The sequence below is a fragment of the Chamaea fasciata genome, unplaced genomic scaffold, assembly GCF_029207755.1.
Source record: "Chamaea fasciata isolate MVZ Bird 193981 ecotype frontalis unplaced genomic scaffold, bChaFas1.0.hap1 SCAF_11, whole genome shotgun sequence".
In the NCBI taxonomy this organism is placed as follows: Eukaryota; Metazoa; Chordata; class Aves; order Passeriformes; family Sylviidae; genus Chamaea; species Chamaea fasciata.
The window spans coordinates 2862968-3106603 of record NW_027094096.1 but is presented as its reverse complement, the minus strand read 5'-3'; the positions used below and the strand labels follow the sequence as shown (position 1 = coordinate 3106603).

The 243636-nt window shown below is 46.8% G+C and overlaps 4 protein-coding genes and 1 long non-coding RNA gene across 10 annotated transcripts; 1 reads left to right on the top strand and 4 right to left on the bottom strand.

The window, feature by feature from the left end:
• Positions 1–4578: 4578 nt before the first annotated feature.
• PARL (presenilin associated rhomboid like) lies at positions 4579–17182 on the bottom strand. Its single transcript, XM_066193964.1, has 10 exons — positions 17135–17182; positions 16829–17027; positions 15996–16136; positions 13480–13528; positions 12014–12109; positions 10501–10650; positions 10067–10137; positions 8642–8743; positions 6742–6839; positions 4579–4964 (listed from the first exon to the last, which is right to left on the bottom strand). The coding sequence occupies exons 1-10, from the start codon at positions 17179–17181 to the stop codon at positions 4847–4849; spliced, it is 1071 nt and encodes a 356-aa protein (XP_066050061.1). The 5' UTR covers position 17182; the 3' UTR covers positions 4579–4846.
• A 2407-nt stretch (positions 17183–19589) lies between these two features.
• Positions 19590–34296, top strand: LOC136295440 (claudin-15-like). Of its 4 annotated transcripts, none has more exons than XM_066193959.1 (6): positions 19590–19704; positions 21918–22190; positions 29772–29936; positions 30086–30167; positions 32720–32830; positions 34134–34296. In XM_066193959.1, exons 2-6 carry the CDS (start codon positions 21971–21973, stop codon positions 34231–34233), a joined length of 678 nt encoding a protein of 225 aa, XP_066050056.1. In that variant the 5' UTR covers positions 19590–19704; positions 21918–21970; the 3' UTR covers positions 34234–34296. The 4 variants fall into 4 exon arrangements, with proteins under 4 accessions (XP_066050056.1, XP_066050055.1, XP_066050057.1 ...); XM_066193958.1 differs by lacking the exon at positions 19590–19704 and adding an exon at positions 21443–21493; XM_066193960.1 differs by lacking the exon at positions 19590–19704 and having other exon boundaries at positions 21882–22190.
• Positions 26901–37823, bottom strand: DUSP28 (dual specificity phosphatase 28). 3 transcript variants are annotated; one of them, XR_010722671.1, is made up of 3 exons: positions 37230–37823; positions 35649–36343; positions 26901–27107 (listed from the first exon to the last, which is right to left on the bottom strand). XR_010722671.1 is itself a non-coding variant. In XM_066193962.1 (2 exons), exons 1-2 carry the CDS (start codon positions 37575–37577, stop codon positions 36209–36211), a joined length of 483 nt encoding a protein of 160 aa, XP_066050059.1. In that variant the 5' UTR covers positions 37578–37823; the 3' UTR covers positions 34014–36208. The 3 variants fall into 3 exon arrangements, 1 of the variants encoding a protein (XP_066050059.1); XR_010722670.1 differs by lacking the exon at positions 26901–27107 and adding an exon at positions 29910–30273; XM_066193962.1 differs by lacking the exon at positions 26901–27107 and having other exon boundaries at positions 34014–36343.
• Positions 37824–40790: 2967 nt separating this feature from the next.
• Positions 40791–240566, bottom strand: GPC1 (glypican 1). Its single transcript, XM_066193957.1, has 9 exons — positions 240110–240566; positions 140284–140442; positions 68743–69134; positions 53535–53700; positions 50925–51055; positions 47427–47546; positions 46828–46961; positions 45522–45697; positions 40791–45088 (listed from the first exon to the last, which is right to left on the bottom strand). Exons 1-9 carry the CDS (start codon positions 240264–240266, stop codon positions 44865–44867), a joined length of 1659 nt encoding a protein of 552 aa, XP_066050054.1. The 5' UTR covers positions 240267–240566; the 3' UTR covers positions 40791–44864.
• LOC136295292 (uncharacterized) lies at positions 181662–183710 on the bottom strand. The gene is made up of 3 exons (XR_010722626.1): positions 183626–183710; positions 183443–183496; positions 181662–183205 (listed from the first exon to the last, which is right to left on the bottom strand). It is a non-coding gene; the product is annotated as an uncharacterized lncRNA (long non-coding RNA).
• Positions 240567–243636: the final 3070 nt, after the last annotated feature.

Genomic DNA, 243636 nt, shown 5'->3' with positions numbered 1-243636 from the left:
GCTCAATTGTACCTTCGAGGCAGCCGTAAACGCTTCTGATTAGAGAAAACGTTTGTATGCGAAACCTGGCGCTTATGAAATAAGTGATCTGGGTGAGAAACAGCAGCCTTGCGATGTCGGTTTCCAAGAGCTGCGTACAAATCCCCACCTCTCATGATCCCTCTCCATTTACATTAACAGTTTAATTAATTCACTTTTAAAATACTACCTATTGACAAAAATCCAAACATTTATTATATATATCTTAATATAGGACCTACATCCTTTGCTCTTCGCTAGAGACTGCAAATTACAGCTTTCCTTTTGTAGGCTCAAAACCAAACAGCCAGATTCAGGTTCAAAACCAACAGCCCTGGCACAAACCACTGAAACTGCAGAATTACATCGGGAATAAAGTCAGGCTTTTGAAATCTAACATTTTATGGCCTGTAGCCACTTATTACATAATGCTCCTCCACAATTCCCCATTCAGTGGGTTATTACCAAAGCTGAATCTCCCAAAGGGTCACCAAACTGTGAAATGCAAGGCTGTAAAAGTGGAGAATGCAAATAAACTGATATGCCACCTATTGGAAAATCTATTGAAAGGCTAACAGAACAGGCATTTCATTTCAGAATGTAACAATCCAATTACAGGTGGTTATCTGATAAGCGAGGGGTAATGGCTTTACATTGAAAGAGGGCAGGTTTAGATTAGATAGTGGGAATAAATTCTTCCTAATGAAGGCGGTAAGGCCCTGGCACAGGGTGCCCAGAGCAGCTGTGGATGTCCCATCCCTGGAAGTGTTCAAGGCCAGGCTGGATGGGGCTTGGGGCAAACTGAGATAGTGGCAGGTGTCCCTGCCCATGGCAGTGGGGTAGAACATGATCTTTAAGGTCCCTTCCAACCCAACCCACACCATTCTGTGAAGCTTTATTAAGAAATTAATTATGCAATGGAACTTGAGAAGGTAAGATTTATTGCTTTGTTTCAGCTAAGCAGTTTCTATCCTGGTATATTAACACCTCACTTCAGTCCAGATTTTCTCCTGCTCCCGGGGTGAAGAAGGACTAGAAATGTGCATATGGACTGGGGCAGAACCTCTCCTTGAGTGTCTGGCCTCTCTCTGAAACAATCATGGGACAAAAAGAAATTCCTTTGCAGATGATCCTGTTGTCCTAACTATCTGACTTAGCACTTGCCCCTGCTGCTAACAGTTTTGATTTCACCATCCCCCCTCCTCACATGGCAGCTGGGGCAAGGAGACTCAGAAATGCCAGGTAAAAACATTTAGATCCCAACACAGAAATCTCGTCACATTACTATGTAGGCTAGTGGATGCTGTATTTCATTTGTTGTCTGAAAACCCCAAAAATGTAATTCTACTTTCAGGAATATGCAGGGAGACATTTATTAATTTTCTGCTGCTCTTGGTTTTCTGGAACTCCTCTATTCTATGTTGGAATTTTTAAAAATAAATCATATCTGGTACAGAGAAACAGACTTTACAGGCACGGGAGAAAACAGAACATCTGTTTTATCATGTTATCACTGGCACAGTACAAATGACACTCTGATTCTTGTTCCTAGGCCTGACTTAGCAAAATACACTGGTGAATAAATCGGATGTCTCTGCTCATCCTGTGCCTGACGCTTCCTAGTACTGAGTTCAGCTCTGGCACTGCATGTCTCAGAGCCCACCTACAGCATCAGGGAGTGCTTTGAGCAGCTGCTCATCACAGCTTGTAGGATGAAATTGGCACAAAGGCTAACTCAGACAGGAAAACCAGAAGATGCTGGATGAGATTAAAAAGTTGTCTGCATTTAGAAGATTTGTCATGATTAAAAGCTTGGGAGGAGGAGGGGTGTAATACTGCAACACTAAGACAAGAGCCATCAAATCAGAAAGCAAAACAGCTCTGGCTGCCAGGAATGGGGGCTGAAAGCTCAAACAGTTTTAACACTAAAATGAAATTCCAATAGAGCAGATCACTGAAACAAATTATTCCTTAAACATGGCAAGGCCAAAGCAGACTTTAAAGCCACTGAAAAAGGATGAAGAATTGTGTCTCTACATGATTAACCACGACTTTACACTTGCTATTTTCCTACACAAACACTAGCTGTTGTCTCTGCCAAGTGTCCACATAATCACCACATTGTATTTTTATTCACAATAATCTCTTTGAAAAGAGAGGGGAGAGTCTTTCCACGTGGTTGGTTTTGTTTTAGGTGATTGGTTCTTTTTGTTGTTTTTTCTTTTTCTAGGGTTGGATTTTAGGCTTGTCATTCTTCTAATCTGTCAGTCAAAGGTGTCTAAATGTTGAGATACTGACACGTGCTGATGCCACATTTTGCAAGAAGGGTATCTGCTTGTCAGAAAAGTATCTGATGTAGTGAGCTGTTGTAACTTCAGGGCATTCCTTGTCCGAGTGACTTGAGAATTGACTTTCCTATTGCAGTTTTAAAGTAAATCTGGACAGAAAAGATAGTCTGTGTTTCCCACACAATGCTGCAGAAACGCTCAGGCGCAAAATGACACGAAATCCACTGCTTGGCCACATGAAGATTTTTGTACAACCTTACATATGGTACATGCCTCCAGGGTCTCTCTAAAGGAGAACTGAGATACTGAGCCTTTAGAAGGGTGAATGCTCTTATGCCTGAAGTTAAGGTGAAGCTTAGGCACGAGCTTCTCAAACCAGAACCACTGGCTGAAAAGCTGGTGACTTCCAAACCTCTGTGCCAGTTCCAGGATATTTTTTTCAGGTGCTTTGAGTCCCTTCCTGCAAGCTGAAAGGGTGCAGCAACACACTGCAGGGAGGTCTAACACAGCATGAGTGGGACTTCACTCTGCAGCTGATAAAGGGGCAGGAGGTGCTGGCTGCTATGTTGAAGAACTTAACTGCAACTTTGGCTTATCCTACGAGACCTGTAAAATATAATGTTCTTCGGGTTTATGCACTGTATTTCCTGCAGCATTACTCCCTGCTGCTTTCAGCCAGGATCTCTGAAAAACTCTCAGCAAATACATAATTCTTGAAGAGACTAGGTAAGTTGTTGAGTGGACAAGAGGGAACACAAGGAAGAGAAACGGGGAGAAGAAAGGAGTGGACAAACACAATAGTTGCAAACCCAGCATGTGAAGTAGCCTGAGGTATTGAGCTTCTCTGGCGTGAAATGCTCCCTCAGGACGAGCCTGCTCAGTGGCCACTATGTGCTGCTGCTGCCTTCTCCCTGGCTGTGCTGTGCTCTCGCTGCGTGCTCGGCTGCCCTCTCTCTGCTGCAGGCAGGCCTGCACCGTGCCTGGAGCTCTGAGAACTGGCGAGCTTGGCCAGAACACCGCAGCACACGGCAGGAAAGGGGAGTGAGAGACTGGAAACTGAAAGCCAAGAACTTCAGGAGCAGAGCGAAGGAATATTAGGTATTCCAGCTCCTTCCTTCTTGAACGTTTATGTCGACAGGCATGTGAAGTTACAAATCCTCAAGATACAAATGCCTCATTTTTCTAATGAAGAAAAAAAATTAAACAAGCCTGGGACAGGGAGTTTGCACCAATTTTGTACTCCATCATTTATTAAAGCTGGTGCCACTTAGCATTATGTATTCCTTTTCCCCACAGAAAATTTATTTTATGTGAAGCACTGCTGTAAAGTAAAAACACCCACAAGCTGCTTCTTAAAAATTCAACATGCTCTTTGACAGGTCAGTCCATGTGGAAGGACTAACTCAGCTGACAGGAAAGAGTTAAGGCATGAACCCACCAGGTCGTGTCTGGGCATATTCCTCAGCCTTTTGCAATGGGTTCAGTACCATCCCTGCAGGACAGGCACAGAGTAGCAGCACACCCCAAATCCAGTTTCCACTCGTAAAACAGGAACACTAGTCATGGTAATACCCTCAGGTTTACTTTAGTAGTTACTTCTGGTTACAGCGTTGCTGATCTCAGGTACCTCATCTATTTTTGCTAGAGCTCCTTATTTTCTTAAACAGGCAGATTCTGAACCAGATGTTACAGGTTTAAAATTCTTAGAAAAACCTTAAAAAAACCAGCACAGCTTAAAGAATACCCCTCCACCCCACCCCCAAATCAATGCGGTGAAAGAATTCAGAAAGCAGTGTTACTCATGGTAGAATATAAAAAACCACAGTATGTCATTCTTCCCCTGCACATAATTATGAAAAGGATATATCATTGTAGTAAAATCTAATAAGATCTGAAAGCTTGTTGGAATTCAACAGAAATGAAAAACACAAGCTGAATAAGCCACAGGTGACAAAGCTGGACCATTAAACCAGTACATAAGCCTTGGCAAACAATTCAGTATTGCTTCATACATTTCAAGTTTCAAATCAAACAAGACCGTTGCTTCACTTCATCCAGTCTTTTCAACAACAAAAACCACTGAACTTCACCGTATTAGCCTTATTTGAGTCCCACTTTCCCTTCTAGGAAAGCACCTTGTATTGTCTGGCAGACATTAGAGATGTGTGTGATCTATTAACTTCCTCACTTCTGAAAATGTTTATCTTCCTAAGTATTAACCAGTTGTACCCCATTTTAGTATTTTTTTTTCTTGGACAGAGATTTAGGTCACTTAATTGAAAAACATCTTTTATTCCACCTTTGAAAAGGTAATGCAGACTGTTACCTCCGAAAGCAATAGAATAAAAACCTTTATTGTTCCACCTTTGTCAGAGTTCATTTTCTATGAATATGCATTTTTGTAACATAATTTTGTTACATTAGAAACTTCAGCTCCTGGGAGGCTTAATGTGGAGTAGCAAAAAAACCTTCAAAACCAATTCAATCCCATGTCTTCAAGTAAGATACCACTTGGGCACAAGGAATCTCTAGGATTAGAATCAGTTAGATCTTCCACCTCCTCCCTTTCCCGTGTTCTTTGTCCTCATTTCATGCCAAGCCTTCACCAGTGGTTCTCTGTTCTTCCATATGAGCTCGTGGCCATAAGTCACGTACCACCTGGGAAAGAATGTCAAAGTTAACTGTGACTGCTCTCTGCATCTGAGGGGAAACAGGCTGAGCCCTGAAACCAAGTAAACACTCAGTGTAAGAGACAAGATAAACTAAGGCATGAAGAACAACATGCTTGGAAAACGGCAGGTAAGCCACTCATTCTCTTGACTCCAGTTAACTTCATTGTTCTTGTTTGTCTCAGTCCTGAGAATGAACAGTTTTCATGCCTTTAATTTCAAGCTGTTGTGATTTCTACTTAGAAAGGCATAAAAAAATTATCTCCCTTTTAAAAGACTGCTAAAACAATTCAGTTGCTTGTGCTGATCCTTACTGACAACACCAAGGAAAAGTGTTCTTTCTTCTCCTATATAAATCCAACTGCCCTGTAAAGAACAACCATGTTCCATTCAAAATGACTTTACTTTTATATGCACATAAAGATCAATCTATCAAAGTGTTCTAACTTTGTTTATACTCACAGACAATTATATATGCTAATACATGAATATCAACATAAGTGATTAAGCAATGGAGGTTATGGTGGAGAGGCAACAGGATAAACAATCACATGGAAATAGGGTGAAGGTTCCCTCCCAAGCCCAGCTCCACACCTAAGTCCTGAGGAACAAAAGCACTTTTCTGTGAGCCAGCAGCCAGTGAACTGGCCATTCCTTTAAATCATACAGCTGCTTTCTAAAGTGGGAGGCAATGTATAGAAAACACTCTGGCCATTCAACATAGGTCCTAAATAAAGCTCTCTTTCAGGATGAAGGGACCAAAATCATCACTGAGTAGAACACACAGGTAAAACATTCGTAGGTGAGGAAAGCGAGAAACTTACCAACTCCAGATCATTTTTACTGCACCTGTTATCCTCTTTTAATATGTGAATCTACATTACCAATGCAGATGGTTCCTTCATTACACTGAGCAAGCTGATACAGATCCATCAGGACAGAAAGCAGTTATGAATCAGCAAGACTGCATCAGATGCATTTGTCATACCAGAGAACAGGAGAAAGGGAGACTGCACAGCACAGAGCTTACTGACACCAAAGCCAAGAAACAGCAAACTATTTGGTCTACAAGTGGGTTTGGCTTTAAGTCTGCCTAGTGAAATCTCAGCAAGCTTTTTAAATGCCTCCATAAAATATTAAAAAATGCACTTAGCAATAGGTGTGCAATTGGGTAGAAGGGCAAAAATTCAGTGTAGCTCAAACATGGAACAATACAGAACCGTTTCCTACCAACTTGTTTCTAGTAGTTCTTACTAATTAGGAAGGCTCCCCACAAAGGCAATACAGCAACACTGAGAAAACTGCACTAGAAGCTGCTCAAAGGAATTTGGCCTGAGCTTTTATTAACTCTGTAGCTCTCTATAAACTGGCAATTAGAGGAAAACCACTGACACACATTTTTCTAGCTCCTTAAAGTTATTTTAATTTGTTCATTCTGTGTTTTGTGAGAATCTTTTCTGCCTTGTGACTCTCTTCAGTGTGCTGGCAAGAGCAGGACAGAGACAGCCAGCCCAGGTTACGGTTATAGGACCACCTGACCTCTAATCCATGAAACTAAGGCTGTTCAGCTCAATTCTTTCAGTTCTAAGCTTCTGTTAATAGTGTTTTCCATAAAATTTTACAGCACTAGAAGGGTAACAGTAAGTTGTATTTATTGCTAGTTAAGACAACTTCACAAAAAACTCTCCACACTTCGACAATACAGGAAGAGAGAAAAATATAGGAATAATTTAAATACAAAACAGAGTTAGTAAATACAGACTTACATTCCAAAGAGAGCTCCCCCGAGGTGTGCAGCATGGTCAAAAAGTCTCCAGCCTAAAGCAAGCCCTGCAGTGTCAAATGCAATTATGGCTTTTAAAGCCTAGAAAAGAGAGAACATGGAATGGAAAGGATCAGTCACAGCATAAAATGGCAATCGATAACAGTTTTCTATTCTAGCAGAGAGCAAAAATTTGGAATCAAAAAATATCCCATACATTTTATATCGAAGAACCTACGGTAAAAAATTGTTTCAAAACAAGAGATTCAGTCTCCAGCTGTATTGTGCTATCAAAATGCAGATGTGAGCAGCTACAGAATAGTGCTGGGTGGGAATGTGTCCCTTTCAAACACTCAGTCTCTTCCAATCTTCATTTCTAAAGCTACAAATGCATTCCAAACTTGGGTCAGGAGGAAACAGGAATTACTTGAAAGAGTACATGCTATAAAAGACACCAAAAAAAAAAAGCAATTGCAACATTCTCATTCTCTAATTCTGATGTAGCTTAGATTTGTGTGGATCGGTGCTCCTGAACCCAGCCCTCTAGTGGATGGAACATCTGGGGGAACATCCCTGTTATCTCATCTGATATAAATATTTGTTGAAAGGCAGAAAATCAGGATGACAGTGAATAACTCCACAGCCAGAGCAGAATGAGCTGCTGGGATACCATCTACAGGAGACACAAGGCACCATAACTGTCAATACACAAGATTTTAGTAAATGCTTCACTTCATAAAGACTGACAGATTTAATGCTCGGATGAAATGGTACTTTAGGCAGAATTCCTCTCCTTAAGTGCAGGTATGGTAGATTAAAGGAGTCTGTAAAGTTTAGATATACAATTACATGGAAGGGCTAAAATCATTCCAATGTTTCTACTGCAACAGCTGACACTGCTCTTGTTTTGTTGTTGCAATGAGCACTTGTTCATGGCAATGCTCTCTGTGGCTCTGCCTGTACTTCTACCCTGATCACCTTTTTTAAGAAAGATGCAGTTAAAGGGTAGCATGCAAAAAAAACACCCCAACCCACCCCCCCCCCACACACACACAAAAACCCAACAAAAACCCCAGGTGAACTCAAGCAGAAGTGCAAGAAAAACATGAAGGCTACATCTAAGAATGTTTGTTCAAATCTATAAGCTTCACTTACAAAAAGTATTAAATCTCATGATCTTGGAATGACCTGGCTTAACTGCTTTAAGCAGTAAAACACCTTTAAGTAGTGGACCAAAGATGATTAACTTATTAAAGCAAGTTAAGATATACATGAGAAGCTTTTCTTAAATGTGGCAGAGGATGTGCATAGAAGAACTGAATGAAACAAAAAAAAATGGAGTCCTAGTACTACACACACAGACAAGTCTCAGTAACCTATTTCTAATTCCAACAGTGTTCCTAAAAGCATCAAAAGATGATATGCAAAGGAGGAGGCAAATATTCCTCCAGGGCTGGAATATAATCTCGAGAAGTGAAATTCTGTGTTTCTCATCTTGATAAATTTCTCTTTAAAAACCTCACACCAGTTTTATATCAGCCTGTTTCAAGAGCTGCTATAAAAAATATCACCCATCAGAAAGAAGAGGACGTGTATGTAGGTTTCCTCAGACAGGTGAACCTGACTCCCTCCCAACTTCTTTCACCTCTTGGGATTAGATCTGAAACAGACCCATGGAGGATGGAATTCAGGATAATTCTGAATTCACTACACTCTGCTGTAATGACTGTGCCAGGCTGCAACAATTCAGAATTGATCCCTGGGACTCCCATCACCTCTCTTCTCTTTCAAAATAAATTTAACAGTTTAGAAACACAGACGAAGAGGACACACGCTCAGATACTGAAGAGGTAGGGGGAAAATGTTTTGAGAGTAGCATTTCTTTGAAGTTCAAAGGCACTTACACTTCCTGCTGTAAATGTGAACATTGGAAGAAGTATGATGGCCAGTTTTGCTTCTGGCATCTTCGTACACACAGCTGCAAGGACAGTCATTATAGCTCCTGACTGGAAATACAGGAAAATACATCAAAGCAATTTAAGATGTTACATAAGGGATAATACATTTTTCTGCATGTGAATCTGTTTTTCTTTTGGCTTTTATTTTCAAATGCAGGCCTGTGGTAAACATCAAAGTACAAAGCACCACAGAAAAGTTCAGAATAAAAATAAAACAAGACACCACTATTTAATTTCAATATCTGGAATTATAAATACTAGGGAAAAACATCCTTCAAATCCTCTTAAGTAATTAAGAAATACCCACTCCCAAATTTAAGATAATGATTTCTGTAAATATGCTTTTCCCCAAGTAAACCCTAGAAATCTAACATGTATTAATCAAGCACAGACACATCTAATGAAGGGACTCACTCTGAAGCGTATACAAAACCAAGGAAATTAACAGACGGACAGGGACAAAAATCTTTTGTCAATGAAACAAGTAATTCCTTGGACCGTAGTAAATTGACCATGGGCTTCTGTATCCCTGAAATAATCTCAACAGAAAGGCTCTGAATGCAGTAAACTCATGCAATGTGTGGTAATTTCAGTAAGTTCAGATCAGTGAGACTAAGGGAAAATAACTTGCTCCAGATATAGCTCATTCATAAGACAAAAGGACAATACACAGACAGCATTTCCAAAAGTTCTAGCACAGCTAAACAGTTTTTTTTTCATTTTAACAGAACAATGAGAATCTGACTTTGGGCTTTTATCAAAATTATTCAGTATAGTAAGTTAAGCCTTTAAAACCTGGCAAACGTCTAGGTTAACCTCAAATTTAATGCAAGTTAATTGTTTTAAAATGTTGTACTACTAAAAACATTTGTGAAGAACTGGCAGCTACATGAGCTCCTCAGCCTGCCTCATATTGTTCATCGGGTGAGACTTCTGGCAGGAGTGCTGCCCTTCCTGCACAGCATGCCCTACAACTTCCACTGCCATCGCATGCTGAGTTTGATTGTCTGATTACATTAGCCCTTCCCAAAGTATTCTATTTCTAATTAGAGAAGACTGCTACACAATTACGAAATACCATTTCTGCAAAAAAGTTACATAACTGATCTGCTCAGGGACAAGAGCTCCTGCTGTTCTGGACTCATTTACAACCCTCAGCATTAAGCATTAAGCAGAGGTAACATATCTGAAGAACAGGCAAGTTGTGGGACCAAAGAACCAGTTCGTACCTGGTTATTTGATTTTGGTAAAGCTTCCTAGTTTCCATTACCCCAGATATACTCTTGGCTTTTAAAGAGGTTAAAGAATACAGCAGGCTTTCAAATTGGCTTCAAAGCTCATTATCAGCCTCTCATACTCCAAGATACTTACAGCTCCAAGGGATGGTTCAAACCTTCCCGTGGCCATTTTAGCAGCATAACTGACAAAAGTGGAGATAACCCCTGAAAAAGAGAAATTACTACTGGAAATGATGGCAGCAATGCATACAAGCATCAGAAAGTACAAATTAACTGTCATCTTTTGTCACAAAAATTCCAAGAGACTGTATTAAGAGCTATTTTATTTGGGTAGTAAAGCAGGAGTTAAAACCAGATACGGTTTTACCATATTTCAAACCCCCATATCTTAAACCCACCAAAAATCTGTACAACAGCAAAGTGGTACTGCCTTTAGTATAAAGCAACGTGTGGACTGAACAATGGCCATCTGTCATCATACATCCATTAACCAAGCACACAGGTTACTTGTATAAACACATATTTATATTCTTTAAGTGTTGTAAATATATACATATTAAACATTACCAGCAGAAAGATACACTGCAATGAACTGCTCACAGCCCAGAAGAGAGACGATGCTGCTGGAAAAGCTCCATAGAACATACATGTTTGCTGCCATGTGGAAGAGAGAGAAGTGACTAAACGTAGAGAGCAGCATGGGAGAACACAAGGCTCCTAAAAAAGAGAAAAGCAATGCACATAAAGAAGTCAGTATTTCAATTGGCTTCAACCTATATGTCACATAGTCTAGAAATTTATCAAGAGACACTATAGGCTAATTATGCCTAGATTCTCAAATACAAGCTGCCTACTAAACCCAGCTATGGAACAAATTTCAAATTCCAAGCAATGCTTTTTGGAAAGGTAGAACATGAATCCCTAAGGTATGCAAGCTGTAGTAACAGTCTTAGTTACCTACTGAGGACTGTTTCATAGAAAACATTATCTTATGACATGTGTCCTATGCTTCGAAAAAGAAAAATGTCATTTTATTTATATACGTACATGGTGAAGGATTTTTAATACATGAGCAGCCATATAAAATTTGCAACAAAGATGAACTCAGAGAAAAAATAGTTTTCTTCTTTGAAAAAGCTACTAGCTCTCCTGACTGAAATGGCAGCCTTGAAAATGCAAATATGCCAATTAGCAGGTTTGAAGGTCAACATTATTTAAAATAGGAGTGTTTGGGGTGACATGCTCAGATTTGGGCAGCAGTTATCTTCAGCTTTGGAGTGCGTGGGGGGACTGGTTGGGTTTCCACGTTTTCAGCAGAAATTAAGAGGATAGCAGGAAGTACCTTACAAACACATTTGTCTCCTTGTCCTTTTAATTCTTTTCTCTGCTGTAGAAATTAAACCCCATTTTTCTGCCGTTAAATAGGACTAAATCTTTTTCCCTAGGTTAAAATCTTCAACACACTTCACACACAGTGAATGCCAAGTTGGTGCTTGGGTTTGTTTGGGTTTTCTTACTGTGGAAGGATTAAGGAAGGATTCTGACACAACCTACAGATCCAGGCTTGTCTACTGATGAAAGCACACGTGCATGTGACTGATGATGGTTCTGTCTGCATCCCACAGAACATTAAAGGGAGGAAATATTCACATTTGGGTCCAGTTTATGAATGGCATTATGTAGTACAGCTTATTTTCCTCCTTCGCTGAGTGGCTTGATGTGCACTCTGTCCAAGAAAGCAGTTCAGCTGATGTAACTGGGAAGAGCACCTCTCACCTTTATTCAGGCAGGAGCTGCATCCCACTGCATGCAGGAGAAGGCCAGATAGCAGTTTTGATGTTACAGTATTTAGAAAAGCACCAGATGTGTCTGTTTAAAAAACTGAGATCCATTACTCCTAACATTCTTCCTCTCAAACCATTTCCTGCCTAGACGGAATGAAGTGTTTGGGCATGACTGAGATTGCTTGTGGGTGATGGAGCTCTAAGTGAGCCACATGCCACCTGAGCCTTCTGCAATATCATCAGAGGTTCTATTACATCTCTGTGTAGGAAAGCCACCCAAATTATTGTTCACTTACTGGAGGATGGATTTGAGGTGAAATATGTAAACATAATCCGTCGCATGCCAGGCAGTCTCCACAAACAGAATACAAAGACATTTGCAGCTATAATACCTATCAAGAGGGGAAAAGACAGTATAAAAGCAAATTACAAATGTAACACGCCATAATGCTTACTGAAAGCAGGTATTTAAAAAGGCAGCTTGTAGAATTGTACTTTTTCTTCACAATTCCATTAAAAGCAATATCCACTTCTTACTTTGTATACAGTTCAGAAAAAGTAATGAAAAATATTGAAAGCTACATTTATATAGTGAAGTCTTTCACAAGTATGACATTTAATTGCAACTGTTCTAACATACAGTAAATAATCCAACACTCCAGAAAGATCTGTGCTGAGAAGGCTCAAGCTATGGTTTCAAAGTGCTATATTCTATTGCAGAATCAATGAAACAGGAGCCAGCCAAGAGGCCCCATTTCCTGCCCCTCTTGCTGTTTATTTCCAAATGCCAACAATCCACTGCACAGTTGCATTTAACTGCACAAGGGGAGAAGACTGGGGGAACCATACAATTACACAGAACACATCCTGTCCATTTCTGGGGGGAGCTTTGGTTTTAAGAAAATTGTAAAGATGAATTGGCATTGCTAGGGCATAGTGACCTTTGGGAGACAGAAAACACGCAGCTTTTTACATCACAGATGTTACTGCAATCTTAACTCTACTTTGAGTAAGAGTGTAAATTATTTGAAACACAATGAAAATGTATTATTTCTTGTTTAAAGTGCCTTCTCTATTTCTATCCAAGCATTTAGGTATTTAAAATGCTTTATAATAGCTGGAAACATTAAAGGTGAAAGTAACTGTTAAATGGCAGAGAAATAGCATTTAAGTAACCTTACACTAACAACCTGCTAATAAAGATTCAGTAAATACTAAATGTAGAATATGTAGCAGGAGATAGGGCTCAGCTATTGGATTCGAATCAAGTTCTCACCAATTCTGTTTCACACATTGCACTTATCTCAGGGATTTCAGCTGGCATTAGGCTAACCAATCAAAACTACATTATAACCAAAGGAAAGCTCAAAGACTAATTTTTTGCTGCTTTTCATACGTCATACTGAAAACATATAACCATTAGGGAATTTAATTCCCACATTTCAGTCGAATATATCCACCTATTTCTTCTAAAAGCATTTGCTATTTTTCATAATTCATGAGAAAAATATGGCTGGGGGAGGATTCTACTTAATCCTTCACACTCTCTCACACAGATGTACAGGAACTTTTTTAAGGCATACAAAAAATAGTTTGTGAGAAGGAAGTGTAGCAGAAACAGTGTATGTGCAGGTGTAAATTTACACATGCTTTGTGCCCAACAACCTAAACATGGTATGAAAGCCATCTGTTTTAATATACTGTACCTGTTTGCCATATTTCTCTTCCTGTGAATGTCTAATACTTGTAAGCTAACACAAACCTGTCACAGTCCGCTGACCCTCAGTCAGGTTATTCCACCAGCTGTTAACCTGAAACAGAATTGTTGTCCATCAATGCCACCACGAAGCACTTGCAATTTCAAAAACAGCCGTGTAAGCTTATACATCTTTAAGAATGGAAATCTGTGAAGTAAATCAGTTTCAATTTTTTTTTTTACTTCTGATTGCTTTAGCTTTTCAAGTTGACATTTCCTCACTGAAGAACAGCTATCTACCCTCCTTTTCAAAACATATCCCAATATGGGTGAAGAGTTTCTTCAAAAAGAATAGGGTTATATCCTTTTACACAACTCCAATGGGTTTACCCTGCTTGCATTAAACAAAGATCTAGCCCATAATGCTGACTTTAGCAGATTAGCCAAAGTTAGCATAAATCCTGCCTCCACTAAGCCTCACCCTAATGCTGTCTAACATCACACCACCCACCTTTGAGTGATTCCACTTTTGTGCCAGGATCACTTTTGCAGAGGTGGCTCACAAGATGTGGAATCCATTCCCCCTTGCGTCCAGTTCACCCAGCCCTCCTCCAAGTTTAAAACCCCTGAAAAAGTTTATTTTGAGCGCAGTCAGCCCACAGACAAATTGCACCCCCCTCTCCCTTCCTCAGCTTTTGTAATCATTTTGGACACGTATTTTGTTGCTACTTCAATGACCTTCCAACCACATTGATGGGGACAATGTCATAAAAATTATCTGCCGATTGGAGGCAGGGGATGTAATGCTGTATGAAACAAAGCATTCACTATTTGATATCTAAGTAACAACTTCATTGCAGATCTTGTTTAATTCTCTAGCAGAGGACAGTCTTCAGTATAAGAACTCTGAACAGACACGATTTTTCTAAAACACAAAGTTTATATGCCCTGAGAAACAACGGGGGGAATCCTGAACTCTTAGAAAACGAACTTACCCGTTGAAGATGGGGATTGGGAGTTTAAGCCTATTAACAACAGGGCAGTTTAGTTTTCGTTTTTGGACAGTTAATCACCAGATCTTCCCCTTCAGGTTTTGAAGGAAAACAAAAGTATAAAGGCATAATTATTTAAAAATATTAAGTGCTGATCATAATCTCCCCTGCAGTTCATATACACCAAGCAAGAAAGCATGCTGGGATAAAGGTAATTTTCTTTCTAGCAGCTTATACACGGTTCTGTGTTTTAGATTTTTGACCAAGACAGTACTGATAACACTGATGTTCTACATTTGGTGAATGTTGTTTGCAATAACATCAAGATCTTCTGCATTTCTCACTCTGCCGCTGCAGGTTGCAACAGGCTGGAAGGGGACACAACCAAGCAGATGACCTGAACTAACCAGAGGTATTCCTTACCAGACAATGCCATCCCCCCAAAAGAGGGGATTTCAGGTTTAACATATTTTTCTCATGAACTGGTTGGGCACTGGTCCTTCCACAGGAGACTGTGAGTGGCTGCCTATGCATCCCTTGTTTTCTTCTCTCTTCCCACACTTACTAAACAATTTTTTGGTGATTGTTTTATCTTTACCCCCAAGTTTTCTTGCTTTTCTTCTTCCCCCAGCCCACTGGGGTTTTGTGGGGGCCGTGAGCGAGGAGCCACATGGAGCTCTGCTGCCCACCAGGGTTATCCCACATGCCCATTTCTGTAGCAGTGCTGGTGTGCACCATACACATTCGAAAAAAACAGCTCCTGTGTGTCCTACCCAGGATCCTGAGCCTCTCCAGCTCCACGCTCAGCCCTACTTCCCTTGGACAAGCAGACCTGAAACAATATCAAGCCTGGTCTATCACAAGCCAGTAGTGACCTTGAAACAAACGCAAACATACATGAATGTTTAGGTTAGTTTTAAGTATAGTTAATTAAAAACTAAATAACTGATACTTTTGGGATGCCAACTAAATTTACAACAAATCTTGCAGCACTTATTTTGTTCTTGCTGCCCAAACGCAAAAGTACTTGTGTGGAAATGTCAGCTCTCTAAGTAAAAAAGCCTTCTAAAACCTCGTATTTTTAAGGGTTTAGAGGCTGAAAATATAAATGCATTTCAGAAGACAGGGCATTGAAAACTCATAAGCATAAGATTGAGAATTTAATCTAGTTCTGTCCTCTGGGAATTCACGTTCACTTTTGAGAGCACTTAAGATACAGCAAGAACATTTTTGGGTTTTTTTTTAATGGTTAAAAAGCAAACAGTATCTAGTTTAGACAAATAAATTTCTACTACTGACCTCTCTTTCCTGCAGTTCTGGGTGAAGACGGTATTTTTCTCTATTTTTCCACTATAACTTTTGCAGTGACATCGAGTTACAGTTTTCTAGAACTAATTCCATCAGTTTTCCTTGCAAGTCAACTTATCTACTGCAATTTTTTGAGAAGCCAATATTTCTCCAAGTCCCAAACCAGAAAACCCAGGACAAGCACGCGCTGTACAAACGATGCTGAGGGCAGAGGAGAGATGCGGCCGCGCCTGGCAGTCCCGCAGGGACCCGCCCCTGTGCGAGCAGCCCGGCTCTGCGTACCTGCTTTCTCAAGTCGCCTCTCTTCTGCGGCCGCATTTTATCCATCCAGTCCGCCCGAGCTTCCTCAAAGTAGGTCTGGACGCGCGACTTGAGCGACTCATACTGCCAGATGGCGGCAGAGCCGAAGGCCGAGCCTGTGAACTGGGCGACAGCGGACAGAGGCTCAGTGACCGCCCCAGCCCGCGGCCCGGCCGAGGCAGCCGGCCTAATGCCCCAGCCCGAGCGGGGCGAGCACGGCACCGCTGGCCGAGACACACGGATGGCAGAGCCCCGAAGCCGGAAAACACCTCTGAGAGCCTAAGGGCAAACGGCAAGGCAGCACCACCGCCGAGTTCACCGTGTCCTCGAGTGCCACATCCACGTGCATTCTGAACACTGTCAGGGATGGCGACGCCACCACTGCTCTGGGCAGCCTGTTTAAACGCTTTGCAACCCCTTCTGGTTTGTTTGTTGTTTTCTGGTTTTGGTTTTTTTTTTCCCCCCTAACATTTAATCTAAATCTCTCGTTGTGCATCTTGAGGCCATTTCCTCAGGTTTACTAAATGTTCTGTGTCACGGGATGATGCTTTATCAAAAAGGTTTACAAACAAAACTAGTCAATTAAATTACCGAGTTCACCAAAATGGAATGAAACCGGGTTACCTTTACAATATTTCCAGTGATTTAGCTTAAGTTCCTTTGTATTAGCTCAGTACAACGCCACAGCATTTGGCCCACGACCTCGCGTTAACTGTGAGGTAGCGAGAAGCGAAGCCCAGGAAGGAAGCGTTCCCCAGGGACAGATGGAACATGCTCCTCAGCGGCACAGCTCCCGGCCCGCAGCAGCCACTTACCCCCACGGTGAACAGGAGCGGCTTCACCAGGCGGCGCGGCGAGGGGCGGCCGGCGGCCGCGGTGGGCGACGGCGGGCAGAGGCTGCGGCGCGGGGACGGCGGCACGGGCCGCGCCTCGGCGGCGGCCGCCGGGGGCTCCTCGGGCCGCGGCCGCGCCCGGCGGAAACCCCGCCGCGGCTGCAGCAGCAGCACCGCCAGCCTGTGGGGGAAACACGCGAACCGTCAGCACCGCCCGCCCCAGCCGCCCCTTCCCTCCCTCACCCTCCCCGTGCCGCGCCGTGCCGCGCCGTGCCGTGCGGGCGGTACCTGTGCGGCCGCGGACCCGCGGCGCGGGCCCAGCACCGCCACGCCATGTTGGCGCCTCCCCGAGCGCTTCCGGGGCAGCCGGGCGACATCTTCCCGCCGATGGCGGGGGAGCCGCTCGGTCGCCGCGCGGCAAAGGGCGGCCCGGCTCCCCGCGGCTCCCGGGCCGCTTCGCACGGCGGGCGGATGGGCGCCCGCGCGGTTCCCGGCGCCGCCGCCGCCGGGGCTCAGCGGGCAGCGCCGCCGGGTCGGAGCCCCCCCCCCCCGGGCCGCCATGTCGGGTGGGTGGTGCCTGCTGTGCCGCCATGATGAGCGTGGCAGCGCCTTCGCCGCCGCGGCGCCCTCGGTGAGCAGCGCTGCGCCGGGGAACCAGGGGTTGCCGTGTTTGCACAGAACATGCTGAGCTGGACAGGACCCACAAGGATCATCGAGTCCAACCACTGGCTCCGCACAGGAGCGTCCCTAAGAATCCCACCATATACCCCTCAGTGTTGTCCAAATCCTCCTTGAACTCTGTCAGGCGTGATAATGTGGCCACTTCCTTGGAGAACCTATTCCAGTGCCCAGCCACCCTCTGAATGAAGAGCCTTTTTCTAATATCCATCCTAAACCTGCCCTGACACAACCTCAGGCCATTCCCTCACCTCCTGTCACTGTCCCTCCTCACGAGGAGGTTGCAGACCGCCACGAGGTCTCCCCTCGGTTTCCTCCAGGCTGAACAGACCAAGGGTCCTCAGTCTCTTCTCATATGGCTTCTCGAGGCTCTTCTCCATCCCTGTGGCCCTCCTTTGGACAGTTACAAGTAGCTTAATGTGTTTTTTATATAGCGTTGCCCCAAATTCCCTGCAGGATCCGGGGTGAGGCCGTCTCCGAGCAGGGCAGACCGGAACGATCCCCGGTCTGGCCTGGCTGGCGATGCTGTGCCTGCTGCCCCTCAGGACACAGCTGGCCCTCCTGGTTGCCAGGGCACTGCTGATTCATATTCAACTGGCCATTGACCAGGATCCCCAGGTCCCCTTCTGTGGCACTGCTTTCCAGGGTCTTGTTCCCCAGTTTGCAGGTACGTTGGAGTTGTCCCATCCCAGGCGCAAAATCCGGCACTTCCCCTTTTTAAACTTCAAACAGCTGGTGACTGCCCAGCCCTCTGATTTATCAAGGTGTCTCTGCATGGCTGATTTATTGTATTGCTCTCTAGAAGCCTTATGGAGTAGGCAGAGCCTGTTTCCTCCTAGCCTGCAGCATCCCAGGAGGCAAGGTGAAGGCTGGAGCTGCTGCCTCAGCATTGCCTTGCTCCGTGTGTGGCCCCACATCACATTGCCACACCTCAGCACCTTCCCTCCCTGAGCTCCTTCACCCTGCCCTGCCTCACCCCACCCCACCCCACCCCACCTCAGCTCAGCTCACCACTGGGCTGCTCCAGCAAAGGGCTGCTGGACGACCAGATTCCCACCCCACCACCTCCTCCCAGGCTCTTCCCTGTATCTGTAGCAAGAACAGTTTAGCCAGCAGGACCAGGGAAGTGACCATCCCCTGTGCTCGGCATGAGTGAAGCCACATCTCGAGTTCTGCCTGCAGTTTTGGGCCCTTCACTTTAAAAAGGACATTGGAGTGTGTCCAGCAAGGGGCACCAAGGCACGTGAGGGGTTTAGAAAACTTGTCTTATGAGTAGTGGCTGAGGGAGCTGGGGTTGTTCAGTCTCCAGGAGCTCGGGAGGGACCTCCTTGCTCTGTGCAGCTCCCTGGCAGGAGGCTGTAGTGAGATGGGGCCTGTCTCTTCTGCACGTCTGCAGTGAGAGGACCAGAGGAAATGGCTTTAAGCTGAGGCGGGAGAATCAGATTAAATATTAGAAACATATTTTTCCCTGTTCGGGAGGTCAGGCATCATCAGAACATGTTGCCATGGAGGTGGTGGAGGTGCTCCAAAGGTGTCTGGACCTGGTGCTGGATGATGTGGACAAGTGGCTTAGGGGTACAACAGCAGTACTGGGTGGACAGTTGGACTGGAGGATCTGAAAGATCTCTTCCAACCTTGGTGATTCTATGATTCTGTAGTTAGCCCCACACACCTGAGCAGGTGCCACAGTTGCCCTGTGGTCCCCTTGCTGCCGGCTTGGGCTCCTGCTCTCTGGCACTGTGCTGCTCTTCCCAGCACCACCTCCACGCCAGCAAAGCTCTGCAGGGCTGGAGAGCTGTTAGCAAAAAACAGTCCGCTGTACACACTGCCAGCCTCCTGAAATTAAATGGGAAAAGAAAACAGGGGTTTGCTTTGAAAGTAGCTTGCAAGTCTGAAGAACTTGGGTGCACCTTCCTGGTTGCCTGTTTTGCTGTGGAGATAATCGTGGAGACAGCAAAGCCGCCTACACGATGCCAGTCATGCCTGGGCTGCCAGGCAGAGTGCAGAGCTGCCAAAATCCAGCAGCAGAATAAACAGTGCTTTATCTCAAGGCTGCACGTGGAGGGCGAGAGGCAGCAGTCACGTATGGCAGCAGGAAAAGTTCTGCACAGGTGCGAGGAACATGCTCCACAGCAGTGTCGTGCAAATTCCAGCTCTGCATATTGCTTTGTTGTGACTGGGTAAGGCTTGGGTTACCTGACCCAACACTGAAACTCTGCATTAGCGGGAGGTTGGTGGCCCCTTCCAACCCAAGTTATTCTGCAGTTTGTTGTGTGAAGGCAAAGTTAATAGCAAGATGAGAGTGATCTGCGTATTGTAATTGCAAGTGGCTATAAGACTGATTAGGTTATTAAGATGTTATGACAACTTCAGGAACAAAGTTAGAAAGTCATATTCTTTTATTCTTTGGAAGTGGTGGGAAATTCGTTAACATAGTTCCTCTTTGGTTTTTTGTTTTGGTTTTTTTTGTTTGTTTTTGTTTTGGTTTTTTATTTGTTTTGTTTTTGTTTGTTGTGTTCCTTTTTTTTTTTTTTTTTTTTTTTGGCTAACTAGTAGTGGAAAGAGTTTGCCTTCTCACCCCAAGGTCAGACTCTGACCAGAGAAAACCTCTGTGAATTGTAGTGAGAAACTGCTTTAAGTGGTTTAGTACCATATTTAAATTTGCATTTTATCTCTTTCTGATTGCGCTGGTGGCCATGGGTCAGCCTCAGAATTTGCCTGAAGTCAGTGATTAGTAGGTTCAAAGACATATATTGCTGATGTTAGAAATGTATATATACAAACGAAACCAGTGTAATCAATGCTCTTTCTCTGTTTTTCTATGTAACAACATGAAAACAAAGTAAAAGAGGTTTTTAACTTTCTATTTTAGACACTTTTACCACTAATTTTTGTTCCAAAGACCTTATCAACAGTAATTTGTTTATTTAAGTGACTTCAATATTTTTCTTTGCTAACCCTTCCTGCGCTGTGTTCAAACCAGGTACATTTTGGCTGTTCTGTTTTTAATGTTTTGCTCCCCCAGAGTTTATTTTTATCACATTAGAGCTCTTACCTGCTTATGGCCTGTGTGTGTACTTTGTGAGGGATGATGCTCTGGACTTTGTGTTTTTATTTGTGTTTGGTTTATTGTCATTCTCCTTTGGACAGCTGCAATGCATGCTTGCTATCAACTGTGCCATCACTTCAAACTTATAAACATGACATTGTGTGACAGCTGGTACAATCAGGTCCTGTAGGTAGGATGTCCATGGAACGGGTTGAAAAGGGATGGATGTGCTGTTGGAATAAAATATTATCTGGCCAATCCCATGGGGTTTGTGTGGTAGCAACAGGGTCAGGAAGGGGTGAGTGAGGGTGGCTCCTTGAGACAGAGGAAGGTAAAGAGAGGAGCAACTGCAGCACCAAAGTGGCTGCAGAGCTGTCCCAGGCTGCCAGACCCCCTTTGGCCGTGAGCCCAGGGGGTCTGTCCTGCCTCGGGCTGTGGCTGCACTCACAAACAGTTTAGTTTGGTAATGGCATCCAGCTGTGTATTTCTTCTTTAGGATGCATCTTAAAACAAATGCATAAAAAATTTCTGATAAAACAGCCATTGTGGAAGTTGTAGCAATGTTTCTGCAGTACTTTGCACTCTGATGGTGCTTGGGCAGCTCAGTGGCCCTGACAAAGCAAATTGTATGCCAGGTTAATCTGAGTATATTTGGTACCTACATCAATTTCTGGTAATTTTTCCTTTCACTGACTCTTTGCTATAGCGAAAAGCCGTGCCAAATCTTTGGCATGGCAAACAGTTGGACATATGCAATAGTTGGACAGAGCTTTGGCCCTGGGTCCTTGATTTTTAGAATGGGGCAAAGGTCCTAAAGAGTACAAAACTTTCACTTGGGTGATCGAATCGGTCCTCACAAAGTGCTGACACTAGTATCTAGCAGGAAGGCAGAGGAAAGGGGTTAGAAGCATACCATAAACGTGAGTATCACAATTTATCTTGCTTTAAATTTGTATTGGTAGATATTGTAATTGGGAGATGAGTAATTTACTAAAGCATGTGATAGTTTTCGTTTTTAAATGAATTTTGAGTTAGCAAACAAGTGACAAATGGATGAAACATTGCAAATTAAAATTAGAGAATTCTTTGGTTGTGTCCTCTGGTTTTGCTGTGTTTGTATTTTTTGTGGTAAACGTGTACAATAATAAAAGCTTTCCTAAGAAGATAATGTACAGAATATTCAATTATCCCAGTTACTTAATGGGATTTAGATTCCAGCTCTACAGTTCCCTTGTGTGATATATTATTTTGTAGGTAGGCTTTTTTTTTTGTTACGTTTTTGCAAAGGTCAGGCTTGTGTAAAGGTAACTCCATACACTGTGTGTGTATGAACTGTTTCAACAGGTTTCTGACACTCGAGATTTTGGGAAACCTCTTTGAAGAAACCTTGTGTCACAATGGCATCATCCTGTCTGCAGATCTGTGCATTGCTGCTGGCTTTAGCAGGATTCACCACACTAGTTGTTACTACCATGTCCAGCAGATGGAAAGTGCTGGACACCACGGCAGAGCTGGTTGCTGCAGACTGGGTTTCTGAAGGGCTTTGGATGGACTGTGCAGCAACTGCTGTTGGATCAGTAGAGTGCAAGAAATTTCTCTACATGCTGAGTTCAGACCGTAAGTGGTCAAGGCATATGTTTATAAAATCCAAGGATGGGGTTCTATTCCTTCTTTCTGGACAGTGTGTTTGGAGCCTGGGGGGCACAGAGTGCAGTTGTCCCAGAGGGTCTAGTATGGCCAAGTTGCAGACAAGTTAAAGGGCCACCATGAAACCAGTGTTCACCCTGCAGTTCAGCTCAGTCACTGCTGTGGCTTTGCTGCCCTCTCTGGTGTGTTGACATAGAGGTATGGGTGACATACAGTAAATCTGAGAATTTTTTTCAAATAGTTTTGGAAGAAATAGCATCTTTTCACTCAGCCTAGTTCTTCAACACAAGCAGATCATAGATCCATGAGCACTGGTGTTTGTTTGTGCTCTGGTGTGAGACAGGAGTTATTAGATATTCCAGAACTGGTTTGAAACCTTGTGCTAAACCTGTGTACTTAGGTATTTTTTCTGGAATTTCTCAGAGGCGGTGAGCTTAGACTGAAATACATCTGTGCAATGGATGCTTCTGTGTTTTCTAGGGTCGACCATGCTAGCAGGGTAGTTTATCTGCAGTTAGAAAGAGAAGAAATGTCTCAGTAGGGGCTGGAAAGTATTTGTTTGAATAGTTCTGGATTTAAAAAATATTTTTCTGTAAACACTATCTTTATGGTAAAGGACTGGGAAGGACTGACATTGAAGTTTTTTCCTCAGCAAACTAAGTGTAGGAACAGTAACACTGTAATATCTGGAAATGGTATTTTGTTTAGCTTTCTGTCTTAAATAGAACCTTGCATTTATTTTACAACTTTCAGTTTTGTGCAGTCACGTTATGAGCGATGTTAATATCATTTCTTCAAGTCTTCCGTGCTTTATAGGTTCCTGATTGCTGTCGTTGCTCTTTGTCTGGACGTGTCACAGACTATGAACCTTGTTTTTCTTGACACAGATGTGGACTTCCCTGGAGTCAGGGCTGCCTAACTGTCAGGCAGGTGTCTAAAGGGTGAGAGTTTAACTCTCAGGATTCGGCATGTTCATGGTTCGTCCACAGGGCCCTCGCTTTGGCAGCATCTGCCTCCATAATGAGGATGCCAGTTTAACAACAAGTATCAGCATCCCATAATGAGGCCACAGTTTGTAGCCTCAAAAGGAGGCCAGTCATGTGCTTCCAAGGATATAAAAAACGTTGCTCATTGCATCAGATGCAATGTCAGCTTTTCACATCATCTGGTACCCGTTCAGCTCCTCACCAGGGCCTTCTCTGTGTAGATACCAGGATGCCTTAGGTTTCTGGAAATCAGAGTGATGAGATGGGGCCAACAATGACGGCGTTTGATTCACCTGACTGGGTTAGAGCAAGCCCACAGGAAAGCTCCCAAGCTGTGGAAGGTGCTGATGTGAAGCTCTCAACACCAACTCTTAAGCCCTGCTGATGCAGAGCAATACTGGCTGTTATGCCGATTGCTTGACAAGCTACAGTTTACAAAATTTAGTGAAGAATAGCCTTATGTTCTTTAACACATTGGGGAGTGATTTTCTGAAGGGAATTATTAAAATGCCTGGTGCTGCACAGGAAAACTCTGCAGTTTAGTCTTTTCTGTTAATGTGTGTGCTTTCTGACTGCCTGTTGAAATACATTTCTTAACTAGGAAGGGATTTTTAAAAAATTATACTCCTAGTTTTTTTATTTCTATCCTTGGCAGCAGTATAACAGTCGGGGACACTTGATTCAAGGTCCCAACTGTCTCACCTTTGAAAGTGCTGTCAGCAGAAGTGATCGCTGAGATCACCAGCATAGCACCAGCGTATGAGTAAATTAGCTGGAAACTCTTTGAAGGGCTTTTAATGAAATGCAGATACTCCAGGGTACTGGTACAGTGTGTTCATTTTACTATGCCATCATTTGTCAAGTTGCAGTGACTTAGCAGAAGGAGGGAATCCTGTAACAGTCACCTGAGACCAATTCTTACCATACGCTATCTGGTTTCCTTAAAAGATTGCAAGTTTAGAGCTGCACGGGGTCACACAGCCAAATATGGTCTTGTTTAAATCTATGGCAGCGATCCTCTTGGCTGCCATGGAGCCAAAATGTCATCCTGGCACTGCAGTACCTTTGGGCAGCTGAACCTACTACCTACAGCAGCAGCTCGAAGTGACCAGTGAATTTTGATGAAAACCAACAAATACCTGTTAGGGGCAAGTTGTGGCTCTTTCAAAGGCTAATCCTTCTGGTGGTGTTTACATAAATGCTGTGGATCTGTTACCACGTTGCATCATAGCAGAATTATTTTATGAAGAAACTCTGACTCCATTTCCTGGAGATAAGAGCGGGTTATCACTGCAAGAGATGGTTAACCCTGTTTGCATCCACAAGTACTTTAAAGTATTAGCATGAGTGGGTGACGTGAATTGAGTCTATGATTCTGTCTTGCCAAGAGCAGAAGCAACTAAACGGAGTTTAACATATGCTTTGCCTAGAATCGCTTCTTTTTAATCCTAAGGCATTCTAACAAACAGATGCAATTTGCTGAAATGTATTATTTTTCTTATACCTGTTTTTCTTCATAATTTTCTTCCTTTTGAGACAGGTCTGTCACACTAGCTCCTTAATTTCCTTATATTTCAGTTCCATGATACAGACATTATTACAATTGTAATATATTGTACAATTGTACAGCGTAAGTGGGACTGTTTTTAAGACTGAATGTGTTTAGCTATAGATCAATGGACAGTAAAATATTAAAGGAAACCACTCATCCATAAACTTAACCTTCCTGAAAGAAGCTGGCAGTAGAGTTGTTGTGGATTACTTATGACCATAACTCCAAAAACTCTGCTAAATTTTCTAGCAGAAGTATAAAGCTTCTGTTCTCAAGCTGTTTTATGTTTGAATCCTCAAGAAAATACTACACAAAAGCTTTTTGATTTGACAGCAATAATAAAATTACAAGCATTTTTAATCTAGTGTAAAATCTAGTTGACTTCAGAAAAGAGACAGAAATAAAATATTTGCCATTTGCCTATATCATCAGTCTTACACAGTATTTTTGTAGAAATATTGACTGGAGTTTCTAGGCTGAGGAGGAGGATAGGCTCATTTTCCACTTCCTATTAGAAAAAGAATTATTATTGTAACTTTTTTTACACACTAATATCTTTATCATGAACTGCTCCCACTTCTTATTGTCATGCCCAGTAAGCCTTATCTATGGGGAAAGAGCAAAGGGCAAAGGTAGACTCATTTTGGAGTGAAACCCAGAGATAAAACAGCAAGGAGGCTTCTGAAAGGCTTCACTTGATTGTAATCTAATTATAAGGATATTTAACTGTTACTACTCACAAGCATGACTGCTGCGTTGGAAATTGTTGGCTTTATTTTGTGCTTGGGTGGCTTGGCAGTTATTGGAGCTACTTTGCCAAACAATTACTGGAAAGTCTCTAGTATACATGGTTCTGTGATCACAACATCTACATTGTATGAAAACCTGTGGAAGAGCTGTGCAGAAGACAGCACTGGAGTATCCAACTGCAGGAATTTTGACTCCATGCTTGCACTGCCTGGTAGGTGACTTTGTGCAGCCTTGTTTATATTGCTTAAAAGCTTATTGGCAAAAAAAAGTAGTAAGGCTTTTGTTTTGGTAATCTAGTTATTCTGGAAAATAACTGGCCAAGAAGGACTTTGTGGGCTGAAGTAATAAAAATCTCTCAAGCAGCAGAACGTGTCAGGCATGTTAGGAAAGGCTATAAAATAAGGCAAATGAAGTCGGTTCATCAAGCGTTTAACAGGCATTTAAAGGGGGTTGTAATCTCTGGCATCTCGTGGGATGTCTTAGTCGGAGACCTTTTTAAACTATTTATTTATTTGGAATTATTGTGTCCACCTTCTTTTGCAATGCTTCATAGTTAATGTACCGTAGCCGGAGATTTTTCATGTAGTAGGAAATACCAGTTTTAGCTGCGAAGTTTTTGTGAGTTGAGACTGAAAATTGTAGATAATCCAAGAAATACATGATTATATGTTATACATGTTATAACATATTATATTATAACCTATAGAAGGAGTGTATGCTATTAATTAATACATGATTAGGCTCGTTAACTAATGCTAACTACTGTCAGGGCTTGTTAACTAAAGTCTATTTGGATGTGGTTTTAAATATCAAGAAATTTAGATCTGCTGGCCCCCGGCCTCTCTATCAATCTTCAACGTAATTGTGGTTGTCCTCAAATGCCCAACTAGGCAATATTCTGTGGGTAGTAAGCATGTTTATAGTCAGCAAAGCTATTTTTTATTAATCTTGAATAATTCAGTATGTAGATACTTATTCGGAATAAAAACACATTCCTTCTAGCTGAATCGGCCCTAGGAGGTGGCTAAACTAAAGAGGTAGGAGGATACTCCTAATCTGCAGAATGTGTAATATAGGATTAGTGGGAATGAAGTGTTAAATTCACTTTCTCCCTCGATCTGAAGTAAAGGCTTGTTCTTGACCAGCTCTAACACTCGCGTAGCAATTCTCTGGAACTGTGTCCAGTATTTAGGGAATAATCTGTTCTTTTCATCTTTCAGTCTTCTCTAACAATTGCTTTTAGAATGTGTGTGTGTGTGTATGAAGAGGAGCATAACCCTATTTAAACATCTTAGCCTCAGGAACAGCCGAATCATTCCAGGACATTATCCTCTTCAGAGCACTAATGTCAATGTGCACCAGCACTGCTGGACTTGATGATCTGAGAGATCTTTGCCAGCCTCAATGATTCTGTGATTTTATTTGGTTCTTGTAAAAACCACTCCAAGGGCTGGTTTGTAGGTTACTGCCGCTGACTCCAGACAGCATCTTGTCATTGATGTGTTGACATGGGGTGTTTCCTCTGAGAGTATGTGCAGGTTTGGGCCATGGGCCCGCAGGAGATCAGCATCTGGAGTAAAATAGTGGGTTTGAGAGAACCTGGTGGGGGTCAGAAAAGAGCGCCATGAGTGTTAAAGCAAACAGAACAGAAGGCAAGCAACTGCAGGGCTCCTGAGAGCTACAGATGATAACTTGGAGTCAGCAGGAAGGAGAAAAGGGGCCAGAAAGTAAATGACTGGTTCAGACTCTGAAGTGAATTTGTGAAGATTAGGTTTGATCTGTTGAAGAGGAAATCAGTCCTGCAGTTGAGAAGATGGCAGTATAGTTGAGGGGTAAAGGCAGGAGGAAGGGGAAGGGAAAAACAGCTTGCAAAACTGTGAAGATAAAACATTTTTAGGAAGAAAAGCTGAAAAAGAAAAGTCAGAAGACACTGGATGGTATTAACAGTTGAAAGGACAGCTGGGCAAAGCAGGAAAGAGGAAGAAAATGGGTTTGGTAACAACAAGGGCTCAGCAGACAGTGGGACCTTTGAGAAATATCCATAGCTTTTGCAGGTATGAACCAAGGCAGATTAAAAATTACCATGGTCAGTTTAGGTGTGTTTCAAATTCCTGTTCAGAAACTTAGTTGAAACTGCTGCGAGGATGCCAGGGACTGGAGGGACGGCAAAAAGAAAAAACAAAAGTGTCTTTGTTACCTCCCATCAGAAGGACAGTGAAGGTTTTCCACAAAAGTTTCCTTATTGGCATCTGAGCTGTGTGGAATATTCTGAGTTTTGCTTTATGTATGGGAAAAGCCAGACTTGGTTCTTTTAAACCAATTTAATTTTAGTTGACTAAACCATTAGCCTAAATGACAAATATTTGAAGTGAGGAGCTTATTAAATGCAATATTGCACAAGATTAAAACCATGACTGGCTACTGGATATAGCTAGCACTGTCTGTCTAGTCGCTACTAAGTCAAACATTTGATATAAGTACTTGCCAAAGCTTTGTAAACTTCCTCCTCCCCCCCCCCCCCCCCCCCTTCTTTTTAAGGTTCCATAGGTGTTTTTTCTAATGACAGGATTTGGGGATAATTTCTTACAATTGGTGTGCACTAATACAATGAACTGACTTTGTATCTCGTTAAATAAGCTATGTTTAAAATTAAAAATGGAGTTTCTGAATTGTGAACTGATGTCCTCAGTTAAGGTTGTTGAGGTTATGGTATTGTGGTAGAGTTGTATGAAATCCCTTTCCCATTGGATTGCAAGCAAGGGTATGCTTGTGTGTCCTGGAAAGACATGGGGAGTCCCATGTGACACTGCAGGAGTCCCCAAGACCTGAAATGTGAGTTGTTGGGCCTTGCTGGTGATTGCCATGGCATAAGATCCCAAACCTGAAAGCAGCACTGTTGAGCACTTACCTTAACAGTATCTTCTGCAGGCAAAACCCTTGAACTGTTAATGGATTTTTGAAGGGTCTTTCCACTTTTACTACTATCTTCATCTTTTTCCATGAAAATTTTAAATATGGTGCTTAACAAAGCATTAACTTCATCACATGATTTTAGCCTTTAGTTCTGTATGTTTATCTCACGAGTGCTTATTGCTATCTTTGGTAACACTTAAGCTTGTAGGAACAGTACTCTTAAGCCACATTAGGCTGAGTTGGAGGGTGAGTATCACTTTGCCTCCTGTCTCTGTCTGATTTTTGTTGTCTGGAGAGTTACAACTCACTCCGCTACAGAACTAGACAGCAGGTTATAGTGGAGGACGTAGAGGTGGTCTGGGAGAAAGAGCTTGAATGTTGGCATCAATGATGTGAGTGTCCAGGATGATTCAAATTGTAGAGTCATAGAATCATTTAGGTTGGGAGAGAACTTAAAGATAATCAAGTCAACAAAGTTGGCAGTTGTGACCCTGCCAGGTTGTGACGCTTGGCATGTTTACTCACAACAAAGGTGCCGAAATGCCATTTGACCTGGAGCCTGCCAAATGCAGGGTGCCATTTTAAAGGAGCCCAAAGTCCCTGTTTGACCTTCTTTCTTAGGCTGATTAATAATCATCTACTCCTGGTTTTTATGCAATTGATACCTAGATGTGAAGACCAGGAGCTTGAAGGATGCAGAATTACCAGCAGACCCCAATACCTACAGATTCCCCAATGTGCCCACAGCAGCTGGAACCTCTCCACAGGAAAATGTCTTAGGGAGGAGTGCTGCAGCTCTCAGATGCACTCACCTCCTGTTTGTTACACCGAGTGCACTGCTAACTTGAGCAGAGTTCTTCCCTATCTCTCCCTGGAAGCAGCAAAGCCGGCACCTTTCTCCAGTGCCTCAGTAGTGCCAGAGCCTTGCACACCTTGACTATGACCTGGATTTCAGATGTGTCCTGTGCACTCAGCTGTACAGGTGTCAGGAATTCAGACAGACTTGTGAGTAGGAGACTTCCTCCTGCTCCTGCAAATGACCATGTATACCACTAGGCATTTTCACAGGAATGTCAAGGATGTAGTTTTTCAGGATTTACTAAAGACCCAAGAGGATTTAGTGAGCTTATAAAGTGTAGGCATAGTTCAACTCTCAGATCTGTTTGACTTGAAGGCTAAACACACTTGGGTTTGGAGGCTTCCCTGAACCATATGACAAAGTTGGACAAGATTCACTCATTACTGCACCTGTTAATTTTGTCACTTCCTCTAATCACTTTTATTTTTTCAGCACAAGATTAATGTAATTTCTGTGTAGATCCTGATTTGTTTTCTCTTTTTCTGTCTTAGCTCACATTCAGGCATGCCGTGCCCTGATGATTATTTCCATCCTTTTGGGATTCTTGGCTGCAGTGCTCTCACTGCTTGGTATGAAGTGCACAAACATTGGGTTGAGCGATGAAGATGGAAAAATGAAGTTTACTGTCACAGGAGGATTTCTTTTTATTTTAGCAGGTAATGTCAAGGCTGAAATGAGAGCAGTATTGATACTTTGTATTGCTTTCACAGCCAGACTAAATGAAATAAACTTGTTCTTGGTTTAAATCTGTTACAGCCATTAATAGAATCATTCACCGGTGTGCTGTTTAAACTTTTTCTGGTAGGTCTCTGCTCCATGGTGGCTATTTCTTGGTATGCTGCAATGGTTACTGCTCAGTTTTTCAACCAACTATACGCTGGAACCAAGTAAGTTAATGTATCTGTCATACCAACCTCCATCCTGTGTTAGACAGCTGCACTAACCTCAGCCGCTCCAGAGTCTCAGAACCTGGATGGATCCCATTATCCAGTCCTACAGGAGGGAGAAAATGTACTCAGGGAATCTTTTCACCTCAGAGATGTTGGTGGGGAGGGAGGAGAGTTCTTTTCTGGAAGAGTTAGTGAATGTGTGAGGAATACCAGCTCCGCATCTGAGGGGGTTTTGTACTGTGTTTGCATTTTCTTGAGCAACTCAAGTGCGTATCTCAATGTTATGAAGAAGAAAAGGTAAAATTCTTAATCTGCTTTGGCATTTAGACCAAAAGAGGTACAAAACTCAAGTTCTGGCTAGAATAAAGTACCTCAGATGTACATGCAAGGGAAAATCGCATCAGTGTATTAGTGACCTGCAGAGAAATCTGCTGCCTGTCTTCTATATGTCTATATATTAACAGCTCAACATTTTTTTGTCTTACGAGTTAAAATGAGGCAAAATTTGTGGGATTATCAGCTAGTGAAGTTGCATACAAACAAGTTTCGAGGTATAAAAGCCCCTGCTCTTTGTCTGTTATAAAAGTAATAGTTGTCAAAACCAAATAGCAGCTTATGGCACTTTATCTAGGTGCCCTGTTTAGCAATGAGGAACAGGAGTAGGGGTGACTGGGCCTCTCCTTCAGAGAGGGGGAAAAGTAGAGGGAAACATCCTGTCTGTGGAATATGAGACATCTATAATATACTTCTACCAAGTATATAACTCATAGATCAGTAAACTTTAAATTGTTAGTTGCTAGGATTGTATTTGAGGTGTTTTGTAAGTTCCTGCCCAGGAATCAGTTCAGGGAAGTCACAGGTGAAGTGCTTTGTGATAAATCAAAGTACTTTAGGCAATTGCTTTTGTTGTATGTCAGTTTTCCCTGTGTTTTCTATGAAGTGCTTAGAAAGAAATTGTATTTGTGCAGTTACTTTTTGTTGCTTTATATCCCCTTGAGAGAACTATATGAAGGGTAATAAATACATTAGAGAACTGCAACAACTGTTGATAAGGAATTTCGGTTAGTCGGATAGTTGGTGTGTTTTATAGTTACCTGCTATAGCTTTGGGGCTTCTACATCAATGCCTGTTAATCAGTTACCAGGTGGTTTGCATTCAGTAGCTAAAGAATTTTTTTTTTTTTTAATATCTAAACTTCATGTTTAAGCTATTGATTCACTGAGCACTTCTTAGATCAATTAAGTTTGATCATTGGTAAAGCTGGACATGGAGTCTGTGAGGCAGGTTTAAATTCGATTGCATGCCAGTATTGATTTTCACTCTTAAGAGAATGGCAAATCTGTTTTTTCAGATTGCATTTTTTTGGTCTGACATCAGCAAATTAGTGAAGTTGACCTCTGCTAATTCTGAGAGGAGTTTCTCCTACAGCTCTGAAGGCAAACTAAGTTTTGCAGATGTCTCCTATATACTTTGCTTTGGTACATAGGAGACTGGTGAGCAGAAATTATTGCAGGCACTGGGCAATGTGCAATTTGTACTCCTGGGTTTTTTTGATATTGACTCTCTGCTTGTTCCATGTTTGGAAGTACCTAAACCAGTGGCTCCCATGTGCGATGAGAACAGGGAGAGCTGTGAACCTGTGTAAACCTCTGAAACCCTCCTGTTAGCAATGAATTCCACAGTCAGGAGCTTTGACACTTTTAAGTAATTGTGTTTCCAAGTGGAAAAACCCACAAATCTCTGGTTCCATGCTACCTTCAATGCAGTCCATGACACTTATTTTGCCCTTACATTGGGTATCTCAGACCACAGATGTGCAGGTAGATTGTGGATATATATTTTTGTCTGATCATAGAAATTTGTTTTCCTCTTTTTATGAAACTCCTGCCAGACTTTTCCAGACTCAGTTGTCTCTAGTCTTCGGGACAAATTCATTATCAATGAATTTCTTGGACTGGACTAGGGGGTTTCCTGAAAGGTATAGTTTTGTACAGTAAAATAGGGAACTATTCTTTTTCAGCCTGGGACATTCATAAATGCTTTTCAGCCATACAACCACAGAGGGTGCTGGATATCCTTTAGGATATCTGAGTTTGAGAACTAGCCCTATACAACCAGTAAGTGACCTAGTGTTGAGTCCACAGAAAACTGATGTCTGTGGTCAGCATTTTCTCAGCATATAGACAGGAAGATCTGAATCATTCAGTTTCACAAAATCATTCCAACGACACAGACAATAAAAGGGTAAAATAAGTGTTGTGGATTGTACAGGTTTGTCATTATTATTTATTATTAACAATTTGTTAAATATCCACAATTATTTATTGCTACTTATCTTTATGTTGCTTCGTACTCTCTGTACTGCCACTAATTTGGCAGAGCAACTCTATACAAATAAGAGTTTTACTGAGCAGACACAAAGCCAGATCTGTTCTCTGTAAACTGCTGAAGTGCCTTTCAGTTAGCTGATTTCTACGCAGATTAGAATTTGTTTGCATGGCTTTTTGATCCTGTTATAAGTTGTTTCCATAAAATCTTTCATGTTTCAGGTATGAACTAGGAGAAGGTCTGTACTTAGGCTGGGCTGGATCTATCCTTTATATACTTGGTGGGATCTTACTGGCCTGTTCATGCAGAGGGAAGGAAAAACCCAGTTACAGGTAATCTTGGATTCGTCAGTTGAAGCAGTAGCTGTCAATCACATACCACTTTCTCTCTGTGCACTATTCTGTCTCTCTCTCCCCCCCTGGTATCAATATGTTTAAATTACAAACAGTGCCATGCTATGGCCTGTCGCAGACTGGTGATGGCAGGGGATGCTGTACCCCCCAGACAGGGTACTTGAGGCATCACCATCAGCAGTCACCTCTAACTTGTATTTGATAATTCTGGGCACTGCTGATGGTGAAAATGTGCAGTGAAGGAGCACACTGTCACTGAAAGAAAAGTATATAAAACCTCATGATGTATTAAGATCCAGTTTCTCTGCAGCACTCACTGTGAGTAAAATATTCAAACACTGTTCAATTTGCAGAAAGTGTAAAGGCATTTCCCAAAGCACATGGAATTGATCAGTAGAAACATGTTCTTTTTCTTGTCCTTTATGGAAATGACTTGTCGCACATCAAATTGGGAAAGGTGAGATTTCTGGCTTCAATATTTAACCTTTCCTACATTTTTGTTTCAGTCTTAAATTTTGATACGTACAGAAGACCTCTTTGAAGCAGAGGGATGAAATAGGCAGAAATAGCAGAGGTCCATGTCTACCAGAACTCAAATAGCTTGGAGGTTGTACTGGCTAAGCTTGAGAGGATTATAATATGCAAGAAGAAGCATATTGACTGTTAGTGTATTTAATCTTAGGAAAATTTTATCAAAATGTAGTAAGTGAGTGTTCCTCTGATACTCCATTGCCTAATCTGAAACCATTTCAGTTTTATGGTAACATTTCACCAGTCACATTGGACTTTAGATCTTGCTCACCTTACTTTGATACAAAGTACCAAATGTCCTGAAATGTCCTGAAAATCAGGTAAAGCTGATATATCAAATAGAAATTCAATGTGATGAATGACAGTTGAAGGGGTTGGGTGAAGTTACTTCTGTTTTCTTTCTTCGTCATCCTGATTCCTGTATTAAAACCTGCAGCTTGTACAAAGGTGCTGAGGGCTTCTGCTTTAGGGCCCTGACTGAAATGCCTCCAGGAAGAGCACATGTGAGTTAGGGATCCAGAGTGGCTGAGGTTATGAGAGAGATGGGCTGTGCAGCCCATCAGGGACCCCATCCATTCCCCCTTAGCTGCCAGAACAATGAGAACAGGAGGCCTCTAATTTCTGCCCCGTTGTGAAGAACGTGTTATAGGTGGGTTGGATACAAAGCTAACTGAGTAACTTCTAAGCATCTGAAACCATAAGCATGTGTCTGATACCTATTATTTTGTGTCTGTTTTCTCTTGATTTACAGACCAAACAAATACACATACACAGCAGCCCAGGCAGCTTCTCAGCCACACATGTACCCCAGGAGCTCTGAGACGGTCATAAGCAACAAGGAGTATGTCTGAGCCTCCAGCCTGCATCACCTGTAGCGTTAGTGGGTTATGAACTCAAATAAAGAAGTGAACCACTTCTTTGTTCCAGTTCCAAGTTGCAATCCTATGCCTTAATTTGGAGCAGTACCAGGAGGAGGTATGGCTTTCAATGTAACTAGGAATGGTTTTCAGATGTAAATAGCTTTCTACAGAAGACGCCGTGATGTGAAACCCTGTGGCATGAAGGTTTTCTGCATGCTGAGAAGCCTGGTAAAATTTAACCAGAGCGCAGTATATGCTGACACTCAAGAGCAATGTTTTCTATTTCAGCTGACTCAAACATGTGGAACTGATAGCTGTATCTGACTGCAAGTTCATATGCCTCACAGTTAGAAATGTGTTGTGTTTTCATTAATGTTTAGCTTCCTTCTTTTGTTTAGCAGCTTAGGCTTTTGACAAGAAATAAATTTTGTTCCACAGACTGAAACAGATTTTTTGATGAGTGGAATCCTCTATAAAGGATCTTTTGTTATACTGAAAATCTTATTATATATGATAGTCAAGGTTTATAAAAGCTACAAAAATTTTTCTAGCACCTTCAAATCCGCAGATGTATGACAAATTTCTTGTTGGCTGTGATGCAGATACAGAAGATAAATGATGCAAAATGAACAAAACACAGCTGGGAGTGGAGAAAGCATCTGGTGCAAAAATGCCTTGTGGTAACTAAGAAAAGGATAGCCTGAATTTTTTATTTTTTTTTTTCTTTTTTCAGCTTTTAAAATAACACTACTTCAACTCTGAGCAGTCTAACTTTGGGAACTTTTACTGCATCTGAATTGTCTTATTCATGTAATTCCCCAGTGGTTTTATTTTCTGTCATTGTTCCATCATTAGAATTTCTGCCTTAAACTGCTCCACTGCTGGCAGCGTACATTTACCTTGTGTGAGCACTTAGGCAGAGCTAACTACACTTCATATTTATGCTTTCAGCAAGGTGGAATGGAATTTCATCCTGCAGGTTCTCGGGTTCCATAACTTGTCCCTTTTAAATTACAAATGTATTCATACAGATTGACAAAACTCTGTTTTGGATGGCTAATGATAAACACGTAGCAGTCTGATCAGGAAGTTTCATGCAGTTTCCTTAGTGGCCCAATAGATACTCTCAGAGGGCAAGCTGCAAGCAGTCTCAGCAGAAATGATTTAGCCATGTTGCTTGCATGCAGGAACAGCTGACTTGTAAACTGACACACTAAGGCATGAACTGGGCACTGTTGGACTTAGTAAGTAGAGCTAAAAGGAGTGGTGATTACTTCTAGATTGCCAGTGTCATCTTTCCTCCACATTCATCTGCAGTTTTTTAAATCATTCCGTTGCTGTTTTAGAGAATAATTTCAAAAGTTGAAATGGCACTTAGCCTGCATGGTGGGAGCTGAACTCCTTACCATCATCTGTATATTCAGTCCTCTGGATCTTTGGGTAGTTTGTGAAGGTACTTCGGATATAAGGAAAATTGCAGAGACAAAGCATCAACCACTGTCAGTTTCCCACCAAAGGTTGTGTCAGCTCTTTAACATGAATTATGATCTGGTAGGTGAGAAAGAAATTCAGATCTTCCCTTGGTCTGGCATCATGTCTTCTAATGGCATCACTGGGAAGTTTAACTAAACAACAGGAATACAATCCCTGTGTGGTAACTTCTTCCTTCGTTCAGTGCATGGTTACCGTGTTCAGTGTCATTCAGGGGAAAATAACTGCTGAAGATTCCGTGCCTTTCTCTGGTTTGTTTAGAGTCCTTCCAACCATTTTCTGTTTCTGCTGTTGTTCCCTGCTTATCTGCCCTGTGTCCATGCATTACCAACAGAAATGCTCTGAATGAATTTAATGAACCATCAACTCAGTTATGGGGATTAAGTGTTTTATGTACAGGTGATTTAGGAAGTAATTATTTTTTTCCTTTTTTTTAAGGTCTGTAGCAAGTCACTTCACTTTCTTTAAAGTATCTTCACACATCGCTATTCTTAAGTCCCTTGCTCAGCAGAGCAGACTGCTTTGGTATCTGCAATTCTTCTTCATATCTCTGCAGCTGAGACCAAAATCCTGCATTCGGTTCTGCTACAGGTCTGGCAGTTTTCACAGCCTAGAGAACAGGAGAGACACGGTAGAAGCAAGGTATCCTGCATTTGTGGGAGTCATGCAAATGAAGTTTGAACTTAAAATTTTGAGAAGCTTTACTTAAGTTTTGATTTGGCTACAGAGTAACAAATAGCTATTTTGGTGAGCTGACTTCACTCTGTGCTTGCTAGGAGCTGACAGGCGGGCTGGGTTACAGAACAGATTCATAGGCAAGGCACGAGACAGAGCTGTTGGTTTGCTGGAAATGGGGAAGTCTCTCACCAAGTGCAGTGACACTGCTCATGTTTAAGATGAAACTTGGTCACTCACTGCACACCTCAGTCTAAATTAAGCAAATTGGCTATCTATGGTGATACGCCTGACGAATGGGCAAAGACTAAAAACCCACAGAGCACAACTAGTTTGTACTGTTTAGGCTTCCCAGTTGAGCTGACACGTCATTGCTTACAGCAGTATAGCTGTGGCTGATAGCTAGCAGGCCCCTGGGCATTCAGCAGGCCTAACAGGATGTTTCTTTGCTCCCTGGAGCTGGCCCATAGGAGCAAACCCTGCAGAACAGTTCCTGCACCCACTCACTTCGCCTCTATCTTCACTTAATGTGACTGCAAACGAGAGAAAATGTTCACTAGGCAACCAGCTTTGTTTGTTAGCTACCTGTGCTTAAAGCCTCTTTGTATTTATGTTCATTCTAGAAACCCCACACGGAAAACTTATTAGGCCGAGCTGGGCATGAAAAAACTTACAGGGGAACATTTCTTCAAATGTTGAATCTCTGTATAACTGGTGACGAGCAGGTGAAAGCACCAAAATAATTTTGCAAGGAATCATAATTTCTCACAAGAAGCATTGCCTTTCTTGCCCCAAAGAGAATCTGGCTGTAGGCACTTTACCTCAAAGGCGTCCTTGAGCGGGAGCTGCCGGTGTCTCATCAGATAAGCCGTGCAGATGGCAGCGGAGCGGCTGCGGCCGTTCTTGCAGTACACCAGCGCCTTGCCCCCGGCCCGCACGGCCGCCTCGATGGCGGCGCCGCAGGGCTCGAAGTGCCGGTGCAGGTCCTCGGCCGGGTCGTCCAACACGGGCACACGGATGCCGCGGACGCGCCGCAGGCCGGGGAACGGCTGCTGCCGGGTGACATTGACGCACAAGGTGACCCCCTCCCGCTCCAGCAGCTCCTCGTCGCACGCTGCCCTGGCCGTGCCCAGGAACAGCGAGGCCGTGACCGGCCAGAGCTGGAGCATCGGCGGACGCGGGGCGCCCTCCGGCCCCGCCGTGCCCGGTGGCGCTGCCGGGCTCCCGGCGCCGCCACGGCCGCGGCCCGCCGCGCTCGGCTGGGCTCATCCGCTCCTCGCGGGCCGGGGCGTAGAGGCTCCAGGCAGGTCCTAGTGCCGGCTGCATCCCCAGAGCTGCGCTTGGAAAGCTGAAAGCGCTTCCGGAGCCCACTGCTCGCTTGCAAAGCCAGTGGCTTTGTACAGCCGCTACTCCCAGAGCAGCTGCTGATCTGCTGTGTTCTGCACGGCAGTGCTGCTGCTGCGGGCGGTGCTGTTGGTGCAGTGATGCAACGCTGAATTTGTGACAGGGTGGGTTTACACTGGATATTGGAAAAAGGTTCTTCGCCCAGAGGGTTGTTGGGGAGTGGAATAGGCTCCTCAGGGCAGTGGGCACAGCACCGAGCCTGAGAGAGTTCAGGGTGTGCTTGAACATGGTGTGACTCTTGGGGATGTTCTGTTCTGTGCAGGAGTTGGACTCAGTGATCCTTGTGGGCCCTTCCAACTCAGCATGTTCTGCGATTCTGTGATTGATCTGATCTTCTCCAGAGCATCTCAGTGCTCCTCACCTACAACAAAAGTGTCTTTTGAGTGCCCAGAAAATGATTTACCAGGCTGGCCAGATAGCATGGTGCTAATCTTTCTGGACTTCAGTAGAATTGCTGGTGTGCTGCCAGGGCAGAGAGTATCTTACACCAGAGTTGTGCTGACATGGGTTTGAACTGCACAGCACGGGTGGGGATGGGCCAAGCCCAGCCAGGTGAAGGTCACATTGGCCAGTGCTGGTGGGCAGGTGCTGCTGGGCTGGTCGCAGGTGCCAGCTGCTTCCTGCAGGTTGAGCTGCTTCAACCCTTTGCTTTCAGGCAAGACAGGAGCGTTTGACTGACACAAAAATGAACCTGAACTGTCGCAGCAGCAGAGCACAGACCGGTGTGAAATGCAGTGCCACCCATTAAGGAATTAGAAGTGAGGTACAAGGATGAGCTTTTATTTGACCACGGAGGAAGGAGAACTTGACCTGCCACACTCCTGCCATCATTTGTGCCAATAGCACAGGCCTGTCAGTGAGATGTTGGCTCTCTCACATGAGCACAAGAGCATAGTGTCCCCTCCTGTCATCCAGCACATGCCTCAGCTCCCACATGTCGGCTTATTCTCCTGCCCCCTTGCTTCCTGCGCTCAGGGCATGTGGCTGGTGCAAGCCCCAGGAGGTGCAGTTCAGGCTGGGATTCTGCAGCTGGAAAGGAGAAAGCTCAACAGGGGACCCCCAATGCTGCTCTTCCCAGCAGCATGGGAAGGGCTCCTGGATTCTTCCACAGCCACACTTTCCAGGGATTTTGGACCTTCCCTGGCAGTGGCCCTTGCCCAACTTAGCATTTCCATGGCACACCCCTTATTCCTAGGCCATGATGATTCAGGCAAGGAGCCTTTCTGCAATCACTGCCAGGGACTTCCTTGTGGGACAGGCGCACGTCAATTCCCCACACTGTGGAAAAAGCCAGCTGCTGCCCTACCTTCCTCTGACAGAGGCTCATCCTTCTCCTGCCTGTGCTCATCAGTGGGCTTTCTTGGGCCCTTGCAGAGAGTCCTGGGTGGTGCTTAATGGGCCCACTCCGGTTCACACCAAAACCGTGATCTTCATTTGCTGTGCCTTGAACCCTGCGCTGCTCTGTGTGGGGGGCACTAGCCCATCAGATTGCTCTGGGCTTTGCCAGACAAGCCTGGTGTGAGCTACTGGTTAACCAGTTCCTGCAGCTCATCCCAGCACTGGTCCAGTGACACCATCTCAGGGCACCATTCGTGTCACCTCAGCGCCAGCGAACGCCACTGGGGCTGCACCTGAGCTCCCTCTCTCTGAGGCTGTGGGTGTTTATCCGCTGCCTGCCTGCAGCTGACTCCAGGATGGTCATTCACGCCAGAAAGGTGTTCCCTTCCCACCAGCCTGCCCTGCACCGTGTCTCTGTGCCCAGGAGGAGCTGGGAACAGGGCAGTTCTCACTACACACAGACTAATTTAAAAGTTAAACACAAATGCCATCTTCTGGCAATGAAGTAGGTTGCTGCCTCTGTAAGAAGATGGTAAGAGCTTCCCCCCCTCATTAGAAAAGGTCTGATGCCTCGGTCCTGATTTTGCTGGGGTATTCCTGGTCTGGGTGGCACTGCCAGCTGGGGTACGGTCCCAACAGCCCCAGTCACAATGGCTGTCTCCTGTCCTCCTGCCATGCACCTGCAAAGTGCCTGGCCCCACTGCCTTGCTGAGCTCCCAGTATGTGCTGGGCTGCTGTTGGAGCCCTTGAAGCCTTCCATGCCTAGGGAAGCAGGGATGTGTGGCTGCAGGGGAGTGGGAGCTGAGCTTGTACCACACCCTACACCTCCTGCAAGCTCTTAGCAGTGAATTTGCAAACATGCAGTGTTCAGTGACATCATGAACTGCAGAAATGCCTTCAGACGCCTTTAGTAGACACCAAGCTGTAAGAGGCTGTTATTTCAGATCATAATGAGACACTGAGGAGGCAAAGCAGGCGACTGGTGTGCCCAAAACTTCTCCAAGGAGAAGACCTTGTCTTTTTGCACTTGTCTGCATTTATATGAATGCGTGCATATGGTGCAAATAGCTGTAGCTGCAGGAGAGGAACCTAAATAAATACCTACTCACTCAAGGGTATCAGTCAGTTTATTAAATTTAGCTGATATTTGCTTCCAGGCAGAAGGATACACTTTTAGTAGTTTTCAGTTACCAAGTCTCTGCTAGACATTTCATGAGCAGCTTCCAACACATCACCTTGACAGCTGCATTCACCCACTTCTGGAAGTGGACAGAGCTGAAGCACTGTCCTTCAAAGCAAACCTTTCTGCTGCACCAGTTCAGCCTCCAGCCCATGCTGGAGATCAAACATCCCCCTCGCTGCTTTGCTTGCTGTCAGCCCATCCAACAGCTGCACTGGTGCAAAGCCATGGTCCATAATTACCACAACACTTCGTAATGACGAATACCAAGGGCATTTCTGATTTTTTATACTGTTATGCCATGACCTTCTGTGCTTCTAGATGAGAAAGAGACAAAGTAGGATCCTCGCTTTGATGACTCAAGCCAGGCTCACCTTGTTCCCACAAACACACATCCACAGAACCCAGCAGCTCCCAGAAGGCAAATTTCTACTGACACTGACACCAGCCCATTGCACACTTGTGGCTGAAACATGGTTTAATTCCTCAGGGCTCCTGACCTGGCCTTTAATCTGTGCCTTAACAAGGGAAAAAGAAAGAAAATGCCAGACTTGGCTTAAATGGAGAAGAAATAATTGCCCTGTAAATACAGATTTGTCTCCAGCCTTTTTATTTATACAAGGATTCAAAGAACATATTTCAACTTTAGATAAACAGTGCAAGAGAGTTACAAGTACCTCGGTAACAGAAAGAAATAGATAACTGTCCAGCTATGCTGATAAGTGAAATAATTCTTACTCCTGCAGATAGAAATGCATCTGTTTAAAGCAAAGGTGGACTTTAGATATTCTGCTATACCTTAGCCCCTACCAAGCCCACCAGAAAACAACAGGCAGCTTGTCATTTGTAAATGAGAAGTAGCTGTGCTCTCAAAGCCTTTTGAGACCCTCACCATTGTTTAAAACATAGACGATATGGCACAAAGAGCAGGCTGAAAGACAGAGACACTTGGAAATCCACCATTAATGGTTCTCCCCTTCCCAGGGACGGGGCCTTTGTAAATAATTTTTTCCTACACCACTACCCCCTCCACACCCCTGTCAAGTATGAGGCCTTTTCACACCAGAACACGATGGATCACCATCTTGACAACTTTGAAGCAGATGTTTTTCTCCCCAGCCAGCCCAGTTCCTCAGAGATCCCCTCATGCAGCCAGCCCAGAGCAGCCACCAGCCAGGGGGAGAGTGTGTCACAGTGTTTTCCAGCAGGCAGCAGCCCAGGAAATGTCATTCATAAGCACTGAAAGGCCCCAGGTTCTGCACCAGCCCGACCACAGGCTCGGGACTTGTCTGGACCTGGGTTGATTTCAGCTTGTTCAGCCACACCAGTGGTTGTTCAGTCAGCAGAAATTACAGTTTGCTGTAGTTTAGAGTTGATACCCTGGGGGCTCTCGGCCATTTCAGCTCCTGGGGAAGGCGGCACGGCCAAACACAACCCCAGGCCACTTAATGGCAGTAGCTGGGGAAACAACTTCAGGGCAAGAGAGAACAGAAAAACTGAGCAACCAGGGACCAACAAAAAGCAGCAGCGTTGGCTGGCCATGGACAGATATGAGAATCAACCCCAGTGGACACAGGGCTGAGGAGGAAACATCACCACCACCATGGAGCCTCTCTGGGCACGGGGGGCCGAGCCCCTGCACTGCCCTCACCTCGGGCTGCTGTCCTGCTCTCACCCTGGCCTGGCTGCCGGAAGGTGGAAGCTGCCACCCTCGGGGTCAGCAGGGGTGTGGAAGTGGGAGCTCAACCCCAGCCCGGAGGTGAAGGCATCAGGAAGGGTTTCCCCTGCATAGCAGATTTTACTGTTTCTTTGAGATTTTGCCTTATTAATTTGCACTATCAGTTGTTATTTTTTTTTCTGGTAACAGAACCACTAGTTTGGGCTATTAAATTGTTAAAATATTAACTGGATAATCAGTAAATTCCTGGCTTCACATTTAAGATGTGAAGGGGCCCATAAGAAGCTTGTGAGGATAACAGGCAGACAGCAAAAACTAATTGCACAGAAATGGAAGCGGCTTTCAAGCTCCCATTCTGCAAAGCAAAACATTGACCTCAGCATCCATGTGGTTAAAACCCCAGCCCAACTGTGTTTTGAAGAGGGTACAATGTTTAAATTCATCCTCCCTCTCCCCACTTTATTTTTTTGCTTTGGATGTAAAGTTTCTGCAGGATTGGTTGTGGGGATTGTCGTAACTGAAGGTTAAATTTATATTTGCAATTCTGATTAAAAAAATAAAAAGATAGGATCTCTTTAGAGCAGTAAAAATCATGTGAATTTGCTGTATGTCTAGGAGTAAATAAACCTAGACAAACCCACAACTGACATTTATCCTCTCCAGGGTTCTGATGGGTGTAGTGGCACCATCTGTCCTTCAGCCATTGTCCAGCACCCCAGTGTTCATTTCTGACACCCGGCCACATCAGGTATGATTTTGCCTTACAAGAAGGTGAGGCCAAGGCAGAAAGGATGCGCACACAGTCAGTGACATTAATCCATTAATCACTGTGACTTGGAGAGGCCGGTCAAAGCCGGCCTAAAATCCTGCCTAGTTTGAGGCACCCTCAGAGCCACCACTCGGCCCCAGGGAGGGCAGGAAACGAACTGGCTGTCGGCATTACCATGCCCATGTCTTCACCTTTCCTTAAATTGCACACTTTAGAAACTGCTAATGTTAAAAATGGGGTGTTTTTTCCCCTTTCTCAGAAAACAGCCAACCCCCAACCCCATAATGTTTGCTCAGCCCAAAAGCACATCTCCTCTGGCAAGACAGAGAAGAAATGCTCAAATGCTGTGCAAAAGCAAGAGACAGGCCCAGCTCTGCCCTTCCTCTCACTCCGATACAAACCCGTCTGAAGCTCAAACCCGACCTGTGTGCTCCTGGCCCAAGCAGTCACAGTGATTATGCTGTATCCAACATCTGCCCCACCTGCAGCTCCAGCCCACGCTGGCTGCTCGGCAGGCACAGAAGCAGCGGAAGCCCCAGACACACAGCCCTAACAAGCACAGACACTCCTGCAGCTACACGAGGACATTGATAACTTCTGTCGCCACCCCCAGCCTCAAAACCTGGCACAGAGCCCACCCCACCAAGCAATTTGGGGTTAGGGCAGCTGCCCACGTCGCTCAAAGGCTGCTGAGTGCTGGGATGGGGCAGCAGAGGGTGAGCCTGGCCCTCTCCTGAGCCAAAACGGGGCTGCTGGTGGTGACTGACCTGCTGGCTCAGCCCGTGCCTGCAGGGGTCAGGGAAGGTGTACTGGAGGATGGGAAGGAACAGGGAAAGTGGGAATCCATTAAAAACCTACAATGCAACGGGAACAAACACCAAAGGTAAAAATAAATCCCAAAGAGAATGTGTCCCATCCTCACATTCCCCCTGGCAGTGCTGCCTTGAGCCAGTGCTCCGGGTAGGGAACCAGTGCCCATGGAGATCCCCACCAGACCCTCTCTGCCCTAAGGCAGCTGCTTGAAGGGGCACAACCAGTCCCAAAGCTCCAGTTAGCAAAATGTCCCTGCTCTCTCTTATTACCAAGAAAAAAACCCTAATTCCTGTCTATGGCTGGGGCCAGAGAAGAAGGAGGCAGCACAACTGTCTGTCACACAGAGAATCCCACCGTGCATGTTTGCATCTCTCTGTTACCTACAATGGTACTGCACTGCAGGTACAAATTGGACCATTGTTACTTGGGTAAAAAATGGCTTTCCAACTAGCATGCAAAGAAAAAGTACCCCAAACCCCAACCCCTAACACTCATTCCCAGTCACTTAGATGTAGGAAACCTACACTTCAAATTGTCGTCAGCTACAAGCTCTAGTCAAGAAACCCACTTGCGACCTTTCCAAAGAAAAAGGGAGTTCTGCATTTTTGGGTCCAACAGCCACCGCCCAACTCTTTCAGTTCAACCCACCCAACCTGCTCACACTCCTACGTACACCACTGGAAGTGAAGGGCCATCTCTGCCCAGCTAGGAAGCACAGAGGAGGAACCCAGGAGCCCCTGAACGCAGCACGTGGGCCGTGCCCGGATCCCGGTCTGTCCGCGCTGGCGCTGCCCGCGGAGCCGGCGCTGTCGGCGGCGGAGCTCCGGCCCGCGCTGGGGAACGGGGCAGGGCAATTGCATATTCCACTGCAGGCAGCAGCACAGCTGCCCTGGGAGGGCTGGGCCCAGTTCCCCTGGAGCCCTCTGCAAAGGCTTGTGTCAGCCCCAAGCGCCAGTCTGTGGCAGTAACAAAAGTAAAACAATGAGGTATGGAAAGAAGGGCCCAGCACTGGGGAAAGACCAAGAAAGAAGAAAACAGCTCGAGCACTGCCAGAAATAGCAAACAACTGAAACCTTCTGAAAACTTTTTTCTCCTCCCTTTTTTTGTTTGGGTTTTTTTTTCCTTTTTCTTTTCTTTTTTTTTTTTTTTTTTTTTTTTTTTTTTGCCAAGGTGAATTAAATATGTCCTTTGGTTGGTTGGTAGGTTGGTTGGTTGGTTGGTTTTGGCAAAGTGAAGCCCTCAGCCGCAGTCTGTTTCCTGGCTGTGCCAGTGAGTTACCGCCACAAGTGCTGCGGGGCCATGGCAGCCACCGAGAGGAGGAGGAGGAGGAGGGAGGCAGAAGGCAAAGATCTGCTGCTGGCCCCGTGGACGCCGTGTCCAGACTGCTTGGGAATAGCGTGTGTTTCTGGCTGCCTGGTGCTGGGGCTTTTGGAAAGTCTTTTGCCACAGACGTCATCAGGACAGCTGTCCCCGCTCCCGGAGCCGCTCATGTCATCACCTGCGCAGAGACAGACGTGGGGTGAGCACACACTGCTTTCCTTACGGTGGGCAAGGCCTTCCCCTGGCCGCAACCCCGGGGAGCTCTGGCCACCAGCCCTATCCTCTGCATCCCTCATCGTGGGATACAGGCTCATACCTGACCTCCTGCGGGCTTTAATCACCCTGGAGCGGGCAGGAGCAATGGCTCTGTCAGCAGGGCTGGGACTGGAGACAGCCCTGCAGGTTTCAGTAAGGCACTGGGAGCAGCACAGCCTCCAGCCACCCCACAAGCAGCCCCTCAGCAGCCCCAAGCCAAAAGCCACTGCCCCTCCCTGCCCCCAGGGCCCAGATGCAGCTGTATCTGCAGGGACACCTGTGCAGGCTGCAGGGACACCTGTGCAGGCTGCAGGACTGCTCAGCCCCTCTCACCTCTCCAGTTCTGCTACACTCACTTGTGTCCTGGAAATCCACGTCATTGCCGATGTTGGCGTTGCCCAGCCGGTTTGTCATGATCTTCAGCTGCATGATCTGCTGGCGAATGGTCATATCTGGCTTGGTGATGTCCACCTCCACCTCTGGGTTGTTGATCTGGTTGGCCAAGCCATCCCCCATCACTTCGGGCAGGTAACTGGGAAGGAAGGCAAAAGGTTTAGATGTCTGCCCCCAGCTGAGCTCACCTCTCCCTGCAGCCACCAGGGACAATCCAGGCTCTGTGAACCCCTGGGAGCCCGCAGCCAGTGCCGCTGACTCGTGGAACAGCCTCTGCAGGTGTTTGCTGGAGGCAGCCCAGCTCTCTGGATGGCCGAGCCGTGCTGCCGTGGCCAGACCCCAGCAGAGGGGTCTCAGTTTGCAGGAGGTGGCTGGGTGGCCTTGCAGCACCCCTGTCCCAGCACAGGGAGGGATTTCCTGCAGGAAAGGCAGAGGGCTTGCTCTCAGGCTGGTACCAATGGACCCACAGTGACACTCCCCTATGGAAAATCTCCGTCCACATGGGAGGCTGAGGAAGACTTTAATCCCTGCTTGGTTAAATCTTGTGCAGACTGACACCCTGGGACCACTGAATGGCCCCAGCCCAGTTTGACCAGACAGGCTCTCAGGGAAGCTTAATTAGCTGGGAGCTGTCAACCAGAGCTGCACTGCTGCCTTCTGCAGTGCCCTGGTCCTGCTGCTCCTGCAGGTCTGGGACACTACTGGCAACAAAGCGAAATATGAAAGAACTGGAGGTGTTGACTTCAGGCTGGCGAAGCCAAGCCCAAGAGGTCTGTGGAGAGCAGAGGACAAAGGTGCAAATCCAGCAGCTGCCAATCTCCCCCCTTTAACCTTGGCCGGGGTAGGAACTCTTTCTGTACCTGTTTGATGTCACCCAGGTGCCCCTCTCAGAGCAAACGGCATTTCAGAGCAGGTATGGATAGAGGGATATGTATGCAATTCTCTGCAGCAGCTGTGGAGTTTGTGTGGCAAATCCAGCCCTGCTGCCTTTCTGAGTGCATGTGGAATTGCAAAACTTCTTCCTTAGTGGAAAACTACACAGTTATCTCATGGTCAGTGTGTTTCAGTGCTTAACCCTCAACACAGCAAAATGACACCAGGCTTGATATTCCCAGGTACGAGGCTTCCTGGAAACGCAGCATTTCTATGGGCAGGCACAGACTGCTCACTCTGAACCAGTGGGGCTGGCTGTGATGATGTCTAAGTGCCTTTTCAAACCCGTCCTCTCACGCCAGACCGGTGCTCCTGGCACTGTGACCCACTCCATACCTGCCCTTGGTCATCCCGTTCCAGCACTTGTCGTCCGACGCTGAGCTGGCCATTACTTTTTTGCTGCACAGGCTGCTGGGGAGGGTGATCCAGTACGTCTTGAGAGCTGTCAGATTCCCTTTGGCATCTAAAACCTGTAAGCAGAGGAGATGCTCAGGGCCACGAGAGCTCTGGGGTGCCCCAGGGTGGAGGAAAGTACAAGGATTCTGCCTATTTTGTGTTTTACCATCACAAAGTCTGTTTTTATGCAAACAAGGATGTATCATCAACCTTCCCCTCAAGACCAGTCATCAGCCCAGGTGCCCAAGGCTAAAGGTTACACACCAAGGACTGTTCCAGTACCACAAGACCAACCAGGAGAAGACAGGAGACACCAGACTAGGAGCCTCTTCAGCTAAGGCTGGCACCAAATCCCTGGGAAACTGGTTATCAGCAACACAGACCCAGCCCTGTGCAGAGGCAAGAAGACCAGGTCTGCTTGGGTTACACCAGCAGCTGATGATCTGATCTTCTCCAGACGCGCAGCCCAGCAGCCCCAGAGCTGCTGGGAGTGTGACCCAACCCGCAGGACCCAGGAGCAGCTCCAGGGACAAACCCACCAGCATCTCCAGAGCCTGTGCAGAGGATTTGGCTTCCAATGTCACCTTCCCCCGTCTCTTCTTGTCCTCACTACTGGAGCCTCTCGTGCTGATTTTGGGATTTCCACAGCCTTGGAATACCTGAAAAACAAACCAAACTCTCTAGCCCAAGTTTCAATGTTTTTCCTTTAATTATTTAACACTCCACAGTTACGGGGGTTTTTCCCCTCTTAAGTATGTTTATCCTTCCTTATTGCCAAGAATCTCAGAGATTTTGGCTTAGTTTCTAGTGCCAGATGTGTTTTCAGCACATTGTAACTGGTTTTGGTTACCACTACCAAGCAAAATATTCAGCAGTAACACATGTTTTTGGATGAGTCGCCAATATTGTTATTAAATTATTTATAGCAATTTTATCTGCTCTTCTTATGACTGGAAAATAAAATCCTGGGAAGAACAAGATGGGAGCTGCTCACACTCATTACATCAGTGATGCGGACTTCAAAACTACAGAGCATGGGAGCTTCACTGATGGACAACAGACTGATGTGGGACTACCCCCACGACTCCTGCAATCACCGTCCCCACCACTGATTGGGAAATCATCAATGTGCCTCCAAGCAGGGCACTGCAAGGACAGCAGATGTGCCACAATCTGCCAGGTTGGATGTTCCAGGGGCAAACGAGGCAGCAGAACTGATTTATCTGTTATCTTCAGGTACCTCCTGTAATCCTAACGACCTGCCCAGATGGGCTTTGTAGCCAGAGGGCAGCAGAAGCACTTGAAGGTACAAATCCCCAGACCTGGCCTGTAGGATGAGACGCAGCGTGTCCTGGAAACACCTGCTTCTCCCAGTGTGCATCACCAGTCCAGGCAGTGACACCTGTGCTCAGATCATCAGGGCTGGGCAGCTGAGCCTCCCTGGTGGAGGAGCTCAGAGAGCCAGGCTGGACAAAGCATCAGAGGTCAGCAGGGACTTTGCACTGTCAGTTTGAGTCAGATTATGGCAGCCTTTACAAAGGAAGCCCCCTGACCTGAAAAGAGGGCTCCAAGCTTGTTGTGGTTGCCAGGGTGCTGTCAGGAGCTGTTGATGAACGTGGCTTTGCCTGGTGTGCCCTTAATCAGAGGAGTCGGGGCCACAGACAGAGCTCTGCTGACACACTCGTGCCACCTGCTGAACTCATGGACTCTGACAGCCAAGTCCTGACCCAGCCAAGAGTCCCCTGTCCATGTGTCTGAGGAACACTCAGCTTCCCAAGGCCCCTCCGGGGTGCTCTGTCCTGCTGACCAGATGGATCTGACGACTCCAGCAGGTCAGCACCAAGCCAATTTGTTTGTTCATCAGTCTCGTTCACTCTGTGCAAAAACCCCACCCTGAGAACTGCACGGTTGAACATTTTCAACTCGGTTCTACCAAAACAAAACCTTGGTTTCACTGCTGTATCCTGCTGGCCTGTTGGCAGATGGCCTCTTCCCAGGAGATAAAAGTCTGGGGAGGTGTTCAGGACAGTGGCAGCTCCAGCACAGTGTGGTACCAAGGCAAACGTCTTGCCGCTCTAAACGCTTCAGGTGAGAAATGCAAACCACTGCTGGAGAAAACACAACTCCGGCAGACTGAGGGGGTCAGTAGTCTCCTGAATAATGAGAGCAAAGTGGCGTTTGCAGCCTCTGGAACCTCCTGCTACCTGAAATCCATGAGAGCCACAGGGAGAAAAGGAAGTGCAAGGAAGCAGGGAGAGCGCTCCGCGCTGCCCTCAGCACAAGGCTCAGTACCACAAGTGCCTCTTTACAGTTTTACCCAGATCCAGGACAGCCTGTGACTGCGGTCACTGAGGGTGGCACTGGGCCCAAGGGCCACTCCCAGCTCCTCTCACAAAAGGCATTCCGTGTGGAGGAGCACACTGAGCAGACACGGAGAGAGCCCGGTGAGACTTTTGCATGCTTGCACCGTGAGGGGATAAAAGCCCAGGGGTTCCTTTGTTGTGCTGAGAGGCACCAGCTCAAGCTTTTTTTTTTGTGTTACTGTGGTGTGAATAAATTGCTTTCTGGAAGGAGAGATGTGAGACTGCCATGGGAAAGCTGGGATGGAGCCAGCGAGGAGCCCTGGTCTGGCTGTGTCAGTGGGTGTGCAGGAGTCAAGGGGGGCCCGGGGGTTGTGACCTGTCACTCTTAGGGGCTGCAGTGACAGTGACAGCCTCTGATGGTGGCAGTGTGGCTGCCAGAGTGCCTCCTGACTGGGCAGACTGGGAGGTTACCTTAACAGCACTGCCCTTGGCCTGGGGCATGTCCTTGGCTCTGAGACGGCCGGGACTGGGACAGTCCTGAACTCAGCTGACAACTAAACCTTTCATCTGATGGCTTTGCCACGCTCAAAACCAGAGCCGAGAGCTTTGCAGCTTGTGCCCTCTGCTAGCTGTGCCACCAGCAGAGTGCTCCATTCCCCTGGTCACCAGGTCACACTGAGGAGCTTATCAAACGTGTCTGGTTGCTCCAATCAAACATCAGTTAGGCTATGTAACCTTTCATTTCACCAGATTTACTGTATTCCCCTTGGAAACACCTTCCTGTGCAGATGATGCCATGTTTTCCCACACCATGGGTTTGCTTTTATGTGGAAAGGCTCAGTCTCACCTAAGAGGGAAGAAAGAACATTGCCTTTCATGTCAGAAAAGAAACCTAACCCAGGGCTTGGATGCACACCGCCGTTAGTGCTTTGATGTGTGCAGTGCATTCCTGTTTGCCAAGCAATTCTTCTGGCCCTTCCCTTATCCAAAACCCAGTTAGGGCCTGTCCCACTTCTTTCATCTGCATCTCTGCCCTGACTGGGGGATAGCTGCAGGACCTGGGGAGTGTCTGGGCAAAAGGCAGGAGCCCTGCAGGGCTGTTTTTGTTCCCAAAGCTTCTCTTACCTGCAGCTACAGAGGTGACTGTGGTTAAGTGGATAAATGTACTTAAAATAGAAGACCAACAGAAGAGACCTTCATGGTACATACTTGGCAGACAGGTGAGCCTCAGGAGAGCCTGGTTTGTGCCCTCCAGATGGACTGCCAGACCGCAGCTCTGTCCCACGGTACAACCTGATAGCCCGGTGCTTCCGCTGCAGAAGATCCCCTTGGGGCAGGTTAAAGCAGCTGCCTCCTGTCACTGGGGCCTGTGCCCTTTGTGTAAATGCCTCAGCTCGGCCAAAACATCTCAAAACTCTCCAGTACAGAGGCCCCTGACAGCAAATGGCACATGGTCGCCCCGTCACTGTGTACGCAGTCCCACCTCCTGTGCCCGTACCCAAAGGAGGCTGGCTGGATGTGGCAGGAGCAGTACCTGGAAACATGTGCAAAGGTTTTTGCCTGTGTCAGGTGGGTGGTAGGAAACCAAGGTAATTTATCATCAAAAGACTGGGAATTTGCTCCCCTTCACTTTTCATCTCCCCCAGTTCAGCTGAACAGGGAGCACAAAAGAGCATTGGGTCCTGGCAGTTGCACGTGACGTGTCCTCAGGCAGGCCCAGGCACACACTCCTACCTTGCTGGTGATTGAATCTTTGTTTTCCTGCAAGTTAGAGATGGCTTCAGCAATCCTCATGTGGATGGTGCCTATGACAGTGTCCACGTTGTAGGGTCCGTCGATGCGATCGGCCACCCCGATCAGGGAATCTGGGGGAACAAGGCAGGGACAGCTCCCATCAGCACTGCCCAAAGCAAGCCAAGATCAGCTCATGCTGGCTGGGGGAAGCTGCTGGGCCCTTGGCAGGGCTCCTTGCTGGGAGACACCTCTCCATTTTCACACTGCCCAGGTGCATGCGTGTTTTCCTTACTTTATGTAGTAAAGCCACTCTCTGTGACAAAGGGACCTCCTGCAAATGGTAGATCCACTTTGGACAGAGTGTTCACCCCGAGTAACCAGCATTTCCCTTGGTGATACAGAAGGGAAAACGAGAAAACTGGTGCAGAATTATTAAGACACACAGAGCAATTCTTGGCCCTCACCCTCCTAACTCAGTGCATGTCTTCAGCAAAGCACTGCAGCCAGGAGAAGGTGGGAGAATTGGGGTCAATAAGGTGCCAGAGGGAGTGCATGTGGGAAATAATTTCTGTGGCAGTGAAGGAGTGAGAAAAGCAGTAATTCTTCTCACCTTCACCTCTGGGAGGACAACAGCTAGGGAAATACCAGGCTGGAAAGGTACAGAAGCGGACCAGTACGCCCACAACTAACTGGTAAACAGGACAGGGAGTCACTGAGGGCTGCCTCGGCTCTCAGTTCCTCTTGGAGAGCTCTGATGTCCAAGCACTCCTGCCGGCCTGGAAGTTCCTGCTTGCATGGCTGCTTTGGGACTGTGCTTGGATAACAAGGAATTACCAACGTCAGCACTCCAGCTGGGTCTGAAGGAAGGACAGCCTATATGCTCCCAATATAAGGAGGTAAATTTCGGTTAAACACACAAACTTTTTTTGTGTTCTGGGAAATAAAATCTTCAGCAACACCGGAGAGCTTGTAGTTTAATTTTGCTGCTACTCAGGGGTTGTGGTGTCATTTTTGAGACTATATATTTCAGACAAATAGTGCCTTGCAGAGGCACTAATCTTGAGACACAGACATTTAAATCAAAGGTTGCACCCCTAAATAGTGATAAATTATATTTGAACCACTTATAAAAATCCCCCTTAATTTGCCCTGCCCTAATTTGTCAAACTGAAAGAGTAACTCTGTATTTAGTGTAACAAAATCGTTTCTGGCTACACAGAAGGGCCTGGAGAAGGGTGAAGGAAGGATACCACCGGTGAACTGCTGCCTTTGACTCCACGATTTGCTCCTGTCCTTGATCAGTTTGTGACCTCTGACACTGAAATGTACAACTGCAATTGAAAAGAAGCTCCAATTGCCTCCTAGCCATCACCCCTTGACAGTGTCTCTTGGGAAGAGGAAGCCAGAATAAATGCAAAATGCACGTGGAATTGCTTCCCTGTCAATCAAGGAAAGCTGCACAGTGATGTTTCGGGAGAGAGGCTGTCATCCTGCCAGCGGAGAGTGACAGGGACAGTTGGCTGGCTCTGGTCAGAAAGGCCAAAGGGCCACTGAACCCCTGGGGACGGGCCAATTCCTCCCCCTCTGATGAATTTCTGTGTGAGGCCAGCGTGTTATCAGCCCCATGAGGGCTCATCACACTCTCAGGGAACCTCCCAGAAATGGCTTACAGAAAAATTAGCAAGATGGCTGATCGAAGGTGTTTTGAAAAAGCAAAAAAGGTTTTAATTAAAGAGAAAATAACAAACTATACCAAACAAAAGAGTAAAAGCTGTGCAAGGTGCAGGGAGGTTCCTCACACCTGCTAAGACACCCCGAAAATGCTCCGAGAATCTTGGTGCTCTCTCTTAAGTATTCAAGGATCCAGGAGGGATTTTTGGCATGCTGCCCAATAGAAAACAGAAAAAAAATTCCTTGAGGAACAGCTCCAGGGTCTAACAGGTGCCTTTGTCCTGGCTCTGGGCCAATTACGGTGAGAGAAGCGCTGAAGTTTCTGGTTCTTTTCCTTAAAAGTTCAGGGGTGAGGCGAAAACTCTGCTGGGGCGTGGGGGTGCGCTGCAGCACCCCTCCTTTGCAGCAGGCTCCCAGCTGCTCCCACAGGCAGCGTTTCCAGTTGCTGGGGCACAGCTGGCCTGGGCACCTCTCCAGGCAGCAGCCTGGCCTCCCTGTCCATCCTGCCGCGTCCCTCGAGAAGCAGGCGACGCTCCTTGGCTTGGTGGGGTTTTTGTTCCTAGTGCCAACGCGCACCAACCCTGAGGCGGCCTGCAGGGCTGCAGCTGGGGCTGAGCTGGCAGCTCGGCTGGCCAGGCACAGGGGGCCAAGGCAAAGGGAAAAATGGCCAAGCCCAAGGTGATGCCCTCCCTGAGCCCAGACAAACACCGAGGCTCCCTCAGGGCTCCGATCACTCCAGCTGTGCGTGTACACGTGAGAGAGAGAGAGAGAGAGGAGCCTGCAGAATGGTGCCGTGTGGGCACAAGGAGGACTGAGAGCTTTTGGCACCGCAAACAAGCTCTCCTGAACCTCCCACCATCCTCTTCCCTTGCCAAACACACCCTCAGAGACCTTAAGAGCGAGAGGCAGCTGTGCTGCAGCAGAGAAAGGCCACCTTACCCATCAGGTACTTCCACTCGGTGCTGAGGTCCGCCTGGTTGGCCAGGCAGCCCTTCACCACGTTCAGGCAGTAGTTGTTGCAGGGCTTCACGCTGGACATGCCGCGGCAGTGCGGGCAGTACATCAGCTTCATGATGGCACGGGTGCACTCGTGGCTGAGGGACACCTGTGGGGACAGGGCAGAGTCAGGCACAGACTGCTCAGGGGGCTGTGGGTGAACTCCCCTCCGCCCTGGGGTGAAGGAGCTTGCTGTGACCTGAGAGGCAGCACAGCCCCTGGGTACACGGAGCAGGAAAAGCCACTTCCCCTCTCAGTGCCCCTCCTTCCCCACTCCTCCTCCCTGTTGGAGGGACAGGACCTCTGGGGCAGCTGTCAGTTCCTCAGGCTGTGTTCGCACCCAGGCTTCTGGCAAAAACCTGTCTGTGAGCACCATCCCCCTTCCAGGCAGGTCTGCTGGCCACAGGGACATCTCGGGCTGTCCCCCAGCTGTAACCTGGACCCTGACATGGTGCACGTGTGTCCCCGGAGCCTCTGCCACCAGTGCCACCACCGTGCCCCTTCTGCAAGGGTCTGCTGCCACTGTCCTGCAGACACAGCTGTCCCACACAGACCGCACCTCCAGCCTCCTGGGGGGATGCGCGGCGGGGCCCTGGACACAGAACCTTCCTAGCTGGCGTCTTTGGAAAGGAGAAGAGTCTTGGGGGAAGGCTTGCACAATTCCAAAAGGATGGGCAATAAGGGCACTCGACACTGGGAAGTGATTGCTGGCTGTGAGCTCTCCAGGAACCACAGGCAGCCTGGGCCAGCCACGCCGTGCCAGCAGCTCCCAGGCCCTGCACCTGCAGCCGGTTCTTTGCGGAGCTCGCTCTGGAGGGGCTTTGTCACCTTTAATTAAACCACCCTGGGCCTGCAAGCGCAGAGCCAGCGCAGGTGCAGAGCCCAGAGAGCCACAGCCTCAGAGCACATCAGTGTCCCCACAGCCCGTCAGCCATGGGCCAGTGTCCCCTCAGCTGCCCTGGGCAAGGGCTGACAGTGCACTGAGGGGTGAATAACAGCCTGCCAGACCCTGCAGGGATGCTGGCAGAGCTCCACTCGTCTTGCTGTCTTTTCTCTTCCGTGGTCATTTTCCATCTTTGCTCAGATCCATCTGCAATTCCCTTGTAAATCTTCTAAAATAATTTGCAAAAGAGAGAGTGTCAGTATGAAATCTCCCTTGGTTCCAGATATTTGATGCTCACAAGGAGCCCAGAGGGGAGAAAAGTGACAGGAAAAGTGAAAGGAAAAATCCCTGGGCCTCCAGCTGCAGCTGCAATGGTGAGAACTCTCTTTACTACTTGTGAAAAATACTTTGGACGTGGCCTTCTGGGGGCCTCCAGGAAGACTGAGCTCTGAGGTACCCTTGGGAGAGTGCGAACATGCTGAGCCCAGGATCAGAGGTTGTATCAGAGAAACTCCCTAAGCTTGCCCCGTCCTGAGACTGCCGGTGTGGTGGCACCTCCATTCCACTAAACCTTGGAGAACACGTGCTGGATGCTGCTGAGGCTTCTTCACTGGGCAGGAACGCACTAAAATAACCCGATGAGAACCTTCTTCAGGATGAGGACAAAAATGAGTAAGTTTTGGAGAGAGAACCCAAACAGAGCCTGTTGCCCTGGCGTGGCAGCCCAAAGAAGCGCTGAGGTGGCTGTGGATAAACCTGTGGCTAGAGGGGCTGAGCCTGGCAGGAACCCCCCACACCCCAAGGCTTCCCTCAGCTCGCTGGGCCAGCTTTGCGTCCCTGCGCTGGGCCAAGCCCTGCAGGCAGAGCCCGGCTGCCATGTGGCCGTGCCACCGGGAGATGGAGGCTCTGTCCTGCTGCACTGCACGGACACCACACACTTCATCCACCCCGGGGAAACAGGGAAACCACTCCCGCTCAGCAGAGCAACACAGCGCAGGGACGGGCAGACAGAGAGGAGTTGATTCCTCACCTCGGGGTTTAAATAACCCGGGCTCAATAGTGGCCCAAAAGACACCAGGTAAGAGCACGGTGCATGCTGGAACAGGCTGGAGCTCCAGACCGGCTGGAACCAGAGCACTGAAAAAGCAGGGATGGAGATGGGAAAGGAGCTGTGAGCTCCCCTTCGCCAGGCAGAGCAGTCACCAACACGCATCACAACCCAATCCTGCAGGCTGCACAGGCCATCAGCTCCCCGTGCTTTCCCGGCACAGCCCATCACTGCTCATCCAGCTTCTCCAGCACTGTCACCTCCCCCTGCACCCCTGGCACCTGCAGAACAGCCGAGTCCTGACACGGGGCACTTCCCACAGCACTGAGGGGAGCCGCAGGATCGCCTGCCTTTATCCACACCCATCCCTGGTGCAGACTTTTGGAGTGGAAGGGGCTGAAATGCTCTGGAAAACAGGAACACAGCGTTGCCTGCAGGAAGCAGCCCTGAGGAGGTGTGGGCTAGCCCCAGGCAGAGAGGACACAAAGCTCCTGACACCCTGCCACAGCCACGGGAGTCACTGAAAGAGGCAACACAGAGATTTTGGCTCAGAAAAGTATCCCCAAGGCCCTGTGCTGCAGAGAGCTGCCTTCTGTCCCCCTCCCCATGCCACTGTCACCAGCCGCTCTGTCACCAGCCGCTGCCACCAGCCACCCCGCCCGCGTCCGTGCCCGCGCAGCTCCTTTGGGATGCTGCCACCTGCCCTGGGGCAGTGGGTACAGGCAACAACGGCACCCGAGGCTCAGTTTCAGCTCCTGAGAGCATGGGGAGTGGCGGGGGGGGGAATGCTTCAGCAGCTCACTAAGGAAGGTTTCTGGATCCCAGAGGGAGCTGTGTGCAGTCTGTCACTCCCACAAGGTGGCTTTGTCTCCTGGAGGACAGTGTAGTGGCCCATTGCCCCAGGAGGGGGGAGCCTGGCCCCTGCTGCCTGCCCCACAGCCTCTCTGCAGATGGGCAGGTGACCATCCATCACCAGCCATTGCTCTGCTGCATCTGGCAGGTGCCAAGTGTGCAGCCTGATCTCCCGGCAGAAAGGATAAACGTGAACTTTTGCAGGCGCACGACACCAGGCTGCACTCCCTCTCCCCAGAGAATGACTCCAGCCTCTCCTGTTGGCAGCGGCAGCCCTTTGGCACAGGCAGGCTGCACAGGGGAACTCACTAAACTGAGGATAAGAGAGCAGGAAGAGGAATCGCACCAAATATTTTCTTTGTGTTTTTCTTGGCCAGAGCTCAGTTTCTCACTGTTTCACGCAGCCCATGGACTACTGCTCCACACAGGGCAGAAGAGAAAGAGGGCTTGGGGCTACCAGAACCCCTTCCAGCCCTGACCCTGCACCATCCCTTTGGGGGACTTGCAGCATATTAAGCAACAGAGTCCTTCAAACATCTCTGAGTGCTCCTGGATTAGTTTGCTGAAGTTACCTTCCAGGTTTTTTCATCAATGCTGTATCTACACGGGAATCCCAGCCCCAGTTTGGAGGGGCTGAGCTTGCCTCCCCAGATATGGACCCAAGAACACGGTCAGGGGAGCACTGCAGCTCCTCCTCTCTTGGCACAGCCAGCTCCTGCCGTGGCACTGGGGACAGGAGCTCCTGGGGTTGGAGCTGTGGGGACACACGCCCTCCCTCCCTGGCAGCTCCTTCCAGATGAACTCCCCCAGTGGGAGCGAAGCAGTTTCTCCAGGCTGGCAAAGGCAAGCCTGACCTCCACCTGCACACTGAGACATCTTCACCTGCCAGTGCTTCTGCTTTCACCCCTCAGCCCCCAAAGGAACCTGAAACATCGAGTTACCCCTGCCCAACACCTGTGGGTGCCAGCTAAGACCCGCAGGGAGTCCCTCCAGCCTCCCAGCACAGACCTGCAACAGCTGATGGATCCGTGGGCAACTGCATTCACCACAGGTGGCCCGAGGGCAGGAGCATGAAAAGTCCTGCAGATGGAGTGAAACCGGACAAAACGGCTTCATCTTCAACTGATCTGGCACAGCGTGAAGGTGGGACATGACAATAATTGATTTCTCTAAGTGCCATCAACCTGGCCCAGCCTGTGGCTGGTTCTCCTTTAAGGAGGCTTTAGTGGCACCTCTAGTCTTTTCTTAGCTCAGTGACCTAGAAACTGCATTGAGATGTCAAGAGAACATGCACAATACAGTGGAGAAGCCATTTCCCAAGAATCTGAAGGAAAGATCATTATTATTGAGAGATATGGCTTGGAGCCAGGGCACTCATTCAGTTGTCAGAGGTATAAATAAAAATGCAAAATAAAGCTAAGCTCAGCCTAAAAATACATTGATTGTACGTCACCGCTCAGCTAAAATCCACATACTCTATTCTGATCACAGTGACATCCACGGGTACAGCCCTTTGAAGTGTAAGCCCAGTGATGAAGTGATAAGGAAAAAATGTTATCTTCTAAGATACACCCAAAATAGGGGACAAATCTTACTGAGCAATGAATAATTTTAAGGAAAGCTACTTTACAGCTGGGCATACAGTGGTAGCAACGAGGTAATGCAAGGGGAACAGGTGGCTGCCTCATAAAAAGCCCTGTTCCACCACGGCCATTTCAAGAGGCTGTCAGCAGCTCCAGCTCTGGGCTTTCCCATGGCCACTTTCCACACCCTCACGTGCCCAGGTTTTGTTGGTGCAGCCACCCAACCAGATGTGAATTGCTGGAGGCAAGGACCTTTGCAGGTTCTCCTGCCTCCTGCCCTGGTGCTGGAGCTCATCCCAGGTTCTGAGAGCTGGCATTTGCTGTGTGACTCCCTGCCATGGTGTTTGCTCAGCAACCAGCACAGAATGGGCACGTGTGGAGATAATTTGACAGAAAATTGAGAACACATAATTCTCTATTCAGGGTGGCATTGGTTTCCTTAATTTTTCCTCCTCCTGAGCAACGTTTAAATCAATTACGGTGGAATTAATGACTTTCACAAGCCATTTGCTGAGAGGACGGGCTGGGGGATTAGGCACTAACTGGGTTCCTCGCCACCCCCCAGCCAATTTAGAAAACATTCAGTGTGAAAGGCTTCTAACAACAGTAAAAAAAGCTCCTGCCATGTACTTTATTAACATGCTTTCCAAGCAGAGAATCACAGAAACACAGGAGGACATCTCGAGGATAACAAGAAGTCACCAACTGTCACCCTTTGCACTTCAGGAGAGCAAAGTTACCCCTCACGGGACCTAAACATAACTTTAGAACAATTATAAACTTTCTGAAGCACAAATTCAGGGAGGACAAACTCCTTGTAGATGAGGAAAGCACTCAGCTGAAATTCCTGAGACACTCCTGCCCAGGCACTCGAGGCCCAGAGACACCTGAGGGCTGCCAGCTCTGGGGACGGCCAGGGCTTCAGAGCCCCTGGCACACGCAGCAGCACTCTGGCCAAAACGGGCTAGATTTCTCCAGAACAGAGGAAAAACCCTTCTAACCCTTCCTCTGTACCTTTGAAGAACAAATCAAACTTGTGATTTGCAAGTTCAGCCCAAGTTACCCGTCTTGGCACACCTACAGATGCTCAGAGGCAACAAGAGCACGTCTTGCAGAACCATGAAACACTTGTCCCTCAGCCCCACCATGGTCTGTTCTGAAGCTTCTACCCAGGTTACACGCTGATTTTCCAGACAGCACCCACTGATCTGCAGAGCTCTTCTCGCAGGGTAAGATTTGGTGCAGAAGAAGGGTGCAATTCCTTCCGACCCCAGACCTTGCTGAACAGTGAGAGGGTTTTTACTGTTCTGAACTGGGACCTTGTTTGACAGGTCTCAAAGAAGAACAGAGAGGGGCAAAGAGGAGAGGAGAGGAGAGGAGAGGCATTTTCCTTCATTACCCTAATGTCTAGTGCTTTGGAAATATTCAAAGCCTCCAAAAATACCCTCAGCTATACTGGGGCAAGAAAGGACCAAGGAAGTGATGATCTCACACACAGCTAAAAACTGCTACACCCACTCCAAAACTCATTTCTTTACACAAGTCAATTATTTCCTGGAAAGGTGTCTAGAGGAACCAAAGTGTGGGATGCACAGAGGCAGGCCTCAGGGAGCTGCAGCTGAAGAGGCCTTTAGTGCTGGGACCAGCTCTGTCACATCCTGCAGTTACAGGAGTTCCTTCCTTCCCATCCCAGCTGCCTGAGACTTGGAGACAAGTGGAGCTTTAGGAAGCCACAGGTATGTGGACCATCCTTCCACCAGTGGCAGCACCAAGCTGCTACCAGAGCAGCACAGTTTGGGCTGTGCCACTGCTCTCCGGATGCCTCCCAGGCATGGGACTGACCCCATGGCCACTGGCAGGGCTCCTCTGTGCCCAGCAGGAGATGGCCAGCTCCTCTGGCACCCAGAGCCTGCAGCCAAGCTGCAGATGCTGCTTTTGAAGTGCTGGCTTCAAACCAAGGCAAGGAAAGGAAAAAAAAAAAAGAAGAAGAAGAAAATAATCATCCGACCCCAAATCCTTTCTCCTTTTGAAGCCTGGCTTAAAAGCAAATGAGAACCTGCAGCCTAGCTGCAATGTGACCGGACTCCTCGGCCTTCAGGGGCCTTTAAGTCCATCTGAAAGGCATTTAACACCAATAAAATAAGTTGAGCTCTTGCCGGTATTTTTCCTACCCCCCTCCTCCCCTTGAACATTCCCCCAGGCTGCTGGGAGCCATCTGTGCCTTGCTTCCCAGGGGAAGCAGGGTTAGGTAGAGTGGAGAGATTTGGGGATGGAGAGAGAGGCCAGGCTGGGTGAAAGCTCCAGGCTGCTGGAAGTGCTGTCACAGCCTGTCAGAAGGAGGGACAAGGCTGAGCTGGTCCTAAACACTGCTGGTGGAGGTGACGTTCTGTGGGCTCTGCTCCCTCTAGAACCCTGGCCCGAGGCCGTGTGAGGGTGGCCTGCAGGGAGCTCTCTGTGCTGTGGTGTTGGTGTTTCCCACACTGACCACGTCCCTGCCCTGTGGCTGCTCTCCCATTCCCTTCCTGGCTCTCATCTCCAGGAGCAGTGCAGACCCAAGGTGGGCACTGGGACCTCTGGCTTTGGTCTCACGTGGGGTTAGCTGGGGTGAAACAAAATACCTCCAGGTGTGCCAGATACCTGCCAAAATGTGCCTGCACTGACTCTCAGGTCTATTTTCCCAGGTAGAAGGCCTTGCTATCTGAATGGCTGTTCTAACCTGCAGAAACCAAGTTACATCAGGCAATTTAGGTTTCCAAACCAAGGCATGCTCTGGAGCCAGCAGACAGCGGGCAGGTCTCAGAGGCAGGCAGGGGTGCTGGGCAGCTGGAGGAAGAAGCACCCACAGCTGGAGACCTCCCGAGGGCTGGGGCTGAACCTGCCACACTGAACCATTCCTGGCACCCTCTCTCACCTTCTCATGGGAATTTTCAGGGCAGGTGAGGGAAGTTCTGCCAGCTGTGAAAACCCCTTCTGGGGCAGTGTCTAAGGGAAAGCAGGTCAGCTCTTCAAGCCACAGATCAGGCTGGGAAATGCAGGCAGGTATTCAGAGCCACTCCAATCACTCCAAATCCCTCGGCTGGAATTGTACAGTCGGGATAAAGTTGTCAGTGTGAAGAACAGCGGCTACAAAAGCAGGTCAAGCAGAGGAGCTGATCCTGCTGGGTGAGGAGCTCCCGAGCTTCCCGTGGGATGCCCAACAGCCCAGGAACGGGCTCAGCCTTGCTCTGTTTCAGAACAAAGCAGCACTCGGAGGAGAGGTTTGTGGTCCACAGGGGAGCCGGCCGGCTCTGTGATCAGGGCCATCTGCAATGTGGCCATTTCATGCTGGGCAACATTTCACTTCTACAGTCTCCCCATGGAGGGACCCTCAAAAATCATGATCCAAACCCAGAAGGGCTGTGATGTTCTTTGCACCTCCCCGTGTCTCACTGGGAATCTGCTCCATTCACCGGGCACTCAGTGCCCAGTTTCTCTGGTGACAGGAGCGGGAGCTGCAGGTGTGCCCAGCCCTTGGCTGCTGAGGGGAGTTGCTGTGGGGAGCACACCCTGCTCCCTCCACCACATGGTCAGCAGCTGCCTTGTGCATGTTTATGCCAGCCCTGATGTAATTAGCACCTTGACGTGTGTTAAATGAACCAAGCTTTCCAATTTTTCAGAGTGAAACTCTAAAAGAAACAGCTGCAGGGCTGACAGAAATATGATTCTTTCAAAGTCTAATGAATTGTATAATCACTTCAGTCATTATTTTGCATCTTCCTTCCATAAATGCACAGCCACGAGTCCTTGGAGCGCGGTGGGGTTCAAGCCTTGCCAAGCCCATCATTCAAGATCCTTCAAGTTCCCAAACCTGTCAGGGCTGGGAGGAGAGCAGGGCACAGGCACAGTGTGCTGGGGGTGGCTGTGCTGGGGTCTGGCGGCACAGGGAGGACACAGAAAACCCCAGCACAGCTCAGAGCCCCTCCTGCTGTCACCTTACTGTGCTCAGCACTGCGCTGCAGGAGGACGTGGAGGATGGAGGCTGACGCCAAATCCGTGCCCTTCATGCTCCAGCACACCAGAGCTGCTGTTGGGCCTGAGGCCAGACAGACTGCCTGGGTCCAGCCCTGCCAGCCCAGCAGCCACATGGCCATTCTGCAGACTCAAGAAGAAAAAAAAGAAAAAAAAAAAGAAGGCTGGGGTAATTGAGGCAAACTGGGGCAGCAAAACAGGGAGAAGCATTGTCCCCATCTCCCTCCAGGCTGTGGTGAGGGCACGTGGAGAGGGCAGTGACAATGGCTCCAGAGGCAGCACCCACAGATAATTGAGAGGATCTGTGTCTTTAGATTCCTGTCTAGTACCTAACTGCTGTCAGATATTAAAATGAGAGAGATTCATGTAGACAGACAGACTGCTGTCATGTCCTCTCCCTCCAGAGGAAAATACTGCAAGCCAACACCTGCCTATTCCACACACTCCCTGCTCTGTTCACTTAACACAGGTATTTCCAGCTGGTACAATTTTCAACCCCTTGAAAACTAAATTCAATTGACTTTTAACCACCAGGTAAATATGGGAGACACATTTCTCCTCTCCTGCATTATTTCTATCCTATTCAGAACACCTATGGGTTTTTATCCCTGAAGGGTTGTGATTGAAACATAATAAGGGATGGAAATACTGGAAAGTAATATGTGAAATACATAAGGATGTGTTCAAGACCGCACGCTTCTCATCCAGCTTGATTTGAATCTATCCAAACAAATTCCAATGTTATTACAAAATGCCCTCCCCAGCTTTTCACGCAGCAGTGCTGGAAAGGAGCAGGGCTGTGTGTGGGGCTGCAGGAGCTGCTGTACCAAGGTGTTTAAAGCAGGAAGGCAGCTGATGGCAGGGTGATGATCCAGGGAGCACAGCCAGCTCAGGGAAAGGGATATTAAGCTCCTGGGTTTGCAGGGGGAATTGGGCTGGCTGAAACTTAGATCTAAAATGGTTCCAGCCACGCAATCTCACACACAAACTGCCAGGGGCAGCTGGACAAGAAAAGATGAGGCACTTCAGCAGAGGCGGCACTTCCCTTGGGGAAGAAGGGCAGGTCCCAGCACCCTTCAAGGTCACCCAGTCACAGGCAGGTCCGGGCAGCCATGCCAGAGGCTACAAGGCAAAAGGCAGCCAGCACAGGAGCTGCTGCAGGAGCAGCCCCTGGAAGTCAAGAGCTTATTTCAGCCTGGAGCCTCAGATGGTGCTCGCAGGAAGGCGTGTCTGAAGCACTGCAGGGTTCCCAGCCTGGGCCTGCAGGTCCTCCTTGCCCTCCTTGAGCACAGCCAGTCCTGCAGAGGATCCCTGGGGCATTTTGCACCCTGTGAACTGCAGCTGGCTCTGCAGCACCACAAACCTCCAGCACAGGCACTGACCAGCTCATCGTTGGAAAGCCTCCTCAGTGGTTTGGAATGACAGAAAGGAAAACCAAGAGAAAGGCCAGCCTGCTGCAGCAGCTGCTGTTGGTACCTGCGCCCTCCCACTCCACCCCTGCTGCTGACACCGGCACCTTTGGGACCTGCTGCTTCCTGTGGAAACCCTGCAGGACACAAAGCATGAAAAACCTGCACAGCTGCAAAGCCAGAGCTGGGAAAACATCCAGTGACAAGGAAATAAATGTGGGGATATGAGGGTATTGCCACTCACCACTGCCGAGGAACAAGACTCTCGTAACATCTACTTACAAACACTAACACTGTCTTTTCAGGATCAAGAGGAGGCCAATTTAGAGAAATGCTTAATACTTTTACAGAAGCGAAATCCTTTAAATGAAATAACATGTTATTTATGGTTGTGGGTACTTGCTGCTGGCGCTCTCAAAAAAGATCAGCCACCGAAAGGATGGAGATGTCCCACCAAGCACACGGGACCAGAGTTCACTGCTCTTGAGATGCTTTAGCACAGTGCTTTCATAAGTGGGAGAAGAAGATTTTATCTTCATTTAATTCAGTAAGATCAATTTTATGCCTACTTCACCAGAAAAGCAACTGGAAGCTGAAAGACAGAAGTCAAATATGTCCTTTCAAGCTGTGGATAAAAGTGGGCATGTAAAACGGCTGCAGTCTTAAAGGACATGAGGACCAGACTGTCTTTGTTATGTTATTGACTTGTTGGAAATGTAAAGCATGTTTAGATAAACATTATTTTCCATATGTCTTCAGCACATTCACTTAACCATAAAAAACATTTCTAAAAATTTTATTTTTAGGGCTTTTTAATTGGAATTTGGTTCCCAGACTGACCCACCATGTGTTTAAAAATTACTCATATGGTAAATAGGAAAGCTGCCATGTACCTTATACTAACAGAAGAATTTTAAAAAAAATAAGGCTGAAATATATTGTGAAACACAGTATTGGCTAAATAAAAATGTACTGATAGCTGACTTCAACTTCCATTGGTAAAATGAAATACAGGATTTAGTGAAAAAGCTTATAAAGAAAATCATTACATTTTGTTTCAAACTCAAATGAGAATCAGCCTTAAGAACATCTACTGAGAAAAGGAAATGCAAACAACTATTAAAATCGATTATTTGAGTAAGCGTTTCTTGCTTACGTAGCTGGTGTTGCTACACATCAATCTCTACTACCTTGGGAAAACTTAAAATTCAGAAACAAGAACCAGTGAAGACCCAGCAAAGGGAAGATTGTCATAATAACTCATTTTCTGACTGATGAGCAAAACTCATTTCAAATTACTTCCTCTCGCTGCCTTTGGAAATGGAACATTCCGTGTCTGCTCTCTGGGCTCTGCCTGACAGGCACAGGCTGCCGGGGCTGCCAGGGGAGCTGGAGGACTCTGGACACTCTCTGGCATGCACAGGGCACTTTCCTCGGTGCAGGAATGCAGCAGGGAGCTGTGCAGCCTCGCTGCCCTGCCCGGCTGTGCTGCTGCAGCTCTGGCCCGTCCCATGGCACTCTGTGCAGCACAACTGACCCAAGGGGCCTGAGCAGAGTGACCAGCACGTGACAAACCCAGCCAGGGTCACAGCCACCACTGCTCGTCACACTGCAGGGTGTTCTGCTTGTGTTTACAAAGGGTTACCTCTCAGCCCTTGCCATTTCTTCCGTCTCACCTTTGCTCCCCCCAGTCCTGCAGCATCCCAGTTCACTTCCACCACATCTTTCCCAGGCGTGTGCACAGCGACTGCTCACAGCAGGGAGGGAGAGAGGATCTCTGGTGGCAGTGAGGGAGGATCTCTGGGCAGCAGCTGGCAGGCAGCGACTCCACCAGCACAAGGCCCTCTCCTGTTCACACAATGCTGAGAGCTGGAGCACATTCTGGTTTTGGGCACTGCCAATCTCACAACCAACAGGATGCTAAACAGAACTGGGATATTTGTTCTCTCTCACCCTGGCACGCAGCACGAGGTGGAATCCCTGGGGGAGCTCCTTCTTAAGTGCCCTGCACTAGGCATTTAGTGGCTGCTGCCATTTTGGTAGCTGCTACTTCATGCAGGCCATAAAAAACACGCACCTGGCATTGTGCAACTTAGATGAAAACCTGAAATTTGCGCTGAAAGCACAGCTACAGAAACACAGAACGTGCACATGAACACAGAGTGGCCCATGGTAACCCCTCAGTCTGTGTCAGGGCAGGGTGCCATCCATCCTCACCTGCCAGAGAGGCACACCAAGCCCACCCCGGGTGCCAGCCCAGATGGCAGCGCTGCCACCGTTGTCTGTGTCAAGCCAGGTTGGTGGCAGCAACCACCAATCAGAAGTTTTAGGACTTGTGTCACAGCCCGCAGTCTGTCAGGGTGACTTTGCCTTGAAAGCTTGGATGGCAGTAAAGATGAAAAATGGTTCTGCCATTTTCTCCCCGTCTGCCCTCAAACTATTTATGCCCAGCAGGACACAGAGGGGTTGATCCCACACGTGGCTCCTGCTCCTGTCCCTGCCAAGGGCTGCCTCAGGCTGTGGCTTCCTGAGATCGGGGCAGCTGAAGGTTGGGGAAGAAACACCCTTTGGGCACAGTGGAGAGGCAGCAGGGATTAAAGAAATCTCCTGAAATCCACAGCTGTAGCTCACTCAGGGAGGCTCTCCTCCACTTAAAGACAGCCAGGGACTCTGGCAAACAGCATCAGCCCTTCTCTGGAGTGCCCAGTGATGCTGCCTCTGCACAAGGACCTGAAAGAGTGACAGGACACAGGGCATACACTGAACTGGAAGTGTCTGAGAAGCTGAAACCAAGAGGGGTTTAGTAGAAATCTGTAGTTTTACTGGGATTTGCAAATAAATAAAATCTATTTTTTTCCTGAAGTCCAAAGCTAGCTAATTTATTTCTAAGTGTTCATTTCAACTGGCTTTCTCAGTCTTCCTGACCAAAACACTTGCCAGTGCTCCATATGAAATTCCAACTCAAAAAGATAGTTTTAAAGACTGCTGCTACCAGCTGACAGGAAAGTTGAATTCCAGTTTCTGACCCTCTTCTAATGTCATAATTATAGAGCAACATGAAAAATGACTAGAACCAAGGCACCAGTTGTGAGTTGAATCAAACACTTCACATCCATTTGACACAAATGTAAACCCACAACTAAAAAGTCAGTAAAGAAGACAGGGAAAATGAGCCAGTTTTGGTCTTCATAACAAAATCGGCTCTCAAGAAGGCTGTGCTGAGGTTTTCTCACTCAGTTCATGCAACAGCAACACACTGGGTTAACTGCAATGCCAGGAAGGGCTCCTGTGAGAGAGGAATGGTTGGGACCCTCCTAGAAAACCCCTCATCCTGAAGGAATGGACTGGGGGAAGCTGAGGGAAAAAGAGGATCTGTGACTTGTCATGTTCCCATGTTTGATAAGTGATGCCCAAGAGAAGGAAAATTCAGAAAGGGGGGACCAGAATCAAAATCCAGTGGGTCAGAAGCCTGCTGAAGGTGGGGGGAAAATCTGCTGCGTGTTGGTATCTCAGGTCCCTGCCTTTGGCTGATACCACACCTGCAGTTGCCCTGCCAGCCTGTTTTACCCACCAATCTCAGCTACAGGCAGGATCATGCCCATCGAGCTGGAAATCTCTGCCATTGAGAGGATTTATGGAAAGTATTTTGCTATTGTCCCCCTGAAATTACATCATTCTCCTCTTTTATGTGTCTTAAGTGTCAGGAGAGTGTGATGTTAATGAGATGTACAAAGGCTTTTGGGTAGCTGAACAGTTTTATAGTCCCACATTGATAAATGAAAGCATTTGTCACTGTTACCACATTAATGTTTCTTCCTGAGATCAAAGTCTGGATTTGCTGCATTAAGTGGGACCGTCCTCTGCTCCGCATCACCACACGTTACCTTCTGAGGAAATGAATTGTGCTTCTGGATTTTTACATTCACAGTTTAATCACATCCTGATTCTCACACCTGCTGATTCCTATCTCCACATGAGGTATGCAAGCCATTTTTTTATTATGGATTTTCTCCTTGCTACCTGTGTGAAAAGCCCAACTATCTCGTTACAGGACAATCACTTTCTTCTGGCTCTGAAAGGCGGCTTCTGCAGTAAAGGATACAGACAATTTCCTTCCTTCTGGAACCCTGGATTCAATCATGTTAATTTACATTTATATAGCACCTTTCACCCCTGAAGATCCCAATGCACTTTACAAATTCCCCCTCTCTGTACACAGAAGCTGTACAAATAGACAGGCTACATAAACAGAGACAGGATCCCACTGCCAGCCTCTGAGACACATCCCTCTGCCTGTATTCCCAGCCCAGGTGTGGCCATGCAGCTCTGCACACCCCGCAGCACATCTCCATCAAGGAGGAAAACGGGGGCAGTGTGATTTAGAGGCCCGCCAGGGAAGCACAGGGAATTCGAACAAGCAGCAGAATGGTTTTGCAGCCTGGCTAAGTGACATCTCCCTGGCACTCTCTGCACGGGTTAGAACGGGGCAAAAGCTGATTTGTGGTGGGGTACACCTCGCTGCCTCAGTGCTGCTGCCAGTACCTGTAGAAGTCCAGGTTTGCTTCTCTGTGGTGGTACCGGGAGCATCCACAGAGGACAGTTCACTTTCTTGGAGAGTGTGCAGCCTCTAGGCAGCATAGGTTGGCAGTGACTCCCCGTTGGGAAGTACCTTTGAGAGATTTCCTTGCGGGTCAGGGCGAGCAAAAGTGCTTCAACCCATGAGCCTTTGCAGTTCTAAGTTAATATTTCATATTCCATTGGTTATTCCCCTTGTTCCTGGTTTTTACTCCTCCTGATTGGTTCTTTTTTGGATCCTTACCCTGACTGGTCCCTTTCCCAATTCCTCTCCCCACTGGCCAAGTTGTAAAACCCCGTCCCTGGGTACCCTATATAATCCCTCTTCCCTGGGGCCACCCGGCTCTTTTCCCTTTCAGACTTTGTGGAATAAAGAATCTCTCCAGGAGATCGGAATGACCCCATCCTGCTGTTTTTACCCCTGTGTCACCCGGGGTGGCAAACGCGGCTCTGCTGCCCAGGCAGCCTCACAAAGAGTCGATCACTGTGTGCCTGAGAGTGCCCAAGGAGCTGATCACTCTCCACCTGAGAGTGCCTGTGCCCCGTCAAACCAGGTGTCTTTTCAAAGACGCTTCTGACGAGGAAGGTCGCAGCCCCTTCACCACTGCACCAGACTGTGACACTTCTCCCTCCCACTGACGGGCAACCCTCGGGTAGTTTATTTTTTAAAACTGGAAAGCATCTGCTTGCTTTGCAATGAAAACGAGGGGAAATAACCCCCCCCCTCCCGACAGCAGCGGCTGAGTGGGTGCAACCAAGGCGAGGCTGGAGGAGGAGGGAGAAGCCAGCGTACCTGAGACACCTTTCTGACCACGTCGCTGCCCACCAGGAAGCCCTGAGCGTAGGAGCGCGCGGCGATGAAGGCTCGGGTGGCCTTCACCTTCAGGTCCCTGGGCACCTCCCCGAAGGGCCTGTGCTGCTCGGCGTGTTTGACCATGCAGTCCAGGTACTCGTCCGTGATGTGGTACTGGGGGTTCAGCAGCTTGAAGAGCCTCTCCAGCAGCCGTGTCCAGAACTCATTGAGGGCCTCTTCCAAGTTGATGTTGGAGCTGCGGTAGTAGCGGCGCAGCTCGCTGTACAAGTCCTTGAACACCTTCACGTTTTGAGTGTACAATTCTCCGTACATGCTGGGAAAGGCATCGTAGAGGGCCTTTTCTGACTTGTTCAACAAATCCTGGAAATAACCTGAAAGGTGAGAAAAAGGAGAGGTGATGTATCAGTCAGACAAGCTGGAATCCAGCAGGCTGTGTCATTTGGCAGCGCAGCAGAATACCCAGAGAAGAGAGAAGGGCCCTGACAGAGCCTTTCCTCCAACCAACATTGGCCACTCTCAGATCTGAGCCTTAGCCATGAAGACAGGAGAACCCTGGTCTGGGCCTCTCGCCTTCTGGCAGCCTCACTTGGAAGCAAAGCCGGGTCTCTTTTCTGAGTCCACAAGGTGTCACAGCGTCACCCACAAGTTTTCTTCACAACTGGCATTACTTACACAAACCCTAAGCTGCCACAGGTTATTTCCAAAGCCCTGGTGAGATGAAGCAGGGCTGCCAGCAGGGTGCCAACCCTTCCCAGGGACATCCCTGGTGGTGGCAGCCAGGCTGGCTCTGGGCACGGCCAGAGTCCAGGTGCAGTGTCAGGAACAGGCACATCTTCCTGGGGATTCCAAGGCAGGGCTGTACCCAAGTGGTTTTTAACCGAGGCCAACATTATCTGGGGTCCATTTGCTTATTTGGGTGTGCATCCTGCTTTTGTTTCAGCATAAATGACGGAGTGGTTTTACACCTGTGGTTCAATGTGTCTCAGATGTGACAGAAATGTGACTCTTGCTACACACAGCAGCGTAAGAATGACAGATTTGAGTCCTCCTTTACCAACATCTTTAGGTATTTCCATCATCTACACTGCCAGCCACCTTCAGGCTGAGATTGCACAGTAGGGACCTCATAGCAGGATTGGCCTGATCCAATTAATAGATTTACATAAGCAACTTTAATCATCATTGAAGTTAGTGAGAGGAAAAATAATTTAAATAATAATTTTAATTTCAATTGCATTTGTACTTTTAGGGTCTTTTTGAAGCAAACCTGATTAAACTATTCTTTAAATCTAAATTACTTTTTTTTTTGGTGATGCGTGATAAGCTCTAGTTGGAAAGAAACTGTTATTCAATTAAAATCAAACAGCATGTACTTAGGTACATAAATTAACTTCATGGGGCTAGACATATAGGAAAAGAAAGAGAAGCTTCTGAAAGATGCATACTGCATGTACAATGCTTTATTGAACAAAGTATTTTTGAGGGAATGGTGCTGACTACAATTAAAGCCCTCTAAAACTGTAGAACTAGGAAAACTCAGATCCATAAGTCTTACTTATACTCACTGACTGAGAAGGGCCATACAAGCTTTCATGTGTTAATAATCTCTCGTTGGTTTCTCAGAGCTGAATGAAGCTAAAACTTGACAAGTGAACTGACCAAATGAAAAGAACCCTCTGCATCTGCGCCACAGGTGGCTAATACTGAACATTCCTGTGCTGTTTTAACAAAGCAGCACCAAGTATTAATAGTAGTCTGGCCTTCTCCAGCCACTATCATGTGCTGCTTAATAGATTCACATTTGATCAAGGGATTTTTGTTTTTAAAAGATCAGGAGCAAACTAGGTCTTAGCAGAAGTCTGGTTTAATTACTTATGCAGAAAGTAAAAATCTGTTATCTGGAACGCTGACTAAAAACTGGCTTTAAAATGTACTTTGGGAAGAAACTTACTCTTATTCAACATGACTGGGTTGGAAGTTTCTATCTTGTCCAACCATTTTTACTGGGATCCCTCCATCTCTCAAATGACTGACCATGCACCTTCCCCACTAAAACTGGATTTCTGCCTACAGACACCAAGTGCCACGGCATCAAAGTCACCTGAGACCTTGCAAAGGGGGCTTCTCATTTGGAAAAAAAGACAAAAACTGATCCCATCAGACTAGAAAAAAGAGATGCTGCACTCACCTGCAACAGAAACAAACCACAAAGTTTCTCTGATGCTGATGAGGTGTCTAAAAGGTCTTCCCTACCTTCCTGTGTCACTCCAAACAGCGCTGGTTGCCCAGTCACAAGTTAATTAAACTGAGCTCAAACTCTCTCTCCCTTGTATAATCAGTGTTCTTTTCTGTGTGACAAGAGACACGAACTGAACAATTTGCTCAGCAATCGAGGTAGGACGTGCAGCTTTGCACTCACCATCAGGAGGAAGAAAACACCAACAAATATGGCTCAATTTTTCAATTCAAGGCAAAATTACTTTCTTTGTTTTGCTACAAGAGAAACAAGATGTATATCTCCCTGTCAAAAAATTGGAGACTGCTCTCAAGAAAGTCAGAGCTAATTAAGGGCTGATGAACTGTTCCTTCTCACCCAAGTGAGGGAACACCGATTACAGCCAATTCATTTGTGGCCGGTTCTCACAAAGTTCTTCTACATTTCACATACTGAAGGAAAAAAAATCTACACTAGCCAGGCAAAATTAATTAGCAATTAAGCCTACACGTGTTTGTGACGAATGGCTGGCCTGGCAGGGAATTTAAATGCCCGTTTAGCAGCATCAGAAGGTACCACAAAGTGAGGTTTGTCAAGAGGGATGCCAGCTGCCCTGTTCCTCAGTAGTGTCAGCTGAGATCTCCCAGTAGAACTGCACCTTCTCCTTAACCCTCCCTGCCTGCTAATGCCCAACCTTTTAATGAGTTTAGACACGTCTCATAGATTAGGGATGTGCAGGGCCTTGGGATAAGACAACCTGCTGAAGCACAGTTCAGGCTCCTGCCATTCCACCTTGATCTCAGGTAGAAGGAATTACTGATTTGAGGGGGAGCAGCCCATTAGCTGTAGCCATGGTGGGCGGGGGACCCTCCAAGCCTCCAATAACGCAGCTGTCCCACTGCTCCCATCAGAAGTTACCAGAAACGGCGCCAGCAGGTCCCTTTGGATGTATCAGCTCCCACTTGCTCCCCACTGCTGGGTCTGCCCTGGCTCTCAGAGCACCATTGGAGTGCTCAGCTCAGGGTATGAGCACAAGGAGCGGCTTCACCCAGGACGCAGCTGCTGCCACCACGTTCTCTGCGCCAGGAGCAGGCTCATGGTCTGCACTCAGGCACGGTAGCACAGGGCTTTGTCACCTCACGAATGGCAGGGATGGAGGGGAAGGGCTCACAAGGAGCTGGTGCTTCGGCTTTAAAGCCCTTCTGGCTCCGGGAGGCACCACTGCCCTCCCATCCCTGGGGGCAGCAAGGCAGCTGAGGTCACCTTCCCTCTGGAAGGATGCACTTGCTGCCGCTCTGAGTCACAAGAAAGCAGCTACGGATTCTGTGGACCTGTGCAGAAAAACTCATGGCTGTTCTTGGCTTCTGCCAGCCCAGGAATTTGACGGTACCAGGCAGAGACACCTCCCTGTGAGTCACCTGCTAAATCCATGACTGGCCTTCCCCCCTTTCACAAAGTTTTCTTCAGGAGCCATGGACAGGTGAGTCCTTCCTCACCACTGCCAGCTGAGGGACACAACACTGCCAAGCCCAGCAGGTGGCTTTCAACACCAGGACTTCAGACAAATCAAACTCAGTTTTCCCTGGGCCAATGCAAGGCACGGCTCCTCAACCAGGGCTGCTCCTAGATGAAACATCGCCTTTCACACCCTTCTGCTGCAAAGTGTTCAAAAGAAAAATAAAATGAAATGGAAGTCGGCTTTATTACTATTATTATTGCTTTTCACTTCCGGGCTCAGAAACAAGATAACTGGCTTTGCTCAAAGGAAATTTGCCTTTTGGCAGAGGCCAGGTCTGAAGAACTCTGCCACAAATGCAAAAATGCCAGAAAGTTATGAGTAAAGAAATGAAAGCTTTTTACAACCAAAACAATTCTGCCACCTTGGCTGTGCTTCCTCTTGCTGTTGTAGTGACAAAAACTTACTTCTCAGGGAATTAAGTTTTCAACCAGAATCTATAACCTTTGCATTCAAGAGAGACTGCAGATCCCCACCCATTTCCCTGCTTCACAGCTTCCCAGTGTTCGCAGCTCATATTTTCACAGTTTCCACATTTTCACAACTCTGGATTCAAATTGGGAAGCTGTGAACAGCACGGCAGGGACTGACAGTTTCTCTCTGAAGATAGAAAGTTTTGAGTTTCTCCTTCCTCAGCCCCCCCCCAGCACCGAACACTTTATCCAAGCTCCTTGCTACTGTTTGATCACTCAACATCTGGAACGCACTGGGGTTTCTTCAACTAATACAATGATGGAATGGGAATGGAAGCAGGAGGGAATGAGATCACTGAAGGAAGAACACCCAAATGCTCTTCAGGCAGGCGGCAGAGCTGGCTTCCTTCAAGCCCCATCAAATTTGAGAGGCATGCTAGAGGAAACATGAGAAATGGAGAAAGGTGATTGAATTACTTTCGGTCTGAATATTATTCAAATTTTAAGCAGAAAACTGCAGTAAATAATGTCCTACACACAACAGGGAAGAATTGAGACTGGAGGAACACCAATGGTGTTCTTGTGAAACTGCTGCACAAGTTTTGCAGCAATGGGTGACATTTAAACCCTCCTGCTGGTCAGACACCTTTGCCCCTGTGGTCTGAGGGCCTTGCCATGAGCTGCCAGGACAGATGGAGGTGGGGACAACATGAGGAGGAGGAAGTATCAGATCCGGTGTTGTCATTTCTCAGTTTTGAGCGAGCACATGAGCCTGCGGTGGGATTCACGCAGGGCCAGAGCCACGGAGCTCTGGAGGAAGGCTGGGCTGGGCAAATACACCAAGAACAAACTGCTGTGTGTCAGCACTGGACTGAGAACAGGAGAGGGACTGTAGCTGCTCCTGTGACGTCCTGAACCCCAGCCAAAGCAGGGAAAGAAACAGGATGGAGATGTCTGCTACAGCAGACTACTGCAGTTGGTCTGAGGAAGACTCTGTTCCTGGGCTGAGCTCCCACTGAATACCCTGCTGCACTTCCCAACACCAGTTTGGTTCTCCAGTTGGTTCTGATGCTGTTCTTGCAGCCAGTCTACTATTAGGAGGGAATCATTCAGCAACAGGTTTAAGCCATTGAAGTCCAAATCTAATGCATTCACGTCTATTTTATTCACTTCAGCAAGTACAATGACACTTTATTTATAAAATTGTTATTACTAATTTAAGTACTACCTATGGCTGTGCTGAAGGGCTGACATCAATCCAAGAGCAGTGATATGCTCTGGTTCACACCTTGGCTGTGTGCTTCCACAGGAAATAACCACAGTGAGACTGAGTGACTGAGGCTCCATGTGCTGACAGCCCTGGATACAGCAAATGCCATTTTCCTGGGGAGTCACCTCCCTCCTCACAGCTTCACACTCCTGTAAAACTGCTGCTCCGGAGCTGTTTCCTCAGTCCTGAGCCACCCTGGAGAACACAGACCCTCTCTGCTGTCTTCTGGATCACTCCCTCCCTCCCAATGCCTCTGTTTGGTGGCTGTGACCAAAGAGGCATCAGGATAAACCAACACTCAGATTGTCAAAAAAGCCCAAACAAATGGAGATAAAACCAGCTTTTCCCTAGAAGCCAAAGGATGAGCAGTGTGAAAGAATGTGCTAGGATGCAAGAATTATGATTCCTTGAGGTAATGCAACTTCAAAACTTTTAGAATTTGCTCCAAAGAGCCACTTTACTGATATTTCCTCTGCACACTGTGTCCTGGGAGCGTGTGCTGAGAACTGTGTGGGAACGCAGAATTGAAAAAACATTGTGGGTCAATGAGACAAAAAGTGCCAGCTCTGCCATGCAACATCAATTTTGTACTCTCCTACACCTGCTCAGTGCCCAGCACAAAAGCACTTTAAGATTTTGACCTCAATCCTGCTGGAAGGTTGGTCCTGGGCACCTCCTCTGATAGGATTTCTTTTCTCAGTTTCTGGTCGAAGTTCATTCTTTGTCCACTTGGTCTTTGCCAATATGGTCCTGTAGTTTCAATTGTTGTGGTGTTTTTGTTTTGTTTATGTTTGGTTTTTTTTCCCCTGGAGTTCACTCTTTGAGACATTTACACACCAGGTCTCACACTTTCTCAGCATCCATGCTGCCTTCCTACACAAACAAAGGAACTTTCCCCTCTTGACACCTGATAGGCTCTCCAGTCCTCTGGATCACTCCACTTTTCTTCACCTCTTCTGCTTGGCATAACTCTTCTTAGCTGTGGGTGGTCAGAAGCACAAAGAACATCTCCTTTCCTTCACTGGCAGTAACACTGTGAATACTGCAAGGACTGCATTTGCCTTTTTTTAGGAAGGTACCACATTAGCATTTCACAGACTTTCTGCCACCAACTGGCACCTCCCTAATTCTCCCCCTTGCTATTTCCAACCAATTAATCCCCAGTTGTACGCCTAACTCTGAAATATTGAATTTCACTCCTATTTCTATTATTGTGGTTGTCATGGTTATCCACTATCCTCTTCAATAGTGACAGCTTTTCCCACGACTGTGCCACCAATTAATCTCAGGACTGCATTTCCTATCATTTGTGCCAGTTCTTAATGGGGCTGTTAACCAGGATGGGGTCTAGGCCTGTCTTGAGAACCACGACTGGGACCTCCCTCCAGCCCAGGAGCTCATCTTTCAACACAGTGTATTGCTGCCTCCCCCTTAGCTAGTTCACCTGATAATTCCCTTACTAATTTCCATCTTCTTCATCTTAATTAACTACTCAAGGCACAGATGCAAATGTCTTTGAAGTCTCCTGAGATGGATTAGTTGATAGAGCAGACACACCACGAGCAACAGTGAAAGCAGGCTTTGGATATAGGGTTTGACTGAATCTCTGCAATCTCTTACTCAAGCTGCCTTTGGGTAAAAGAAAAAGCTGGCCTTCCTTAAACTGGTTTAGACTGGGACATTCAGCAGACAGCTTGTTTCTTGTGATAGGGAAAAGGAGAGCTTTTTGAGAAAACCAAAACCTTTTCCTGCAAAAGAGAGATGCTGTTGCATGAAAATGCTGTTTGGAACAGGGCTCTGCGAGTGAGGAGAGGAGCTTCTGCCTGGGAGGAAGCACCTCCAGTCACTCCAAAGAAACAGCACCTTTTCTGCCAGGGCTTGGAGAACATTTTCATTTCATTGTGTTGAATGGCAGAGAGATGTAATTATTTGCAGCTATTTCTCCTTCTGCATATTGCCTCTCCCCTGTTTCTACAATTTTCCAAGACAGGCTGCCTTTATCTAAGCCAAGCAGGACTGCATCCAGCTATCAAAACAAGGGAGTGGAGGATTTTCCCTGGCAGGGAAGGTCCCCAGAGGAAAGAGCTGGCCCTAACTCCAGGAACAGTGGGAAGCTGGATATTCTGCTTTCCCCCTTGATAAGCACTAGGGACCAGCAGGGTGTCACCCAAGGTGACAGCAACAAGTCTGGGTGTCACAAGCACAGCCACAGAGCTCTCCAGCCGCAGCAGCAGCTCTCTCCAAAACACAGCTGGTGAAGAAAACACTTTAGGCATTGATGATCCCAATGTGCTCCGTATTCCCATCCTGATGACCCTTGGAAACAGCTCTGTGCAGACCTTAAGACACCCCTGAAGTCAAGTTCAACAAATCTTCAGAGACAGGAGTCACTTGGGGCTGGGGGTAAAGGACACAAAATGATCTGTAGGAGTGGCAGGACATAGAAGCAAAGCCTGTGCACAGGCTGCAGCATTGACAGGAGTCAGCATCCCCTCCTTGGAGCACCTGAGCCTGCTCCAGCACTCCCTCCTGCCCGGCAGTGTAAGAGCAAGGAGGGAGCTGGAGCAAGCAGCCTGCACCTGCCTGGAGAGGAATTACAGGCACAACACGTTCTGCCAGCTGCTTGGTAAGTCCTTGATTGTCTAAGCTTGGAATTTCCATGCTGGGAACTTGGGAGCCAGGGCAGGTGCGGGTGAGAGAGGCTCCGAGCTGCTCCAGGCTGCACACGGGGAGGTGCACTGGTGCTGCAGGGGTGGGATGATGGAGCAGGAGGTGGCACTGAGGTGTGCCTGTTCTGTGTGGCACTGAGCAGGGTAGCAGGGCTGCAGTGCTGCTCCCAGGCACCAGTGCAGTGCGTGAGAGTGTGTGAGAAACAAAGACAAGCTGCACCTTGACAGACTGTTCACAGGGTTTATTCAACCACGTAATTCCCTGCACCTCCCTGCAGGTTCCCTGCACCTCTCCAGCCTGCCTGGCAGAGAATGAGGAGCTGTGCTGCTGTGAGGAAACCTCCTGTAGACTGAAAGCCCTTGTACAGGGGATTTGCTGTGTTTGCATCCAGGGTGGGATAAGCAAATACAAGAGATGTGAATCTTAAGATTATTTTACCCACGTGCTTTCCTGGGATCTCAGCTGGCAAGGGATTTTAATCATGGCACCTTCTAAATGTACCTGTGCTACAACCAGAGACTTGCAGCAAATGATGAACTGCAAATATTGCCCCAGCAGGCTCTAATCAAACAGATTTCAGAGCAACCTCTCTGTTAGATAAGGACTGGGGAGTTGTGTGGGTGGGATTCATAACACGGGAGTCAAGTCTGACCTGGCAGCTCAGTCCTCACTTGGGGAAGTGCAGGCACCTCCCTGTTTAGCATGAGCTGAGCTCTTCTTTACAGCCACTCCTCTCCCTCTGGGCTGTAGTAGGAGTTGGGATAACTGAGCCAGAGCAAGCTGAACTTTTGGATAAATGAAATTTTGTGAGATAAATTTAGCTCTCATTTTTTTTCCTCCAAGAAAGCCTGCATTTAAAGGCAAACCAATAAGCACCACAGCTATCACTGACAGGAACATAAAGGCACTAAAATTAATTGCTAATACTGCCTGTTCCTTTCCAGGTTTACTCAGTGAGACCTGAAGGGCTCCATTTCTCCACGGGTAAAATAAACACAGAGATTTAACAATACTGAGGGTTGCTGGCAGTTTTAAAAGGCGTGATATACGCCCTGGATACAGCACACACCTCTAGAGCAAAGGTATTTTTCACTCCAGGAAGAAGCGTTCCTTTACTGCAGCTGAGCACTGGAGCTGGTGAGGAGCTGCAGGGATGTGGCAGGAATGAGACAAGCAGTGGATCTGCTCGGGATGTGCCCATGAAGGCAGTCACTTTCCCAGGAACACCATCCCAACCAGCCTCACTGAGGCTGGGTTTGACTTTCTGCCCCTTTCAGCAAGCTCCAGAGAGCAGCACCTTAACCTGCACAACACCTCAGGGTGCTTCCCTTGCTCCTTACTGCTCAAGGATGAAACGAATGACGGCTTTATACATTTCAATACACATATTTCCACTTCTTCCTTACTTATAACATATACCATGAACCAATTCGTCACTCACTCAGGCTCTTTGCAGTATTATTTTAATTGAGAAAAGTATCAGTTGTGGGAAGCAGAAAAAGCAGAAAACTTGCATAGCAGTGTGGATGTAAGGCCTAGCAGTGAATTGTTACTTCTTTAGAATTAAATGTATTTGTCTCTGAAAAAAAAAAAAAAAAAAAAAAAGCAGAGGAAACAACCCAACAGTTTGTGTCTATTTTTGACACTTTCTGCATTCACAGAGGGGCTTGAGCATCCCCATGACACGGTTTTACAGATCAAAACTCCTTGTGTGAGTTTTGCAAAAGCTGTGGCAGTGAGACAGAACCGACTTTGGCTTTTTATCTTCTTCATTAGTGTTGCCCTCTGCTCCGAATGGCCTCTGGACAAACTATTTATTGTTGGGTTAATTAGATCGTTTGGATCTATGCTTGCCACTGCATTTTTGCAGTCTCGAGTATCTAAGACACATGGTCCTTGAATCTCTGAGAATCTTGAGTATGTGGCACATGGGCTTTCCCGGAGGAAAAAGGAGGAGAGGAACTACTGGCTATGGGGATAATATTCCAGACAGGCTAAGTTCCCCTGTTATTATTGCAGGAGTTTATCTAAGTCTGTATAAAGCCCTTAATCTCTAGTGTTCTCTCCTTCAGCGCCTTCAGAAAATAACTTGCCTCTTTGTAAAAATATTTTGCTCCCATGGAACCAGTAGGAAAAGGAGGAACAGGTAGAGATGGCTGCAGACAGCTCATGTTGAGATGCAACCTGAGGACTGCAGCAGGTGTGTACCCCTGACAGCTGGGAGTGGACAGAACGGACACACAGACAATAGCACGCACATCTGTTATCGGCATCACAAACAAATCAGCCTCAATTGCTATTTTAAGGTAGATGAAAAGTGGGTATCTTATATACAGCTACTCTGAAATAATATTAAGACATTACAGCACACTTTCAGAAATTAGGAAGAGTCGGAAAGATGTGGATAATAAAGCACTCCCATAGCCCTTCAACGCACAGGGATTTTTCTGGGGATAACCACATGGTACTTCTTCACCAGGTGCTCGCTCCAAAAGAAACAGATTTCAGCAATTGTTGAGGAAAAGAAATTCATGTTCCCTGGCAGATATTACAGTAATAAATTCAGTAGCAAATTTTAGTTTCTGCCCCATCTGATGGCACCTGCTCTGTTAAACAGCTCTAACTTCACCTTGCCCAAAGATAAAAATCTAGATAAAGATGGATTCTCAAAAGACCCTAGCACCATTTAACTACTTCTGTTTTAAAAAGAAAGTCACTTAGGAAGCAGTCCAGAATGGAGATTTAAGCTTAGCTTATCCAACCTTTTCCCTAAAGTGTTTGCTGTTTTTTTTCAAGGTTGCTAGGCATATACTGGCTATAACCAGCCTGGGATAAAACCACTGGTTTCTCTGAGCTTGGGAGCTTTGCTTGGCTGCAGCCCACCTGAAACCCACAGGGAGTGCTGGCTGCAGCCCAGGAGAGGTGGTTGAGCACTCAGTGAGTGTTAGATCACAGAAAAACACCTAAGTAGAAGCACTTCTTTCTAAATAGGTGGGTGCAGATGTGGCACCAGACCAGTCCTGGCTCAAGTGTCCTTGACTTGGTGTTGAAAGCCTCATGAAGAGGATCAGTTCAAAACTAGAATGATTTAAACACTGAGATACCACAACCTACAGACACCTAAGTTGTAGCTGTGCTACTACTGAATTACTACTGGCTGATTTTGCTTAATTTCATTGAGGTAGAAAAGAGACCTTGTCCAGTACGTAGACCTTTTACAATTATGTCTGAATATATTTTCTAACAGACATATTTTTTTTTTTAGTTTGTGGACTATACACATTACATATTGCTGGTTTGATTTATTACTTGTGCATAAGTTGCATCATGACTGTGACCAGCATGGAAAATCTGCCACAAAATCTATTTGCTTTGGGATATTGGCAGTCACCTCCACGCTGCCAATGGGCACTTAAAGCTCATCTGAACCTCATCTGGAGGAAATACAATTTTGAAGGCTTGGAAAAAAGTCTGCAAAAAGTTGAGAAATGTCTCATCTCCCATCCTCCCTAATTCCATTCTGAGATGTACGCACAACACGTGTATTTGAAATTTGTATCAATCAAACATAAATCATTTTCAAATCTGCAGGCACGATAAAACTTTAAAAGACAACCTGCCTGGGTGCCTCTCAGGACATCAGCTGGACACATCAGTGACTGAGGACATCTGCATCTGCCCCTGGCTGACATCCAGCTTATGGAACAGAGATCAAAAATGCACCTTAAAGGAAATATTAGCTGGGAACCAGAATGTTTAACTGCACTCTGGCTGCAGCTACACTTGGGAAAAAACAGAGAGGAAACTACATGTGCTCCTCTTTTTAAAAATTCATTTACAACAACTAAAAAAAGGCTTTGGTTAGCCTGAGATGTTGGCACGCTCCTCCTGCCTGAGTTGGGGTTTCTGCTGCTTTTGAAGCATCTCTGGCTCTGGCCCAAATTTGAATGATGGGAGAAACGGATACTTGTTAAAAGCATGTGCTGGATTCACTTAGCCAACATAAAACTTTCCTTTTTTTTCCCCTATCAGATTTTTGTACAAAGTACATTGCACTGGTGAATTGGACATCAGTAATGCATTCTGATATCTTTAAAATGTCCTCCCATGAATATCGATTAAAATCCTCATTAAACACCTTGATAAATTAATGAATTTACTGGGATGCAGAGAGAGGTTGGCAAGCAGCTGTCATTCACCTTTTCCTCTAACCACAAGTGTTTGAAGCTAATCAAAATAATCTCAGATCTAGCAGAAGATTTAGAACAGACAAAAGGAAATACTATTTTAAACAGCCAAGTTATGGAAAACCTGACTCCTGTTACAAAATGTCCTGGATGCTGAGGACTAAAATAAACTCAGAAGATGAATAAACCAGAAAAAAAAGCAAGTTCATTGGGTGGATATAAAGCCAACAACACACAGGGTAGCAGAGGAACCACAGAACATTCATGGGGCAGAAGGCACACAGGATACCTTTGGAACTTTCTCTGTAAGCCGGGGTACACCTCACTATTTGCCATTACCCGAATTGCTCGGGATACTCTCAAGATCGAGGCAAAGATCAGAGTGAATTCTGTTCTCTGGGAAAAGAAGACTCAGAGCACAGAGCCACCACAGCCAGCCCAGAGCCACTGCTGGGTCCTGCCTGGCTCACCAGGCACTGGGCACCTGCAGCCTCCTACAACCAGGACCTGGGGCTTGGCCAAGCTCCTCTTTCTGGCACTGCCCCCCCAGCCAGAACCCTCTTCCTGATGCAAATACCCTTCTGTGACCTTGCTGTGCCTCAGTGCATCTCTAGAGATCTTCCATAACCCAGAAGCTCAGTGATTAACTTAATTAGGACAGTAATGATGTACCTCCTGTTAATGAAAAGCTGTGTGCTGCACCACTGTTTGCTGTTTTACAGAAGTGCTTTCTGGACAGGAGCTCACAGTGGGTGAAGCAGAGCATGGCATAGCCCAGCTCAGTAACAGCTTGTCCAGGTGAACACAGATCCAGCTTTTTCTTTACAAACACACCAGTGAGTGAGACCTGAACCTCTCATCTGCCTGTAAGTGAATCCATGGAAACCTACAAAATTATATTACCACCGAAACAACAACAATTACAATAAATGCAGCTTAGTGTCAGCCCTGGGCAGAGGCAGCAGATAACAAGACAGTCTGAGCAGTGCCCTCATTAAAGCTCTCTGGAAAGGAGAGCCCATCCTATATATTGACTTTTCTATGCCTGTTGTGGTGCTGGGTAATTCAACAATTTGCCTTTAATTCCCTTAGGATGCTCCATCTGGGCTCAGATCAATGGCCCACCCAGCTGTTTCAGCTGAACTCTGCTTTTAACTTGCTGACTGTAAAACAGTCCTATAAATTCCTGGTGTGCTGAGGAGAAAATACTGGTGGTGAGGTGATGGATACTCCCCAGAGAATGTCCTCTGAGTACGCCAATCTGTGTCTGGCTTGGAGGAACCACTTTAGGGTTGTGCAAGCTTTTCAAAAGGACACAAGTACAATTCTGGGCAGTTTAAACAGCAGAAAACAAACTGAATGACCATTCCCAATGTTTGGGGGAGCAGAAGAGCCCTAAAAACCCACAGATGTGGAAGCAGCTGGCTGGAGGAGGACCAGACCTTGACTGGGCACACTCTGACTGTACCTTTTCCGAAATTCCCATTTACACAATGGAACTGCAGCACGTAACCAGCAATTTGGAGAGCTGATTTCCTTCCCTTTTAATTCTCATTTCAGCTACATGCTTGGCAACTTTGTGTTTACACTGCTCTGATCTCTTTGAAGAGAGAAAAAGTCACTCGGCTCTTCATTAGCAAGTTGAAGGGTAATCTCACTTCATTCCAGCTCCCTGTGTCCCTCAGACACGCTGCAGGGCTCCCAGCATTGCATTCTGCACACAGAAAAGGGCAAGACCTACAAGGAAGGGGTGGCATTTGTATGCCAATATCAGTGAGGCAGCGATCTATGAGGAGACACTCCTCTGCCCCCATTTCACACCAGGGATAATAACCAAACCTTCAGCCTTCAAAGCTTTTGACACTGTTGCCTTGATCCTTTGCTGTTATCATTCTCCTACAGAGCCAACAGGGGAGTCGCTCTGCGTGATCCATCTGCCCAGGCCTTCCTTCAGCACCACACGGGAGTTCTGCCAGTCACCCAGAGGTGTTCTCCTTCACTGACTCATATGCACTTGCTTACATGACACACGTGGAGGCCTCAAGCTTCAGTCTCCACTCAATTAATGAAATTAACATGCTACTCTCATGGGACCACCTCCCTGACCTTCCTAACAAATGCCTGGGGAAGGAAACCCCTGGCATTCGGGAGCTTGCTCCTGCTTCAATTCCTTCCATCAGCGTCCTACAGTGATACAAACCACTGCTGCTTTGTGGGGCTGGAAACAGGGAGCTGAGTTGGGGACAGAGGTGCTGAGTTGGGGACAGAGGTGCTGAGTTGGGGACAGAGGTGCTGATGCCCCTTGGTGAGGTTTTTTGTGTGCAGTCTCACATAGCAGCTGGCTGTGTGTAATATGCCTGTAACATCTCTGAAACGAGCCCATATGTGCAGGTGGGAATCTGTGCAAGTGGACTGAACAAGTTAAAAGAAAGGGGGAAAAAAAAGAGCAGAGTTTCCTATCTGGGCTATTCCGTCCTCTAGGGTGGGGCTGAATGTGCTGGTGGATTCCAAGCAGGACTACCAAAGAGACTGAATGAGATGGGTATTAGCACACTCCGGCCAGTCTTGAGAAACGAGGGAGTGCAGGCCAGGGAGGAGAGACACCCTCAGAGAGCTCTCCTGAGTCCTACAATCACAGAATGGTTTGGGTCAAAGGGACCTGAACGACCATCCAGTTACAACCCACCTGCCATGGATAGGGACACCACCCACCAGGGACCAGGTCACTCAGGACTCCCTCCAACCCGGCCCTGAACAATTCCAGGGATGGGGCACTCACGGCTTCTCTGGGCAACGGTGCCAGGGCCTCTGCACCCTCTGAGCCAAGAACTTCTGCATGGGAAAGGCTCAGAGAGCCTCTGTCTCACTGACCCCTGGGAAGAATATGCAGGGGACAGCCACTACAAACACACTGAGTTCAGGAACAGCTTCAGTGGGATCCTGCACCTTCCCTGACACGGAAGTCAATTGTGCATGAAATACGAAGCCCTAGAAAAACAGATTTCATTAGTTCTACTGCTCACAGAACCACTTGGACAATATGTTAAAAAAATAATAGAAAAGCTGGTCATAAAATATCAGCAGAATGGTGCTGCATGTTCAGAAGCTAAAATGAGTTTGGAACAAGAAGCCAAATAGCTGCAACTTATTTATTAGAGATCTATTGAACAAATGACCCTACTGTACCCATGGAAACTACTGTACCAATTCATCCGCAACAAATGAGAAAGCAAAAGCTGTTTCCTTAAAGAACTGCCTTAGAATGAACTAATCTGTAACCATATTAAAGCAGAACATATTTGTACGGATTTTTTTTTATTTTTTTATTTTTTATTATTGTTACACAGCTCTACTTTCTCAAGTCTAACAGCCACCCTTCTGGGCAGGACCTGTTCCACTCCTCCTGACACTTTTCAGGGGGAAGCACCTGAATGCAAGTGGCTGGGAACAAAAGTCACCTGCATTTGCCTGGGAATAGAATGCACAGGTGTGAAGCTTCTCTGCACCTCGGTATGGGACAACTGGTCTCTGATGGCTCTTTGACCTCAACACCGACAGCACAAACCCCGGTGATTCAGCCTGAAGGTGGGAGAGAAAAATGGGGGTTCAGTTCTAAGCAGAGCAAGCCATGCTCTTCCCTTCTGCTCCTCTGCCCCCAGATACAAGGGCTGTGTGACAGACACTGGGATGAGACCACTTGAGGAACACACACACACTATCAGAGGTGGAGTGTGCACTTTGGAACTAACTTTAGGAGTGTTACTGAAAGCTTGAACTGAGTTTAATTACTGTTTTAGGCCTTGGCATTTCTATCACTTGGTCTGATCTAACGCCAATCCTTTTTCTAATCCTCTTAAAATAGACTGTTTTAAAGGTTTACTCAGGCTGACGCTTGGACCGTGATGCTAAAGTACTGTTATTAAAAAGAAAACTATTTGGTGTTCATTAGCAGGGTGACAATTAGCTGCCAGACGAGTGTAGCTTGAACCACAGGACTCCTGCTTCTGTACTAATTTTATCTGAAGCTCCTGAGGACACCAAGAGGGAGAGTGGCTCCTTGGGCTCCCAGCCAGAATCCCACACAGATCCCAGGCAAGTGCCCTGCCCACCTGGGAGGTCCACTTGCACAACCACAGCCACTGTCATTAGTTTTGTGGAACTTTTCCCCCCAAATGTTCTTCTTCTTCCTTTTCCCCTCATCTTTTTCCTTTTCCTGGGGAGGTTCTGATGTATCTGAAGGGCCTTGGCTGTCTGGTTTTAAACTGAGTTGGCTCAATCAGATTTATTTTTGTCAGTCTGTGCCACGTGAGGCTTGAATGGCTTTCTGAAATATCACTGAGGCAGACTTTGGGGATAACAATACTGATTTTGGTCTTCAACCAGCTGTCTTCTCAAACATAATCCATGTCTTTTTTTCTCTCTCCACAGCAAGCATAGTTAGTTTATATTTGAACTTTTCCATCTTTGAGAACATGTTTACCACTGCCTCCTTGAAAGACACTGGATCTCATTTACTTGGACTTCCTCTGTTGTGCTCTCTCTGTGAAGAAAAGCCCTTTATGTTGACGTGACACTATAAAAATCCATAATCATAAAGTTAAAAATAAATCCCTTGCTAGAATAAGATCAGCTGAATATACTTAATTTCTTTATTTTTGGGCCTGCCTTGTATTTTCATGTTTGACTTCAATTGAATTACTTTTCTTCAGCAATTCAGAGGCCTTTCAGCAACCATGTGCCACTGAATATAAAAATCGCAGATTTATTGCACGGATAAGAGTGCGCACCATCCCAGGATGTCTCACTTCAAAGGTCTTATTCCAACACAAACCTGCTTTTTATTGCTCCAATGTGAGGAAACATCAACCAGCACCATCTGAACATCCCCCTCGCTGCAGGGGTGAGGGATCAGAGCTCTCTGCACGTTTTCTGACTTCAACACCCACTGATCCTGAGGAAGTGTTTGGCAGGTAAGAGGAAGGCATGAAGAACACACAGGAGAATTCTTCATCCAGAGTATTTATCACAGTCTTGAAGTCATCTGCCACGGTGGAGAGTTTGATTCGCCGATAATTTCACACTACATAAAAATCGAATCTGTGATAATTTAGGTAGGCTATCAAGTACTGCTGATCTCCACCATAAACAAAGCAAAAGCAGTAATTGCTTTTACTGAAAAATTATGTGTGTTTTAGGGTTTTAACACTGGGCTATCCCAGGGGAAGGAGAAGAAGATTGGAAAGCGGTGGTTTCAACAAACATGAAATTGCACAAAATGATGACACTGAATTTCCACACATAAAAACAAATAAAAAATGCTGTAATATTGGCTGCTTCAATTTAATCCAGTCAGCTTTGAGATTTCCATTTGTTTTGATATGAAAAGTATCAATTTGTCACAATACTGAGTTTTGCAATTACTTCACTCTGCTGCCATTAGTAAGAAAAAACTATTGATTTAAACAGTGCACACATAAACATGGTTTTCAAACCAAAATTCCTATTTTTCTTAAAGCTTTTGCTATTAATGATTAGAATTCATCAGCACAACAGCAAGAACCCCCAAGCACAAGAGGGTTAAATCTCACAGCCCTTGCAGGCAGTGCCCATGTGTGAACACTGCATTTGTGGCCATATTTTCTGTGAGAGAGGAAAAAAGAATGATTTTATGGCAACAAAAGCTTTCCCCTCCTGTGGCTCACAAGCTGCATGGCGTCTCCTGGTTGCCTGCAGTCAGAAGTGTTGCAAAATTCAATATTAAGGCTCAGGGACTTCTGCAACTTCAGGAGTTAGTCTACAGCTGAGGTCAGGAAGGCACGAAGAAGACCTCAACTAAACTTATTGGGATCAAAGACCTTAAATTTTTTCAGAATTTAAAATATTAAACGTCTCTCCTTATACTGCCAGAGTTTTACTCCCTCCTCTTTGCTGTTTCAGCCTTACAACGGAGTGCCAGTAACTCCTGAAAGAATTTCAGGGTCATCACACAGGATTTCTACTTCTACATTTAAAATATTCCATAAACAGAAAAAGGCAGGCCTAGGGCTTGCTGATGCAAAAAACGCTCCCACTAAAATTACCAGAGCGTTAGATTTGGCCATAGATTGACAGACTGAGCATCCTCGAGGCAAGGAGCAGCAGGGAGGCTGTGACTCCCCCGTGCCTCCCCAGGGCTGCAGAGCCACCACCCTGCTCATGAGGAGCTCACCTTGAGCCCCACAGCAGCTCAGACTATAAAGCACTCATTATCCTCGCCTGGCGCTTCCTTAAATTGACACAGATGCCATTGCCTATTATAAATAATTTGTTCCACAAATAGACATTTTCAGGAACAACATCTGTGCCTGTGCTTAATTTGCAGCATGCTGATTGTCTTCCAGGAGTCAATGGGAAGAGGTCACACAAGTTAAACGAGTTCTGAGAACTGAACTTTGTGGGATTGGGGGGGTCTTTGTTTGCATTTTGCTTTTGTTTTGCCTTTGCCTGTCGTGGGTTTTGTGCTTCTTCAGTGTCATGACTCCCATGGGGTGTGTGGGAGTTGTTTAGGGGTGATATTGGAAACACCAACCTTTGTATTTCAGCCATTGGTTTAACACGAAACATAAAACATCTTCTAAATCATTTCAGACAGATTTGGAAGCGGTTTTTTGAAAGACAGCTTTTAGGAGCACTGACTTTAACTGTCCCATGCTGCTGGTCCTGGTCTCCACACGTTCATTGGGGCTCATCCTGCTGAGCCCCAGGCACCGTTGAACCTCCTCCCAGCAAACATCCACTGCCCTGCTCTTAGAGGGGCTGTGTGTGCTGTGGCTTTCTACATCCAACCTCAGCAATAATCAGAAAAGGTTTTTGGTGGCAAGCATGAAAGGTGAGAGGTCCCCAATGTCCCAAGGGTACATTGCTGCTTGCACACAGCAAATAGTAGATACCAAACTACCCCCAGGAAAATTCAAGTATTTGTAAAAATCAGGAGATTTTACAAATAATTCTTTCCTCCTCTTCCAATTTTCTGCACATCAATGTGTGATAATTTCATGTCCTGTATACACCTGATAGATTGCAGCCCTGTTGGTGTGCTGCAATAACAAATAAATGGTTGTTATTAATGGGACTGTAAAACACATGCTCAACCCCTGTGGAGCTAATTGTGGTGCTTTACATGCTACCTGCAACACTGCCACTGCCAGTGCAGTGGAACATGGCATTCCCTGTTCCACCCAGTCACAAAACCATGGGGGTGTGTCTGCTCCAGCCACCCAGCAGTGGCTGCCCCTCCGGGCATGAACAAAGGGAAACTTCTTGCAGTACCACAGCTGTATGAGACAGGATCCTGGCAGAAAAATGAATGTATTCAGGTCTTTATCTCTGGTTAATTTACTGCTATGGCTATCTGGAAAACTGAATGCTAATTGAGCTGGTATATCTGGGCTTTCATTTTTCTTATCTCCATGGAGGATCGGGCTGTAGGTTTTCCCACCCCACCAAGGGATGACATTGCAGCAGAGCTCCATCATTCAGCCCATCCACAATTTGCAGTTCCTCTGATATAAACCCATCAGCTTGGCACGTAGCTGCAGGCTGACAGAGCCCAGCAACCATCAGTTGAAGTGGTTAATGATTTCTTCTTCCTGTTATGAAACTCTTCTAGGATTCCTTCAGCACTACCTTCCTTGTGCTGAGGCTTAGCTCAGGCAGCTCCCCTGGGACCTCAAAAAGCAGCAATGTTGTTATTTTTGTGTGCGTTTGACAAATGGGTGAGACAGACTCCAAAGGCCTGTTAACTATCTGGATTATTTTAAATTAAAAAACCTCCAAAACACCAGAATCCCTTGCTGCCAGTTCTGGTGATGTGGTTAAATGAATTCCTTGTTCCCCTTGGAGTGGGCAAATGGAATGGGTGGTGCAAACAGAGGCACCGGCTCAGTGACACTCCTCAGTGCTGGAAGGACGGAAGTGCTGAACTGAGCAAGTGCTTTGTCCCAGGTTTGTCCTGTTCCTGCTAAGAGGAAAGTGGATCAAACTTCCCCAGGGTATCTCCCCATTTCTTCTGCCTGTGCTAATCAGAAGACAGGTGAAAAGAGAATCATTAAGGTTGGAAAAGACCTTTAAGATCACCGAGTCCAAAATGAACGAGATGAAGGAGTCCAGGGTATCCTGGTGTCCTCTGCAACACTGCAGGATACAGAAATTCCCTTTTTCTGCATGAGTTGGTGCAAAAGGTCAGTGTGCTGGTGCTGGTCCTTCTGCAGGGCCACAGCAGTGTGGTGACACACGTGCTGCCTCATCAGCACCCAACGGCATCGTTTGCAGGAGATGAAATACCAGGATTACTTGGGAGGAGGGTGCTGGCTGTGTGTAGCTGGGGAAAGGTCTGGGCTGATAATGAGAAACAAAAAACACTCCCAAACTTTCTCTCACCAAAAATCAGGCCATAATAAGCACTTGTCAGCAGAAGAGGAAAAAGTGTTTCAACACCAGCTTTCAGGAGAGTGAGAAGAGAGCAGAGCAGCAGCAGGAGATGTATCATCTCATTGTTTCTCGCAGGCTCTCTGCCCCACAGTTAGGAATTTTTCCAAATCTCCCTTCCAGGATGAAACTTTTCCCACCAGGGGCTGTTCTCCTGAGCTTTAATGTGTTTTCACTGCTGAAAGAAAAGAATGTATCTACTACCAAATTTGCTGCTGACTTCTGGCAGGGCTCAGCTAGGTTCTCTTGGCCTGAAAACATGCTGAATTAATTTGGGCTGAGCAAATATAGATGGTAAAACATACTTATAACACAAGAGCTTATTCTCTATTATTTTACATAACAGAAAACTCTCTGCCCCTTGAAGACACCTCCCTTCCCCCAGGGAGGTTTTTCAAACAGTCCAAAGCATGGGAACTGTTCAGGTCAAAGACAGGCTCTTTAATCCCATCAGAAATGCATAAACACAGACTTGCCCATCACATAATCCAGCCTCCTCCACCCAGTGGCATGAGGTGAGCAGCTTTTATCAGTGCCAGACTCATTATCTTTTCTCCAGAGAATACTGGAGAAGCACCAGTCCAGCCAGTGTCTCCTGAAATGAAAAGACTGAAAATGCAGAGTGGACCCGCTTGGGCTGAGAGCAGGAGTAAGAGCAGAAAAATATGAGAGACAGAAACGTATAAATCAAAGGAAGAAGTCACCAAGACTACGAGGAGTCTTTTCTGCTGCACCAGGCAGCTCTGATGAGCTCACCTGACTGGAACACCACACTGGGCACAGGGTTGTATTGCCACAGAAAGAAACAGCAAACTGCAATTAAAATGATTTACAGAAAGGGTTAACCAGCATCACTCTGCCTGAGCAGCACACTCCTCTGGCAGTAATCTCTTCTATTTTTAAGAGATTAAAAACTAAGAGCAGCAGCATCTGGCCTCTAATTTGCAGGAATAACAAATCAAATGGCCCAAAATTAGTAATTTGGTAGATTAAATTATCAAAGCCTACTCTTTTGGTGTCCACATCTGATAGCGCTTTGATCTCGTTTATATCTTAGAAATTGTTTCATGGACTAACTTTGTTGATTATCTTCAAACCGGGACAGGTTTTATTCCATCAGCAACTCAGTTGCCTTCCGAGCAGCAGCCCGGTCTTTAAAGTGTAAATTAAGAACCAGGGAAGAGAAGAAAGGACGGAGCTGTTTGAAGGAGTTGCTGGATGTCAGGCGAGGTCAGTGCTTTGGTTCCATTTCTTAACTACATATGTACAAATGACCTGACGCAATCCAAAACTGAAAGCTGTGACCAAGAGAGGAGGAACAGCCAACTCCAGAGTCTCAGCATCCTGAGCAGTGGATGGCCACACCAGCCCCAGCCACTTGGGACAGCTCTGTGGAAGAGATGATGGAGACCACAGGAGATTCCCTCCTGGAAAACCTACACCAGAGGGATCTCCCAGTGAGCTAGAGGAGAAGCCAGCCTACTCTTTTGCTAAAAAAAACAAAAGCACATGTAACTGGGGAAGCACCAAGCAGAACACAGCTTATGAAAGTGCATTCAGTGAGCTGGCCACAACCCAAACACAGGGAAACGCAGATGATTCCACTTCCAACTCTTCTGGGTGCAGAAGAGGCTGAGAGAGGCAGCTCTGAGCTGGTGCCTGCTGCAGCTGGCTCTGTGTCCTTGGGAGCTGCCGCTGCACAGACTCGCTGTGGCTCACCCTGCAGGAATTGCCGACCCAGGGCTCTCTCAGGGCTCTCTCCAGCTGCACAAGGCTGCAGGTGGTCTGCCCTGGAGCCCAGCCCTGCTGCACCACAGTGACCGCGGGGCTGCTGTGGGTGCTCAGCTCTGCAGGGCAGGGCCGGGCGGTGCCGGAGCTCAGCCACCTCCCAGAAGGAGAAATGATCTAAATTAATGTGCTCTGTGCTGAGCTGCCAGTGTTAGTGTGGCTTTTGAACTAGCCCCAATGCCACACAGAGATTAAATCTTTATTTCAACAAGATTTTTATGGTTTCCTAGGCAATCCAATGCATACAAACAATGGAGCTAACAAAACATTGGATAAAGGCACATCACTTCAATTCCCATATACTGCAAAAAATTACTTGCCCCGGGGGAAACTCACTGGGGAGGATGAGAACACTTCAAGAAACTTAACCCTGAAGAAATGAGCTGGAAACTTCAAATCTGACCAGTGTGAACATGTTAGAAACTGTACAGCTGACATACAATCTCCAGCAATAACGAGTAAGGTGCTTTACCCCTGAGCCAAGGTTTTGCCTGAATCATGTGAGAACTTTTTATAGATATAAAAAGAGAAAATTTACATAAGCACACCTCTACCTTAAGAAACAAGATTCTGCATCTGAGGGCCTTCTATGTGATCTTTAAAGAAGATCAACACTAATTTTATTGTTAGTCTTTGTGTTACGTTGCTTCCATGCAGCAATAGCTAGAGTCAACTTCAAATTATTAATCAAATAAACACGCACAGAGATCCCAGGGGCATGATGCTGAAAGCCAGCAGGCAGTTAGTAAAGGAGTGTGAATTCATCCGGAGTTAAAATTCAAATGCCGGCTACTCTTTCACAAAACCTAAGCAGTTCCTCCATCCCAGACTTTGCATGAACTGATTGAGTTAAAAATACATGACTTTTATGCCTCTATGCTTGACACTCCCTGTCCTCTACTCAGTCTGCAGCCAGTGTTTCTGGGGAGGACTCACAACAACACCACGGCCCAATAAAGCAACCCTTTCTCTGCTCAGAGGGGTTTCCTCCTCTGCAACAGAACCAGCAAAACACGGTTTTGTTTGCAGCTGTGCGTCTGCCATTTTTTATCACATGGGAGAGAGGGTCTCGAGGTGTGACTCAGCTGATTCTGTGTTTGTGTTTCTGAAGTTTTTGGTGGGACCGAAGTTCTCTACAGATGAGGGATGATTAATAACAAAACTGAGAGTATTCTTGAGTATTTCTGCAGAAGCTGCTTGTTGAGTAATGTAAACCAAGTAGCTCCTCTTCCACAGAAGTGAAATCTGCCAGACCCATAAAGAAAATGGTCCAACTCAGTCTGACTTGTGGGATTCAGCTCTGCCTTAGCAGCTCCACCTGTGCACCTCCTGCTCCTCCTGAAGGCCAGTGACAGCCAGGGCACAGTATCACCCAACTCATGCTGTACTCCAAAGCTTCACACTGTGGTACAACATAACGAGTCAACAAGGCAGGAAAAGGAGCAAATAGCTGCTTGGAGGTTCCATGGGTCCACTCAGTGCACTCATTCTCCTGAGTGCTGCCATCTGCTACAGGAGCTAACCACAAGCTGCTGGTAAAGAATTTACATTGCTTTGGTGCAGCACATTGCTCGTCACTTTAATAGCTCCACTCCCTTTTCTTAATAAACCTCAGGAGACACCTTCTGCATTCCCTAACTCACCTAATCCACGGGGCGCCGCTCAGAACAATGCCTTTGTTTCTTCCAAAGTTGATGGCAGTAATGAATTGCATTTCCACAGGTGAAATCAATGCATCGCAGAAATGTTGCAATGCTGCTTGGAGCAGAAAAACTTCAGAGTGCCAGTTCATGCGAGCCAAACCCCACCGGGCCCAGGAGCTGGTGGAAAGGAGAAGCACCATCTCCCTGATAAACAGACTTGCCTCCATGTGTCTCCTTCATGTAGAAGCTGATAGGGTAAAAGCTGGCGATCCTGTGACATATTTTATAAAGAGCAAGGATCTCTTGGATCAGGCTTGCAACCGGTCCCCCTGCTGTATTGAAAGCATGGGTCTGAATGCTCCAGGCTGTGCAGGAAGTGAAACCGTCAGAGACAGAAACCATACTTGCTTCCAAAGGTGTTCTAAGAAGGTCTCTCAGAGCATTAATTATGCCTACCCTGCCACACAACTCCCTTAGACTCAGCCTGTCTCATGGTCTAATCTGGACACGAGAAAGTGACACGGCATCTCTGAGAAGATGTTAGTAACAACATATGCGTTCCTGCTTCACAGAATCACAGAATATGCCGAGCTGGGACCCACAGGGACCATCGAGTTTAACTCCTGGCCCTGCACAGCACACCCCAAGAGGCACACCATGCGCCCAAGAGTATTGTCCAAACCCTTCTTGAACTCCGTCAGGTTTGGTGCTGTGCCCACTGCCCTGGGGAGCCTGTTCCAGTGCCCAGCACTATCAGGGTGTGGTACTTCAACAGCTGGAGAGACCCTGAGTGCTGAGGTGCCTGTGGGCCATGCAGGCTGAGCAAGGCTTTTTCATGTCAGAGACAAGTAAGTTTCATCAGCTGCATCACAAGAAGCACCATAACTTGCATTTTGGGAATATATATCTTCCAGAAGGGTTTATGAGAAATAGACTCCATTGCTGCTCTCAGAAATACGTTCCAGCAGTTAATTTTCCTGGGTGCTAAAACACATGCCTTAGTTTACATCAAACTGATTTTAGCACCCAGCTTGCCTGCTAGCAAACTGCGAGTGTAACACAAGCAGGAGCCTTGGAGAGCGGAACCTCCCAACCAAGCTCCTTGAAACCAGATAGGAGCAGCTCCAGTGGCTAAATGCTTGTTGAGGAGTTTAGCAGGAAGCATGGAGTTTCTTCCTTCTCTTTTGGTTACAGTGGAATATTTCGGACACCAGAGGTGAGAGTCGCAAGTGTAACTCTGAAGCAATCCCATTGGAGGCACTTGGGCACCCAGGACGAACCGGGGGAAGGCATGTTTTGCACAGGTACCCGTGTCATTCCTCTCATCCATGGATGAGCTCTTTTTCAAACATCAATCCTACAAAAATATCAGTGATTCTGTGATTTACATCTGTGTTTCACATGAACTTTTGGGCCAAGGACTGTCTCCTCATCCCATACTTAGACAGCACCCACTGTCTCTGAACTGAAGCTTCCAAAGGTGCTTATCTGTACCTGTGTCAAGGCATTTCTTCAGTCCTGTTGGTCCAGAGTCTCTCAGCAACAGAGTGCATATTTACTCAACTATATTTATTTTCTTTCAAAGCATATTTATTAATATTTTTTTTAAGACCGTGTGCTTGTCGTGTTTTTTTTGGCAAACGGTGCCAAGAAATAAAAAAACCGCCAAACCCTCGGCAAATGGTGCCAAGAAATGCAGAAATGTATTTCTTCACCCTACACCTCTTCAACATATCTCTGCCCTCCCCAACAAGCCCCTGTTCTCTCTGAGCCCTGGGAGCACTGGTGCCCATGGTCATTACAGAAGTATTCAGGGTGCCTGCCACAGCTGATGACAGCTCTATAATCACGGTGCAATTGGATATGTTGCCATGCTTAAGTCAGCTGGTTTGTGTTGGAGGTTTCAGCGTGGCATGCCTTCGAACTGATGTAATTCTCCATGTTTTGTCTGAAAAGTGTGGCTTTTTGGCAAGTCCCTCTGGAGCCCAATGAAAGAAACCTATATTTTCCAGGCCTCCTTGGCCGCAGAGATGGTTGGTGGTGGGCTGACACATGTAATTCTGAATTTCTGCTCGTCCCTGGGCAGCCTGCAGAGTGCTTGCCCACAGAAAGACAACCGTCAGCTGAAACCAACCCAAATTCCTGCCCGACTCTAAAAAAAGAGATTCAGCCATTCAGAAGCAACAGAGAGATCTGCCAACCCAAACTGAGTCCCTCCAAGAAATTAACTCCCATTTGTTTATTACTGAGTATTTGCCACCTCTAAGTGCCATGAATAGCTGAAACATATTCCAACTGGGGAAGCTGCCAGGGGCTGTTTTCTCGAAAAGGCCGACACACATATTCTGCTCTCGCTGTTGCCACTCCTTCCAATCTGTGCCCTCTTCTATCAAACCAAACCCCTCAACATTATCAGTCTTTTCTGTTTGCAGCTGCTGATGTCACACCAGGCTCGCCCTGCCTGGCTCTGGGCCACCCTCCTTCAGGACTGGGTGTTCAGAGCTGTCAGCAGGCCTGGAGAGAAGTGAACACTTTTTCCCTTCTCCCCAGCAAACAGGTAACAAGACCATTGCATCAGTTTGGATTTTAACTGGCTGTGCCCAGCACTGTGCTCTCTAGGAGCTCCAGAGACAAGATCCTAAGTTTGACTTATCCTCTCCAAAGGTAAAGAAGTGGTGCTGCTTCCAGAAGGTTCCAGAGCCTGGGAGATGGAGCGTACCGTGGCAGTACCTGACTGTAAGAGTATGACACAGCAGTGATTTTCTATTTAGGGGGAAAATGGGCTCCTATACAAGATTTGTACACTCCAGAGACAGTGGCTAACTTGAATAGAAAATGGAAAATAAAGGGCCACTCCCTTTGAAACCTCATAAATGACAGTAAATCAAAATAAGAACATCCTTGACTCCTCTCACTGCAGGCAGGTCTGAACAAAATAGTAGGATTCTCTGAAATTAATTGCTAGTGTATGCAAAACAACAAATCAACCATTTTTATCTGTTAGCTGTGTGTTTTTCTGTCAAGGGAAATGTAAATTTTGAGCTGATGAGAATAACTTCTGATGACTGGGCAACAGTGCTGGAAATTATTTATTCCTTTACTCTCCTTTTTAAAGGTACATTTCTTTATTCCATTTTAACATTCAGCTACAAAACATTGGCAAAGTCATGGGAATTGCCACCTTACTGATACGGTATTAGCAGCAATCAGCTCATATATCACACAGACTTGGCTCTTATTAGGTCACTACTACAGAAAGATATTTCAGAAGGAAAGTAGAGGACTAACCTGTACAAAAAAAGCTTGTCGAGGGCTGACTTTAAGACCCAGCAAACAGAAGCAGAGATGGCAGCAGCTGAAGGCAGACAGCAAACTTCCTGTGGATCTTTTTCCCTTCAGGCGCATCACTGAATATACAATACACAACTCTGTATTGGAGACACGCCAAAATCCTGGCTACCAACACCACAAAGGCTTCCCAAGCACTCCCCTTTCACACTGACTCGCGCCGCCTTTCACAACCCAGCAAATACACGAAGTTAAAAAAGAGCCACTGAAAGTGACCTTTAAAATAGCAAAATGTTAATTTCAGCTATTGTTTTATGTATCCTCAGTAATTTATCCCCGAGCTGACCCGGGTTGCTGGGGTTCTCCAGCCTGCCTGGCTGTGACTGTGCATGTGTAATGCGTGCTCAGCTCCCGTGGCGCGTCCCGCTGCCGCTCCTCCTTGACCCGCTCCCCGAGAACACACCTTGATGCTTTTGACAGGCCCACCTCACCTCTCTAGGCAAAGCAGAAACTGGAGAGCCGGGAACAAACGGTGCTTGGTGAAGGGTAAAAATGAGAATGACTGAGAAGGCACCCAGACATCCCTTCCTGACAAAGCTGCAAGTTGTCCTCGAGTGACTTTTTGATGCTTGTATCCCCAGTCGTCTGTTCTGTTTGTGTTGGATATTGTGTCCTGTACCTTTAAGATTGGTTCTGAGAGCAAAGCAAGGAAAAAGAGAAGTGTGGAGTTTGTTTTGAAAACCAGCATTCACTCCTATGCGTTCCTGCTTCTGGACTGTGCTGTCTGAGGCACGGACAGACAGTGGGACAAAGATCTCCTTACTTTTAGTTGGTTTTTTTAGCTAACTGAGACAGAGAAGTTTCCTAGACTTTTTTTCCCCCCTTTTTTTTCTTAAAACTATTTAGACCTGTCCTAGACTGAAAAACCCAGAGAGACACTGGGATCTCATGCCTGTGGCCCACCAGGGCCTAGACCTCAGCATTTTTCAGTGCCAGAGGAACCAAGGCTGATAAGAGACTAAGCAAACCAAGCTACACCCACGACACAGACTTTCCAAATTTGCCATCTCATTTCAGAGCAGTGAGAAGTTTTATTGTTTCATAATATTCATTCTTTATACTTGTGAACACTTTGTTTGTTAAATAAATAGTTTTTTTCCACTTTTTCTCTAAAGAAATTTTCTCCCAGACCAGTTAAAGGAGGGGCAGTTTAAGTTTGCCTCCCAGAGGGAGCCTATTCAAAAGTTTTCTCCCAGATTTACCCTAAACCAGGACACAAGGGTAGTTTGGCCAAGGTGAGTCCTTTGGCAGGAGCGCAGCAGTGAAATGACAGACCCAGCACTGGTAACATTCAGGGAGGTTTGTGCACACACAGAAAGGTTTGGCCATGTCAACAATGGAGTCTTATCTCCTCATAAGCTTTTCACGTTGTTTCTTCTTTTTCAAACTTGATATATATATATATATATATATATATATATCCTGCTGTTTGGTTTACTATATACATGCACGTAGATACAAAGAGATAAGTAACCAAAGTATTTGGGCTTTAAGAATCAGGAATTGGGGCTGGTTCCATATATAATTCATATGTTACATACAAAGCCATGACTAAAGCATTGTGGTAACCTTCAGAGGAGCCTCCAGGTGATGATGCATAATTAAGGGACTTGCTAAAGGTGCAGAGAAAAACCAATTAGAGTAAAACCAAACCAAAACAAACCCCTATTGTACTTAAATCTAGTTTTAGACACCTGTTGTGTGGTATTTATAAAATACCCCTTAAAGCAAGTGATACATGAGCCACAGGCAAGTGACAGGCCAGAAACAGAACCCAGCAAGCTGGTGTGGAGCCTGGCAGTGCGCTGGGAGCCTCACACGAAGCACCCGTCCTGCCACACCCTCTGTGCGCCTTCAAAATGGCACGACTCAAAAATCAAACCACAAAAACATGTTTCATGAGAAATAATGTGTGATGGCAAGTTGCCTACAGCAACATTTAGTATTTTTTCTTCTGTCAGCAGGAAATCTGGAATTTTTTCCCTTGCCAGATGAACACTGTCCACACTGAACACCAAGGGCACACAGGGCTGCACAGTAGGGAATAACACTTCTTGGTTGCTTTCCTTAAAATCACTTACTTTTCACGGTATTTAATATAATTCAGCTTGTGCATCAGACTTCTCTTTGGGATTCATTCCCTGTACCCGGTTGAGAAAACTAATTCTATCTAAACACTTAAAAGAGCTTCCTGGGAGTCGAACAGATGATCAGTGAGGTCTAAACCTCAGGAACACTTCTGTGCACACGAATCTTCCCTTGCCAAATCAGATCTTTGAATTTCTCAGAAATGTTCTGGGATTTGAGCTTTTACTTACGCCAACATTCTCCACTCTGAACCATTCTAAACAGTTTTTTATAATTAAACCCAAGCGATGCCACAGTGGGAACCACTTGGATGATGAGCTGCTGTACAAGTCAGTCTGTCGAGATGAATCAGTTTGTTATAGATCAACTCTGCATTCATGGAGCCCATTTAACTTAACAGCAGATTACAGATGCTTCCCTCAACACGACATGAACTCTCCAGATAAGGTTATTTCTTACAGCAAAATCTGATTTTAATTGCAGCACAGGAAAAGATGTCGAAGAAAAATGTTCAGCCTGCCCTGAGAAATTAACAAAGCCCACGTGTGCTCTGCTGAACACACTCCAACTATATTTGCACTGTGGACACTGTCTTACATACAGACAGCAGCAGGAAATATTCACCAAATCACAATGAGCGTCCTTTATGCTCGTCAAGAAAGGAAAGAAATGCAACAGATATAGAAGAAAGTGTAACATGTGGAATGAAATGAGTTAGCTACTCAGCATTTTCTGTGGAAAGGCAGACCACACTCACAGCTCATGGTCTGACTGAAAGCCCTTTAAAAGAAATGCTCCTACTGACTTCAGTGGGATTTTGGAGCACATCCAGCAGATCCCAAATGATGTCTATTATCGTATGGTGAGTGTGAATATACACCTTCGTTAATACTCAAAACGTCACTCTTTACAAACCTCATAAACAGACAAATACAGGAGAGCACAAAAAGAGAAGATACGCAAGCGGAGCTGATGAAGGAAAAATTCAAGGTCAAAAAGAGGCAAACAAGGAAGTCATTAATGCTTTTGAGACTGATGATGTAATATGGTGATGGAGAACACACCTCAGAGGCAGATGGAAGTCTGAGCTGTGGCTTCAGGTTCTCACACCCTCAGACACTGAAATTCCACCACCGGCTTCCTGGTTTGCACAAAAAGCTTATTCAAAAGTTTGGGTTTAGAGAAATAGGCAGAAAAATCACTGCTTGTTGCCCATTTATCCAAGCACATCCAGTTTGCTTTCCTTATGTTGTTTATATTTGTGTTCCTACTCGCTCTTTTGAGATCTCTGTTTCTGCTTCCTGATGAAGTGTGGCAAGGCAAACTGACACAACAACCATAAGGGTGTCAGCCCATTCCTAACTCTCAGAACTTGCCTGTGCTTAGCTTGATTAGGAAGTGGGCATGGATTCTTGTATTGCTTAAATTGTTTTTCCATCGTTTTTCTGAGAGTTTTCTCTGACACTGTAAACAGTGTTTTAGGCAGGCAGGTAATTGAACGCTCATTAAAACAACTAATTAGTGCAGTACCAAAAGTAAGAGATTTTTATCCAGTGCCTTAAGGGCTGGGGTCTTCAGAGGGAAAAGAGTTGATTTGAACCAGAGAACTGACAGAGACGCAGGGCCTCTAACAGAGCCTCAGATGAAGCCTAAGCTGCAATTGATGTACCAGAATTATAACATCTACTGTGGTCACCAGCAGATGTTATTGAACAACTTCAAAGCTAAACACTAAGTACAGAAGAAAATAAATATTCTGTACTAAGAACGGGATTAGCACATCACAGCAAAGCCTGCAAAATAAATACCTAACTTCTAATTGTAGATCTCAGCATTCTAATTACTTATTTGCCCCCCTAGACAGATGTCCCCTGTGCTGGGAGCGCCAGTTGGGTCTGTGCTCCTGGAGCTGCTGCTCATGAAGCTGCACAGTCTGGTGACAAGTGCCCTGATTGCTGTCACAGCACGAGAGCAGCGCTGCCACCACGCTGCCGACAGAGCCCCCTCGGCTCACGTCACAGGCAGGCAGGGAGCTCTCCAGCTCTTGATATTTCCAAATTGAAAAAGAATGCAGAGCCCTGCCCTCCAAAGTAAGACGAGACTTACTTTGTCAAACAGTTTTCAACATCATTTGCAAATAAATGCTTTTATAAAACTGTAGGGACCGCATTTATGATCTGATATAAAAATCAACAGATGCCTGTTAAGTTATTACAATGAAGAACTTGTTCAACGGGATTACATTCATTATTGTAAGTGATTTACATCCTATAAATCACTTCTTTGGGGATTTACTTATTTTTCCTTTGGCTGGCAGTGCTACTCATTCTGTTCCTGCTATTTTGGAGATGAAAGTTTGGAACATCTCACATATGTAGAATGAATAAATATTACGAGACATGCTGAGAAAAGCTGTCCTGTTTGTCAAGTGCCTTTGGCTAAAGGAAATTCTGAGCTTCTTGTACCATCTGTGTCCGTACCCACATTCACTCACCACACTGAACCATCTCCATGCAATTCCAGCCTCAGAGACAGGTCTCCTGGCTGGGTGCAGCTCGGCAGATCTCCGTGGATCTTGGCTGATCCCAGGCAAGTGAGAATCTTGCCTTACCCCAGGAATGATTTCTATAACTTTATTCAGATGGTGCAACACTGGAAGATGAATCACAGTGACCTGCAAAGAATCTGCTACTACGTCAGTGGAGGAGACGAGACGCACTAAAAATGTGGCAGCCTGAGACAGAGAGAGGACGGGTTTCATGTGTCCTGAACCTCCTGCTTGCAGTGCCAGAGAGGGGAAATCCAGGCTAGGCTGGGCTTGAACTCACAGGAAAGCACTGCAGGCAGAAACCACAGACATGTTTGATTTGCAATCAAGCGAAATCAAAGGGGAAAGGTACCCATAAAGTCTGGATAAGCAAAATTTGATGTGGTGCAGAACATGAAATCAAAATCAAAGGGAAAATAATGGCAGGGAAAGAGACCTGGAAATGGAGAGTAATTCCATCACAGTCCTAAAGGCTTCAGGTGCCTCTCTGTAATTAAAGCAGGTCTCCAGCTGAAGCCATCTTCAATCTACAGAATGTAATGGGGAGACACAAATGAATAAAAACTATTTCATGTGTGAAAGGTTGCAAGACTGGTCCTAACAACGGAGCTCTTCCCCCAGCAGCTCCCAGCTAAAGCTGCTGCTCAGCAGCTCCGTGTGCTCCAGCCTCCCCATCAGGAATGCAGGAGGAAAGCCTGCTGAATTTGAAGATTGGCTGAACACTGCAAGCTTTGTCTTGCCCTCATCCCTTTCCCTGTGCCTTAGATTTCAGTACAAACTTCACGTACCCAGATGCAAGGGCAGAATTTTGAGTGGAATTTCTTGTGTGTCTGAGAGCCTCTGAGGAATGGAGGTCCTGTTCCCAGAAGGTGCTGAGAATGATAACAGAGTGTTAGCCAGCTTGGATACACAGAGCATGATAGAACTGTATCAGAGTTCTCTGGTAGAAAGGTTATTATCAACCTTTGAAATGCAAGCCTTTAACAGGGAAGATTAGACGGGTAAAAACTGATAGCAAACCGAGGAAGTTTCACCTTGAAATTGGCCCTTTGGGGACCATAAGGATGAAACAGGATCAAGTTGAAGGAGAATGGCACTACCTTAGCAAACTGACCATGACCACATGGCTGTGGATGAGCAAGGGAGGCCTGCTGGATTCTGTGTGCCATGCTGGGCCCCTGATGGAAAGCTAAAACAACAGAAAACTAGATCAAATGAAGTTCTAGATAAAATACCCATCTACTGCCCAGACAGACTGAATCTTACTGACTTCCCCACATCAGAAATCATATTATGGAAAACATGAGCAGCGTCTGGGGAAGTTCTCTAGAACTTTAGTTTCCTTTTTTTTTTCTTTTCTATTTTTTTTTCTTTTTCTGAAAGCAGCTGGAATACAGAATACCCCAGGGGAGCCAGCAAAAATACTGTGCCTCCAAAAATACCATCCTGCCAGCTGGGGTTGGGCAAACAGGCATGCTGTCTGAGGGGCCGGGTGTCCAGCTGCTGAGTGACCAGCCTGGCCATCCAGAGACGTCCAAGTGTCCAGTGGCAGCAAGGGCAGCCCAGGAGTACAGGGGAGCCCAACCTCGCGTGTCTGCAGCCCAACAGCTGTGCTCTGATGCCTCCTGCATAATCACTCCCAGCCCTCTCCTCCTCCCACAGGGGCTTGGCAACTGCTCCTTTGCCTCCATCTGGAGAAGCAGCTGGACACGACATGCCAAAGGAAAAAATTCCAATGGGGCAAAAATAAAAATCTCTGAACAAGATAATTTTTATGCTAGGAAATGCTACCAACCCGAGTCCCATCGGATCTCACTAGCGAGTAATTGAATCATTCAAATCCAAAGGTGCAGCATTTCCCCCTGAAGAAAGAAAGAGCTGGTCACTGGCAGCCCTGTAGGGAAAGGAATGTCCGTGTGGCTTTTCCTCCCTTCCCCTCCCAGCTGAAACAGGGTTCCTTTGCTCCATGAGCACTTCTTTGGCCCCTCAGACCACCTTTCCTACCAGCTCTTCTCTCCATTTCAACCACACACACCCCATGTGTGGTGGGGGCAGTGCGGACCCACGTGGCTGTGCCTGGCTTTGTGCCCACCACCCATCTGCACCCCCAGGGAATGGTGTAGGGGTCCCCAAGCCCAGGGGATCCCAGGCCTGGCTGGCTGTGAGCTCGGACAGTGCACCCCAACCTGTTTTTTAAGGCCTGCCCCATCCATGCTGTGCCACCTCCGGCAGACTTCAATAATTTGTCCTGAGTGGTAAAAAACCCACCTAAAAACACCCCCCAAAATGGAAAGGAACAGTCAGTCAGCAAAAACAACCAGGCCCTCAGCCATAAGGTTGACAAGACCCTTTCTTGTTTCAGAAGGCTGCACTGCCCTCTGCTTCAAAACCTGGAGTCACCTCACTAAAGTCAGGGCTCCTCTGGGGAGGCTATTCAGGCTTTTAAATACATGGCTTTACTCTCTAAGAAAATGAACAAACACACCAGCCCTATATTTCTCCTGGAAACGTGCACTGTTGTCTTTAGTAAAAGGATATTATTTTTATTTTCAGAAAGAAGCTCCAGGGAACAGTGCTTCAAACCAAAAACTATGTTATTCTCAAACAGCCAAGAATAGTCGCCTTCTTTGGGGCTGGTCTTAAAACCATGATTTTCCCCCAAAAGACCCAGTATCTTTAGAGAGGGATGGACAGAAGTGCCAAGAAAAGCCCTCTTAGGCATGGAAGTGAAGAAGGAAGACTTGGCCAAATCACAGAGCCCAGGAGGCGTGCAGGCTGCCCCCATGGGACTGCCCATGTGCCCCCTGTGCCCTGCTGCCAGGCACTGAGTGGAGAGCCAGCCCCTGTCCCCAGCCCTGCCCTGGGGAGCTGTGAGAGACCCCTGTGTCACTGACACAGCTCAGAGGTATGCCAGCTCTCAGAGCAGCACGGGCTTTAGTCACTGCAGAGATAGAAAACATGGCCAGGGCAAACCAACCAACCACATGTTCTGTGCAAGGAAGAGCTGTTCTCTGCTCTTTTCAATTCACAGGATCCTCGGGCAAGAAAGCTGGTTTTAAGCTGGAAGTTATTGTAGAAATGTGATGTTTAAAAATCAAACATTTAAAAATATAACTTTAAGCAGAGGCTTAAGCTGTTAAACCATTGCACCCCTCTGCAGAGGGAGAACAACTAAGTAAAACTCCTGTGAGCTCTTCCCATGGTGGACTGGCCCTTCCAGATGCAGGCTGCATGCTAGGCAGACATTTCCCTGTCTCACTGACACATCTGTGCTCTTATCCCAACAGAACCAGCTGAAAGCTGAAAACAGGGTTAAAAATGAAAACAAGGTTAGGGAAGCACTTGGACTTGTCAGAACTCTCTCAGTATTTTGCCTGTGTAGAAGCTGCTCAGTGAGCAGATTCAGGGCTCTCTGTGCACAACATTTGGGACTACACTTCTCATCTCTGACGCTCAGCTTTCTGTCTTCCTACAGTGGGCCTGGTTGTTGACAGACCCTTCTCTTCCCCAACACTTCCTCCCTCAACAATCAAGTGCAGAGCAATCCCACACGGTCATCAGGGGGTGCCACCTCAAACAGGGTGCAGTATGAATGGGGTACCCACTTGGTGACTGTGCCTGGGCTACTGCAGGAAAACCCTTCCCCTTTCCAACTTGAAAATTGCCTCTGCAGTATAACTGTCCTTCCATCGAAGTGAGACTCACCAGAACACACTGCAAGCTCTTGCAAATTGCTGTTTTCTGGACATGCTGCTTTTATTTGTGCAAACATCCCAGCTCCATCTGCTCAGCTTCGGGCACATTATTAATGCTGTGGTAACCTGAAAAGCCCCTGCTCGCTGCACAGAGAGCAATGTGACTTCAATGACAAGGGTTTGGAAAGGATGTGGTGCCAGAAGGAGAATGAGGAGTTTGCCATCGGCTAAGCTGTGAGGTGATGAATAGCCCCGGGGGTGAGGAGATGCCAAGGACTCACCAAAAGCTGAGAGGAAATGGGAGGCTTCCCAGAGCACAGAGGGCTTGGCAAAAGCAGATGTTAGTACTGGGGATGGTTTGCAAACTCAGGTCCTGAAAGTGCAAATGACAGTAGAGCTACAGACAAAAAAGGGTACAGGGAGACATGTCTTGATGAACTTGGGATCCTGGAACTATAGTAAAGGGTGAAGCATGTTTCCCAAACCAGAAGCTTATAATCCAACTGTTCATAACATGCCCATAAAAATTTAGGAGAACAGAGGGAGTGAGGATCTCAGCTAGCAGAGACAAACATGCACAAGCCCGTTTTGGGCTCATCAAACTGCCTGGCAGCTGCCATGGCTGGCAAGGCCCAGCTTGCTAAAGACCATGCCAACATCAGTGGCCATGTTGGGAATGGCCCCAGTCTTCCCCAGATCCTCTGTGAGACCAGCCAGTGAGGATGGGCCCGTGGGAGTGTGCCCAGAGAAACACTGACCCTCTCTCCTCACTGAGAAAATGGTATCTCTGTGCAAGGAGACCTCAGAGGGCTTCTTCCAGCCATGTCCCCAGCTCTGTGTGCTTTCCCAGCAGCACAAGTAACTTGACTGCTCAGGGCAGCAGCATGAAGGCAGAAGGCACAGGCACAGCTTTTGCCAAGGGCAGCACAGGTTAATTCCCCTTTCTGAACATCCTTGCAACGGCACGGACTCTTCAGAGGCCGTGGCAGGGACAAACGGAATGCCTGAGGTGCTTCTGGTTGACCAGGCCTTCCTGACTGGCTTTATTTCTGCTTCATCATTCAACCCTCTCTGCTTTTGGGAAGTTGGAGCAAAATCAAAGCAGCTGGTATTCAGCTGGACAAGACTAAAAAAATGCCTTCTCCCCATATGTGTGGAGCAGGAATTTTTGTGGCTGTAAGGAACTGCTTAGATCAGAGGGCCAATCTTCAGCTTAGCTTTGCTGACGTTCAGTATCTCTGCCAACCTAAGCCAGCTAAAGAGTTGGTAGAAAACATGTCAGACTGTTGAAAAATAGCAAAGGTTCAATAACGTCATATGAAATCAGAAGCAAACACACAAAACTCAAATAAATCTAATAAAAATATTATCAGTTGCTTGGCTTTCCCTTTCATGTGCATTAAAAGTAAACCAGATTCCTCCAGATGACTCTTGCGTGAGTTTTGAAGAGGCTACAATCAAGGACAATTGATTAAAAAGCCTGCATGCTGAATGTGCCCAAACACTTCTACAATCTAGCAAGATGTGGGCTGGATAGGAACTAATCTCCCTTACTACACCAGCCCGATGATAAGATCAAAACCTCCCTTTCTGTCGAAGTTCAAGCCTCTATACGGTCATGCTATTAAAAACCCCATCAAATTTCAGTATCAGAACAGGCACATCTGAACAAAATTACAGTCTCTTATAACTAAAAGAGATAAGCACAGGAATAAAGCATTTAGCAAACAGTCGATTTTAAAGTTTTATGTAGTTTTTTTCTACTCTTAGTTTTATAGTTAAATACTCACATTTGACCTTTTTTTTCTATTTATTACTTTTCCTCCTGGACTCCAGATTGTGACACTGCAAGTAAGCCCATAATAATGGGGAATATGTTTTTTTCAGAAGCAGTAGATAAGGAAAGAGCTCAAAGCCCAAGTGACTGGACAGAATATAAACTCAGGAATACAAAACTCTAGCCCGGTTGCTGCTTCCAAGAGTTTGAACACTGATAGAAGGGGATTACTGACAGCTGCCTCAGCCACACATCACCACAGAGAAATCAGGTAAAGCAGAATTTTATCATGGGTCTGTGTTGGAAAGACTGGGGGGGAAAAAAAAGTGACAAGCACTTAGAAAGCTTAGGAGAGGAGAAGAGATAAAGATGAGTAGGCCAGAAAGAAAACAAAATGGAGGGCAAGGAAAGCAGAAGTGCTGACAGCACTAATATAGAAGCAGATGACAGGGAAGACAAGGAAGACAGTTTGTGGTGAAAAGTAGGATTTATGTATCACAATTCTGGCACCATTCCTGAACATTTCTGAGGGCAAAACCTCCAAAAGGAACTAAATTTAATGTAATGTATATTCAAAAAAGCTTGTTCCCCTCTAGCTGCCTCAGCTGCTTGACTCCAAGGTTTCCTCTTCCCCAGCTCAGCTCCCCTGCTCAGTTTAGTTTGTGTGACCCCAGCTGGGCTCTGATCACACATTAACAGGCCTGCTCATTACCACACGAGGTGATGAACACACTGAATGCCTTCAGCCAGTGCAGGAGCTCTCATCTACTTGGAGAGAACAGTTCATTTTTTATGGGAGTCATTTAGAGCTAAATGCCAGCCTTTCTGTTCCCACAGCTCCTCTGACACTGAAATGCATGGCAAATCTCTTCAGAGCTTTCAGAAGGGTTTGTGCAATAAATCTTAAGAGCCTGCTAAAACATGGCCAGTTGCTGAGGTCCCAGTGGATTCATGTGAAATTTGCCCCCCCCCCCCACCCCTCATAGCCTTCACTAAAGGAAAAAAAATAACACTCCCCCTCGAGCCATGGAGAGTACAGAGAGAGAAACCCTGTACAACAGCAGCCTGCACATCAGAGCAGCATTATTATGGTCTTCTGGGCTATTCTGATACAACAGTGCTTCTTTGTTAAGGCAAATGTCAGCAGCAGACACTGAGCACTTCCTCCAGACCTGAGCTTTTCACTGTGCAACAGTCTCCAGTGATCAGCTTTGCCCAATTTATGTCGTTGAAACATGAGCTCCAGGGCGCTTCAAATGCTAGAAGCAGCTGCCAGCCCAGCTTCAAGCACTAAACAAATGTTAGTTCAAAAAAACCCAAAGAAATAATCATTTTGTTATCTACAGGTACCATTGAATCATCGCTTCTGAAACCCTTCCCAGAAGCTCTGAGGATCCAATGTGCAAAACAGACTGCAGGGAAGAGCTTTGCAAGCTGGGGCACTGACACTCGTTCAGCAGCCTTGGCTTTCACCATTCCAACTATTTTTTCCTGCAAATATTGAATCAGTTGCTAAGGGATTTCACTGGACAATATGATATCACTCTGTTATTGCACCAGTGGCTATATGTCATCCCTTGAAAACAGAACAGCGCCGTTAAACCCAAATGTAGTTTCTTGTCAATACAGCTGTGGTGGGAAAGGCTCAAGAATCCATCTGGTGAGGCAGCTCCCCTCATCTGCTGAGGCTGCCAGGAGTGCTTTCCCCAGCATGAAATGCCACACTGCCCATTGCAGTGGGAAATCCTGGAGCAGGTAGGACAGAGATGTGGATAAACCATGCCTTGAACAGCAAATACAATCTCTCCACTCTAAGCAAATGTACAGAAGTTGATTGCAAAAGGCACATTGTAAGAATGAAAGTGTATTAATTAGAAAAGCTAAACAAGGGCTTTTACCATAGAAAAGCTGGTTTAAATTAATAATTTGTGATAAGGGATGGTTATGCATGTTACAGGCAAAGAATGAGTAGTCAATTTTTTAACTAATCATTCTCCTTAAGTACCAACCTTTTATTTGAAGGACCCTAATGATTTCCACAGGCTCTTTTCATTTTATGAGCTTTATCACCAACTGTTTGCAAGTTAACAACTGTTGCTCTGTATCAGAAGCTCCAAGGAATGCCAGTCTCTGCAGGAGCAAGTTTCAGTTTCCTGAGTTGGATGAGAAGGTCTGAGAATGTTTTGGGGCTTTCCCACAGCTCAGTGAAAGGTGGAGAAGCAGCACCACCAGGTAACTGCACTTCTGTCAGGGCAAGCCAGATTGGCACAGGCACCTTTCCAAGGGACAGGGGATGAGAGGTAAGAGCCCTTGTTTGGATTTACTCTGTTTTTCAGGATTCGGTGCGATACCGCAGCCTCGGCTGCCCGAGGGTGGGGAGCACTGGTCTGGTGCTGCTGGGAGGCAGAGTCCCAACCCTTGCAAACATGCACCACTGCCTTGTTCCCTTGTCACAGGGAACCAGGGGTGCTCCTGCCTACACACGGACCTGTTGGGTGCTTCTCTCAGCCCCTGGACTGCCTGATGCCAGGGCTCCTCAGCATGCCTTGTCAAGCAGAGCATCTCTTGATGCACAGGGAAATGCTAATACCACTGCAAATGCTCAAATGGGCACATTTAAAACTCTCTTCTGCATCAACCTGTTACAAGTCGACCCCTCTTTCTCAAAGGTGCAAAAGGACCCACAGAGAGAAAACAGCTGAAGTGTCATGATTTCAAAACTCAGCCACTCTGGGAGTCACCTGGTGGTGTTCATGGTGGGCTGAGGCACATCTGTGCACGTTTCCCAGGGGTTTACAGTGCCAAAGTACATGAAAATTTACAACACAGTTTCTGGTTCAAATTGGAGCTTCCCCCAGTTCTCCCAGCAGAGCTGGATTCCTCTGGCAAACACTTCCACTCCCACCCAGGGGCCGGGCTGCCCCAGCCACAGCCCTCTTCCTCCTCCTCATCCTCCTTCTCAGCAGGGCCTGGCGGCCTTGCAGGACAGGCAGCCCACACACCTACAGGTAGGACTGGCCTTTTTAGAGCATCAGCTTGGACCAGAGTATTTATAACAAATCACAGATGAAGGGTACATAATTAGTGATAAATAACTTCCTACCAGGACCAGCACACTTGTTCTTAATTAGCCTCTATTCACATTCAGTGAATTTACGTTACTGCTGTTATTAAAAATCTTTGCAGAGGACAATCAATATAAAGTTACTACAGCAAAATGCTAACAGGCAGCACGTTATCCATGGATGCATTTGAAAATCTCCATGCAGTGTGAAAATGACCTTCAAACCATAGGAAAACAATATCTGCATTTCTAATGTTCCTTCTTCCCAGACAAATGGATTTCGCTGGACTTTTGGACACAGTCCCCCTCCCTCTGAATCATTTAATGTGATGAAGATGATTAGGATCCCTGATCTGCTCAAGTGACTGAGTTTTTCTGACATCACCCTCCAGTGGGACCCCCCCCCCCCCCCAACAAACCACTACCCCTAAAAACCACCAGCCAACCCCAAAAGTGCCTCATGCTCAGAGGGTGTGGGCTCACACTGTGTGACACAGGCAGCAAGGGCAGAAGTGCAGCTGTTTGACTTTTGGAAAATGCAAGGTGTGACCCTGTTATTAAAGCCTCTTTGCCTGGCTCTGTGCTGGAGCAAAGCAGGGAGTTTTTCTGGGTGGGGATGAAAAAAAGCGATCAGAAAGTTCTTGCTACTGAATCATGACCCATTGGATAAAAATAATTTAGCTATTTCACATGCTTGGGAAGAAAATCATTTCAGCCTGTGGAGACAAATAGGGATTATCTAAATCAAACACAGAGAAAAATCTGACTCCGTCTGGTATTTCTTGTGTTTAAGTATGGAATACTGAGATGGGTCACTCCTGCAAAATCTCCTAAACTTGATCCAGCTTCTGCGGGTCTGTATTTCAGCACCTCGTCAACAAAATACGTCTGTAACAGTAACAGTAATCTTTTTCCCCTTCCAAAAGATTGACCATTGCTTACTTTATTATAGTTACCTACAAAAATGGGAATTCTTCCTACTGAGCTGAAGGCTGGCCAGTGCTTCAAATCCCCTCCTGGCATGGCCCAAACCTGACTGGAGGATACAGAGCTTGCTCTGCCCCACGATCACAGACAGCCTCGTGTGCTGTCCTGCTGCAGCACCACAAAGAAACAAAAACCCAAAACACCTGCTCTGGGCTTCACTTTTTACAGTGGACAAAGAAAGAACAGGCAACAAAGTCTGTCCTGCAGATTAGCAGCCTTGAATCCTGCTGTACAAAGCACCATCTATTTTAGAGCCCAAATTAGCATGCCTTCAAGGGTATTAAACAGCCATTATTAACTTCTGGAGAAACCAAGTAAATTAAATACATATCATCCTTTTTGACACGTCAAGGGCTGTACAGTAGAATATTGGTGGGCAATGAGGAGTAACATACATAAACTGACTGACTTTTAAAAAAATCAATAAAAACTTAATCATAGAAGAATATAACCAACATATATCTAATCCACAGAGACATTCACAGGGGAATTTCAGTTTCAGCAATAAACCAAATTCATTTCAGGTTAAACTAATATGGACATCTTGAATTTATTAGTGAAAAAGGAAAGTAGCATGAACTTTAAGTTTTCAAAAGCAAAAAGACATTTAATAAAATCTCTCTCTTTTTGCCATGGGACTAAGGGAAAAATCCAATAACGTATTAGCCATGCCATTCTGGTAAATTATGGATTCTTATTTACAACACATTTTAGCTTGATTTTATCTCAATATACTGTAATGATTTGCTGTCATAATTGAAATTTGTTGTATCGCTAATCATTATAATAACAAAGAAAAATTATTTTGTTTATAACTAAGAGAACACAACTAAGTGTTGCCATTAAAGACAATCTGTGGGTATGCTGCCTAAGGCTGGTGTGACCATTACCTTCTATTAAATAGCAAGCATGGATTACTTTAATTGGCAGATTACTTTGAAATAGGAAAAGATGACAAACATTTTCTGTGGAAACTTGTACGGCCAGGAAAATGTTTTTGAGAAGAGCATTTTGCCAAAAGTGTCATTTTCCAAGGAGGGTCCGAACCTGAGATATTTCAGTCTGGACAGCCTGTGAGAAGGACCCAGAGTTCAAGTTCAGTCCCTCATGGCAACCATTCTGTTGTTGGGTTTGGGTCAGAGCAAATTCCTGAGGATGCTCCCAGCTCCTGAGACACAGCAGTGGAGCCTTGCAGCCCCAGCAGGCAGCCCAGCCAGCAAGGATGGAAACATCCCACAGCTCCTGGCACGGCTTCCAAATAACAGCTCTGGGTCTTGGCCCAAACGTTTAACTTGCAATTAAATTTGTGATGTTTAATTTGTAGCTGAAAAGATAAATATGTTTACAGAAAACTGATGCAGGTTTTTCCCTGTGTTCACAGTAATATTCCATAAATTCGTGCCTGTTGTCAAGTGACCACCAAGAGCAGTGTTTACAGGCTTCAAGGTGTTTACTTGAAGCACCTTGTGGGTGCCAAGTGGGCAGCTAAAGGGAACAAACACTTCTGACAAAGCAGGCCTGTGCTGTACCTGCTGGGCACCCTTGGAACACCGAGGGGCTGCCTGCACCAGGCTTGTCACATCCAGCCTCGTGGCAGCAGAGTTTCCTCAGATTCATCTGAGGTCTCACAGGACTAGAAATTGAAATCAGCATCAATTTCCAGCTACTAGTATTTTTTTTTCGACTCTGAAAAGACATGTAATATTGGGATTTCTTCTTCAGGAGACAGTGTGATGAAGGGCATGAACAAGAAACATGATCAGAGTAGCGAATAAAGATTGAAAATCCATCTGACAAGGAAAGGCCACTATGGAACACTAATATCAGTGATAGCAAATGCTTCCCAGCCCATGGAACACTGAAACAATGCTGACACAGTTGAAGGGAACACTGCCTACATCTAAATTTTCCTCTTTCTCAGTTGTTTTTGATAAGCAGCTCTAAATTTTAGGGTGTATTTACAGTACATGTCTCTACCCACCTTGCACAGGACACCTGTGCCTGGCACACGGCAAGCTCCTCCAAACACACCACCACTCAGGGATTGAGTCTACGCTCTGAAATGCTGCAGTAAGAAACTATTTCAACTTCCAAAGCTCACCTGCTGCATGATAACCCCATCTCTGTTTGCTCTAAGACACAGCTCAGCCCCAGGATGGGGCCAGGATGGTGCACACAAGTACCCAGTGATCCTGGAAATACCCTGCTGTAGAGCCCAGAGCTGCACCCCACAATAGCCCATAGCATGGAAGGGTGCCCCTGGCTGTCCCAGCCTTTCCACACAGGCAAAGGGCTGCCTGCAGCACCCACAGCTCCTTCCTGCTTCAGGGCTGGTCTGCCCTGCTCTCAGAAACCCCATGCTGCTGTAAGCGCCACCTGCCATCCCAGACACCCAGCCCTCCCAGGCCTATGCCCTCAAATCATTCATTCAGCCCTACTCAGATTGCACATTTCTCCTTCCTGTGAAAATAACAAGAAACCTCAAAAAGAAGCCATGAAAAAAGCCTTTTCCGTGGCTGCAAGAAGAGCCCTGTGTGAACAGATCCACCAGACGTGTAAACAGCAGGTTGTGCACCCAATGTTTGTTTTTCATCTCCAGCAAGGAGAGTGTGCTTAGTGATGAAGGAGGCTGAGCAGACTTTTATCCAACCACTTCTGATCTCCCGATTTCTCTTGCACATCCTGAACTGCCTGAAGGCAATGTAGAAAACCCCACAGAAGGCATAAAGCACAAATCCTCAAAGCAATGTTTGTTCCTCTCGCAGTTGTCTCGTGCTTTCTTCCCCCTCTGCTCCCTTCCTCCGCCCTCTTCTCCTCCCTCTCCCATTGCTCTGCAATTCATTTTATTTCTTCAAAAATATACTCCCTACTATGTACAGCCTGTGTGGAGCTCCAGTGAGCTACCAGGTTATCTGACAGACGCTCATTGTCTCTTTTGCATCCAGCCTGTTTTCCTGTACTGCTGCAGCACGTTCTTCCAGGTGAGGAGGTACAGCATCACCTGCATGTTGTGAATCGCCTGGTGTGTGACTGGGTACTGTAAGAAATAAGGAGTTTTAAATGCTCCATAGCTGCAAGACAAGTCCATGCTTCACATCTTTTCAGACACTTCTCCTATTTTCATTCCAAAGGTCCCAATCCTTCAAGACAAAGACTTGCCAAGGACCACAGGTCTGTCTGCACTTGCAGCATCTCCCCACCCAGCTCCTCCCATGAAGCAGTGCTGAGCTCCACCACAGAGCTGGTATTTATAGCCATACTTCTCCCAAGTTCTGTGGTCATGCAGTCCTGGAGGCTTTGGTTAGGGCTTGTCTTAACTTCTTACTCCACCAGAACAGTAAAACCTTGTTTAATATTTCATGCATGCCTTGAAAGCGAAGGGGCACCTCCCTTCTTCCTGCTCAAGCACCAGGGGATTTGGGCAGGGCACAGCAGCCTCTCCCTGCCGTCAGGGGAGGGCTCGCTCAGGGACCGTGTCTTTTGGAGGTTTCCAAGGAGTGTCACACACAGCCAGCATCACATCTCTGCACTCCAGAACATACCTCAAAGGGTCAAAATGCAGCTCTACCTCGGGGCAGGAGAGACCTTAGAAAACCGTCTTCTCTGCTCCTCCTTGAAGCTGATAGTGAGACATTCCTATTCTTGTCTCTTGTGTGGTTGCTTAATAAAAATACTAATTACCATGGACTTCCTTTAGAAGGAGAATATAACCTGACCAGAACAGCTGTGCCGAAGTGTCCTTCTGCAGAGCCTCTGAAGAATGCTCCATAGGCCAGACAGACCCATGCTCCAGTGCAGAATAAAGCAAGGAGGCTCTGGAGCCAGAGGCAAAATGGACAAGGGAAAGGATTTTAAGAAAAAAAATTAAGGATACTGCAAAGGACTTTTACGATTACATGGAGCTATTTCTCTGCAGAACCAGCAGACTTGCCAAAGATAACACAAGGGGGAGAATAATTATATTTCCTCACTATTTAGGAAAAAATTCAGATGAATGCAGTGTTATCACAGGGTGATGACCAAATTTCTCATTCCAGCAGTAAAGCAGTAACAACTGAAATAGCACATTTAAAAAATCCAAAACCTTCAGCTACTCAGTATCTGCAAGTGCTAAAACTGCTGTAACTTTTATAGTTACTTTTAGTAACCCATAAAACACTGGACAAATTTCAGATGAAGAAAACTGTGAATGTTATACAAATACTGAAGAAGGTAAATGAGCAGCTGCAGCTCTGTCAGCCTGATGCCCGTGCCCTGCCTGACCTGAGGTTTGACTTGTAAAGAAGTACAGGAAGATGGTACCTTAGTGCAGCCTGTCAAACCAACACAAGGAATTGTCTCCAAACAGCTCTTGTGACAGAAGAGAAAGGGGTGCCAATAATCAGTAACTAGAAGGTAAAGAGGATTAAGCCACACTTATTAATTGTGAGGGTAAAAGCAGCCTGCTCTACAAGCTACAGCTGAAATCCTCACCACAGGAAGGGTGAGTCCAGTCCAACCATACAAAAAAAAGAAAATCTCTCTCTTGCCTTTTAGTCTGGTCATCAGTCACGCTGGAGCAATGAGGTCTGGATCTCATCTTAAAAACTCCTGATGCCCTGCTGCAGAAAAGAACCAAGAGCACAGAAACACTTGAGGGCAGGGAGGATGCTGGAGGGAGGATCCTTTGGCCTCTTTACACCCTCTTTAGTTTTCTAAGCTTCTTCTGCAATGCCACTTCTTTGTCCTGATGCTCTTACCCATTTACATTCTCTTCCTTATTCTTCACAGTTTAAATTTACCATCCTCTTTTGTTTTTCATGTAGATCTGCTTAGAAATTGGCTGTGATACTCTCAAAATACTGCACACTGCTGAGCTAAATCTCACTCTACACTCCGCAGTCCTTGCTGTACCCAGATTTGATCCTAGAAAATCACTCCTGTCCTGCAGACCACAGTCGGCCAGGCTCTCACTATTGCCAGAGGTGGATGCCATTGGTAATGTGTATGTATTACATACAAGCAGAAATCAATGCTGTGTGCTGTACATCTGGATCAATAGCATGGAAATAAAAATGGATTCTGGACATATGAATAAAAAAAATATACACAATGAAGAAGAAACCAGAAAATCTTTAAAGAAACTCATAAAATGACAGGCAGGATAAAGCAGCAACTGCACCACATAAAGGCCTAAAATCCATTCGCAGTGTGGCTATTTTTAGATACCCCATTTTAGTTACTAACCTGCATTTATTCTAACGTGGGGTTTGGTGGTTTTTCTTTTAACAGTCTGTGCAAGCTTTTTGGTCAGATATAGTAACGAGCACTCACCACAGTAATTTTAATTAACAAGCTCTAATAAATTTGCACATGTTGCAATAAAAGCTCTAAAAATACCCACGTGCATCCCCAAGCTGTGGCCAGATTGCTCTGCAGCGAGGGTCCCCAGGAGTTCCTTGAACATCAAACCCAAGCCCAGCACCACAGCCTGTGACCCAAAGGCTGCCCCAGCTGCTGCCCAGGCCTGGCACTCACACCCTGTTCCATCCACCACTGCCAGAGGCTCCTGCACACCTCCTGCTACTCCCAGGTCTGCAAAGGTGAGAAGTTCTGCTCCATTTTTAGGGTCAGCCTCAGCCATTTTGGCTGGATCCAACCTGTTAGAGGCCACATTTGGCACAATCACAGTTAGGCAGCTGTGCCAAAGAGGGGAACAAATAAACCGCTCTCTTGTCAAAACGTTCCAGTTTTCACTGAAACCTTTAAGTGCACTGATGTCTGCCCCCAGTTTTTAAAAACCTGTAAAAGGCCATTCACTGTCAGTGTAGGACACTGAGCAAGAATGGAGGGAAGTATTTTTTTCACCAACTCATATAGTTCCCAGACCTGACTCTCTTTCCTGTGGGAACACTGCACACTTCAATAAAGGACATCAACCCCAGTAGCCAGAAACCATCCCACCCACTCCTCCCATCCCATGTCCTGTTCCCAGGCTTGGCCTTGATCTCCTGGGGCTGAAGTGGTCCCACTAACATCAGAAACTGCTGCCAGGAACAGGAGCTTCTTCAGTCCAGTGTATTTCCAACCAAACCACGTCACAAAGACACAAAGCAACGCAGGGAGCAGCTTTCCTGGGGACAGCCTTTCCAGCTGGGCTTTCTGCAGCTGCCTGGTGGATGCCCAGGCCCTGCCAGCACAGCCACTTTTACTGTGTCCTCCTGATTCCCACAGCAAGTGTAGGGGTTGGAACCATCTGCACAAAGGCAGTGATGCTGGGAAATGCTGCAGTGTCAGAGCTGGGACAGGGGAGCAAATCCCACAGTGGAGTGTGCGTGCAGCCCAGGGAACAGATGCTCCTGACATACACCAGAAATCCTTAGAAGCACCTGTGCACAGTCAAACGGCCTGGGATTCACAGATGGTCAGTGGGGACTGGGTGAGCACAGTGTGGGTGATCTCTGCTGCATGTGCCGGGCAGTGCATTCCCCACTGGGACCTGTCTTTCTCAAAGGACAGAAAAAATGGTTTCAGATGGGTATTATTGTCCCCGTCTTTCCCATCACCGGCATTTTAGAGGTGGTGTTGGTCACTGTTCTTTCCTCCTAACAGTAAATTCTTTCTCAGTCAAGGGAAACACGGAGAAGAGGGGGTAATTTATTTAACACATTCCAGAAATATCCAGCCATATCATCTTGTTTAAGTGGTTAGAGGAACTAAACTATAAATGAGAGAGGATCAGCATGTGCTGAACAGAAGCAGGAGAGCTGCTGCTAGATTTGGTGAACCTTTCCACAGTGTGGAAAACTTCAGAGAATTATGCCCTGAGCAGAGACAGCAACAAGCTCATGGAAGCTTTTTCTGTGCTGTACGTTGTGCTGGCATATGGGAATGTCATACCAATGCTATTAGCCAGGCCTCTTTTGACATGATGTAAAGCATATAATAATTATACAGCAAATATGACGAGATGGAATTGAACCTGATCTCAATTAGCAACCAGAAGTATCCTTCCAACTGAGATTAATATTGATTAAACCATAACAAGACTAGTACTTGCCAATAAGAGCTCTATAAAATCAAGGAAAGGTGAGGCCAACCTCTAAGTTGGGAGCACTTTGTCATGAGCTGTAAAGACAAGTGATTGTCCTATGGCCCAATTTGTCCTTTTCAAAAATGGAAGTTTGGCTCTGTATAATTCAGGAAATTACAGTCATTTCAGCGGACAGCTAGTCTGGCCAGGAGCCCAGAGCAGAGATCAACAGCCTTCAGGAGACAGCTCTGTCTTCCCTTCAGCTTTCCCCACCCCTGAGACAGTATTAATCACATCAAATCCCCCTCCTCTCAGCCTTCCCCACTCTCAGAAATGCAAGACATGGTTCCCACGACTGTTGTACCATACGTCAAAATATAGGCTTGCGCTTTTTAATTTCCCCCCTTGCACCAAATTAAGGTGGATGTTTTGGAGTTGAACAAATATATTGGATTTATTGGCTCTTCCCCTGAGCGAGGTATAATAGTTCCACCAGTCCAATCCCACGTTTCCTTTACATGGAAATGATTGGATTTATTGCTAGCCATTTTTAGATTATATTAAGTCAAACCATAAGAACTAAGCATCCTTTAGGGTTTAGTGCAGATTATAAAGTGATGCTTGAAAAACAGACACGCAAGGGTATGAGAGGCAACAATAGGAAGCTTACAACAAATCTTATTTTCAAGATTCTTGATCCTATTTAAGTAATGTTTTAAGATGTTCAGGCCAACTTCAGAGAGATGCTGTACAGCTCAAGAAACACTGAGTGTTTCTTGATATGAAGAACATATTCTTCAAATGTAAAAATACATACACACAACATTTATTGGCAAGTACCTGATAAAGCAAACTTCTTTTTATGCTTTTGTTAATACTTTTCTGATAAAGAGCTATTTGCAAAGAACAAAGACCAATGTGACAATTGTTAATTTTCTTAAGATGAGGCTTGGAGGAAAATGAAGCCTGGAAACCTCTACACCCCAACAAATACCGGGTTGGGAAACAATTAATGCCCATGTGCCAAACTCAGAAATGTGCCCCCCAAAAGTGGCTTGTGTGTTTCTGACACACAAAAGTGGCTTGGCTTGTTTCTGACACAGTAACCACATGGCCCTGGCCAGGCAGCACGGCATTTCAGTAACACAGGCTGCTCCAAGGTATGCCCTGAAAGACAGACCTTGCCTGTCCTGGTGATTTGTCAGTAGTTCAGCACTGGAATAGAAAGAGGCACTGAGAGTCCAGGAGAAAGAGGCCACAACCTTTCCAAGTTTAAACTGAAGAGATCAGCTCTAAATGTAATGCAAGAAATATTACCGCAAAGATACAGCAGGCCCACGACCACAGGCACAGCCAAGAAATGTCACCTTGTCAAGGAACTTCTCTAGCCTTTTGAAATTTCACCTATGCACAAAATTACAATCCTTGACATTCAACAGCAGGCAAATATCAGCCTAACCTGGTGAGGAGAATAAAATGGAACACAGAAGCTTATTAGGAAATAAACAAGTCTGGCTCCAGCAGCCCCAAGAAGAGAACATCAGGAAGGCAGGAGCACCAAGGTGATTTTTTTACTGGGTGCAGCCGCTGGGACTCTGCAGGTTACTTGGGACAAGGACATTATACCAGCACACTGACATTTATGTGCAACAGAGTTGTAAGAGAACAGTAGCTGCCCAAGGATGTGCTCATGCTTGCTAAGCCTCTAATCCCAGCTTTGATTCCTTCTCCATCCATAATCAGTTCAAATACAGCTAGAATTAATCACTGTTTGCGAATTTAAAGGCTGCTTTTCTTCCCTCTGCTTAGAATGTGCTTTAGGTCACACACAGAGGCAGCATGGGTGAAGACATGGGCCAGACCCCCTCAGAGTCTGGCATTCCCCTCTTGCCCAGAACACAATACACTGTGTTACTGCACAGCAGTGATCAGAGCAATAAATAATAATAGTAACAACAACAACAATAATTGTGCAATAGTGCTAAGCCCTACAGTACCTACTTGGCAGTGGCTGTGACTCTGGAGTCACTCTTGCTCATCTCTTGGATCCATCTCTGAACAGATCCTTACACCCCTCTCTACAACATCTCTGCCGCCCTGACTCTGGTGTAGCCAGGCTCCAGAGTCTGTTCTCACTGACCTCCTCCCTCCTGGTGAGCTGTTCCTCCTTCCAGTCTGTTCTTCCCTTGACACCCCATAGGTTGAGGAGAGGCAGCTGTGGGTACCTTCTCTTGAATGCTGCCCAGGCTGATCCTCTTTCACACTTTGATCCTTGGACCTTGCTCTGGAGCTCCAGCGAGCATTTTGGCCAGCACAACTGCAACTGATTTCCAGCTCAGGTCACCGTCACATCACAGTGACCAGCAGCCTTCAGTCATTAGGTTCCCCAGCTTTAACAATCCCTTTGTAACTCCCCTAGATGTTTTTATATTGCACAAAGCTTTGTTTAGACTATCTCAAAGCATCCCATTTCTTGCTATTATAGAAAGTCAAGAAACATAACATGAGCAGTGCTCCTAAAAATGAGATTTATGCCCAGCTGCACTGTGCAAGCAGAGTTACGGTGCAGAGAAAATTACAGGCAATAAATAAATGTGTATATAGATAGAGGATGTCTTTTAATACATATCTGAAAAGCATTCTTTGGAATGCTTAATGAGAAACCTATTTCAGATCCTCTAAAACCATTTTCTTACAACTTAGTGAGTTCTGTACTTAAGAAGAGGTTAGTGGACCAGCAACCAAAGTGTTTTTCATTTCCATTTCCAAGGATTCCAGCAGAAGCAGATATTTTCAAACGTTGCCCTTGCAAAATACTGATGTTCTCAAACCTGTAAGACAAACTGATTACATCACCCACCATAGAAAATCTCAGATGTCATTTGGAATGCCACTGGAAATGCAGAGGGACAGTGGGCATCCATCCAAAGTACAGGCTGCATCCACAGATCCTCCTTCATTCACCCCATGAGGTTCTTTGATTCTCTGGGATCATGTTATACTTCTGGAGCTGACTTTTAGAAAACGGACATTGCTGGGAGTCTACAACAGTAAAGTCTCTTCATCCTTGCCTTCCATGGTCTTACAAAGATCCACATCTTATAGACTGGGCTCATTTGATAGATCCACCGATGAAAGCAACAGCTGATACTCAAAGATGATCTGAAGAATACTGTCCAGCAAGGTTCATTCCCCACTGCTGCTTCCTCTTGCCCACAAACTGCCCAGGACCAGTGAGCATCTCTTCCTCTGAGCACTCTCTGCTCAGGCACATCCCCAATCCCACTCCCTCACCTCCTGGTTCCAGAGCAGGCTGCTGTTCCTTTGGCAGCCCTAGCACCCAAGATGGACAAAGACCAGAACAAAACAGCAAGAAATGCACTTCTACCTCTTCAGCAGTGTCTGTCCTGCAGGAACATCACAGCCTGTTTCTCAGGTGTCTAAACACACTCACCCAAGTCAACACCCAGGTCAGAAGAGCACCCTGAGGTCAGGGAACCCGGTCACCATGGACAGAGACCACAGATGGAGCACAAGAAAGAGTGAGGATGAGGATACAACATCACATCAATTCCACGACAAAGAAGAGGTGGGGGGGTTTGAGAGCTAAACCAGGCAACTAATAAAGCCTGACATATTTAAGTTGAAGGTATGATGACAAAAAACCGAAAGACTCCCCATGCACCAAGAAAATGAGCTTGAAAAAGCAATGACCGCCTGCACTAGCAATTTATAATCTCTCAGCTGCTGAGATTGTGAACAGTGGCACTTTGTAATCTTATAGGAAAAGCAGCTCTAATGCCATCTGGTCATATATTTCTGGCCAAGATCATTTAGTGGAGCCGGTAATGAAAAAAGTTGCACATCCTCCTAAAAATCTGAATTATGCCAGCTGTGCCACAGTGTCACTTGTGCTTTCAAGGAGAAGGACAGCTGTCATTCCTTTTCTCTGAAGATAGCAAGCACACTGCCTTGCTTAAGAGAACTAATTTTTCTTGGATCACTCTAAATTATCCTACCTGTCACTAGAAAAAGAAAGCGTGAAGTCCCTATTAACATTTTTTGCTTGATTTTTGCTGACATATATACAGCACTTGGTTCCATACCCACCTTGCCAAGCCACTGAGAAGAAGGTGATATTTGGACCTTGACTCTAATCTGAACTGAAGCCAGCTCTACAGCCTTGGCATAAAACCAGTTTGAGGGAGGGTGCAGTTAAGCTCGTCATCTTCACCTCTCCTAACGAATGAGACATTTCATATTTTAGATATTACCCCAGCAACTTCCTGCCAGCTTTAAATTGCTCTGTCATCTCAGATTAGCACTCATCATTCATGCTAATGTAAACTAAATGGTACCTCTCCTGAAATACGGGAAAGAATAAATGGGATTACAAGGAGGGCTGCAGAGCATAAAATTTCTAATCCGTGAGCGACTAATTGCTACAGGTCCTTCTCGGTACTTCCTTCCATCCACCCAGCCATCCATCTGAACCCCTATATTTGCTATTATGTTATTTTAAGGTCAGATCTTGTTTGCCTCAAGCACACAACTATTCTCACTGGCTCCAAGGGCCTATTTGCAAAAGCCTCATATGTTAACCTCAAATGAGCAGGGAAAGAGATACCAGCACCGAGCTGCCTGTAGCAAACCCATCCGCTCCCAGGACAGCGGGGCTGAGGGCGCGCCTGCAAAACCACGTCCCGTCTAGACTCCTCCACCCGCTCCCAAAGCGAAGCAAGGCAGCAGCAGGGAGAATTATAGCCCAATACTCACTGTGACAGGAAGGAAATAGCATTGGGAAATGCTTATTTTAATGACAGAAAAATATTTGCCAGGCTTGGGCTTCGCAGCAGTAGAAACGTTATTACTTTCGAAGCTGGAAGAGTAAATATTTCAAGGGCTATTTTTTGACACCTTCACTGTGGCTTGATTTCTGCATCTATTAAGAAAAAGTCTATATAGTCTGTGGTGTGGGAGCTTTGCAAATCTTTGCATAAAACTCCATTTTATAAGGCCATAGTGTGATAGAACTGTATAGAATTTACATCAGTCTGAAGAGCCACAAAAAGTAAATGTACATGAAAATACTAAAGTGCCCTTGTTTTGTTTCCAGAATTAATGCTAAATTCCATGTCTTCTTCATTTTTATTCATTAAATATTTATTATTATTTCTCCGAGTACATGGAAACAAGACAGAGAAGTGTCCCATGAAGCACTGCTACGTAAAGAGGCCTGGCTGTGTACAGCTTCCTTCCTAATTTGTGAATTTGTCATCCTTTTAACCCAAAATAACTTAAAATTTTAGGCACATAGAAAGCTGTATTTCCTAGCAATTGGCAGTTTCATCTTCCCAGCATGCTTATGTCGAGTGAAATCCATTTCAAAGCACCATCACTGCAAGCACTTCAAAGCCTAGGAAACATCTTTTAATGGTCATTACTGCGCTTACCTTGGGCCATCCTGAGCCTCCTTCAAATGTCCATTGATTTTGGTGAGAGTGCAGAGCCCTGAGCAGTGACACTGGAGTACATCAGCTCTGTTACACTGACTGAAATTAGGCAGAGTAGAACCAATTTCTAGGCTGCAAAGTTCCAGTAACCCAGAAAATCCTGGGAAGTGCAGAAAGTGAATGGCTTTGACGGATGAACATTTGCAAATGTAGGGCCATCTAGCTCTGGAAATTACCTCTCAGATTTATGATGATGTACTTTGGCATCTCCTTCATTATGTGCAGCAAGTTTTTAGTCTAATTTCTGGGTTCAGGGCTTTCTGAAAAGGAAGTCACTTCATTTTGGAATAAAGAGGAATGAGAATAAAGAAAGACGAGCTAAAGATTTGTCTACAAAAATGCTCCTTAACAGGGATTTCTCCTGGTTATTGCTTAATTCTCAACTGCTCCTTTTTAATAGAGCCAAACTCTGTTTTTAACACATAATCTTATCTTTCCTCTATCCTACTCCTTCTATGCATAATGAAGTGCATTCAAGGTACTTACATGGCTGTTGATACTCAAGGATGTGAGCACCTCCTTAGTCTATCTATCTTTGTAATACCTGGGGGAGCTGGGAAAGTCCTATTATAGTCTCAGGCTCAGAACATCAGAGATATTTAGGGACCTGCCACTGAGATAAATGGGATTAGCTGCCCCATGGCTTTTCTGGCTCAGAGCCTCCAGCGTGTCCCTAAAATCGCAAAGGACATCTCAAATGAAGCAGGGAACCACTCCTAAGAGTCTCCCTACCTAGGCTGTGGGGCTCATTTCTGGACCAGCTTTCCTGTTTTGATTTAGTTTTATGTTGCTCAAGGATAAAGGTATTAGATAAGGTAAAAACCGTGTCCCTGATCTCCTCCGTCTATGAATAACTGAAAAGCTTTCAGCACTGTTGGCATACACAGGCAGCAAAGCACTTGAGTGTGTTCTGCTTTACTCCAGCTCAGTTTTCTCTAACAAAGCTCGATGTAAAACTGCCAAAGTAACTACCAAATCTCCTATTTAGCTCAGCACTCCTGGATTCTTTCCCTACAGAGCAGCAAACAGACTTCTATTGCCCTCTGCACCTGACTTTGTTCTGCAGAAGCACTGGTTCTCCTGCATTTGCTCCTGCAGAGCAGAGCGTGCTGAGGCGAGGGCTGTGCAGTGTGTGCACAACCCCTCCTCACCAGCACGGACACTTACAAAGGAAATTTCCATCATTCCACCAGTTCCCTGCCCAGTTCTGAGCAGCAGACATACAAAAACACATCAGCCACTTACCCACATGGCACAACAGGAGCAGTGTAGCTCCTGTCCTCCACGCCTGGGAGTTTGGCTAAACATAGTTTGCTTCCAAACACGGGTATCTATTTCCAGCACCAAGCTTCCCAAGAGCAAACAGCAAATCAGTCTAAGACAAGGTAACAGTACACAATTTTCATAATGAAACAAAACCTCACTGTGTCAAAGCTGGGCCTTCTATGGGCACCTTTGGGTGGTCACACAAGCGGTGCCTTGAACTTCTTGCCCTGGGGGTGTCCCCATGAGCATCTTGGCCTCCTGATGCAATGGTACCATGACCTTTAGCGGCCAGATATTTATCAGGACAACACAAGTGGGTATTTTTTTCTGTGACCATAGGAAAATGTGATTTTCTCCTCCATGGTCAGGCAGCAGTCCCAAATAAGCCCAAAATAATGTTCCATTCTAATTGCCACAGACATACTCCTTTGAATAAAGAGGAGATGGTGTTTTCCACTTGCTCAAAGGAATTGCCTCTTAAGATATGCATTAGTTCAATCTTTCCAGGATTTAAATTAAGCCAAGTATTAAATCATTCAAAACTAACTACCTGAATATTTTCAATGTCTTTCAGCATCTTAAAAACAGTCTTTGATGCTTGTTACTTTAAAGGCACAGAATTTTGTCTGAAAATTGACCACTTAAATTCTCTAAAGTGGAAGATGAGAAAAACCGTACGATCTATTTCCAGTCTCAAATTAATATTTTAGGTGGATTTTTGTATTAACTCAAAGTGGTCTGGAATGTAAAAAATAGGGGATCTGTATAAGGCTAAGAAACACAACAACTATGTGCATTGAGGGGGGGGAGTGATAAAGCTGAGAACTCCTTCAGGATGTAGAACAGCCTCCATAAGATGAGAACTGCCTCCATAAACAATTATATTGTTTTTTTGGGGCTTGCACTGTTCACTTTGCCTTAGATGTTAACATGCTAGCATGGCCACAACTGCAGTCCCTCAGAGTATGAACACAGGTCTCGTTCAGCAGATCAGCAATTGCTTTAAATAAGAATTTACAAATTGGTCCTTAGATACTGGTTTGGCTAATCTGACCGTGCTGAAAATTAATTCTGTTCCTAATAGGAGTTCAAAGTACAAACTGCCTCCTTGCCCAAATTGCCTGTTTGCAGCAATTTGAAATGGAAGCATTTTATCAGCTTAGCTTAACACAGTGAATTTCTATTATTGGAAGAACTCACAGTACCTGATTTCAGGTTCCAAATTGTTTCAGTTCATTGTGACTCTCTGGAATTATGGAGAGTATGTGTTCTATTTTCAGTTTACCATCACTACAAAATACCATAAATGTGCAACTCTACAGATAAATGTCTGGACTTACATACAAAGAGGACAAAACTCCAGTGAAATAATTACCAAGATTTACTGGAGTGCTATGACTGCAGAAGAGACCTGAGAAGATTTAACTATGCTGTTGGTGGCTGCTTCCTTCCTGGGTTGCTGGGGAAGGTTCTGGTACAGAACACAACAAATATCACAGTCCAGTTCCCAAGGTGGAAGTGCTCAGTCAACGTGCTGTGTCCCATCACTCCGGTATGACTGGGAAGTATTTTATCCCTGCTGTGGTCTGTGGTTTGTGCAGTATCACCTGCTCTCTCAAGTGCCTGCCTTTTTAAAATATATTGCACTACAGAGACCAGTAAGTTTTATGACAGCAGAGATTCCAATCTTTATAGCCCTTTTAATGAAAATTACCCATCATACTTTTTTTTAATGGAAAAAGACTAAACCTAAACTGTGTCTGCTGACAGTGTTCACTCCTAGTTCCTTCAAATCTGTTTTTCATGTTGTAAGAAATATCCCTGTTCCCTCTTTGCCTCTATATCCCAGTCTATCCCCTAGATGCTCAAACATGACTGCTGCTGATCAGGCTGTTTTCTCTCTACTGCTGTCTGCCCAAATCTCCCTCCTCTGTGCTCAGGAATATGCCTGAATGGAGGGTATGCAAGTTACTGCTTACCCATTATTTATATATTCTCTTGGTGATGAGCTACCCCCATCTTCAAAGCTGGGTCACCTTCCACAGAGATTCTTTCTGTTGTGCAAATGTGGATCACGCACAGCGGCAAAATTCTCAGCCCTTACACGCAGGAGGGACAGTTTGTTGAAACTCAGCCTCTCCAGCTTTTTCACACCTATGTCTCAAGGTGGTTTTTCACCACATCCACAAGTGGTCCACTTCAGTGGCCATGGAAGTGCCCCTCCAGCAACATCAACAGTCTCTGTGTCAGATGCTTGCCACGTGTATGTTTATTTAAACAGAAAGGAGGCTTTACACGCCCTAAGAAGGGTCATGGGAATAGGAGCATGCCTATGCATCTTGCACTGAGGAGCAGAGACATCAGGAAAAGAGCTGCTGTGAGCACAGGCCAGTTTGTATCAATGGCCTTTTATGGTGGTGTCAATCTCTGCCTGATGCAGAGAGAAGTCAGAGATTCCCCAAGAGGGATGTATGGCCATTGCCCTTCAGTGCAGGATGAAGGAAGTGCCTCCTCCTCCTCAACCCTGTGCCCCACCAGCTCCCATGTGGAATCCAGAGCACAGGTAACCAGGATCTGTGCCCCCCAGCACCGCAGGCACTTGGAGGCCTTACACAGACCCATTCTTTAGAGAGTCTTGCCACGGGGCTTACCTCTGCCTCTAATAAAGACATCTATTCCCACAGCTGTACTTCTGCTAGTGCTGATCCCTCAGCAGTTGGGCTTGAGAGCCGATTCCTCAGGGTGACTCATTCCACCCTTGCTTCACCTGGGCACACTCCCCGAGGCAGCTGTTATCTGGGTGGTGAGGGCAGGCTTACAGAAGCTTTTCACATGTCATGCTGGCTCCCTCCTCCCTTCCCTTTGAAGATGCCTGAAGCAGGTGCCTAATGACAGTCTACTGTGGACACCTCCAGCAGAAGTGTCCCAAACTGCTGCCACAGACACTGCCAGCTCCTCCAGGAGCGCTACTGATCGCAGCACCGCTGACCAAGGGGCTCTCATCTCTGAGCCTCCACCACCAGCACTCAGGATGAGCCAAGAGAATGATCCCATGGAGCTCAGGAGACTGTGGTGTGCAGCTATGGCATGGCAGGGCTGAGTCCAACAGGCTTGCTCTGAGCTCAGTGACTACAGACTCAAATAACAGATAATCGGATCCTGCAAACTCATTTCCCTCAGCTCGACAGCCACTGGCTTCTTCCTCTGTTTTACACACAGCAGACAAGGGCTTGTTCTATTTCCTTTGGCCCCGAGAGATAAAATTTATATTTGTTACTGTGTATTTAATTTTCTGGGTTTCTTTCAGAATGATAGTCTGTCACAGCTGTATTCCCCAGTGCAAACCTGAAAATCACTGGGCCAGTCCTAACCCAGTTACATCAACTTATTCAGTGTCAAAACTTGGCTTGGTTTTACAAAGAAGTCTCTTTGGTGAGTCAGCTTCCCAGTAAATCTTCAGGGATGTTAATCCACAGGCAGATCCTACTCTGGGATGATACATATATGGAGTTTCCCTTGGCTAGGAATAAAACAGAACTGCTTCAGACACTCTGTGCTTCAGTTGTATAAAATGTCTTGATTAGCATTTCTTGTTTTGTTTTCAGAAATAAAAGGAAATGACAATAGACTCCAAATCTCTTTCTCATTCATAGCCAAAGCTGGTCTGCATAATTAAAGGTAATTGTTAACTTCTAGTAGCTTAGCATTTTTCACTGCATCTTCCAGAGAAGAGAAAAATCCAGACGGAAGAACTACTGAATTGTGAGTGTTCACTCAACGTTTTCAGTAGGCATCTGAATCTTGTATTTAAGCCAAAACAGTAAGTAATGCAGGCAAGAAGCATGGAGAGCAATTGCTTACTGGTGACCAAAGGTAAGAAAGGTCAAACGTTTATTTCCTACGTTGCTCCTATGTGTGCAGTGCCCAGAATCTTTTAATTATATTTCATGGTCCTCTGAACTTGCACAAGGGCATAAAATATATTTATAGCTCACTTAAACTCTTGGTAATGAAACAGCCATCCCACGCAGGACCTCTGCTAATCAACTGAAGACTTTCTGTGCATTAACTTTAAAAATGTAAAAAAGTACTTGTTCCTTCTCCAGCTGAAACGCTTATCACAGTGTAAAGGCACCAACAAAGAAAAGCTATTTTCTTCTTAGGTAACAGTTTGAGTCTGTATCAGTTCACCTGTGATGTCTGAAGTACAATTTCTCTGGTAATGCACATTCATTATAACTGTTATTACAGCACTGGAAGCTCTCAACCGCACTGTGCCAAACACCAAAGAAACATATAATAAAGAGATCACCTCTCTCTAAAGCTTTTCCCGCCTAACTGTGTCATTTTCTCTTTTAGACAACAACAAAAAAGAGGTAATCAAATGAAGAGGTCTCCACTTAACTAATCATCTAACTTGATGCAAATTCCTGATGAGCAGACTGAAAAGCTCCCAGTGTAATTATACACCTCACATCAAACCTGCCTGGCACATCTTACATCAGCCTTCCATGCTGGGAATCTGCTTTGAGACGAATTTTAGGGAAGAGGATCAGCCAAACACGTTACTTGTGTGTGAGGCTGAGATTACGGAAAGGAGTTGACGCTTTACAACAGGACCTGCTGCCCTTGCTTTGCTTTTTCCCCAGAAGCTGCTGTGCTCTGGCATGCTGGAGTGGGCAGTGATGGCAGGGAGGGAGCCAGGCTGGCACCTCCTGGTGCAAATGGGGCCTTACATCAGATTTTAGAGACTCCAGTCAAGGCTGCCTTATAACTGCAAAGCCAAACACCCCCACAGTTAGGGATCTGAGAAAATTCAAGCTGCTGGTGAAACCTTAATTCCGCTCCCTGATGCACGTGCTTTATGATAGGATCTTTAATTAGCCTATAAGGAAATTAATAATTATTTCTGAGTGTAGGATTTGGCTGCAGTACAGTAAATAATGCACCACACTACCCAACGGATGGTGATGATTCAGCAGACATCATCTCTCATGTGTCCTGCAAGAAGCAAGGGGCCTGTGAGGAAAAAAACAGTGTAGGATCACATCAGTGAAGAGTAAATATCAATGGTTTATTTGTGCCAGGGAGGGAGGCACAAATTAAAACTGCAAAAAAAAAAACAAACCTCAGTTCTTGTCTTTTGCCTTCTGGCTTTTTTGATATGGACTGTGGAAACATAAAAATATTTAGTGTTTCTTATCTGTTAATTAGTGTTTCATATGATCAAACAGAAGCTGAAGCAGCTCAGGGGCCTGGTGGTGACAGGTCAGGTGCCACCAGGAAGGCAGATGCACGACTGGGATGGGCTTCACTGTGACCTGAGCTTGGCACGGCGAGGGTACGAGAGGAAAGCTGGGCTGGCTTAGCTCAGCCACGTCATCTCCAACCTGACTGAAAACTGCATGGCAGACACAGAAGGCAGAGGATGCCAAATCCTGCAGAGACAAGAACAGTTATGTTCCTTTCAAAGAGCTCCTCAAGCTGGACAAAACTCGTCTTTGAAACAGCCGCGTCTATTCAGAGCTGCGGCAAATGCACACTGACAGGTAAAATACTGGTTGTATTTGTCATGGGTACAACCAGCTGCACAGCTTTCCTGTTCACCTGCAAGTGTGAAGGAGGGGGATCAGTCCCTGCTCCAGCCAAAGCAGTCAGCACTAGAGGAAGGAGGAACCCTACCTCTCTCATTATTACCTGTGAGCCAGAACTGGAGAGCACACACAGACAAGTCCTTATTTACAGTGAACCAAGACCAACAGGATGCTCCACTTTGCCCTCAGATGTCACAAATAAAGCACAAAGCCAGCAAATTGAGGCTATACATTATTCTTTGCTATTTCCACCTAAGCCCTTGCCTTTCTTAATGACCTGGAGGGCAGGAGCAGAGCCGCAGGCACGGATGGGTGCATCAGAAGAAAGCTGAAATCCTGCTCTCAGAAAAGTCAATTCCAGCCATTTCCTCCACAAGAAGTTTACTACATGCTACCACACAATACTTTTATTGGCATTCATTACTCCTGGAGGACTAATTTATTCATTTTTAGCAGCATTAAAACAAGGCTGCATTTTACAAGGGAATTGCTCTACTGCTGGGGCTGTAGGAAGCAGCTCAATTATCTCCAGAACACTAAAAGCTGAATCCAGACTCAATACTCATCTTGAATTGTAAAAAACATCACTTCCCCGAGCCTTGATTAACCCACAGGCTGATACCCAGCTCACAGCAGTCTCAGGTTTTGGGAGGGAGGTTGGGAGTGCTGGGGTTTGTTTATTTTATCATTGACACACAGCTAGGGAACCTGCAGAGCAGAGTCAGTCACCACTGGCTACATTTCTTGCTAAACACTACTGGAAATAAAAACCAAAAGACTGAATCCCCCCCACGCTCACAGTAAGGCTGCTCCTCTTTTTATATCTGATGTCTCCTTTGTTTGGAGCTTCCTTTCTGTTTAAGAACAGCTGGAGACCCACAATTTAACATTCACATTTAACTAGATATTTGTGGCATTCCAAAGTCAAATTAACAAGCTCGTTACCTCTCCACATGTAAAAATACTGTCATGTTCATTCCCAGCAACACCTACAAAAGAGCACAGCAATTCCTTTCAACTGAAATACACACATCTATCCACATCCACATCCACATACATATACATATATATATATTCCTTTATATGACCCTCTGCCTTTTTCAGCATCTCCAAGTCACTGAGTTTAAATGAATTCACAGTCTTAACTGTACTGCTTTGAAAAATATGTGGCAAGTATAGTGAACAATGTGAAAATGTACAGCTTGGAGATGCAGCTAAGAGAAAGGGAAACAAGAGTTCCAGCAGAACATGCAAAAACAAGGCTGGTAATCAATAAAAAGGTGCTTCAGAGAGAAAAAAATGAATCCTTTTTATTTTCTCTACTAATGAACAGCCTCACTGTTCCTCTCCTGGCCTCGGAGTGAAGAGTGTGCTGATGTTACCCCTTGGTCAGCAGGAATCACTGCTGAGCAACGTCAAACAACTTCCTGCAAAGGGTAGATCCTGCTGGGAAGGCTGTGGATTAGGAGTATTACTAAAGACAAACCTTTAAAACCCCTCAATCTTTTTTTCCACATGGTCTCCTAAAGATCCCAACCAAGCTGAAGTAAAACCCATTGTGTATCCTGCCTGGTTCACCACCTCACAGCACCCGATGCTGCACTCACATTCTGTAGTATCAGGCCTGATAGAAGCTGGGTTTTCTGATTTCTATTTTTCTTTACGTTTTTCTTTCTTTTCTTTTCTTTGAAACAAACTCAGCCCATTGGTGTCTTGACCAAATCTGCAGGTTTATTGAGAATAACTCAACACTACCTGGTTTCTTCAAAAGTAGCTATGAACTGCTGGGTAAAATGAGAGTTTTCCTTCCCTCTATCATGGTCAATTTCAAAAAATACAAGGAATAGAACCAAGATACCCCAACATTGCCTGGACAGGAAACGAAGCACTGGAAAAAGCTCTGCACACATTACACCAATTTAACTGGGCTTTTAAATGCAAGAAGCTGTGTTGGCCTGAAGGGAGAAAATAAAAGAAGAATAGGAAGGCGGGGAGAAGTGAATAGTTTACATGCTTAAGCATCTACAGAAAGGTGAAATGTTCATCAGCGAAGGTATTCAGCCTCTTTTTACCACAAAAAGGGTTTATCTTTGAGCCTTCCTGTAGACAATCAATTCTCAGCATGTTTTTCATAGGCAGACATCACCTTCAAGCTCTTATTGGCACTACTGGTACTCACACTCTAAAAACCAGACCAACTCCTCTAATCACAACAGGTTACCCGACACCAAAAAACTCCTATACACTTGACCCCATTTACACAAGTTGTATGATTTGGATCATTACTTCCACTTCAGAAGGGGCCTTGCACAGAAAAACCACAAATACCAATGACTAGAGAGCATTTAGAGCCAGAGCCTGTTCCCTCTCAGGCTGGGGTGCTGAGAACAGATGTCTGCATAGATCTTGGCTGGTAAACCGTGTAAGATGGGGAATGACATGATGTCTTTTGTGGTCTTACCAGAAGAGGGTTGCTGTTTTATGAACTAGAGAGACTCGTGGTACTCCTGCACCTCACTCAATACCCAGAGATTTGAGCTCTGTTCTCACGTCTAGAACTTCCACTCATCTCTTCCCTCCATAATCCACGTCTCCAAAACAGGTATTTGTTTGTTTATTTTTGTTTTCAAACAAAGTCCTTGGACCATAGGTTGAGGCTCAGACAGGCAGGATGCCCTGCAGTGCATTACAACACTTCTTGGCTCTGTGGATGTGCTGCTTCAATGGCAATAATAATGCAGAATCAACAGTTTGCTGCAAGCATTTCTGGTGACAGAGAACAAAGTACTTTTATCATCTCAAATGAGAACAGATACCTCAAAGTACTCAAAATAACCCAAGCTCCTATGTCAGGACATGCCACATATTTCAGTAGCATATTTTCCAGCTCATGTTTGCTGATCTCCAGGTGGGAACAGCATCTTGTTGCTGGAGCCCCCATGCTCCCAAATATCCACAGCGCCTGGTTTGGAACAGAGATTGGATTCTTGGCAAACATCAGGATGAAGCAAAAATATCCCCTTAAGAGCTGATTCAGAGCACCTACACTTCTTTGCAATAAAAGCAGTCCAGAAAATCCTATTATTTTCCTCCTAGGAGAAACACTGGGCATCAGAAAGATGAAGGGTGACAACTGCTTCATGTGAAGCCAGTTTACCAGCTGGAAAATGGCTGAGCATAAAGCGGTTCAAGACATAGCTCTTCTGCAGAGAAATCTCAGCTGTTCATCTCCCATTCCCTGCCCTGACTTCCATCCAGCCATCTGGGAGTAAGGCCCTGCAGCCACCGAGGGCAACACCAGCACCTGTGATAAAAGTTAGGCTGCGCGGCTGCTTACTCTGCCAAATCAGAGGCTTTCAAAGAGATTCATGCACTGTGTCCTGAATGTTAAAATAAACTCTGCCAACACCTTCTTCTGAGATTACTATCTGGGCATCACTAATTTCTTGCAAAATATGCCTCCGTTATCCCATATCTCGGAAGAGCAGGTGCTTTCTTTTATGTCCCCAAGCAGATGCACATTTCACTGCTCTCTGAGCACTCAGAGGCAGTTTTTTTTGAGTGTGTGACAAAACATGGTGACAGCAGCTGAAACCGAGATGCCTGATGTACCTTTTGCACCTAACCTGACTTTTGCAGGGATGAAGCAGCTCATCCCTTGGGGTGTGCAGGCCCTTGCAGGAGGCACCCCAGTGCAGTGCTCTCATCCCAGCCACTCCAGCATTTCGTTCTCCTTTCTTTCAATAAAAGACAATCCGGTGCCTATGCCATCTGTTAAGCAAAGTGCTGCACGTACATTGCAATATACCCTGCAGCACAGAACGGAGCCTTCCAGATTAAATGTGAAGAGAAGTGGCTGTAAGGGGAGAGAAGACTCCAGGTGCTGGAGCTGTTACAGGTGAGCCAAAGCATGTGCTTCCCCGAGGCAGCGACCTGTCAGGATTAATCTTGTCAGCCCAGGAATGCACCTCGGCAGACACCGCACCCCATTCCAGAAACCCAGAAACACCAAAGGAGATGCTCAGCACCACACATGAAAGCATCTCCTGTCTTCGGACCCTGACTGTGGCGGAGTGACAGCCTGGCTAGCATCAATCCTGCCTTGAGCTGGGCTTTTTTCAAAGTGGCTCCTTAGGGAAACAAAATATGAAGCAAGCATGGGTGTTGGCTGCCTTTCTCCTATGGACACCTCCAAGGGAACCCCATTATTTGTTTCTCTGTCCTGGATCCATCTGAGACTCTGCTTTTTTATTTCAGCCTAAAGGAGATGCTCTCTCTGTGTGTATTGTCCCCAAACCAACCCAATGGGAGGGAAGTCCATGGGAGCCAGAGGAATCATCTCTGATGGCCTCTAAATCCTTTTGATAATGCATCCCAGAGATAAAGCTGTAGGACAAATGGGCTTCTTCTGAATGATGCTGCCCAAGCACTGTGCAGGAAGAGGCACAAAACAGTGGTGTTTTCAGTAGTGAAATTTTACCAAAAAGGTTGCCCCTGGCCTGTCAGAAAAATGCAGCGCAGGTGATGAACACTCAGTGAAAGAGATTCATTCCCAGGTTTCTTTTCCTCCTATTCCTTTGTCATGTCACTAGAAAAAATGATCAAACATCTTCCTGCCCTTAAGTCCCCCCTCTAACTCAGTCTCCCTGACTCTACCAGCCTTTTTGTTCAGGAGCTGAAATGTTCTAGGCCCATTCATTCTTTTCCATTTGGAAAAAAATGCCCATGCACAGCACTGTTTCATAGTAGATGTTCAGCTGGGAGACAGCAGGCAGCCACTGCAAGATTGCCATTAGGAAAGACAAAGTCCAGGTGAGCTGTGGAAGCCATCCCATGTCCCCAGCACATCCAGGGGGACAGCCGAGCCTGCTGTCCCATGGGGTGCTGGGAGTCCTGCTGCCTCCCATCTGCCTGAGGACACCGCAGAGGTCAGGGCTCTCCCACAGTGCTGAGCCCATGGCTGAGGCCACCAACTGAGCCACACACCACAATTTCAGGGCAGAGCCCCGGCCTGGGGAGTCACCACAAGAAAGAGTGCTCCCAAGCAATTAGGGGTTTCTGGATCAAAAGCAATACATTTGAAGTCCTAACCCATATTCCTGGCCCTAGGGAGCAGCCAGTGCTGATGCCAGGGGCAGTGGGAGGCAGGCAGCTCACAGAGCACAGCCCGTGGCTGCTGGAGCAACTCTGCTCACTCCACAAGGGCTCCCTTCCACAACCTCTGAAACAAAGGAATTTATTTCTAAACACAGCAGCATTTCCACATTTTTAGGCATAACCAGTCCCTTCTTCCCTCTTTCCACACAAACAGTATCTTTTAGACAGCACCTCCCCAATCCACGTGATGCCTCCAAGAAACACCCGGAGCCGAGAGCAGTGGCAGCAGACACTGCAAGTGTGGAGCAGCACTTTTGGGACAACACATCTGGGGACACAGGCACTGAGCCCTTGTGGCCCATAACCCTTGCTCGGGTCTTGTGTCAATCATTTGCTGCACAGAGAAATCCTGCATCTCTCAGAATACATCTTTTGGTGCACGGACCCCCAAATTACTTTAAAATTTCACATCATCAGGGCTTGGATCATGTTCTCATCAAAACTGAGAAAATGCCAGCAAAATTCAGATTCAGGTCTGGGTTTTGTAGTCCAGGTTTAAAGCCATCAGGGTAGTATAGAGCTCTGCCTGCTGGGCTTACTCCACAACCTCCTGATCAGCTTCCTTAAGCATTCACACTATATATGAATGTAAATAAAAATATTTCTATATGCCTCTCTCCAACAGTGCTTTTAGGGGCTGCAGCTCTAGGTACTGAGGGTTATATAACTCAGTTCCTCTGACAAAGACACATTTGGTTGAACTTTAAACAAGGGACCTTTAGAAATCTGTAAAATTTTAACCATCAGTGTGTAACAGCTTCTAGGACGTTGCCCACCTTGTAACATTTAAAACAATGATTCATCTTCATAAGAAATATGTAACTGTCTGAACCTAACTCTCAAATAATGTTAATTATCTGCATGGTCTGTGTTTCTGCACATGCAGTTTCCAGCTACCAAGACCGGACATTATGAAAGCTTTTACATGACATCAGCTTTCCAATGACCAGCCAGTTATCAAACACAAAATTTTTAATCTGCATTTGATTGTCACAGCTTAAAAATCACAGATTTTATGAGAGCTGCAAATCATTTTTAGACTGTGCAGTGTGGAGTAAAAGCCAAGGTTTTTTGTTTTGGCTTGTTGATATTTCCTGAAAACATGAAACAATTCTGAAAGGACAGATTTCCTGGCTCACAGCTAAAGGTCAGCAGTCACACAGGGACTGCTTGCTAAGTGCACCAAAAGGAAAGATTGGCGCAACATTGCAGTATTATTAAAAAGTGATTTAAGTGGGGGAAAAGGGAGAAAACAGAGAGACAGACAAGGATTAGACTCTCAACAATTGAGCTTTCACAAAGATTAGAAAAACAGCCTTGTTCCTTGCTGCTTGCAGCCCCTCACTGTCACTCCAAGCACCACTTACTCTTGCTCCCTCTTTCCACCCCTCTGCAGCCATCCCCGACTGCACAGCCTTGGAAAGGGGCTGCTCTGACCAGGCGCCACAAATCACTTCTAGAGTCTTTCCTGCACAGCCCAGAAGTTTTTCCAGGCTCGTTGCTGCAGCAGATTATGGAAGTACCAGTTTAATTTGTACCAGGAAGGACAGGAGTTCAGAATTCCCATGACTGTGAGCAACACTGACATGCAGTTGTGTGATGTGCAAAAAAAAGCTCATTTTTGGCAGGAATCTCCCCCAGACCCGAGCAATGTTTGTAACTCGCTCTCAGCACAACTGAAGAGCAAAAGTCCTGTTCTGCAGCTGCCAGAGGGGGCACAGCCAGCTCACATCTGTATCCTGAGCCACTGCGTGGACAAAGCCCTTCATCAATGTATTTAATTTTGTAATAATAGATACTGAAACTTCGCCATTCACTCACAAGATACCAGGTTGAAAAGAGGCATAATCTGCAGTCAATGCTGGATATTTTGTACCAGTCTCAACAGAGGCTGTACCCCAGCTCCCTTTAAGACCCCCTGCTTGTTTTTATTTTTATTATTCATGTTTTTCTTTCTAAGTGTAAGCTATATATAAATTTTCAGGCAAATAAATGCCAACCAAAACCATCCTAGCAGCCTCTAGTAGGTCTCTGCTACAGGCTATGCTCCCAGTTAACTACATTTCCCTCCCTGTCTGATCAAGAGCCCTGGGCCATCAGAATTAACAAAGAATTTGTGCCTTTAATCCTGCTAAAGAAATACCTTTACTCTGACCACAACATCCTCCCTAGCACTGAGTTATCAAAAGCATATGCTCCCATCACTCCTGGTCTGTGCTTCTGCTCTTTTTTTTTTTTTTTTTTTTATTTTTTTTTTTTTTAATTCAAACCAATCTGTTGTAGAGCAAAATGCTGCCTTTTCAGTTAAAAGGTTAACAGCAAGCCTATGATCACATGTAGAGCTTGCAACTGATGTCCCCAAATTCTGCTAACCACAGTAACATAAAGCAAAACAACAAATGTGCTGGTAAGCAGCTAAGCAATACCGTAGGCTGATTAAATTTAGCCCTGGCAGATCCTGGAGGAAGGGCATCTCAGAAGCCATGTGTCCCCTGCTGTGCAGAGAGCACTCAGACTGTAGGATCCTATTCCACACATCTCACTTTTGAATATATGGCTACACCTATTGCACGGCATCTGTATCTCACACGTGCACTTTCTCTACAAGTACTTTGTATGAGATATAAAGGACACTCAGCTCTAGGACACAAAATGTTTGCCCCAAAAGCAGCCAGGGAGACTGAAACAACAGACTCTGTAATTCCTTGCACCAACGCAAAGCTGCAGCTCAGAGCAGAGGCATGCTGACAACTTAGGGCTTTACAGACCACAACCTGCAAGGATGAATTATTCTCCAAAGCAAGATGTTGACCACAAGCATGGAGAACATTACTTCAGAGGAAGATTGCTGTAGCCTTGCCATTTTCTATCTGGAGCTTGGGGAATTTACAAGAAGAGACTATTGCCTTGATCGGCAATGAGATTACGGGCACAAGATTTGCTGTGATGAATCCAAAAATAAGACAGCTCCAGGCCTCAAGTTCAGTATGCCGCACCTGCTAGCACAGAATATATGAAAATTCTGATCTCCAGGCTACAAATACTTTGAGAAAGGGTTGGATACCCCCATCCAGTGGAGCCTCTCTACGTCCTCCTAAGGCCAAGTGAAATCACTAATGTGAAGACAAGCTGTGCATCGATAGCTCTGCAACCCCAAAAGCTGCACTCCAAGCTGCTGCTGAGGAAATCCAACAAACGCGGGCATCCGGTGCCAGCAAGACTAGAACTCATCAATTTGACATAAAAAAGCTCCTTTATTGAACAGCTCTAAGCAGCACTACCTGCAAAAGGTCTTGTTAACTGTGAGATTAATGACATTTACTGGAAGCTAGGGCAGTTTCTGTGGCATAGTTTCAAGGAGCTGAGGTGATCCCATCGCCCCATCTGCAGAACTCCTTCAATTTCAAACCATTTATAAAGTAACTAAAGAAAAAATAATAGTACTATTTAAAGGTAAAGTCATGCTTGAAACTGAGACACAATATGATGATTTTTTAAAATCATGTCTTGCATAAATTATAAACTCTGTATTGATTGCAAGGGTAGTTAAGCAAACTAAAAGGGTATAATGGGAGCAGAAGACATCTTCCTGGCCTGTGGGCTCAAGTGAGGTTGTTCCCACTACAGAACACCAATGATCTCTGCATTATGGTCTGTTAAAGTAATACTTGGCTTATTGAACACTTACTTTGTTTGATACTTAAAAGAAACTTGGGTATGCACCACAGAAATAAAGCTCCATCTTTGTAAAATACTGGGGAATAAAACAAAAAAACCCCCCAAAACACCGGGGAATAAAAACAAATGGCTCTAACTGACATCTCAACACAAGCATCCCCTTTTTACATGCTTGGTTTTGCTTGCTTACTCTTGCTTTGCTTACTCTTATTGCTGTTATTATTATTATTATTAATGCACCAAAACATCACACAGACTAAACCAGTTCTTCACTAGGAAATTTCTGCTTGTAAGTATAACTCTCAAAGCTTCCATCGAATTTTGCACTCTCTTACATGATAGATGCAGAACTCTGCTCTTTTGAGTGGCTGTGGTGAAAATAAAGAGCAGGTATAGCAGCCAGTGCTGTAACAGGGAGTGGAGGGAGAGAGTGCCAAGCACTAACGCCTGCAAAGGGCTAGATTTCAGAGGCTGGGGACTGTGCTCAGCAGCAGCTATGTCAGCTCCCATTCAGACATCAGTCTGAGCAAACACCATTGTCAGGCTCTTTTAAAAATCGTGATTGTCACCTTTTAAGGCAGGTGAAAATCAATTAATTTTGAGCTTATAAAGGAATGCCTTTGGCGTGGCCAACCTTGGCCACACACACAATGCCTTTTGCAGAGATGCACTGCCTTTTCTTCCTGTTTAGTGTAAAAGCACTTCATCTTGGTTATAAGCCTGAAGGTCAGGGTTATTTCTTTAGATCTATTATTTACTACTTGAATTTCCAGTTCCACCTTTCTGGCTATTACATCTTCTTTCCCCGACTCCTTTTCACGGTAACTCCCTATGATGACTGTTGATAAAGTTAGGGGGGCCATGATTCTAAATGTCTGACCTTCTTCAAAATCTGATAATGGATACAGTTTCTGAATCACAGGTCATCTCAATTTTGCCAGTAAATCATTTATTTCTAGTGGCCTTCAGACCTCCAGGCTTACAGTGCACTGCAAAATGGATTTTTCAGGGAACAATAAGAGAGCCATCCTTAGCCTTTGCTTAGCATGTTAGGAGGGATACTGGACTTTGGAGAGAATGTTTGTTCACAACATCTTATGCACCACAGTCTATAAGAGCTTCTGTTAATGCTCTGTAACATTTCCCAGTGTTTAATACAAACTAACCTCCTTTTCACTTGCAATCTACATGGAAAGGGCAAGAAAAATCCACGTCTTCTTAAACTCTCCCCACCTACCATGGGCTATCCAGTCACCTTTACCCTATTGTTCAACTTACAGTTCAAGGCCCAGTGCCAGGTTTTACATCACTGCCTCATCATCACTGCTGTGGTAGCAGCTGATAACCGCGTGCCTGACAAAGCTGTGTCAGTGCCAAGGCACACCAGTGTCAGCCAGCCTCCTCCAGTGGCTGCTCTGAAATGGAGATCTCAAAACGCCTTGGTCTTACAGAAACACCGCCAGAGGTACAATTCCTACAACTCCAGCAGGTCAATGCTTCGTGCAAACTGTTGAGTGAGATGCAGAGTAAAGTGTGCCAAACACCAACTCCCGGCTCCAACAATGCCAGGAAAACTGAGTAGTGACTGGATCCTGAGCTGAGGGAAGCAGGCAGGTTGTACTCACTGTCAAAGCTTCTGTGCTGTGCTGTCAGGGTCGCCTGCACAGAGCGACCAGCTTCTTTCATCATGGCTTCAAATTCACTTCGGCTTTTGTTTGCAAAGTTCTCCTCCATCTCGCTGGTGCAGCAGGTGTAGCCTTGTGGGCAGATTCGCAGGTGCTCCCCTAAAATGAGAAAAAATGCAGTTTAATGGTCAGGTCTGGAAAAGGGAGGATTTCATGATGGACAATCTCAACTTAAAAATATCCCAGCTCCCTGGCAGCCTGGATGGCATCAGGTCTTTCTGTTAAATTTACCACCTAATTTGAGTTCCTCTGCTTTAATACAGTGGTTGGTGTCAATGCAGGCACAAATTTTCTCACTGTTGACTGTGAGGGACGGAAAAACAAAGGAGAAAAAAATCATATGTGGCGCAAGGAGAAAGGAAATACAAGTGTCTCCTGCTCAAAGTCTGTCCTAGAATCCATCTCTGCCTAGAATGTCTAGAAGACATGGAAGTCAGATTAAATGATAGCTGTACTCATTAGACTTAATATGTATATTAGCACAGTTGTTTGAAACTGCTTTGTCAAGAAAAAAAGAATCAACTCTGAAGTGTTCCCCACCCTACCAAATTTATCCTGAGAAGGCATTTCCTTAACCAGAGAGGTGAGGCTAGTAAGAAGTTTTCAAGAGACGAAACTATGATCAATGTCAGTGGAATTTGGGTTGCTACTTCCCCTCCACACGTATTGAAATTTTCAGTGAAAAATGTATCTCCAGGAAAGTGACAAGACCACCCCAAAAAAGGGTTTTTTGCTATGGGATTGCTATGACAATCAGTTGAATATACCCTTTGCTGTGAGGAAGAACAGGAAAGATAAGAGGACTCAGCAGTCAAATTGAAAAATTCTCCAGTATGGAGCTTCTCCTGCCCTCTGCAATTTCTTTGCTGTGGAGAAGCAAGTGCCCACATAGGCAGAGTCAGCAACATTTTAAAAATAATTGCTCAAGTTCTTCTGAGTTCTTACAAAGACACATCCACCTGCAAACACACCCTATGTTTCTCCTTACTCAAGCAATAAGAATCCATTCGAATGAAATCAAACATTTAGGTAAAAAAAATAAAATTAAATACCCCCTTGTTCCAAGCATGTTCTGAGATAAACCAGTTACCAAGCAGTTACCATGTTTAAGATAATTTGATCATTTGCCAATGATTTCCCTGGTACTTTTACAGGACTGCTGTCTTAATGTCATAGCTGAGCCTAAACATCTTTAAAAACGTGTTTCATCTTGTGTGTCTCAACAGCTTCAAATCCTGAACCTGCACAGTCTCCAGAGCTTCCCATTAAAGTCCTTAGCTATTTCCAGTGTAAAGCTCTTAGCAAATGGTTGGTAAAGGGTCTCTGCAACTGGACATGTGTTCTACCCTTGTAAAAGTTACCTCAGTAGCAGCCTAAGAGCAACTGGAGTGTTCTCTAGTTGATGTATTCTAGGCAGAAGCCGTTCAGGATGAGTTTGCATTTTGCTGGTCCTTGGATTCCTGCTCACAGAGCAACCTCTGCAGGGTGTGGGGTGAGCCTGCCCTTGGAAAACAGGTTACCATGGGCATCTGCACTGCCAGCCTTCCTGTCTGCGTGACGGGAATTGCTGCTCACCAGCTTCAGAGAGTACCAGAGAGTAACTCCCATCCTCAGCCTCGTGGTGTGCTCCCAGCTGAGAGGGGCGTCAGTTCTGGGGGCTGCCCGTCTCCCACGGGGCCCACTCTCTGTCCCCACGAGTGCCCAGGCACCCCTGCCCAAGCAGCAGGAAAGAGCAGCACCTTCAATATAAAAACTCACAGTCAAATATAAATATCACGTGGCTCCATGCCTACCACACCAAATGCAAGCTCAGTTCCAGGGCTTGCCTGAGCTTCTCCTCCCCTCACGAACTGGATTGTTCCGAGTCATTGTTCCCTGGGCTCCTTCCTTGCATTTATCTGTACGGCGTCAGGGCTGCTGACGTGTGACAGACAGGCAGGAAAAGGCAGCTGTAATTTTTTGACAAGACACGGCTTTGATTCCTGTCACGGCAAATTAAAAACTTTTTCCTTGCCCGGCCTTTTCCAACCCATTTCTGCTGCCACAGGATTTCTGGCAAGGACGGAAGTTCCGTGGACAGCAGTTTTACTGTGGGACGCGTCCTTCCATGAGGCCCTTGATGCCCTCAGGACAACGCGAGGCCTTTACAGGGCCTGGCCTCTCTGAAAAGCCAACCAACAAAGAAAAGTATCCCAAGGGATCCCAGAGGTTTCCAAAAGTGCTCTTACCACCTCAGTCGATGGTGAATTTTGCCGGTGAGGTCCTGGTCGTGCTCAGAGGCCTTGTACTCAACAACAGGAGCACTCCCGCCATTTGCTCGGGGTGCCATTAGCCCCCAGGGCTGGCAGGCTCAGGCAAAGCCTCCCACAGCCCTGTACTAATGCCCTGTTTCGGGAAACCCTGTCAAATCAGTGGGAACCCTGGGCATCTCCAATCTCCTGGCCTTGTGAATTATTCTTCTGGGAGAGCTCCAGGGCTTTGGCTCCCAGCCTCTTGACCTTCTGTTATAGTACCCGCCCTAACTGTGTTCCTAATCCTATCACAGGGCTTTTCCGACTCCCTTACTTAATGCTGCAGGTTTGGTGTCCTTGGAGGACTAGCTGAGAAATCCAAATAGCAGATCCAGCAGTGGAGAAATAGAGGAAAATATTAACGTGTGATCTAAAAGTCTTCTCCTGGTCGTAGATCTGGATTTATCACGGCACCCTGCATATTGGTGTGTCCGTTGTTCATGACTGCACTCAGAATGAGCTCTTGACCTGCTCCCACCTCCTCACAAACCTTCATTCCCGTCACTCATCCTGAGGAGGCTGCAAAAGGGCTACATTAAAACACCAGAACCAAGCCATCTTTCAAAAGATTAAACCCAGCAGGGTTCAGGCAGGAGGTCTGCCTGAAACTGGGACAGCAAACGTGGACATGCCTGCAAGGAGACACCAAAGTGTTCACCAAAGCTGCCCTTCAGGCAGGTTCCCTGCACAGGCTTTAGAAACCAAGGGGGTAAGTGTGGGGATTGCCCCGGGAGGAGAGGAGGGGAGGAAGAGCCCCGTGCCTGAGCTCCCAGACAGACACTGAGGAGCAGCAGGCTGAGAGCTGTGCTAATTAAATTGGACATGTCCAGACGAACACTCCACGCTCCCAGCCCGGGCGAGGCACAGCATGTTAGAGCAGGATGGCTCCAGCCCCGCTGTGATAGCGCAGCCTCACACAACCCGGGGGAAGGGGACAGCGGAAAAACTGGCAGAAAGCAGGGTAAAGTCACACCCATAGCTAAAATTGGTTAGTTTTACACAACTCTCTGAACTGAATACAGATTGTTTTTTTCCACTCTTGAACTCAGAGCAGTTTCAATCCCTTTTGAAGTAGCATTTATCTTAGCGTTCTGCAGGTGTTTGTAAGGTACTCAGCAGGTGTTTGTGTGGTGCTCAGCACCACCACACTCCATCTCAGTGGGAAGCAAAGTTTCCATCATTTATCTCTGCACACACAGAACAGTCTTACAGCGCGGTGAACATGCTTTGCTTTCTTTGCTTTTTAACCTGACCCACCCTGGAAACATTCACTATTATTATTTAACCTTTTTCTATTGATTCCAAAATAAATGTGCTCCAGACCATATTTTGGTTCTCCTTATATTTCAAAGTCCCTTTGTTTGCCAGCTTGCCTTTGTCCTATTGCTGAAGCTTGCACTACAAATATCTCCGGGTTCACTTGGCAGGAGACATCTGCAGATACCTACAGAGAGCCAGAGGTGTTTCACAAGGAGTAAATCTCCACGATACAGGGTGTGCCCTCTCCCCACTGCTGTGCCACACAAGTTCTCCCTGTGTGCAGCTGACTTGTTGCTCACCACTTGCTGGACAGCACGTGCTCCAACCCCTGGACGAGCTTTGCAGAAACCAGACAGGCATGGCAGAAGCCAAACTTTGTCTCAGCAAAGGGAGGGCTCCTCAAATCTCCTTGAAGATGATGGGATATGCTTCCAGCGACCAAGGCCAGCTCTGGGTCATGCCCAAAGAAAATTGCACTATCCCAAGTCTGTCGTTGAAACCCAGGCATCTCTCCTCAGCCCCAGACTTCCACCCCACCCCTGAGCAGGCCTGGCAGTGGAGCACAGAGGTGCCCAGGGTGCACCCGGTGGCTCAGCTAACACCAGCTCCGTGCTGCCCTAAGAACCCTGGATTTAAGACACACTTGTAAGTAAGAGAAGATGAACTTTGAGATGCTCTGAAAACAATCAGCTCGCCCAAGCCTTCCAGAGTCACAATGTGAGGTTCAATCTGGATCTCTCTGGAAGAGCCAGCTCTCCTGCAAAAGCTGCTGAAGCTGGGGTGGGATGTAACCCACTGACCGCACGGTCCCTTGGAAATGGAACCAGGGTAGAGCAGGCATGACAATGGCATCAAGCAAGTATCTCATTTATGATTAACTGCCCTGGTATGGAAAGGAATAGGCAGGAGACTGATAACAAGAGAATATCCCACTGCATAGCTACAGGCTTGGATTGTCCTTGAAATACCCTCTCAAGCTGGCTGGGTTAGCAGATCACTTTGGCTATCAAATTCATTACCACACTTCAGAGTGCTGAATATTAAATCACTTGACCACTTTTCACTCACGAATAGAGTTAGGCCCAGGGTCCCTGCAGGGGAACAGCCCACAGCCACCACTACCAGGAGCTGAGACAGGGCTCAGCTTTGACAGGGCTCAGCTCCCTGCTTCTTCTGCTGTGTGCTCCAGCCTCACTGCCCTGCACATGGGCTCCCTGGGCTGCCTGCCACGGGCCGTGTGCTGTAACACACAGGAGCTCAGCTAGCTGTGCCCAGGAAAACTCTCCAGCTGTTCACTGCTGCTGCCTTCCACCCCACCAGGAGGCTCCGGAAACAAGACATAAGGATAGTCCCAGGGGTGTAAAATGCAATGCTGAGAGAAGAGTCCTTGGCTCCTTTAACCATGTAAATAGTGCTATTTCTATCCCTCTCATAGGATGTTGGAGATTGAATTAATTACAATGTTTGCAGAAGGTTTGGGGTTATGTGGCTGTGTCAGAGTATCTAAATGCAAATTATTACAAAATCATTCCTCCCAGAGGTTAATTTATTTCAGGCTGTGATAAATCCATCATAATTCTTCCCTCATATTTGTAACCCTCCTCCCACTCACTCTCCAAACTCTTCCAACAGCTCATTTCATGCTCCTAGCCTCAGCCCAGCCCTCCATGCCAGGAACAGCTCCAGCCCAAGCTCCCTCTTGGGGGGTTTTGGGGTGGACATGTCTCAGGCAATCAGGCTTGTTGAAATGCAAGGCATGCCAGGCATGGCAGGGATGCCAGGACACAGCCCCTGGCCAGGTGCAGCCTGAGAGCACCTGGCAGCTGAGGAGCTCCAGTCCTCTCCCCCTGTCCCTGGTGGGCACTAATGTTCTGTTGGCCTCTCCCTCTTCACACCTAAATCCCATCCAGGCTAATGAGCATCACAGCCAGGAACTGAGGACAAAAGAGTGTCGTTTAGAATATGGGGTTTTTGGGCTTGTTTGTTTGTTTGTTTGTTTTTAAACCATGTCAGAGTGCCTACAGCTGATGGAAAATGAGCTTGGAGGGGGTAGAGATGTTAAAAATACCTTGCAAAGAGGTAGAGCAATGAAAGTAAATCTATTTCCTTTTGCCTCCCAGCTTTTCCTGCTTCAGGTGTTCCTGTCCCCATTGTCTTCAAATATGTATCTTTACAGAGAACACGATGTGGCACGTGCTAATAAGTAGAACAACCAGCAATAGTACCGTGATGCTACCTTGAATTCCAGTCTTGCCACAGACCACTCCTACAGGGAAACAGGAGTACCCAGAAAACATTTGGACTAGGGGATAGTCCTGGCTGACCATGCCATTTTCACTGAGAACCATCGCTGGCAAGCTCGGCCAAACACCTACACCCCGGATCTGTGTAAGGTGTCCAGCTGTACAGCTCATCTCCTGTTGTAGCTGCTACCATCAAACTGAACCAGAGACCAGGACTGCTCTATTAAGCAGAGTAAAAATCAGATATTTTCCCATATTGCCAAGGCAGATGTTAGCTGCGCAGTCTATTTCTTTGATTTGCAGTCAGCTGTTGGCAAAATACGATATCTTCTATTTTCTGATTATGTATTAAGAGTATCATCATTTTGGCTTCAGTTTGCACATAATGTCAGGGGAGTCACAGCAAGGCTGAATATCAAGTATTGTACAGCAAGCACTGTGATCAAAATGCACTGAGCCATGTTCTCCCCGGTCTAAGCAATACTGCAGGCTGAGGACAGGCAAGGTGGGCTGGCCCAGAAAGCTGGGACAGAATATGGTCATGAAGGAAGAGTTGTGCTCAAATGAAGTCCTTATTTTCCTGCATCTCCTAGGAAGATCCACTCTCAGGATGTGAACTGGCAGAGTGCAGCTGGAAACCAGCCCTGCCATGGACTCAGGGACATCTCAGATGAGCTGGCCTGGGAGGTGATGCAGCAAGGTGGAGAGGAGAGCCACAGGGAGGCTGTCTGCTTCACCACAACCCTGCAGGAACCACTCACGGACCTCGGTTCCTGCTATGTGACAAGACCCAGGTTAATCTCAGCCAGGCCAAGGCCAGCACACAGCAGTGTCACAGCTGATACATGAACCGGGCTGCAGAAGAGGCTGCGGCTCTCTCACGGCTGTGTCCATGCCGGCGACCCCACGCACATCCCTGCTGCCTCCTGGCCTCAGTAAGGAGAGAGGGCTTTGTCTCTGGCACAATCAGTCCCATCTCTTTGCTGCTGCTGCTGGGTGAGTAGCTGGTTATCTCAGGGGACTGATAACAAGGGCATGAAGTCTTTTCAAGCTGCACACCACAGGTCTGGATTTGTCTCATGTCAGCAGCTTTTGTAATGCCTTGCCATCTGAAGGCTGATCAAATAGCTTGTGCTATCTGAGATGAACTAATGTTTTTGTTCCAGATAAAGAAAGCAAGCACTGTGTTCCACATCAGTGATAAAAACAGCAAACTGGAAAAATATAGCTAGAGAATATGCTTATTCTGATAAAGCAAGGCACATGTTTAAGATGGGACAATAGCAAAACATTAAACACTTGTTTGCACAGCTCATCATTCAGACCAGGATTATACCAACAGGAGTGAACAACCAAGAGCAGATAATCCATATTTGTTATTTCCACTCTTATCTTTCTACTCCTACTAGGATTTAATAAACTATCAAAATACTGTTAACCAAATAAGACAACTTAATCTGGCTACTGCGTGGAGTTGGCTCCCTACCAGGTTAGTGCTGTTCTGTAATTGCATTACAGTGAAAAACTGACACAATGAATAAATACAGGTACTTTTGAGAAATGTCACAACTGGCACCTCGAGCAGAAACCCACTGATGGGTGGGAGGACTTTGGGACTACCCCATTAGCACTGGCACAGGCTGCTCAAACCGGGATCCTGGCAGGAGCATGTGGAGGAGGCTGAACAGCAATTTCCTCTGTATTTGCTCTGCTCAGTGTGTCAAAATACTTCAGGCTCCGAGGCTGTCAGCTCAGTGTCAAGCTCACACACGCTGGAAGTGTGGTATCAATTTGTTTAATCCTAGACCCTGATGTCAGAGGAATTTATAAGGCAGGCAAACATGGCAAAAAAGTTAATTAAGAGAGGAGAAAGAGCCACCTCCGTGTCCTGGAAAAATACTAAGTACAGATTAGATAAGAGTGCCTTCAGAAACGACAGTCTGCAAATCCTAATGTCATCTGTGTATGTTACAGTGGCAAACTGCCCAGAGGAAGGGAACAGAGAAAATGTCACAAGTGCTGACAACAGACTTGATTCTTAGTGAAAAGCTCTGCATGAAAGCACTTCACCCACGCGTTGCTCCTTTGGGTTTTTGGAGTGTCTTTCTGAATGAAACAGAATACCCCTTCCCATCACTCTGCTCCCCCAGTTTCTCTCAGGACCTGCCTTGAGCTACACGGGCCTGACTCTGCCTCTGAGCTGTGCACACACAGCAGGAATCAGCACAGGGTGAAATGATCCAAGCCTGTATTTAAGGACAGAGTAGGAAACACTTTATAATTTGCAGTAGAAAATATCTTTTTCAGCGGTTGAGAGAGGAATGAAAGAACAAGGGCCAAATCCACATGTACCACAAGCAGTGGAAGACCTCCAGCTAGCAGAACTGACTGAACAGACTGAATCCAACACTCCACAGACCCTCTTCTGGGCACTGGACACACAGTGCGGGTGCTTCTGAGCATGACTGCTACAGGAGATGATCCATTATGAAAGACTTCAACTGGGAGTTAGAACATAGTCTACAATTAACACTCTGCAAGTAAATCAATCCTGAAAGAAGCCTTCAGTTCAAACTAGACCAGTTGCAAGAATTATGGAGAAACACACAGGGAGTGCACTGTTATACTCTTTCCTCTCCCCTTCCCCGAAAAACAGAAAACTTTTAAAATGAATTTTAGACAAGGGAAGAATTATCTTGTCTCTTCACATAACACTTGTGGGGACGTATTGAAGTTGTGTGTCGCAGTCCATCACTATCAACCTCTTTCAGAGCTGTCCTGAGCACATCAGCTTCTCACCAGATGTTTGGTTCTGTTTTTTCTTCTTGGAACAAAGAGTCTTTTTATCCTCAGTTTGCTGCAATCTAAAAATGGAAGCCTATCACTCTTATCAGATGCAGCTTCACTGCAGGCTTCATAACAACACAAATATGTTATTACATAAGAGACAAAGCAATTCATTGAGCAGAATCTTTTTTACTAGATTCTTCTCAGAAACGTATCTACTGGGGAAACTGTCAGCTCTTCCTCACGCCCTGGCAACTCACTGCCAGCAAGATCAGACTGCAAAAGGAATCTGGGTAAAAAACTAAGGATTAAAGATGTAGTTCACACCATGAGGCTTAAGAGCCAAAGGCCTTTGGTATATTCTCCATTAAAAAACCCCCAAACTTTGGGGCAATAATTCATATAATCCACGTCAGGAACTTGAGGAAGGGACAAAACCAGGCAGCTTTTCCAGATCACCTGCTAAAGCTCTGCAAGGAAAACAGTGGTACTGTACCAGGGGCTGGTTTGAGATAGAGACTAAAGAGCTCCAGCAAGCTTGTCAAACTATTGCTCAAGCATTGGGAGTGCTCATGGCTGGTCCCAATCATTTCAGTGCAAAGAACACAACTCTATTAACCTCTCATGGAGAAGTCAGCAATTAGAGAACATTTCCTTTCAATCCCAGCAAAACTCCAGCAGTTGATGCTGGTGTGAAAACCATGAAAATCATCTTTCTGGGTTTCAGCTGCATGCTTAACCCTGGGCTCCTGGAAGGCACCCCCTGTTCCTCATCCCTCTGCCACCCTTGCAGCACGCTGGGATGAGCAGGATGTACCACACCAGAGGAGAAGGCTGGGAAGGATGCACAGGGCACAGGCCACTGCTGCCCACCTTGCTGAGCCCCACTCCTGGCTGCCCAGGTGAGGTGCTCTGTGTGCACAAGGAGAGTCTTGCTCTCTAGCAAAAAAAATCTCCCAAGGGAAAATCAAGAAGCTTAAAAAAACCCTCAAGTCACTCTGTCTGCTGGTAAGAATGAAAATGACTCCTGAATTTGCAAAAAAACTTATTTTAAAATAGTTATTAAACAATGTTTTTGGAGCTGAATCTGATTCTGAGAGTTTGCAAAACCAAAATGTCTATGCCTAAAAATTCAAGAAATTAGGTTTAATGAAGGTCATTAATCTGAAATTCCATGGATGTGTTTACACTCACTGAAGCTAAAAATAAAAAAATGCCTGTCTCAATTGTCTAAACTCCACAAATTCAAGATAATCCTTTTTTAGATTTCTGTAAAAAATTAAGAAACTTCACCTATGAAGAGTTGTTGACTTATGCCATAAATTAGAATTGCTTTTACTTCCTCTAAAACTCCTTGCTGTATGTGTTGGCAGGGATGTGGGAAGGTGCAGGATTGGAGGGGCAAGTTCTGGTTGCTGTGGGCTTTTTCACTTTGCAACTTGAAGCTTTTTTCAGCCCTAGAAATGCTTGGCTCTCCTTCAGCTATTGCTTTGCTTTAATTGTCTCATGGATGTTTTGGCCGGCAGTAAAAGTGCCAAACTGTGGGGCCCTTCCCTACAATTTTGAGGCACCATGAAAGCAAACAGCAAATATGGGGTCATCATGTGGGAACATGAAATTGCAGACTTCCAGCTGGACAGAATGGATGCAGCTGAAGCAGAACTGGGATGGACAAGTAGCAGCATCCAGGCTGGAGTCTGCAGAAGCTGCTGTGTGAGAGATCTGCAGAAGGAATTCAATATGCTGCTTTTCCCTTCTGGTTGCAGACGCACGTAAGTGAAACCTGTGCCACTGCTCTTCTTTTTATGCCTCCATATGATCTCCTAAAAGCAGATTACAGAGGGCTGCCTGTAAAGCTGAAGATGCAAAGGACATCCCTAGGGATCTCCTCTTCTGCCCTTAAAATTAATCCAGGGGTATGAGCAGATAAGGCCATCAGTCTGGTCCTACCAGAGCTGCTTCACAAACAGATCTTTGTTTCCACAAACATCAAACCATCACCTTTCACCACTACACAGAGGAGTGGATCCAGAGGACCAGGTTTAAACTTGGATGAACATTTAAAACTCCAACACCCTGCTAGATCTCATTGTGGCTTACAGTGCATATGCCCAAAATTTTACCAGAGAAATGTATTTTAGGCAACTTCTGTTTGAAAACTTAATGGAAGTGTAGCTGTTCTCCCCTGAGCGTCAGGAACAGATGACTAAGAAATGTTGCCAGTATCTGTCTTTCAGCGAGATTAGTGTTGGGTTTGTGTGGTATCCTATTTATAACTTTGACAAACAGCTTAACCAATCATTTCATACTTAATCATAGCTGTCTGCCCAGCTCCCTTCAGAGAAAAGCTTTTCAAAAACTATGTGCCAACACAATATGAACAAAAAGAAGCAAACCACAGTCAAGGAAAAAAAAAAAGATCTTGCTCCTCAAACCAGCAACAGCTATACAGAAAGCAGGTCTTGGTAAATCGTAAGGCGTAATTAGAGCGTCATTATTCATGGGACTGCACAGCTATAGTTAGTCAGTGTTTCCACTGTAAACCCCTATTTTCATAGAGGTTTGCAGCTCAGCTGCAAGGAATTAGTCTGTGATGAAATTTGGCAGTAGAAATTTTAGAGCACCGAATTTTTTTTTAACAGTTTAAAGATCTTTTTTTTCTCCACCCACTTTCAATCCCCCTCTCACTTCTGAGGCTGAAGCAGCACTTACAAAAGAAACAAAAAACACTTCTGTGTGCTGTTTGATGTTTGGTTTCTGTGCATGTCTCTGAGTGGTTAATGGGACCAAAAATATCAATTTAGCAGGGGGTTTCAAACAGAAGTCTTAAAAGCTTGTAGTTTGATTCCCACAACAGTTACAGCTCAACTTTGCTCTGGATGTATCCATGAACATTCGTATCTACACTGTTAATTTAATGCAATAAGGAGCCTTGAATCCTGAGTAAGCCTGCATACCCATCTAATGCCAAAGATGGGTTTACATTTGATGGGATAGAGCTGTTAGATTTCTTTACATCTTTTTGCTTTGAAAGAACATTTTCCAGGGATTATAAGAGATTACTTTTTGCTGGACTCAACCCTATATTTACCTGCCTGTTTCCTCCTTGCCTGACACTTCCATTAGGGCTCACATTTCAGCATGAACAAAAAGCATGGTGGGGGCCACTAACAGTAATCATGAGGAAGGGAAAGGGACAGGAGAAACACCCCTGTGGGACATTTTATCCCAGACAAAATTAAACAGAGCATTTCACAGCATTTTCAGCTACTCTAGGAAAAGAGACTGCTGTTTGCATTTGTAAGAACATCAGAGGAATGCATCTACTCTTTTCCAACTAGCTTTGGCTGAAGCATCCTAAAGGTTCAGCACGTCTGGGCATGAATGAGATTTGCTTTCACACATATGGACCACACTCCAGAAAGGTACAGCAGCCTCTGGGCATCATGCCTGGTTGTCACTGCATGCCACAAGCAGCGTGAGAGGGAACTGCCTCAAGTGCAGTCCCAGCTCAGAGCGGGGCAGCAGCTACACAGCTTGAAAACAACGAGTGTAAAAGCATGAGCTGGAAGATTTACAAGCCTCAGTCTGCCACTGGATCACTGTGAATGGCCTGAGTGCTCATACCAATATCTTCGGTGCACAATTTCTAAAGAACAGAGTCATTCTCTAAAGAACAGACCAGTTTATCCAGGCAATTTGATTTTCTGGTGAAACAGATGGCACCATTTACCATCACCATGCTTCAAACCCTGTTTTCCTGGACCGTGATCTTGGCATATGGGAAACTGGGCCACCTCTGAGCTTCTCACACCTTGCAAGGTTCATGCCTTCCTCGGAGCTCCCCATCCCAGCACTAATGAGCTTCCCCTCAGACAGCTTGGCAGAGTGACAAGGATAAGAGTGCTTGCAAGGTACCAGGCAGAATTCCTGAGGGCAGCTGCCTCCAAGCTCCCTGAAATCCCAAAGCACTCTTCAGAGGACTGGAACAGCAACACCAGCTGTCTCTGCAGATACCCCACTACCTTGACCACTGTGATTTGTGAAAGCCATAAAAGAGAAGTTCTCCCTTTAGAGTGAAAGTGTTTTTCCTTTCCTAAAAATTGCGGCAAGCACAGTATTTATGTTGCAGGAAGGAGGATCTGAACTCCTGCCATGTCTTAAAAACAGAACAAAGCAGACTTTCTACATATACTGCTTGAATCTGCTTTTCAAGGTGGTAGTTAGAAATTAAGAGGCAAATGAACCCAGTAAGATTACTCATGTACCTTCAGTCATTTACAGGAATGTTAGCAAGGGCTGTGCTTCAGAGGGCTGGATCACACTTTCCTGCTGCAACCATTATTAACCTGACATAACATGTTCATAGAGTAAGAGGTGATAACGATGCTGTAACTGGTCTCCCTAGAATATGGTTATGATTAGGGAATATCTTAGAGAAACTGTCACTCATTAAGCACTCAGCTAAATGCTGAAGGATGGCTGAAGGAAAAGTTCTGCAATTTCAGGAATTTATGACTTGAAAAAGGTTCGCTCTGAACATTTTGGTTATTGGGTTTTTTGCTTGAGTGTTGCTAAGAAGTGGCAGATTCACATTAAATGCAAACGCACGGTTTTTTTCCTTCACCACTTTTCCCCTGAATGTAAGCAGTAGGTCTTCTACACCCACCTTAGAAGACATTATGGGCCAGCCGGTGAAAAACACAACTTTTAAAATCTGAATTTAGTTCTCCTGATACTGTGTATCCAAAATTTGTATGCTATTCCCACCCAGGGAAATCCATACTGTTTCAAAGTGCATCAAGTCCCAGGTACTTAACTCGGTCTAAACTCAGGACCCCAGTCAAAGCAGCAAGTTCTCCTTTTGATCCCTCTGTTCTCTTACTCACTGAGATGCTTTTGCTCTTGAATAATCACATCCTTTGTGCATCATGGCACAATAGTACTGTCACCAAATTTTTCTTTCTTGTTATACGAAAAAAGGGACCATCCCTGGGAGGTTTATCAAGTGTAGAAGTCAACTCCACTTCCAGACTCAGTTACGCCAGTGGGAAATGTTTTAAAGATGTGGACCTCCAGACATTCACCAGTCTGGCCACTATTTGCCTAAATGATGAATGTAATTGAAAAGCATTTTCTCCTTTTGCAAGCAATTGGGGAAAATTTAATACCAGTCTGGCCAGTAAGTGACAGTGACTACCATCACAGTCAGCACGTTTTTCAGCAATGCCTTGCAGAGTGCTTTCCCCTGACCCTGCCTGCCTTTGGGCTTGTTTCTGAGCTACTGACATAAAACCAAGTGCCCACACAGGAGCAGTCTTCCAGAGCAGAAGACTCTGTTCTGCAGAGCAATCACAATTCTACGCAGCTTGCTTGCCTCCCACCAGCTAACTCTGTGGCCTTTGCTGACCAGTTTGGTAGGATTTGATCCTCTGAGCACCCATGGAAGTAAACTGTGCAATTCTCTTGGTTTTGGTATTTATAAGCAAGTCGTGTTCCAGCCTCCAGGCTTACTCAGGCTACTGCTGAGGGACTGCTGCTCTCCTGCCATATGTGCTCCCACAGCTTGAATGCCAGTCACAGTGAGCCTCAGTGCACCTGCACTGGAGAAAATCCAAGTGGAAATCTCATGGGAACAGGTGCTGTCGCTGGGGATGCTTAGAAACAGGCTGGGCAAACAGCTCTAAATAGACTCCACTGATCAACTCTTAGTTGCTGTATTGCTGTATTGCATAGCTGCTGCTGAAACCACTTGGTCTCATGACTTTTTCATTCTTCGTTTCCCAGGATGTGATGACCTGCCCATCTCCCTGGCCAGGGTGTCAGGCAATGGTATAGATCATTGCCTCATCTGGGAATCAGGACAACAGACCCTTCAGTGTGTGAGAGTGACAGGAAACTGCACTTACCCAGCATTAGAAATAAGAAAGTGCAACAAGATCTGCACCTTTAATTGCATCCTCACTCCCTGTGACAGCTGAAACCCCTTTAATTAATACACTTCATACACTGTCTATTTTTGATCTGCTTCAAATTCCAACCATCAGCAGAGGATGTTTGTCCCATTCCTGCTGAGAGCCCCCTGGGATTTGTGATGCCCATCATTCAGCCTCGCTCGAGCAGGAAGACAGCTGTGGATACCTCTCCCCTGCATGAAATAGCCCCCTCCCCTCCTTTCCGAGTGTGATTGGCTCCCTCAGCTTCCTCAGCACTCCAGACTGCCCTCTTTCCCTTGGCATACAGAACTTCACCCTTTAATAAAACAAACTCACTGTCTTCCATGGATCTTTCAGGCCCCATCTCTGAAATTCAGCCACGAGATTTCCCTGTTATGTTTATGAAAGGACTGATCTCCTGTAATCAACAGATGATGAACATGTAATTCCACACGTCCTCACACACACAGGCCTCATCAGCTGTGGCCCACACTGCACTCCTGCACAAAGGAGACCAGGTGGTGGACTGGCTGCTCAATTGTCACCTCTTGTTTTCCCTCGCCAGGCTGTTCCCACTGACACAGATTATCCAGCCACTCCTTTGATCCCTTTCGCTCTGATCTGTGGTTCTCCACATTTGTGCCAAGTAAAAGGGCAGTGCTGGAGTGGCACGGCAGCAGCTATGCTCCAAACTCCACGGATCCTGTCAGACAAAATTTTGGGTTTCCTCAGAGTCCTCATATCCCTTGCAGCCCACTGCAATCACCTGGCTTATGGAGGACACGGAGGAATTATTCCTGATTCCATCCCAGCATGGCCTTCCACTGGCAACCGGCTCCTTCCCCTCTGCCTACAGAGCTCTGCATCTGCCTTAAGGTATTTATTAGGGCACACAAATAACAAACCCTGCACTTTGGTCAGTGGTTGCCTTAAAGCAGCAGAGACACTGAACTACCAATTTCTGAGGCAGCATCTGACGGGGGAACAAATGAGAATGAATCAGATCTCCTTGCAGAGGAGCTGCTGTTAGAAATCCAGATCCTTTTCCATGTGATGCAACGCACTTGCTGTAACTTCAGGCTCTTGGCCACCTGAGGCTGAAACTTCTGCCACTGAAGTTGATGGCAAAACTCCCGCTGCCTTCAAAGGCAGAGGGACCGGACCCCCAGTGATTCCAACTGTTGTAACCCACCTGTGTGCTTAGCAGTAGGTTGGCCCAGCTGGGAAGAGTTTTCACATCCATCTTCTGAGCAGATAAGAAAGGTTAGTCCAAACACTGGGCAAGGCTTTTGCTCCATTCCTTTAATCACAACCACTACACAGCGACCACCTTTGTGTCAGGCCCTTGAATCAAGCGCTGCTTTTAAGAAGTGAAGCGTGCTGCAAGTCAGATGCTTTACAGACACTACTGGCCTGAATCAACAGTTCCTCCAAGGTAGCCTTTGAAAGCTCTGTGCCAGATGGCCACCTAGCTCCTAGCTATGGCCTTCAGACTGTAAAAAAAGATACTGTCAAAAGACAAACTTCCTTCACAAGTCCTGAAAGCACTCTAATTCCATGTTTTTGCCTGCCAGGAGATGCAGACTTCTAGATGAATTATAGGGCTTGTTTTTGCCCAGCCTGACAGGTGATATTTCAATAAGGGACCCAAGGGTCACAAGGACCAGCCAGTGTATACTTCCTGAGGCAGCTCAAAGCTACCAAGATTTTCCATGAAAACAAGAACAGTTAAACAGTACCAGGAGAGGAAAATAATCTCAAAGCCTCATCACACTCTAAACATGGACAGCTTTCAGTGTGTGCCTTATTCATATTATCTACTTCAATTCCTAGCAAATTTCACTTTCATTGCTGATTTGTAAACAGAGAAGCCAAATGGAGCAGCCTGCAATGCAGCAGAAGTGTTTCAGGACACTTTTCAGGACAGTTGTCATTTGGAATATGCTACTCCTTCCCTCTTCCCTGGGTGCTTCGTAAAAAACCCCACACACAAACCCCCAAGAAACCCACAACACTATTCCAATTCTGACGGCTCTCTGTTGTCTTTGAAGAAGTCTCTACTATCCTCATCTATTCATCTGACCAAATGGAGAGCGAGAAAATCCATTTTCTCTAAACCCTCGACGCAGCAGGCCAGGAAGCTCGTGAGCACAAGGGGAATGAAAGAAAGTCCCAAGCCCAAAGTGCACCTGCCTCATCAAGCTCTGTGACCCAGCACAGAACCCAGCCCTGGCTCCCCTTCCCACACCCCTCCCCTCAGGCTGCTCAGTCCTCTCCCTGCTCAGCTGTCCGCGGCTGCTGAAGGGGAGGCTTTGCCTTATAAAGGAATGAATGCAGAGTGATCCTATGGAACAGAATACGCAGAAGGGCACTCCAGAAGGTCACAATCCCTTGTGGCTTCACCACCTACCAGTTAAATTCTGGGGACCTGCTGCTGGGAAAGCCCTGCGCTAAAACGCGCTCGCCTTTCAGCCAGACTCCCCTCTTCTCAGCAGCCTGTTCCCTCTTCCTCTGACTTCACTCATTCACACTTCTTTGCCATCATGTCCTTTTCCCCCATCTCATAGGTAAGCAGTGTGACAATTGGGAATTTTAACTACCTGAATGCACTGTTGAGGCTGGATGTTCCAGTGGGAAGAAATAAACACCATCAGCTGCAGTGCCATGGATTCACTGTCTCTGCAAGGCAGAATGGCGTTTCTTTTTAAAGAAAAACTCCTCATAGTAAAGTTCTCAGGATGTCAGAGAAAAGAAACACTTAATGAAGCAGCCTTTCTGCAAGTGTGTATTGCACTAAAGCTTACAATAATAATTCATGCTTGTCTCCAGTGAACCACTAAAGCAAAGGCACCGTTTCCCTCAGGATGAGCTGCAGACCTAAAGCTCAGCAGTGTTACGTACCCTCAGCCCAGGGAAGGCTCAGGGAAGATCCTTCAGGATCATGCTGCCTGCCGGTACCCGGTCACCATTGTCTCAGACAAATTATTCCAGTGAAGGACTTTGGCACTCTGTCCATCCTGGACAGGCCCAGCAAAACAGCACAGCAAGATGGTCAAGGGCCAGGATGAGAAAGAAACCCATCATGCGCCGTGAAATAGCTCATCCATAGAAACCTGCCACTGCCTTGGGCGGGGTGTCAGCAGCTGCCCATCCCCACACGCCACACTCCCACCCAGACACAGGGCATCGCCACAGCCTCCTTGTGCAGCGACCTGCCCTCCACGGGAGCGTGTCTGGAGAACCCAGCTGGAACAAACCCAGCAATTCAGATGCAAATGTCAAACCTGCCTGTGCTGAGGGAGCACCGGGGGAACGTGGAGCAGGCACAACCCTCAGCACTCCTGCGTAACAGGCAACACGTCTTTCCACAACCGAAATGAAAATATCACTTCCCTGAGGAATGGGATATTAATTATAAGCCTACGCAGTTCTAGCAATGCCTGCTATGTTTATTTTGATCCTCACTACCACACACATTGCAGCGGCAATACCATCTTTCCTTGGAAGTATTAGACATTACAAACCTCATTTAAGAAAACAGATTTTGCCAGCAGGCCATCAGAAAGATAAGAAATAACCTGACTACACTCCAGGCCATAATTGTTTCAGGATTTAGCCACAGAAAATACACCTTTTGTAGTCTGCTGGGGTTGGGAGATAGCATCTTCTTTAATCACCTCTGCTCAAGCCCTTCAGATGCTGCCTAACAGCTCTATTCAGCCAGGGAAAGCACAATTCTGGTCTGTCTGTCATTCCTGGTTGCAATCGCTATTTGTTTCCCCCAGCAGTAAAGAGTCGCTGTCAGCTAGGCTGTATATTTTCTTTATACTAACTGATGAAAGTAAGATTGTGGGAGGCTCTCACAAGAGCTTATAACCCTTGTCTTTCCCAGCAGTACAGCCACGGGTTTGCTTTTGGTTCAGCTCCCAGCCCCTGAACCTCTGTGCCAGTAAATTAAGCAGTATCTGGTGTTTATGTCTCCCACTGGTCACTGACATTTTCTCCCCCAGGGCCCGACTAACACTCAGTCTTTTCAGCTCATGTGCTTATCCCCTTGGGTTTTTCAGTCATTGCAAATTTGGTTCAGCATTAGCTGAAGTGAGATCAATGGCTGAGGGCTGGACCCAGACAAACCTTTGCTCACATTCCCCGCACTGGGGACCAGACCACCAGAGAGCCCCAGGTGGCTGCGGGGAGGCCCATGTGGGCTCCTCTTTGCTTTGCCCAAAGTTTCTTGCCTCTGCTGTGGGAGGGATGCGTCTCCCAGTGAAGCAGTGCTTGCTGTCCCCCTGCTTCCAGAGCATGCTCAAGGCTGTGCCGTTAGATCTGTGAAAAGCGGTGCTGCTTGGACCCAGGACAACATCTACCTACTGCTACCAACCAGCAGCTAAAGAGCCCTGAGGTGTGGCAGCCCTTAAAGCTGGCTCTTGAGGTCAGGGCAGGTGATTCATGAGGGAAGCCCTCAGTGTGAGTATCTTCCTGTCCACTCCAGCCATTATTCCCCAGGGAGCTGAACTACTAAAATACTCAGATTAGTGTTTTCAAGAATGTTATTTTGAGTGCTTAACTCCAGGCATCTTTAGGAGCCTAGCTCTCAAAAAGCACTGAAATTTGCCTTCCAAAATTCAGAGTCACTCCTGTTGTAAAGCAAACACGTTAAGGCAATGGAAGGAACTATGAAAACCTGGTAGCAAATGGAGAGCATGTGCCACCCAGAAGCAGCCATCTTTCTGCAGCCTTTCCCCCCCATTTCCAATGTTTTGAATCCAGATGGGTTTCTTTTTAAATTCTCTTCCTGTTGTGCAAGATGAGGTAGCCACAGAGGAAGAAAACGCCGACTATCTGTCACACCTGACGCCAGCTGCAGGCCCTGCAGCGGAATAAGGCTCGTGTCACTCCCGGGTCCCTGGTGCGGCGCAGCACCAGGGGAAGGCTCTGCCCGAGGAGAGCCCCTGGCCAGGCAAAGGGCAGAGAGCAGCACACACCTGGGCTGGAAGGCGGGGGGGGTCCCCGGGGAGGGGGCTCAGCAGGCCATCCCAGAGCTCCCGACAGGTCTGCTCCTCACACCCCGCCCGGCTGACAGGAGCCTGTGGCACGGGAGCCACGGGCAGCAGGACAAAGCCGCACCACAGCTCTGGCTTTCTTTACCTGAGGCAGCAGGTGACTCCAGCTTTGCTCCCCGGCAAGTGACTCCACTGGGCCTCTCCAAAAGCCCGGCAGCTGCAAAGCTCCCTGCAGGGGAAGTTCCCTGGCTCCCTCACGTCCGAGTGCAGCGGCGAGCAGCTGTGCTGAGAGAGCACAACTTGGGTCCCTCTGCTGAGGGAAAAATGTACCTCACTGAGCGTGAGGGGGGCTACAAAGCACTTCAGACTGTGCCTGCAAGCCAGGACACGCCAGGACACGCCAGGACACGCCAGGACACGCCAGGACACGCCAGGACACACCAGGACACGCCAGGACACGCCAGGACACACCAGGCCAGTCGGTACCAGAGAGAGGACAAGGATGGTGCTCAGAGCTGCACACCTCTGCCTTGCAAGGGTGCTGCAGTGCCTGGGGTGAGAAAAAGCTTTGGGTTTATATTTATTCAAAACGGCAGATGTTCCTCTGAGATGGGAGTGGGATCACCACATGGAGCCTTTTAGAAAACACCAGGGAGCTAAATGGTATCTTTAAGGGCAGCAGTAGGTTTATAAGGATGCTGCTGTGCCCAAATCACGTGGCGGTGAGCTGAGCAGCCGGAGTTGCTCAGGGGGAGAGAACAAGGATCAAAGGAAGCCATCACCCACCCCACAGAGACAAACCCAGCCAGCCTCCCTCCCGCTCCCTATTCCACCCTGGGTGGATGCTGCAAGCCCCCAGTGGCTTTTCTGCATCATTTGGACAAGGCTGAAACTTTCCTCAAACAACTGCCAGGTCTCTGCAGTCCGTCTCCCATGCTCGTATCTGCTGACAGAGTGCGGGAGACAAACGAGCCAGTCACCACTCACATTCGAAGGCGAATGAGGGTGGTGGCAAAGCACCTCCCAGGAGCAGGGCTGGGTTTGATCTCCCCCTGACGAGGGGCAGCTGACGCTCCCGTCTCTGTCTGCCGTGCCATCAGAGGCATGCCAGGAGGAAAGGCAGAGGAGATGGGATGGAAAACAGCCTGTGCAGCAGGGACAGCAGGAACAGCACTGCTGGCTGCCCAGGCACCCAGCTGCTGCCCTCCTTACACCCCCTGGAAGTCTCATGGAACAGGTGTTGTCCTGCCCCGGGGCAAACCCACAGAGCCGCTGTCAGGGTCCTCCGGTGCAACCTGGGCTGCTGCTCCCCCAGCAGAGAGAGCCCTGCTCCCCCGTGTCTCAGTTCTATACCCCTGCTATTCCCCCTGTTCCTTGGGGTATGAAAAGCCCTCAGATGGAGTCCAGATACATCAGGTATTAATTCCGTGCTATTGTTTAGTATTTTAATAGACAATCAGATGCTACAGTAGGTATTACAATGCATTGCAAAGATAGCGCACACGCAGTACAATGGCACACAGCTAGGAACAAGCTTGGTTTAAGTAGTCATAAACTCAGTATTCTTGACATTACAGCAGCTGTTCAGGAGACAGGTGAAAAGACCCAATAACCAAAATGTTTCTAACCAGGCTGTTTCTAAGATATCTACCATTGGCAGTAAAAGACATTCATGGTTCCATCTAAGTTTCCTTTGGAGAAAAGGTGCAATAGGATGCAGAAGGGACAGTTTGCTATTTGTTGTTTACATTTCTCTTGCAGAAGAGCTCTGAGAGCAGATATCCACTGAGCAGGGGTTCTTGTGTGTGAGAGGCCCGCTGCATATCTAAATATTTGTATCAGTTCTTTGCTTTGTCTATATATAAAGTAAGGAATTTACATGTAAAGAGAGCATTTAAGTCAGTAACTGGACTCTTAATACAGCTGCACCTTCAACAACCCAAGAACAAGAGAAAAAGAAGCGCCTGAAACGCCCTGTCTAAACCACCTAAGGCACTTCAGCTTGTAGCATATGCTGCCTTTCCTACCACCTGTCTGCAGAAGCTATAGCACCCAAAATGCAATCTTGAGACTCCCTTCATTTCTGTGGTCTAGTTCTTCCCCCAAGACTCCTCGGTATGTGCCAACAATACCTGGAATTTCTTTTCCACCTCCCTTCCAAGGAGAGTGCTTGTAAAATGAGATGCAACCCTGTGCATTCAGCCCAGGACAGACACTGAAGATCGAACACATCTCTTGTTTCCAGAGAGATTGCCTCTTTCCACTGAGTTAGTGATGAATAAATCCTGCTCAGATGATCTGACTGGCAGTTCCCATCCAGCAGCACATGCAGCCATGCCTGAGAACACCCACAAGGAAAACACCTTTTTGATTCACCACAATGGGAGGAAGTTCAAGAACCAACACACTTCATGTTCCTCCTCCTCCTCCTCCCTGCCTTCAGCCTCTCGTTTTCTTCGGGGCTCACCATGGTGAGAGTGGTTCCACGGCCCCTATGAGCTGAAAAGGCACATTGTGCAGCTAAGCCTGTGTGTCTTCATGTTTCATCCAAACCAATCAGAGGCAGGGAGTGAGACAGCCTGCCTGCTGAATCCCAGTCCCCAAATGCTCCCTAGGTACCGTGAAAGCTGTCATTTGCATTCCCCAATTTCCAAGTGCTGAACAGAGTTGATCCATGCTGAATACACCTCTGCCTTCCTCACCAGCTGTTTGCAGCCGTGTGCTTCCTTTGTCCCACTGATTCGTGCTCCACGTGTGCACCAACTGAAAAGCAATTAGGGGCAGAGCTCCTTGACAGTGATTCCAGGTACTGCTGCCTGATTACTGCAGTGGCTCAGGGGAGGAGATGTGCACGTATATTTATACGCGTGTCTGTGTGCATGCGTGCAGCTGACACGCACGTTCTTTCCCTACCTCGCAAATTCAGTTTGGGAGAGCTTCTGCTCCCTGGTACTGCCAAAAATTACTAATTATTAATTATAGACTCAGCAGGCCTAGTGCAGTTACACCATTCCCTGACTGGAACCAGGTGAACCTTTAGCTGAAGATGCAAGAAAGAGCAAGGAAACCAGCTCATGCTCAGAGCTGCAGAGGGGTCACACACCCCCTGCGTTAACAGCAGCACTGGCTTATGTTGGCTGTAACTTCAGTAAACCAGACTCGTGATACAGGCCACCTGTACCTCCATTGTGCACAGTCATTTTCCAGAGGAGAACTGTTCTTCAGGATCGACTGTTTCAATGAATCACAACTTACACATTGTTTCTGTTTAAAATAAATCACAGAAGAGTTCCTTGCAAGGGCCGCGTCGCCGCAGTTACTCACGGGCTGTTACTCATTCGCTGTTTCAACTCCACCAGGGCCCTGGTACTGGTGTCACTAAATGATCTCCATGAATGTGCAAGGAAGCCTAGTTCTTCTGAGTTTTCCAGAGGGAAAAATCCTTGTCAAACTCCATTACAACACAACAGCAGAGAAGACACAGCAGGCAGCCTAGTAGCACAGGCTTGGACATAGAAGGCGAAATGTTTCCAACCTAAATGCAGCTGTATGAGCCCCACATCCTGCTGCTTTTTGCAACCAGCAAGCCTGACAGCCCAGCTTGAAGTCGGCAACTGTCCTATAGTCCACAAACCGATGGCAAAGCTGAATCCTTGTCACACGGCTTTTCATGGGAATTTGGCATTCCTCTTTCAACACAGACACTGCCATTCTGAGGGACTGCAACACCTTAGTATGTCATCACAGCCTGGACAGGACACTACCCTGCTAAACTGCACTGTCTTGTGCTCTGTATTTACCTCACCCAAAGAGGACAACAGCTGACAGATAACTGTGATTGCTCCAGACCATTAAATACTTCACTGAAACCCCAGTGCGCTTCACCATTTGGAAAACAACATCTGGGAAGTCGCTTCTTTACTCTGCAAAACTACTGGTTAACATCAGCTGAAACATAACACACTGTCAGCCCAGAAGGAAAGATGATGGTGTCTTCCTGCCTTGGGTAGCTTCCATGCCCTCCTCCTCAAGCACACCTTTCTTTGCACCTTCCACCTAGAAGCAGCAGATTGGCAGCTGGCACATCACTCACACCAGGGCAAAACTCCCCAGCTTCCTTCTCAAAAGCCTGAGCTCTGCCACGACTCCCACCCCGTGGCTTTCTTTCTATTCACCCCTGGTGAGCAGACTCCCTGGTTTCCATCATGCCTTTCCTGGCCTACGCCTGTCTGCTCAACTCCATGAGCTGCCAGATCACTGAAGGCTACAAGAGCACAGTTCTTGTACATACCAATATCCTGCCTGTTCCAGAGGATAAGCAGGCTGACCATGTGCGGGTCTCAGCTGAGAAGTGAGGTCAGCAGAGAGTCACTGGGTGTGGAGAGTCCGGCCACGTGTGTTTGTTGTTGCTTTCAAAATCCATTCCTGTACTTGCTTCAAGGAACACCTGGGTTGATAAGACTTCTATTACATTATTTTCAGAACAGTGATAGTCAAGGACAGTCAGGTGAGTTGGGTTGGATTTGAGGCCTGAATCCAGCCTTCAGTTATGATAGCAAAAGCAATGGCCTGTGATTAATGGGTGTAGTTCTGATTCAGTGAATTGGCTCTGTAAGCCAGAGCGGTTGAATTGGGCCCTCTTTGCTAACAGGTGGCATCCATCAATTACCCTCATTGCAGAGGGGTTTGTGTAAGGGCTGCTCAAATGAAGGAACTGCACTGCTTCGTCTTCTGCTGCCACAGACTTCCCCACAAGGGCTCTTCCTGAGCAAGCCTCCCCCATGCTATTGCCAAGGAAGAACTTTTGATCTCCTTGCATGGATTGGAGGAACAAGGGACAGGTGTGAGACGGTTTGGAAAGAGCTAGGCTACTGCCTGGTCCTTGCGGGACTTGCTCCAAGGCACTTGCCACAGGCAGATCCTGGGAGGAGAGGCAGATGGGGAAATGCTCACTCCTCATTAGCAATGACTGCCAGCAGCCATCAGTGTAATATGGGTTCTGGCTGCATGCTTGTATGGATGGTATTTCTTATCTCTGGGAAAGGTCTTTCCACATTCTAAAGAATTTACAGCCTCACTGGACACTATAGGAGAAGGGGAGGTGAAGGAAGCTCCGTGCAGACGCAGCTCTGACGAGCTCAAGTTTGAGCAGCAAGTCTGCAACAGAACCAGACACTGTAATTAGAACTCCTGCATCTCTTGTTTGCCCTTTAACCATCAGGCTGTTCTTTGTCTGTCCCTGGCTATGACTGACAGGCGTGTAGCAGGAAGGGCCATCTGCATAGGCTGGGAAAATGCAGTATATCCAGCTCCAGAATCTCCAAACTCCATCTTTATACAGAAGTTTTGTGATAGAAAAAGGTTCTGTGAATGTCAGCATTTCCATATTATCACCATCTGTACATAGATTGCCATGGCAGGGAGAATTTAAAAGATAAAAAAAAAAAAAAAAAAGAAATTTAAAGATAAAAACTGGTTTAAAGTTGACAGTCTCGAGGAGTTTCAGTGCCTTGCATCCCTCATCAGTTTTCATTCATCCAATGTTGTCTTTTAAATACACTTGACAAACTCAGATGCTAGGAAGTGCTGTACCAAGGACACGCTTCTGCCTGTCCCCACAGCACCACAGCCCGGGGCAGCTGTCTCCTGCAGCTCTGTGCAAAAACCACCCATGCACATCACACCCACCCAGCCAGGGCAGCTCCAGCAGAGCCCACAATTCCCAAATGTCAGAGGGCGTCACTGCACTCTGCTGGCAGGGCGGGGTCACCAGCACAGAGGTGCTCTCTAGCACAGGGGATTCTGGCTTCAGTGGAGAGGGGATAAACATGGGATCATGAAAAATGAGACAGTGCCTCAAAACCTGGCCTATACACCCGGCATTGCCATTTTGTGGATTCAACCACCAGTAGCTTTTTTAGCGTTTCCTTAGTCAGCTCCCCAAAGACAAAAGGGCAGGAATACGACCAAGCAAGTAACATGATCATAGTAGTTATGGCAATAGCCACCTTCTGAAAACCATCCTACACTCCTTCATGATAAGATAAAGGACCAGAAATTTGAAGCAGTGACTGCCTGACTTTGTCCTTTGTCCAAGGAAAACACTGACTCCTGCTATTTGGAAACACGAGTTGAGCAGACCTGCTGGAAGTCAAACTCTTGAGACAGAAACCATCCTGTAAACTCAGTCTGGCTCTGCTGGCACAGGCCAATTTCTTCATTTCCCTTCCACAGATAAGCCCTTCACCAGGGAGCAAAGACGATGTAAGCACAGGGCAGGCAGCATGTGCCCCCCGAAACACCTCTGCTGCTGCTGAACAACTGCAGGGCCCAGCTGGGGTGGGGAGAAGGGTCTGCCAAGCCACTCCTGTGAGCCTGGGCAGGACAGTGGCTGTCCCCAGCTGAAGCTGTTGTAGGCTCTGTGCACACTTCACTGGTGTTTTTAGCCCAGCTGAGGCCAAACAAACATCTGTGCTCACACGTGCAGCTCTGCACACAGGCACCTACCAATGCCCCGGGGAGCTCGGCTGGCTCAGAAACTGCCAGAGCCAAAGGAAGCAAATCCAAACCCCCTTACTGATAGAATCAGTCCCCCAGCTCAGGACTGTCTCCTGTTCCCAGGATTGCTCCAGCAGACCAGAGAACAGGAGAGAACTGTGCTGGACTTGTTGCTGGAAGAGCAAAGCTCCCCTGCCTTTCAAGAGGCCTCATGTTTGCCAGCTGCACCGGCAGGTTTTGTTCTAAGATATTTTGGGACTTGTTCATACCTGAGACAAACTGTTTCTTACACGCTTTCCTCTGTGTTTTTAGGTGACCTAGAACATTTGAGAGGTATTTAATTTCAGAAGATACCTGGATATATTTTGAGATTTTGTCTGTACCTTTGAAAGAGTCCATTTTTTGAATTCCCCCTTGATTTCAGGGAATGAAATGAATGCCTCCTTGCCTGCCCACTGTGCATGTTTGGCCTTTTGATGAGAAACCAAGAGACAAAGGCTCCATTTCTCCAGCCAGCACAAGAGAGGGACTCAAAGTGTGAATAGCAAGTACCATACTCCTAATGATCAGAAATGATGTGATACAGGTAAGGAGAAATTGTAAAACAACAACGTAAGTAGTGGAATAAAAAAGGGAAAAATTGCTCATCATTTGCACTCCATCTGCCTTGAAAGGCAACAGTGTTTTATTTCCTTTGGTAGAGGAAGGTTTGCATAAAACATAAGCAAGGTTGTACAAACCCTTGGGGTTTAATTTGATTCTAGTTTATCTTTTGATCAGCACATCAAACAATTGTGCAGCATTTTCTCCTGCCTCCCCTCCCGGTTTCTAAAAGCTGCCTGAAATATCTGTGCTGTCTCTCACCAGGGCAGCACAGAGCCTTCAAGGTAATGCCATTATATGTAAAGAGAAGTCTTTGCCAAAATAGCCCAACACAGGGGCAGCCCTAATGCCTGCAAAGGGCTTTTAACAGTAGGTTAAACGTGCCTTGCAGTTTTCTGAGCCTCTCTTGAGTGGAGAGGTTATTAGGGGAGGAGAAGGCAAAATTATTACCCACCCCAGCAATTGCAAGAGACCAACTTCTGCCATCTGCAGCACCAGGGACCCATCACAGCCAGACAGCAACCCAGGTGTGAACAGCTGTGACCTGTCCCCAGGTGTAAACTGACAGCTGTGACCTGTCCCCAGTGCCTGCAGACCAAGCTATCAGTGAAGTCTCATTCTGCTCACACCTTGGATTGCAGGCAATGTTATTTCTGGACCCTTCAGTACCAGCTGTGCCATTTGGGACAGGAAGTCCAGAAGGAAACCACTCTGTGCCACAGGAACTAAAGCCCCTGTGGGGTAAGTGCCCAGCTCAATGGTGCGACCACAGCGAGTGGCTCGTGACACACATGCCTGGACACACCTCATGGCTTCCAATAAAATAACCATGCAATTAGAAAAGAGAATTACATCTTCTTACCCAATCTAGGAGCTGCACAGAACGGAAAACAAGCTTTCCAGGAGATTCATGGGGGACAAAAAGCCAGGAAATGTGAGTGAGTGGCCAAGGACAGTGCTGTGTCTGTTCAGGGCAGTGGGAGATGTATCAGGTCAGTCCTTGCTATAGCTGGGAGCTAACAACAATCCAGAGTATGCAGTTTCACATCTTTTTGTTGTTGCTGTTGCTAAATCATATCTGGCTTAAATTGCCTCTTCTGTCATTGATGTTTGCTGCTCAGCCTCAGAGAGCCACAGTCTCCTCATGCACACCCCTATGGACACACTTCACCTTCACCAAGTATTTCTTAAAAAAATGCAACTCATCTTTAAACTTAATGCAACTATGCCCTGTAAAAGGCTTTATGTTCCCAGTCGCATAAGCCAAAGCCCTCTCTTACTTAAGGAGTGTCAGTGGGCCCACCGAGCAGGGAGAACCCCAGGACACCCAACCTCCATGTGGGGCAGCAGCCCCAACTCCTGGGCTGCCTCCCACTCTCTGCACTCACTTGTATGTAACAAAAGCTAAAGGGAATCCTCCTGTTCCGAGCGCTTTTGACAAAAAAGCCCTCAGGGAGCCCTTTGCTGCAGCCCCCAGGAGCAGAACAGGCTCCTGGCAGTTTCTGGGATGGGGTGCCGTGGCACACAGCCCTGGGGACCCTGGGCTGCAGGCAGGTGCTGCTGTCCTGGGCACTGCTGCAGGGACACCAGCCAGAGTCCCACAGCTGAGGTGATGAGCTGTCCCAGCAGTGCAGGAGCATTCCTCATCTCCTGGGTTTGCCAGGGTCTGAGGGCACCTTGCGCAGACTTTTCTGTAGCTGTCACACAGAACATCAGAGCAGTGCAGCAAGCAGAAGGCCCTGCAATGCACAAAACAGTTTGCTATGCTTTGTATTATATTCTGACACCGTAACACTCTGATTTATCTTTCCTGTGCTGGACACTGGCTTATTTTAGACATGCTTTGTTTCCTGTTTTCATTCTCTTCATACTTCTCATAATCTGGTATAAAACTCTGGGTTTGCTTTCAGCAACTTCTGTAGATTGATTTAAAGGCTAACAAAGAGCTCAGTGCATATTTTACATTTGAGGATAATGGGGGAAAAAAATCCTACATTTTTTATGGCCAGAAGGGGGCCACTGGATCATTTAATGTGACCACCTGTAAAGTACCATTTCCCCTGCTGAGCCCAGTAACTGCCTTCGACTCAATTAGAGCTTGAAGCATTGACAGTTCTGGTGTTCCATATAAAGACCAAGCACAACATAAAACAACTTCAGAATAATAAAAAAAGTTCTGAGAGCCTCCTGGGTGTTCCTCACATATCACACAGGACTTAAAAATCCCTCAACAGTCCCTGTAATGTTTTTTTATGCCCCAGTCACACTTTCTCTGAATAAAAGCAGACATTCTTCATTGACCCAAATAAGCTGCAGTAATCATAAAAACCTGATCTTCCTTGTGGGGTTTGCTGCTCCTGATATTTAAGGGATTTTCTTGGGAAAGTAATTTTTAAAACCTTTCTGTGCTTGGCTACATAACCATTCACAGCCTCCCGAGTTCTTAAACACAAGCTCAGCGACTCCACAAGGATGGCAAATTAAACTGAGGAGTTATGAAGACAGAGGCAGGATCTTATCACTGCACTTAAATTCTGATGATAATCCCTCTGCAAAGGCCACCTCTAGCTGCCTTCTATCAGTTCTCTTATCTCTGGTTAAGAAAAAAAAAAAATCACAAATCAGCTCAACAAAATAAGTGTGTTGCTGCACGCTCCAAGCCACGTTACATTTCCTTCCTCGTTTACGGAACTTAAGCCAGCTGAGAATTTATTTTCATTTAGAAACCTGAGCCATGCACTGTTATTCCAGAATCAAAAACTCTGATTGAGTTGTCTCAGTCCTCCTCCTGGCACTGACAAGGGGACAGTCCAGTCCTGGAAGTTCATTTCCAACACTTCTGCTCTGGGGTTGCTGTCGGGGCATGGTTTGAATGGGGACAAGAATTGCCACTATTTGTCCAACTTCAGAGTGCCACCAAAACACCAGAATAAGCCAACAGGTAAGTCAGGGCAAATGAGGAAGGAGAGCAGAAGAAGATGACAAAGACCAAGAAAGCCAAAGTAGAGGGAGAGGCAGCCGTGGCAGAAGGATGGGACTGAAATACTCCCAAACTATTTCCCAGTTAGAGCACTGTGTGGAGAGAACTGCTGGGCTCTGCAGAGGCACTGGAGGGACTCAGCTGAGGGGCAGCGTGGGGCACATCACCCACCCCTTCCACTGCCTGCAAATCCCAGCTCACAACAGCACCGGGACTGCATCCAGCACCCTGGCAGCAGCCGCATGGGTTTTCTAGTATGTATTAGAGTAAATTCACTCCCTGTCCCCTCATTCTGGCAAAGACCTCCTGCTATGTTAGGAAACCTTTTCGGAGGCTTCCAACCTAAAGAACTGCCTGTGAGTGAACAAAGAGCAATCATACACGTGTGAGTTACAAAGTGCAAGTGTTCCCTTTGTGCATGATTGTGATTGGCTTGAGAAGTGTAACAAAGCCCTTCCTCCGTCCACCAAACAACAGAAAAAAGAAAAGTGGGAGAAAAAGAAGGAAAACCCCCAGGAGTTCTCACTCACTCTCCTGGTTTGCACAAACATGTCAGGAGACATACGGATCCCATAACCAGTAACACTTTGTCTCATGCACTTTAGTTCTGTGGAAACAACAACGTTTTTCTGCAGTAGAGGAGGTCCAGTGCAGAGAACCGCTCTCATGACCTCCTGGATCTGTGCACCAGAGGGCTGAGACTGAGCTATATTCCATTTACTTGTGCAGGCTTTCTACCTGCAATAGCATGAGGCTGCCTGGATGAATTAAGAAGAAAGAGGTTACTCTTGCCCTTCCTGCAGTTCCCCTTGGACCTGCTGAGATCACCTCTGAGAAGTCCATCCTGCATGGAGAACGCTCTCCCTGGCATGCATCACTGCTCCAAATGTCAGGTGTTTTAAAGGCCTTATTGAGGTACCAAAGATTTAAGCCAGCCACGTACACACTGTTCCACAAAGCCCTTTTTCTTGTTTAGAGCCACCAGGATGCACAAAATCATTTTCCTTCTAAAAACGGTGTTACCACAGGAAGCTCATACCATAAACTCTCCTACCTGGACTAAAACATCACAACATTCTGTGCTTGAGACCGTGCCATAAAGCAGCAGTCACCTCTGACCCCACAGCCATTTGGAAGAGTTAAACTCCGTTATAAATCCTCATTTATATGCCAAGTGAGTACAGTCATGGAGCAAGGGATCAGATCTAGCACTCACATGTAAAAGCCCATAAAAGAGGGGGAAATATGTCATTAACATTTACTCCACAAACAGGCAGACTGGAAAACCCCCTACATTTCTCCTTGCTACAATATGGCTTGCAAAACTGGAGAATGATATCAAAGCTCACACATCATTCTGGAAATCAAAGTCTCTGTTTAGATGCATGATGCTAATACAGCTCTGCCTTGCTGAGTTAAAGGTCAAATATAGATTTGAAATCTTGTTTAAGCTTCTTATTGCTTTAATAACAAGCACTGAATTACTTGAGGGTTTTCTTAACAGTGAACCTCTTCTGAACATATTTCAGCCAAAGAAATTATTTCCACTATCTTGTTACACCAGTTCCTAACTGGGAGGTAAATTCACATGACATGTAAAATTAAAGCAGATTGGGCAGAGAAGATTCCAAGGTCCCCTTGGTAACCAGTCAGAGTTAATGAAATGCAGGAAATTATTTTATTGGGAAGAAATTTTAAGACCATAAACAACCACCCTTTTTATTTGCTTACAGTTACCAGAAAAGTGACTGCACTGTTCATCCCAGCAGTCAGAAACAGCTCCCCTTGCACTGCAGGTAAACACTGGCACGTATTTTGACTGATATCTTAATTAAATTGTCTAATTAAGTAATAAGAACTGAAAGCATACACCACTCATGCACCCACCCATAGGTGCAATGTTTCTCATGAGGACAAGCATCTCCCCAGCCTAGGACACAAGAGATTCACAGAAAACAGAGGTGGCTTCTGGCACATCTGCTCTCTCACATCTGCTCCACACAGGGAGCAGGAAAGGAGAGCTGGGCTCAGCACAGCCCAGGCACCAGCCCCTCTCACATGCAGGGAGATGTGGAGAAGATGATGATCCCTTGCGCAGTCCCACAGGAACATGGGCCGGCCTTACAGAGAAAGGATCCCACAAGGAAATTGTTCTGCTTGCTGCAGGCAAAGTGGGATGTGACCCACGTGCAGCCCGTGTGATAAACTCTGCTTCCACCAAACTGCAGAAATGGTCTGGGGCAAAGCCAGATGTGGATCTGAGCAGCTGACTGAGACAGAAGGTGTTGCACAGGAGCCCCCAGGATGTCTGTGGAATCCACACAGCACTGTGTGCTGATGGCTCCCCAAAGGTGGGTCAAGAGCACAGAGAACATTTAAAGATCCAGGTTTATTTTGCTCTCGGCTGATTTCCCGGCCATACAGGAGCTACCTTGAGATTCCAGTGATTGGACATTGACATAACTCTACAACTTAAAACCTCAGAGGGTCAAGGGAAACCTAACACTTTGCTCTCCTCGTGTCAATGGACTGTAGTGACTTTTGGCAGGGAAAAGGATCTAACTAACAGTGATATCAACAGGAGTTTTATCTGTTGAATCCCAAGTCCGTGATCACACCCATTCTTCCTTTTGGCTACACTTCTGCCTAGGAGGACATTCTGCAGTATCAGAATAATGAAACATATAAAAACAACAAAGCGGCAAATCCAGAAAGTTATGAGATAGAGAAATGCTTGTCAAGGTGAGCACTGGACGTGAGCCACACACAGGCTGCTGTACAACTACCAACCTACCTCTCCCTTCCAAGACCTGGGCATGACTTGACACCGACCAAAGATTTCTGAGAAGATATGAATGTGTCTTTGTTTGGGTTTTTAACTTTATTTGGTCAGTCAGCTCTACCTTTTAATTACGTCTGTCCTTGATTGCACTGACAAATGGCTGGATGCTCAGGCATATTTATTGTTCCATAATAAAATAAACCCTGCTCGATACCAACAAAATACAAACAGGGTTTATTAGAGGCAGGAGGAATTGTCCATTGTATTAATTAGCTCCATTTCTCATTTAAAGATGGGTTTAATAGTGGATAAAATTAAGTAAATTTTCTCAATTATATGAAGTGCATATGGTGAGCTGAATTGTGTATTGTACAATTACACATAGCTTTGGGATTCAGAGAATAGCTCTGTACCACAAAACTCTCAGCAGTGAGGAGCCTGGGGCTAATATTAGTGAAATTACATAACTTGCTCTTTTATTAATATGAAAACAGACTATGATTAAAAGCTGGAAGCTGGAGAAAGGAACTATCTGGACCAGTTTACCAGACTAATGCTAGTTATTAAACTCCAAAAAATACTCTAGGACATACAGGTTAAAAAAGGAGGTATTTCAGAACACTTAGATGCATCATGTCTCCACAGCAGTTGGCTGGGCCGCACCACCCAGCCTGCACTTGGCACGCTCTGTACATACTGTGTGTCCATCTGAGCTCAAGTAACAGTTGGTTTTATTGCTATATCCTCAGAAAATTAAGGACAGAGAAAACAAGTACAACCATTAAGAGGCTGGACGAGGGCTGCTGATTCACGTGTGCAGCCAAACTACAAGCAAAGGGTCCAGGCCTGCATAAACCAGAGATGCACAGGGCTGAGCTCTGCCCTGAGCAGCCCAAACACCTTTGCAGAGCCTCTGCACCCACACCTGCACACAGCTGGCCACCTCACCTGGAACATGTGTGAGGGCAGCTGTCTGTCCCAGCAAAAGACACACTGCCTGTCTACGCACAGGTTAACTATATTATTTTCTTCTGAAAAGATGCATGTGCTTAATAGACTTGTCTTCTGTCCAATCCTGTCTGTGGCAGCTGGAATTTTCCAGCTAACAGCTCACCGTAGCAAAAATGAGAATACACGTTCCTGGGAACCTCAACTCCCTTCCTCCTTAGTCTGCAACTAATTTCCTTTAGCTCGTTCTGAAAGGTCTGCTTGTTTTCTTCTCAGGCTTTCCCCACGGAACGGAATGAGAATTTAACAGGGCTTTTGCAACAGATGTTTGGGGAATCTGGTATTTAGTCTACGACAACTGCTTTGTAAAACTGTTCCTTACTTTTGCATAAGCCACTTTATAAACCCAAATAAATAAAACTGTTCCAAAGTAGCCCTTGCTGACTCTGTTAGCACTACTGCTGCTGCACCACAGGCTGCAACTTGAGCTTGTAGAAAGACAACTACTGAGCTTTCCACCGTGGTACAAAGCGGCATCATATAATTAGATGAAAATTATATCCACTGTGATAGCTGTGATCTTCCTAGGAGGGCACTGAAGACGGTCTGTTGACAGAGAAAGGTGGTACCAGATCGATGTCCCTTCCTGTTGCAGAAAATCTCATGCTAGAAGCAAGCTACCACCTCCCACCAGGACATCTGCTCACTCAGCACCTCACCAAGCGCCCCACCTGCACAACTCCACAGAACTCATGGGGAAATCTGTCTGTCTGGGGAGCACTCGAGTTCCTTCCAAACTGGTTCCAGCACCGTTCGTCTGGACGAGATGATTTATTTTGACAGCATGAATTAAACATTAAAGCCATTCATGTGGCTGGACAATTCTCAGGAGACTTTACTCAAGGGCCACAGGAAGGGCCATTCCCACAGCAGTTTTGGACTGACAGGAAGCCCTCTGTGTCTCAGGAGATTCTGGAAATCCAGGCACTGAAATGGGGTTCCAGCATGTCATCGCACACATGGACAGAAGATTTCCAGCAGTTAACACAAAGTTAATTCCCCAAGGGCAGTCCTCTGCAGCGTCCTCAGAGCTTCAGAAATGAACAGTGAAGGGTTTTGAGTGCAAAATTCTAAAATCAGAGTCATGCCAAGGGGTGTACAGATTTCTGGAAGCTGTTGAGCTGCCCGTCTGAAACTGAGAAAAATACCTCAGTTTGGGTTGAAGGAGCCCTATTTGGGCTCTTCTGTTAGAAGACTTCTATATACTCATTATGTCAAGGCTGCTGCAAGCTCTTCCAGTGCAGTGTTAAGAAAGGCTTCAAGTCATATAGGACCTGGATTTTGAACTTTTGACTTTGCTCATCCTCTCAGACTCAAACCCTGGCCTCACTGTGTTAATGCCAGCAGCAATGTGACAGTTTTACTCACCCCTCTGGGAAAACAACACTGGAGATATCAGAAAACTCTGCTTTAGAAAACAAGATCCTCAAGACTTCATATACAGCTGAAATGTGCCTTAACTGTGAGAAGGGAATTCTGATAGGATATATCGAATAGGAGAGTGGTCATTGGGCTTGGCATTCCACCAGTCTGCATCACTCCCACCTTCAGTGCTTCCAGCCTCCCACAAACCAGTACTACTTCAGCCTGGAAGATGGCCTAACAAAACCAGGAACAGGAAAGAAAATCAGGTGATGATGCTATATGGCTGTGCCTGCAGTGGAGCTACCTGGCAGGAAGAAGTGGGAAGTATTGCTCATTAAAACCAGGTTCCACATCCAACTTTGGACTTTCTGAAATGTCACTGAAAAAAATGAGTGATTTTGTGAGCCCTAAGAATGAGCAATACTTTAGGCATGAACTTAATATTCATTTATCTCACTGGCAAACAGGCAGCTCCCCATCCACATGAGTTCTGCCACCTCCTGTATGGCAAGGCAGGTAACCCACCCAGCATGGCTAACCTTACAGCACGCTGCAGAGCGAACCTCTGGTGAAGGCTTCACCTCCTGGAGGCAGCCGGGGGGAATCAAAGCAGCCAGGGAGGCATTCAAAGCATCATTAGCCGGCATGTGTGCAGTGCTCTGCCCCTGTCAGCTCCCAGCAGCCAGAAAAGGTGGAGAGACAGCAGCTTTATTGTCTTATCTTCTATTGTGCTTTTCAATTAACACCTTTAAATGCCAGCTCTTCTTACCTTACACAGAGACAAACTCAGGCTGTAGCATCACACCTCTGACCACTGAGAGCATGTTCTTTCTCTCTTTAACAAGAACATTGTGATATTTCAAGAGGTTTTTCCCTGGCATGGCAGATATATCTATTTTTCACTTAAAAGCAACTTAAATCATATTTGGGCGAACAAGGAAATTCATTAAAACGTATTCTGATCTTGCTTAATATTTTAATCAAGTCTCCTATGTCTCACGTTGCCTTTTACTAGCACATAGGCCGGTTTAACAAATTGTTAAGAATCACTGTAGAAAAGAAAGCCACAACCCAAAACTTAACAGGTTCCAGGGAACAGGGACACTGCCCCTGGAGCCACGGTGACAGCAGAAGGCAGAGGAGATGGTTTTCCAACCACTCACAAGCTCTGGCCAAAGCTAACAGCTATTCCCAAACTGACAACTGCTCCACGCCACGTCTCCTGCAGCAGGAGAGCACAGGGAATCTGCACAAAACCCAAGATAAAGGCAGTAACACAAACAGTGGCTGACTGTTTTCACTGCTGGAAAAAGGAGAACAAACAGTTCGCTTAATCTCACACTGCTGTCAGAGACGGAAGGACCTCTAATCTGCTGGGGAGCCAGCCAGAGGCGTGCTGAGCTGCAGAAGCAAGCCTTTGTGGAAAACTGCAAATGCTGCTTCCATATGAAACACAGAGGGATGAAAATACGCAGAGTACAAGGAAGAAAATTGCCCCTTCTCCCAACACCAGCGCAGCCCATCAGCTGAGCCCGCTGCTCTTCAGCTACCGAGCTTTCTCCACGAAATATGCGTTGTGTTTGCCCAAGACTGTGTTTGCCCACATCCACCTGAGCCGCTCATGGTGCTCCCCTGCACACCATGGCACAGCAGTGAACACACAAGACGTCTGTTCCTTTGGCCTTCAACCACTTCAGCAGAATCTGCTGCAAACCTGAGGCCCGCACGCAGGGAGGACAACGAAGGGGTGCACACATGTTGAAACCCAGCAGGTTGAAAATTTCAGGCTTTCTGTGTTAAAAGGTGCTGCCTCTCAGGTGAACACCACATTTGACTTGAGACCTTGGGACAGGCTCCCGAGATTGAGTGATAGCACAGGGATGTGGGTGTGTGGTTTGAACAGAACTGTGTGATCTCACAGGGTGAAAAACTTAGATTTAAGATTCTAGTAAATAGTAATACATGTGAGACACGGTGGAGGATTTGGGGTGTTGTCTAAGTCCTTCTTCACCTTCCTCTTCCTTGTTCTTCATGGGTTTGGGTGGTTTTCTGTAACTGGGTGAAAAAGGTCTGCATTGCAGGACTTGGGTGGTCATTACTGGGTCAAAAACATAAATACTATAGGTGTTACCCTGGTATTGGGTAATTATCACTTAAATAACCTTGGGAAGAGTTAGAAGCACTCCATTTTACCTCGTTTTCCTAGCTTGTTAGTTGGAGCTCATGGCTCGTGAGTCTGTACATAGATAAGATACAATAAACAACCAAGTCCGAAATCGACCCCTTGTTTCCCGTGTCTTTATCCCGACCCTGGCAGAGAAAACAAGGAGCCAAAAAACAGTCACACATACACAGCATCCCCTGCCCACTGGGTAGGCAGTGTTTTGCTTTGGAAGTAAGATGCACCACCAAGGTGTGCTGAGGAGAAATAAGACCGAGGTGAGGAATGTGGTTTCTCCTGCCCCCCATGCTCCTGCAGGACACAGTGTCTGTCAGTGCTGGTGGGGGAGCCCCACTTCAGACGCGGGGCACATCCAGTCCGCTCCTGCAGGCTGGGATATGGCAGCTCCAGGTCAGAGTTACGAGTGCGAGCAGGAAGGACCCAAAGAAGTGGAGAGGCTCCTCGCAGCTTGGCAAGGAGCCCACCGCTTCCTCCAGAAAACCACCACGAGCCTCCCAGCTGGGTTTGTTTCACAGCAAAGGGCTCTGTTACAAAGCTGTGTGGGAGAATGAAGGAATAAATGCCCCCAAGGCTGCTGTGAAGAGCACACTTCAGAGCAGCTGCTCTCTCTGTTATCTAATCTTAATTTTAATCGAATTTTTTTTTTCCTTCTGTTGCCCGGGGTACTGGGATCCCTGTGCACGTGCTGCTCCTGGGACAGGCAGCCACAAGCTGCCCACACACGCTGCTGGCCCTGCAGCCCACGCTGGGGCCGCTCCCGAGGCAGGAGGAGAGCAGGCATCACACTCGCTCTGCGCACGCTGCCCTCAGAGACATCCCCTTTAGTGCCACCCCTTCATCTGCTAAATGTCTCCAAATTGCCAACTCCCTCGGGGATTCTAAATATTAAACGAAAAAAGGTTATTACAACATGCCCAGCAGCAGAAATTGGGGTGAGGCTGGCGGTCACGGATAGCCTGGGCCAGAGTTAATTAATACATGCTCACTCCGATTTCTTTCCTGTTTTGATAAAGGGCAATTTATAGTCGGCATGACTGTCACAATGCCCCATGACCCTCAGTCTAATTATAAAATATAATGTGGAAGTGCAAATGCAAGATCCTAGGAAAGAAATCCCGGTCTTCCTCAGCTTTTACTTCTTCCCATTCCAGCTTTCTTTTTGCCAGAGCGTAACAGTGGCTCGGAGTGCGCGTCAAGCCCAGAACACTAATGTGTGTTTATTTAGAGACCTCTCTAATGTGTTTGTGTTGTGTGTTTCTAGAGCTACAGACCAAAACAGGCAAGGTAACAGCTACCCAACACAGAGCAAATTCCCAGAGGGGAAGACAAGAAGGGTTAGTTGCTGAATGCATCTTAGTCAGGAGAGAAGCTGGAGCTGTTTTAATTGTTCATCAATCAATTAACGGCACTCTCAAATGTCTAATTAAGCAGACAACTGGAATTAAGCAAAGGGCATCTCTGAAATTCCAGCCCTCTTAACGAAAGCACTTCTTATGTTCAAGTGAGTACTTGATTAAGGTGTGCTTGTGTGGAGAGACGTGCAGGAAAATCCCCAACTGGGCGATTAGCACGTCTCCCTGGTGAGGCTCTGAAAAATCAATCCTTTGGTGCTGCAACTTAACCTTCGCATCCAAGTGAGCTCCTGAGCTGGGTGGCAAAGCACAGAACAAACCCGCCTCGTTTAGGCTGCACAAACACTGAGGTGCCCTCTGTGGGCACGCTGGGCTGGATCAGCAGGGAGGGAACGGTGACACAGCCCATGCCCACGGACATGGACACCTGCAGGGTGGCACTGGCAGCACAGCAGGCCAGAGGTTTGACGTGAACACCCCCGCCCCAGGCTCAGAAAGCAGCAGCAGCTCCTGAGGGTTGGCTGCTCTTCCAAGGACAAAGCCAAGGCGGGCAGTGAGCTCTGCAAACAGGGCAGAACCTCCCAAGCCTCCATCCAGGGGAGGATCAACCACCCAGCACAAGTCTGGGGGATGTACATCCCAGGGCAGCTGGAAACCACTGCTGGCACACCTGCAGAGAGGGGCAACGAGAGCACCCTGGCACTGGGACAAGGATGGTGCTGAGGTCCTGTGAGCACTGGGCATGGATGGCGCCCAGGGATGGCGCCCAGGGATGGCACCCAGCTCCCTGGGATTCAATGCAAACACAAGCCAGGCAACACGAAGATGCTGCCACTGTAGAGGGTGGTTTTCCCAGGGAAGAAGAGAACCCTTGGGAAACATGCCTTGGGATGAAGAAAAATGCCTTTTCTTTGGAAGAAAAATGGCTTGGAAACACCATTCAAAGTGCAATAAGCAGGAGGCTTACTCACACGTTCAAGTATGCGAATACTGCTAGGAAGTTCCTGGTTCTTGGTGTTACCATAAGTTGATTTTTGGTGCGAGAATTTTAACATTCCTAATGGTTCTCCCCTATTGCACCCTTCCCTCAGAGCCCACCTTAACTCCTCACCCACACCAGAATGTATGAATACCCGTCTGACCCCAGCACTGTGCTCTTGCCCCTTGTTACTGCCTTGTTCCAGTTCACTCTTATATGGTGTACACCTTATGGTTTGTTGTTTTCATATTATTAAAATTCCTTTTCAGACAACTGGATCAAGGCTGCCTCTCTCCATTAAGTCACCATCGGGGCAGAGTCCCAGGGAAACTCAAATGGATCTGCTGGTCTGGGCTCAGACCCCTGGGGAGTTTCATGCCACCATCGATTCCCTGTGGATCAGGGACACCACAGCCCCTGAGTGAAACCACACCATAAAAGCAAGCAGCAGCAGCAGGAGAGTCAGCGTGCAGCAGAGAAGACTCCAAACTGATCCTGTTCTCCTTTAATGCTCCCAGGAATTGAGAAGCTTCCACAAAAGCTCCACAGCTGGTTGTTCACGCTGCATCACACAGCACATGCCGTGGGTCGGTGCTGCAGCTATTTAATTTCATTTCCACAGCTGTGTCCAAAGACTTACAACAAAAAAAAAGATCAAAATTAAAGAATCATAAGAAAAGAATTTCCAGAACTCCCCTGGAAATCTTCTGCCAAGGGGTGAGGCTGTTCCTGTACAGCAGTTACCCACAAAGCAGCCTGGTCAAGAAAAAAACCCCAAAGAAGACAACAACTTTTTGTTGTCTTCTCCTTCAAGAAGACAACAAAAAACAAGAGTCCAGTTGGCCTCTTCTGGCACATTTACTTACAGAAGGAACTCCTGAGCGTCCCTCCATCAGGATAGAAGGACCCTAAAAATAACCCAGTGAAAGCTGATAGAGCCATCCCAAAAACCTCTCTCGTGGGTTTAGTCCTGAAGTGCGATACTTTGATACCAATTTTGGCCTTAAGCCAAACTTACTAGTACATATGGGTCCAGGGAGATCAGTTTTCTTTCATCTTTTTTTTCCACTCTGGCAGATATTCTGTCTCCTTGTCTGCTTCTCCAGTTGCCCCAACATCACAAATTACCATCAAAACTTTGTGTACTTGCTTTCCAAGCGTGTAAGGTGATAAAATAACAAGTGCTTATTTTGCAGCAAGGGAGCTGAGATATTAGGGTTTATATTTCTGAGCAGAGGCTGTTAAAAGCAAACCCAAACAAACCAGACCAGAAGAAAAAAGTTTTAAAAAATCCCAGAAGCCGCCTCCCTTGATCAGGTGCTCTTGCAATGGGTTTCTAAGTGAACAACAAATATTGCAAGCTTACAACAGTAAAAACTATTTTAATACAACAGCTCTCAAGTATATAATCAAGGTAGAAAAGCCTGAAGTGTGGCACATTTCTTGTTTTTCTTAAATGTTTTTTGCAAATTCCAGTAATTATTTATGCTGCTGCTTCTGTAAATAAATACTCTCACAAACTGAAAAAAGAAACAGAAAAAAACCCCAGTCATGATAGCAGCTCCAGCACTGCCTTAGAGCTCAGCTTCAGCAAACTTATATTGGCATGTTGCTACATTAATAAAGGTTTTTTAACTTTTTTTTTTTTGAAATTCTACATTTTGAACTCTTGATATAAGGAAGCCTAGATGGTACAAAATCCCGTCTGAATAAGAAGAAATCAAGGAAACTCTTCCACAAAGGAAATTACTATCAAAATTGATGCTTCCTGCCATGTTGAAATTCCAATAAGCATTTATCTCAGCAAATCCTCGGCAGCCTCTGACATTTCTATTATTGGGGCTGACTGGGTTCATCCTACCCGTATGAGAATAAATAGTGGAAGTTCCCGGGGGATGGGAACTGCTGCAATAACAGGCACATCACTCACCAATCTGAAGCAGTGAGAAAGTTGGTTTTTCCCAGGTGGGGTGCCAAAGGGCAGTGGGAGGAGAGGACAGAGCCAGCAGCTGGATGTCCCCTGGCACCCAGTGAGGTTTGGCTGGTGGAGCCTCATGTCCTGAGCCAGGCAGTGCAGCGGGGTTGGGGTCCAGGCTCTGGGCACCATGGAAGGTACCTGCTGCTGCCAGGGGCTCCTGCCCACTGCCCAGCCCACCTCCAGGTGATCCGTCAGCAGGGGAGGCATCAGCTTGGCCAGGAATGGCCCCAGTGTCCCTGCAATGGATCATGTCCATGCCAAACCTGGTCCACAGCCACCTCTGCCCGGTACTGCTTGGGACTGCTCCAGGTTACAGGGAAGGCTGGCTCAAAGTGGACAAGAGCACAATGGGGCTACAAGGAAAGGCAAAAACCAAGAGTGCAAAATAAAGCAAGGCAGTGTGGGCGTCCCAAGGGTAAGAACAACCTTAAGTGAAGTTCGTGGTGGACAAACTGCTCTAGAAAATTAATTCAGGGGCGTGCACTTATCTGGGGGCTGTTCTTGCCATGACAAGGAGGCAGTTCTGTGCCATGCTGAGCCCAGTGCCACCACAAGGGAAATTCCCTGTGGCCAAAGGAGCCTGTCCCTGCCCAGAGGGGTGTGAGGGAGCTCTCCCTCACTCCTGTCTGGCAGCTCCAGCTCTGCCACGGGCTGGCGTCCTGCTGCTGCCAACAGGCACCATGCAACACCCTGCCTGTCCCTGCATGAGCAGCACCAGTGCCAAAACCTGCGTGCCCTTCCTCCCTGAGAACCAAGTCCCTTGGTTAGATGTTATTTCTGTGACTCCTTCCTTGCAGACAATCTTAACGCTTTTAAAAAATCAAGAGAAATTGTCCTGCAGCCTTCCATCATACATTTGCTCTTCCAGAAACAAAGACCCTAATTCTCTTAACCTTCCTTTTTTTTTTTTTTTCTTTTTTTGTAGTGGCTTTTTGTTGTTGTTTGCTTGTTTGTTTTAAATTGAAACTCTTCCAGTTCCTAAAATTAGTGGTCAATTTGTCCTCATAGCCCACAGCAGCACTGCCAGCAAACCCAGAGAAAGAGGGCTCGAGGCTTGCACAGGTGTTCACATTTAGAAAGCCAAAAGAAAAGAAACAAGCAGTATTGTAAATTCTATTTGGAAACTATTTTCTGAAATAACTGCAAAGGTGGAACCTCTCCAAGTAAGTAGAGTAGTGCTGCAGTGCTCTATACCCTCATACCTCACCCACTGACAGCTTATCCGTTCTCATCCCATTGATCCAGGCAGTCCCACAAGCCCCCCACGGCAGAGCAGACTGGGAATGCAGAGATCAGATGCTACGGATTATGCACGGAAGAGAGAAGGAAAACTCTCAGGGAGCCTGGTAACCAGCAGAACTAATGATGAAATACCTCTCTGCTGCTTATGCCTGATGTGGCAACAGCATTTCTTTTCCTAAGGTACCTGGGAGGACAGAGCAGCTCTGCTCTGCCAGCAGGCACTGTCTGACGGAGGCAGCAGCTTTTCCCCCTCACTGCTGCTGCTCCATGGGGCAGCCTGGACAAAACCCTTGCTCCTGCCTGGCCACCTTCCTGCTGCCATGTCCAGCATGGCTGTGATGCCTTTTCCCAGCACAGTCGCTTTTGGGGCTACCTAAAAACAGAAGACAGACAAAACCAAGGGAATAAAAAGCAGCTAAATTTATTGAAGGGCTTCCAGGTACATTAAGGGCAGACAAAGCCCACCCAGGGGCTGCACCCAAAATGGACAACGGGTCATGAGTTTTCACACTTTTATAAGTTTGGTCCATTTGCATATTGGGGGTTCATCTTCCAATTACAGCTTCAGGTGATGAAGTCATTTACCCCAAGTTTGCCCTCCCCAACTCACTTCTGTTTCCATCTCTCAGGGTCTGAGGCAGTGAGGTATCCTTGATTCCCAGGCCTGGAAAGGAATTGTTGTGTCTGACCAAAATGGGAAAGCAGCAGCTCACACTGTATATGCAGTTTAGAGTTACACACTAAAGAACTGCAGGATTACAAATACATGAAAAATATAAAAGCTGAAAGGCACCATCTGAGCAGGGAGAGCACAGCCTGTTGCCCCCAGTACAGAGAGCAGCCCCAGAGCACTCGGGGAAACAGAAGCTGGTTCCAACAGCACACGGGTGCTCCCCGTGCTGCCAGATAACAAACCAGGGGCTCTGATAAGGTGCCCTGGAGGGGCAGTGTGTGCCTGTGGTGCTGCTCACCTGGGCCTGTGCCCCATCAGCCACGCACCTGCACCAGCTCTGCGCCCAAACAGCCCCAGGGGACGGGCAGGTGTCACAGGGAAGGCAAGTGACCAGCAGAACAGCGCTTCTGCAAACCTCAACACTTCCCAGCTGAGAGGAAGAGCACTGCCCCAGAGCCCACAGCTGCCTCTGGTGTAGCATCAACAGACTCAAAGCTTCTTTCGGTCCCAAGCTTTCCTGACCGGACTTGAATTCATCTTAAAAACCTAGCAGAATTTTTTCCTCCCTTTCCGTGGCTCTTCTGCCATGTTACAGAATTATGCATCACAGCAGGTTTTTGTCCGTTTATCCAATTTATTAGTAAGAAGATCAAGCACATTCAAGGCCCTGCCACGGCAGGAGGGCGGGTGCAGTCTCACACCACCAGTGCTGGAGGGAAGGAGGATTGGGGTGCAAAGAAAATGGAACCAGGATCTTTTCAGCGCACCCAGGGACAGGACAAGGGGCAATGGGCACAAACCCAAACACAGGAGGTGCTGTCTAAACATGTTCCTGCTTGAGAAGTGTGGTTGGACAAGATACCTCCAACCATTCTAGGATTCTGTGACATTATTAATACTTAGTCACAGGCTGGAGTGCAGCCTGGCAAAGCTGGGCTTCAGGTGAGCACTGATGGCCCAGCTCCAACAGGAAAAGCAAGGAAATCACTGCAGACTGAAGTCAGCCGGGTCTCAGAAGAGCCAGCTACCACTTCGTATATTCTAAACTGTAAAGCCAAACGCTTTTTTTTTTTTCATTGTTCTGACTAACAGAAAGGGAGAAAAGTTAAATGGGTCAATTTTAAGGTATTTGTACACTTTCTAAACTAAGGGTACCATCAGGAAACACCCCCAGTAAGCTCAGAGAGCTGCTCTCTCTGGGAAGCCACAATCAGAACACAAGCTCCAGCTGTACTGGGCAAACTTCCAGCGCTGGGGATCCAGCATCCAGGAGTGATGAGCAGAGCTGTCACCAGGCAGAGCACCTTAATCTGCTGTCTTTCCACTTTGCCTCTTCGCTTCCAGTTTTGTAAGCCAGGTACAAAACTTTTACTCTGCTGGAGTGCTTTTTGACAATGTTTAGTTTTAATTTCTTCTGGCAGTGGGAGTAAACTTCGGATAATCTGGCAGGTGCTGTGCTCTGTTCCTCAAAAAAGCAGTAGTTCTGCCTGTAGCAGGATGTAGATTTCTTCTCTTGCTACTCCTGCTCTGAGAGCAGGGATGATTCATGTTTCCCACCCAGATAGAGCACCAAGGAATTTCTCTGTGAGGACTTACACGGTACACCTTCAACCTGCAGTTTTGAGGACGCGTGTTCAGACATCTGCTCTGCAACGTTTTGTCAAAAATTAGTATTTTTCTCCTATCACAGAAGCTTAACAAAAGTGAAAATATATTCTTGTAACACCCTGGCTTAACTTCCCCGTATGCCCTAACATCCAAAACCTCCAGGCTCCCCATATCTGTTTGAAGATGGTTGCAGAACTCAACAAGTCTGTACCCTTCTATTTTCTCATTCACTTTTTTTCTCCCTCACTGATACCACAAAGCAATCTCTAATTCATAATCACATCTGTGTCAGGTTCCCAATCTTAAGAGAAGCACTTGGCACTTTAATCTTCAAGCAGATTACACATTTCCTGTTAGGACTTGAAATCTAACTCTGTGCATGTGTGTGGGTGCCTGCACATTTCTTAAGATTTGCTTCAAAAAAAAAATAATAAAAGGGAAGGATGAACAAAGGGTTGAGCCTTTTTCTGTCAGGGGTCTGGAATTAGTTTTGCTGCTGATGAAAAGATGAAGTGGAAAGGGCTGGGCTGCTTTTCCTTCACTCTCTGTGTGGCATCATGGACGCTTTCTGTGCTAAGCCCCACTGCACTGACAGACTGTCCCTGTGCCCCCAAGTGCTCACTGCTGGGAGTCTGGGAGCACCAAGCCCTGGCTCCTGAGGAGAAGCCACAGCACTGCAATCACACCGAGCAGGGCCATTTGCTGTATGCATGTTTCCAAAATAAGGCTGGTTACCCAACATGGAGAAGCTGACCGTGGAGCGATTTCCAAAAGGAAAGAAAGGCCAAACAATTCATTTTTGACTGTAAAACACTCCACTGAGAGACTGATAAAACCAGTTTGAGTTCAGCGGCCCCTCTCTTGGAATGAGCTGGCACTCAGGAGCTGCTGCAGAGCGCCTGGGGTCCAGCCCAAGGGGAACACAGAACATGATCTCCCCTCTCCCCTCCCCAGGGTGGGCACAGGAAGGGCCTCCAGATGGGAGCCTGACTCAGGTTACCCAGGACTGGCACAAGCCCTGCCTGAGAAAAGGGCAACAGAGATGAATGATATTAGGCATACAATAAAGTTTTTGAGGAGTGAAATCTGACATGTTAAGTCACTGCTTTTAAAAATATCTTCCCTTTAAATCTGCACTGGCAGCATGTTAGCAGCAATGTTACTGATACCTAGGACACAAAAACTATAGGCAGTGTCAATTCAGAACTCTCTGCACTGCTCTGCTTTAACCTTGATCCAAAGGGTCTGCTTCTGATGCCCAGAAGCTTCTGAGTTTCCAGGTTCTTCCGTTCCCAGACTTCCCGTGTGAGGCTCCCAGTAACACCTCCAGCTGGGCACTTGTGTGATGCGGGAGGCTGTCTGCTAGGAGCTGGAGTGGGGTCAAGAAATCAGAGCTCATACTGGGCACAGCTGAACTGCCCTTCTACTGCAAAGCTTGTGGTCACCAGCAGTCGGGTTCTGATTCAAACCAGAGACTGCAGTGCTTGAACACAAGCAGCACTTCTATCTTCAAGTGATGCAATGCACAACTTCTCCCGTGTCAGACCAGAATGGTGGAGATTTTAGCTAGGGAAGAGAGTTCCTTACGCTGAAATTTTGAGTGTGTATATACATATATATATATTCTCTTTTGAAGCATTTTGCCAGGAACTAAGCCCAGTTCCTGGAGTTTCAGCTGCGTTGTGGGCTTGCTGCTCCTCAGCATGACAGCAGGATTGTGCTGGTGGCTGAAGAACATTCCCTCTCCAAGGGACAGAGCAAAGAGCTGTCATGGCAGGAAGGCTTTGACTGAAGCTGTGCCTGCCAGTGAGTGTGATGACAAAAACATGGTGGTACCTAAAAGCCAGCAGTTACAGGACATAGCACTCTCTCACACACTCATTTTCAGAACCATAATAACCAGAGTGCTCTTAGCAGTTTGCTTTGCTCTGTATAAATAGGGGCAGAGGGCAGCAGAGTGGTTTGCAGTTAATCACATAGCACAATACAAAAGAGCTGTCAGTGAACTGCTCCCGTACTATTCAAGGGAGAAATAGAGCAAGAGTGGTAGCATGTCTCTTCACTAGCTCACCCCTGCTCCCAGTGGCATCTTGTGCCACAATGTCACCTCATCAGAGCAGCCTCTTTTCTGCTCCCATGTCCCAGCTCACCAAGCCAGCGCTGAGAGAGCGATCAATCAAATGCAGGCAAGACCCCACGAGCTGCTTTCTTACAGCACATCCCAGATGGGAACTGGGCTGGCTGACAGGGGGGGCAAGAATAGCTGAGAAGGAATAGCAGGTCTTATGAGGAAGTCAAGTATGACGGAAAGCAGCGGAAGTAAACTTAGACTGAGCATTGGGGCAACGTGGTGCTGAGATGTTACAAACACAACAGTGTCCCCAAAGCAATGGTAACAGACAGCTAATTAGAGTTGGAGTGGAGAGCAGCTAAAAAGACAGCTCTGTCTTGCTCCAAATCAACGTGGCCTGCAGGTCAGGTGCTGTTCCTGCCCCTGAAGCCTGTGGAACATGTATTGCCCTTGTCCATCTGCTCTCTGACCCCTCCACAAAAGTCACTGTGAAGCCCAGTTAGTGCAGGGTGAGGTGGGTCTTCCTCCACTTTGCATCTCCTCACCTGGAGATGACCCCAGTTCTCTGTGTCATCCCACAAACACAGCAGAGAGAAGTGCCAGTCAACAGCGTGGAGCTGCTTCTCCTACAAACACACACACACACACACACAGACGCTCTGTACTTGGCACAAACAGCCAAATCTGATCCAAACCACTGGCTGAGCAAACAGCTCACACCCAGCAGAGCCTCATAAACCTGACACTAGGACACTTCAGCAGGAAATGGGACATAGAGATGAGAGGGCAGTTTTAAATGTGGACTTTTACCATCAACACACTGGGAACCCAGGAAGCAAATAGCCAATATTCGCTGGAGATCTGCTGTCCTGCATGATTACAGAGCCAGTCAGGCAGAGGTGATGAGTGAGCTGGGTGCAGTCATTATACCTCTCAGTCTGGGAGAGATTTATTCTGGCCCATCAGAAAAAAACGAGACAGGACTGTGTGACCTGACTTGCAATAAGCTTCAAAAACAGCAAGTCAAGACCAGGAGGGGAAATGAATTTGGCAGAGTCCTGGACAAACCCAACACATGATATTGGCCCTTAGCTTCTTGCTCACATAATAACCCAGGGAAAAGTAATAGCAGTGACCTTTTAGGACTAGAAACCCAGCTGAACTGGGGAAATTCTCAAAATGAATAATCTTAAATAATAGGGACTATTATTGCCTCTGATCCCCAACTCCACACCCACTGAAATAAAAACAAACCCTCGTTCCAAAGAATTTTTACACAATAGCGTTATTTGTTGGTTTGTTTTCAGCATTTATTTCCTAAAATAAGCCTATGTCAAACTGAAGAGTGGGGGACTGGGCAATGCATCTGGAGATGTTTGAGAGTTTTGTACACGGATCCACTCCTGAGGTATTGGCCCATGAGCTCTAGAATTGTGCAGCCCATTTACCTTCCACTTGGGGGAAAAAGCCAAACCACCTTATAAGGGGTATGTGTCTGAGACCTTTACATGCTGCCACTTTACAAACATTAGGAAAGCAAATTTTTAAAGACCTGGTCACAATTTTATGACCAGCTTCCCTCAGCTGACTAAGCTGATGTTAGTCAAAGCCTGAATTCTTTCTTTACTTTTGGTTTTGCTGGGTTTGAGTGACAGAGACTGACCTTTGGAGAGAAGCGAGCCTGTGCAGCCTGCAACAGGGCATGCACTTGCACACCTGCTGTGTGTCCAGAGCTGACTTTTGGACCTGGTCATTAGGTGTTTCAGATCTAATGTGAGATGCTCTAATCCACACTTGAGCCTTCTGAGCCCCTCCCTACACGCTCAACCATCAGGCTGTGGGCAAGTGCATTTACTCTGCTCATTATTCAGTCGTATCTGGTGCTTGGTGCCCAGCACTGTCCCTAATTGTTCCCCTTCCGAGGGCAGGTCCTTGATCCTGCAGTGGAGAAATCCCACCCATCCGGCATTAAAGCAGTGCTCTGAGTACCGGACAGGTCTCACCCGTGGGCACTACTGTGAGCAACTGCAGGAAACAACCACCTGCCCAGCTGACTTGAGGGATGTGTTATTGTACAGCACCACTCGTAGGGGACAACACACAGAGTAGGGGCTCTGCCCATCCCTCTGCTTTTATTTCTGTAGTTGTACTCCTACACTGCTCACACCTTTTTCTCCTTTCCTGCGTCTGTCTTTTACCCACCTTTTCATTCATTTCAGTCCTGCTCTCATTATCTCCTCTTCTCCTCATACCTTTCCTGTTCTCTCCAGCACTCCCCTAGCACACAGGCTCCCTTTCAGTCCTTGCTCTTGGCCTTTTTTTTGCCTGTGGACTATTATTCCTTCCTGTTTTCATCATGTCTCCTGAACTATTTCAGTTGTTTGTGAGAAAGGCTTTGAAGTGACTAATTGTTGTCAGAAAACCCCAGTCACAGGTCGGGTTCACAGTGCCACGTGCTGTACTGAGATGGAGCACTCAGCTCATTCCTCCACAAGGACTTTAATACTTGAGCTTAGCCCTTCTCTGCCTCTGCACAATTGCTCCTCTTTTAGTGCGCTCTCGAAAGAAGCCACACAATGACACTTGTGTTTAGGCAAGGGACTGAGGTTTCCTACCACAGCTGGGTGGAGAACGGGGCGGGCTGGAGTGGGTCTTTAAGTGAAGCAGATTTTGTGACTGAAGGCCAGGCAGAAACGTGTGGATATTGAGGTCAACCCTCTCTTCCAGCTCTTAATACTGAGCATGTTCCATAGGTGACATAGTCCAGTAATTCCATGGGTACCCAATGGCACTGGACTTGGAGGGAGGAGAAGCGTAATTCCTGCTGCCTCCTGAGAAAACAGGTGTTTGCTCTCCACGTTTATTTTAATTTCTTCAACTTTGCTGCAGTTCATAAGAGACTGAGAATTTATTACCAGAGCAGTGTGAGAGTTTCACTGTTTCTGTTTTATCACAGAGAGGAGGGACATTGCAAACTAGATGGAAAAAATAAATTTAAAAAAAAAGTAAAGAAAAGAAATAAATCAAGCGAACCCTAACAACTAACACTGTGAGAAAGCTTAGCAAGCACAGTGACTAGAAGATTTATAGAAGTGTGTAAGAGCATACTGACCAAAACTATTGCCACAGACTCACCAGAGAGATTCCGAGAACAATTGATGCCTCCTTGAAGCAAACCAGGTATTAAAAAGAACCTTATGCCCTTGTATTTCTTATTATTTTTCAATAACCATCTAACACTTCTGTGGTAAAATAGTAACATGAACTCGTGTTGACCTTTGATATTTGAACTCAGGGCAAAAGAGAATAGGAAATGCCGAGCCCACGAGCGGCAGGAGTGAATGGGGTTATTCATAACTGAGCTCCTGAGCCCTGGCACTCACTCTGCACTCCCTGTCCTGCTCCTCCTCACTGGAAAACCATCACCGTCCCCCAAAAGGCCAGGCTGCAGGTCTGCATCAGGGAGGACAGGCCACGTCCCCCGTGTCCCACAGACCTCAGCCTGGACACAGCGCCAACGCTGCCTTTGGCTGGGGGCTGTGTGTGTCAGCACCATCGCTGGTTAGCTCATTAACAGGGCACTTGTCATGGCAGCCAAGGAAACCCCATTAACTTCAAAGTTAAAGCACATGAGGTAATTTTGATCCTGCATTCCACCCTCATTTTATTAAAAAAAAAAAAAAAAAGCACAGTGACACACGATATGTCTGCTAACCTTAGGCTCCCAGCCACCAAGTAATTCATCCTCCTGCATCCTCCTCTTGCTCATCTGAACATGCAAGAGAAACTCTTCAAAGGACTCCTCGGACGACAACTTGTCTCACTGGAACTGAAGGTAAGCAGATCTCAAGAGAAGTCAGTCAAACTCGGTTTCACATCTGATCACACTCATATGTCCCAACAAGAGCCTTTGCTGCAAATGCATTTGAAGTTTTACGTGTGCTGCCAACTTTCTAGGTGCTTAACTCAAAGAGGTAGCCAGGGGAGATGCCCCAAGAGGAACTTAACTGTAGAGGAAAATTAAAAAATATCTTCTGAACAGAGACCACAGAATGTGAACTGCCAAAACATGCTCAGAAGTTTCCTCCATAACCTTGTAAAACACTGAAGAAAGTCACAAGTGAGACAATTTCTCCTTTTAAGAGGAAAATTTATTCCATTGTAATTCAAAATGCAAGCCCCATTAAATTTATAGACTTCACATTTTATTCAGTTGTAAAATTCTTGCCCTTATTTGCCAGATCTTGTCAGAGAGCTCAGCCCAAGCCCGCAGCCATGCTGGCACTGTACTGCTGCAGGCAGATGGACACTGCAGAGGATCAGCACCCCAGCTTACCCTACCATGCAAGAAAACAATGAAGAAAACCTATTTTTCAGCTTCCCCTTTGACAACTTGCCCCACAAAAAAAAAGGTGTTTTTTTTTTCATTCAATAATTTCTCACTCACTCCCACTATTTGTGCTGCTGGCAGAGGGGATGGGGAACATGCAGTGTGGGCTTAAAAGGTTGGTGGTCCCCTCTGGTTTGCTGTCAGAGAAAAGCCAGGGCAGACTGCAGCTCTGCAGCTGACTCAAGCTCATTTCAAACAGAAATTGGATTACTTGAGGGCAAAGATTCCCTAGGGATCACGGTTCGCGAGATGGACTGCTCTGGACATTTAGTTAAGTTACCTCCAGCTTCACTCCTTTACCCAGAGCCCATGGGAGTTCAGCACTACGGTTCAGTGTCAAGAGACATCTGCAAAGTTTTCAGAACACTCCCATTACAGGTCCATCTTCCCCAGCTGCTGAGCAGTGCCAGAGCTAGGGCTGCTCAGACCCTCCACGTTCGTCCACCAGCATTGTCTCACACCGCACTCAAACTGTGAGAGCATTAAATCAAAAAGAAAGGTAAGATGAAAAAATAGGCTCATTAAAAGGAAACTGAGATAATAACCAAAACTGTTCTTACAAGCTTAGAAAGTAGAGTTTCTGTAGCTTAAGCAAGTTCAAAGAACAACACTCAATGAAATCTATTCATCCTCATAGCAAGTGCACCAATTTAGGTAGGTAAACACTATTCTTTGAGGCATGCTGCCACTCAAGTACCCTTATCAAAACCATTCATTTAAGATTGTCATGCCGAAGAAGTCACGACACTCTGTCCTTCTCTAGACTAATGCTGCTGTGTCGTTATGCCCAGCTTCCTAAGACACCGTCTTTCTTTTATTTTATTAAATGCTGGAATCACTTTGCTGCTTGTTGAAGGTGACACACGTTTAGGGTGGACAAATAAAGTTCATGCGCCTCATTTGTGATCTGAGCAGCTCTTTGCAGATAAATCAGTTTTCCAGTCAATCTAATTATAGTCTGAAGTTACAGCAGCAAAGACTTTCAAGTACAAAGCAAAGCAAAGCCTGTAGGAGCTGAAAGCCGTTCATTAATCCCGGCTGGTATTGGTAGGAGTGGCTCGTGCCCTCGGGCTATTCTCCCCACCTTAGCGTTCAATCTTTATCTTACCTATTCTGTGAATCAGATGGTAAATATTTTACTTTCTCTAAACTACAGTAACCCTTATGGTGATCGCAGAGACAGTTTGTTTTTGTGATACGAATTTCTTTCTTCCAATCTAAAACATTCCTGAGCAAGATCCCCAAACAGCATTAACTGACACCGTGGCAATGATTTATTGAGAGGATAGGAATCAGCAAAGAAAGCCTGCTCATGAGAAGAATTTATTCCTCTGTAATACCTTTAATAAAAACAATAATCTATTCATCTTTCTTTACTTTTCATCATCTCCTATTTGAAGAAACTACATCTGCCACATCAATTGCTGCTAGAATTTAATTTTTAAAACTTCAAGTCATTAAGATCACAGGTAGTTTTAGCCCAAGCCTCACCACTTCAGGGCACGATTTCTTACAAGGGTGGGGGGAAACCCAGCCCCAGCTCCAGCCCCTGCAGGTACGAATTCTGCCTTTCCCTTTGGGTTTTGCAGGGCACACGGTGTGTCTCCTGAGGCGCAGCCAGCCCCTTGGGAGGGAAGGAGAAGCCGCCTGGGCTAGGGAGGTCCCACAGGAGTGTCCCACTGCAGAGCGAGGTCTGGCCGCCACACGCTCACCCCCGGCTCTTTGAACTCGCCCGCAGCACTTGGAGCGTTTTCCACTCGGCGCTGCAGCCAGAGGCCATTCCAAAAACCACCATTTCTGGCACAGTTATAATATGCAGCCATCTGCAATTTTGCACCCACAAAGCAGCTTATAAATCACAGCAGGGCTGGCAGAGCATTCCCTCTGCCCAAGGACTGGAATGGTGGGGTTTTTCCTGAGGCCAGGCACAGGGGACTTGGAAGCCCTCAAGACATGTGCTGGGCAGTGGGGACACGGCTCCTTTCGTCAGGTTGCGTTTGTCCGTCCAGCAAAAGAGCACAATCCCCCTTTTCTCCTCTTCTTCTCCCAGGAGGAGGGACCTCTTCCTGGCACAAGGAAGGCACGGTGCTGGCTGGCTTTGGGGAGAAGCACCAGATGCATGGATTGACCCTTGCTCTCAGCAGGCGAGGCAGAACCGTGAGCAGGGCCAGGGGCATCCCAGCTCTCCAGCAGGGTCGGGTGGGGGTCCGTGAGGAGACGCCAGCCCCTGTGCCACCCACCGTCACCACAGCAGCCATGAGCATGCCGTGCTCCAGACAAAGGCTGTGGCACACCCCTTTATGAGTGGTCAAAACCAAACTGAAGCTTGCGGGGCTGCAGCATGACGTTCTGAGCAAAGCCGTGACAGTGACATCCCATGTGACGAGTTTCTGTTCTCCTGCAACGTCAGCGTGGTGGGGGCCAGCACCCACCACAAGCTCACAGCTCTGGTGCCAGCTCTGAGCCGGACGTGCCAGCGGGGCCGCCACTCCTCCATGTCTGCTCTCATTTCCACACACAGCTGTCTCTGGGGCTGGCTGAGGTTACCCAAGGAGCCAGTGGTTTCCAGACTGCCAACAGACCCACCGGGGACTGCCACCTGTTACAGCTCCCAGCCGTGTGACAGCCCGTCCTACGGCAGCACACCAGGGCTGCTGCAGCCTGGCACCAGTCCCAGGGAGCCCCCGGTGCCCAGAGGCAGCTGGGCAAAGGCGCTGGCACAGGCAGGGCTGAGCCACATTCCTGTCAGCCTGTGTCCTGGTGGCCACTGCCGCCTGCCCAGGCTGCACCTCTGCTGCCCCCTGCTCCCATCAGCGCTGCCCTTCCCACGGGACCCATGCAGGATGACCTCTGGGACAGACTGATCGCTGGGAGCAGAGTTTGCCCTGCGCTGCTGGCTCCAGAGGTGCTGTCAGGAGGTTCCTGCAGGTCCCGTGGCCAGAGGGAGGCAGCGTCCTCGTGCCAGGCTGCAGGGGAAGACGACAGGTGAGGCAGGTGGCCAGCACTCAAATATTTGTCCTGGCCTGCTCACTCTCCTCATTTACAGAGGTTGACCTCCTTCCCAAAGCACAACCTCTTCCGCAGGAGAGCACGTGCGCCTCAGCAAGCAGCAATGGTTTGAAATCCACTGCTCTTCCTTTGGGTGCCAGGTGCCCAGCGTGGGAAGGAACCTCCATCAAAGCACTTGAAAAAGGCCAACACTGCATCCCTAGTCAGCACCAGTAATCCTTGCTCCTCCTCTCCCAGCTCCCAGGCTCTCACACAGCCCCCCAGCACTGCACTGCCGGCTGCTCCTGAGCTTCAGTGAGGACAGTGGCCTCGCTCACCTGAGCCACACGCACACTGCCAGGTCCTGCTCACAGCCAAAGGAACGCTGCAGCTGAGATGGAAGCATTGGCTGCTCTTGACCAATGCACTCATTTCAAAGGTGTTGTAACTGAGCAAAAAACATGAGAGAAGACAGAAAAACCTGATCTGGCATTTGCTACCCTGGGAGCAGAGCTACGGCTAATGCTGTTCGAGGGAGTTTAAGGTTTTAGGCTCATTTATCATCCTGTGCTTGCAGAGGGATCCTCTCCTTCGTGTTGTACTCCACACAAGCCAGGCAGAGCTCACTTTTGGGAGCTGTGGGAGGGTAGGAGACCAACATCTGCTACCCAAAAGGAAAGGGATTCCCCCACCTCCCAACCGAATTCAGAAAGTGGATGGATGCTGACACTGCCTTCGGCACTGAAGCTGCAATATGCTGTGTGGGCAGATCCCACTTCAGCAGCATTCATGGGAAGATCACACAGAAATAAAAGGCAGTCTGGATGAATGAAGGGAGAATGTCACATCTAGGCACATAATCTGAAGTCCAACTCAATTTCTTTATAAGCTTTTAAATGAAATGCTTGCTTACTTCATATGCCTTTTATTTAGGGCTGTGTCAGAGAGTTCTGAAAGATAGCTTTCATTAAATGTACTTAGTTCCTGAATCCTTTTTTTTTTTTCCAAAAACTTCTCTCTTCTACCATCCATTATTCCCATCTAGTAGTCCCTCATTATTTGTTCTGCAGTGCACAATGCTGCTCTTTCTTTTCAAAATTATCCTCACTTGATTGCAGTGATCGAAACAGAAGGAATATAATAGGAATTTCTCTACTCAGTAAACAGAGACAATCAGCAGGAGATGCCATAGGGGACTGTTCTTGCCAGTTCTTCCAAACCACGTCCCCAAGAGGGGCAGGAGGCAAAAGGCACCTGAACTAAATCCTGAGCCCATCAGCTTGAAACCTTTTGCTCAGCTCTGTTAATTCCTCAGCTGTTTTTCTCGAATGACTCCAGTGGAGACCACCAAGGGGTGTCTTTACATAGTCAGATATTTCAGAAAGTCTGATCCCCAAAAAACCAAACCCAAACCTCAAAAAATAAAGTCACCTCTTCAAGACCCTGAAAGCAAATAAAGCATTCAACCGCAAGACTTAAAGAAATTACTGAAAAACAATCCAAACAACCAAGACATTGTATGGTTTATACGTATCTTTTTGTATGTGCCTTCCAGAGGTTGTATCTTTTATCTCTTCCTCTTTATCCTGAAGAGGTTTTGTTTTCTATTGTGTGAGGTCGTGTGTTTTTAATTAGAGTCAAACTTCTCACAAAGCCCCACTCTTGGCAACCAAATGCTCCCTTATCATGAGGCTTGTGATGAAACCTCATGACTTATCAGCACTGGGATCTGTGTATGGCAGCAGAGCGCAAGAATTTCGCCTTCAGAGCCCAGCCAGAGCAGGGCTGTGACAAAGCCATTGGTCACACACATAAATAAATCTGGACTGCTCTGTGTGCCAGCCTCCAGGATATTGCCACTTTATGGAAAATCCAACAACTTTTTTCATGACTGCTCTTTACTCTGACAACGAGGGCCTCCTTAACGAGGCACATGCAACAGGACTTTTGCCTAATAACAGTGTTGTCATCTTAGGGAATGGCGCTTCATGACCTCTCCAGAATAAAACATGTTCCAATCAAACATGAGGCGAGATCTTTTTATAACACCTAAACCAGAAATCCAAACCAAAAGGGAAGAGAAAAAAAACCCCCAATCAACCAGTTGAAATGCAGGCTTTAGACAGCATCCTTTGAAAAAACAAAGCATATCCATGTCTAACAATGCAGAACTGAACCAACTTCCAGCACACACACACAGAAAAGCCAAACGCAACTCAAATAGGAGGTGCCTGAGTTTGAGCAATTAAAACCCACTAATTGAAAAGGAAGCAATCCAGGACACACTGACTGAATGACTTGATGTGAAATGCACAGCTAACAGCACTGATGGGACCACGGGAAACCGGGACCAACAGCCCCTGAGGAGGAGCTGTGGCTTCCTCCCATGTCTGGGACAGTTTTATGCCAGCGCTGGTGTCCCAGGCACGTTGATGATTAATTAATTAGCCACTCTCCTTCCCCTGCATTTCTATTCTCATGGTACGTATTTCTGCATGCATGTCTCGGTGGTGCTGAGAGGAACTTTTGCCTTAACCACGGAGCCACCACAGTGCCTCCACGGCTGAGCTCTCCCAGACTCCTGCAGAGACCGAAGGGCAGAACTCCCTGTGGCTGGACATTCCCACAGGTAGCGTCTGTTTAGCTGATGTACTGATGCATTTAAGTAGACACCTCAGGACAGACACAAAAAGGTGCAAGTCAGAGCTCCAGGGAGGGGATTTCTAGCTAATAGCTGCAAGTCATTTGAGATTTTCAAAACATAAATTAATCTGTGTAAAGACAGCAGGAGCTAAGTCTAAGCTATTTAATTATAAAACCTCCCCCTGCAGAGTTTCGTCTGTGCTTCATTTCTGCAAGGAGAGTGCGGAGCATTTCTCCACCCCACAGCTCATTTTCAGTTAAATTCCATGTCAGCCGTGATGGGCGCAGAGAAGCACTCCAGCAGGTACAGACCTAGTGGCCATCCAGACCCATCCACACGATTAAGTATCAGCCGTCATCTTCAGGGCCTGTACATGATGACCCCAATCTAGTTCACAAACCAGGAGGAAAATCACTGCCTGAAAATCAGCATCTTCCTGGAGTACTCTGTGAGTAAGCCCCAACCACAGACTGGAACTAAGCTGCCTCTAGAGAAACCCCAGTCTGTTTACACAGCTACCGAGCCAAGAGAGCACACTCATGGCTCTGGATGTATCATCAACGGGCTCCCCATCACTGCATCCGCCCCTCACTGTCAGTGTTGTGCACACCAGGTTCCCATCAAATCCCCTTCTTCCTTCAATGACTCCGAGCGAATCCTTGAGGAAGAGCCTTGCCTGAAGACCCCCACGCTTTCATCCCAGCACCCTGCATGCCTGTGCTGTTCCCCTGAGCCTGTCTCCATCCCCAGCTCTCCTCCCTGCTGCTGGCAGGGACCAGCCCAGCCTCAGGGGCTGACTGGGGCCAAGCACCACCTATTTCCTCGGTAAGTAACAGGTGCAGGGAGGACTGCAGGGTGCTTTGGGAGAAGATACGGCAGTGATGCTGACTCTGTAACAAGGATCAGACTCAGCTGGTGCAAGCACAACCCCAGAGAGCCAACAACTCAGTGATCTTCCCTAAATTAATAAGGTGCAACCTCCATATCACAATAGCCTGCAAGAGGTGGAGCGACCTACACCCACTCACGGTCTCTCCCTCAACACAGACATCTGATTAGAAGCATGTTCAAACACAGAGTCCAGACCTGCACAGCTCCCTGTAATCTTCTATTTCAAGCTGAGTATCAATGAGGCAGCGAATTTTATCAGGAAGAGATTATTTTCCTCTGATCTCATCTGTTCTGACACTGTAGCACAAGCAGTTGAAACACAACTTCAGACTCTGCAATCTCTAATACAGTAGGCTGAGGAAAACATCGTTCACTGGGCTGGGCAGAGTTTCTGTTTGGAGAAGCTCCAAAAGCTGAACTTTGAAAGCTGTAGGACTGTTGTGAAGAAAACAACATAAGCATACAGCTGATCTGAGACACAGACAGGACCACAACACAGCTCCTTGTCCCCAGCACTTCCAAGCTGCAGCCCGTGTTACAGCACTATTTATAAAGTGAGAAAAGTACCACACGAGTGCATTTGGTGAAGGGAACAGGCATCCCAGGAGTCCTGCAAAGGTAAAAACTCACAGCTGGCTTCATCTCAATGAACTGTAACGAGCCCCCAGAATGAGTTTTACATATCATGAATGTTGCATAATGAAAGCACCTCAGCAAATTGGCTGTGGGGTGGTGTAAAGTTTGGGAAGTGAATTTGAGACTCCAGCACCCACTGTTTGTTTTTGAAGTTAAGGAGCTGTGGACATTCGGCATCCCTTGGGATTGACTGTTAGGAATAGGGATTCTCCAAATGCACAGCAAAGACTGACATTGTTGAGGCACCTGTCAAATTTAACTGGCTTAAATGGCCACATCTGTAGCTCATTAAAAATGAGAAATTAAAAAAAAAAGCTTAACTAGCAGAACATATCCAAAACAGTATCGTCCTGAAGGATCAGAGAAGACATTAAATGAGACATATGCTAAGTCATATTGCTTAACACGTGGTTGGAAGGTACTCAGAAACCACAGTGACAGCAACATCCAAACCTGAGCAGATCAAGAGACAGCTGAATGTCTCCAGGGAGCATTATAGCCTGTGCCCAACGTCAAAATAAATAAATAACTAACATCTCAACTGAATACACGTATCAGAAATGGAAGAGAAGATCAATTCTGCTTTGAAACAACAAAACTAGAAAATCCTTTAATTCTGCACCCCATGCCTTAGGTTGTGACTTATTTATAATAAACACTGATTTTCTCACACTCTTTTCCCTCATAAATGCCTGGGTTTGACCTCTTGATCCCTTGTGCTACTTCAGGATTTCTGAAAGCCACGGGCCATGGTTACAGTCAGGGCAGTTGCCGTCACGGGCGATCTCGGCGCTAATGTCAGCTCCCAGGGTTTCCCTCTGTCCATTTTCTGTCCTCAGAACGCAGGAGTTTCACTGGCAGCTCCTGCTCCAGCCCCCCCCCAGGCAGCAGCAAGAAGCCCAGAAGCAGCTGGGTCCAAGTGAGTCAGCCCAAGAGCAGCGGCTGCTCCGCTTCCATGTCCTGAGACTCCTGATTCAATCTGCAAAAGAAAACCAACCGGACCTGCCAATTGGGCTTTATGTGAGCCTCGAACCAAACCTCACTCGCTGGGACCTCGCTTGCTGGGACTTGCAGCTCTTTGATGTGCACAAAGACACAAGGTGGAAGGTAATGACTGCTCTGCAATGAAATCTTCACAAGGTGTGACCTCAGCCCCTTTCTGGCTACACAGGTCCAAGAGGAGGAACCTCAGAGGCAGGGAGATGGAGGGATGACACCACTGGGCTGCAAAAAAACCCCTAAAATACTTCAGCAAACACATCACAGAAGCTTGTATGAAGGCCAAGGAGAAGTGCATAAATAAAACCCATTGCACTGGTCACAAGGGTTTAATCACTTAATGACTGATTAGATATCCATGCAAAACAACACAAAAGGCCATCGTTTTTAAGGCATCTCAGGCCACATCGCTGTGCAGACAGCAGAGTCAAATGTGGCAGCCAGATGGCAAATCAAAGCCTCAGCCTGATGAGCAGCCCTGAGGTTAAACAGTGTCCAACGGAACCGACGTCCAAGAGGACAGATGGAGAAAAGGGCCAACCAAACCATCAGGACAAAATCATCTGCCTTGTTAAAGAAGACTTGAAAAACACTTTAAAGAATTCTGATTGTTTAAAAGGGGAAAAAAAAAATTATCATCCAAAAATCATAACGCTAGCCCTAAGTGAAACATAACTAAATGCAGGAATACACCGCAGGGAGAGGTATCATTATCAGGCTGATGGAAAAATGACAAACTTCACGGCCACAGGTCTTCCTTACAGCCTAAAACTGGAGTCATAAATTAAGCTAAGTACAAATTAAGAATGCTACTTAACTGTGATCTAGTTTGAGACAAAAGTGCTTGTGGAACAGGAGAAGGAGGAGAGAGACCTACAATTAGTGCCCGTGTACCTGGGACGAAGGAGGGAACTGGGGAGTGTGTGGGGAAAATCCAATTATGACATAAACCCCATCATCTTTACCGCAATTAAAAATCAGAGACTTAGTGGAGCTATAAATTTTCATTTACAGATTTGTTTGATTGCTCTCCCATGAGGTTTATTACTGAAAGGAGTGAGGTGATGTGGATGTTTGGTGATAAATGTTCTCCCATTAGTAAATGGGTATTTCCGTGCTCTGCAATGACTTCAGAGCTCTTCAGTCGTTTGCTCAAATCCACACTAATCTCTCAAAGGCATCTTGTACAAAATCAAAAATACACTGCGGTACAGGACCTATACGAATTCAGTGACTTTGGTGGTTCTGCTGAACTCGGGAAGTTTTGACAGCCATTTGCCAACTGCTTCAGAAATTTCAAATTCGCCCTGATCTGCTCACACTCAAGCCTCTGTTGGTCTGCAGAAAAACTGCTTAATGTAGTAACAATGAGGGTGAGGAGCAGGTGAGGAGGTCCTGCCTTCCATCCAAGGAAAGGGCTAGGACCTAGCTTGTCTCAATTTACCAGCTGGTCTTAACAGGAGTTACTACATCCTCAGCCAACCTAGCCCTCCTTATGGCCTTTGGCTGGCACACTCAAAAAGAGCACAAAGACTGCAAAGACCATAAAGCTGGGGGAAGAGAGACCATAAAACTCCTAAGCCCAAAGTAGGTGTCTCTGTATCGTGACGGAACAATGCAAACAGAAACACTGCTCCAGACAAGTGAGACAGAGAGAGGTCTGTCCCCATGGGTGAGGGCGGACTGAAAGGCTGCTGCTGCCACAGAGCCGTTTCCCTGCCTTCTGCAGGCACTAACGGAGATTCTAAAGGTCATTTGCAGAGGACACACAGATTTGTCTTCCAGGGGGAGTAAATGAGAATAGCAAAGTGGAGGCAGAGGTTAAAGAAAGCCTTTGTTAACAGCACGCTTTACAAATGGGAATTTTGCCTGTCCTGACATGCTGCATGTGGCTGGCGGGGAGCTGCCAGGGCAGTGGGAGCTTGTTCGTCAGGCTCCTTTGGGAAGCATCCTGAGCCTCAGGAAGATGGATCCAAGGCCAGGGCAGGTGCCTGAAGGGCCCTCTGCCCTCTGCAGCACATCCTGGCCCCGCTGCCCTATGCATCAGCACAGACAGCCCTTACCAGGGGAAAGAGTAAGGCAGCAGCTGCTGCTCCTTGAGATGAAAACGTCAACCAACGCTTCCCAAAGCGCTCCTGAAAAACACTGGGCTACTTCTGCTTCTCAACAGTGACTGACTGCAGGTCAGTTCCTACACATTATACGGGAGAAAAGGTTGTTCCGCTCTCCAGGATCAGATTTGCGTTGATTTGTGCCACAGGAATGTACAGAAACGCTTTGCTGTAGTGGGCACTTTACATCGTAAGAGTCAATTTTTGAAGGCAGAACTGTTTTCGGGGCATTCCCCAGGAGCGGGGAGATAAAATGAGCAATGTCCACGCCTGCTGTGCAGTTGGAGGCCCAGGCATTCCCCTGGCAGCTCCCGAACGAGCAGCTGTTTTGTCACAGCACTGTGACAAGGCCATGCAGTCCCTTAGGGCAGGGTGCTCGCGTGGCTACAGAGCTGCCAGCATCCGCACCAGCCTCTCCACACAGCTCCCAGCTGGGAGGGAGCAACAGGGACAGCAACAAATGCCACAAATGAACAAATGTTTCTGGGTGCTGCCTACACAACCAGGAGCTCGGCATTGCTCACTCACCAGCAGCCATGAGGCCCTGAGGATGCGTTCAAGGTCACAAAATCGACCAAAAAAATCGCTAAGTTTCAAAATCCCACCTCTGAAAGTGTTAGATGGGCAAAGAGGATCAGGAGGGGGTGCGGAAAGAGGCAGGACCGTCCCTTGCAGCAGATTCCTGCAGCTAAATTAGGCTGAGCAGAACGTGGGACTGCACTGCCAAGCACCCCGAGGAGTCCTGTGCCTGCAGGAAGCGCTGTCAAGGAAAGGACAGCAGGAGCAACAGCCAGAAAAAAAACCGGAGAGTGATAAGGGAAGCTAACAGCAGCTCCAGCAACTGCCTGAGGACACACTGGGAAATCTAATGTATTAAAATAACACTGTTAAATAATGGTCTATTTAATTGATGCTAAATTACAGCTGAATGCCTGCAGAAGTGCTGATGACATCTGCACTAATACCAAGTCAGTTCATCAGGATTAATATTATTCTAATACGTGCCAAAGGAATTAATAAGTATTGGTACTTTAAAGGTTTTAAAGTCATGTTTTGAGATTGTTTATCTTTCTTACGCCCCTTCTCCTCCCTCTCAGTCCTCATGAAAGCTTGCTTGCAAAACTTATTAAAAACAGAGGTGTTTTCACAAATCCCATCCACTTGAATGATGTCGTTGCTCTTATGTTACTTGTTATACCTGAAGATTGAAGGAACACTTCACGTCCTGCAACCACCAGAAAAAGGGATGGGCCTGGTACAAAAATAGCATGCCGTTAGGAAAACATGCCCAAAAAGGAAAAGGAGGTGTGCACAATCACACCTCTCCACCGCCCATAAACGAGAACTATCACCTGTTGGCCAAGCTACGATTACAGCAGTAAAACAAACCCCAAAGTTTCACTCTTCTGTTCACGTCCAATTAGGGTTCCCACACCTTCCTCCCACTGCGCTCCGGGGCGGGTGGGGAACAGAGGGCTGGCAGACAGCGGCGGCCGGGGAAGGACAGCAGCTCTGCCACTCCTCCCCTTCTCACGGTGAAGGCCCCACTGCCCTCACAAAGCTCAGAGGCAGCAAAAGCCACTGCAGAGCAGCTTTGATGGCCCAGCCACAGGAACTGCTTCCCACCGCTCCCGACCAAAGCGCCCTCCAGAGCAGCCAATCTCTCAGCTCTGCTGGCCACATGCTGCTTGCAGGTGTCAACTCACAGGCTCTCTGCTGTTATCAGTCTCAAGTGTTGTTTTTCAAGCAGCGACACACGAGGAGTCGTATCTAAAATCTCATTAAAATTTAACAGGATTTGGCGCCCTGAGCTTTCTGCTTCACAAGTGAAGTCTCCAGCTCAGCTAGTCAATGTTTTTATTTTCGTATATCACATTGCTTCTCTCACGGTGCCACATGCTAGCAGAGTAATCCAGCAGCTGAAAACCAGCCTTTCATACCTTCCAGCATCCACTACCCTACACATTCTTTCTTTGGTTAATTGCTGAAGATGGTTTCTTTTTTACATCTTGTGTGTTTATTTTTGTGTCAGGAATAGCCTACCCTCAGAGCGCACTTTCTTCTCCAGCAACCCGTCCAATATCAAAACAACACTGGAGGGAGCTCAGGAGAGAAATGACAAACAATTACTGAATGTAAAGCCTTGACCTACATGAGAATATTTAGGGTCAATTTGGTATCTCTTAAAATTACCCTGGTGAGGTGACTGTGCTGGCAGGAACATGTGGGATTAGACAGTATCAAACTCACTACAGCCATGGCCAAATCCTGTTGATCCTGACTCAGGGTTAGGTACTGAAAGAATCCCCTTCTCAGGGGTTCAGGGTTTGAGTCAGCAACACCTAATGGGAACATAAGTATGTAAAAAAATATATATATTTGCCGGATATAAAAACCCCAACGAAACAGAAACAAAGTCCCATGCCAAGTAAAAACAAAAACCCTCCCCATGTCCAAAAACATTCACTCCCAAGGTGGATGTACTATAGTGAGGTGTCCCCTGTGCCAACCACCGTGATATGGCAAGTTCAGGCACGATTGTCAGAAAAGTGGAAAATGAGAAAATGCTGAGACATGTTCAGTGATGTCAAGGCTGACGTTTAAAGGCTATTTCATAGCCTGATACAAGAGATGATGATCTTCTTTAAAACTAAAGCAGAAAAGAAGTAAACCAAAAGTAACACTACAGTGCCCGTGAGGCCTTTGATTCTCAGGGAACGTGGACCATCAGCCAAGACCTTGCTTTGTAACTGAGGGACAGCAGTCCAAATTCCAGCTGTGCCACCAGCTAAAAAGAACACCTGGAAAAGTCCCCCAAACCCATCTATAATTCTCCTTCCGCTGTCGTGTTATCTCCAATCTAATTTTGCTAGGAACGCTCCCGTTTGCCCAATGAACAGCATGCCTGCTACCGTGGTGACAGAGACTAGAGGGAGATTTTAAAAGCAGGTCATAAATTATTCACCAAACAGATGTGGCATAAACACGAACACAGTGGCATGAGGCAGCAGCGTGAAATTTCTGGAGTTTTACTACAATGGGGCAACTCTATGTCAGCAATAAAAGCCAAAAAACCAGCACTTCTTAACACCCAGAGTCATCACATTCCCTTCCTCCCCAGCCTCTTTCTGCAGGTAGCCCGATACATTTCACCATTGCAGAAGAGTGGTTAAAAACTCCTCAGGAGAAACTAACAAATAGAAGTGGGCCTGAAGGGGCCTCAAATGAGGCTGGCAGTACAATGATCACACAAGGCATCGGTGATGGAAGGCAGGGGCACCTCCAAGAGTTGTGTTAACAGTTAAGGCACCGCTGTACACCTGGGGATTTGGCCACCAATCCAGCTGTCCCACTGAGCAACTCCAACAGCTCAAGAGCAAAATTTAGCTGTAACTGAAAAAATAATTAAAAAAAAAAAAAGTCATTCCATTCAGAAGCCTTGAGCTTCAGTTCTTTCTTTGCGTAATGCTCCTCCAGTCAATTTATACCCTAAACCATTATGACAAAACACATTTAACTAAGAACAAGAAGCACCAAAGCTTTCAAATTCTTGCCTCTCTCAGACCCCTTTGCTATGTTTTTTTTCCTGTGGAGATCATTATTTAGCTGCTAAAAAGCACTTCCCGTGACATGCATGCACAACCAAGTCCCTTCCATTTCAGCTGGCGTGAGCAAAGACTGCTGGCTAAGTGACCCACTGGAAGCAGGATCCCGAGGCACTGCACCCTAAAAACCTGTGGCTGTTGTGCTGGTGGCAGATGTGCAGCCAGCAGGATGCACACAGGGACCCAGGCTCAGCCAAACCACTGCCCTGTAAATGACAATGGACGTGTCTTAATGTCCATCAAACAGGGGGCTGATGGAATCACGGTGGTATGCCATGTTCATTCACACATAGCCATGATATTTTCCACTCCTTCTGTCTCTCAGCAGGCCAAAGAGTTAAGTTTTGGGGCTAAATGCAAGGAATGTGCTGCTTAGGGGCAGGGTTTAGTGGGAGGCTTGGCAGTGGTGGGTTGGACTCGATGATTTTACAGTTCTTTTTCCAACCTAAATGAGTCCATGGTTCCAATACAGAAAATTGAGTGTTAGGCAGACAGGAGTGTAACCCCTGTCAGACCATCTATTCTGTGAGCTGCACAAAGATCAAAGGAAGGAAAAACAAACTCTCTTCCTAGCAAAATTTCAAGTTGATTAAGGACTTTGGGAGACAAAGTATTAGTAAGGCCTCCCTTCCAAGATAAAGATATAAACAGAGCACGGCCTGAGAGATTCACTTGCCCCCCTCTTTCCTGGTTGCCCCAGAGTGGCAGCAGCGTCAGGGTGTTGGTGGGCTGTGGGACCCCAAAGCCCTGCACAGCATACGCTGCTCTTCTGAAGTCCAAAGCATTCGGATGAAAAGTTGAAAAACCTCAAAGACACAGTTGAATTGATTTGTGATTAAAGGAAGGATTAAATGCTGAATCTAGGGCAATCAATAGCCCTGCTAATGCCTAGTGCAAGATTTCCTGCTCCAGTCAAACCCCCTTTTCTTTGCTTTGAGACCATTGTCCTTATCAGTGGAAAGATGATCCTTTGAAGACAATGCCTGCCTTTGCCCACACACCCCATTCCTGAGCACTGCTGCACCACAGCACAGTGCCTGGGGTGCCACTGCCAGACAAACCCTCCAGCATGCTCAATTCCCATCGCTATTCCTGTGCTCATCGCTCAACACCCCTTCCCCCAAAAACCCAAACCTGCCCCCTCCCCACAACATGTGGGCCTCCGAGTGTCTCAAGACATCGATCCTTCCAGTCTCTCACACACCCCAGCCCCAAAATGCCACCCCCAAAATCCCCACACACCCTTAAAAACACCAAAGGCATAAATTTACTCTTAGAAAGCAGAAGGGCTCCGCTGGTCTGGGTTCAGGTTTTTCTGTCTCCCAGGACTGGGCCCAATCTCTGCAGAATGTTTACAGACAGTGATGTGGGATGTGGCTACCCCGACTATTAATTTTAACTTATCAGAATCCATAATAACAGCAATTAGTCCCTATTAAGCAAAGGAGCTGCACGCTTACATTTCACAGCCACAGATTTTATTTCTTCTCTTGTAATTAAGTATTTTTATTAGCCAGATGGATCATGAAATTATTAGAAGAACTGGGATGTAAACTCTCTAAAAGCACCTTAAGTAATTAATACTGATTTATAAACATTCAGGATTAGAGAACAAATACTTAATTCTCCCCTAATCCCTCAGCCAGCACTGCTTTGTGTTCAGCATACAGGAATATAGATTAACTGGCCTGAAGTTAACAGCATTTGAAGGACAGAGCTGATCAGTCATGCATGGCACCATGATAGGCAATATGCTTCCACCACTGATTGACTGTAGCCTGGGATTAGGACAAATTCAAGTGACTGTCGCTTTCCTGTTCCATTTCCAGCTTTCCCCATAAACTCCCAGACACTGAGATTAAAGATATTGAACCTCTAAAGAGGATCAAACTGATTGGTCACCTTATAAACCTATAAACCAGTGCACTACACTGGGATTAAGGGACAAAACTGCTATCACCTATCTACTGTTCCTGTCGAGTTTCAGGAGAACTGCTTTCTGTTCCCAGTCCTGCTGAGGATTTGGGGCAAGTCACACCTTGAGATTTCTGTGTCCCTTGTCATCTTTGTCCCCCTCCTTTGCTCAGCAGGTGAGGTCTCCTTCGCCATGGCAGAGCCTCACACAGCACTACCCACTCTGAACAGGCCACCAAGTGCTGTTGCCATACAAGCCATTAATAATAATACACGCCAACATCTGGTACCGTACACCTCCATTTCAAGCTGTGTGCCAGCACAAAGTGCACTGCTTTGGGTGTTAGAAGGAAGTAAGTGCAATTTTCTGAAAAGCTCCAAGGTGCAACTCACTGAGCCAAAAAATGTTTATCTTCTCTTCTCCCAGCTGGTAGTGCCATTCTGTTCCTGCCACTCAGACAACAGCCTTAAAACCAAAGTGTTGCTTCGGTAGGTTCCGTCTCCTGTCCCATTCTCGGGGGTTGTGGGATTAGGGACATGGTGGGGGGTGTGGAATGTAAAAACTGGGAAAGAGAACTTAAGCTTCAAATATTCAAAGGAGCCTCATAAACTAAATTAAACTCCCAGTGCAATGGTGCTACTGCGTGTCCCTGAGGGCGCCCTGCGCCTCTGGGCCGGGTTAGCTCTGCTGATAAAGGGCTGGTGATAAAGGCGAGGAGACGGGTCCCGTTTGGAAATCCCAGCGCTGTTCATTGTCTGCATCGTGGGCACAGCCTCCAACGTGCTCCAGGCACCAGAGCCCAAACAGGGCCAAGGATGCAGGGTTAGATACCAGACAAATGGGGTGGTCTTGAGGTCAGGGTCCAATAGGGATGGGGAAAAGTGGTGCAGAGGGGTGGCCAGGAACCAGGGGGACTAACAGGATCACTGGGGTGTGGTACTGCGGCAAAAATATCCCAGTGGGGTCCAAGGGAAGGAAGAACATTCTGGCAGGTGTGCATATATGGTAACAAGGTGTCATAAACTTAACAAACCAATGAAACAACAAAACCTAAGACATATTAACGTGTGGCTGCAAAGGCCCATGGGAGGAAAGCTTTTTTCACCCTAATCTAAAAGGTTATCTCCCATACCAAAGTATTTTCAATTAAAAAAAAAAAAAATCTAGTGCTGAAGTGAATAAAATGGTTTAATTGAGGAGAAGAAGAGTCTCTAAAACCTGATTTCAGGTAAACACAAAAACTGCCACCCCACTGCATTACCGCACAGGCACAAACACAGCTAAAGCCAGCCTGGCAATCCCAGCAGAACACAGGGTGCTCCAGTCTGCTAAGGCAGGATTGCACTCACAGGTCACATGTAGCTGCAAACAACCAGAAAGGGAGAAGAGGAAAATACAAAAAACACACAAAAATAAGAGACACGCTGCACATTTTCCTGCGGGCCACCCCGTTTCATCTGGGCACTGGATGGAGCAGAGAGTTTCAGGAGGGGAAAAGACTAAATGAAGTACTGTTGTTCTTCTGCAGGGAGCAAGCTTGGTTTCCAGGAGTAGCTGTGCACCTGCATCAGCCAAGAGTTAGCACTTCATTTAGCCCAGTCATCAGCTCAGGCTCTCAGGTGTTTTACAGCAGGACCTCTGCCCACAGTACCAACAGCGAGGTCTCCTGCACAGACTCTTTTCCCTTAAGAAGAAGTCCACTTTGCCCTCAGGTGAGCTAATATACATCAGCATCACTTGCCACAGCATCTGTCCCAAAATAATCAGATCCTGCACTTAGGGAGCATTTCAGCTCTCAAAAACCATCTTGGTGTTTTATGAATTTAACAAAATCAAGTACACATTCTCTTTCCAGGTCACTTCACCCAACACTGAGGTGAGGGCTGCTCAGGGATGAAATGCTGCAGCTGCTGCACTTTAATAGTTCACTACAAGTTTTATAGCAGCAGGAAAATACCATCCTATGCACTAGAAACTGCCTTTTGATACTTGAAATTGGGAGTTAGCCATGCATAAAAGAAAGGGAAAAAAGCAACCACCACAACTAGCTTGGTTTTTGCCTGACACCCGGGGTTTTTTATTCATTGCTGCCCAACTCCCGGATGGAAGAAAGAGGGAACTGCGTTGTTTTATCCTCCCTGACAGATCTGAATTTGATCTCTGGTATTATTGTGTGCATGCTTCTATCACAGCTCTGTACGTCCAACTAATGACCAGCAGTGAGACTACCCTGAAAGAGAGGTGCCCTTTGAAAGGCCACCAGCTCTTCTCCATCCACATCACGCAGCTTTAGCAAAGCAGAAAAGCAGAAGTATCAGCACAGGGTTCTGTATTTTGCTGTGTTTTCTCCCCTACTGCTCAGTGGTAGCTGACAAATCAGCCTCTGGGCACGTGCAGGAAGCTCCTGTTTGCTCAGTGGAAGTTGGGTCACTGTTTTCAATGCAAAGCACGTTTCCTCCTCTCCCAGTTCAACTCTCACCACTCCCTGTGCTGTCCCTTCAGATTATTTTAACATTATTCATAACACTGCATCCCCCATCGCCTACCTCTGCTGTCTGGAAGAGCCCTCTTATCTGTCAGCCACGTCAATCCTCCAACTGCTTCCAAACTTCCTTCAAAAAACCTCTCTCCTGTCACTTCTTAGCTCTCCTGGTTTCTTTCCTCCTCTGTGACTCTTATGTGGTCATTCATCTTAATGGAAATTTCCCGCAGAAAGCTGGGTATGTGCCACCAGTTACCTTTTTTCACATGTTTTTTAGACATTTGATCCAGCGAACAAAGTTGCATATAAAATAAAACTGTTTTATTTATGAGCTGCAAGCACTAATTCCCAACATTTGTTCCAAGAATTCAAAGAAAAATACCTTTCTCCTGCGTTGTGTAGCTGCAACGAAGGCTAGTGGATATAACATACAGCCAGTGAGGAGAGACTGCTCTTGGGTGAAAAGAAAGAGTTCATTTGGAGTGATATTTTAAAACAAGACAGTCTGTTTAACACAAAGTCTGTTCACTGGCTCAAGCCACCTCAGAGTATTCAGCAAAAGGACTCCCCTGTGCAGTCTCAGCAATTTGGGAGTGGATGTTGAAGCTGCACTTCTCTATCACAGTGAATAAGTTACTTTCTGGAAGATGGAATAAGGGTCTTTAGAGGTCAGACTGGAGGTAATTAACAAGAAAATTTTTTATATGCTGCTTCACGGAGCCCCTGGATAAACACCTCACGGAGTCTTCCCCAACCCAAGGGGGTTTGGATTGCTCTGTGTGGGTAGAAATGCAGCAATTTCAGGATTTCAAAAGGCGATATACCTAGGAGTCCAAATGTATGCTTACGTTTAAATTACTGTGCAAGCCACATTACAGAATGTACATGGGAACCTAATGAGAAGAGATTGCCATGTTACTCCTCATTCTCACAGGTAAGAAAGGAAGTCCAAGTGAAAGCACTGCACATTAAACACAGGATGAAGACACGGTACCGTTACTTGCATAAATATTTACCCTGGCTCTCTTAGGAGGCTAATCTCCTTCCATAAGTGATGGGGACAGACCAGACCCCGGAGAGCAAGAACAAACACAGGCTGGCCTGTGTAAAATACCTGAAGCTGGCATTGGGAATGCCTCTCTGTGCCGTGTAGGCCGTTTTGCAGGAACTGCATTAAGTCCCATGAGCTCCAGATCAGCTTTCCAAAGTCCCAGCCTGACTGCCTGAGGTTTCACCTTCTCTGATAAGGCACAAACTCCACGTGCAAAAGGATATTTCGGCCACCCAACTCCATGATTATTGCAAAAGGAAATGAGCTAATACTTTCTCAGTATTTCAAGTATTGCCCATACGGGGCATATCATCATTTGGTCAAAATCTAAAAACCTCCAAAGCTAAACAAGTGTACGTGGAAGGGGCAGATTTGTCACTTATATATCAGCCCTCTCCAACTCCCAAGCCCCCTGCAGAAGCCTGGAAACACAAGCTCATCATTCAGCCCTTTGCTTTCATATTCGTCCCAGACATTTGACACGAAGGCCTCACAGGCTTGGAATTTCCCTGTAAGCAGCAGCCCATAAGGCTCACTGAAGGGCAGGGGGAATCTCCATGCAGAGCCAGGGCCTCCCCTCTGCAGGGGAGGGACTTTGCTGTAGGTGGCCATGAGGGTGATGATAACAAGGGGGCCCATCAGAGCAGGCAAAGTGGGATGTCCAGGCAGGGCATCACCACATTCCGTACCAGCATCCTGCTGCAGCCAGCACCAGCCCCTGGAGCCAAAGTCGCGTGTTTGCTGCACGATTTCATACCGGTCATGAGCTTGATGAGTGGTATTTGCTGCAAAGCACCTTGTTATGTTCTAAAGAGGGATGCCAGGAAAAATAAATTATAGAGAAGTAATACTGCCTTCTAAAGTGAAAACCTGGAAAGTGTCCAGAGAGATCTATGCAAATTGTACACTTCAACCACAGGATTTCTGCAATAGTTTTCTATTAACCATCAATCACTCGCTGTAAATCTAGCCTGCCTTCATTAGAAACCAGAAACAGGAACAACTGAAGTGGTCTTCCACACTAAATATATCACACCCTTATGCTACAATTTACCTTTCTCTAAATAATGCTAATTTTCCCTATGCTTAATATGAAGAATACTGCAAAGACAGCAGTACAGTTATTTATTTGCAAGGGAACGGAAAGGTGAAAGGCAAACACTGTATAAACTGTCATTATTTACAGACCACAATGCTGTGCTCCTGCAGTGGGAATGCAGAAGACACTGCCTCCTCCCCAGAGAGATTTCATTGTAAGTGAAGCAGAAACAATACTGAACAGTCACAAACAGTACATGGAAGAACACATTTTGAGCTGCCCTTATTTCTACCCAGCCACGTACAGTGATTATGTCGAGACTTATAACCCCTCATACTTTGTGTCTGTGTCTGTGTACAGAGTTTTAAAGTTCAGCGCCTCGTAGAAGAAGGGCATTTTAAAAGGAAGGTTTTATGCAACTCAGCAGAGGCACCCTGAATTTATCTTGATGCTGTTTTTCAGGTGAAGGAGGCACTAGCAAAGCCTAACACCCAATGTAAGACCTCTTTCAAACCCCCACTTTTAAAAGCAAGGAAGGTATGCAGAAAGGTCCAAGAGCATTTATGAGGCTACAGGATTAATGGGTTAAAAACGTGCCAATTCAGGCCAGAGTTTAACAGCCACGTACTAACCAGGGCCACGAGCATCTGTGTAGAAAAACACGCTCTTTTCCGCTTCTCCAGTCCTGAGTGTTCACATTCAGAGTAGAAGAGACCATTTAATAACTAACGCTCTAAGACCAGGGTTGGCTTAGGTGTCTTTGGCTCTTGGGTGCCAAAATCCCACCCAGGGTTCTGTGGTTGAAACCTGGGGGATGGCAGTGGGGAACCATGTGGGGTTGTGAGGCCAATTCTCCAAGGGCACGGGTCACCTTCAAGAGCAACAGCGAGCAGCTGCACCAAATAGCCGCAAGAGAGAATCTTCACAGCACAAGCATCTCCTCTGGTTTTGTCATCACTTCAGAGCAACTTCAAATGATTTACTGTGCTATAAAATGCAAAACAAGCCATCTCCCACAGCTTGGTTGCATAGTACTGATGAGATACAGCGTTTTCACCAAGTTTTTTTGATATTTTGCTGTGATTTAGGATGTCTTCAAGCCTAAGGTTAAAATCTACTCTAGTAGGTGTTGAAGTAGTTTCATTAGCAATCAAAGGCACTAAAAACAGACCTAAAGACTAAAAAGAAACCTCATGAGCAATAACCCAAAAATGGTCACAGGGACAAAGGACATAGTACAAGAAGTACAGTTTGGATCTGAGGTCTTTACTTACAATGACTTAGCTACCTCCTCCAAAAGCCAAAGCAATTCTGCAAATGCAAAAAGGTAAAAATAACATCCTCCTCTGAGTATCATTGCTGAGGTACTGGATCGTTGCCACTTCCTTTAGCAGATGAAAGAGAAAGGCAGATTCACTGTCCTTTTCTCTTTTGTTGGTACAGAACATTCACATCCAAAATTACCGGAACACCTCTGGAAAATCTCCAAACCTGAGCAGCTTAAAGCAAAAAAATAATGGGCAAACCCTCTGCAACATTCCCAAAAGCTGGGATTCTAAAGGCTGTGCAGGATTGCAAGGCTCTGTCGTCCAGAAGATAAATGGGATTAGCAAGAGGAATAAAATAACATCAGGCTGGTGAAGCTCCATCTGCACACCGCTGTATGTGGTACATTTGAAGGATGACCCAATGCTTTCCCACTCAACCTAAAGATCACAAGAAATGCTGCAGCTTTCCTATGCCACAGCAGCAGGCTGTTCCTGGTGGCCTGGGGGGACATCTTCTCCTTCCTCCCAGCCAGCCCAGCTCCCAGCCCTGGGCTGTAACCCCTCCTAGACCGGGAGCCGAGGGAGATCTGGTTGATTGTTATCCCTGGTCCAAGCCCGAGGAGCTCCAGTGAAATCCCAAACCCCATTGCAGCTGATGCCTTGGGGTGCCTCCCTAGAGCAGAGGCTGGACAAGATTAAGAGAATAAAGTGGGTGTTTATCAAAGGCCTCCAATAGACACACCTTGGGCAGTCAGAGCCTCCCAGGGGCTACACCCAAGGTGGACGATGAGTTTTTCAGACAATTCTAAGTTTGGTCCATTTCCATATCAGGGGTGAATGCTCCAATTACAGCTTCAGGTGATGAAGTCATTTACCCCCAGTTTGGTCCCCTCAATTCACTTTTTTTTTATACTTCCAGGGCCTGAGGCTGTAGGGTGTCCTTGGATCTCAGGCCTGGAAGGATTGTTTAGTGTGACCAAAACGCGAAGAGAGTTTACTAACACTCCATACGGAGTTCAGTCATACACTCATGCAGTACAAGGATCTGAAAAATACAAAAGCTAAAAACTTGAGGCATCCCAGCCATGGCAGGGGGGCACAGGGCAGCAGTGGCTCCGTGCCCCAAGGACGCTGCTCCGGAGCTGTTCCTGTGGCAGCCAAGCTCTGCTGTGCTGTGATTCACAGACCTGGGCACGGCTTCAAAAGCTACAGCAGCAGTGAGTCACGACACCGGTTACTCATAGCTCGCTGTAATGTTTAGGGAAGTGATCACAAGTATTTATACATCCAATATACAGAAACTGCCACCTCCTCCACACTGGGCTAAAGCTACAGCTGCTACTTGCCTCAAGCAGACAAAGTATAAAAAGATTGGAAGGCTGAGCAGGAGCGGAGGGAGTGACCAAAGAACAAAACCAGGCTCCTCTGGGTGCCTGGACCATCCCTGGGTACTGCAGAGGTAGAGGGATTTAAAACGGCGAGAAAAGAGAAACAAAAAGGAAACCCTGATTTCTCTATGCATATTTTCAGCTCTGGGTTAACTTCTGCAGTCAGAAGACTTTAATAAGATTTCTGAGGAATCACTTTGCGCATTGCCAAATACATCTAAAACCAGATCTTTAAAAACAAAGAGACTGAAAATAAACATCCAGTGGGTTTTATAACCTCCCTGTGTGCTACTGAATTTGAGACCAGGGCAACCCCGCCAAAGGATGTGGGATTCCCAAGGTAAGAGAGCTCACGGTGATGTGAGGCAGAGTAAAGAGTACCTGGGTAAAACACATCTCCCCGGACCTGACCCACAGGTCACCTCCACTAAGTACTTTTTGTTTCTATCCTCAACACTTGTATCATGACTTGCCTTTGTTTAGCTGAACATGTTTGAAGCCTGACTCTCCCCGCGTTCATCTTTTCCCAAGCATGAGGATGTAAATCAGCACCACACAGAAACAAGCAGAACATCAACCAACCAACCAAAAATTGCTGCGCAAACAGAAATGTTAAAGTTGTTGAAGGCCATGAAGAACCAGCCTTTTATTGTCCTTCTCTTTCCTGTCGTTCATGGTCCCACCTGTTGGTCAAACCCCACAGCGCCTCCCCCCTCCAAAGCTGTCGTTTCCTCTTCTGCATGGATTTCAGTCAAAAGGCAGACAGATAAAAATGCCTCAACAAACAAATTCGCCAGTTCTGGTGCCGCCTCTTGCAGAGAGCTTTCAGCTAACCAAAGTTTAAATTAACTTTTTGAGAGGGCACAAAAGCCAGACCTCATGTAATTACATACTCATCTCTCCCTTGGGCTCAATATTTATTTATTTTAGCATGTCTAACAGCTCTCTTGGGCTTGCTCTACAGCTCTGGAAAAATGATTACTTAGTCTCTGAACCTACAAACTGTATTCTGTGTAAATTTTACATCCAGACCTATGCCGGGTGATTAAAAAAGGCAGAGTTTATCAAACTTTTTGAAAGCTTGATGTGCTTCATGGCTCACCTGTCTTCATAAAACCCACTGCAGGCTGAAACAACGGGCAAAATTTCACAATCAGCACTTGAGTAAGAAAGAGAAGGTGTTTGCAACCAGTTAACTTTATTGTTTTTTATTTTTATCTTGTTTTCTTTCACAATAATTGGCAAGGGTTATTTGGTTTTTGGGGTTTTTTTTTAAAAACCACCTTATGAGGTTATTAATAAAAGTTCACAGCCCACTATACTTTAAATCTTTTTTTAGCTCTCCAAGGGGACACAATCCACAGGTTGAGATGGAGACAATCTTCTTGGCCTTAAAAATCTGTTAGCTCTTATATCGATGCTTCGGTTTACACAGGAGTCCTTCCCCTGCAGCACCCAACAATTGACTCTGCTGGGCTTTAGAGCTTCCCCCATTATCAGAAAGACTTTCCAAGCCGTGGATTTTGTACCATTAGAGGTCCATGTGCAAGAGCAGATGTTTTCCCACCAAGGTGCTGCCCTGGGGGTCCATTTGAAAAACATTATGGTGAATATCTGAATGCATGGAAACAGGCAGCTTTGTGTTTGTTTGTTTTAAAAAAATGGTATTTCATAACACGCCGGTTCGACAGCTGGAACAAGCTCCAGGACTGGGCTCCTCCGAAGGGGATATCCCATTAAGATACATGACAAATTGAGCATTTGTGTTGATATAAGATCTGCTTTTCTCACGCTCTAGGAAAATGTGGTGTATTATCTCTTTGTCTGGAGCTTGAGGGGAACTGAGCTGAGGATTATGTGAGGCTGGCGAGGACCTTTGTCCCGCTCCCTTCTCTACAGGCCGCACATGCAGCTTTTAGCAGCATTCCCAACACTTCACTGCAGACAGAGCAGCAAACCTTGTACAAAGCCGCCTTTCCTGGAGGAGCAGAGACACGTAATTTGTTTTCCATTCAGGCAGTGGGTCTCCAGGGGGCTGGCAGCCAGGCTTCAGGCTACAGCTTTAATATGTGCCCGCTCCGTAAAGTGTCAGTGGGAAATACATCCCTTCACCTGCAGCCTTCCCTTCCAACCTGCCAGCCTGACTCCCCTCCTGCCCTCACACCAACCATGCCAAGGCACCAGGGACACAGCCACATTCTGATGATCTTGCCAGTAAAAAGCCATTTCATCTATTCATGTGCATTCATGAATATCATTCTATTCTATTCTGCACTAAAACCTAAAAAAATAAATTTCATGCTAAACCATGAAGGAGCTGGCTCTCAACTAACATGAATTGACACCCCCATAACTGTGTGATGTCTGTTTTTGAACACTGTGCTATGTTAGTTTGTAGCTCAGGTTTTTATCCGTTCAGGCTCTTTCTGCACCCCGAACATTTTGGCCCCTCTGGCCCAGCCATCCTCTCCTGGATCACCAGCCTGGGAACAGCTGGATTCAGTCAGCAAACTTTTGGTCTCTGGTGTAGGGTGACATGGCCAGCAAGAACCATGTTGCCAGCCTCAGAAAAACAAGTTTAAAAGCAAGCCTAAAGCTGCAGTGGAGGAGGAGAGGAAGAGAGAGAGGAATCACATTTTTGTCCATATCACAAATCTAGTTTCATTTTGTTCTCAGCCTGGCTGAATCAATCACTGTTCCCTGACCATCCTGTGTCGCTCTTAAGACACAGTAAAGAGTGAAAGCATATTAATGAAAATCAAGGAAAATAGGAAATGTAATTCTGAATACTGAGTTCTCAAAGCAACCTCGAGCAAATCATTCTACTTCATAGCAGCTTGATTTCCCCAACCACAAACCAGAAGAGTAAATGCTGTGCTGTTACTTTATTTGAGCGGCTGTTCTGAAGTCTCTTAGGATATGCTTCGCAGATGGAGAAGTTGATGAGGAGATATATATATATATATGTATATATATGCATATATGAAACATTCATATGCCCCAGCATGCTGAGCTTCCAACATGGCAAAGCAGCAATGGCAATGAGAGAGTGGAAAATATCATTTAACTCATGATGGTAGCTTTGAAATTATAACAGCAGCATGAGTTCCTTCCTTCCTTCCTTCCTTCCTTCCTTCCTTCCTTCCTTCCTTCCTTCCTTCCTTCCTTCCTTCCTTCCTTCCTTCCTTCCTTCCTTCCTTCCTTCCTTCCTTCCTTCCTTCCTTCCTTCCTTCCTTCCTTCCTTCCTTCCTTCCTTCCTTCCTTCCTTCCTTCCTTCCTTCCTTCCTTCCTTCCTTCCTTCCTTCCTTCCTTCCTTCCTTCCTTCCTTCCTTCCTTCCTTCCTTCCTTCCTTCCTTCCTTCCTTCCTTCCTTCCTTCCTTCCTTCCTTCCTTCCTTCCTTCCTCTCTTGCCTGGGTAAGTGAGGCAGGATCCATGAACAGTTCATCCTTCTTGCTGGTCACTAGGAACACACTTTTCTATGTTTTAGGACCTGGAGAAAACAGGAGAAAACAAATATCTTGTCAAGGGAGAAGACTGCAGATATTTTTTTTATGACCTGTGGGAACAGAGGCCCTAACAAGTCTGCAAAACATTAAACAAATGTCTCCAGATAAAATTGTTAGCCCTGGATGGCGCCCATCTCCTAAATGCTTAATTGTGAAATTATTTCCCAGAAGAGTTTGTTTGTGTTTTGCTAAACCATTAATGACAGGCAGCCCAGACCCATGCAAAACCCCCAGCAAGGAAATACTTACTTCAAGTATGGGAATGTTTCAGGCCAGCCAGAGAATTGGGACTGCTAACAGAAATCAACAAGTTCAGACTTAAAAATGAAAAAGGCAATACTTCAGGATTGCTTTATAACACAGACATAAAAGAGATGATAACTATTTAAAATACTTCATAAAAGTACTGGAACTAAGCATCTCCTAGAGCAGAGCCCTGACAAATCACCCAGCCACCTACATGCACTCATGGTTGTGGCTGTCCAGGGATCACTTAGACCTAAATTAGCAACGGAAGTCATTACACAAGGAATAATTCCAAGAAACTGGAGTCTCAAAAGCAGAAAGTGAACGAAGAAATTGAAATTGCAGGCAATGGGGCAAAATGACAGCATACCAGACAGGCTATTTCCTCAATGAAAGAAATGTGAATTATAAAAAAGTCAGGCAGTCAGCATGTGTCAGAAGTGCCCTGAGGAGACTATCCTTATTTCCCCCTTTTGGCTGCAGAAGGCCACTTAACGCTTTCCATTTAAGTGAGAAGGCACACGAGGAGGTTCCCTAAAAGCCATGAACACAGACTCCTCCGAGCCTGAGGATTGCTTCTGTCAGGTGTAATTGCAGAGCCCTGGCCCTGTCAGGCTGTGGGCAGCCAGCACCCACCACACAGAAAGCCCAGCTTCTCTGCAACAGATTTATCTCTGAGAGGGAATGAAATTCAAGGAGACTTGAAATTGAAGAAGAGCGCAGAAAGCACACTGCTATTTCCTGCTTGACAAAATGGGACCTGATATTTGAGATGGGCAGACCCCTTCATCTCATTACTCTGTGACAGGGTGAGAGAATTTGTGCAGGAATTCATCTGCTATGTTTCTCCATCCTGGTGAAGTATAGAAAAGATGCTTGAAACTCCCAACATGTTCCTCATTGCACAGCCCTAGAGAGAAAGTCCAAAAAGGCTGTTTAAACCCTTAAATACCTGAAGCCACAGACCTCTTAAAGCATGGAGAGCATCCTGGGGCAAACGATCACAGTATTCTCACCCTTGTCCTTCTCTCTGCCCTAACACCTGCACGTGGACTGCCAAACCACACAGATGTTTGCTCCGATGGGTTATGTCTCCTCTGTTCAGCTCTCTTCCTCCCCTCATGGATGTCTGGCTCTGGAGATGCACCATGAAGGTGGCACCGAGCCCAACTTCAAACCAATTTTCAGCCTGCTGCCCCTCGAGCAGGGTAGGAGTGTGCTGCAGAGCCAAGCAGTGCAGAAGGAAACGCAGCACCACCAGCAGCGCTGATGTGGCTCTCCCAAGACAAGAGAAATTCCTGTCAATGGCTCCACCCCATCCAGGAGAGGAGCAGCTATGCAGCTGCCAAGTGCTGCAAGCCACAAAGGCTGATCAAATGGGAGCCAGACTGGTAGACAAATAGGGGGCCATACTGGTACACATGTGTACCAAATTGGGACAGCTTTTTTTTTTTTTTTTTTTCCCCTCAGCCACTGAGCAGGCAGAGGAAATGAAACGCACTCCGGATGCACACACGCACCCAAACCACAGCCAGCCTGCTCTGGGGGAGCTCAGGCCTAATCACAACCAGGTCGCTGCTGCTGGAAACCCCTGGTCTGTGTTTTTTAGCCTCTCACAGCACAGACTGCCTCTTCTCCATGCAACAAGGCACTGTCCCTGGCAGGGTGCTTTGTGAAGAGCAGCTTTGAGTTGGTCAAGATTTTACACTCCTTCCCTTTCTGGCTGAGAGGAGAATGGACTGAGAGCAGTCCTGAGGACTTGAGGGTGCCAGTGGATGAGAAAGAGCCCAGCCAGTGGGCTGCAAGGTGAATGGGCTCTGCTGTCTGTTGGACTGGAACTGCAAAAGCACTTGCTCCCAGCCCAGTGGTTTAGCTCTAAGAGAAGCTTTAATGGAAGCGGTTCAATCAACACAGGTGGCTTTGAAAATCCTACTCTTAAAATCCTTTGTGCGTCGGCAGCTGCTGCTTGGCCAACTGAGAAGCCCTGAGGCTTCCGCCAAGTTGCTTTTCCCCGTTTGTTGTGAGCACCGAGGCTCCTGCCCGGTCTGAGCCTTGCTGGCTGAAGGAGCATCTAACAGCAGCATGAACACCGAGGTTGTGCTCCGCTCAGGGGAGTCCGAAACCCCTGGCTGCATCTCTGCTGCAGAGATTTCTAGCCCCCAGAGCCACTAGTGCATATCCTTTCCTCATGACTAAGCTCAATAAAGCTCAGCACCCCGACCCCTGTGTGTGACAAGTCCGATTTTCACCTTGTCAATCCTGATGAAAGGTCTTTGCAGACTGTCCCTGCACACCACGGGCAGCCCTCGCGGGGCCTTATCAAACCTTGCTGAAAGGAGAGGAAGCCAGACAGATGGCGGGTTTGGAAAGCCCTGTAACCTGGACGTGCAGGAAGCAGCTCCGATTTGTCTTGACGTCTGGTTCCTTTGCAAGAGGCTGGTGCTTACGTAAACAAAGTGAAAGCAGAGGCTGCGGTGGTGACAGACAAGCCCTGAGAGCTTCAGCAGAGGTTAGGACCTAGGACAGGCTGCATCCCAGCAGCACTTCGTAAAAGGTACACTTGTTAACTCTCAGGTTGGACAAGGTAGAGACCTCTCCTTTATGAATTAGAGATAAGCCCTCTGATGTACCAAGTGCCAGATATCCTGACGCTCGGCTAAATGCAAGGGAGGAGGGAGAAAAACCACACAGGCGCACCTCGTTCCCCAATCTGGTGTGTGAGTTTGTAATCAAAAATGTTTGGAGACCAAGGGACACACTTCCAAAAGCACTCCCATAAGGCTGTAGACGAGTGGTTGGATTTTCAAAGAGCACACTCCAATTCGGGCACATAATGAAGTGGACAGATTAAAACAAAACAAAGCAAAACCCACGCTGAGACAACAGCAGCTGCCCGTGCCCACCAGCAGCTGAGAACGACAGCTGAGAGAGAACCGTGGGCCACGGGGGAGAGCTGCAGCCTCACCCGGCCCCGCTCCTCCCGCCAGGTGCTCTGCGAAACGTGCCCAAGGAACCACGCGGGGAGAAGGCAGCACACGCAAACCACCAGAAAATGTTATCTCCGTCAGGGGATGGCACGGGCCTCACAAAGCATCCCCCCCCGTCTCGGGTAAAAAAAAAGACAAAGGGTTCTGTGGCATTTGGTAACTCAAAAGCTTACATTACTGCAAACAAACACTTGCAGCTTTTGCAGATGTCCGAAGGACTGTCGGGCAGCTGTGCAAAAGGAAGACGAGGAAATTGCCCGTAAGAAAATGGTTAATTTGGACCAAAAAGGCAAGAGCAAAAGTGCTCGGCAGATCTTGTGAGGGCAATGTCACAAACCCCACTTACTGAAAGTCTGGATCTGGGAAATTCAATCTGATCGAGTTAAAATACACTATTCTGGCCTGTCAGAGCCCTGAACCAGCCAATTTCAGCCCAGCTGCTGCTGTTCACAGCTACCGTGGCACCCCTGAGCAGTGAACTAGAGAAACACAGCTTTCCCAGCACATCAGGGACCTCGGAGCAATGCCAGATAATTGTACACCCTCAGCTAAAAAGAAAAAAAATTGTATTCATTTGGGAATAGTTACATATTGGAAAAATACTATTTTTTAAATTTAAATTACGACAGTGTTGAAAAAGGCAAAGGTAAAGCATTTTTAAACAGTTTCACCTAATTGGCAGGAGGTGATGGTGGCTTCCTTCTTCTGTGCGTCCCACCAGTGCTCTGCACTACCACGTCAGAGTTGGCTGCAGAAGTGACAAAAAATTGTTAAGGAGGTGTCCAAGTTTTCTCCTAGCAGTTTTAATGGCTGGTTTCCTTTTTCCAGTGCTGTGCTTGGCTCGCTCGTGCTCAACTCCAAGATATTTCTACCAGTTCTCATTACCAGGACCTGGCAGACACGGCCACTTCTGATGGACACAAGTGTGCAAAGAGATGGCTGTTCTACTGAGGTTCACAGAGCCCAAGAACTCCTCAGCTCTCCTGCTCTCACCGGACTCCCACAGGACCAAGGCTCCTGCCTGCAGGCTGGCAGGTGTCATTTGCAAGGACACAGCAGCAGCACCATTACTGCACAAGACAAGTGACAAAACATCACTTAGTTCGTAGCGGCTGAGTCTTCGGCCTCAATGGGGTGGCAGAGATGGGCTGTTCAGAGACCCCTGAAGTTGTTCTCTCATGGAGAATAACAGAAAGCTTGGGGAGTTCTTTTTTACAGCTCCTTTTCTAACATGCACTTAGATTGTTAGAAACGTGCAGGTTTTTCTGTGCAAAACACAGTGATGTTTTGGCTCTGCTTGACTCCTTATTATTGGCTTTTGCGGCGCCTCACGTGCCTGGGGACACGCGGAGGTGTTCCACCAGACCTCAGTGCACGAGGCCGCGCGAGGTATTAGAGGCCTGAAGTCATGACCCAGCTGTCCTTTCCAACCCCACACTCCATGTGTCAGGCCAATACTCCTTCTTGCTGAAGAAGGAATGAACTCAGGTAACTCAATTATCAACAGAGGATCAATTGAATTAGTGTAGAAAACAGAAGAATAGGACAGGCAAGGCAGCATGGATAGTGAGTTTCTTGGTATATTAAACTCACCATTGCTCTGCCTTTTCCCACATGAATTTTCCGAAACAACTTTCTGAGCCTCCACAATCATGTTTCTTTACCAAGAAGCATCCTTTCTTGCTGTCTCAAAACTAAAGTCTGCCCTACGCACACTGCTGAAAATAAGAGGTAGGCCTTGAGTATCTGTCACTTGAGAGGTTAGCTTAGATTGTTTTTAATAGTTTGTGGTACTCATAACTGGTTTTAAAGTGACAGGGGAAAGCGATAAAAGAGTAAGATCTGTGTTCCTGAGCTCACATCAAAGAAGAGCTTTAAAGAACCAGTAAAAAGGCTGTCAAAAAAAAAAAAAAAAAAAAAAAAAAAAAGGAAGGCTTTACTTAGCAGCCTAACAAAACAAGCTTCAGAAAAAGGAGGAATAGTGTCCCAAAACAAATGAACCAGAGAGGGAAAATGTTAGTTGAAAAGCAAATATTTAACAGGGCCTGTACCTGGTAAGAGAAAGACAAAAAAAAAAAGCTTGAAAAAACCCCTGATGACAAGAGGGTTTTGCTGCAGAGAGAAAGGATGGCCATAGGATTTGGAAGTACTTACAGTTCTTTTCTGCACTACTGACTACGTTCGAGCCATCAGCCTGAGCTTGGCTCTCCATTACACTGCACAGAGCCTTCAGATTATTCACTCCCTGACACGAATTTCTCTCTCAAGGCTTCTTTAAACTTCCCTTTGTACCCCCAGCTTTTTAACTGCCATCACGAGCCTTCAAGGTTTAGCGCTGGGAGACAAAGCAGCGGCCTCCTGATGCAAAGATTGATGGCACTCCACAAAGAAGCGCAGACACATGAATTATCCACAGGTCTTTCATTCTCCCAGAGCACTGGGAGACAGGTACACACACACACACACACACACACTCCCACCCATCCATCCCCCAGAGATGCCCCAGGGGTGAAGGGCAGCAGCCAGCAGCTTTTCCTTGTGGGTGCTTCCCTCTGGATTCATGGTCCACGGAGCTCTCGCAGCTCCTTCTGCTCCGTGCTGAGCAATCCCAGAGCAGATGGTGCTCGGGGCTTATACCTGGAGCTGTGCTTAGCAATCTCAGAAATGCATTCTGATGTGCACTTCCCCTAAACTGTCTTTGCCATTTCCTAAACAAGGACTCATCCTCATGGATAAGTAGCTCCTCAGTCACTTGGCTCAGAGGGAGTCCATCATCCAATTCCAGTAAGCGCTACTCAGCGGGGATGCAGAAAGAGGTTTTGGCAGCACCCATTGCTGTTGCCAGCCAGGATCTTCCAGGTCCTCAAGTCACTCCGAGCAGCTCAATTTCCCTTCTTGAGCTGCACCACTACAGCTAGCTGACATTGTCCTCTCACTCCAGGCAGCCCTTACAGAAAAGAAGATGCAATCACTTCCCCAAATCTTGAATTGTCTTTTGAATGCAACTCCTCCTTAGCATTAGGCTTATTAATAAAAGCACTTTTACAGATTCATCCAACGAAGAACAGCTGTGCAAGTTCAAGGGCTTTGCTAGTTTAGAAGAGAGATATGTGCTATTTTATATAGTGGGAGATGAACTTAGAGAGCTTGGTGCCGTGGGACTTTGTTGGGCAGACCTTATCCAGCAGGTTTAAAAAGAGATTAGATAATATCCACGGACAAAAGGTCTGCGAAGGACTGGGCAGAGATGTACCCCTGCCATCCCCTCTGGAGAAGCTGTGGGTGTTTGGGAGTATAAAGTGACAGACCTCAGAAAGGTGGCACAGCCACGCTGGGTTCCTGAGCGTGTCCTCTGCTAGCACTGTCAGACACTGCAGGGCTGAGTCAGCCCATGGGGTGACCCAGTCAAACATTTCTTACCTTCCTGCAGGGCACCCAAGCCCCTCACACACCACTCCCAGGCCTGGCTGCCAGAGCAAACACCAGCTGCCCTGTGGAGGCCAACCAGACACCACACATGGTGCCTGAAGAGCTCATCACCTTGCTCAAGCTTCTTTTGCACGCACCAAAATCTAAAGCCTTGCCTCAGCTGGGGTGGGTCAGCCCAGCAGGGAGCCCAGGGAATCCAGCTGTATGGACGAGGGCCACAGGAGCACCTCCACGTGCAGTGGGGGAGGGAAACAAATCACCCAATACATGTCAATTTTTATGCCAACTTGATGTGTTGCATGTGCAATTACTGCAGAAACCAACCTGGGTAATTACAGCCATCTGCACCCATTACTGCCATTTGTATGTGTATTCATAGAAACTGCACATTAGCTAGGCATGCCATTGCACAAACATATTAACCAGCTAATTAATTAAAAGAACAGACCCTCTCTTCTTAGGAGGAGCCCATCACCCAGTAATCACAAGAATGTATTTTCTCCATCTGTTAGATCACTTGCTCCCTCCCCAAGGTCACCGGGGAAGATGCAGCTGGCCTGCAGTCTCCAGGAGGCTGGGCTGGGGTGGTGAGCATTCTGCTTAAGTGACTTCCTTTGTGCAGCAAGGCTCCAAGACCATGGCTGCTTCTGGAAACACGGCCATGGCGCTCCCACAGTGCTTCTGGATTACCTCGGGTGACCTCTGGATGAGACACCGAGCATCTTTCCACCCCTCCCAGTGCTCATTTGCCAAGCACAGAGAGGGCACATTGCATGGCCCTAACAGGGCAGCACTGCGGCAGCCCAAGTGCACATCCCATACAACCCCTCCTGCCGAGCTGGGCCCTCTTCTGGCTCCTGTTGCCACAGCAAACTCCCAAAGCAACAGCAGATTATAAATATCCAGGGGACGGCTGTGTCCCAGTGCTTCCCTGACATATGCTTCCATCTTCAGTCAGGAACTCTGGATTTAAATTTAGGGATGGAGCAGGAGGTTAGGTTTTAAAGTTCCAAGATAAATCCCCTGGGAGGAAGCAATGAGGCCAGATTTTTGTCCCTGTGGCACAGCCTTACAGCAGATGGGAGCAGGGAGTCAGTTCTGTCGAGCAAACCACACTCCGGTGGAGCCCTGAAAGGCTGTGCCCAACTTCTCAGCTCTTTGAAGACCTGCTGGAGCTCCAGCTCCCTGCAGCAGCTGCTGCTGCACCAGCCCCAGCGGGGCAGTCACGACTACTGCTGAGCACCCAGACTTGGGGTAGAAAAATACGGCTCCAGCTACTGCCTTATAATAACTCCCTCAGTTACAGCAAAGGGAGCAGGATCTGCTTCAGGGGGTATCAATGCCTCCATCAGCTCCCATCCCTTTCCAAACAAGTGTTCGTGTGAAAGCCCAAGAGCTTTGGCCATTTTTCATTTGTGATGAAAAAAGGAACAAGTAAGTTTCAAATCATTGTGAAATATTCGTGAAACAAGCCAAACCCCTCCTTCCCGCACACATGAAATGCAGCGCTGAAGAAGTTACTACAATCCAATAAAGCGTAAAATGCTTTCATCATTTGACAATATAAATGCTTACCCTAGTTATAGACCAGTTCAAAACAACTCCACAGTAGATTTAACTTCGGTTTTCCTAAAGCTAGAGAAATTTTTCCATCTTTATAAATTTAAAAAAAATAAAAAAAAAATACCAAATTGCATTGCTCCCAGATGTGGGAGACTGGTTGCAGCTGATGGTGCTCGGTCAAGTGGGACCTGTGCAAATCCTGCACTTGGAGCACCCCAACTGTTGACCGGGCTGTCTGATCACTTTTACACTTGTCAGGAAGCCTTCTGCTATCTCCTGCCCAACCCTCTCATTCTACAGCTCCAGAGATGCCCTAAGCTCTGCGAAACCAGCAGAAATACCAGGGCGTAGCTCCTGCCTGCAGCTCCTCTGAACTGCTGCAAAGGATCCGGGGCAGGACCAAGGGCTGAAGGAAGGGACCACAACTCACAGGCACTTGGATCATTTCCTAGAGGATTCTGCTGCAGGACCACATCACCATCACCATCCATGTTCAACACACAGGCACTTTCATCACCCTCTTCTCCACGCACAGACTTTTTACTGCTCTGCAAAGCACCAAATTACGTGGATTGGATCCATGATTTGGTCCAGTGCCTTCTGAACTAAGGAAAAATGCCTTCAAAGAAACTGCATTCAAACGTGGTGTGAGCAATGCTGTATTCCCCCTCCTCTGTCTTCTGCAGGGCAGGCCTTCTGGGAGAGCTGCACCCTTGGGTGCTCCCACCCTGCCCAGCCCAGCCAGTGGGAACTGCTCCCTGGGCAGGGTTATCCTCTCTGACCACCCCGGCCGTGCTGAATCCAAAAGTCATCCAAACAAACCCTGCCGTCCTGGGTCCCTCCATCAGCTGAGAAGCAGCAAACATGCTGAGTTAAGTGCAAGGTAAGCAGGATTTTTATTTGGTTAATTAGAATTGCTCATCAAATGAAAACAAAGAAGTGATTTACTGCAGAACTGGTACAGGTAGTTGTTGCATAAGAACATTCCTGCATATCTGGCTACATTAGGAATATTTTTTAATTAACAGTTTCTCCTTGGCTAAAGCAAACCATAGAAAATAAAGAAAGAGAAGTTTCACACAAAGATACTGCAGAATCCCTCAACTGCCAGCTACTTTTTTTCTGCAGGGAGGATTTTAAATTAAAAGCAGATTGCCTTCATTAGCGTTACCAGAAGCCACGTAACTGCCAAAGCTGACAGAACACAACCGTGATCTGCAGATTTGGCAAGTGCCATCTTCTCCTTCTGCAAATGTAGGTAATGCCGTTTGTATTAAAGGCCTTTTGTGGGGGACACTGCAAAAAACAAGCCCTCCCCCAGCAGAGGAAAAATATCTCCAGAGCAGCAATTTAGTAATCTGGGGCTCTCAAGTTTTCTCTCCTTGTTAACTTTGCAAGAAAGTTCATTGCATTAAACTTGTGTGGAAAATGGTTGGACAGTATGAATGTTACAAACCGTCTTCTCCTGATGACTGAGCAGAATACAGTAGCAAGCCCAAAACAAACATTTCAGCAGTGATCGTTGACATATAGCCATACTCAGGCTTTCCATGACATGTTGCCAAACCCTCGGAAGCCATTCAGCACGGATCTCACCAAAATCCCTGTTTTCTTTACTTCATTTTAGCTGATGGTAGGAAAGTTACATTTCTGCCGAGGGCGGCTGTGTTTGCTTCACGTTCTGCTCCAGAGACCCAGCCTTGGTGATGAGGGGAAAGTCTGGGTAGTATTTTTTGAGGGGGGGATGCGTGAAGAGACTCCACATGCCCTGCTCCCCTCCCTGGTGCATCAGTCTCCCCCAGATTCTGCTGTCCAGCCTCAGCAGGAAGACTCAGGATACGTAACCGAGGTGCTCAAACCCACACCGGGTGTATTTCAGTTTGTGTTAGGGGTGACACAGCAGTCCTTGGTTTTGGGGCTGAACCGAGCTGCTGGTGTGACACAAAGCCACAGGGCAGGGTGACCCTGACCCCCGTGCGGGTGTCCCTGGGGCTGGGAACAGACCCCTGAGCACCAGCACTGCCCCTCTGTGTGCTGCTGGCACAGCCTGCAGCCAGTGCCTGCTGCGGGGGGCTCACAGAGCCGCCTGCCATGGGAAAACAATGGGAATTCCAGGATGAAGAACCAAGAGAAATGGGTAATGTCCTAAAAGAACCCAGATGCTCAGTGGCATGGCACTAGAGACCACGGCATCCCCGAGTGAATGAAGGATTTCTTCCTCCAGCTGTAGCCAAAATGGGGAGGTCTGAACACACTGCTAAACTCTGCAGGAAGTAGTCCAACACAGCATTACCACAGTCACAAATGTAAAGTCTGTCTGCAGTAATTAGGATCGTACTACAAATGATTTATTAGGCACTGTCTTATAATCAAGACTAAAATAGCCGCCTACATTGTAGTTACCAGTTTCTTAACTGCCTAAAAATAAAGCGACAAATGTAATGCAGTGCCAGACATGGAACCAATGCTGGAAATAATGTTAACCTACATGGAGCCTGCAAAGGTAACCACAGCGTGCCTGCTGGTAACCTTCAATCCAACCTGGAGTTAAACACTCAGTGACTCTGCAATTTTGGTTTGCATCTTCAAAAGAACCAGAGAAGCCACTTCTGTCTCTGTAGTCCAACTCACCACACAGTGAACAGAGTTCATTATCCATGGAACTAAACGCTAAGTAATGAGTTAACAATAATTAAACTGAAAGAGACACAGATTAAAGGAATTTATTATTCCCTGATCTGCCAAGCAAATTGTTTAGATACCTGCAATCAATGAGTAATGATGAAACAGAACAAAACCCCAACAAACCAAAGAGCCAACAACAGGCTTGTAAAAATCTGTTCAGTAAGGCCCATGTATCTTCGTTAGGCTGATCAGCACAGCATTTTAATCAACAAACCCCCTCTGTCTTTATGCATCACGAGATCAGAGGCAGAATGTGGCCCAAAATTATGCCGTTGCTGTTTATTATTCATGTATCACAGGACTGATGAAGATTTATGGTCCCATGGTGCTAAGCACTGTATAGTGAAATTCAGAGAAACAGTGAGACTCAGTACTGCAAGACTTGATAATTCAAAGACAAATTACAAAAACAAGGTATTGTAATTTAAAGACAGTAATGAACAGATGGGGATTGGAGATACAGACAGATTAAGCAACTTGCCCAAGGTCATGGCAGACACATGTGCCAGAGCAGAAAATTTAACTGCTCTCTGGAGTACCAGCACAGGTTTTTACTCATGTAGGAGGAGGCTGTTGCTCCTCTTTGATTTCACTAGATGTCATTTTTCATAAGCTAATAAATAAGTCCAAAAATTGCTAATGTTACATGGCAGTACTGGAAGGATTTTCTTTCACCCCTCCCTCCTCAGAAGACCATCTTTAACAAAAGTCCCCTGCATACACCTACACCTGATCCAGCACAGATGACAGCACTTGCACAGAATCACAGAAAAATTGAAGCCTACAGGTGTTCTGCAGCCATCTAGTCCAGCCCCTCATTCAAAGCAGGACAAACTAGAGCAGATGCTCCAAGGCCTGGTCCACTCAAACTCTGAGTATCTTCAAGCATGGAGATGGAAATCACAACACTTCTCTGGACTCTGTGCCTGTGTTCAATCACTCAGGTTGGAAAAGTCTTACCATGTATGAAATGAGAATTTCCCCAGTTCCAGCTCGTGTCCATCACCTCCTGCTGCTGCCATGCACGGAGCCCAGCTCTGCCTCCTCTGTTCCCACACACTGAGGAGCTGCAGGCAGCAATGGGAACTCCTCTAGCCCTCTTTCTTCTGGACTTCACTTGCTGAACAAGCCCAGTGTTCAGAGCTGCCCCTTGGGCACACTCCAGCCTCACCAGCAGCTTGGTGCCCGTGCCAGAGCAGCTCCACTGTAGCTGTACCTTTCCTGGACAGGTAGCCTGAAATGGGGCACCAGATGCAGCCCCAAAGCCACCAAACACAAGACTGTAAGGCCCTTCACAGCATTTTTTTTTTAAAAAGGATGGAAAAACCTAATTTTCTTCCATCAGTTATTGTACTTTTATGCATTCTACACTAGACCAGCCCTGCAGCCTCCAGTTTACAGAACAACACAGGAACATTGGCTTTGCACACCACTTGTGGACACTCGCTGCTCAAGGGGTCTCGGTCTCATTTCCCAGTGGCTCCCAGAGAAACCACTGCTCCCATAAAGAACCCTGGAAAGGGACAGCTCACAAGTCTTTTTTCTGTAGCTGGCAAAAAAGATAGCCAGGTCAGCCTGAGTGATGTAAAGTGCTCAAAATATATCAGTGACAGCAGGATAACACAAGACACCATGCTGCTGGACACACGTACATCAGCAGATACAGTCAGGAATTTCAGTCCTAAAACTTGTCACACAGTGTTTTGCTAACTGTGAAAAATATTTAATATTACAACTATGACAGGAGATCTCTTCAGTGCAACACCAACAGTAGCAGCAGTGTTACTAATTAAACCAAAACTCAGGCTCCCAGACAGCTGATCCAGGATAGTGGGAGAAGTGATACTGCATTTTAACACAGTGGCTTTCTCTCCTGGTTTACAAGTAAAATGTGCCCCCTGTCAAAAGGTGTTTCCTCTCTGTTTATTTTAAGAATAAAGTCACAGCTTAAGCTTTGCTTATTTATATTTGCTGGTGCCTATGAAGATTTACCAACAAAAATCTCATTTTAATTAGTTCTGCAGAAGTGCTGTCAACACTTGGTTTAGGTTTTCCTTGAATGTACCACCCTAAGGAGCAGCGTGATCAGTCCACTCAGGCATCCTGATATGAAAGGCTCAGCACAGAGACATTTGGGGCTGTAGTGATCCCACAGCTGAACAGTGCGGGAGATGTGGATATGGCAAAACAAGTTGTCCCTCATGCTGCTGCACAGATGGGACAAAGCAGCAGGGCGTCAGAGGCAGGCTCTGGATGCCAATGGCACTCTTATACCAGCTGTGAAAGCAGAGCCGTGGAGTCCCAGCTTTGGGATGAGCCATTCCTCCATTTATGGATACACTTAAAGCCACGCTGAGCAGAGGTGCGTGCTACATCAAAACGCAGGGATCACATCGTGCCCCACAGAGGACTTTGCCTGTGAGAGGTGTGGTTGTGGGCACAGGGCCAGGTAACACTCACCTGTGAGGACAAGCTCAGCATGAGGCCACCACGCACCTGTGGAAGTTTGTGTTTGGGGCACAGAACAGAGCTGCCAGAGATCACAGAATTGTTTTGGTTGGAAAGGACCTCTAAGATCATTGAGCCCAGCCATTAACCCAGCGCTGCCAAGCCCGCCACTGGCTGAAGGCAAACTGGAACACTGCTCTGGCCTCCAAAGGCTCTTCCCAAGGTCTCCTCCACACCAATCCCCCAAGACACAAGCATCTGGGGCACTGCTACAACCCAGGGCCATGGGACAGGATGGGGCACAGCCCGGGGGAGCCTGCAGCTGAGTCCAAGGGATTCCTACCCACGGCTTCCCACTATTGTGCAGCCCTTCCTCAAATGCACAGCAGATGAGTCCCTCAGCTGCGCTTTGGCCCTGAGAGCCTCTCTAATAAAAATACCAACCTCCTCCTCCTCCCTCAGCATGGAAGCCTCTCTGAGACCTCCCGCAAACGCAAGGGGAGAGACAGAGGGGTTCTTTTGCAGGGGGTGTTTGGTATTCTGTCACAAAGCCAAACAGATGTTTCTAAAAATCTAAACTGGTTCTACAACTGTTTTAAACTCGTGCAGCTGTGCACAGCGAGCAACTGCACCGGGGTGGAAGAACCACTGCTCTCACATCTAGGGACTAGAGTTTAATAAACCAAACTTCCCGTGAGTTACTCGAGCGCTCTCATTCCAATTTAGCGTTTATGGCAGAGGAAACTGCTGAAACAAGGGAAGCGAAGTGGCTTTTCCAGCTCCATGGTGAAAATTTGCATCCAGATGGGGACTAGGACGAGACCTCCCCGGTGCCAGACCCAGAAGGTAATTACAGCACCCGGTTTGCAGCACGCAGCTAATCTGGGGAGGAACAGACGAGACTCTGGGACAGCAGCCTCACACTAAAGTCTGCTGTGCTTGGCACTCCCTTCAGGATCAATTATACAACGAAATCACCGCAAACTTCAGTGCAACGACATGAGCCGAGAGCAGAAGAGACCGAAGTAGCCTCTTTGTACCCGTGTCTTTAAAAATGCAAAATTAAGGCTAATTTCTGACAGTGCTTTTATTATGTTTTTATTTATGAATGAAAATTACAACTGTGAATTTCTAAAATACTCGTATTTTAGAAATAGGCCCATTCAACCGAATTACACTGGATAGTTTTACAATCCTATAAAATACTAATTTTTTGCAAGCCAAAACTATTTGTCACAGAGTATTTGCATTTTAGTAATATAAAAGATTGGCTGTCTACATAAGTACTACCATGCCGCTCCCCCAAACCACAGCAAAACTTCTGTTGTTGTTTCCTTCTTTTTTTTATACTTCAGAAGAATGCATAGCAATTGAAAAACTGGTTTTACTCATGTTGCTAGAACAGGAGTCTGTAACAGCTGGGTAATTCTGTATTTCTGATTCACGCTGCACTATGCAGCAAAGCACATAAAATCAAATTAGTTTTCTAATTTCTATACAGGCAACACAGTTGTGATGAGTGTATTTTTTAAGGCTCAGAAGCAAGAGCATTGGGAAAAACTGTCACGGCGCTCTGCTTATTTGAGCTTTCAGAAAGAAAAGTTTTCCATATCTGAAGAATTCCAAGTAAAACAGGAACAGATTACTGGGCAGAAGGGACTGACCAAGCTCACAGCCCTGTCACGTTCAGACAAGCATTTTAAGTGTCTGCAGTCTAAAGCTTCGTTATTTTTTGCAGAACAATCTGGCAACGGAGGAAACCCGATTCCCTGGGAATCAAATGTTACTTAAAGACAGGTTTCACCTGTCAGGGATAAAACATATCCTGAGCAACAAAGTGTCAGGGTAAACAGACATCAGAAGAGAGGGCGGTCTGTCCTTCACGGCTAACAGAGAATGCAGGATATTTTCTGCTTTCATTGAGTTACAAAATTTATCTATTTTTTGTAACTTCGAGGGGAAATACTCTAATGCAATGGCAGCTACAGCAGTGTCGTGCAACGAATCTGCAAAACACGGTGGAGTAACCTCGAAGCAACTGCTACGAGGAATCCTACAAGCTTTAGGATCTGCCTTCCCTGGGTCTGGCCCCATCACAATGGGGCAGAGTTACCCTTACAGCCATCAGTAAGACACAGACAGCAAAACGAGCGTCACTTTTTCCCAGGTAAATTTAAAGATGAAGAGATTGTTGTGGACTGGCTCCAGCCCACCACTCGTGCAGGTGGCGTGTCTGCCCCACGCTCTGCCCACTCCGGCTCTCCCTCCTCCTCGCAGCTGTGCCTGGGAGTCACTGTTTGGAGGAAAACTGAAAAAGAAGGCCCAACTCTGGCCTAACTTACAGAGGCAGAAAGGAGTGATTTAGGATTTTCAGAAAGACTCAATCTACATGGTTTGCTCCATGCCCTCTGCAGGGCAGGACATTGCAGGGACATGGGAAACCCTCTGCCTGCCCTGGGGACAGGGACACCCCACCACTGCAGGACAGGACAGGACACCTCGCTGAAGGCAGCTCTGTGCAGGGGCTTTTGTTACAGCTTCCCTGGGCAGGAGCAACAGGAGCCCTCACCACGCTGGGAGCTGCTTGGGGGAAAGCAGCACTCCTGTCTGGAGGCAACACCTGCCCTGTCGCAGAGGTTTGGCAGAGCCAGCTGTGTGCCAGGGCAGCGTGCTGTTCTGACAGTATCCCCTCCCTGGGGCTACCTGCCTGCTGCGTGTACACAGAAACATCCCATGGGGCAAAGAAAGAAACCCAATATACAGAAACATGTAGCATTCAACAGGGACCTGAGCAGCAAACAGAAATTAAAGCTGTTTTCCCCGAGGAAGCCTGCGGATTTCCACAGAATTGAGATGTCTATTTCCCTGGTCTTCCCCTGAAATTCTCAGCTGAATGCCGGAAGCAAATACAAAATTTCTCCTCGTGCCAGTGACAGCTGTCAGTCATTCCCCCAACTACCCTGCTCCTCACGTCCACAGCCCCAGAAGACATGCAGGAGGAACGCACGAGCTGCTGTCCTGAGACCAGAGCTGAGCACTGGCCCCAGCTCTCACACAGTGCTGAGACCGCTGCAGACAGCAGGGTCAGGATATTGCTCAGACCAACAGCTCTCCGAGGCTGCAGCCATCCTTTTATCCTGCCTTCCCCTGCCGTACTGTGCCCAATCCAATCTGATGCCGCAATAAAAATAGATGATCCTCGACCCCCCCTCCCAGCCCCGTGGGCCCTGGTGGGTCAGGCACAGAGCCTGAGCTCAGCTGCTGCTCATGGGCAGGTGCTCCAGGGCCTGGGCTTCTTTGTTTCCAGTTATCGTTGTTGCGACCTGCAAGGAAAAACCTCTGGCTTTAAATTCACTTTTTTGATAAGGAAGTCACCGGCTCCCACCCTTCCTTTGGCTAAGCCAAAGCACACTTAATTATTGAAATCACCCAGAGGAATTTTTCTTACTGGTCCCCTCCATGTGAGACGTTGTACTGAAAGCAATAGAACATTAAACCAACTGTTTTACAATCGCTGCCAAAACCCACACATCTCCTCTCCAGCCCATCCTGAGAACCCAGACACTGAGTGACAAGTGTTCTTAAATAAAACAGGGCACTTGCAAGGCAAGAACAGGAAAAGGAGAGATGAGGTGAGCTCTGCAGTTTCACACAGTGGTGCTGGTGGGTGTCTCCAGCTAAACATCCATGCAAATTTTCTGGAAAAAGAAATAGCAGGCTTTTGCTTCACCAACAAAAGAAGCTGTTGAAATAGGGGGTCTTTTTTCAGACACAGCTGATAAGGATAATTGCGTGGTGGGGAGCTTAGTCATCCATCTCACGGCGACAGAAAAGCAGATTCTCTTAGAAATAACGCCGGCCTCACAGAAGTCTCCGGACGCCGGCAGGAAGATCCCCGGTCCGGGAACGCCGCTAGAGGGCAGCGCTTTATCCATGGATAAATCCCGAGCCAGGAGCGCTCCGGGCGCGCGCACGGAGCGGCCGCGCACATTGCCGGGCTCGTGTCGGGCACCGCTCACTGCCACCCCGACATTCCCACCAAAACACCTGCCAGACGGAGGAAAAGGCACGATTCCCCGTGGTTTGCCTCGCCGGAAACAGCCCTCTAAACCCAGCAGGCTACAAAGGCCATTCTGATCTGCCCCGAACAAATTCAGTTCATTAACGGGACGCTGCTGCGTCTGGCAGCCCGCCGTGGAGCCGATCTTGAGAAATCCCTCTGCCCCGAGGAAATACAACCCACGTGGAATGACCACCTCAAAAAGTGCTGAATCAACAGAGTGCTCCTTTTAGTCATGGGTACAGATCTTTCCTTGGGAATGGAGGAGCCCCAGATTTTATGTTTCAAACCACAGATGTAGGCTTGGCCCACTTTGGAAGTGCCAGCAGCTGAAGCACCGTCCAAGACGGGATTTCATTACCCCCTTCCAAGAGCCCGATCGAGTCCCAGCTGGTTGCCAGACCTGTTCTCTACTTAGATAACACTCCTCCAAAGGGCTCAAACGCATACACTTGGCAATGTTTTCATCACAAAACCTAATTACACAGCTTAAAATGACTAAAAAGTTTAAAAAAAATTGTTCTGATTCCTTTCAGCTGGGGAGGCAGGGAAGGATCTGTGCGGGATGTGCAGCTGGGTGGGCAGCCTGGCAAAGTCCAGCTGGCTTTTTTCTGCACCCTCCTCTTCTTTGGCCGTCCTGCACCCACTGCCCATGTCAACAAGAGCGACCTAACAGCAAGCCAAATCTGGGAAGGCTTAGTCCCAGGAATAAACAAATCAAAGCAGAAGTCCAAGCAGAGAACAAGGACCAAGCACATTCACATCAAATCACAACCCGTGAGGGAACTACCTCTGCTCGAGACATGGGGGAGCAGTCACCCATCCAACATCCCCCACCCAACCCCAGGACGCTCCTGTAAGTCAGAGAAAGCTGGATATCCCCCCCACAGGCCAATGTTTTGTGGTGTGGGCTCACTGTCTTCTGTCACAAGCCACATGTGAGCCTAAGACAACCAGTCCCTAACACAGGCACAAAGAGCACCCCTAGAGCAGGGCATGTCTCCCCTTCTGTCACCAGAGCAGGGGACCCGCAGCGGGGTGATGGTGCCTGGGCAGCAAGAACGTGAGACAGCAGAAACAGCTGCTGCCTCCAGAAGACTCAAGAGGAGACAGAAAAACTGGAAGTTCTCAAACTGGTTTCCCGTATTTTGTAGCAATCAGAGAAAGGGGGAGTGGGTCATCCAAAAGGAGAGTGGGAACACTCTCCAACACGCAGGAAAGCTGTGATCAAGTTAGTAGTATATCTCATGGGAGCAAGTGGTGTAACTTTCCCAAACTCAAGGAGCAGGGGGCTTTTCCCCCAGCCATAGAAACTTTCTTGTAGGCAGATCTTCACCCGAGACTCTGGGTGCATGGCTGTCTGTCAGGATTGCTAACATGAGCAGACACCACTTTCATGTTTGGGAATTTTGCCATTGACTTCAAAGTACTGAGATATAACACCTTGTGTATTCCCTAAACACACTTAATAACAGCACCTGACACATTTAAAGTGCTTAGACATGTTAAAGGCATTGTACAACATTAGCAAAAAACCAGGAAACCCTGTCTAGGTGGTTCGTGAGAAATCTGGTAAGCCAAGAGTCTATCCCTGCATCAGATGCTTATCTATTAGCCAGCTATTAACTGTGCGACTGCTTCTCCAACTGATCCCTGCAGCCACAAGCGGGGACTACCTTCTGGTGAGCTGTGGAGACACTAGATTATTCATAATCCTCTTAAATCATAACTAAGAATACAGATTAGAAGGTGTAAAGCGTGCAGTAAGTGTTCTAAACCCAACACAAACACAGCCAATCTCAGTCTGAGTCAGAGCCTGCACGCCGGGAGCTCGCTGAACTCCTTCTGCAGGGCAGCTCTGGGGGTGAAAGCAGTGGTGGTTTGGCTCCTGGGGCTGGGCTGCTGTGACACCAACACGCACCAAGCAGTGCCTGGAGCCAGGTGAAGGCAGACAGGAGCCTGGCAGCACCACTTTGGGGACAAGGGCTAAGAAATTAATGTTCCCCTTTGCTTCAGGGCACACAATGGAGAGAGGGAACAGCAAGGTCTCTTTGGAGAGGGACAAAGGGAAGGGCTTTTGTCTCCAGACAGCTCAGAAATAAAATAAAATCACAGTTCACAGGGTAGCTCTTAAAACATAGAGAAGGCTGCCATCAGGAAACCTCAGCACAGGTCCAACTGGAGACAACATTGAACCCACTTCATCAGCATCTCTTAACTTATCCAAAAGTTGCCCAATCACAGAATCACCAAAGTTGGAAGAACCCTTCAATATCATCTCATCCAGTCATCAACGCAGCACCACCATAACAACCCCTTATCCACATCTGAGCGACTCCAGCACCTCATCCTAATGCGTGGCCACCCTTTCAGTGAACATTTTTTCTAATATCTAACCTGAACTTGCCCTGGCACAACCATTTCCTGTCCTTTCACTTGAGACATGGCAGAAGACACCTGCCCCTCCTCAGCTGTGTGCCCGTGGATGCATTCACAGGTGTCTGTGGTGTAACCTGACAAGGCTCCATGCAGGTGACAACCCCCATGGTCAGCAAGCTGAACTGCCCACTGAAACCCAACGAGCAGATGTGGAATTATAAACTGCCTGATCCTGTACTTGGTATGTTGTGGGGATACTGCAAGGAGGGTCTTGAGACCCCTTGGGGACAGCAAAACCGGCACCAACCTTGGCACTAAGCTGCACAGCTGCTCAAAAGCATAGAGGATACACAACCCTGTGCTTTACCAGGACATTTCTAAGGTTATATCTACGCTCACTGATGTTTTAACTGTACTGGGCAAGTAATACAGCGACACAAAATTGCGTTCCTGAACACGCATCAGTCAGGAGCTAATTACCAATGAAAATCATCAAGTCTGGTAGCTGTTTTAAACACTGGGATAATGGTAGCAGCAGCAGGTTTATGTGTGGGACCTTCTTCCTCCAAGCACCTCTTTGTATTACTTTCCATGGGATATTCCTCAAGTTTTCATGGCATTTATCTACAGAGTTTCCCTGTCTACACTAACAGCCGGAGATGCCCGGCTCAATACAACAATTGTAACTACTGTGGCTTGAGACCGCCAGCCAGCGTGTATGCTCGTACCAACACACAGCAGGGAACAGAACTCCTGGATCCTGGAAATCCGTGTCCTGACACTTGGGGAAACTCAACAATTCGCAGGTACAGGACGTTTCACTGGCTGCTAACCTGTGATATGTGATACTTTTAACCGCAGCCGCTGCGAGCCTCAGCGACTGCCCGTAGTACTACCCTGTGTACAATGCTGCAGCCACCTTCCCCAGTGTTTGTAAACATTCAGCCTTCCAAGAACTTCCCACTCCAAACACGACAGCTAATGTATTCACATCTGCAATAATTAGATGCGCATTTATAAAAAGCCGCTTTCTTGCTCAACAGAAGTACTTATTCTATTAATAGTGATGTTCAAACGATTCTGAAACTCCCCACTGTTTAACTTTGAGGACTGCTCGTTTTACTTCGGAAATTTACTCTCACTTGTAACTTGACAAAGAAGGTATTAATTTATTCACATTTATGAGGCACGTATACGGTTCAGCCTTCTCCCTTCATTGGTCAGACAACAAATTGGTTTCTCTGAAAAATTACCTGATGAAATATTCAACATAAGGCATTGTGTAGCTTAGATGTGCACTACAAACTGCAGTTTTACTGGGGTGTCCCTGTAGGTTGGCTCTGGCACGTACGCCTGCATGCTTTATGCTTTGTCTGAGGGAGGAAGCTCCCACAAGTGAGGAGAAGGCTCTTGGATATGGGTCACAAGTTGGTGTATCAAAACTTTGACGAGAATCTTAAAAAACCCTACAATGCATCAGCATATTTTCCCCAAGCCTTCAGAGAAAAAAAACCAAACAAAACCAACCCCAAACCCAACACAAATCAGACCTTGAATATTCTTTGCTGTTTCAGTTGTTTCTACAAAGAGGAGGAAATCAACCAAGAATTATCCAAAGCCAGAATGAAGGCAAGAGGACACACTCTAATGTAGGTTGCACGGGTTTCCTCTGCACTTCGTGTTTGACACGGTCATTTTACTCCTGCTTCATTTTTAGTAAGTGGCAAATACCATTTACACGTTTGCTCCCCATCTAGAAGAAGATTTAAATAAATCAATTCCTCTCTCACAACCCTGTGGCATTCTCCAGCTCCGACACCAAAACCCATTACACTCCGATTATTCTGCTTCCTGAATCGAAACCCCGAAACCCGTTTCACTTGCGCTCAGAGCAGAAGCAAGGAGACAATGAGAAAAAAGAATCACGGCTGAACACTTGGTGCGACCAGCCCCCCTCTCACAGTTCCGTTCGCATCGCCGCCGCCGGGGAGACCCTTTCCAGCCCGGGCAGCGCTACCAGCGGTGCTGAGAGCGGCGAGGGCAGCCCGGCTCTCGGGGAAACCTCTCCGCTCCGACTTCTCGCCGCCCACGACCCGAGACAAACTCCAGCGTGGGGCGGCGAGCGCTCCCCCGCCCCGCGGCTCCCGAGCCGTGCCCGGGCATCCGCCGGCCGGCAGCGGCCCCGGGGCTGCCCCGGCCCCTCCGCGGGACTCACCGGAGATCTCGGCCTGGGGCACGCCGCTGAGGCTGAAGCCCTTGGCTCCATACAGCTGCCGGACCTCGGCGCAGCTCCTCGCCTTGCTGCCGCTGTCACCGCGAGCCGGGGCGGAGGCGACACACAGCAGCCAAAATCCCCACGGGAAGACACGCATCCTTCTCCGCTGGCCCCGCCACCTGCCGTGCGAAGGGCAAAGCCGAGGTCCCGCGGCGCGGGGGCGGCCGGGGGGGCGCGGGGTGCGGCCCCCTCCGCGGGCAGCCCCGGCGGGACGGGCGGGCGGGCGAGGGCGGCGGGCGGGCGAGCCCCGGCTGCCCGCGGCGTGCGGAGAAGGCGCCGCCGACTTCAGCCCCCGGACGCCGCCGCGGCTCGGCCGAGGAGGGGGAGGCAGAGATCCAAGTTCGGCCGCGCCGCTTCAAAGCCCCGGAGCGTGAGCGCGCTGAGGGCTTTTGTTCTTAGCGCGGCTGCATCCCCGGGCAGTCCCGCCGCGATGCTGCCGGCTGCGGCGCCGCCGGGCCGGGCGGAGCGCGGCGGGGCGGGGCGCGGGGCGGGCTGCGGGGCCGCTCCCGCGGCGGGGCCGGGCCGGGCCGGGCTGGGCTGTGCCGGCACCGCTCCACCTGCGCGCCGAGCGGCGGCGGGGCGGCTCCGGGCGGGCAGGGCTTCCCCCGCCGGACGTGGCATCACGGGGCCCGCGCCAATCCCGCGCGGGGCGCAGCCCCCGCCCCGCCCCGCGCCCCCGCCGCGGGCGCTGCGCAGCGCCCGGAGCCGCCGGAGCGCGGCCGGAGCGTCCCCGAGCATCCGTCCCCGAGCGTCCGTCCCCGGGCACCCGTCCCCGGGCACCCGTCCCCGAGCATCCATCCCCCAGCGCGGTCCCCGGGCGGGCGGGGCGCCGACGGGCTCGGGGGCCCGCACGCCGTCCTGCGGCAAGGACGCGGGGACAAGGCGCGGCGAGCCCTTCTTTGTCTGCGGCGTGCCCCGGTGCTTAACCCGAGGAGCCAGAGTTCCCCCGGCGGGGTGGGCAAACGGCCGAGCAGATGACTTAAACCGTGCCGCGCTTAGACCGGCGAGGAGAAAGCCGTTCAGCTGAGAGCCCGAGAGTCCCAGCAAGGTCCTGGGGAGGCTGGAAGTGCCCCTTCAAGAGCAGATGTGGGAAGAGAGGCGATTTTCTACGACAGGTTCTCAGCTTTGGAGTTTAGTTCATACAACAGCCTGCCGGCTCCTGAAGCTGGTGCTCTGCAGCTCTGCCAGCCGCGTTTTGAGCTGCTTCCCACAGAACGGAGGCATTTGTGATCAGCTGTGTGCCCGTGCGCTTCCCCAAATGAGCCTGCAGGCTTTTGGCCAGCATCTAACTTGCTCCGGACAGACAGAAGACCCAGCGATCACTCCCGAGCCTTTGGAGAGCAGTTGTTCTCTGTGAAAAACGAGGAGGGAGCCTGCCCATGCCTCAGCTGGAGCACTTGCGTGGGCTTAAACCTTACAAGACAGCAGAAACCCCACACATAAACACCATCACTGTGCCCCCCCCCCCCAAACGTAGCAAAATTTATCAGAGATTGTAGCTTTTGGAGTAGTCAGTCACCCAAATGTGCAAAACTACATGGGAAACTGGTGTTGTTCATCTCATTGTTTCAGAACTGCTTGTTCTCCTGAGGGATGGGAGAAGTGACCGCAAAGTAGGAGCCACGGGGAGGGGAGGGATGGCGGTAGGGAAAAGTTGTTGCTTTCCTATGAAATCGCCTAATTATGTCCTTTTAAATCTTCCTAATCAGATTCACCTATGAGATGCCATAAAGCAGATTCGGAGGACAGGGAAAACCCCTGCAAAAACAGGGAGAATTTTGTAAGGAAGGTCATGACTGAGGTGACACATCGTTACCACCAAAAGTTAATGGCTTCGAGTCAGATACACCCCGTAGGGTCCAAATCTTAATTCTTTCACAGATGACATTGTGCCTTTTGGCCTCATCCCTCCGTGATGCACAGTTTAGAAACGCAAGGCTTACAGAGCCCCAAAAACTTGGTACACCTCAGCTTGGAGCTTGCTTTGGGAGCTCTCTGGAATGTGGAAATACTGTCGTTCCTGGAAGTATGTGGGGAAAAATCTGCCATGGATGAAGTCTGACTTACCCTGTTTTTAAATGACCCATTTTAAAACTCTTTTTACCCTGTTTTTTACCCTTTTAAACTCTTTTTAACCCAGTTTTTAAACTCTTTTTACCCTGTTTTTAAACTCTTTTGTAAATGCAAAAGTACTGCACACTTAAGAGGTTACCGAGTAGGTTATGTGGCATGAGGTTATTTCAGCCCGTACTCCTGGGGATTTATTTGAATTTTATAGCCATGGCCCTTTCCCCAGGCTTTAAACATATCACTCGAAGACCTATGTCAGAGGTCTCATCTAACTAACCTGAGTACAGTAACAGCAGAAAACAAGCAGCAGAGGAATCTGGACATACATTGCTGTGACTGGAGGAACACCAGGATCTTGTTCCTCCTCTGGAAAAATCAAAGAGTGAAAATCAAATACTTGCAGACACACGGGCAACAACAGTCTCACTTGAGTCTGTGGAGGGGAATGAACTCCAGGAATGCAAACTCCAAAGAGACAAAGTGCTTGATAGAGAAGAAAGGCAGAGTCATAAACCTTTCATCTGGTCCGGCTGCACAGAATGACTTGGGGTGGGTGACACAGGGGACCAAAATAGTACCAAATTTCCTTTTTTCCTTCTCAAAGCCTAGGACTGGACACTTGTTGCCATTGTATATGGAGTGCTTGCCTGCAGCTCTGCCTGTAGGGACTTTGGGAAAGCTGTGTGCGAGCTGTGGCTGCATCCCAAGCTTGCAGCACAAAGCTCTGCGTGCTCACACAGCTGCTGAAGGGCACTGAAACACCAGCTGCTGGCAGGGAAAGAGCTGGGACTGCAACCCTTGGGTTCTGGCCTCGGAACCATCCCCTGAGCTATAGATCATTTCAAAGGCCCGAGTATTTCCCTTCTTCACATACATCTCACTTCCCCCAGCTGGGTGCCAGTGCCTGCGGCAGGGACCGAGGTCACGTCACAGCTGATAAAACCCTGGGAGAGCGCAGCACACAGGCTGCTGTTCCCCAGTGAGACACCAGGCTGCCAGCCCAGCACAGCTCACCCTGCCAGCTCCCGGCCTCTGCTCAGAGCCTACAGCTGGACTACAAGCTCTGCTGAAAACCTCCGTGATTAAGTGACCATCGGCAGGTCATGTATCTCCTAATCAGGGCTAAGAGCGTTTCTTATCTAACCACCTGCCTTTGAGACGTTCATACTATCATAATGAGAAGCTTGTAAGTAGACAAATTTAAAACGAACCCAAGCTGATACGAGCTCTTCAACAGAGAAGATATCTGCAAGTCTGTGCAGGATCCAATACTGAGCAAAAAATCTTAAATGGCGAGGCACGTCTCATTTTGCTGTTAAGTTTGTATACGCATGCAGGATTTGACCTAGGCACATTTTAAGTAAATTGAAATAAATGTCTTCGAAGTGTCATGATGA

What these genes read in the sequence shown, in the direction of transcription:
- LOC136295440 (XM_066193959.1), top strand. Translation starts at nt 21,971, where the DNA reads ATGGCATCATCCTGTCTGCAGATCTGTGCATTGCTGCTGGCTTTAGCA. An exon ending in CTACATGCTGAGTTCAGACC is followed by an intron (nt 22,191 to 29,771) that starts GTAAGTGGTCAA and finishes TTTCTGTCTTAG; the next exon opens with CTCACATTCAGGCATGCCGT. An exon ending in ATTTCTTTTTATTTTAGCAG is followed by an intron (nt 29,937 to 30,085) that starts GTAATGTCAAGG and finishes TTTTTCTGGTAG; the next exon opens with GTCTCTGCTCCATGGTGGCT.
- DUSP28 (XM_066193962.1), bottom strand. Translation starts at nt 37,577, where the DNA reads ATGCTCCAGCTCTGGCCGGTCACGGCCTCGCTGTTCCTGGGCACGGCC. An exon ending in CGCTCAAGGACGCCTTTGAG is followed by an intron (nt 36,344 to 37,229) that starts GTAAAGTGCCTA and finishes CCTGTTCTCTAG; the next exon opens with GCTGTGAAAACTGCCAGACC.
- PARL (XM_066193964.1), bottom strand. Translation starts at nt 17,181, where the DNA reads ATGGCGTGGCGGTGCTGGGCCCGCGCCGCGGGTCCGCGGCCGCACAG. An exon ending in CGCTCCTGTTCACCGTGGGG is followed by an intron (nt 16,137 to 16,828) that starts GTAAGTGGCTGC and finishes GCTGTCGCCCAG; the next exon opens with TTCACAGGCTCGGCCTTCGG. An exon ending in GAGGCGACTTGAGAAAGCAG is followed by an intron (nt 13,529 to 15,995) that starts GTACGCAGAGCC and finishes ATTCTGTTTCAG; the next exon opens with GTTAACAGCTGGTGGAATAA.
- GPC1 (XM_066193957.1), bottom strand. Translation starts at nt 240,266, where the DNA reads ATGCGTGTCTTCCCGTGGGGATTTTGGCTGCTGTGTGTCGCCTCCGCC. An exon ending in GCCCCAGGCCGAGATCTCCG is followed by an intron (nt 140,443 to 240,109) that starts GTGAGTCCCGCG and finishes TTCTCATTTTAG; the next exon opens with GGGAGCACCTGCGAATCTGC. An exon ending in AACGGGATGACCAAGGGCAG is followed by an intron (nt 45,698 to 46,827) that starts GTATGGAGTGGG and finishes CTTCCTTCCCAG; the next exon opens with TTACCTGCCCGAAGTGATGG.